Source organism: Magnolia sinica, chromosome 17 (genome assembly GCF_029962835.1).
Source record: "Magnolia sinica isolate HGM2019 chromosome 17, MsV1, whole genome shotgun sequence".
In the NCBI taxonomy this organism is placed as follows: Eukaryota; Viridiplantae; Streptophyta; class Magnoliopsida; order Magnoliales; family Magnoliaceae; genus Magnolia; species Magnolia sinica.
This window is the reverse complement of record NC_080589.1, coordinates 29,809,177-30,037,388: the sequence shown is the minus strand read 5'-3', so window position 1 is coordinate 30,037,388 and position 228,212 is coordinate 29,809,177. Positions and strand designations below refer to the sequence as shown.

The 228,212-nt window shown below is 40.8% G+C and overlaps 1 protein-coding gene across 7 annotated transcripts; it reads right to left on the bottom strand.

The window, feature by feature from the left end:
• Window positions 1–18,713: 18,713 nt before the first annotated feature.
• On the bottom strand, window positions 18,714–173,659 carry LOC131230689 (protein PTST homolog 3, chloroplastic). 7 transcript variants are annotated; one of them, XM_058226609.1, is made up of 12 exons: window positions 162,932–163,538; window positions 146,605–146,742; window positions 138,358–138,503; window positions 138,060–138,272; window positions 109,046–109,298; window positions 108,029–108,092; window positions 107,874–107,924; window positions 107,708–107,761; window positions 92,755–92,874; window positions 66,577–66,701; window positions 52,485–52,536; window positions 18,714–19,737 (listed from the first exon to the last, which is right to left on the bottom strand). In XM_058226609.1, exons 1-12 carry the CDS (start codon window positions 162,934–162,936, stop codon window positions 19,639–19,641), a joined length of 1,320 nt encoding a protein of 439 aa, XP_058082592.1. In that variant the 5' UTR covers window positions 162,937–163,538; the 3' UTR covers window positions 18,714–19,638. The 7 variants fall into 7 exon arrangements, with proteins under 7 accessions (XP_058082592.1, XP_058082590.1, XP_058082593.1 ...); XM_058226605.1 differs by lacking the exon at window positions 162,932–163,538 and adding an exon at window positions 173,385–173,659 and having other exon boundaries at window positions 19,057–19,737; XM_058226607.1 differs by lacking the exons at window positions 52,485–52,536; window positions 162,932–163,538 and adding an exon at window positions 173,385–173,659.
• Window positions 173,660–228,212: the final 54,553 nt, after the last annotated feature.

Sequence of the window (228,212 nt, the reverse complement as noted above, 5' to 3'; positions counted from 1 at the left end):
GGTAAGAATTTGAGAGACTATGGTCAAAATGATTTCAAAAATTCAAAATCTTTTCAAGTTTCTAAGATTAATTCTCACACCATCAGCTATAGAAATCAAAGATATAACAAACCTCCTTTAGCTGAAAAAATAGTAGACTTACTCAAAGAGCTTTTAAAATCCAACTCATATGGAATCAGAGTTAATAGAAAATGGAGAAATTCCAACTCCCTGAAACAAAGAAAAACTAATGAAACTCCTAAACCTAGAACTATAATGAAATGGGTTTCAAAGGTTACATGTCTTGTTGCCCACACAGCCTTCAAAGCCACCAGCCAATCAAAATGGTACCTAGATAGTGGATGTTCAAGACATATGATAGGTGACAAAGAAATATTTACCAACTTCAACGAAGTAAACGACAGATTAGTTACTTTTAGTGACGGAAGCAACTGTAGAATCATAGGCCAAGGTACTGTTCAACTCTCTAATCTTCCTCCATTTGAGAATGTTTTGTATGTTAAAGGTCTTAAACATAATCTCCTAAGTATTTCTCAAATATGTGATAACAAACACAGTATAAAATTTATAAATCACAAATGTGAGATTTCAAATGAGAAGGTAAGTGTAATATTAAATGGTTGTAGGACTTCTGAGAATTACTATATCATTAATGACTTATGCTCTTCTGATTTTTCATGTTATATGGTCCAAACAGATGAAATAGAATTATGGCATAGACGTCTTGGACATGTTAACTTTAGAAATATTAATACATTGAGTAAAAGAGATCATATTCGTGGCTCACCCAAATTGAAAAATATAGAAAAGATTTGTGGCGCATGTTAGATTGACAAACAAAATAGGAGTAATCATAAGAAAGTAAACTCCTTAGCAACATCTAAACCTTTTGAACTGCTCCACATGGATTTGGTTGGACCAACGAGAACGAAGAGTAGAGGTGGAAAGAAGTATTTTCTGGTTCTCGTTGATGATTTTACCAGATATACATGGGTAGCTTTCTTGAGAGAGAAATCAGAGACTTTCGATGAAGTCAGAAGAATTCTAAAACGAATTCAGACTGAAAAAGAAGTACATGTGATCAAAATCAGAAGTGATCATGGTACTGAGTTTGAAAATAGCAGTTTTGAGAAGTATTGTACAGACCATAGTATATCACATGAGTTTTCTGCTCCTAAAACACAACAAAATGAGATTGTTGAAAGAAAAAAAAAAGGTGTTACAGGATATGACCAATGTTATGCTAAATAACATGAATTTACAAAAACACTTATGGGCTGAAGCTGTTAATACTGCGTGCTACATTATAAATGGTGTGTATGTTAGAAAAGCAAAAGATAAAACAGCTTATGAGTTATGGTTCAATAAGAAGCCAACAATCAAATACATTCGAATTTTTGGAAGTAAATGTTTCATTTTACATGACCAGGAAAATTTGAGAAAGTTTAAAACCAAGAGTGATGAGGAAATATTCTTGGGTTATGCTCTGAATAGTCGAGCATATCGTGTTCTTAATAAAAGAACGGGAGTGATTTAGGAATCTATTAACGCTATAATTGATGATCATCTAATCACACCCATACCAAGTCAAGATGATGATGAAGTCAACATTATAGATAAACCTGACTCTTCATCTAAATTAGATGATACTGAATTAAGATTAGTCAAAGACCATTCTTCTGATTAGATATTGGGGAACCCTCGTACTGGTGTTCAGATAAGAAAATAATTAGACAATATCTGTAATTACATCTACTTTACTTTTCAAATTGAACCGGCTAATGTAAAAGAAGCACTTGCCGATGAAAATTGGATATTGGCTATGCAAGAAGAGTTAAATTAATTTGTCAGAAATGATGTTTGGTATTTGGTTCCCAGACTATCTGATAAACATATAATTAGAACCAAATGAATTTTTAAGAACAAATCTGATGAAATGGAAAATATCATTAGAAGCAAGGCATGATTGATTGTACAAGGCTACACTCAGATAGATGGAATTGACTATAATGAAACCTTCGCACCAGTTGTGCGCCTCGAATCAATTAGTTTGTTTATTTCAATTGCTTGCTATAAGAAATTCAAAATATATCAAATGGATGTTAAAAGTGCATTTTTAAATGGTGATTTATATGAAGAAGTATATGTTGAACAACTTATGGGTTTTGAAGATACTAAACTTTCAGATCATGTATATCGTCTTAAAAAGACACTTTATGGTCTAAAACAAGCTCCTAGGGCATGATATGAAAAGTTGACTAAATTCTTACTTAGTCACAACTTTATCATGGGAAGCGTTGATAAAACATTATTTGTCAAAAAATATAATGAACATTTATTGATTGTACAGATCTACATTGATGATATTATTTACGGATTTACAAGCACTAACTTGTCCATTGATTTTGCAGATCTGATGAAATCTAAGTTTGAAATGAGTATGGTTGGAGAATTAAATTACGTTCTTGGATTACAAGTAAAACAATAGGAAGATGGTATTTTCATTTCTCAAACCAAATATACTTTAAATTTAGTAAAGAATTTGGATTCAAAAATGACAAAAAGTTTGATACTCCTATGGGTACAACTCTCAAACTCTCTAAGGATGAAACAGGTAAAAGTATAGACTCTTGTTTATATCAAAACATGATTGGTAGTCTTCTATACTTAACTGCTAGTAGACCTGATATTGCTTTTAGCATTGGAATCTATCTAGATATCAATCTGATCATAAGGAATCTCATGTAATCGTTGTTAAACATATAATCAGATATGTCTCAAGTACTACTAATTTCGGTCTATGGTATCCGCATGATACAACTATATAACTTGCCGGATATACTGATGCAGATTGGGCAGGAAACATCAATGATAGAAAATCTACCAGTGGTGGATGTTTCTACGTAGGAATTTTTTTTAGTTTTCTGGCTCAATAAGAAATGAAATTCTATATTACTCTCAACAGCTGAAGCTGAATATATTGCAACTGGTAATGCTAGCACTCGGCTGATATGGATGAAAAGAATGTTAGCTGATTATGGGATTGCGCAAGATACAATGATACTATATTATGATAACTCAAGCGCAATCAATATTTCAAAGAACTCTATTCAACATTCTCGTACAAAACATATCGACATTCAATATCACTATATTCAAGAATTAGTTGAGGACAATAACATTTCGCTAGAATATATTCAAAGCGAAAAGCAGCTTGCAGACATTATAATCAAACTTCTTGACAGGAATTGATATTCCAAATTAAAACTTAATATTGGTATGTGTACTTTTAATTAATTAAATCATGTTGTTCATGCATTTTTTTTTGTTTATAATTTTTTTAAATGCAAAACATTTAAAATTTTAAATTTTAAATTCTAAAAATTGAGATTTTTGTCAGCTGCTCGACGGGTCAAAGACTATACTCGACCGGTCGAGATGTGAAGGTTTGTTCATTAAAAGAGGGAAAAATACTTTTTCAATTCATTTTTTCCTTTCTTCCTTGATTAGCCGTGGCTCCACTCGTTAAACCCATCTCCATTTCTTCATTGTAAGAGGTTTATTTCACATTTTCTTCTAGATTTGGGTTCCTAATTTTTAGTTAATCTTTTATTTGTGATTTATTTTAAGATTCATATCCTTTCTATAATGGGTTTTGTGCAAAAATCTGATTTAAGCCAAACCCATTTATCATCTATAATACTCTCTATTACAATCTCTAAATGAAGCTTCGCACCAAGAGGAAGGCTACTCGCAAGGGCCCTAGCGGCTCCTCCTCCAGGTCGACTCCAGTTAGGGTGAGAACCCTAAGGGCCTGTTTGATTTTTCAGTGCACTGGTAAATACCAGGTGAAAGAGTAATAATTATTTCCCCATGTATTTACAACGTACTTGATTTGACTGCTTACTTTTTTGACATGGAAACTGAAAACATTGCAAAATATATATGGGTCCCACTGTGATGCATTTCGCTTATCCACACCGTTCATCCATTATGCCATTTTAATTTATAGTATGAGCAAAAAAATGAGTTATATCCAAAACTCAAGTGGACCACACCATACAAAAAAGAGAATCGAATACTTACCATTAAAAACTTTGTAGGGCCACTATTTCTTTTGGTGTGGGCCACCTGAGTGTTATATCTACTTCAGTTTTTGTCTAATGCTTCAAAATATTGTAGTAAAATAGATGGACAGAATGGATATATCATATACATTACCATACCATTTAAAAAATAAAATTATCTCTTTTGAACTAGTTTTAATGGCACAAATACCTAGGAATTTTCAAACATGGTAAACCATAATAATTACTTATTTCCAGTGTATTTACTAGTGCACTGAAAAATCAAACAGCCCCTAAGATCGCCTCGAGAAGTTTCGAAGCTTGTTAGGGATTTTCGCTCTAAGAAAATTATCATTGAAAGGACTGTGAATGTAGATCACATTGCTCAATTCTAACTTTTACCTATTCTTACTACCATTGGTTGGGAAAACATTCTTAGTTGGGGCGGAATGACATACCGCTCAATAGCGCAAGGAATGAATGTTTCAATAAGTGAATTATCCTTTGATAATCTAACATTCTCTATTAATTTTAGAGAAGGGACATTCCTTGTTGATCGACACCTAATTTCAGGGTTGATGGATATTAATGTTAATGATGGCATACCCATTACTACCCTCGTTGAAAGAATGACTGAATCTGAGCGACGAAAAATTACCCGTAAATTATGTCGGTTTAATGCCGAATGAGTTTTGAAAATGCCCTCTGTGCAAACAAGATGTTACCCAAATTCAAAGTCCTTAATCGCATTTTCACATCTAATGTCTATCCACGGTTTGGGAATAAGTTTGAACTCATTCCCTCCATGTCTCGTGTTCTTCATGTTGTTGTGTCTGCCATTCCTATCTGTCTTCCTTAATTGATATGTTACTTAATTATCCAATTTCGAATCCATCCTGCCATGGGTCGGTTCCTTTCGCTTATCTCATAACAAGCCTTGCTATTCATTGCAATGTTGTCATTCCACCTACTGAGGCACCAGAGGCAGCTCTCCTATTTGATAATATGAATATCCATAAGATGAACCTGAATTTCCTACCTGGTCAGCGAGATGAGCATGAAGAAGTAGCAGAAAGAGACGCACCTTTACCTGAAGGCATGTCCATGGATGACATCTTTGCGGAACTTGAATCGGATGATGCAGCTGATCCTGACTATCAACCTTCCCAGGTTAATGATCGACTTAAGTCATTGGAAGAGAAAATTGTTGAGTTGAAGGTATCACAGGATACTTTGGCTAAAAGTCATAAAGCTTCCATGAAATATATGCGAAAATATTTTCATTGCATTACCAAAGGACTTCACCAGATTGATCCTTCCATACCTCCTCCATCTTTCTTTGGATCCGATTAGCTTGATTTTTTTTTTTTTATTTTGGGTGGTATAAACTCTAAATATATGTGTATTTGATTGTTAACTCTCAAACTATACTGTCTTTATGCTCATTGATAACTTTTGTGATAACTTCCTTCATTGACATATTTCTATGCATTTTCTAGTTATTATTCTACTGATTTAGTTATGGTTTAATCATGTTCACATGCATGCTCTTTTCTTTGTCAATTTGTGACAAAAAGGGGGAGAGAATAATTTTAAAGTAGAATCTGATTGTGAATGATGATATCTGATTAGAATGGAAAATATTACTATATGGTTGTTGGAGTATTGCATTGGAATAGTATGTTATAATACAAGGAAAGTATAAAGCATGGAGAAGCTCACATTGAGGGGGAGTAGCAGCAAATTCATTGGACATTTATTGAAGCTGCACCCTCTACTACAATATAGAATTCAAGATACTATTATAGTTGTTGTATTAAGTGTTTTGTCATGAATTTGACAAAGGGGGAGATTGGAAGTGTTATATTGTATAAAGCACACATTTGTTTGTTAAATTTCATTTAGACAAAACAGCTTATGAAGTGGTCCGTCTAATGTTGATCAAAATGTAAAGTTCAAGTCCTCACTTCAAGTCAAGCAAGTTCAACATCTACTATGATTCAAGACCTTATTGTAGTTTAAATCATGAAGTAGATCAAGATGGAAAGTTCAAGCTTTACTAAGTTCAAGTTCTACTACACTTCTAGTAGAAGATCAAGACTCATCTTCAACTACACGTTCTATTGAAGAATCAAGCAGAAGAATAACTTTCAAACTTCAATGTTCAGTCTTTTCAGCTATAATAGACTTTAGAAAGACCTTAGACTTAGGTGCTTTCAAATGACAAACTTATATGGGTTTTTATACTTTTGTTAGGCTTAAGTTCAACTAGTCTAGGCTTAGGTTCGACTAATTTAAGCTATGACTCGACCAGTCTAAAAAATCTTTGGTTACTTTAAGTTTAAATTCCAAAAAATGGATTTTACTGTTGCTTCCTCGACCAGTTGAAGAGGGACCTTCGACCAGTCGAGGGTTGCTCGACTCGAAGTCTAGCAACTAAAATCTGGTACCCTCGATTAGTCGAAGCCCATGCTCGACTAGTCAAACAGGGCCCTCGACCAGTCGAGTAGGGCCTTCGACTAGTCGAAGAACCGTTTTATTTGATCGCGCTCAAAATTTGAAAATTTGTTAAACCTTAGACGAGTCGAAGCAACAACTTTTCAGCCTATATATAGAAGCTTTTTTTCAATATGAAATAACCTATCCACGCTAGTAAAAGCCTTCATCAAGAGAGAAAGTAGTCCCCATTATCTTCAAGCTATTATATGATATTTTTAATATTTTTTTAATAACTTTTTGTTTTAATTCATTGATCTCCTTTTTATGAATCTTATTCTTTAAAGAGAGTAGATACTCTTCTTTGAGATCTTGAGGAATTCAAACAAGTAGCCTTTGATTTGAATCGATTTAAAATCAATATAGAACTTAGAACCTTTGTTTATGTGACTAAACATTAAACATTCTACTACAAGAGAAGCGGTTCTACAGGCTACATCAAGAGATACGTTTTCAAGGTGAAGATAAGTATATTTCTATATTTTATATTTTGGTTTCTTTGAAATAGCCAGAAAAATCTCAATTGTTAGTTTGTCTGAGATAGTCAGAAAATCTCAATGTGGGGGTTTTGTTTGTGATAGCCCTTTAATATCACAACTGTATCAGGTTTTAAGGTGACCCTATGAAAACCTTGTTTATATTGAAAGCCAATATCATGTGGATTGTGATTATTGGGAGTGGAGTAGGTGTGGCTGTTTGAGAATAGCTGTTGTACACACCGAACCAATATAACTCTTGGTGTTTGTGGTGAATGATTACTATTTGCATTTGTAGTGAATGTTTGTAATTTTATTTATGTAAATGTGGTGAATGTTTGTAATAGATAGCTCTATTATTTCTTGCTTGGTTTGAGATATTGATCATTGTGATTGTTCGTGAAATAAGGTTGTCCTGCCTAAACTTTGTTTTGGGTGTAAGTTGTCCTACGAACTAAATTTGAATCAAAATTTCAATACTAGTGAGAGTATATTACTTGATTTAATTATTATTTCAGCAAGTTATTTTTTATTTGGCATAGTCCTATTCATCCCACCTCTAGGACTGTTAAGCTCACCCTTTTCAATTTACTTGACTCATTACACAATCAAATCTGTTATTGTATGTGGCAAATATAAAAGATCGAGACCATTCATCTACTTAGCTTTATTTGGTGGGAAGAGTATTAAAATTTTACTGGAATGAGCATAGGTTGGGATTTTTTTATATATTAAAATAGTCCCAAGGTATGACCATTCCAAGAAAATAGCTCCCTCTTCATTTCCTTTTTCAACACTTCCGATGTATGATAAGGCATCACGTGATGATTGGGCCCACTTGAAGGCATATCAATCAATTCATTTTTTTTTCATGGTTCATCATTTCCGCGGGCAGACAAATTTCAGTCAGATACGAGCTCTTTGTGGCCCACAACAACTAATAATGGTGACTATTCACTCTTAACTATTTCCTTATGGTGTGGACCACCTAACCTACGAATGTGGCTCATTCTTTGGTCCATTGAATTTTATGAAATGCCGACTCTAATGGGCGGAGTGGATTCAACACATACTCGACGGTGGGCCCCACAGACGATGTGCTTGTGGTGTCATGTGTTAAGGGTCGATGTTGTCATATGTTAAGGGTTTGGGTTGTCATGTGTTAAGGGTTGAGGTTATCATGTATTAATGGTTGTGGGGCCCACTATAGGGTATCTATTGAATCCACTCCATTGATTGGATTAAAATTTAATTTAAGGCCATGGGTTAAAAAATGAGTTACATCCACATACCACGAGGAAATACTCGAGAGTGAATGGTCACCATTATCGATTGTTGTAAGTCACAAAGAGCTCGTATCTAGCTAAAATTTGTTTCCTTCCATTGAAATGGTGGCTATGAAGAAAATGAATGGATTGGATCTACTTTCAAGTGGCCAATCATCTTGTGATTTCACATCATGCATTGAAATTAGGGCTAAGAAGCTTATGGTGTTAGCGAAAATTATAGGATTTACAATTTTTGTAAAATAATTAAATTGAAAATATAAGAATAGACTAAAGCATGTGTGATCACACTATCCTTAAAGCGTTATTCACCCCTTCTAAAAAAAGATTGAGAATGTCGATAGGTTTCAGGCAAATAGCTTCTAAGATTCGACAAGCCTGGGTATGGATCTGCGTTTAGCAAATACGAAGAGCCACGAATAGAACTCTATGCACAAATTTCTAGTAGATAAAGAATAAAAAAAAATTTCCAGATTTAGAAAGATAATTAGAAAAATTTAGACCACTGCGTTGGTCTATTTCTTGAGATCTTCTGGCTAAGGTTCGTATGAACCTTGCTGACTGATCAGAGTATACTTGTTGCTCTTTTCTCTGGTTTGTAGGTGAGTATGGTTCGAGTGTTGGTGATGGTTTGTTGAATCATCTAGACATTATTTATATAGGCTAGGGTGGCTGACTGTTTTGGTCCAGGGCCATAAACCAATGTGACTGTTTTATAGCTGTTGGCAAGAAACTAGCCGTTATTGGTAGTTTATGACCAATGTGCATGCAGGATAATCACTGCTGCATGTTAGTTGTTTATACTCACTGGCTAGCTGTTTTATGGCTATTGGGCTAGCTACATGCAACAGTTTCTGCATGGTCCGAATTTATATTACATGAGGAGTTACACCTCACTCCAGCCACCTGACCCATATTCCCTGTCGCACTGTGACTCGCACCGGTTCGTGTAAGGTCGCAATGGATTGATCTGTGACATGATGTGCACGTGCAAAGTACAAAGTGTGCCATTAGCGCCTCTACAGCCACACTGCCTCACATGCCCACGCCCTCGCACCGAGCCCGAGTCCGCGACCGTGCCCGTGCGCCCGCACGGGTGTTCCAGTGCGAACACTAGAACATGTAAGTCCCGATATTCCATGGATCAACCAAAGAAATATAAAGGTATTCTATACCTCACATATAAACACTATTTTCACTATTTTTTCTTATCTCCTTTCCGATATGAGACTATTCCCAAAAACACCAAAACGCAATTTGTTTCAAAAAACACTTATACATATTTATATTTTTTATTTATTTAAAAATATTTTTTAATCAATACTTTTTCACAACATATGGTGTAGTAGCCAAACTCATAAAAGCATATTTTGGTCATAAAAAAACTAAAAAGGCGTCAAGAGGCTAAATGTAATGCCCTGAAAATCGGGGGTCGAGTAGAAGTCCAACTCCCGAGTTTCAACGCATCACTTATGCAACATATTTAATGATGATTAGATGTTGTCTGTATTAGTGCATAAAACATGAATAAGATTAAGCCAAATCAGCAAAACATAATCCAGGGACAGTTGTACTGCACAAGCGGAAGACTGAAACAAGTATGTATAACTTTATAAACCAGTTTAGGTCCCCAAGGTATGTATGCATTGCCAGGTCAATAATTACATGTATTGATTCAAATTACAAAATGTCAAAATGTAATAGTCCACTATAAGCATAACCTTGAAGCCCCGCCGATTAGAACGGTCTAGGTAAACCCGCCAGAATACTGCATATAGGAGAAGGCATCCTCATCGTCTACGAAGTCCGCCTATCTACATCTAAGACAGTCTGGTTGGTGTATACAACACCGTCCCGTAACGTGGGAGTGAGTGATCAACTCAGTGGAACAATAAAGCAAAGGTTAACATGTTCTCAATTCAGTCAAGCAGTAATGATAAAACAATACAATCAAACATTTCTAAGTACTCTGATTAATGCAAGAATGGTATGATTAAATGATGCATGCCCTCGCCTGCACTCCCTCTGCGATCTTCATCTAACGGTCGCGCATGTCAGTCACTTCCTCAGTGCTTTGCCCAACGCCAAACGGCACATGCAGTGCGGTGCATGAATGTGATTACCAAGTTCTTATTAGTCCTTTTCATATAGCAGGATTGGGAAGCTAAGGTACCTCCCTTATATCAATTCCCAAACGATGATCCAATCTAGGGTCGTCAATCCTAGTAAATCTCATACGATGATATGGTTCTAGGTTGCTGTAAAGAGCTCGTCATCTTATCAGTGCAGGCCTAGTGTACTCCTGTTGCTACGTAAGGGCTCGTCGCCTCTACGCAGTTTTAGCGTACGCTCAAGGTCACTATAAAGGGCTCGTCACCTTATCAGTGTAGGCCGACAGCTCGAATACAGTGTCTCATACCACTATATTTGGCTCACGAGTTTGGATTGCTCACTGGTCACTACGGAGAGGCTCGTCACCCCAGCGTAGGAAGACAGCTCGACCACGGTGTCCCATACTACCATGCCCTGCTCATGAGTCTTAGCGGATAGAGGTACCAAGGTTTAAAAGGGTTTTCACTGGTGAGTTTGATACCTTAGATTCAAGCAGTAGCGTCCATACATGGTGAACATACATCGGGTCAATCGGGTTACTTGACGATCTCGACTAGTATGAGCACACGTTGAGTTGATCGACATGAAGTGCATAAGCACTCCGTGTGGCCTAACCACTGCCAACATCCCAAGTATGGCTCGGATTCATCGATCACGTCCTATGTGGCGAAATTAACCTCAGCCACCTATTCAGTGCCTGTTACCGATTGCCTGGACTATTCCGTAGTTCCAAACACATTCAATTATAACAGATAATCATACAAGCTAATCAGAACAGTAATGGATCAACAGTTCCAATCATACTAGCATATGAGCATTTGATGGATTTCAACTTAAACATGAATTCACACATATGTAGTCCCTAAGTAAAACAGATAAAAAATGTAAGTTACATGGAGGAAATCATACATATCGTTAAGATAGTTGAGAATCTCTTCTTGACGCCCATATAACGTTCAATTTATTACACACTTGTTCATTCAGACATTTCTACAAACACTTAGACTACATATTCTAACATACATGATGTATATTGGTGATAGCACGTATTAGGGCAAATCCTTTCACTAAGGAATTGTCACATATACTTCAACCATATGTCTACGACAGTTAATCATGGCAAGTCCATATCCAGAATCCATACACATACAAATATTTCAAGAAACACAAGAATACACAATATTCAACCTAGTTCATATATATATATATATATATGTAAAGTACGGGAACAACGTGTCTAAGCATGTGATAGCAATTCAAGTCAGTCATAAATCATTAACTGACATTAAAAGCCTTGAAAATCATAACCTAAACATTTATAGTTCGCACCTTTCATCGGTAGACTCGTAGCGAATTCAGTTTTGAAAGTTAAGTCTTGTCTACGGCACCATAATAACCTATAACAGGGAACAGGTTAGCTAATTCATCTATTACGCTAGTCGAAAATCCTAAGACAAGTTAGGGTTAGATTTTCTTACCTAAGTACGGAGTCGGAATCGCCTGTATAGTGATACAGGAATGGCGGTTGAGTGCGTGGAGTAGTGGGATCGGATCCCAGGAAGAATCTCCAACTCTCACTATCACTTTCCCTCTTTTTCCTTATATTTTCTCTTCTCTCTGTCCTAGGGTTTCTCAAATTCGTATGGGGTGAGAGGGAGAGGGTTTAAGGTCCTTATATAGGCCTAGGTTTGATGGAAATGGCCCCAGGGCCAAGGTATACTTAGATCATATCCAAATACGGACTGTTCCGGTCCAACTGAGCACTTTTGGTTGCCCCTTTTCCACGTGCGGTCGAACTTAAGCTCCCTAACCATGGATCTAGGTCAGGCTGATTTTTCGTTCCGATCGGGTTTGTAGATCAGCCGTGGCGGACCAGTTTCAATTCAACGGTCACGGTCACTCGATTAGGGTCACAAGTACACCGACATGTGTGGAACATTTCTCCTGATCCGAGGGTATATTTGGGTCAGATTCTGACGATCTGAATCCTTATATTTGGCCCGCAAGTGACACGACTCAGATTACTTAAATTTGGATTTTATTTCTAAATATTTTCACGCTTCTCACACACTTTGCTCCGGGCTCAAGTTGTGTATTTCTAGACACAGTTAGGACTTAATTTCTGAGGGGGTTGTCAAGTCCAGTAATGTGGTCATATCCGTATAGTTTCGGGGTAATCGAACTTTCAACGTGCGGTCCAGGTCTGATACGAAGTTTCGGTGTGCTCCCGAGAGCAACCGGGTTTAGGGATGGATTCTAGATTTCAGGGTAACATAGCGTTAATGATACTGCACGGTTTGGGTCTTGCAGATTGTATTTAAAGTGATTAATGCTAATTTCATAAGTACTCTAGTTTAGCACTTGCTAATATTAACCTAATTTTTAAAGGTTTTGGTCCTGGGTGATTTCTGCCTGAGGTGGTACTCGAGTCCCTGTACGGATTTTTCCGAGACGTTACACTAAAAAGAAAAAGAAATAAGAAGAGAGAATATTCTCTTGAAACAACCATACCTTGGAGCCATTTTGGTAAAAATCCCGACATAGGTGTGCCAAAATTGGAGGCATGACAATATCGGGTTTTGTCTCATACCCTACAAAAGATATAAATTAGGACAATATGGATAAATATGACAAATTTTCAATTTTTAGACATTTATAATTTGTGTTTACCAAAAGAGTTTTTTGTGAAAAAAGTGCTGATGTTTAGATATATGGACTTTTTTTTTTTTTTTTTTTCAAATAAATTATTATTTTATCCGGATTATTAAACAGATTTTTCAGTAAGCTTAAATACTAATTCAGCTCTTCAAATTTTCTGCACTTAAAATTAATTTTCAAACTTTATTTTCAGTTTGCCAAATGTCACCTAAGCATCACATTGAAACATTCAGTAGGTCGAACAGATTGCTTATGTTTTTAAAGCACTTTGGTTAGATGATGCTTATCATCTGGTCTACAGGTTGAACGAGGGAGTAACTGTGGAAGACTTTTTTTTTTTTTTTTTGGTTTTTTGTTTTTTTAAAAAAGAGGATAAGTTCCCTGTTTTCTGTAGTATGCTAATGTTGTACATGTGGGATCAATGGCCTCGTCATGGATGGACCTACCCAAAAAATCCAGTCAATCGGCCAATTCAAACCATTCTACCAATGGCATGCCAATACATGATTAAAGAGGAAATGCACGATGGGGCCACACCAACGAAGGAAAGAACAAAATTTGAAGGTTAAACTTCCAAAGTTAGATATTTTGGGAGCATGTTCCATCCACTATCCAGGCCATGGGTTCCACGTAAAATCTCTAGATTTTTGGAACTCGACCTCTAATTTTAAATCACTAAAAAACATTTATTAGGGAACTCATTAAAATTCTCCTCATTTGATTTACTCATTTTTAGAATTAAAATATTTAATTAAAAACTACAATAGTAGTAACTACTAGAATAACAAATTATAATGGAATAATGGAATACTTTAAATTTTTTTACCAACCTGGAGAGGTTATTTCATTTTAAATATTTAAACAATGCACTATTTTAAAACTAAATACTTTGTACCTTTCCTTCGATTTCAACATCACCTGGAACGCAACCTATTGTAATTCTCAACTGAATAAAGATTTCTTCAGCAGAATGAACCTTTGCCACAACCAGTGACTCCATTAACAACCCAAACTCCGCAGATCTGATGATAAAAAGCCTCATCTGATGCTGGTTTCAAGACAATCCTATAATCCATAGGCAAAAAGCAAATAAGACTATTCAATAATGCGTCTCCTTCACATCATTCAGAAGGCCACATTACCAATAGCAGAAAAAAAAATCTGATACACTATTAGCGTTTAACACGTCACTACTCAAAGTCGCCCTAGATGGATGGCCTTGCAAGATCCAAGGGTATACACCATCTAGGGATCTTAGCACAAAGCTAAAAGTGGACGGTGAATGCCCAAAGGTCTGCCTAACTGCTATGGGAGAAGAGAAGATCTTGTCACCTGGCATATTAATCAGGTACCCATGCACCCAAAATATACCGTCTGTTCATAAGGACCATGGAGGATAGTCTTAGATAGAATTTTGACGTGACCTTCGTTCTAGATAAATACCCTAGAAGAAAGAAATAGAAAGTTGAGATAAAACATTTTAGAATCCCCAATATATCTCAAGAGAGTAAGAGCTCCATTCTTATAATAGAGATGCTCCCACAATTTGTCAAAACAATAGGAGTGCACCTTAGCAAGCTTCGAAATATGTCGAAGTGAAAGAGAATTAACTTTTCAAAGATACTTTCATATCAAAGGTGAATCATATTCTTGCATTATGATTGATGATTATAAACGTGATTCTTATTAGGATGCATTGTTATTTTCAAATTTGGCACATGCGCACTAATCATATACACTCGCAATTTATCATCAAAGGATAGGTACGATCACGCATTTTGGTCATCGAATCCCAGAATGTGACCACCTAATATTATCACATGGACATGATCACTATTTCAAATTCCATAAACACGGCGATTAAAACCAAAAATTTATTTTTTACGCATTTTATTTTAATATATGTTGATCATTATCTTCTTTAGAGATCTTGACTGTTAATAAAAAAAATGAACCGCACCATTGGTTAGATTTCATTGAAAAGCCTAAGCACTTCTTAACACTTCCCCTAAATTAACCCACACAGACGAATTAATGGCCCCTGATAAGATATGCTTAATCTTATTTAAAAAGAGAAATGGGCTTTCACCTGGGCTGTTCTTAATTTAAGCAAAAAAGTAGAGCCCATATGCGTTGTCCAAGTTCCTGTGGACAACATATTAGCTCCATAGGCTTTTGCTTTAATCTTAATTTATGCAAAAAGTGGAGCCCATATGCATTGTCCAAGTTCCTATGGATAGCATATTAGGTTCATATATTTTGGCACAAAGAATGAACTTGGATGGTATCATCTAGACCATTAAATCAATGTTTAAGGTTAATGGGCCCAAGCCCATATTTAGGCCCACATGTTGAACTAGCCCTTAGTCAACAGTTCGACATCAATTATGGTTGTCCAGGGATTTAAATATGTGGGCCCATCAGTATTACGAAATCCTTCACTAAATAGGACTAAACGTATGCAAGCTCACTTACCATTTAAACCAAGCCAAAGCCCATTTCTCTCTTCATTTCTTCTATATATCTCTCTCTTCATTTCTTATATTATTCTCCTCTCTTATGGGACCATAGTTTGAGTAATTTTGGGCTGAAGTCTTCTTTAAGATAAAAAAATAAACTAGGCCGATCGAGTCTAACACACAGGCCCATTATCTTCTCTCAATCTCTCTTTTAGGGATCGTTTGGATGGCTATAAGTTGGGTTAATGGGAAGTGACCTACAAGTAAGTCACTTACAAGTGGTGTTTTGGGGAGGAAATTCACATGTAGTCACATGCAAAACTACCAAGGGCTAGGGTGATAAGTCACTTACTGGTCAACAAAGCTCCAACCATTGAAGAAGATTCAGAAAGCTCTCTCTCTCTCTCTCTCTCTCTCTCTCTCTCTCTCTCTCTCTATGCAGCCAGTTAGGGCAGTAGGGTTATGTTTTTATTTTTTCGTCAATTTATGCATTAGAATTGGGCCCCGATTCAATGAGGCCATGACAGTGGGGGCCACATAATGTATGTTTTGTGTATCCAGGCTGTCCATTAAAATTTCTAGCTCATTTTAGGGCTTGGGCCAAAAAATGAAGTAGATCCAAAATTTGGGTGGGACATACCATAAGAAACAATGTTGATTGAATACCCACCATTAAAAACTTCCTAAGGCCCGCCACAATGTTTATTTGCCATCCAACCTGTTGATAAGGTCATAAAGACTTGGATGAAGGGAAAACACAAATATCAACTTGATCCAAAACTTTTGTGGCCCACATTTAATTTTTATTAGGGGCATTCAATCACCACTATTTCCTATGGTGTGGCACACCTAAGATTTGGATATTCTTCATTTTTGGGGCCATGCCCTAAATGAGCTAGCAAAACTAATGAACAAGTGGCTATACAAATCATACATCAAGGTGGGCCCCATGGTCATGACCATTGCTCTTTCTGTTTTTATTAATTTGTATTTTCTATCCATATATCAAACTGTTGAAAACATGGCCCTATTGTGGATGTGTTGTATGCCATGATCAATCAAATTTCTGTTCCTTTGATAGCTGGTTATAAATATAAATGAATGGTTAAGAGAAGTTGATCATTGGTCCAAATGGACCACTTGATGACACCGGTATGTTCATGGCCAGCACTTCCTGATGAATGGTCCACATTTCACGTGTAATGCACCGGCACGTATGTTGTAAATGGCCTCTTCAGTCATCCTTACCTTACAGTAGATGGCGTGAGCTCACCAATAATATGCATTTTTCCACAACTATGTTTCTGCATTCTTCTTTCTTTCTTTCTTTAGTTAATGTGTAATCGATTCCTTATCAATGTTGTTTTACTACTTGTTTCACTTAGTTTCTATTTGCACATTATCTTCAATATTTTGTACTCAACAATGGCTGGACCATGTCAGGATGTTTTAAAATTTGTGGGCCTACTTTATGGCCCACCCGATGATTGGTTTAGCCTAAGAATCGACTCAAATATTCCTACTATATTTTAATTTACAGCATACACGGACATAAAATCGACTCAAACATTGTAGTCATGTACACAGCCATATTACCTACAGATTGCTTTTATTCAATATAATCATTATAATGCACAAGTAGCCAAATCCCATATCCTAGAGGTTACTCTTTACATCCTTAGCTACACTTCTCTTGTGTATAATGATGAATTGAGTGCACTACTTTAGTGTATGATAACAAGGTTCTTAGATTGGCTAGACTCACTTATGCTAGGAAAGCGGTTTAATCGATTCAAAATTACACATTAACGTGGGAAGATTTCATGACAGCTACACCAAAGTTTTAAAACTACTAATATGCACTTGAAGGCTTATCTACCAGTAATATCAAAGTTTAAGTTTTTTATTTTTTACAAACTATATTGTTTCAAAAAAGTAAGTGTGTGTGTGTGTGTGTGTGTGTGTGTGTGTGTGTGTGTGTGTATAAAATTAGTTTAAAAAAGATTTAAACTGATCTTTGTAAAAACCGAGTTTTGTAAATAAACTTAATAAGTTAGATAAGTGTATATGTTGGTCAAGCACTTCGAATCGGGAGTCAACTCCATCCGGTATAGTCATCCAAAACAATGACAGACATTAATAAAGCTTGAGTTATCGAGTGCTAGACAGTCACCGAGTACTCAAACATCTATAAGAAGACAACGATGCTATTTCAATTGATTTCATGCTTCTTATTCTTATAATCATTTTTAAAAATTATCTTTTATATTATGAGACGAGCTAGATGGACAATCCTTATTGTGCTTCATTCCACAATGCGTTTGAGTATGAGAGGTTAAATATGAACTCATAAGGCTCACTTGTAGGCAACCACTAGCAAATAAATCCAGCACATTTTTCTTTGGCTTTCCTCATTTAAGACTGTTATTTCTCATCTACATTTAAAATTCAAATTTGAAAGAGGAAGGAATACAAGAAAGAGATTGGTATAAGCCCTACCTCATCCAAACACTTCCCATATTTCTTATTTTTTCCCTTTATAAAAAAGGGAGATGTTCCCTCCTAAAATGCATCCCAAAAACGACACTCCCTCGTAAAGAAAAATAGGAAAACTTTTTCTATTATTTTGTCCATCTAGTTTACCCTTAGATCATTTAAGTCGTTAATTGGATCCGATGACCATCTTGACAGTAGAATTGGAGGGGTGACAAGATTTTCTCTACTCTCATAGAGGTTAGATAGACCAATGGATAAAGATTGTCTATCTCCGGCTTTAGACTAAGGTTCCAAGATTGTATAGACCGTCAAATCCTGTAGGATCATCATTTGGGCTGTCTATTAGAAAAATTTACATTAACTGATACTCTGTAGGTCCAAACGAGAATATGAATGAGAGCAATGAGAGAGAAAGCAGTCTCCAGGTAGGCTACAGCCATTAAAGACTTATCAAACAATAAATCCACCTTGACAAGTAGAAGCTTTCGCAAAAACCATTTAGAGAGGAGCACTTTCTTATCCATACTAGCAAATTGCCTACCAAACTACCTCGCCACTGTTCATGGAACAGTTTCATCAAAAAAGAAAAAAAGAAAAAGAAAAAGAAAAAGAGCCACGGAATCACCTGAGGCAACTCACCACCAAAATCAGATGCCCATGGGATAGATGAGTCTGTACTTTTCTCAAACTCAATATTAAATAAATTAATAACATGTAAGGGAATAAATGTTTAAAATATGTACATGTAAGTAAAACATATAAATTTGCTAAGCAAACACATCCATGGCTTGTGGAGCACTCATTAAAGACCCTTCTCTCCTTAATGGGTTGCAGGTTCAAAACATGGCCCCTTAGTTCTGGATATGACGAGTCTACTGAGTCAATGAGTTGAATCAACAAGCCCCATTGTGTTGAAACTGACAAACATTCAAATCGAGTTCCACAGCAACTTGGCTTGAAATCCCATCAAGTTGACTCAGCCCAATTTCGAGTAGAGTTCTAGAAGTAAGATGACAATTGACAAAGCCATTTAACCAGCAGCCGATCTGACCACCAGCAAATCCTTTCAAGTGAATTACAGAAAATTTCCCATCTAGAGGATCAATAGGGAAATGGATGAGTACTTTGAAACAAAATTTTCTTTTTACAGCGCCAAAACATTTTAAATGGTACCAGGGGTATCCTACAATAAATGTTTGGTGTTTACATGATGACTAGGTGCTTCATGATGTGGCCTGAGAACTTCATTGGAGCCTGTCCACATTCTGCAGGAGCTATGCAGTATGATGTGCTAAATGACAAACTGCAGTATGATGAATATGTCACCACCAACAACCAGAAGATTTAGAAACCAACAAGACGAAGAAGCAGCAGCTTAGAAAATGAAACTGGTTACAAGCCAGGCAGACATCTCATGTGCCTTATCATGGGTAATTCGTTTAACAGCAAGAAACTCATGACAAGCTATATAGACACCCCATACGCAGGCCCAGATCGGACTTCTAGTCAACGACCCATTTTTTTGTTGTTGTGCAATAGGATTAGGATTGGTTGTCTCAGTGGGGGAATCTTCAAGTGCATCAAGATATCATCTGTCAACTCTGAGAACGTTGTTTTGTATGTGGCCCTTGGTAACAAACTCCCTCTGTGGATCGATCCTCCAATGGCCATCAACAATGAATTTTATCTGTTAATGACAAAACAAGGAGAGTCCAATCACTAGATGTGCTACTTCTGGTCTACATGAATCAAAGGATTGTGAGCTTCTTCCTTTAAAAATCACACTTGATTTACATGAAACAAGAAAAGAAAAACAGAAACTCACTAAACATTAAAACCAAGTATAAGTGGTGAACGACAGAATATATAGTGGCAGAATGTGATAAACAAGAATAAATAAGAACAAAGGCTAAAAAAGTTTTTGACGTATATAAATAAAGAGGAACACTTAAATACACAGGGTTGAACACCAGCTTTAAGTGATAGATTTATACATGGCGAATAGTACAATCATCAATATGGACCATCTATTAGGCCAAACCCACTCTTCACTGCCCATTATTTATAATCGGTTAAATTGATAATCGGATGCTAAGCATTCAACTGTTGGCCTATAATTACATGGAGCAACAGAAGCGGCAGGAAATTCAGATGTGGGACCAGGGAAGTGTCTGTTTTAAAATGTTAGCAAGGATAAACAGCTTGAAGCGAGATCAGGAGCGCGAATCCTAAGCATGGTATTAAAAACAGTTAAATAATGGCTATTCTGTAATGGTAACAGTGGGACCCACTACGTGGTAAAGTTGCAATGCCCTTTCTGAATAAAATGGCTAATACAACTGGCCGGTAACGGCTGGTTATGGGCCCATAACAGGCTGAGAAAATTTTCTTCTTTTGAAAAATATTTGACTGTATGGCCCATATTTAACAGCCATAAGGCTGGCTATTACAGCCACCATTACCTTTTTGATACCTTGGTCCAAAGCATGATCAAATAAATAGCGGTGCCAGGGTAGAAGGTGTTAGACAGACTGAAATATACCTTGTATAGCTAGCATACCTTATATAGTTGGTTTTCCATAGGTAGATGATTTTGATTTTATTTCTTTCCTTGTATAGATGCTGTAATCTCTATATATTCAACCCCTTTGGGTTGTCTCAAATACACAAAAGCTTTCAGCTCCTCTCGGTTTACATTCGCCCCTCTGCTCGTCCAATGTCGCCCGGTCACCTCTATTGCTCGTTCTCTTCGAGTTCCAGCAACCTCATCCAGATCTATTGCTCCCATCCAGATCTGTTGACAATCTGTTGTTGTTGCTCCCATTCAGATCTGTTGCTGTTGCTGCTGCGTCGCCGGATCTACATTTTCCAGATCCAGAGGTCCTGTTGCTGTTCCTATTCCGCCAAGATCCAGATACTGCTACCCGTTGGGTATCTCCTGTTGTACGGTACACCTAAAACATTCTTCTGCTGCAACTCTTTGCATGCTTTATATTAATTCCGATCAATGGACAAGAACTCATCACGTACAGAGGCCCCAAGGTGTAGTTTTGATGGTACCAACTATTCACTATGGGCCATCCATTTTCAGAACTTCCTGAAGGGTCGTGGTTTGTGGGGACTAATTGATGGATCTGTTACTATTCCCACTTCCACGAATGCCGATAAATTGGCTGATTGGGAAATGAACAATGGACGGATTATTACCTGGATTCTCGATTCGGTCGATCGGTCCATTGTTGTTGGCCTCACACCTCATCGCACGGCTAAGGCAATGTGGGAGCATCTTCAGACAATTTATCAACAAAGTAATGCGGCCCGGTCATATCATCTGGAACAGGATCTCGTTAACCTTACTCAGGGTGACGACAGTATTCAATCATTTTATTCTAAAATTGTCACAATTTGGACTGAGATGGCCTTGATGGATCCAATATTTCCTAATGACTTTAGGATTTTCCAAACTATGCGCGAGAGTGCGCAAGTTCGCCAATTTCTTATGAAACTGCGTCCGGAATTCGAGCATTGTCGAGCTGCTCTCTTGAACCGTAGCTCTACTCCTTCATTAAATTCGGTTATTAATGATCTATTGGCTGAGGAACAACGATTAAAAGTTCTATCACTTCCTTCCTCGACTTCGGGATCATCTGATATGGTGCTTGCTGTGTCTACCACTACACCAACACATGGCTCCTCTCTTTTAACCTGTCGCGGCTGCAACAAGGTGAGTCATGTTGTCGCTCAATGCAAAGAATGGTGCGCTTATTGTCGACGAACTGGTCATGGTATTCAAGACTGCCGTACACGTGCATATGCATCTTCTTCCGTCCGTGGACGTGGTGGTCGTGGTCGTGGCCGTGCTCTTTCTGCTACTGCTGCCACTATTTCTTCCGAGCCGACTGTTACTGATTTTACATCTACTGTTTCTGCTGAAGGTCTTTCATCTCCGTTGACTCCTGCGATGCTCCAGCAAATCGTTCAGGCCCTTTCTGCGGCCGGTATGTCAGGTATATCCCCATCTTCTACATGGTTCTTCGATTCGGGTGCTTCCAATCATATGACCAGTGCTGTATCTCATCTTCGTGACATTCGTCCCTACACCGGCAATCAGGCTATTTCTACTGCGGATGACACTAGACTACTTATTCAGTCTATTGGATCATTGACTTTCTCTCCATCTGCTCATCGCCAGTTCACCCTTCGTGATGTGTTTCATGTCCCTAACCTCTCCTCCAATTTAATTTCAGTTGGTCAACTCACATCAAATAACTGCTTAGTCATATTTCTTCCCAACTGTTGTTTTGTGCAGGATCTGGCGACGGGGAAGGTACTTGGGAGGGGTAAGCGGCATGGTCATCTGTACGTGTTGGATTTTGATCCATTCGTCACTCCGGCTTGTTGTTTCTTTTCTCCTTCTTCATCAGATATTTCTTCGGCAAATAAATTGTGGAAACTATGACACTTTCGCCTGGGTCATCCACATTCCGATCGGTTACTTCAGTTAATTTCGTCTGGCATGTTAGGGAATATTTCTCTTAATAAAAATGATTTGGATTATTCTTGTTTTTCCTGTTGTCTTTCAAAAAGTAAGTGTGTTCCATTTTCCCTAAGTACTACAAAATCATCTTCTATGTTTGAACTTGTGCATACGGATGTCTGGGGTCCTTCACCAATTATGTCTCTCTCTGGGTTACGATACTATGTTATATTCATTGATGATTTCACACGTTACACTTGGATTTACTTTCTGCAATCGAAGTCACAGGTTTTTGAAAATTCAAGTTATTTCACTCTATGGTGGAGACTCAATTTCGGGTTTTAGTTCAAACTTCCGCTCTGACTCGGGGGGAATATCTCTCAACTGATTTTCGTACATTTCTTCAAGGGCATGGAATTATTCATCAAACCACCTGTTCTGATACTCCACAACAGAACGGGGTGGCTGAAAGAAAAAATCGTCATATTGTTGAAACTGCCAACACCCTGATGACAGCTATGAGTGTTCCTCGTTCTTTCTGGGCTGAAGCAATGTTACATTCCGTCTACTTGATTAACCGGATGCCAACCAAAGTTCTGAACAGTAAATCTCCTTACTCTGTTCTCACTGGCTTACCTCCTGCATATTCCACATTTCGTGTTTTTGGTTGTATCTGTTATGTTCACCTGGCTTCACGTGAATGTAACAAACTATCTCCAAAATCAGTCAAATGTATGTACTTGGGATTTGGGGAAACTCAGAAGGGTTTTCGATGTTATGATCTGGTTTCTCATCGTGTTCGGGTTTCACGACATGTTGTTTTTCTTGAGCACATTGCTTTTCATTCATCTCTTTCTCCTCCGCACACTCCAAACTCTCCTGGTCTAACTTGACAGTTTAGAGTCCTTTTGAAAAAGTCTGCCTTTCTTCATTGACAATTGCCCATTATATAGGTAGATTACAAGCTATTTAGGGAAGAAATACAAGCTGATCTTCAGCCCCTACCATATATACATCTATCTAAATATACTGTACAGCTAATATATCCTAATTAAGGAAGGAATAAATCTGTATAACTGTCATATCAGTCAAAGCTGTAGATATTAGCTGTAAATCTGCTGTAGATATTAGCTGTAAATCTGCTGTAAATCTGTAAATCTGTAAATCTGTAAAGCTGTAAATCTGTAAATCTGTAAAGCTGTAAATCTGCTGTGTAGATTGATATTTCCTTTGACATCCCCCCTCAAATTGATGCTGGTAAATCGACAAGCATCAATTTGCTAACGAGAAAATGATGGCGCTGACGAGGCATGGATTTTGTGAAGATATCGGCGATCTGCAAAGTTGTGGAGATATGGGGAAGAGTGATGACTTGATGATCATAGGCTTCCCTGATTGAGTGACAGTCAACCTCGATGTGCTTGGTGCGTTCGTGATAGACTGGGTTTGCGGCAATTTGGATGGCACTAGTGTTGTCAGCATGGAGTGGAGTAGGATGTACGGGAATGAAACTGAGCTCTGTGAGGAGACCACGCAGCCAAATGATCTCGGAGCATGCTGCAGACATGGCTCGGTACTCGGCCTCAGTAGATGATTTGGAGACGTGGTCCTGCTTCTTGCATTTCCAAGAGATAAGGGCATCACCAAGAAACATACACCAGCCGGTAGTAGATTTCCTGGTGTCTGGGCAGCCAGCCCAGTCAGCGTCACTATAGGCTTGTAGCTGAAGTGAAGAACCGGAAGGGAAGAATAAGCCACGAGTAGATGTCCCAAGAATGTAGCGAATGATGCGGCGGACTGCAGATAGATGGAGATGCCTCGGTGCTTGCATGAATTTGCTGACGGTATGAACAGCATAAGAGATGTCTGGTCGGGTAATGGTTAGATAGATAAGACTACCAACCAACTTCCGATAGGTAGTAGGATCCTCAAGAAGCTCCCCTTCGTCACGTCGATATTTCACATTAAGTTCCATGGGGGTGTCAACCGAAGTAGCGTTGGTGAGACCGGCTAGCTGAACCAGATCTTGACTATACTTGTGTTGATGCAAGAGGAGACCGTGCGGCTGATGATGCACCTCTAAACCCAAGAAATAGGTGAGCTGGCCAAGATCTTTCATGTGAAATGTAGAATTCAACAAAGTCTGAACCGCAGAGATTGCCTCCAAGTCAGAGCCAGTGATGACGATATCGTCCACATAAACAAGGAGGACGACGATACCTGTGGATGTCCTTTGTAGAAAAAGAGAGGAGTCATACTGACTTTGAGTGAAAGAAAAACTAAGCAAAGTGGATCGAAACTTCTCAAACCATACTCTTGGTGCCTGCTTCAAACCATACAAAGAACGTTTCAGTTTGCAAACATCAGTAGGTGAGGAAGTGGGCATACCAGAGGGAAGTTTCAAGTAAACGTCTTCCTTGAGATCACCGTGGAGAAATGCGTTCTTAACATCCATTTGATGTAAGGGCCAGGATTGGGATGCAGCAAGAGCGAGTATAGTTCGGACAGTGGTCATTTTGGCGACCGGTGCAAAGGTCTCATCATAGTCGAGACCATATTCTTGTTTGTTGCCAAGTGCCACTAACCGAGCTTTGTAACGATCTATGGACCCATCGGAATTAAGCTTGATAGAAAACACGAACTTACTGCCAAGGGGTTTCACGGAGGAGGGACATGGAACAACATCCCATGTTTGGTTTTCTTCAAGTGCGAGAAGTTCGGTTTCAATTGCTTTTCGCCAACACTCATGCTCCATTGCCTGTTTATAAGATGAAGGAAGAGAAATAGACGACAAAGTGGCTGTGAAGGATGAAGGAGAAGAGAAACCAAACCTATCTGGGGGTCTACGAACCCGAGTACTGAGTCGGAGAGAGGGAGGTGCAGGTGCTGAAACAGGAGCAGCAGTTGGGGAAAAAGCTTGAGGGGGCTCAGGAGGTGCTGAAGGTTGGTGGGAAGTGGCGGTGGAGCGTCGTCGATACACTAGGAGAGGTTTAGAAGGGACTGGATCTGCAAGAGAGTTAGGAAACATAGGCAAAACAGAAAATGAAGGAGAAACATGATCCTGATGGGTAGAAAAGAAATATTGATTTTCGAAAAAAATCACATTTCTAGAAACTCGAATGCGACACAGATTTGGATCATAGCAAAGAAAACCTTTCTGCTGTACTGAATATCCTAGAAAAGCACATTTAATTGACTGAGCCGTAAGTTTTGTGCGTTCATGTGCAGGAAGATGAACATAACAGACACAACCAAAGGTACGAAGGTTAGAATAAGTTGGAGGGTGACCAAATAACCTGGTGAAAGGTGAGTCATGGTTCAATGTGGGAGAAGGCAATCTGTTAATGAGATGGACAGCAGTGGAGTTTGGATGTCCGAGACGTACACTAAGAGATAGTGTTTCATTATTCCCAAGAAAACCAGATTTCAATAAAGCATGAAGTACATTAGAGTTTGGATGTCCGAGACGTTTATGCCACGCTCGGTAATCAACATGAGCAGAATTACAAGCGACAAAAGGCAAAGAAAAAGAAGACAAAGAAAATTGAAGAGGAAAAAGACGTCCCACTTTAGGCCCCCTCGCGATCATCCGCCCTGACTGTTGATCCTGCACAACACAACCAGATTTAGAAAACTCTACTTTACAATCATTATCAACTAACTGACCGACAGACACAAGATTGGTGGTAAGACCGGGAGATACGAAGACATCAGTGAGAGAGGAGGAAACATCACCAGTGGCCGTGATAGGTAAATGATTGCCATCAGCAGTATGAATTTTGAGATTTCCAAAATATTTGTTTACATTGGTAAGAGAAGCAGCATTGTTTGTCATATGATGGGAAGCCCCGGAATCAAAGTACCAAGGAGATGATGTAGTGAAGGGTTTACCTGAGAGTCTTAAAGCTGAAAATGCCGAAATGATCATTTGTTGAATCATGTCAGGGGTCACGGGTTGGACTGAAACGGGAGCAGGAGCAGGAGCACTTTGTGTTGTATTCACCAAACAACCCGCACTAGAAGAGCCAACTGAGACAGTATATGCTGTCTCCGATTTCTTGGGGGGTCGAGTTGGGCATTCCTTGATGATATGGCCATCCTTTTTGCAATAGTTGCAGAATTTTCGGGGACAGTTTGCAGCATAATGACCAAATCCCTTGCAACAGAAGCACTGAACAGTGCTCATATCCCTGCTTCGTGGCTTGCCTTGTGCTGCATAGGCTACAGGAACAGATGTAGATCGTCGTTGTTCCATGGTGGTTTGAGTGAGAAGGCGCTGTTCCTCGCGAAGAAGATCATTTAGGCATGTATCCAAGGAGGGGACAGATTCTCGGTTCATAAGATTGGATCTGGTGCCTTCAAATTCAGACCTTAGTTTCATTAGAAATTGATCCCTCTGAGTAGTTTCATGGACAGATTGAACAGAACTAAGACCTTCGGATGGTAAGTCAGCATAAACTATATCAGTGTATTCAGCCCAAAGATTAGTGAATCTAGAGTAAAAATCAGAGATAGAAAGACTATCCTGTTGGAGAGTGGCCAATTCATGTTCAAGCTGGAAACGACGAGCAGTGTTTTGTTGACTGTAGACCTTCTTCAGGTATGTCCACATCTGAGCTGCAGTTTGAGAAGATCGAAGGTTCAAGATGATGTTGGGTTCAACGGATCCCAAAATCCATGCCATAACTTGTGCATCCTTGACTTCCCACTTGGCGTGTTGGTCTTTGTCTTTGTCTTTGTCAGAAGCTAGGTTACTGCCATCAACATGTCCCCACAGCTCCTTACCTTTGACGAAAATCCTGAAATGAAACGCCCAAGCAGAGTAGTTCTTGCCATTGAAACGAATCAAAGAAACATCAGACTTATCGGAAGACATGAGGTCAACAGAACTAGAACAAGAATAACCGAGACTAAGAAACTTGAGAGCACGAGACAAATGGAAATTTAGAGCTATAGCTCTGATACCATGACAGTTTAGAGTCCTTTTGAAAAAGTCTGCCTTTCTTCATTGACAATTGCCCATTATATAGGTAGATTACAAGCTATTTAGGGAAGAAATACAAGCTGATCTTCAGCCCCTACCATATATACATCTATCTAAATATACTGTACAGCTAATATATCCTAATTAAGGAAGGAATAAATCTGTATAACTGTCATATCAGTCAAAGCTGTAGATATTAGCTGTAAATCTGCTGTAGATATTAGCTGTAAATCTGCAAAGCTGTAAATCTGTAAATCTGTAAATCTGTAAAGCTGTAAATCTGTAAATCTGTAAAGCTGTAAATCTGCTGTGTAGATTGATATTTCCTTTGACATAACTGCCTTTCCAGAAATTCCGTTTGCCTCAAGTACTCTCCCTCGTCCGTTGTAGGTTTACTCACGTCGACCACGTACAGATCCACCACCTATTACTCAACCCGAACCTACTGTACCCGTTGCTGATCCCGAACTTACCTCGATCCGTCGTTCCGCTCGTGAACATTGAGCGTCTGATCGGTTGATATGCTCTATGTCTGCCATGAATGCTACTCTGGATACCGTTTCTATTCCTACTTCATACTCTCAGGCAGCCACTCATGATTGTTGGAAGAAGGCTATGGCAGAAGAACTTGCAGCATTGGAAGATAATCATACGTGGGACATTGTCACTCGACCTGCTGACCAACAGCTAATTGGTAGCAAATGGATTTATTCGGTCAAACTCAAGTCTGATGGATCATTGGATCGATACAAGGCTCGACTTGTCACTCAAGGATACAAACAGGAATACGGAATTGATTATGATGAGACTTTCGCTCCCGTGGCCAAGATGAAAACTGTTCGTACTCTTCTGGCTATATCTTCTGTTCGCTCATGGCCACTCGCTCAGATGGATGTGAAAAATGCCTTTCTTCATGGAGATCTTCAAGAAACCGTGTATTTGAAACCTCCTCCTGGCTCCTTAATCCCTGACAATAAGGTATGTCGCCTAAAGAAAGCCCTGTACGGCCTCAAACAGGCACCTCGGGCATGGTTCCAACGCTTTCACGATGTTGTTACGGGTGCTGGCTTTACTCAAAGTGGTTATGACCCATCCTTATTTTTGCGCATCACTGCTCACGGAATTGTCATTGTTCTGGTCTATGTTGACGACCTCCTACTGACTGGTAGCGATACTACTGGCATCTCGGCTTTAAAGGAAGTTCTGCAATCCTCCTTCAAGATGAAAGACCTTGGCCATCTCACATACTTTCTTGGGCTTGAAATTTCACGTTCTAAACGTGGGATCCTGGTCAGCCAGCGTAAATATGCCAAGGATCTTCTCGCTTTGGCATCATTGACAGATCAGAAAACAGTTCAGACTCCCTTAGAACTTAACATTCATTATGGCCGCGACGATGGTGATCTACTTGCACAGCCCGACTTATACCGTCGTTTGGTTGGGAGTCTGGTTTACTTAACTATGACTCGCCCTGATATTGCCTACGCTGTCCAAGTCGTCAGTCAGTTTGTTTCTGCTCCTCGGACTCTTCATATGACTGCGGTGTTACGCATCATACGGTACCTACGTGGAACTCTAGATCGATCACTGTTCTTCTCCTCCACGGCGACTCTGGACCTTCGTGCTTATTCGGATGCTGATTGGGCTGGTTGCGCTCTCACACGAAGATCTACCACTGGCTACTGTGTTTTTCTCGGCACTTCTCTCATCTCTTGGAAGTGTAAGAAGCAGGCCACTATTTCCAAATCAAGCACAGAAGCCGAGTATCGAGCGATGTCTGCTGCGTGTAGTGAGCTTGTTTGGTTACGTGGACTTCTTTCCGACTTGGGCATTCCTGTGCAGAATCCTACTCCACTCCATGTTGATAATCTCAGTGCCATTCAGATTGCCTCTAACTCGGTTTTTCATGAACGGACGAAGCATATTGAAGTTGACTGTCACTTTATCCGTGAGAAATTTCAGTCTGGGCTCATTTCTCTACCACATGTTGCATCCCATGATCAGATTGCAGACATTTTCACCAAGTCCATAACTTCTGCACGTCCCTCATTTCTCGTTGGCAAACTATTACTTGTCGATGACCCGCATTAGTTTGAGGGGGGATGTTAGACAGACTGAAATATACCTTGTATAGCTAGCATACCTTATATAGTTGGTTTTCCATAAGTAGATGATTCTGATTTTATTTCTTTCCTTGTATAGATGTTGTAATCTCTATATATTCAACCCCTTTGGGTTGTCTCAAATACACAAAAGCTTTCAGCTCCTCTCAGTTTACAGAAGGTGCACACAATTCAGCATTTGCCTTTTTTTTTTTTTTCTTCATAATAGTTTGTTTGTAAGAACATGGGTGAGGTGATTATGGTTGTCTAATTGAAATGGTGCTATTGAGAGGTTATCTAAGGTGGGCCTTACAGACTACTGGACCTCTTCGTAAATGATCAAACCATCCATTTTTCAGGGCAAGGTTTGGATAAAGAGCACCCTCAAATGGTTTCATTTTGTCATGGCATCTGCACATAATAGGCTAAACCTGACGGACAGTTCAGATAAGTCATTGGACTGTACACCCATCTAAGCACCGAGATGCTTGAAGCCTAAATGCAACCCACTGTGAGTGCAATCCAAATACATAAATATGTTGGATAATTGTAAGATAACGCTGGATGAAGTTTCAGACACATGACAGTGCCTTAATGAAGCATAACATGGTGAAAATCAACAGAGAAAAAATAGAGCTTTTCCATAACCCCAGATCATAGTTGGAAGAGTTAAGGAATAGCTGCAATGGATTCATGTGCAGGAGCGGGGAAGCAATTGGTTCAAAATATTATCAAGTTTAAACAGCTGAGAAGTGGGGAATGCAAGTGGTACAGGGTAGAATTTTCCTGCAACTAAGCCCAGGATCAACAGACTTCGGTTAAAAAGAAAATTTTCTAAACATTTTATGCTCGAGAAACTTTTAGAATCATCAGGAAAAAAAGTACTAGATTGAAATAGAGAATACGGAAAATCAACACACTAAGGAGAAAAATATGATTTTCATCTTGGATTAACAAGAATCAATATACATACGAGTTTCACAATACTTTAGGAACAAATTACATATAATGGAGAGGAAGGAATATTTCTTAAGCTCCAGAACAAAACTTACCTACTTTTGACTTATTTCATGCATTCTAATTATTTTAGTAAATTATCATGTGATCTACATACTATAGAGATTCAAATCCAGTACTGTACAAGAATATATTAGTAGCATGTCAAGAAGCTGAAATGAAGAATAGCTTGAGTTCAGATCAACAGGTTTGCAACTCAAAAACCACAACCAAATCCTGGAATACCCAGCATCGAACCAACAAAAATTTCCCACTCCTGAGGATGCTCATTGAGAAACCTTACTCCTAATTTTGTTTTAACCTCTCTAAGCAAATTTTCAACTCAAATAATTGGTAAAGTATGAAGGAAGTTCTACCATAGATTCTTGATTTTAAAAACAATCCCTTGACTAATACGAAATGACTGAAATGCCTGTCTTTTTTTTCTTTTCTTCTAAGAAGTGGTTTAGTCATTGAGCATTGTGGGGCACATGTGGTATTTGTACGAGATCTAACCCGTCCAACTGGTGCACCCCAACATTACAGTCAGACAAATAAAAAACCAGGTTGATCCAATCATCATGTGGGTCACAACCAGGTCTAAAAATGACGCTTGAGATATGCTTTGAGACAATTTATGCCCCTGTCATCACTGCCTATAATCACGATGTTGTCATCATACACAAACTCACATGCACCCTTACCTTTTTTCTTAACAAAAATTGAGTGATCGGCTTGGCTCTGTACAAGCCCAAACTCTAACACCACCTGGCTAAATTTTTCGAATCATGCTCAAGGAGACTGCTTCAACCTGTAAATGGACTTTTTAAGTCTGCAAACCTTATCCAACTCCCCCAAGCAACAAACCCGAAAGGTTGCTCCATATACACCTCTGACAAATCTCCATTCAAAAATACATTTTTAACATCCAACAAATGTAGAGACCAATTCGAATTTGTGGCAATAAAATGATATCTCGGAATTTAGTTTTTCCATATGCAAAAAAAAATAATAATTCAGAATAATCCACACCAAAGGTATGTGTAAACTGTCTGGCGACAAGACAGGCCTTTAATTGGTCAACAGAACCATCTGGAAGATAATGGTGTAAACTCATTTACACTCCACAACTCGCTTACCAGTGGGCAATGATGGCAACTACTCTATCCCATTAGCATGTATCGTCATCCATGGATTGCTTCCAACCCTTATTGGATAAGGCATCCTAAAAGGAACGAGGAATAGAAAGTAGAAACAAATGGCAGGGAACACACAAATTGCTGGAAGTAGATAAATGATCTCAGCAAACATAGTTGGAGCTAGGATGATGAATGCAAGACCAGGTACATTTACTATAGTGACCCGAATTAGTTTTTTAATAGAATATTATATATATATATATATATATATATATATATATATATATATATATATATATATATATATATATATGAGAGAGAGAGAGAGAGAGGAGCTCTAATGCTCACATGCCCCCATCCCTCTTGTTTTATTAGTTGGGCTTCACTTAAAATGGGAAATTACAAAAATACCCTTACACCAAAAAACATAAATACACACACTACCATAGACTCAAAAGCTCATGTATACTCAACCCATGCACCAAAACTGGACCCAAACATGATGGTCACACATGTGATCATGTCACATGTATGGACATTTGTCCACACGTGTGACCATTCTAACAGATGAGCCTGACTTAAAGCCTTTGTGAACATATAAGCAACTTGGTCTTCAGATTTGATGAATAGTGTAGATATTTCCTTATTTGCGACATTCTCTCTGATGAAGTGGCAGTTTACTTCAATATGCTTTGCCCTCTAATGATAAATTGGATTATTGGCGATATGTGACACAACTTGATTATCACAATATAGGTTCATGGGAGTATCAACCACAAAACCTAACTCATACATCAATGTCTTCAGTCACACAAGTTCACACGTGGCATGGGCCATGGCTCTATACTCTGCTTCTGCACTAGAATGGGCAACAACTTATTGCTTCTTGCTTTTCAAGGTAACAACATTACCTCCTACAAAGGTACAGTAAGACGTGGTGGATCACCTATCTAAAAGAGATCCAACTCAGTGTGCATAAGAGAATCCTTCCACTCTAAGATATCCATTTTGCTTGCAGAGAATTCCACGATCTGGGGCACCCTTCAAATGTTTTGTATGCGGACCACAACTTCCATATGAGAGACGCGAGGGGCTTGCATAAACTGACTAGCTATACTAACTGGATAAGTAATATCATGTCGTGTAATAGTTAAATAGATCAATTTCCCAACCAATTGGCGATACCTACCTGGATCATCAAAAAGGACTCCTTGATCTGTACTTACCTTGTCTCTTCTAACAAGTCCATAACATATTTCCTTTGCGATAAATTAATTCCCAACCTTGATCGAGCTACCTCAATACCCAGAAAGTATCGAAGATAACCTAAATCCTTTGTATAGAATTGTTGCTGCAAGAACTTCTTCAACTCAGATATGCCTTTATTATCATTTCCAGTAATGATGATGTTGTCCATGTAAACAACAAGAACCAGAGTGCCAGTCTCACTTTGCCTAACAAAGACTGAGTGATCAGCCTGATTGCGTTTCATCCCAAACTGCATTAACACTTTACTAAATTTGTCAAACCACATACGTGGAGACTGCTTTAACCCATAAATTGACTTTCTTATCTGGCAGACTTTATCAGACTCCCCCTGAGCAACAAAACTAGGCGGTTGCTCCATGTACACTTCTTCAAGTAAATCACCATGAAGAAACGTGTTCTTTACATCCAGTTAAGGCTAATCCAATTTTACAGCAATAGAGATCACCACAAGAATTGAATGAAGCTTGGCCACTGGGGAAAAGTTTTCAAAGTAGTCAATTCCAAATGTTTGAGTATACCTTTTGCCAACAGACGAGACTTTAAATGATCCACAGTGCCATCAGACTTGTACTTCACAGTATATACCCATTTGCACCCTACTACACGCTTTCCTATAAGTAACTTGGCAAAAGTCCAAGTTTGATTTTGATGAAGCGCAACCATTTCTTCTTCCATAGCTCCTTTTCACCCATCAGAATGTAGAGCCTCTTGAAACGATCAACGATCGAGGAAACAGACACATAGACAGATAAATCGAATTGCTGAAATGAAGGTGATAGACCATTCAATGAAACAAAATTGGAAATAGGATGTAGAGAACAAGAATTTATACCCTTTCGAACAACAATAGGTTAATCAACTTCATTCAGCAAGTCCGGTGAAGACTTAAGAGGAGGATCTTTAGACGGATTGGTAAAACTGGTAGATGTCACATCACTACGCGCCTTAGTACTTCTCTTGGAACGTCTGGAGTAAACTTGCAACAACGGAGGATTGGGATGTGACTTTGTGGCTTACTTTCCTGGTAAATCTGTGTCCGTCACTACAAGAAATGTGGTAGATTTTTTGGAATACTGCAACGCCTTTCCATCATTGGAGAAATATGCAGTTTCAAAAAAGGTGACATCCATGGACACATTGTCTTCGGGTAATAGGGATTATAGCATTTGTAGCCACATTAAGTATTTGAGTACCCTAGAAAAACACACTTTATAACTTTGGCTTCAAACTTATCAGAGACATGATCAAATTGATGTACAAAACATACACATCCAAAAATTTTAAGAGGAAGAGAAAAAGGACACCGGGGATACAAGATAGACAAAGGAGTTTGACCTCCTAATACTGATGAGGGCATCCGATTTATAAGATAATGTGCAGTTAAAACGGCATCACCCCAAAAACTCTTTGGAACCTTCATGTCTAGTAATAATGCCCTAGCTACTTAAAGAAAATGACGTTTTTTACGCTCAACAACTCCATTTTGCTGCGGTGTGTGTGCACGGGATGTTTAATGAATGATGTAATGAGATAAGAAAAAGGAATGATAAAAAATTGATTTATAGTCCTAGGCATTATTTGATCTTAGAACACACGCTTTAGCATCAAATTGAGTTGGGATTTTAGCATGAAATTCTTTGGAACACATGAACACCTCAGAACGATCTTTCATCAAATATAATCATGTCATTCTAGAGCAACCGTCTACAAAAATGACAAAATATTTAAAGTCGGATAAACTAGAAATATGAATGGGTCCCCAAACATCTAAATGTATAAAATAAAATGGTTTCTCACTAACTTTATCTTTAGTGGAAAGAAAAGACATTTTGTGATGCTTGCTTAACTCACAAGCTTCACATTCTAATTTAGACACATAAGACAAAGATGGGACAAGGCGCTTTAAATTAACTAAGGATGGGTGCCCAAGCCTGGAATGACATTGATGTGGCGAGATGTTAGCTTGCAATGCAGTTCTAGCTTTAGTCGTTTCATTCTTGAGATAGTAGAGTTCATTAGATCCATGCCCTCCACAATCATCCTCCCCGTCTTTAGATCCTAGAATTCACAATAAAAAGGGAAATTTTTGATAGAACAATTCAGGGATTTGGCTAGTTTACTAACAAATAATAGGATCAATGGGAACTATAGAATATACAAAACTGATGGCAATGAAATATCTGATGTAATACATACAGAACCCTCACCAGATAAACTAGTTGAAATGCCATTGATCAAGGTAATAGATGAAATGGATGAAGATTGGACCAACTTGTACAACAAATTACGCTTCCTGGTCATATGATCGGAAGCACCAGAATCAATAATCCATGGAGTACACTCAGAAAATATAAGACAAGATGTACCTGATTGAGCAAGGGTAGTAGTGGAAGAAGGTGCATGAGTGAAATGATTTTTTAGAAGCTTGGCGTAATCTTCCTTGGACATAGTGACTGTGTCACCTGAGGTACTCGGCTCAGCATGAGTGGTAGGATCGGATATATAACCTTCTGAACTATCATTCATCGAGTTCACTTGATTAGCCCAGACAGGTTTTCCATGGAGATCCCAGCATGAATCAGTATTATGATTGTTGTGGCCATAATGGGTGCAATGACAATCACCACAACCACGACCACCTTGAAATATCCCATCACCTCTGCCCGTTGCGGAAATAAAAGTTGAACGATCTGATAAAGTGGAACTTTGAGTAGACATAACAGTTGTCCTTTGTACTCCGGCGAATGCTTTTGTCACTAAGGGAATTTCACTACCTCCAAGAATATGGGACCTCACAGGCTTGAACTCGGGTTGAAGGTCAGAGAGAAATTTAGCAACACGAAATTCCTCCCTTTGCCTAAGCATAAGTTCAAAATTTGTTGACAACGGTTGACAAACATTCAACTCTTCCCACATGCTGCATAGGGCAAAATAATATTCTCCCACACTTTTATCTCCCTGCTAAAGTGCAAATATATTCCATAGGAGTTCATAAATATGGATTAAGTTTTTCTCACAAGAATACATCTCCTTCAAGGTGTCCCAGATGTCTTTGGCGGTCTCGAGAAAGATAACATTGGCATTGATATGTGATTCCATGCTATTCTAGAACAATGTCCTAATTTGGGCATCCTCTGCCACCCAACCATCATAATCTATCGCAGTGGTATTAGGTTTGGGGGATGTTAAATATTTAACTTTCCTCTTTCCAGTCAAAAAAACTTCTACAGATGCGGTCCACTGTAGATAGTTTGTGCCATTTAATTTCATCGATGTTATTTGGAGGGGCACCAAATCCGATGAGGATAAAATATTGCTCTTGGGATCATTTTTGGAATCCATCTGAATAATATTAACAATATTCATTCAACACAAATTCTCCAACAAACTGATGTACTAAATCAATACCTGATTCCGACCTTCAACTTGTCTTGATCAACACAATAAAGGAGGGTCTTCACGAACTTCTGAATTTTCAGCCCTCAAATCTGATTTCCTGCTTTAAGAAACTTAACGTAAATCGCACACTGGATGAACAATAACCCACTTTGTCACATTACGTGGGTATAATGCAAAAGCGGGCCTTACACGTACTCGTTAAACACGATTTCACCACCCATCACGTGGGGGTACAAGACCCGGAAGAGATTAGGTTAGATCAGCCCCAAACACTTTAGGTTTTCCCACTAGAGAGAATGAAAAAAAAAGGAATAAGAAGAGAGGAAATAAGAAAAAGAAGAGAGATCAAGAAGCAAAACCTGGATCAAAGTCACTTTGATACCATGTTCTCGATTTAGAAGAAAGATTGTAAGGAGAAGTGAGAAAACGCAAGAGAGAGTGGAGAGCTCTAATGCTCACACACTCCCACCCCTCTTGTTTTATTAGTAGGGCTTCACTTAAAAGGGAAAATTACAAAAATAGCCTTGCACCAAGAAACATAAATAAGCACACTACCATAGACTCAAAATGTCATGTATACTCAACCCATGCACAAAGACTGGACCCAAACATGATGGTCACACATGTGATCATGTTACACATGGACACATCACCATTCTAACAGATATCATAGGGGGTCTATGGATGTGGAAGACAATGGTTGAGAAGCATGAGGGACAAGTGGTGCACCGCTACCTTTCTTCCATCTAGTGGATACCTGGAGTAGCCAAGTAGGATTAATAGAGAGTGCTAGGTCTGGATCAGGTAAAACAACAAAAAATGATGTGTCCATGTCCATATCCATAGACTTCTAATACTCAGATGGACAGAACAGAGTTGATTCAAAGAAAGCAACATCAGTGCATAAAAACTATTTACAGAGAGGGGGGCAATAACACTTGAACCCATGTTGAGACCTAGAATATTGAAGAAGACACATTTTGAAGAGAGAGGATTTAACTTGTCAAACTTGGGTCCCAAACTATGATGAAAAAAAAGAAAAGAACACCAAAAAACCTCTGGAGGGAGAGGACGCTCAGGACTCAAAGTTGAAGAGGAACTTTTCCCTTTAAAATAGATAAGGGCATACAGTTGATGACAAAACATGAATCAGTATATCATCTCCCCAAAAATACTTTAGCACATTCATCTGAAAAATAAATAAATAATAATAATAATAAAAAGCCCGGGTTACTAATAATTGAAACATTTAAACATAGAAAAAACTTGCACTCTTTCTTTCAATAAATACAACCAAGTAATTCTAAAAAAATCATTCACAAAAATAACATAAACCCATAATGACTTGGGACCTTGACAGGGCCCTGTACATCAGAATGAACTAATGAAAAAGGACAATTGATGTAAATCTACATGGGGTTTAAAAATCACACGGCTATGTTTACTATACTGACAAACTTCACAATCAAAATTAGAAATAGACACTATTCTGGAACCATCTGCTTCAACTTATTTAGAAGATGACTAAGATGAAAAATGCCACTGGAATGGTGTCATGATAGATTAAAGTGTCGTACTTGGTCCATGATCCTGATAGGATAAACCTCCAAGTTCATGCCCTGAACCAATCATCCTCATTATTAGAACTTGAAACACATAATATGAAGGAAAGAAAGTAACCGAGTAATTTAGACTTTTGTTAAGACAACTAACTGACATCAGATTATGGAAAATGAGGCAGGTATCATTTGTGATGTAACAGAAGTTGATGTCTCAACAAGTTTGGAAAAATATGTGAATTATGTGACATGTGACCCAATGAACCTGAATCAATGACCCAAGATTTTGACTAAAAAGAATGAAGACACATATTACCTTACTTGATCAGTGAGGCAGTGGAAGAATATGGCTGACTCGTGCTAGCCTACTGAGAAGATAAAAATAGAGAATACTTATTGTGAAACATGGTGAGAGTGACACTCACCCACAGTAGGTTAAGAAGAAGCTGCAGGAGCACTAGATGAATAATCCTCAGTAACAATCAGTGTTCAAAATATCGGTATCGCATTACGTATCGCACCCTTGGGATACGGATACGTATCGGTTATCGCATGGGATATATCGGTTGTATCGCGTAATATATCGCTGTTGTTGGAAACATGGGGAAACATTAGAAATTGGTCGACTTTTTCAATGAAATTTCAGTGATTGTTAAAAAAGACATCAATACACACTTACAAATCAAAACATTAAAAAAAAAAAAAGAAAAAGAAAAAAAAAAAGAAAAAGAAAAAAAAGAGAAGTGCACATGATAGGTTTTCTTTGTATGGGGTCCTAATCTATGCGTTGTCTAACTGAATTGATATAAGTAAATTAAAAGTCTATTCATATAATTTATAAATGTAAGAAGACATGTGGGAAACACAAGCAATACATTCAAAAGCAAATAAAGAATCACTAAATTAGGTTACATACATGTTTGAATTTGATTGTTTTTCAATTTTCCACAGCTCGGTCCTTCTCCTCCGAATCTCGAAATTGAAGCTCCCAATCCATGATTTTTCATACAAAACATGAAAATTCATGGATTTGTAATAATTTGACATTGATTTAACATGATTTATAGAAAAAAGGATTGAAAATAAAAAAAATGCTCACCGGATCGAACATGGGGGATATATCCCACTACTTGTGTGTTTCGTATCACACAGGTGGGATACAAGATATATCGTGGGCTATATCGGTCGATATCGTCGATATTTAAAACACTGGTAACAATAACCTGAACAGCCCATGAAGGCCTCCTATGAATATTCAAACATGTATCGACAAAATGATTAGGATGCCCACAGTGAGTGCACTTCTAGGTCCACAACCTTTGCTACAAGCATTCCCTAAATCTCTACCACCAGATCAACCATCACAGGTACCATAGCCACCTTAATCATACATGAAAGTACTACGATCTCCATGGCTACCACGACCACCACTATCTTCTCGTGTTGATGCAATAACAAGAACTATCATGTCCTGAGAAGCGAAGCTAGTGGAGCCCTCAATTTACACATGTTGAATACGAGCAAATGCCTCAACCACAGTAGGAATCTCACTACCTCCAATAAGTTGAGCATGAACTAGCTCAAACTCAAATCGCAACAAAAAAGAAGAAGAAGAAATTTTGCAACTTGAAACTCTTCAAGCTGCTTCAACATATTATTATAGTCCAATGATATAGTTTAGTTCTTCCCACATACCTCTTAGGGCGGGGGCAACACTCTCCAACACTTTTATCACCCTGTTTGAGCAACTCATATGCATTGTTTTTTTCTCCCCTGAATACATTTCTTTGTAAGGACCCAACACTTCCTTTGGAGTTCTGAAGAATACAACATTGGCACTTATATTAGGTTTCATACTATTTCACAAAGAGTATGAATCTGGGCATCTTCCACGACCCAATCATTATAACCAATAGTACCTTCATCAGATTTACAGGATGCAATATATTTCAACTTGTTAGAAAAACTACAACAAATGTGACCCATTGTAGGTAACTCAGGCCATTTAATTTTGTGGGTGTTATTTGGAACCCATGATATTCAAAGGGAGTCAAAATGGAATTGTTTCTCACTTTTACTCTCCATTAAGAAAATAGAGTACTGAGAATGCACAAAATAGCAAAGTAGATGTGAGCTGGAGGTAGAATCAAACATAAATAATAACTAACCAACAAAATCCATGAATCTAATAGTCATCATACAAAGATCTGACCATCCATCACATGCCAACACCACATAAGCAAAAGGTAACAAGTTCGAGTCACGTGCCTGTCAAACAACCACTTTCTCTAAAAAGCTCGAGCTGTCAGAGGATGGTGTATCAATGTATATCAAGGGAGCTTAACACTCTAACACTCCCCCGCATGTGCAGGGTGGAACTCCACACAGGAACATACTGGGCAAGGGCGGAGAAACACTTAACTCACACCATAAACGGATATTTTGGTGGCATAATTGGTACTTTTGGGATTCGAACACTTAACCTTCCTCTTTGATACCATGTCAAACAACCACTTTCTCTAAAAAGCTCGAGCTATTAGAGGATGACATATCAATGTATATCAAGGGAGCTTAACACTCTAACAGTGCCAACACCACTTGAGCAAAAGGTTGCAAGTTTAAGTCAAGTTCCAACACCACATGAGAAAAAGGTCACAAGTTCAATCCTTGTGGGTAGCTTGAAACCGGATCAAGGCATTCTCATAAATCAGATCTACCAAAGGCATTGCACTAAATAGGAAGGAAGCACCACACTGCAACAAAACTCAAGTCACTACTAAATATGCATGTCCGATCACAATTCTAGAAGCATGTTGTATGCAAACAAAGAGGGTTGGTATTAGACAACATCAACCAGATTCCAGAAGGAGATCGGTACACAACGAAAAGAGAAAAGAAAGATATACAAAAAAGGAAATCAGTATTGAGAGATTTTGAGAGGGAGATATTAATGAGATCTAGTTACCAATGAAGCAAGAGAAACGAGAAGAGAGTCAATCAAAATGGCTCTATACCCTGTAGTTTGATATAGGAAGATAGTAGAAAGGAATGAGAGAGAAGTAGAGAATGAACGAAGAGCAAGAAGGGTAAAGTTTAGACGCACCCCGCTCTTTGCTTATATAATTTAAGTGAAAAACTATAAAAGGACCGATTTGCCCCTAACTTGTTAAAATATGCTTTTTACATCTTCTTTTACCAAATAACATGAAGCGAGAGGCTAAATGACCAAAAAATCAAAGACAAAGTAGGCAATACGATTGTACAATCCTTATTAACATCACCTAGATTGGTCGTACAATCGTATAGACCACACCCCATACAATCGTATGGACTACACCCATCATCGATAACATTAATAACATATTTTAATCCATTCGGTAAGTCTAGAATACACTTTCATCGTGAAATCAAAATAACATACCTAGATCTTGCCATTTCAACGTCGAAAATGTATATTAATGGGCCAAGATCCTTAATATCGAACCAAACACTTCACCCGCACATCTCTTTATATCTTTAATGGCCTTGATGAGATTCCTGACCACATCTCATCAACAAAGACTGTTAGTGCACATAGATTGAGGTGTACGCAGATTCCCATGCACCTGCGGTGTACCATGTATAAGATTAGGCTTAGGTCTCCTAATTATTTTTCGTTTCTCGTCTCTTTTAGTCTCATAATTATAATTAACGGTAAAATAATCTTGTATAAATAAAGGATTAAGGGAGAGGGCATATATGAATTACACCCTTCTCTTCTTCTCCTCTTTTCCCTCTTCTTTCCATCTTCGTTTCATGGTATCGTAGCGTCTCAGATCCAGCCTCCTTTTTTGTCTTCTAATCATTCTTCTCATTCTCTACAACAAACCTTTAGTTTGAAGGTCAATCAGACCTTTTCTTCTCTATAAGATGGTGAAAGTGAGATAAATCTTCCATCACTATTAGTGCACACGGATTTGTGTATACCTAAGGTGTACACTGCACCCGTGGTATACAAAGATTTATATGCACCTACAGTGTACCATATAAAGGATTAAGTTTTAAAGTCTCCTAATCTGTTTTAGTTTCTAATCCCTTTTATTTTCTTATCTTTCTTAGACTCCAACTGTAATTAGAATTAATTTAATTATCTATAAATAAAGGATTAAGTAAGAGAGGGGGAGTACTTGCAACACCCTTCCCTCTCTTCTCTCTTATTCCATCTAAAGCTTTCATGGTATCAGAGCCTCTTCGATCCAGAGTTTCCTTCTTCTTTTATTCCTTTCCAACCAGTCTTATTCTTCCGCTTTTCATTCTCTATAGCGAAACTTGAGTTTGAAAGTTGATCAGAGCCTTTGTCCTCTCTTTGTAAGATGGTGAAAGTAAAACTTCAATCACCATCTTATGGAAGCAATCATAGCATCCACCATCTCAGACGGAAGGGATTCTTCCACTTGGAGTGTTCTCTGGAAGCAAAACGCACCAAAGAAGCCTAGGATAGCCTCGTTTGGCACCAGATCAACATCTAAATCACCTTGGAGTCCTGTAAGCCCACCAAATATCAGTCCAGATCTGATTTTCGGTGCCAAATCTTAATTGTGTGCAGTCCAGTGTCATCGGAAGTCATCGAAGTATTCTCCAGACTCTTATTTTGGCACCAAAACTGCACCGGGACCTCTCCAAGGCTGCCAAATCTCACTAGAAATCTCTCCAATGGTGCCAAAACTATAATACGACCTCTCTAGGGGTGCCAGAGCTCACCGAAAATCTCTCCAAGGCTGTCAAAAGTTGCCAAAACTGTACCTTGACTTGTCTAGGGCTACCGAAAATGCACCCTGACCTGTCCAGGGTAACCGGATCTTACTGGATGTGCCCTGTGGGCCACCTATTGGAGTCCGATTTGAAGCTTGGACCACATTCGGATCCCTGGACCATTCATTCCTTGTAGATCTATCAACCATGTCCCTCCTCAATCAAAAACGCATTGGTTATGCTCATGTTCAAACTTCAATCATTGGGAATAAAAATCGAGTGACCCTTTGGCACATCTATCTAGGTCATTTACCTTTGTAATCGTTATGCTTCTTAGTTTTTGTAAAGTTCAATAAAAGCGATAACTTACACTGTGAAACTTGTCAATTGTCCAAGCATTGTCAAACTACTTTTCCCTTGACTAACACAAAAACATTGCATCCATTTTAATTATTTCATTTAGATGTGTGGGGACCTATCCCACTAGTCTATTTGGTTATAAATATTTCCTATCATTTATTGATGACCTCTCATATATATATATATATATGGATTTATCTCCTAAAGAGTCGTCATGAAGACCACATTGATTATAAAGATGTTTCATCAATGGTTTTTACTCGATATAATACCTCAATCCAAACATTTTGATCTAACAATGCCCGCGAATATTTACGCCATGATTTGAAGAAATATTTTGTGGATCATGGCATAGAATTGCAATCATTGTGCCCTTATACACCACAATAAAACAGAGTGGCCGAACATAAAAATCAACACTTACTGGAGGTCACCCAATCATTACTAATAGGCATGTCAGTTCCAAAAGCAGATTGGGATGAAGCTATTCTGCTTGCAACATTTATAATCAGTTGGACTTTGATCGATGTTCTCAAGGATAGCTACCCATTACAAGTCTTGCAACCTCATGCGCCTCTATTTACCCTGCCACCAAGAGTGTTTGGTTGCACCTACTTTGTCTATATTCTTGGACCGTCTCGCACTAAGTTAGAACTAAGATAAACAAAATGTGTTCTTAGGCTAGTCAAATTCTCAGAAAGGACACAAATGTTACATCCTTGTAAATTGAAAAAGATACATTTCTAAAGATGTTACTCTAGAGAGTGTTAGTGTATAATGTGTGTGGTTAGTGGCTCTTTTAATGTAAGAGCATGTGCACACTTTCCTCTTCTCTTGCAGTGTACTATATGCTCTATTCTAATAAAATATTGTGTTACGGCATGTTGGATAACACAACATTTCCCCCAAACTCTCTTCTTTCCTCTTCTTCTCTCTCACTCTTCTCATATTTTCCCCACACTATAATCATCAAATTATCTTTTACTTGGTATCAGAGCATAGATCAAGGCATTCTGCATTCAACAAGTTGAGAGGCAACACGTCACCTTGTTGACGTCAGCAGCCATACGGCTAACGTCAGCGTTGTACGGACGCGTGGATCCCATTTGAGCTAAAAGTTTAGGGCTTTGATAGATTTTGATTTTAGAAGATTTGTCATATTTTTTTAGAATTTTTTAGACGTCCTTTCATGGTGTTTTTGCCAAAATAGAGAAATTCAAAAATCGGGTCATTCATCCAATTTTCCTCGATCTACCTCAAATTGGTAAGTTTTTCTTTGGTTTCTTTGCTCAAGATGGACTGAAATCTTCCTTCTAAGCTACTCATGGAGGATATTTTAGCTATGATTCATGTTTGAGTGGGTTTTAACCTTAAATGGATGTGCGGCTAGGCCGTTTTTCACTCGATTGCATTAGATCTAACTGGGTTTCTTGTTATTTTGGAGGATTACTAATTGTTTGAGGTTTTTCTCTCATTCCCTTTAAGGATTGAGTGAGAAAGAGTTGTTTAAATCAATCCTTCTTACTTGGAGTCTCCTATGGACGAGAAAGGGTTGTCAGCTCTTGGCATGTGCTCCCTTGAATCCAACCCCTTGCAGATTACCTCCATTAAGTTGAATGGTGACAACTATCTTCAATGGGTGCAATCTGTAAAAGTGTTCTTGGAGCCCGTGAGAAGTTGTTGTATATTTTAGATGATCCTCTAAACTCTACAGATGCTACCTACAAGTCTTGGACAAAGGAGAATTATCAAGTTATTGCATGGTTGTTGAATAATATGGATTCTTCAATTAGCCACTTGGTGATGTTTTTATCCTCGGTAAAGGCATTTGGGATACGCTTCATGATATGTTCTTGGAGTTTCAGAACTTTTCATGGGTATTCTAGCTTATTCAAGAAATTAGTTGGTTCTGGAACTCAAGATCATTAAAAGATTACTATTCGATATTACGGGGCATGTGGGATGAGCTGGACCTGTATCAACCTCTTCCTTCTAGATGTAAAGAGGACCATGAACATGCCCACAAGCAGTGTGATGATACTCGTATCATGCAGTTCCTAGTCGGGTTGAACTCCGATTATTTTCATGTTCGAGATCAGGTTGTTGTGCAGGATCCTTTTCCCCCATTAATGACAGTCTATGCCATGTGCCAATGCGCTATTGTCCTTGCTCTTCCTCCTTCCCATTCATTTGTACCACCAGAGCATTCGACACATCTTGCTGGCAATCAATCTTCTTTTCTTCTTGGTCTTCGGGCACCATCCTTGAGTTCAGGGTGCATTTTTTGTTATGGTGGTCGTGGTAGAGACTGCAAGGGAGGTCTTAATCGTGGCGGTTGTAATCTTCATAGTTGTGGTGGACGTGAACGAGGACGTGATGGTTCCTGCATTTATTCGCATTGCGGTGGAACCAACAACACTGTTGATTATTGCTGGCAGCTCCATGGTCATTCTACACGTGTCGTTGCTTCCACAGTTGCTCCTGAGGGACAGTCTTCCACCCAGACAGTTGAGCAGTCTTCTTTAGGGGAGTCTCATAATTTCTCGGGCTGCATATGATGCCCTGATGCGGCTTCATGTTTGTGATATTCCTAAGCCTTCTCACGCAGCTTCGGCCCAGTCAGGTACTGCTCTTCTTGTGTCATCCTCTCCTACCTCCTTGGTCATAAACTCTGGACCTTCCTCCCATATGACTGGTAAGTCACAACTCTTTTCCTCTTATTCTCCTTATCTCCACACTCAATATGTCACAGTCGCAGATGGAACCCAAACTCCTATATTTGAGATTGGTTCCATCTCTCTCTCTCTCCTTCCTTGCTTCTGTCCTCAGTCTTACATGTGCCTTGTTTTCCATTAAACTTATTGTTTGCTAGCTCTCTTACTAAATCACTAAATTGTTCCATTACCTTCTTCCCTTCTTATTATTTGTTCTAGGACCTACAAACGAAGAGAGTGATGGTGGGGGGCATGAGCAAGGAGGCGTTTATCTTCTCGATAATCCACTCGTTGCCACTTCTAGTACCCTTTCTCAAGATTGAGAGTCCATGACACGGTGACACTGCCGCTTAGGCCACCCATCAATAGCTAGATTGAGAATTTTATTTCCCTCATGATCTGTCACTAAACCGTTATGCTGTAATATTTATGAATTGTCTAAACATCATCGTGCTACGTTCCCTCCTAGCTCTTCTAGGAGGAAACCACGACCTTTTGTTCTGGTTCACTCGAATGTCTAGGGAACAACCCTTTTGGATTTAGATATTTTGTCACATTTATTGATGATTATTCACGTATGACTTGGGTTTATCTTTTGAAATCTAAAAGTGAAGTGTTTGATGCGGTTAAAGTGTTTTATCATGAAGTGTGCACTCAGCTTCAATGTTCCATTTGAAAGTGCCCTTGTTTGTCAATTAGCGTCAAGTACGAGTCTTAGAGTAAAGTGAGCCCTAATGAAGATACAAGACTGAAGACTCGGCAAGTTGGAAGCTTCAAAGTGCAAATCTATGGTAAACTACGCCTCACAAACCTAGCCAAACCCTACCTAAAAAACCTCTAAAACATAGATCAAACATGACCAAAACCATCTATGAATAACCAATGTCAAGTATGTAAAGGTTTAAATTGATGGCTGTGGAGGTAAAAGAATCATATGAAAAAACAGTCACATTCGATGTCATCAAAGATAGCTCGATGACATCGAGAACGAGCCTCAACAGTCCAACAACCAAAGTCATATATTCGGGAAAATTTCGATGACATCGCAAATGGCTCATGTTACTCCAGCAAGCCTTTAAGTAAAAACACATACGCTCAATGACATCGAACAACTTGAGTCTCGATGACATCGTAAACGAGCACAAAGTATCCAGTGAGTTTTCAAGGAAAATCTATATACATGCTCGATGACATCGAACTTAGGTTTGATGACATTGCTATTAAACCTATTTGGTCCAGAGACCTTTCAAGTAAAATTTGGTTATCTTTGATGACATTGAAGGTCAATTCGATGCCATCATAAATGGACCAAATATATCCAGCAACCTTACGCCATATTTGCCGAAAATCCCGATGGCATCGAGTCATCCTTCGATGACATTGAAGGATAGTTGATGACATCAAGCAAAAACTTCCAACAACTATTTGAACATCTTGTTGCATGGTTCGATGTTATTGAAGAAGGTTCAATGACATTGAAGGAAACTTCGATGACATTGGACCTGACAGTTTTCTACCCATTTTCAGACCATTGGGAGTTTATTCTATAAATCAAATGGGGTTGCTCTTGGGTTTCTTAGTGAGAATAGAAAAGAGTTTTGAGAGAGTTAGTGCAGGAGTGAATACCCATCCTCTCAAACCCTCTTTCCTCATAAGAGTTCATCATTCAATCCATTCTTAAAGGCAATCATTGTTAAATTCATTGCTTGGATTGAACTATGAACTCCGACATTCATTGATGATCCAACAACTCTTCTTAAAGGCAAATCTATAGGCTGGATACATTGAATGCTTAACTTGGGAATCCCTTCTAGCTCATAAAGACCCATCATTAACTAGATAGGATTTACCCAAAACCCTTGTCCTATCAACCTCGGCATCAACATTGGAGCATCTACAATCGGTTACGGTTCAAGGGAGTTGACGACTCTTCAAACAACTTGGAAGATCTTCAACAAATGTGCTTAACGAGGCTCACTCGCTTGTAGGTAAGTACACGAGTCCACTTTGTGTCTGAAGACCTTGTGTAGGATTGAGATTCAGATTTTGGTTACCTCAAACTCGCCAAGTCCTTGTGTAGGCCTCCGACAGGAGAATACGTGTAGTGTCCTTGTGTAAGACAGTTCAAGTTCTTGTGTAGGCAATTTTACTAACTTTGTGTAGGTTGTGAAGGTTTATGGTTAACCTCATTTAAAACCATTGGATAGCGAAATCCGGTACACTCTAGGAGAGAGTGGGTCAGCCGGGAGTGGAGTACGCATGTAGCCAAACTACTATATATCGTTGTGTATTGTGGAGAATGATTTACTTCATTTTTTGCGCCAAGTGATTGCTCTCTAAGCTTTATTCATTTTCTGTACAATACATGTTTGATAAAATGCTACATTGATATATATCGCTATCTTAATTTTGTTTGCACACTTATTCCTACTTACATGTCTTTACTTAATTGATCAGAAGTAAGTGTATGCAAAAAAGAGTAATTCAAAATCCCAACAAAATCCAAACACACTATCCTCAAAACATCAAAAAACAAATGTGAATCTTAGGAGGATGGTAAAGAAAATGATGATGACGACGAAGTGCCTTGTTGGCCAAATAGTTCAAAAAATTCTTCAACAAGAACCGAGGAAAACCATTCAACAAAAAGGAGAAGTATCCTGACCAAAAGCGCCATATAGGCAAATCACCAAACAGGTCTAAGGAGCCCGAATGTTACAATTGCAGGAAATATGGTCATTTATCTATTGATTGCCCCTCAAAAAACAAAACCAAAGGGAAGGCTATGGTAGCCTCTTGGGATCACTGAAGACTCAAATTTTGAATCTGAAGAATCTGAAAGTGATGGAGACCGAGGTTCATTGAAAATTCTCATGGCCTCCACCACTGCTGTCATCCCAGACTTGGGGGACAATGAGGAGATAAAAGAACAAGAAGAAGAAAAGACCTCATCAGAAGAAGAAGAAGAACAAGACGAAAATGACAACAATACAACATACAAAATGCCTATGACCAACTTTACACCCATAGCTTGAACATTCTTAAAAAGCTTGGTCAAACAAATGAAGAGAATAAAAGGCGGAATAAAGAACTAGATGAAGCCTTAACTGTATATGAACGTTTGGCCGATGATCTACAAGACTACTACGTTGACAATGCCAAACTTGAAAGAGAAGCTATAGACGATGGATTTAAGATAGAAAAATTGACTAAAAGAATTGAACATCTAGAATAAGAAATTAACAAACTGAAAACAGAAAATCAAAATCTGAAACTAGATGTAGAAAAATCCAAACATAAAGCTGAACTTAGTCATAGGTTTTCCCAAAGTCATAAAAATTGGAAAGACTTTTGAGTTTAGGCAAAAACTCTAGGGAAAAGAGAGGGTTAGGGCATGAAAGTAGCAAGACTAGCCCTTCTCTTGCACCACCCGTGGCTAAGAAATAAGTGGCTTCAGGTAGCGAAGCAAAAAGTTCTCCCATTTGTCATTCATGTGGAGATGTGAGACATTTAAAATTTGAATGTCTAGCCTTGAGACACTCCCACTCCACATCCGATGCAAACTATGTAGGTAAATTCAAACCACTGGAAGAATGTTACAAAAAGAGAGGAGTCCTAGAAATCCTCAAAAACAAATTGAAAGGAGGAAGTTCCCTACTCCCCCCAAAATGACCATAAGAATGGGGGAATTATTAAAACAAGTTTCCCAACTGAATCAGAAGGCCAAAGAAAAGATGAATCAGGTGAATCTGGAGAATGTTCAGTTGGTCCCTAAATCCTAATCCCCTAGGAACAATCGGGCACCTAAAGGAGAATCCAAAAAGAATTTTGCATCTCTAAAGAAGGTTGCGTCCAAGTGGGTAGTTAAGATTTAAGAACAAAGCAAACTGCCTTGTAATCCATACAGCTCTTAAAGTAGGCAGTAGTGCTAAACGGTACCTAGATAGCGGTTGCTCAAGGAACATGATAGGTGATAGGACCCACTTTTGTAGTTACGTTGAATTTGATGGTGGGTCGGTCACCTTTGGGGATGGTTGCACCATTAGAATCATTGGATGAGGGATAGTGGTTGGGCCAGGCATGCCCAAGATTGAGGATGTTCTGTGTGTTGAGGGTTTGAAACAAAACCTCTTAGCATATCACAGATTTGTAATAAAGAACATTCTGTCAAATTCTCAAAAGAAGTGTGTTAGATCTCGGATCCTATAGGAAAATTAATTATAAGAGGTCTCCGCACCAGTGACAACTGCTATGTGATCGAAAGTAGAGGAGAAAACGCCCCATCCACTAGATGCCACATGGCTAGGGACAACAAATCGGAATTAATGCACCAAGTGGACTTGGTCATGTGAACTATCAAAATCTGTCCCACCTAAGCTCGAAAAACTTGGTGAGAGGGCTTCCTAAGATTGGGAAAAATGTAAGGGTTGTGTGTGGCGATTGCCGAAAAGGAAAATAAATCAAAGTCGCACACAAGAAAACAACCACCCTAGCCACCTCAAAACCACTCGAACTATTGCATATGGACCTTGTTGGTCCCACCAGGGTTCAAAGTCATGGTGGAAAAAGACATTTCTTGCTAGTGGTTGATGATTACTCCCGGTTCACCTGGGTCGCCTTTCTGAGGGAAAAATCTGATACATTTGACGAGTTTAAAAAACTTGAAAGGTTCCTTCAGAATGAAAAGGGATATAAAATTGATCGGATCCGGAATGATCATGGAGGAGAATTTGAAAATGATCGATTCTAGAAATTGTGTGATGAAATTGGAATTCGACATGATTTTCAGCACCAAAAACTCAGCAAAATGGAGTGGTTGAAAGGAAAAATAGGGTACTGCAAAAAATCGAGTACTTCAAAATGTGCGCGCACACACAAGAAAAAAAAAGCATATTGATATGGAAGTGAAAGACAAACAACAAATACTACGAGTTCACAACTCCGCAAAAATATTATATATATATATATATATATATATATGAGAGAGAGAGAGAGAGAGAGAGAGAGAGAGAGAGAGAGAGAGAGAGAGAGAGAGAGATGCTCACTTGCGCACTTATGCACCGGCGTACCTTTGCACATCTCATCTCATGTCATGTGTATATGCAATCTAGGCCATTCAGGCCCTTCATCTAACTTAAATGAAGACTTGGGCAAACTATCAACTTGTTTTGTAACTCAAGTGGGCCCCGATGGAAATCAATGGTGGAAATTCCCTCTCGCTTTGCTATGGCCCACCACATTTTAGGATCAAGCTAACTTTTGGGCCTTAAGGGTTCATTACGTGACTTATCTAGTGGACCATTCATATTTTGTGCTCATATCACGTGAGATGAGTTTTCAAAAAGTTCTCATGAGTTCTTGTGAGAACCGGGTCTTAGGTGAGCATTTCACTACATTATATATATATATATATATATATATATATATATATATGCTTCCTCACCTTCTCCAAGAGAGAAGGAAAACAAAAACGAACAAAAGAATAACAAAACCAAAAAAAAAGTCTCAAGGGATTGGAACAATGTGTATGGCCAAATCAGCTGATTCAATGTTAATTTTGGATTTGATTGATTAACATCAAATTATTCCCAATATGATATACATCATGTATAGACTGATATTTTGAACCGAGACCGAATTAGATCCATTAGCGAAGGATAAAATGAAGACTCGAACATGAGGATAGAACTAGGGAGGGCCTCAGGCTCTGGGGATTGGGAGGAATGTGTATTATCATAGAACAAGCACAAGTATGATGATGATTAACTTGCATTTTTCACATGTTAGATGTCAGGATCTATCCATGTATGTTTAGATATATACATGAATAGACTTTCTTTCATAAAATCAGTGTTCTTTCAGTCTTATGTTAGCTTACGGCCTCGCTCAACACATCATGTGGAGGATCTCAATGATGAGGTGGAACAAGTTGTTTGTATTTTCCAACCGGTTCTTATCCCTAAGGTCTGGCATTCTCGCAGTCCTGATTAACCCACTTTGTCCTACATTATAATCTTTCTTCAAACCCTGCCATCAGACCTCGTGAAGTTTCTAGTTTCCTTCTCCCCACATTGTTTTCTCTACCAAGGCTGGGTTAACCAACTTGTACCATAGTTAAGTATACATTATTAAAACCCATTCCAAAATTTAGAAATCCTAGTTTTCATCTAACAGTGGCGATAAGCCTAAGCAAAGACAGTAATAGACTTATCAGTGAACTGTACTGTCCAAATAACCTCGTTGAAATTGGACCATCATAAGGACGGGGAGGCATATGAGAAACAAGGAAGCAGTAACAACATATGGCAAGGATGGATGAATCAGATAGTCAGTCAGGAGCATGCCGATAATTAACTAATTATTCTTTGACTTTTTGTTAACTGAGAATGTCATATTAGTTAGACGTCTAAGTAAAGATTTTTAAGCTCATCAGAAATCTTATTCTGTGACAAGATGTAGATAACAAAACTATTTTTTTTTTTTGCAACCTGCAACAAACAAAACAAGAAAAATGACTGGAATAAATCAGCAAATACATGAAACTTGGTGTTGTAATTGTATAATTCCTACAGATTTTCAATTATGATGAAGTTACTGAAAATTCAAGTCAATGCAAAAGTGTAGTTAAAAGCAACTAAAAAAAGTTATTGGTCCAGATCATTGTCAAAGACTCAAAAAGCACAACAATTAGTAGATTTGTGCACCTCGTAAATCCCAGGATAGAGCCATAAAACTGCAGACCACAAAATGGAATTCCTGCAAAACATGTTTACAAGTGACTCTAAATTTGTATTAAGTAGTTCAAACGGAAAATCGACTTTTTCTTTTGAAGATTAAATAGAAAATCGACATGCTAATGAAATTCAGAAGAGAATGGAACAACTAGGAAAAAACATCATGGGAGTGAGGAAGGACATTATAGAGTCGCAACAATTAGATTTCCTTGGCTCTTTAAAATAAATCTAGTATGCCTGTATGTGACTAATAAAGTGGAGTCTTAATCTTTGATTTTTACACATAGAACTTCATTGAGTATAAATTGAAGAGCCACTTTGATGTAGTTAGGAGAAGAAGAATGCTGAGCTAGAAGAAGAAGAAAGAAGAAATTCAAAGAAAGGAAACCCATAACACACCATGCAATTTTTCTATAATTCACAAAAAAGTAGTCATTATCATATCAACAAGTTCACTCACAAACACGTCGATCACTCTTACTTCCCTTCCAAATCAAACTTCCCGTTCGAGTTTGACCTGTTTGTTTACCAATCTTTGGTTTCTTTAAATCATATTCACAAGTAAATTCTTAAACTAACACTATCATAATCAGAACCATGGATTCTTTAGACATAAGTTTCTTCAACCAACACAACCATAATTGAAAACTATCTCAAGAATGAACTCCTATCAAACTAGTAAAATAGGAAATTTACAACTAAAGAATTCTAATTAACTTTCAACAAAGCTAAGCAAAATCAAATTCCCACTAAAATTTCAATTAGAAACTTACTCGAACCAAAATAGAAGCCTAAATACTCTATTTGCTAATTCTCGCATTGTTTTAGGGGGTGTGTGGTTTTCTGTAAATATTGATAAATGGGTGTAAAAGCATAATAATGACTTTGCCAGGTGTTTGGAAGAGAAGGAAATAGGTGAGTAATTGCACTATGGGAATCACAGGCAATGAAATCCACATGTGTGAGTACTGAGATAAATCTGTGGGGCCCACCTGGATGTATGTCTTATCCACACTGTCCATCCGTTTTACCAGCTGATTTTAGGACATCAGCCAAAAAAATTTGGCAGATCCAAAGCTCAAGTGGACCACACGATAGGAAACAGTGGTCTGACCACATTCACCATTGAAAACTGAAACCTTCCTAGGCCCACAATGATGTTTATTTGTCATCCAACCCGTTCATAAGGTCATATAGACATGGATAAAGGTAAAAACACAAATACTAGCTTGATCTAAAACTTTTGTGGCCCCCAACAAGTTTTCAATGGTAGGCGTTCAATTCCCACTGTTTCCTGTGGTGTGATTCACTTGAGCTTTGGATTTGCCTCATTTTTGGGCTCATGCCCTAAAATTAGCTGGCGGAACAAATGCACGGTGTGGATAAGACGCATACATCACGGTGGGCCCACAATTTTTGCACACTCTATGATGGGGACATCAGAGGACGTACTTGGGTGTACCAGAGACAGAAGACCACCCATGTTAGTGCAACTTTCATTGTGGATGGAAGACGAGTTTCAGATGGCGCTTGCCAGGCTATTTTGAAGACCCCACATGCATTGGACGTGCTCAGGAAGACCCCACCTTGGGATGATGCATGTGGGCTGCTTAAGAGATTATTTTAGTTATATAATTTCTATTTCGTGTTGATCTGACCGTTGAATCTTGTCGATCAGGCCATCGGGCCACTAGATCTTTTAGATCTGGGCCCCTTGGACACTGATCTTACGTTCTTTATGTTATTTGTTATTTTTAGGAGTTATTTGATGGTTCAAATTGATAATATATGTTTTAGTTTTCTTATTTTGGATGATGGGCTACTTAAGTGAGTGGCATAGTTGTAATTATGCTGTATTTTAATTCCAAATTTTAATTATAAAAGCACAGGATGGGGGAGTTCCAACCCTACTAGTGTTATTGAGAAGAAGAAAAAAAAAGGAGTGAAGCTCTCTTGTGTGAAGGAATTTTCCTTCTTATTTTATAAGGTTTTTTTTTTTTTTTTTTTTTTTTTTTTTTTTTTTTTTTAATAAAAAAAACCCTCCCTTCCAATTAAATTGTGGAAGGGTAGAAGCTTGTTTGGTGGTGGATTCCAAGGTACATCCTTCCTCTTCATCTTCTTCAAAAGGTATTTTTCGTCTTACATCATTTCTCTCTCCTCTTCGAAAGGTATTCTCTTCTTCTTTTGTCTTCCTCTTTTCCTTCCCATTACAACCTTCTAAACCCTAGATCTTCAATTTCTTAATTTTCCCAATTTCTAAAAACCCTAATTCCAAAATCCCCAATTCCCATGAACCCTAATTTTTCAAATCTCAGATTTTCCAATTCTTAACCCTAATCATAAAACCTACTAGTCATCTCCTTTAGTGTGGAACGTGCCTATGCTAAATTGGAAGTTCTATCCTTCCATCGTTCCTAGTTTTAATTGATTTATGTGATTTCTTGGCATGCGGGCATGTGATTTAGGTTAAATCAGATTTTATTTCTTATTGTATACTCTTAATCAATTGGTAGGTTACCATCTTTTGTTAATTGAATTACTTTATGGACTCTTTCATAATCTTCACGTTGCATGCTAGCATTAAATCATGTGTCCCGAATCACTCTACATTTTCTCGCCTTCGAGTTAAGAGTCCCAAACTGCCCAAACATAGTAGTTTTCAACATCTACATTGGAGTTGCTGTCGAAATTACAATGGTAAGTAATGACGACATATCTACAACCAATGACAGTGGCAATACAAAACCCAAACAAGCCCTTAGCGGTTTTAATTTTCTGGATCTTGTATTTCATGCATCTTGGTTCTAGCTGGCGGCTAAAAACTTGCGTTTACTTCATCTTCTTGGCTTGGCTTCTTTTTTTCTTTTTTTTTTTTTTTTCTTTTTTTTTTTTTTTTTTTTTTTGGGTCATCGGACCCTGTGCATCTACATTGGCAACATATCACAGCCTTTGACACCTATCATCTCCAGCTCTGGTACCATCTAGATTTGTCATTGTCCAAATCTTATCCTACTCTGGTGAACCAACAATCGCTGACCTGTTATTCTCTCTGGACGGGATGTTTGGTCTGATCTCATGTTAACAGATCAGATTCCTATCTAGAGGTCTGATCTTCAGTTCAACATTTTGCAGAGTCAGTCTCATCTTCACCATCTACGTCGCTGCTTGTTCGCCAATCTGCTCGTCTGAAGTTGTCTGCATGACATGCCTCTGCTGGCTCTCAAGTCCAACAGCTGTCATTATTGATTGTCAATCGAAAGGCATTTATCAACCGCATTTGTCTCCCGTCATTGGTATCTTTTCACTAACGTTTACCATCACCAACATTTGATCATCAAAATTTGAAGCATGGCATCTAGTATTGTGTCATTTCAAGCTGCCTATCACTACTCACTGTTTCTTAGACTTCAACTCTGCAATCATCTCAATGTGTTGGAAATCTGATCATTGTTCTTGTTGTCATTAAAGCTAGCTTTTAAGCTTGTGTTACTGTTCTCACTTTTACTGCCTTCCAAATTCCAGCTGCTCTTTTCTCAGAGCACCTTGAGTTCGAGGGGGTGGCAGAGGATACATATGTGCACCAGTACATAGCAAATATAAGTAGATTTTGTTTGTCTTTATACGTACAATACATATATTCACTGCGTGTATATTTCACCGTAGTCTCAATGGAACAAATATCTAATTTGTCCACAATGTGGTCCCATACATTATCAAGGAACCTCCTACCAAAGGTTCAGCTTCCACATTGAACTCACGTTTTAGACTCCTGCTTCAGATCCCACTTACTAGGTCCTTTTCAATTGCTAATGTTCAGAAATAGCCGCATCGGCCCCGTCACCGTCTCTAACAAGGTTGATGCAGGCTGTTTAGAGAGAGAGAGAGAGAGAGAGAGAGAGAGAGAGAGAGAGAGAGAGAGAGAGAGAGAGAGAGAGACCATAATGGTTGTTGTGGGGAAAACCAAACTGGTCCCTCACATGGGAAGAGTGACAGTTATCTACAAGTGATATCCCTCCAAGCTGGGGTAACCAAGGTCTGAGTAGAAGGGCCATCAACACAGGATGAGCAGTTCCCTCAGCTTAGAGACGAGCTGCCGAGCTGAGCCGTTAGAGGACGGAGCTCGGTAAGAGAGAACTCGCCCTGCCAAGAATGTCTACAACACGGATAAGGAACCCGTGGGGAAGGAGTTCGGGCTCCGAGCTCCCCAACATCCCAAGCTGACTAGGTTGACCACTGCCAGAGGGGCGGTACGAGAAATTTGGAGCAAATCTTGCCCTGGATCCAGAAGAGATAAAGATCTAGCCTGATCTCAGCCGAAGATCACTCCGGCGTATTCAGGCTTGGCCGAAGATCACCCCGGCATATTCAGGCTCGATTGAATGTCACTCCAACTTATCCAGGATAAGAATCCCATCAGAACAGGGACTATCCGGCGTCGCAGACTCTCCCACACCCTGTATATACGACCACTCTTAACCAAAAAGGGAAATGGAAGGAGACATGAATCCAAACCTTTGAAACCATCATCTACAAGCCTGACTTAGGCATGGGAGGATCCACAACCGGCCATCGGCACCCCTCCCCCCAGTAGTGCACAAACAGATTTTCAAATTCTGGCCCATTTGAGGAGCTGAAAGTTCGGAAGAGTACTACGCACACGCCTTGCGACGGATTGACGAGAAACTTGGTATGGAGGCAGCCCATCCCTGGCTGATCTCAGCCTAGAAGTCGGTTTCCGACTTTGTGCACCCCACACGTGCGGACGACCTTTCACGCACGTGCGTCCAGGCCCATTTGCGGTCCAGCGAGCGTGGCTCATCCCAAGTTATCTTTTTTCCTCTATTTCCTTCTTTTTTGATTAAAAAAACCCCTTAATCCAAATCCCTAACCCTAAAGAGTCCCAAATCCCAATTATCCCCAATTTTCAAACCTTAGATTTTCCCCCGAATTGAAACTTACTGAATCTCTTGAGTTGGGAACAATCCTTTGCAAGAATGGCTGATTCTTAAACTCCTTTGGGCTTGTTTGGCTTATAATTTTATTTGATCCAGCCCTAAAGTTGTGTAGGCTTGGACCCCCATAGATTCCCCTTTTTAAATGTTTGATAGTATGTAGGATGTGAAATTTTGTGACTGTTTAAAATTGGTATAATCTCAAGCTTGATCTCTTGCATTCCATATTTAATTTCATGTCCTGCATTAGGGACCCAATGCCAACCCCAAAAGAAAGCAAGACGACGACAAGCATGACACTCCCCGAGTTCCAGAGAGCCGGTTTCACTGGTATACTCCATTGAACACCATGCCTGAGCAGGTGCTCGTGGAGGTCAGAGACAAGAATTTTGAAGTGGCCGAACAAGATAAGAGTCACTCCAGAGAAAAGAGACAGGTCAAAATATTGCCATTTCCATCGAGATCACGGCCATGACACGGCCGATTGCTTCAACCTCAAGGAGTAGATCGAGTCCCTCACCTAGAGGGGCTACCTGCATGAGTTCGTTGGCAGGCGCAGAGAAGATCGACCAACTCCTCTACAAGAACAACGAGAGGAGCATAATAATAAGAACAATGAGAGGAGCATAATAATGAGCCGGTGGGAAAATTCGTACCGTTTTTGATGGACCCGCCGATGGAGGAGATTTGAACCGAGCAAGCTGAGCTCATGCTTGGAGTGCAATGGGGAATATGTAAGAGGGGTCCAACCAAGTGAACCTCGCCAGCCGTCTTGAGGAGCCTAGGATAGAATCATGTATGATTTCCTTCATCGAGGAATATGTAAGAGGGGTCCAACACCCCCACGACGACGCGCTGGTGGTCACCATGACCACAAAGTATACCAGATACTAGTTGACATAAGGAGCTTAACAGACATCCTGTTTACAGCTGCCTTCAACACAATGGGGATAGGGAGGTCAAGATTATGATCCATGCGAACCCCTTTGCTCGATTTTACAAGAGAGTGCGACATCGTAAGGGAGCATCCTGCTGCTAATGACAGCAGGAGAGGGCTCCAACCAAGTCGCCACCATGGTAGACTTCCTTGTAGTGGACTACCCTTAAGTGTACAATGCAATCTTGGGCAAACCATCCTCGAACACCACGTGGCCTGTAGTCTCCATCTATCACCTGTCCATAAAGTTTTTGACAGAGTACAGGATCGGCAGATTTAGGGGTAGCCAACATGAAGCCCGACAATGCTACTCGACAACTCTCGAAGGAAGAGCACTATTGCAACAGGCAATGCGGATCACCTCCCTAAATCCCAGGGAGGAAAGTACAAAAAGAGGATCGCCCATGGAAGATTCGGTCCCTGTGTAGCTCTCCGAGCAAGACCCAACAAGGACAGTTCAGATCGGGTCACTGCTCAAGTCTCAACTTCGAGCTGAAATGACAGACCTCCTGAGAGAGCACGTCGACGTGTTCGCATGGTCTCATCAGGACATGTCTGGGACAGATCGAAGAATCATGGTCCAGTACTTAAATACCATCGATGACAGTCGGGACTGCTCTTGCTTTGGTAAAAGTGAAGGAGCTCATCCACTATGAGCTCGGAATTTCCGACTAGCTGGCAGAGGACGTAGCAGCAAAAAATAGCCCATCATACATTGGGGTTCAGCTGCCCCAGGGTGACTCTAAGACGACAAAGTACCTCTCTCACTAGAGGGGAGAGAGGTAGACGAAGACCGCAGGTAAAGAAAGCGGGATATAGTGTGACCTCCCCCTTAAGAGGTCAGCTTGAGACCTCCCCAGCTCGGGGAAGGCGAAGACCCACCGAGCCAGGTATACTGTAGATCGACCTGAGGGATACCAGATCGGCCACTGTAAACCTTGATGCAAAGGTATCATCGGTAAGGACTAGTTCACTAGAAGATGAGAAGGCTGGCTTGACTTGTGGTTGTTGAAGTGATAAAGTCCCTTGATATACATTGATACACCACGCTCTGACAGCTTAAGCTTTGGAGTAAATGGTTGTTTGACAGTGGTTCCACCTCGGATGGGGGGATAGGCCCCTGAGGACCAGACTCAACAGACGACAACAATCTGGAATCAGAGGCACCACCTACTGACTCATATAGAAGACAAATAGAGATGGTGGCCGCATCGGAATCCTCCTCAAAAGACATTAAGGACAAGAATTTTTTTTTAAAAAAAAAAAAAAGAAAAAGAAGGAAAAAGAGAGGAGCCACGGGAGGAGCCTACCAGGAGAATGCTCCAACACGAGGACTTCGAGGGTGAGGAGACGTCGGAAACTGGGAAGACAACAGAAGCCAGAGCAACAACAAATCGGCAGAGCTAGGACACTTCACAATACAAATGAGGAAAGTAGAAGAAAGCTTGGGGTATGTATAGAATCCCCCCATGCTACAACCACTCTCATACAACACCACGTGCCAACACAGGGCTTCGAAGCAACGCCTTGACTGGCGCGCCTCCATGTGTTGCCACAGGGCTCGCTCGAGTAGAGGCACGATGGCTCGGTCGACAGTTGTCACTTCCTAATTCGCTCAGAAGCCGAGGCAATCGAGCATTAAATGGTGTGCCTCTTCAGTTTCCGTACATTAATGATGCCTTTTTGACTTCCATGTTTGCTGCCGACTTTTCAGCTCCTGCCTCTTCTAGTTAGCAAAAATTCGAGCTGAGTTCAAAAATTGAAATTCTCGCGTATCCAGGCCAGTTTAAGATCTCACTTTTGGGCTTGTGCAAGCTAAGCTCAGAAGTAGGGGGGGCAACTGTTGTGAGGAAAATCGAACTGGTCCCTCACACGGGAAGAGCGACAGTTATCTACAAGTAATATCTCTCTGTGTTGGGGTAACTGAGGTCTAAGAAGAAGGGCCATCAACACGGGATGAGCAGGTCCTTCAGCTCAGAGATGAGCTACCGAGCTGAGCTATTAGAGGACGGAGCTCGGTAAGAGAGGACTTGCCTTGCTAGGAATGTCTACAACACGGGTAAGGAACCTGTGGGGAAGGAGCTCAAGCTTCGAGCTCCCTAACATCCCGAGCTGACTAGGTCGACCATTGCCAGAGAGGCGGTATGAGAAATCTGAAGCGAATCTTGCCCCAGATCCAGAAGAGATAAAGATCCAGCCTGATCTCAGCTAAAGATCACTTTGGTATATTCGGGCTCAGCCGAATGTCACTATGACTTATCTGGGATAAGAATCCTGTCAGAACAGGGACTCTTTAGCATAGAAAACTCTCCTGCACCCTATATATACGATCACTCTAAACTAGAAAGGGGGATGGAAGGTGACATCTAGGCCCAAATCCATCCCTTTGAAACCATCATCTACAAGCCTGACATAGGCATCAGAGGGTCCACAACACCCACCTTGCTACTCATATTTCCTTCAGCTTTTACAGGTCCATCGGAGCGCACAGTTCTACATCGATCTCTTTTGTTGGCCAGAATTTAGCAAGAACAACCACTATTACAACCTGTATCATAATGATAACATTCGTTATGTTGACGGAATACCTTGACCGCCTAAGCTACCTGTGTATTTGTTAAATAATAAAAAACTGTTAAGTTTAACTAATCTGAAACTAGATCTTAAAAGGAACAGTACATAACCAGTTGGGCTAACATAACTATTTGTTAAGTTTTATACCTTCACTTAACCCAATTATACATAGCACACACAGCCCCTTCTTTTCCTTTTAGGGTATACTTTCATATTAATTAAACTTAACAGGTTATGTTTATTTAACAAATACACATGTATCTTAAGTGGTCAAGGTGAATGTAAAGGTAATGGTAGCAGTAACAGCCACCACCATTACCATTACCATTACAATATAGACTGTAATGGCCATTACATTCTCGTTTTAGAAAACAACTCACATCGGCCCCATAATTGTAGATGGTAGAGTATATTTTTTAAGGGAATGGTTGAGAGTTCAACTCTCTCCAGCAACGCTGATCTCCCCTCCACTTTTTTTATTTTTTTATTTTTTTATTTTATTTTTTAATTTTAAATCCTAAATGTTGAGGAGCACGTATGAGTGTAGACCCATGAACTTCCAAAATAAAAAAGAAAACAAACCCTTATTAAAAATGAGAGTTCTCTTTCTAATTGTTTTGCTGTTCTTTTCTTTTTTAGGAAAGGGTTTTTAACCCCTTTGAGTTCAAAAAAGGTTTGATTTCGATTTTGATGGCCTTGATTGGGAAGGAGAGGGTTTCAAGGGTTTTGTATCCAATAGAATCGGAAAAGTATGGTTTTGGGGTTGTGTGTGTGTGCATGTGTATATATATAATCAATGTGATATATATATATATATATATCCAATCGAATTGGAAATGAAGGGATCTATGTTTTTTTTTTTTAAATGCAAGAGTTTGATGTTGAGTTGCCATTTGAAAGAGATTCCCCCACTTTTTTCTTTTTTGCAATGTCACGGATAAAACGCTTGAAAGTTTTGGTGGCCAAGGTCTCAAGGGCCAGAGTTTTTGATCGCGAATCGATCGGCAAGGACCCCGTTATATATATATATATATATATATATATTAACGATCGAATCAGAGATAAAGGATTACGGTTTTTTTATGCTCCTTTTTTGTCAAATCAAACACGAGGGTTAAGGGAGTTTATATATATTTTTTATTATTATTTATCTTAGATGAGTTGGGGATTTTTGTCCCCCTCTTTTTTTTTTCCTCTAATCTAATCGAAAACAATACTTTTGGATTTTGTTGTTTTTTCTTTTCCCAATCAAATCGTGAAAAGGGGGCCGATCAAATCGAAAAATGGTGAAAAGAAAAAAAAAGGGTTGGTTTTCGATCAAATTGGAGCAACCCTCGATCGAATTGTAATAGCTGATACTTGGCAGTGAGTCGGACTAAGTCATGTCAAGTATTTTTTTCTTTTTATATCAAGTCTACAAGTCAAAAATAAATAAAATTCGTCTGAGTTAGCGAGTTGACTCAACTAGTTACACCAAGTCGAGGTTTAGTTGAGTTTCTCGATGATTGTGATCAGACTAGTCCATTACGATTGCCCCCTTTTTAGTTTTTTGGATTGATTAGAACCTAATCGTAGTATAGAACAATGAATAAATCAAAGTTTACTAACCTATTTTGTTAAAAAAATTTGCAGGAACAAAGAGTATTTGACAGATTGCCTTACAGCACTGATACCAATAAAGATTGACATCGAATGAAGCTTGATTGTCGTTGGGTGCTGGATTGCTAGCAACATGGTTCTCACCTCAGGCTAGTAACTCTAATTGCACTTAAACCCTTCTTCTTTTGTGATTGTTTGTTTCACACTATTGCATTTTCACCATAGCTATCTACAATTATTGATATCCGCTTAGGTTATTTTTTTTTTTTTTAAAAATTGATTAGTACCTAATCGTAATATAGAACAATGAATAAATCGAAGTTTACTAACCTATTTTGTTAAAAAAATTTGAAGGAACAAAGCATATTTGACAGATTGACATCGAATGAAGCTTGATTGTCATTGGGTGCTGGATTGCTAGCAACACAGTTCTCACCTCAGGCTAGTAACTCTAATTGCACTTAAACCCTTCTTCTTTTGTGATTGTTTGTTTCACACTATTGCATTTTCACCATAGCTGTCTACAATTATTGATATCCACTTAGGTTTTTATTTATTTATTGATTAGAACCTAATCGTAATATAGAACAATGAATAAATCAAAGTTTACTAACATATTTTGTTAAAAAAATTTGCAGGAACAAAGCGTATTTGACAGATTTCCTTACAGCACTGATACTAATAAAGATTGACATCGAATGAAGCTTGATTGTCGTTGGGTGCTGGATTGCTGGCAACATGGTTCTCACCTCAGGCTAGTAACTCTAATTGCACTTAAACCCTTCTTCTTTTGTGATTGTTTGTTTCACACTATTGCATTTTCACCATAGCTATCTACAATTATTGATATCCACTTAGGTTTCTTGGCCGTTGAGGTTTATACCCATTGCCAGATGGGGAAGCTGGCCTCAATTCAACTGTTCTACTACAAGACTAGGTCATTCCCAGTTGTTGCAGGAGACTTGTTCAACTAGAAAAAATAGGGCCATGTGGCCATTGGTCACACATACATGCATACACTTACACATGTCAACAAGTTCTTAGTTGTTTATTTCAATTATATTCTGGTTTTTAGTCCTAATTCATAGGTTCATCTTGATCACTAATTGCAAAAATTCAACATATTATGGAAAGAGACTATTTGTTAACTTGAAAAACTGTCATTCCTTATCACTAATCAATGTTTGAATTATCTTCGATATTATCGAAATATCTCCGATATTATCTTTATCTCCAGCTCGGTGATACCAATAATACTGGTAGCAATACCGATAATGCTGGTAGTACCAGAAATTCCAGGTATTATCAATATCACTCACGTAATCGTCAATATTTTCAACTATGTAAATTGTAGATGTCACTTGTACTGCCAATGCATCAATATCGCCAATGTATCGCCAATATTTTTTACTATGTAAATTTTAGGCAATGCTTGTATCATAAGTATATCGACGATATTTCAATAATATCGCCAATGTATTGATATCATCAAAAGTTTGTTTATTAAAAAAAAAAAAGATTTCATATCTTTTTTCATGGGCACATGGTTGTATGTAGTGTTCAATTTCTCATTGATAATGTCTCGATATTATCGATATCGCAACATGCACGATATTGAGACAACAATCTTTCGTTTGCTTTCCAATTGTTGATGATTTTTTTGATGAAATATCATGTGTTGTTGATATTTTGCAATATTGATGGATGTTTGGATGGAAGGTTGGATGGTTAAATAGGTCGGAGGGGATGGTTGGACTGATTTCTTACAACAACACATGCTTTTAAGGCCTCATTAAATGGAAACTTGTTATGTATGCATTCTTTTTGTAATTTTTTTATTTCTAAATATGCAAATATGTACATTTTAACATCTCCTGAAGTTTCGCTGAAATTCCACCGTTTTTCCCATGTTTCCCTGCATTTCCGATTATCAATGATATTATCGGCGATATTGATATTGTTTCCGTATCCCTGGCTAGCGAAACTTGTAGTGATTCCGATACTTCAAACATTGTCACTAATGTTGTGTTTTTAGGGTATATTGTGTCTGCAAAAGGAATTGAGAAAAATCAAGGCCATTGCGAAGGGTATATTGTGTCTGTGAAAGGGATTTGATTTTTGTTGTGGTCATTTTTCAAAAATAGCCCAATTCATTACATGCGAAAGGACGATGAATGTTACGCATATTGCCAACAAATTCTTCACGGAGATTGTGCCACTGCACAGGGTATTAAAAACGATAACTTTGGATCGTGATTTCAAGTTTGTGGAGCACTTCTAGTGCACTTTATGGACGTAGTTGGAAGCTAAGCTTTAATTCTCTGGTGCAATCCTTAGACATATGGCCGAAACAAGGTAATCAATAAGACCCTTGTTAAGCTCTCGAAAAGTATCATGGGCAACAACATATCTCAGTGGGACTTGGCTTTATCCTAGCTGAATTTGCCAACAACAATTTAGTAAATACCACAGGTAATCCCCATGTGAGATCATAAGTGGGAGAAGCACATCATGTAATTGACTTAGTATCATTACTGATACAAGATCAAGTGAAGATGTTGATGCTTTCGCCAAGCACATCCAAAACTTGCCAGCTCTTATGAAGAAAAACATCAAAAAGAGCAACAGATATTGAGAAGCTGTGAATGAACATTGGCGAGAGAAGATATATAAAGAAGGTGACTTGGTTATGGCTTATCTCCACAAAGAAAGGTTTATGAGGGGAGAATATAAGAAGCTCAAGTCTAAGAAGATTGGTCTATGCCAAGTCAAGATAGATTTGGGTGACAGTGCTATAAAATCGAGTTGCTAGATGACTTAGATGCCTTGCTGTAGATTTGTTTGAGAACCATGGCAGGGAATCTGACATGCAAGATAAAGTCATTGTTGATATGGATAAACATCACCACAAGAAAAAGAAGGAAGAAGTTGAACAAGTGTTGCAAATGAATTCTATTGACACTCGACAAGGTCAATATAAGCAATACTCAATGACATGGAAGAACAAGCCGTATTATGAATGCACATGGGTCATGGGAGATGAATTGAAAAGATTTGATCAAGACCTCTACTACTTGTATGAAGTGTCCAACTTGCCGGAGTTGAGTTCTTTACAACCTGGGGGAAGTGTGTGCCCAGGGCCCACCGTAGGGCCCAACAAATGATGATTTTGGGTTGTTTGTTGTACGATTTGGGGCCTAAATGTCAAAGATCATATTTGCATTTGTGGAAGATTGGGAAGTTGATGTGGAAGATATGATTGAAGATTTTAGGGTGTTTAGTAGCTTTGTTTCTGCTTAGGCCAAATCTTTGTTGGTGGGAATTTTATATCTTAAACAAATTATAGACTGATATCAGTTTGGAGATTTTCATTAAAGATTCATGGAAATTGCGTTTAGGGTTTGTAAAAGGAGGGTGGTGTAGGTGGTAGGGCATTCCACATTCTTTGTTTACGAGTTTTCTTAAGTATTTGTAAGAGACGAAATTTGATATCAATAAAGTTGCTTCTCCATCTCTGCTCAAATATTCTCGTGAGTATACTCTTGTCCATTCTTTGCAATTCAGGTGTCAAGATCTCGTTGACTTGATAACTTGGTTGCACCACCCTACCTAAGTTGCCTCAGTTATAATAGCTAAAATAGTAAGCTGCCCCTCAAATGACTATTTAAGTATCTTTAACAATGGTGTCAGAAACTCAACTAGTATCATGTACATAGTGTTAAGGAAGAAAGATCAAGCCCTTATTTTAAATACATTTAACAAGAAAAAGACTGCCCTGAGACATGAGGCAACAAGTGCAAAATGGGAGATTGTCAAGAAATAATCACACAATGTCTTTGGCAATATGAAATTTACATCACTTTGTACCACAAAACTGGTATAAGATGCTTATGAGATATGCAGAACCTAAGAACTGACTCTTTGCACATATGCATACATGCAAACACATACATGGAAAACCTTTCTTTGAGCACAGGTTGAAGGAAACAGAAATTAAGACCTCAAACCAGTTGGATTTATGGTTTTAGATGAAGAATGGTGATCCATTCGGATAGGGTGATGCCAACCATTGAAGCTACCAGCTACTTCCACAGTTTCACCATTCCCCCAGTACTCAATCTCAACCTGTTACAATCAAAGGTAACCCAATTCAACTTGTAGTTATGTAATGTGTGTATGGGTCTATTATGCGTATGAGAGTGAAAAATGTTGGAAAGAATATATCATTCATATATATATATATATATAGTTGGATAGAATGTGTGTACATGTATATTATATCCATTTCACTGTATATCATATATGCTTATCTTAACAATATCAATAGTTTGCTCAGTTCTTAAATTTGCTAGGGTGGATACCATCGTCAAGTGATCCAAACCGTTGATATCAAGGGCCCCACCATGGCTGGACAATGCACCAAATATTTTTCAGATGGGAAATTCCTGAGTGCCCAAATTAAAGCCAGCAAATAAACTGTAAAGAAAGAAAGTATATCCGTGAGGAACACTCAACCAAAATTGAGTGATCCAAACTGTTGATATCAAGGGCCCCACCATGGCTGGACAATGCACCAAATATTTTTCAGATGGGAAATTCCTGAGTGCCCAAATTAAAGCCAGCAAATAAACTGTTAAGAAAGAAAGTATATCCGTGAGGAACACCCAACCAAATTTGAGTGGCCAAGGTTCATCTATTATGGGATATTTTTGGTGCATAAGCAATATTCCATTTATCCTGCGGAGTACCATTAGTAGGATCTTATGCACACATTGATAGGTATTCCTTCAGTGTACTATATGTTGTATAGATTCTCATTTATGTTAATGGTAATCCTGTAATTCTAAAAACAGGAAATAGACCTCTATTTATGTACTAATTCCTTTCTAGCGATAGATAATGAAACCAATCCACTCTACCTTCAAATCTTCTTCTCTTCTTGACACAACAAGGTATCAAAACAGGAGGCTCTCTAATTTTGTTTTGTTAATCAGCCGCAAGTCCCTACACCGATGTGATCACTATTGTAGAATGGGCCCCACTTCTACAAACTGGATAGATGATCCAAGGACAGATTCTAATAAAGGATGATAATGGTGATTTACACACATATTGCTCAGATTTTCTTGGCTTCTAGTGTTGGACATAGGCCAGTGGGGGCCACTGGTGGGCAATCACTAGTGGGTGGGTCCCATGAGGTTTGGCCTCTTCTTTTTATTAATCATTTTTCTTTCTTCCGTTTGAAGTTGAATTACAAATTCAACTTTAAATGAAGATTTAGATGAGGAGATAAGGATAAGACCGGATAATTTCCAGTCTCATCCAAACTCTCTATCCTTCCCTATAAATAGGAAGAGGCTCTCTCGTGAATAAAACATTAAACAACAACGAGAGTAAAACGAGGAAATGGATAGATTGATGTTTGTCCATCTAGCTTGTCCTTGGGACGATCTAAGCCATATATTGTAATTTGAGGCCATTTATATCGTAGAATCAGAAGGGTGATTAGACCCATCTGCTCCAGTAGTGGTTAGGTGGACTGCTAGATCTGGACTGTTCATCTTCGGCTTTGTGGATGTTCCATATCATGTAGACCGTCAGATCTTGAGGGCTCACTCTTCCGCACAAACTTTCAGTGGTATCAGAGTGACTCAATGGCGGATCTCCAATTTATTGTTTTAATCACGAAAGGTTAGTGGCCCTTTTTATTATATTTTATGTTTTATTTTAATTATACATCGATCATTTAAATATTCGTTTATTATTATTATTATTATTATTATTTATTTTATTCCTGAGGTATGGGGATTAAATAATGATAATAATAATAATCGTAATATTAAATAAACGATATTTGGATTTACATCCTATTGACCCTTTATTCATGTAGTAGCATTTTTATGAAACTATCTGAATATGCCTTTTGTATAAAAAATAAAGGAACCATAATGAGTAATCCATGAGTGGTGGGAAAGGTCATATGGACCCCATATTAATATACAAATTCAAATAGGCCGTAACAGAAGCCCATTTCACTTTCTTTAAAGATTAAGTATATCTTATTAAGGGTTTTTTAATCAGCCATTTGTGGGTTGATTTAAACCAAGTAGTAGGAAGTGACTTGGGTTTTTTTAAGTAAGATCTAACCTATAGTGCGGTCTGTTTTAATGATTAACAATTAAGATCTCTTGAAATGATAAAGATCGATGTATGTATCAAAATAAATAATAAATAAATAAATAATTTTTTATAATATTGATTATGATATATTAGTATCATGAATGTAATCATTTGAGGTGGGCTACACATTTTTGGAGTTTGACAATCAAAATGTATAGCTCATGTGTTTCTTGATTATTACATGTATGTATGCATGCACGAGAATGTAGTTTTCATAATATATCTTTTTATTCACTATTGATCAAGGGACCATTAGTGATCGGAACCATCATCAATCGTGATGATCAACCGTGATGAGAGGATCCATCATCAACGGTGATCATTATCGGTAATGATCGAGTCCATCATAAATGGACATGATCATTGGTGATGATAGGATTCTCTTTATATCTAAGCACTTATTATTATTATTTTTTTTAAATCTGATGATAATGTTTATATGTGAAATAATTAGGCTTGATGTGATTAGATATAAGCCTATTTTTCATTAGAAAATAGAAAACTTAGTGCTAGAATGCTCCCTATATATAAAGGTTGTGCATAACCTGAGTGGGAGTTAAGTCTTCTCCACCAAATTATGCATGTAACCTATAATGGAACGTTTCACATTATACAAATATATTTTTATAAAAGCATCATATTCATCTTAAATAAGAGAACTTGATTGATTTACACTGCCCATTCAGGTATGTGGACTTTCAGATCTCATTAAGATGGGTTGATTACTTTTATACTTTGAAAATTTAAATAACACGTAGAAATGATGATGATTAGTACCAATACCTTAGATCATAGCTAAGTAGTGATACTCGATGCAATGTAGAGATGACCACCAAAGCACTAATCGCGGCCAACAATTCAACAGTAACCAGTGTTCGAATTGTCGGTATCGCTACAAGTTTCACTGGTCGAAGATAAAGATATAATATCATTATCGCTGATAATATTGTTGATAACTAGAAATGCAGGGAAAAAGGGGGAAACACGGAGAAAATGGTGAAATTTTTCAGTGAAACTTCAGGACATGCCTAAATACACATATTTACATATTCGGGAATGAAAAAATTGCCAAAAGAATGCATTAAATAATAAGTTTCCATTTAATGGGGGCCAAAAGGCATGCGTTGTCGTAAGAAATCTTTCAAATAATAACCAAAATGAGTTTATATAATACAAATGCAAGCTTACAATAATTAAGACATGCAAAAGTAAATGAATTAAAAAAAATACACATTTTTGCCCATATTTCATCCCCATGGAGTGACGAGGTGGCTCATAATCATTGTTCAAATCCTGTGGCAGTTGAGAGAAGTACTGTTGCCCAACATATTAGTAGTACTGTTCCCAGGACATTCTCTGCTCGTACCAATTGAGGAACTCTCTCATTTACCTCTGATAGTAATCCTCCCCAAAATGTATGAGCATGCCTAGACGTGGGTAATGCGTGACATACATCGATGGCATTTGCAGAGCAAGGTGTTGAGGAAACAGATCAAGTCCAACCTCGACTCCTTGATAGTATTGCTGCCAGTCACAAGTGTACCCTGAATATCTTCCTGTCAAAGGGTCATGACTCGAAGAACTATCTTCCGGCTGCCTGTACCCATGGGTAGATGAGCGTGACTAAGTGTCAGAGCTGTCGTGACCATACCCGTGATATCCCCCATGAGCATAAGGTGGGACGGAGGTGGAGCTCCTCTGATCTGAACTTATGTCCATAGATGACAAGCTACGAGTGAGAGCATCAGTCGCTGCGTGTCCGGCTTTCTTCTTCGAACGACGCTCGAACATATATGTGGGCTCTAATGCTCTCACCCTGGATGGTGGACGAGATCTATGGTCCTCGTCTTGAGTGGCATGGTCAAAGCCTTGCTCCTCAGTAAATTAGCCAACGGATCGTTGGCTGTAAGCCATCATGTACCCCCCACCACTGCCACCCCCACCCCACCAGTACCACCTACACTAGGGTTGGTGCCTCCATCTCCTCCCTCATCACCGTCGTCGTCGTCGTCGTCCCCAGGACCAGTGTCGAGTGAGGGTTGAGTCTCATCATCATTCACTCGCTGCGACTTAATGATGGGGAGGGGGCCGTGAACATGCTTCCTCACCCTCATTGGAACATGCCGAACTCCTCACTAAAGGATCAAAGGAGTTTGTATCCACCTTCTGTTGGCTTATTACCCGATCGACATCGATACCAAGAGACGCTGCTCCCTCGGCTACCTGTGGAGCAGGGCCTCCCTCCGCATCATCTAAATCAGCTGATTTGACCTACTCATAAAGTGGGTCCTCATCATCATCACCTATTTGTGCTATGGTACCTATAGACAACAGATCCAGCGGGTCCAGATTTTTCTCCATGTCTCGGTCTACCCACAACTGCATCTCTCTTAACTTTATATTGTAATGGTAGTAAACGAGTTTCTGCAACTTCTCATATGCCAGCCTGTTCCTCTTGCTAGTGTGTATGAGTGACCATGTGCTCCACTTCCTCTGACACGATGAAAAGGATGCAGCCTATGCGAGAACACAGACTACCAATAACTGCAGTGCGGGCGTGTCGACTCCGTACATTGCCCACCACTCACCTATATATCCATGAGGAGCTTGTTTTAATTTGAAGTTTAAACGACAAATGCAATTACCTAATTATGTTACCATACTCACACGGCATCATCATTTCTGTCAATGCTTTTGCTAGTGTGGATGAGAATGTACCCCTAGCATCCCTAAATCGCAACAACTATAAACACGGATTCACAGGTTATTATTTTTAATCACCCATATTTCTAGATGCTATAAGGAAGAAAAATTATTTTATCAATTACCATTGGCGAAATCTGCTTAAATTGCATTACCTGGTTACTGAATTCTGCTTGCGCCATCAATTTTGGGAACAATCCTTCAAACACCTCGTGGACGGCCATCGTCAAATCATTATTCTCATGAAGCCGATGTTTATGATGAAATTTGGGATTCTAGTATGCTGAAACCCAAATATTAGTTACTCAGTTGCATTAACATACAAACAGAAGTGATGCTTAAAGTTCAAGTGCAAGTGATAAAAAAGATAAGTAAATGTAACAAACTTACCAGCTTGGTGGAGTGGATGCTCGAGAGTCCCGGTCCATCGATGATCGATGATATTGATCACCCACTGATACGAACTGGGGATTGCAGTCATTATCCCCTCTCATAATTCTCATAAGCTCATACATTGACCCCATCGAAGGCCACATCTCATTATCTACGGCTCGTAGGACCTTGTAGATAGGATGCAAGATAGAAACGACGTTGTGAACTCTATCCCAGAAGGAATCGGAAAGCACCATATTCGAAACGTTCTTTGCACCATCAGTCTTCCTCTGATTCCACTCTAAGCAACTCTTAGATCTGAACAAATTCCTTAGACCCATGCAGTGCATGTATAAGCTGTCAAGTGCAATGAAGTTCATGGCGAACCGTGTTGTGCCTGGTCTAACGATGTCCCCTCCACAACACTCATACATTGCAGCCAACAACCATGAGTGATTGTATATAAAGTTTGTCACTCTCCTTGCATCCTGGATGGTCCTCCTGAAAGAATCCCTCTGGCCTATCCCTTCGAGCATTAAATCAATGCAATGTGCTGCATATGGGGTCCAATAGAGATTGTACCTCCTTATCACTTTCTTCCCCGCCTAAACAAACACACTGCCATTGTCCGTCACAACTTGGACAACATTCTGGGACCCGACATCTTTAATTACTCATTTTAGGAAGTTATATGTATTTGTGATCTTTTATTTTGGCTGATGCATCAATGGACTTGAGGAAAACGGGCTGCCCTCTACCGTACACCATGAAATTGATAATGGACAATTTCATAGGTCTCGTCCACCCATCACACATGATTGTCACCCCGTACAGCTTCCAGTTCGGCTTGAGTCTACGTACCCAAGCCTGCATCTCCTCGTACTCTTGATCGAGGTAGACGCTAAGAATCTCCTGTGGCGTCGAAGGCTTCATGCCGGGCCCGACACACTGCACCTCCTTAATCATATTTTCGAAGTGAGGACTGGCTGCTGCATTTGCAGGTACATGGCTTGAAATGAACCACCTAGATATAGCGCCCCCATGAATGTATACAGAATAAATACATCAAAGTGGGCCACATCATAGGAAACTCTATTAGGCCCACCATGAATGTATGTGCTTTATCCACACCATCCGTCCGTTTTACCCCTTATTTTAGGGGTTGAAGCCAACATTAAATCATAAACAAAGTTCCAGTAGACCGCACCAAAGAAAACATTGGGAATAAACAAATGGAGAAAATATATCCAGTGCACTAAGTGCATGGAAAACATCTTCCTATGCACATAGCTGCATTTAGACTTATTGTTATCACATAACCTATCTGGACCCTCCATTAGGTCCATTCCAGGCTTCTCCTATTTATATGAAAACATCACATCAATCTAATGATCCTATCCATCCATTATTGGACCTATGATCTATATATGCATTTCACTAATGAGATGGTTTGGTTCATCCGGTCAGAATGAATTTTCCAAGGAAACTTACAAAGAGAGGGTGGAATCTAATGGATGATCCAGATGAAGATTTGTATGCTAACGAAATCCAAATGCAACCTGTGCTTGGGATAGCTATTAAGAAAGAAATGGGATCTTATAGAAGACATACTCCAGTGCTCTCCGAGACTACAAGTTACAGTGCACCTAGTTGCACTGGTTCACATGGACAGTTCAATCCATTTATCTATGGCATTCATAGGTCCAGTGTACTTTTAATGGGGTAACATATAAACATCCCTTCGATCTAAAAAATACCCATTTGAACAATGACCTTTTAAAATGGACAATCAGGATCATTTACCCAAAAGTAACTCCAATCAATAATCTGATCCATCTATCTGTTAGGCCCCATCATGGATTACTTGTGATTATAAAGAATAACTTTTGTTACGCAGTAAAAACCATCTCATCCATGGATGGCTAAAGAAAATAGGCCAAATGAATGTCAGAATGGACCATCCAACCAGTGCAATTTTTGCATGTTAGCCCATTTCATGTGTTCCCAACTTAATGGACAGCTAAGATCGATCGATTGGACTGTCCAAGAGAACAGATGCAACTAGGAGCACCATAACTTATACTGTGTATTTCTCTTTAAGAAGAAAGTGACCCCTCAAAGAGAATCTGAAACTTAGAACGAATTCTAATTACTTTGGGTTTGGGTATCCAAACGGGCTTTTACCTTTTTGGCCTCTAAAATGATGAATTTATTAGATCCACACCTTTCATCCACTTTGGGAGATCATTTTAGAGCATAATCCCAAAAATAAATCATATCCAAAGTATAAGTGAACCACACCACAAATAGTAGTGGGACAATGATTGGTATCATTAAAACATTCGCGGGGCCACCATAATGTTTATTTTCCATCCAATCTGTTCATTAGATCACACAGACCTGGATGAAGAGGAAAAACAAATATCATGTAGATCCAAAACTTTTGTGACCCCAAAAAAGGTTTCAATGGTAGATGTTCAATCCCCTACTGCTTTCTGCAGTGTGGTCCACTTGATATTTGGATTTGTCATATTTTTCGATTCAAGCCTTAGGACAAGCTTGCCAAATAGGACGGTTGGGATATTACACATACCTCATGAAGGGACCCACAAAACTTGGTGATGTAAACACACTAGCCAGGTGTGTGGTACACCAGCTAATCCGTTTCCAGAAACGGATTTCCTGTGCCAAAGGCTCTGGCAGGAATTTCCTGCACTGCGCCGGGATGCTAGGTGGGGCCCACCATGATATTTCCGAAAAATCCACCCCGTCCATCCGTTTTTCTAGATCATTTTTAGGACTTGAGACCAAGCATCAGATGAATCCAAAACTCAAGTGGGCCATACAAGAAGGAAAACTAGGGAAAGATTTTGCTACCCTTCAAACCTTCCCGGGCTCCACCTTGATGTTTATATGCCATCCAAACCGTTTATAAGTTTATTCCCATTGAGATGAAGTGAAAATGCAAAAAAGTTTAGCCTGATATGAAACTTTTGTGGTTACATGAATGTTTTATGGTCACTGAATCTTCACTGTTTCCTCTCCTGTGGCCCACTTGAGTTTTGGATCCACTTGGTTTTTGGGCTCATGTCCTAAAATGATCTGGAAAAATGGATGGACAGGGTGGATTTTTCAAAAACATCATGGACCCCACCTAAGCATCCCAGCAGCTTTCCTGGAGTGGCTTAGGTGAGACCCAGTGGCGTGGGACCATGACTGTGGGGCTGGATGGACAATATGGATGTGTATGGGTTATCCAAGCTGTCCATCCAAAATTTTCACTGGTTTTAGGGGTTCGTCCCAAAATTGAAGCATAGGCAAAGCTTAAGTGGACCACACCATAGGAAATAGTTGGGTTAATGATGTCCCCCATTGAAACGTTCTCAGGGCCCACAATGATGTATAATTGTCATCCAACCCGTTCTTAAGCTTACAAAGATATGGATGAAAGGAAAACATAAATATCAGCTTCATCCAAAACTTGTGGACCCCAGAAGTTTTCAACGATATACGTTCAATTCACACTTTCCTATAATGTAGTCCAAGAGCTCTGGATATTCTTGAATTTCGTTACCATGCCCTAAAATGATATGGAAACACGGATGGATGGCGTGGATATGACACAGAGTCTACTCAGTATGCTAAGGATGTGCGTATGCAACCCACTTCCTTAAAATGGATGCGGATTAGCTTGTAGCGAGTTAGTTACATCACCAAGTTATGTGGGTCCCACGATGATGTATGTTTTGTATCCACACTGTCCATCCGTATGGAGAGACCATCTCAGGGCATTAGCCAAAGAATGAGTCAGATCCAAATCTTGAGTGGACCCCACCACAGAAAATAGTGGACAGAGTGATGCCTACCATAAAAAACTTATAAGGGCTACAAAAGTTTTCGATCAAGCAGATATTTGTGATTTCCCTTCTTTAATGTTAGTGTTAACTTATGAATAGGTTGGATCTCAAATAAACATCATGGTGGACCTTAGGAAGGTTTCAACGGTGGGGTCACTCTCTCCACTATTTTCTGTGGTGGGGTCCACTAAAGCTTTGGATCTACCTCATTCCTTGGATCATGCCCCTAAAATGATCTCTCCAAATGGATGGACGGTGTGGATACAACACATAAATCATGGTGGGACCCACAGAACTTGGTAACGTCACAACCGTATTAGTCGCACCATAACCTGTGAGTAGCTAATCCGCGTCCCTTTAAAATAGGGTTAAAAATTAAAAAATCCTTACCCAAATTCCTCCTCTGAAACCGAAAATCCCTCTCCCTCGAAAATTCCTCCAAAACCGAAAATCTCCGGATTTTTGTAGCCCTACTAGTGGGTTTCGAGGCTGGCAAGATGGAGAAGTCGCCATTGGAGGATCGTTTGACGGAAAATGCAAATTTTTTGGGGATTTCGTTCTTACCTATTGAAGAATAGTTGCCGCTGCTGCCAAGCTTTGAAATGTCCCTCTTCAAATTGATCCGAGCGGAAAAAAAAACCCCAAGTATATTTTTTTCTTGGATTTCGAAAATGTTATCGTCGAAAACGTGGCCCTTTTATCGATAAAATGGAAGTAGTTGGCTACAGTTCCCACCCATGGTTGGTGGGAACAGTAAATTATCGACGATATTCAGAAAATATCAAAAAATTGACATTATCGGTGATATTTCAGTGATATCTGGTAGGGAAACGAAAAAATGGGTTTCTGGTTTTGACGAGCTAGCGATATCGATATTATCGGCGACAATTCGATATTGTCGCCAATAATTTAAACACTGACGGTAACAACTACGAAGATTGGTCCCGCACGGTGTGAAGCCTTCTGGACGAGGACGACACATCGCATACACTCGATGAGGTTCAAAAGGAACCTATATTGGTTGAGAACGGAAATTTAGGAGAACTTAGGGCTGCAATGAACTGCTACAATAAGTGGCACAAACAGAATCGTTCTGCCTGTAATGTCATAATTAGTATAATGCACGGAGAACTCGTACCGACATATGAAGTTGCATGACACCGCTAAAGGAATCTGGGAAGCACTGACAAATGCTTATGCGCGAAAGTCAGATGCAAAAGTTCGGGCAATGGAATTAGAATTCCAGGAATATAGGATGCCAGTCGGTTGCCCTATCAAAGATCATATCTGCAAGATGGAGCAGATGATAGGTACCCTTAGGAATGTTGGTGCAAATTGACTGAAAATCAAAAGCTAACAGCAATGCACCGTTCCTTGCTCGAATCTTGGGCCCCAATCAAAAGGATTTTGAACCATACTGATTTTATTACTATGTTCAGAGACTTTTGTGGCCATTTGGTACGAGAGGTTGAAATGAATGCAATTCAGCCAGGTTCGGCCAAGACCTTTACAGCAGAGACCCAAAAGCGGAAAGCCAACAAGAAACAATACAAAACTCGCAAGAAGGTGAAAAAGAATGACCAAGAACAGAATTCTGCAACACCTCCTCCAAATCTCAAGAAGGGGAATGGAAAGAAGCATAAAAAGGCATAATCTGCTTCATTTGCAGAAACTCCGGCCATTATGCCCAACAGTGTACCCATAAAAAGATAGTAATTCCTAAGTCACTAGATACTTTGTATGTAGGTATTTGTTCTGAAATCCTTGCCGTTGATGCTATATTTAACGAGTGGATTTTGAATTCAGGCGCAACAAAGCACGTGACACGAAGTTGTCGAGGACTCGAGAAATTCCGACTTATGGCCACGGGAAGTTACAAGTTGTATATGGGAAATAATGATGTTGAAGACGTACTAGGAATTGGCGTTTACCATCTCCGTACGCACATAAGGCAAACAATAATCCTCCGTGATATTCTTTATGCACCGGGCATGCGTTGGAATTTAATTTCTGTTTCTAGGTTGTTAAATGATGGTTTTGATATTCGTTTTTCCGGGACACAAGTTTCTTTAAGAGTCAATAACCTCATCTTTGCATGGAAAAATTTAATTTTAAATTTATTTATTCTTGACATAGATAGTAATAAATGATAATGCACATTTTGCTTTATCTGCTATGTCGAATGAAACAGTAGAATTTGAATCTCTAAAATGACACACGAGGTTAGGTTACATTATGACAAGACTAGCACGTTCTAGTCTGTTGGATTCATCATCCAAAGTTGATTTGCCATTTTGTGAACATTGTGTATTCAGGAAGACTTCGAAGAAACCATTCCCTAAAGCGGCTAGGTCCAAGGGCCAACTAGAAATAATTCATTTAGATATCTGTAGACCCTTGAATGTACAAGCTAAAAATGGATGTCCATACTCTGTCACTTTCATTAATGATTACTCGTGCTACGGATATGTGTATCTCATCTCACACAAATCCGAGGCTTTTGATTGTTTTCTTAAATATAAAGTTGAGGTGGAAAATCAGCTTGAGAAAAAGATTAAAATCCTTCGATCTGATAGAGGTGGTGAGTATACATCTGAAATGTTTAAATCATATTGTGAAAACGTTGGCATTGTTCGGCAGTACACAATGGCTTATACTCCACAACAAAATAGTGTTGCAGAAAGAAGGAGTATGACACTATCGGACAGATTTAGATCTATGATGGCATAAGCCAATCTCTCTACCACATTTTGGGGAGACGCACTGCTAATAGTCATCTACGTCCTTAATAGAGTCTCATCCAAATCCATTCCTAAGACCCTATATGAGATGTGGTCTGGGAGGATTCCTTCTCTAGCTAACCTACGCCCTTGGGGATCTTTGGGATATGTTTTGTTGCCTGCCTCGCATAGAAGTAAACTTGAGAGTAAAACCATTAAACGCGTGTTCATAAGGTACCCCATGCATTCAAAAGGATACGTTCTAGGTTATGAGGACCATGGACGATGGATTGAGTTAGAATCTTGGGATGTGACCTTCGTTGAAGATAGATACCTCAGCCCAATGAAAAAAGAGGTTACAATAGAACTTTTTGAAATTCCTAATGTATCTCAGGAGAGTGGGAGTTCTGCTTCTCAAAATGATGATGCTCCTATAGTTCATCAAGATAATGGGAGAACATCTAGCAGGCTCCCAAGTTATGTCAAAGTGAAAGAGGATTGATTCCCTGAAGATACTTCGATATTGAGGGGCAGTCATTCTCTTGCATTGCAGTTGATGATGATGAACCTTATTCTTATCAGGATGCATTATTATCTTCTAACTCGGCCGATTGGGTGACTGCTATGGATGAAGAGATCGCTTCCATGGAAAAGAATGAAGTCTGAAAACTTGTAAATCTGTCTTCCAATCGAAAAGCGATAGGTAATTAGTGGGTACTCAAAAGAAAGGTAGATGGTACTGTAGACAAGTACAAAGCACAATTAGTTGCTAAAGGTTTCACACAGAAAGAAGGCATTGATTACGAGGAGACTTTTTCACCTGTTGTAAAGTTCTCCTCAATCCGCATGATCTTGTCCATTATCGCAAGTTTAAACTTAAGAGTTATATCAGATGGAATGTAAAGACCGCATTCTTAAATGGTGACTTGGATGAAGAGATATAAATGCAATAGCCCATGGGTTATGTAGACATAAAGCATCCAAATAAAGTCTACAAGTTGTTGAAATCTATTTATCTTCAAGATAGTGGAACATAAGGTTCCACTTAGCCATCACTATTGGATTCACAATGAGTGAAGAAGATCATTGTGTATACATAAAACGATCTGGAAGATCTGTTCTGATACTATCTCTATATGTAGACGATATCCTGCTGGCTGGTAATGACATGCAATTGTTGATGTAGACTAAAGATTGGCTATTCTCGAACTTCGAGATGAAAGATCGGTGAAGCTAACTTTATTCCCAGGGTAAAAATCATCAGGGATCACCCTAGGAAATTCGTAGGCTTATCTCAAGCCACCTACATACAAAAGATCTTATAGCAGTTCAGGATGAAAAATTCAAAAGCTGTTGAAACCTCTATGGACAAAGCTATCAAGTTAGACATAAAATCGTGTACCCAAAGCCGAAAAATTGACTGTCCTCAGTACCTTATGCAAGCGCAGTAGGGAGCTTAATGTATGATATGCTTTGCACTAGATTGGATATTATTTATGCAGTTGACATAGTCAGCCGTTATCAGAGTAACCCGGGACAGTCTCATTGGTAAGCCGTCAAACGTATATTCTACTATCTCAGAGGAACAAAAGACCTAATGTTGTGTTATGAAGGTACAAGTCTCGAGCTCAAAGGATATTCTGATGCTGCTTGGGATAATGATGCCGATGAGGGAAAGTCTACTTCAGGATGTCTTCTTACTCGGAGGGGGAGCTATCTCATGGTCGAGTAAGAAACAGACACCCACAACTCTTTCATCTATGGAGGCTGAGTACATTGCATATTATGATGCAGTTCAAGAGAGTGTATGGGTTCGTAGATTTTTACTAGGTCTGGGTGTTGTACCGAGCGTTCGTCAGCCTATATCGCTGAAGATAGACAATACTTCTGCCATTGATTTGGCAAAGGACCCTAAACACCACCAGAAGTCTAAGTACGTTGAGATCAAGTATCATTACGTCCATGATCAAGTGAGGGATAAGAAGGTTGCCCTCAACTACATTTCTACTAAAGAAATGATAGCCGATCCCATGAAGAAAACTCTATAGCTAGAGATCTATTTCAAGTTCACATCAGGCGGATGGGATTGAGGAGAGCTTGAGTGATATGCTTGTATCTAGTACCTTTGATCTTTCATTAATGAATAACACATTACATTTATTCAGTATAGAGTACTAATATACACTAGGTATGTAGATCATCAGCATTTACCATGAGATCATGTAAGATTTCTATTTTTTTTGTCGGCAGGCCGATCACCCACTCGCACGGGTTGACCAACCTTGAATGTACAAGAGGTACATTTGGGGTGATGTTCAGACGCTAAGGTATGGATTTCTCTTTATTGTGAATAATAAAAGATGAGGATATGAGTGAGTCGAATCCACCTACAGTCTTAAAAAATTGAAGATAAGACTGATCAACTCGAATAACATAATCGCACTATTACTTTACATGCGATCAATGTCATGGCCTGAATTAATAGCCAGATTGGGAGGCTATGCAATGAGTTGTACCTCTTGTGGAATGACTTGCGTATTGTAGACCCAACATATACCTAGTATTGTCTACTTTATGACGTGGATTGTAACCACGTGCTGCGACCTTTTACCTACAGATTGCTTTGATTCGATCTAATCATTGCAACCTGCGAGTAGCCAGTCCCTTAGGTGACTCTTCGTGTCCTTAGCTACCCTCTTGTGCATAGGAGGATAAGACTGAGTGTTGCTACTTTAGTGTACTATGACAAAAGGCCCTTGATTGGCCAGACTCGGTTACGCTAGGAAAGTATCTTGATCGATTCCAAATTACACATCTGTGTGGGAAAGATCCCGTAACGGCTACACTAAGTTTCTAGAATTATAAATACACACTTGAAGACTTATCTACCAGTAATATCGATTTTTTGTAGACTTTTGCAAACGATATTCTTTCTTAGAAGAGTGTGTGTGTGTGTGTGTGTGTGTGTGTGAGAGAGAGAGAGAGAGAGAGAGAGAGAGAGAGAGAGAGAGAGAGTATTGCTTTAAATTGATTTAAGTTGAAGTTTGTGAAAACTGAGTTTTCAGAATAACTCGATTAGTTGGATAAGTGCGTATGTTAGCCGAGTACTCTAGATCGGGAGTTCACTCCATCCGGTGTGGTCATGTGGACTAGGACAGTCATTGTAAAGCTTGGGTTATAGAGTACAAGTTAGGTGGTCACTTAGTACTTAAAACACCTATGAGAAGATTACGATGATCCAGCTGGTCCCACACCTCTGATTCTTTTGATCGCGATGTTTGGTTTTGATTGTTATTATGCGAGTTTGATGGACTTTTTTTTTTGTACCTATCCCACAATGTGATTGAGTGGGAGATGTTGGACATATGCCAGTGGGTAATCACTAGTGGGTGGGTCCCATGAGGTTTGGCCTCTTCTTCTTATTAATCATTTTTCTTTCTTCCGTTTGAAGTTGAATTACAAATTCAACTTTAAATGAAGATTTAGATGAGGAGATAAGGATAAGACTGGATAATTTCTGGTCTCATCAAAACTCCTCATCCTTCCCTATAAATAGGAAGAGGCTCTCTTTTGAATAAAACATTAAGCAACAATGAGAGTAAAAAGAGGAAATGGATAGATTGATGTTTGTCCATCTAGCTTGTCCTTGGGACGATCTAAGCCATATATCGTAATCCGAGGCCATCTATACCGTAAAATCAGAGGGGTGATTAGACCCATCTGCTCCAGTAGTGGTTAGGTGGACCGCTAGATCTGGACCGTTCATCTTTGGCTTTGTGGAGGTTTCATATCGTGACCGTCAGATCTTGAGGGCTCACTATTCCGCACAAACTTTCATCTAGAAGGTCAGTTTTCAAAATTTTCTTTCTTTTTTTTTTTTTCCTGAAAATTGGACTTCGATCTTAGCCATTAATTTTGGAGATTCCATAGAATCTAGACCTCAAACTGAAACCCCTGGCTGATTTTCTGTGCTTGACCTATCTATAGAACCTGGTCGCTAGAGGGAATCAGTTCAAAGGGTTTTCTATATTCAACTATCCATTCCATGCTCGGTTCATTTTCATCCGTGGACTGCTATGTCAGGATTATTTTTTTCTGAACTTGTGGAGCTCAGTTTGTCACTTGCCGAGGGTTCTTTATATTGTTTTGGCTCAGCCATTGAAGTACGAGGTTATCCCTTGGACTGTTTCTTTGGACTGTGGATCTATTTTATGATGCAGGACATGAATTTAAATATGATATGCGAGATTTCAGGCTTAGATCATACCAATTTAGAAACAACCACACAAATTCCACATCCCACATGAAAATCCAAACATTCAATTAAAGGGGAATCTACGCAGGTCCAAGCCTACACAGACTAGGACTGGGCCAATAAAATTTATAAGTCAAACGATGCTTAAAGAGAAATAGAAATCAACCACACATGCATAAGAATAAGTCTCTAATCCAAGGGATTCCTCAATCTCAATTCAAGGAACCCTATGGTAAGAAAATAGGCAAATATCTTAGGGAAAACGTAATCTAAGGCTAGGATTCATGAAAAACGGCTATGAGAGGATAAAAACCTGAGCCAAAAGACGATCCCGCATATGGACAGCGGGCCTGGGGCGCTCGCACGTGCGCAGGTACCTGGCCGCATGTGCGAGGGGGCGTCGATGGCGGAAAAGCTCTCCTTGACCTTGGTCAGCCAGGGGTATGCTCCAAAACCCCGAAGTTTCGGGTCGATCCGACCCATGGCTTGTGTGTGGTGCTCCGCCAAAGTTTCAACCCTCCCGTGGGCCGAAATTTGGAAACCTGCTGTAATGAAGAAAACTGATGTAACAAAGGACGAATTCGAAGCACGGATGGTGGTACAAGATGGAAAAAAAAAGAGATGATGGACGATGGGGTGAATCGGGATCGATGTGGCTCGCACCACGGTAGTTAGCCCTTTGAAAAGGGAGGGCTTCACACCCACTTTTGAATTCTTCCACAACTCACGAAGAGAGCAGAAAAATAAAGCAGGAATTTTTTATTATTAAACTTGAATGAATCAAAAGAACTACAATGGGTACTTATTTATAGGGAAAACCCTATACCCCAAAACTCGCATCATATGCGCAACCTATTACTTGGCGATGAAGTAAACTAAAATAAAAACCAAACAGAGAAATCTAAAGCGTTCACGATGTTCTAAATAATAACAATAAGCAAAACATAAAATATGAAATCAATCCAACGAGTGGGCCACGATCATGAGATCCCATGATGGGCTTTTCTTGACTATCGAGCCCACTTTTTTTGAAACAAAACTTGTCTTCTAGCTAAGAGGCCCTCCCTGGATGTCGTCATCGAGCCAGATCGATGGTGGGGTCCTCCTGCGTACGTACATGCGTAGGGGTGGTGGTGTGCGGGTGTGCGTGTGCACGATGTCCTCATCAACTCTCCCCGGCTGCGAAGATTTTCCCCACTGGCGAAATAAAACTCCTGAACCGCTCTAGGATGTCGGGATCAAGTCTCTGAAGCTCCTCCTTAGTGAGCCACGTGCTGTCTAAAGCTAGGCATGACTTCCATTTAACTAGGTATTTCTGAAACCCGCCATCCGACGTGGAAATTATCTCATGGTCCAGGATATCCTCTATTTCCTCTCTGGGTGTGTGAAGGCTAGGTATGTGAGGCAGAGGCTGGGATGGAAGGTCGGGAAGAGTCCATGGATCAAAGGGTAAGTCTGGGGAATCAGGATGGGTAGGCGAAGGGCCGGACAAAGTATCAGTGGGTCCTTGAAAAGCAACTAGATTCTCCACATTGAATGTGGAACTAATTCCCATGAAAGGTGGAAGATCTACCTCATACGCATTGAGACCGTTTCGCTTTATAATTTTGAAGGGCCCAGCGCTACGCGCGTGTTAACTTATGAACGACCCATGGAGGGTACCGCTCGGGCCTGATGCGGACCATCACAGAGTCCCCAATATTGAACTCTTTGAAACGTCTATGTTGGTCTGCAGAAAATTTGTAATGTTCATTACTAGTAGTGATCTTTCGCCTAATTTCTCGATGCAATGAATGTATGTGATGCGCAAAAGACTCTGCAGGCTCTGATGGCCTATGGGACAATGACATGTGATGGGGACACCACGCGCACACGCGCACTCACGCCGCCACCCCTACGCACGTACGTACGTAGATGGAGGACCCCACCATCGATCTGCCTCGATGACGACGTCCAGGGAGGGCCTTCTAGTTAGAAGTCAAGTTTTGGTTCAGAAAAGTGGCCCGATAGTCAAGAAAAGCCCACCATGGGATCTCATGATCGTGGCCCACTCGTCAGATTGGTTTTATATTTTAGGTTTTGCTTATTGTTATTATTTAGAACATCGTGAACGCTTTAGATTTCCTCGTTTGGTTTTTATTTTAGTTTACTTCATCGCCAAGTAATAGGTGTCGCACATGGTGCGAGTTTTTGGGTATAGGGTTCTCCCTATAAATAGGCACCCTTTGTAGTTCTTTTCATTCATTGAAGTTAATAAAAAATTCCTGCTTTATTTTTCTGCTCTCTTCGTGAGTTGTGGAAGAATTCAAAAGTGGGTGCGAAGCCCTCCCTTTTCGAAGGGCTAACTACCGTGATGCGAAGCCACATCGATCCCCATTCACCCCCATCTTCCATCATCTTTTTTTTTTTCATCTTCCCCCACCATCCGTACTCCGAATTTGTCCTTTTGTTGCATCAGATTTCTTCATTGAAGCAGGTTTCCAGATTTCGGCCCGCAGGCGAGCTGAAACTTCGGCGGAGCACCACACACAAACCGTACATCGGATCGAGCTGAAATTTGGAGGTTTTGGAGTCCATCCCTGGCCGACCAGGGTCAAGGTGGCCTTTTTCTGAATAGTGGGCCCCACACACGTGCAGCCGGGATCACGCGCACGTCCGTTTGGGCCATTGTTGCTGTCCACACGCGGGATCATCTTTTGGCTTAGGTTTTTATCCTCTTTTATCCTCTCATAGCCATTTTTCATGAATCATAACCCTAGATTACATGATCCCTAATTGATTTGCCCCTTTCTATCACCTTAGGGTTCCTTGAATTGAAATTAGGGAATCCCTTGGATTAGGGACTGATTTTTTATGCATGAGTAGTTGATTTTATTTCCCTTTGATATCGTTTGGTTTCTAATTTTTATTGGTCCAGTCCTAGCCTGTGTCGGCTTGGACCCGCATAGATTCCCCTTTAATTGAATCTTTGGATTTTCATGTGGGATGTGGAATTTGCGTGATTATTTCTGAATTGGTGTGATCTAAGCCTGAAATCTTTCATATCATATTTAATTTTCCATGTCCTGCATCAACATGGGGTTAAGATCAATAGGCTTCCTAGGCTTGTAACCAGTAACGACTTTAAAAGGGCTTGGACCTGTGGACCTACTGACAGAACTATTGTATGCAAACTCAGCTATGGGTAGTACGGAATCCCGTGTCTTGGTATGCTCCCCGACTAAACATCGAAGTAAACTCCCTAGGCTCCTATTAACCACCTCAGTTTGGCCATCGATCTGAGGGTGGTAGGTAGAACAAAATTGGAGCTTAGTATTCATCATGTGCTATAGTGTGTTCCAAAAGTAACTCATGAATCTCACGTCACGATCAGACACTATGGTTTTTGGTAACCCATGCAGTTTGACGACCTCACTAAAGAACAGCTTGGCAACATGAGATGCGTCGGAGGTCTTAGAACAAGGAATAAAGTGGGCCATTTTAGAGAAACGGTCCACGACAACAAATATGGAGTCATGCTTTTGAATAGTCTTGGGAAGTCCAAGCACGAAGTCCATACTGATGTCCTGCCAAGGGATGAATGGGCTGGCAAAGGTGTATATAATCCTGTATTCTGTTTCCTCTGCTTTACCAGTTGACAAGTACGGCATTGCCCTATAATTTTGGCCTCGTCCCGCTTGAGGCTTGGTCAATGAAATCTATCCTCCACTAAGGCAATGGTCTTATCACGAGTAAAATGACCCGCGACCCCCCTGAATGTAACTTCCAGACAAGAAAATCGTGAAGGGAGGTGCGTGGTATGCACAAGCGGTCACTCCTAAACAAATATCTGTCCAAAATCAAATACTCACTATTAGCTCTTGACGGATTCTCTAATAAAGACGTATACACAACTCCAAAATCTGGACACTCAGAATACTCTTCTTTGATGCGCTCAAGGCCCATAACTTCAACGCTCATAAAGTTGAGTAATGCGACTCGACAACTCAACGCGTCGGCAGGCTTATTTTCTACACTGGTCTTGTGCTTAACCACAAAAGTGTACTCTTGAAGGAATTGAACCCACTTAGCGTGCCTGGGGCTTAATTTCTTCTGAGAGTTCAAGTATCTCAAGGCCTCGTGATCCGAGAACAAGACGAATTCTTGCGGTAACAGGTAATGTCGCCAATGGTGTAGTGATTGCACTACCGCGTAGAATTCCTTATCATAGGTAGAATATCTTTGCTTCGCCTCATTCAGTTTCCCATTAAAAAAGGCGACAGGGTACCCTTCTTAGCTAAGTACTCCTCCTATGCTGACTCCTGACGCGTCACATGCGACTTCAAAAGCTTGCTTTTGAAAAATCTAGAAGTCGCGTGACTGGAGCTTCGGTCATCTGACCTTTATCTCCTTAAAGGCCTTCGAGGCGGCCTTTGTTTGCAGTCTGTGATGGGAGCCACAATGGAACTGAAGCCTCGAATGAACCGCCTATAAAAGGTAGCTAAGCCATGAAAGCTGCGCACCTCATGAATATTGTGGGGTTCAAGCCAATTAACGATGGCCTTGACCTTCTCGGGATCCGCCGATACGCCCTCAGCTGACACAATAAAACCTAACAAGATCACACTACTAGACAAGAACGTGCACTTCTTTAGGTTGGCGTACAACTTCTCGACCCTATGAATCTCACAAACCTGCCTCAAATGGTTGAGGTGTTGCTCCTTAGTCATGCTATAAATCAAGATATCATCAAAGTATACGACCAGGAACTTCCCCATGAAGGGTCTTAATACTTGGGTCATTAACGCATGAAAGTGCTTGGGGCATTAGTTAACCCAAAAGACATAACTAGCAACTAATATAGCCCATCCTTCGTCTTGAAGGCCGTCTTCCACTCATCACCAGGGCGTATACGAATTTGGTGATACCCACTTTTGAGGTTAATTTTTGAGAAGATAGTAGCATTGGCCTTCATATCTAGCATGTCATCAAGACACGGTATGGGAAACCGATACTTGACTGTGATTTTGTTGATAGCCCTACTATCAACACACATCTTCCATGTGTCATCCTTTTTAGGTGTAAGAAGGGCGGACTCATGCTCTCTCGAATGAAACCCTTCTTTAGGAGTTCATCAATCTGCCTCTTCAACTCAGCGTGCTCCTTTGGGTTCATTCTGTAATGCGGGAGGTTTGACAGAGTTGCCCTAGGGATTAAATCAATGGCATGCTGTATATCCCTCATAGGGGGAAGCTCATTCGGTAGATCATCAGGAAAGGCATCACGAAACTCATGTACTACCTGAATGGCCTCAGTGGGTAACTCTACGCTAGTCTCTGGTACACTTTCCCTAGCCACAAGGGTGTATATCATCGAGTTTGCCTCCGTCTCTCGCTCAAAGTCTTTGGCATTCAAAATATGGAGCGGTTTGGACTTGGACTTTGACTCTTTCACTTCTTTTGGGCCGCTCACACCACTCAGTGTAGTGAACTTTTTTCCAGTTGTATTTTTGGGTGGTAGAGGATTTAGCTTGACCTTCTTGCCCTCAAACCAGAATGTACACACATTTGAACGACCAAATATGGTAACATCCCTATATAGAGCCACGGCCTACCCAAAATGATATGGCCCACATCCATAGGAACAACATCACACCAAATTGTCTTTATATGATCTGAACTGAATAGGGACAAGACAGCGGTGCGAGACTGGAATGGATGTTTCATCAACCCAGGAGACTATAGGGTTGAGGATGGGCTTCTAGCTTCAAGCCCAAGCGACTCACAATGCTAGTCGATGCCACATTGGCACAACTACCACTATCCATGATCATCTTATAGCTCTTTTCCCCACATTTTGCATAAGTGTAGAAGATCGTGTTGCGGCGCCAGTCATCAGTGTTCTTAGCTTGAGCCAGGGCGCAACACACAATTGCGAGGGTTACAGACTCTTGTGCTCCCTCTTCCTCATCACTAGGGGTTTCGACTGGCTCATATTCCTCCTCACTCTCTCTAGGGGCACTACTTTTACTTGCCCATCAATAAGGAGTACTTTGGTGCCCTCTCTTGTGCCGCACTGGTGAGCAAAATGACCAAACCCCTGACACCTAAAACACCTAGTGGCCCCACTTCCACGTGAACTAGACCCGACAATCTCTTTACCCTTATCATCCCTAGGTCTGGGCTGAACATTAGGGGAAGGTTTGTTTTGGAATCCTGTGTTAGGTCTAGCCCCAGAGGGGTTGGCCTTAGCACCGGATTTGCGAAAGTCAAATTGCCTTCCCACAGATGCTTTAAGGTATTGCTTGACATCTAACACTACTTGGTATAATTGTTCAATAGTGACTATCTCTTTGGTGAGCAATTCTCTCCTGATGTCAAGACAGAGACCCATTTTGAAACAAGCAAGGGTAAGTACTGGGTCCTCATCAACCTCACAGCGGGTCGAGTATTCTTCAAACTTCTCGATATAGTCCACAACACTCATGGAACCCTGTCAAAGAGACTGCCGCTCCTCAATCAATCGTAAGCGATAAGAGAAAGGGAGGTACTTTTCTTTAAGCGTTTCTTTCATCTCTAAGAGTTCCCTCGCTCTTTCTTTCTTTCGCTCAACCATCGCCCAAAACCTCTTTGCTTGACCCACAAGCTTCATCTTGGCGAATCGGACTCGTCGAGCATCCAACATATCATACCACTCAAAATAGTGGTCTGTATCCGCCAGCCAATCTAGAAAGGCTTTAGGGTCCAAGCGGCCATCAAATGTGGGGGCATCTACCCTAACTCCCTTGAGGAGTTGTGCATCTGGGTCATATTGATCATGATGTCCCTCACGGGGTGGGTGCACAGGTACGCACCCATGACCAACTCCTTGGCCGCCTCCATTCCTTGGCCTAACCTCCTGACCAACCGCCTGAGATTGGGCATCCTCCCCGGTGGTGGGGTTTGCCCTGAAGGAGGCCTCTCTTTCTTCAAGGCGTTTATCTATGCGTTGTTCCAAGTGCTTATTCAAGGAGTCAACCTGCTGGGCTAACTTGGCCACTGTTTCTTGCAGTTGCTCCATGTTTAGTGTGGGGTGCAAACCGAAACCACGACCCGTACGTGTGGGCATACACTGACTTGCTCAACCTAAGGACCTACTTCGACAACTATATGCATCTAAAAACTAAATGACCTTACGAGACTCTATATGAAGGAGACTACACACCGTTACTAAAATTCAGCTATATATGGACTAAATGCATGAAGGACTCAAACAAACTAAACCCTAAATATGTGGTGAATTCCCCTACAAGAACCCTAGGCTCTGATACCAAATTTGATGTAGGACATGAATTTAAATATGATATGCAAGATTTCAGCCTTATATCATACCAATTCAGAAACAACCACACAAATTCCACACCCCACATGAAAATCCAAACATTCAATTAAAGAGGAATCTATGTGGGTCCAGGCCTACACAGGCTAGGACTGGGCCAATAAAATTTATAAGTCAAACGATGCTTAAAGAGAAATAGAAATCAACCACACATGCATAAGAATCAGTCCCTAATCCAAGGGATTCCCCAATCTCAATTCAAGGAACCCTAGGGTGAGAAAATAGGCAAAGAACTTAGGGAAAACGTAATCTAGGGCTATGATTCATGAAAAACGGCTATGAGAGGATAAAAGAGGATAAAAACCTGAGCCAAAAGACGATCCTGCATATGGACAGTTAGCCTGGGGCGCTCGCACGTGTGCAGGTACCTGGCCGCACGTGCGAGGGGGCATCGATGGCAGAAAAGCTTTCCTTGACCTTGGTCGGCCAGGGGTATGCTCCAAAACCCCGAAGTTTCGGGTCGATCCGAGTTACGGCTTGTGCGTGGTGCTCTGCCGAAGTTTCAACCCTCCTGCGGGCCGAAATCTGGAAACCTGTTGTAATGAAGAAAACTGATGCAATAAAGGATGAATTCGAAGCACGGATGGTGGTACAAGATGGGAAAAAAAAAGAAGAAGAGATGATGGATGATGGGGTGAATCGAGATCGATGTGGCTTCGCACTACGGTAGTTAGCCCTTCAAAAAGGAAGGGCTTCGCACCCACTTTTAAATTCTTCCACAACTCACGAAGAGAGCAGAAAAATAAAACAGGAATTTTTTTATTAAACTTGAATGAATCAAAAGAACTACAAGGGATGCCTTTTTATAGGGAAAACCCTATACCCCCAAAACTCGCACCATATGCGTAACCTATTACTTGGCGATGAAGTAAACTAAAATAAAAACCAAACAAAGAAATCTAAAGCGTTCACGATGTTCTAAATAATAACAATAAGCAAAACCTAAAATATGAAATCAATCTGACGAGTGGGCCACGATCATGAGATCCCATGATGGGCTTTTCTTGACTATCGGGCCCACTTTTTTTGAACCAAAACTTGTCTTCTAGCTAGGAGGCCCTCCCTGGATGTCGTCATCGAGCCAGATTGATGGTGGGGTCCTCCTTCTGCGTGCATACGTGCGTAGGGGTGGTGGTGTGTGGGCGTGCGTGTGCACGATGTCCTCATCACTATATCATCTGGATGTTTTCTGCAATGAGTTCAACATCATAGAAGCTATTTGTATGTATCCCAAAATATTTCAAATATACATCGGTTTGAAAATTCCGATCTTCAGATCACAAATATCAAGTGATATGGGGAAACGGGTTAGAAACGCCGTTAAAATTAAGATTTGGGTCCACCCACGAGGGTTGTTAGTCTTGGAGGTAAATATGGAAGAACCACAGTCCGCCATCAATCCAGCAATCAGTCGATTAAGGTTCAACCAAGAACCCAATTTCATATATATATATGAAGACAGCATACATGACTCAATCTTCAAAGATCTTCAAACGAAAAAAGAAAGAAAGAAATTGTCTCTTCACCAGGGACACATCAAAAAATTGCACCAAAAGCATCTATAATTAAACAGAAAAGACTCGAATATTCCCATACAACACACAACATTTGCAACTCAGTTACATAGAAAAAAGAGAAGGGGTGATAGATCAAGTCCTTATTTTTCAATGCTTCAAATTTAACTAATGGTTCAAACTCTCACTTCCAAAGCCTCAACTATATCTGTCACCCTTGACCCATCAATCCCATGGAAAAAATATCATCACCATCATCATCTAAGCCTCATCCAAGTTACTTGGAATCAGCTACATAAATCCTATTTTACCATTTCACTCTATCAAGGGCCATACCTTCAGTGAGTTTGGAATGTCATATTGTTTGGATTCATGATGGAAGTTATGGCATAAGTTTGACGCCAGCTGCCAACCTGACGCAACCCTCCTTTATCCAGGCTTGGGCCCAGCAATGAGAACCCCAAATTTGCACAAACGCAATGTAATAGACTATTACAAAGCTTGATCACAATAAAGCGCAATCTAATAGTCCATTACATAGGCTAATATCAATCAACAAGTTATATGGAAAAAAGAATAAGATGATGATGAAATCTACTTTTTTACCTTCCCCAGGAGATGTCGCCCATAACCATATGTATGTAATATAATAAATGTAGACATTTCCAACATTACCCTTATTTGTCCTTAACTGAGAACCGTGGTAATACAACGCTACAACTGATGATGTAGCAGTGCAGCCAACTCCAAAGGTGGGTTGAATGCACTGATACAAAGTTTCAATGGAGGATGCGATCTAGAAGAGTGATGGAAGAAGAAGAAGAAGATGGAAGGAACAATGAAAGGAGAGGTTTACACCCAACTGATCATTTGACTGTTTGATAGACTAATCCTTTTCGTTAACTAAAATTACTAAATATTACAAAAATAGCCCTAAAACATAAGAAATTACATATGCAACCCCAAACCATAGATAAGGAAAAAAGTACATCTGCACAAGTAGCAATTGTTGAGTATTAAAACATAAATCACTAAATAGTGGACCCCACTTGTACCAACTAAAAAATTTTGTACAATACTTATTCTTAGGCCAAAGCTTTAATATTAAAATAGTAAGTAGCTAAAGGGAGGTATTGAATTAGACATGAAAGATTTATAACCAAAAAAAAAAAAAAAAAACAAGAAGAAGAAGAAGAAGGGAAAGAAAAAGAAAGAAAGAACCTCCTTCAGCCCAAAGAGGCTTTCCTCAGCTGCATGTAATTCTACATCTTTTGCCGAAATAAGTTTTTGTGCATCACCAAGCTCAGTGTTTGCCTTAGATTGCAAAATAGATAGAGCAAGCTGCAACAAAAAAATGTAACTTCAAATTGAATCTTTTGCACTATATAATTTAACTCATGCAATAATACATGGAATAAATTTAAAAACAAAGCAATCAGGTAGATCTAACTATGATCTCGGTCACCTGTCACATGACAAGAGCAATATTTTTTCCTAGGAGCAATCTTTTATGCCCCTTTTGATTGTGGACTTTCCTATTTTTGCTATGGCATACAAATCAATCTCTAGCAAACAAATACTTTAAAAGGAGAGATGAATATTTAATAACTTTCAAAAGTGGATCACATACAAGCCAAATAATTTTTTTTCCTACTTGGGAAAACAAAACAATCAATATATAAAGATTGCAAGTTTATGCCAGGAGAGAGTTTGATTGCACAACATAGGTTAATGGATATGGATGTTTACATTAAGAGATGGAAGAAATGGAGTCAAATTAATAGGTGTCGAAAAATTAGGTGGTGGGATTTAAAAGGAGAGAGAATGTTATTCATAAATAAATTGATGAAAGAATGAAAGTGGAATGTCAAGTAAATGTTATGAGAAATGTGATGGTTGAGTGCATTAGGAAAGTGGCAAAAGATGTTTTATGAGTGAGGGAAAAGCCAATCATGTAATGTAACTTGGTAGGGGAATGATTATGTAGAAAAAGCTATTCAAGGGAAACATTCACGTTTTAAAGCCTAGGAAGGGACTAGAAATGATAAAATTTTTGAACAATATAGAAATGGCAAAAAGATTGCTAAGAAAGTAGTGAGGCTAAACTAAAGGCTTATGATGGTCTTTACAATAGATTGGGAACCGGAGAAGGTGAGAAATATGTCTTCAAACTTGCAAAAATGAGAGAAAGGGCAGGGACATAGAGCATGTTAGGTGAATTATGAGCAATCACCAAAGGGTACTAATAAAGGACAATACGATTAATGAAAGATTGAGAAGCTATTATTAGAACTTGTTAAATGACAGCCATTCTGAGAGCATGGGGATAGAAGGAACCATAAACTCAAATGACATTAGAGGCCATATAAACTTTCGTAAGATTATGATATCTGAAGTGAAAGAAGGTTTGAGAAGGAATAAAATAGGAAAGGCCGTTGGACCATATGGTATAACAATGGAGGTTTGGAAGTGTCGGGAGATACTAGGTTATTTTGGTTGACAAAGTTGTTCAACAAGATTGTACGATTGAAGAAAATGCCAAACGAATGGAGAAGTATTTAGTTACCTATTTATAAGAATAAAGGAGATATACAGAGATGTACTATCATGGGATTAAACTTATGAGCTACACTATGAAATTTTGGGAGAGTGATTAACCAAAAACTAAGGCATGAGATGAATGTATCACAAAATCAGTTTAAGTTTCATGCCCAATAGGTTTGCCACTAAAGCTATTTTCCAACCTAAACAATTGATGGAGAAATACTAGGGGAGGAGAAAGGATCAACATGTGGTCTTTATTGACTCGGATAAAGCATATATAGGATATAGGATCCCTAGAGAGTTAATCTGGCGGGTGTTGGGAAAGAAAAGAGTGTTAAGAGGATATATTGACATGATTAAGGATACGTATGAGAAAGCAGTAACAAATGTGAAGACCACTAGTAGAGAGACAAGTGAGTTCCCAATTACTGCATGCTTAAATCAAGGGTCGGCATTGAGCCATACCTTTTCCAATTAGTTATGTACAAGTTAAAAAGGAATTTGCAGGAAGAGATGCCATGGTGTATGTTGTTTGTAAATGACATAATTTTGATTGGAAGACGAGGGAAGGCATAAACACAAAGGTAGAAAGGCAAGGTGCTTTAGATTCTAAAGGATTTAAAATTAGTTGAAATAAAATAGAGAATAAGGAGTGCAATTTTAGTAACAATCAAAGTGAAAATGAGGAATTAGTGAAGACTACTGACCAAGAAGTTTCCCAAAATGACCACTTTCGATACTGTGGGTTAATAATTCATGAGAATGGAGAGATTGAGAAGGATGTTGCCCATAGAATTCAACCCAAGTGGAAGAAATGGAGATGTGCCTCTAGAGTTTTATGTGCCCATCATCTACCACTCAAATAGAAAGGGAAGCTTTATAGGATAGCTACAGCCCAACTATGCCTTATGGGACAGAATGTTTGGCAATTAAGGAACAACAAGTTCATAAGATGTGTAGCTAAAATGAAGATTGAGATAGATGAGTGGCGAACGAGGAAGGATAGAATTAGAAATGAATGCATTCGAAGGAGCCTCGGAGTAGCAATAATAGGTAATAAGATGAGGGAAAGTAGACTTAGATGATTTGGTCATATGCAACGAAGACCAAGAATCGTGCTAGTTAGGAGTAAACTGGCATAAGTTGAAGGCCCTAGAAGGGTAGGGGGAAGGCCCAAAAGGACATAAATGGAGGTAGTAAGAAAAGACATGATGACATATGGTCTAGGCTGAAGATATGGCACTTGATAGAGTAGAATGGCAGAACAAGATTTGTGTAGCCATCTCCAATTAATTGGGATAAGGCTTAAGATGATGATGACGATGATGATGATTGTGGACTCTCTTCAACTCAATATTCACAAATGAATAAAGTAATAAGATGAAAGAATCATTTTTTTTTTTCCAAAAGCAAGAGGACAATGTCAAAACCATTGAGGGTGCTCGAGTTAAGTAAGCAAGTTTCGAATGCGAGCCTGGATGATCAAGGATCTGAATCACAAAGGGCCAAAATATTGCCCTCAAAGCCTTTACACCACTGTGTCTAGATTAGTAGCTTGTCTTTAATCGTCAAAGCATCTTTTATAAATGTTTTTTTCCTTCTACCAAGAGCTTTTAATTTTGGATCATGTTCTAAAATGATATGTAAAAAGGATGGACGGTGTGGATAATACATATACATGACAGTGGTCCCACAAAGTTTACTAAGTACGCTACAGTGGGATTCGAATTGGCTCGGCTCGAATATTTGGTCCAAATCAAACCAAGCTCAAGCTCGTATAATCTGGACCAAATCAAGCTCAAACAATAGGGATACGCTCGGAGCTCGGCTCGTATAAAGCTTGAACAGGGGTGTCACATAAACAAGCCAAGCCAAACTTGGGTCAAACTTAGTTTGGCTCGACTCAGCTCGTGTACAGCTTTAGTTGTATGGACAGTGTGGTGGGGCTAGGTCGGTTTGGTTGGTAATGAGTTGGGTTGATGATTATGGAGTATGGGTTTGAGAAAGAAGAGAGAATATTCAATGAAAAAAGAGAGTTTGACAGAGAGAAGAAAGAAATACCTCGATAGGAATAAGAAAGATAACTCGGAATCACTCCAATGGCTTCACACCAAATTCCATTCACAAGAAGTTTTCTTGCTCAAAAGAAGCAATGTAGAGAAATTTCATTCAATACGTCCATAATCTCGGATCTCAAGTCTCGAACAAGTAGAAAACCTAAGCAAACCCTCAAGTCTAGAACAATTCTTAATCGTCTGAATCTTTTAACGGTCAATATCAAAATATAAATCTCAAAATCAAAGCTTAAACTCCATAATTTTTCATGCAAAACATGAAGAACCAATGGATTTTTAACCATTTGACATTAATTTAACATAATTTCAACAAAAAAAAAAGGGATTGAAAAATTGAAAATGCTCACTAGATCAAACATGTGGGATATATCGGCATTACCTGTGCTTTTTGTATCGCACAAATGGGATACAATATGTATCGTGGGATATATCGGCCGATATCGTCTATATTTAAAACATTGGAAACCACAAGTCACAACTCACAAGTATGAAAAATAAATAAAGATCCCATGGGTTAAGAGTATTAAGTGCAATACAGATGTCATCTATACAAAGAGGGCTTTTTGAAAACCCTCTTTCGAAACCCTTTTTCTTTTAAGTTTAGTTTTAAAGGTTTTTTAGCATGTAAGTGTCACACCAACTTTAACAAAGGATCACCACCATTTTAAGTAAAAGTAAACAAGAAAAGGTTTGGTTTTGAGTTTATATATATATATATATATATATATATATATATATATATATAATATAAGTTCTACACTATTTTTAACAAACAAAACTAAAAAAAAATAAAAATGAATATTCTCATCACTGTTCAAAAATAAATAAAAATAAAAAATACACTATAGACTACGACTCCTGTAGTGTACTCGACATGGGATTTACACTATTTAGCTACACTACGTAGTGCTACGACTACACCCTGTCCGCACTCCCCTACTTGGGTTTGCAGGGGAGAGAATCACCTCCGAAGGAAGTATACTGTTGCCCATGACTGCAGGAGAGGGTCACAATCAGACCATTGTGATGATCGACTTCCTCATGGCCGATTGTCCCTCTGTCTACAACATAATATTGGGACGACCATCCCTCAATGTTATGAGAGCAACAATATCTACCTACCACCTCATGATGAAGTTCCCGACCAGGCAGGGTGTTGGTCAGGTCAGAGGCGATCAACACGAAGCTCGATAATGCTACTCAACGACGCTCAGGGAAAAAGCGCATCGACAGACGATGGCGATTACATCTCTCGACCTCCAAGAAGAATTAGTCGAAAGAGGATCTCCTGTACCCCTCTGCGAGACCGACCCCAGTGTCCGAATTATCTCCGATATTATCAAAATATCTCTGATATTATCTTCATCTCTAGCTCAACGATGTCAATAACACTGGTAGCGATACTAATAATGCTAGTAGTATCAGAAATACCAGGTATTAGCAATGTATTGCTAAATATCGCTGGCAAATCAATATTGTTGATGTAATCGTCAATATTTTCAACTATGTAAATTCTAGATGTTGCTTGTATTGCCAATGCATCAATATCGCCAATATTTTCGACTATGTAAATTCTAGGTAATGTTTGTATCATAAGTGTATTGACAATATTTCAATAATATCGCCAACGTATTGATATCATCAAAATTTTATTTATTAGAAAAAAATTATTTTAATTTTATTTCATGGGCACATGGTTGTATGTAGTGTTCAATTTGTCATTGATAATATTGATAATATCTCGATATTATCAATATCGCAACATGCTAGATATTGAGACCATAATCTTTCATTTTCTTTCCAATTGTTGATGATTTCTTGGTGAAATATCATGTGTTGTTGATATTTTGTAATATCAACGGATGTTTGGATGCAAGGTCGGATGGTTAAATAGGTTAAAGGGGATGGTTGAACTGATTTCTTACAATAACACATGCTTTTAAGGCCCCATTAAAAGGAAACTTGTTATGTATGCATTCTTTTTGCAAATTTTTTTTTTTTAATTTCTAAATATTCAATTATGTACATTTTAACATCACCTGAAGTTTCACTGAAAATTCCACCGTTTTTCCTATGTTTCCTGCATTTTCGGTTATCAGCAATATTATTGGTGATATTGATATTGTTTTTGCATCCCTGACAGCGAAACTTATAGCGATATCGATGCTTCGAACACTGGCCGACCCGACCCGCATGATTCAAGTCGGCTCGTTGCTAACCCCAGGTTAGTGAGAGGAGATCATTAGCCTACTGAAGCAGCACATCGACGTCTTCACATGGTCGCATCAGGAAATGCCCTGCATCAGCCCAGAGGTAATGGTCTACAAACTAAACGTCGATCTCGACCACCGACTTGTGAGACAAAAGCAACGAGCATTCGAACCAGAGCGGTACGCGATTATTGGTGAGGAGGTTAGTAAACTTCTCGAGGCCCGATTCATTGAAGAAATCTACTGTCTCTACTGGATAGTGAATGTCATGCTGATGAAAAAATCAAATGAAAAATGGCGGGTATGTGTCGACTACACGGACTTGAATAAAGTGTGCCCAAAAGACAGTTTCCCTCTACCGAGGATTGACCACCTAGTCAACAGCACAGCTGGGCACGAGCTCCTCAGCTTCATTGACGCCTACTCGGGTTACAACCAGATGGCCATGCACGAACACGACAAGTAGAAAATGACCTTAGTCACCGACAATGGGCTCTACTGCTACAAGGTCATGCCTTTCAGATTGAAAAACACCGGAGCGACATATCAATGCATTGTCAACAAGATATTTGCAAAGTAGATCAGGCGCTCTATAGCAGTCTACGTCAACAACATCCTAGTCAAGAGCACCAGAGCGACAAACCATGTGGTCGACCTCAAAGAAATGTTCACCATCCTGAGGAAATACCAGATGAAGCTAAACCCAACCAAGTGCGCCTTTGAGGTAAGCTCGGGAAAGTTCCTCAACTTCTTGGTGAATCAGATGGGAATTGAAGCAAACCCTGACAAAATTCAAGCAATGTTGAACAAGAGCTCACCCAAAACTACAAAAGAAATTCAATGTCTCACGAGCAGAGTAGCGGCCCTTAATGGGTTCGTCTCCAAGGCTACAAATAAGTGCCTGCCATTTTTCCGACAACTATAGGGCAAGACGAAGCCGACATGGGATGATGACTGTGAACATGCCTTCCAACAACTCAAGCAGTACCTGGGGTTACCCTCGCTACTCTCCAAGCTCGAGCAGGGAGAGCCAATGTTGCTCTATTTGGCTGTCTCAATTGCAGCGGTCAACTTGGCCTTGATACAAGAGGTCGGGGGGGGGGGGGTGCTTCATGTATATTACATGAGCAAGGCACTGGTCCAAGTTGAGACCAGATACCTTGATACTGAGAAGCTCGCATTGGCCTTGATCATGTCGTCGTGACGTCTTTGCCCCTACTTCCAAGCCCATACCATTGTGGTCCAGACCAATCAACCCCTTCGTCAAGTGCTCCAAAAACTTGAGGTGTCAGGAAGACTGACGAAATGGGCGATTGAGCTCGGTGAGTTCGACATCAAATACCTACCCCGAACTGCTATCAAGGGCTAGGCAGTGGTTGACTTCATTGTTGAGCTCACTAGTGTCGAGCCTCCTGAAGAAGCCAAAGACGAGGAGGAAACCAACCTACAAGAGTGGACCCTTCACATTGATGGGTCCTCCAATTCAAAAGGCAGTGGAGCAGGAATAATCCTTGTCGCACCTAACTAGACCTGCATACAGTATGCCTTGAGGTTTGAGTTCTCGACTTCAAACAACAAGACAGAGTATGAAGCACTCGTCGGGCTCAGGCTGGCGAAGACCATGGGAGCCTGAGCCTTGAAGATCCACAACGACTCCCAACTCATCGTCAACCAAGTTGCTGACGAGTACCAGGCAAAGGGAGAGAAAATGATCGCCTACCTCCAGAAGGCGAGAAAGCTTATTGGCAAATTCAGCGAGTGTAAAGTCACCTTGGTCCCCCAAGCAGAAAATTCCTGAGCAGATACTCTAGCAAAACTAGCCGTAGCGGCCGACGATGACATCACCAAAACAGTCCTGATTGAATTCTCGCTTGAGCCCAACATCGGCCGACCTGAGCCGGATGAAGCATTTCATGTCATCTCGACGTTGAGTTGGATGGACCCGATCATAGGCTACCTCTAGAGGAATGAACTACCTGATGACAAAATCGAGGCACGGAGAATTCAAAATAGAACAGCTCGGTATACTATGATAGGGGACATCCTCTACAAAAGAGGATATTCCCTACCATACCTGAGGTGCTTCCGACCCAACGAAGCCGAATATGTTCTGAGAGAGATCCACGAAGGAGTCTGTGGTAACCACTGGGGTGGAAGGGCACTAGCTCACAAAGTGATTCAACAAGAGTACTACTGATCGACCATCCATGAGGATGCCAAGCAGTATGCAAGGAAATGCGATAAGTGCCAACGATTGGCCCCGATACCTCAACAGCCTTCTGAATAGCTAACCCCGATGACTGGCCCTTGGTCATTCGCATAGTGGGGGATTGATATCATATGACCACTACTGATGGGCAGAAGTCAAATTAAGTTCACTGTCGTAGCTGTCGACTACTTCACCAAGTGGGGCTAAGGTCGAGCCGTTGGCCAAAATTACCGAGCAGAAGATCACTGATTTCATCTGGAAGAACATCATCTGCAAATACAACATTCTGCACACTATTGTCACAAACAACGGCAAGCAGTTTGACAACGCGCGCTTTCGAGGACTTTGTGAAAGACTTGGCATTCACAACGCCTACTCATCACCTCGACATCCCCAAGCCAATGGACAAGTAGAAGCGGTTAACAAGCTCATAAAAAATCATCTCAAAACCAAGCTCGAGAAGTCCAAAGGGACCTGAGCCGAGGAGTTACCACATGTCCTCTGGGCATACCGAACAACTGCTCGAACTTCAAATGGGGAAACTCCATTCTCCTTAGCCTTTGGCGCTAAAGCCGTGATACCAGTCAAAGTATGACTTTCGACCGCCTTCATTGAATCATTGGACGAAAGTCAAATTGCCGAGCAAATGGCCCTGAGTCTAGACCTCCTCGAGGAAGGAAGGGAACAACATAGTTGAAAATCACCGCCTATTAACAGTGGGCCGCCCAATACTATAGCTCCAGGGTCAAGGTGTACAAATTTCGAGTAAGGGACTTAAGTCCTTCACGAGAGCTTCCAGAACACCAAGGAGCCTGGCTTGGGGATATAGGGCCGAGTTGGGAAGGACCTTGCAGGGTTACGGACACGACACTCTCGGGCGCATATCGACTTGAGGACATGGAAGTTCGGCCCTTGCCTCATCCACGGAATGCCGAGCACCTAAAGATTTACTATGCCTGAGAAGGAATTCAAAAGTTCAACGGACATGCCGACCATGTTAGATGCCTCGACAACTGCTCGGTCAACCAAGAGCAACCTCCCTTTTTCAAAGGGAAAAGCTGCTCATGATATTGCTACTGTTTCTTCTCTACTATAAATTCTACAATAAAAGAACTTCCCCAAGTCAAGAGAAGAGAATTTCTTTTAACATTATTATCTTGACTACCCGAGTCATATGGTCTACCACGAAAGTCCTCGGCCTACTACTATGTGGTCGACCTATCGATTATATCGTACACAGCCTACCATTAAATAAGTGGTTTATTGGCCCTACGTTGTTCGACCTACTATCTCTACTCCGCCCGACCTACTAATTCTACTAACTTAAGAAGATCATGCACACAACATTCGTGACCAATCATGACAAAAACATTTTTTCATTGATAAAGGAAATGAATTACAAAGAAAAAATTTAAAAAAAGAAAAAAAAAAGAAAAAAGAAAAGAAAATGTTTTACGGCTGCTTGGCTTCGGCTTCGGCTGATTCCTCAGCAGGGCTGCTCGATTCCGGCTACAGCAGGGGCAGGGTCTTCGGGAGACTCATCGACCAAGCAGTCTAGGTCAAGCTCTGGATACTTCTGCTTGATGTGCTCCTGGCATTGCCCATAGCCAAGGCTGAAGTACTCCTCCAGCTCCTCAGCCCATTCCCTGGAGGCCTTGTACGCATCCACTGTTGCTGCCTGCATCACCGGGATGGAGGCCTTAGCATTTGCCAACTTGGCCAACACCTCGGCCAACTCGACCTCCACCCTCGCGGATTTAGCTTCCACCTCTAACCACTCGGCCTCGGAGATGGACAGGCGCGACTTTAGCCCCTTCGACTTGGCCCACAGCGCAGCCCTCTCCCACCCGTTTTAGCTAGCTGGGCCCCAAGAGCTGCACGCTCCTCCCCTGTAACCCGCAGAGCCTCCTGGAGGGACTCGGCCCAGGAAATGGCCGTGTCCCTAGCCCCGATAAAGGCCTCGTGCTCGGCATCCTTGGCCTGGAGGCCTGCCCTCGCCTCCTCGAGCTTGCAACCCAGCTCCTGGAATGCTCGGTGAGCGGCTAAAAGGCTAGGGGCGGTTGGAAAAAAGAAACAAGAACAAAGGGCAACAAATGAGGGGGCAGAAAACCAAAAGAACATGTTGAAAAGAAAAGCAAAGAAGACCTAATTTGAGGAAGGAGGCCGCCAACTCGCCCAGGAGGGTCATCGTGTGGACGAAGATATCCTCCTTGGGCACATGTCGGGTCCCCCACTGAGCTAGGAGGGCCATGTGGTGATCCATGGGGAAGGAGCCTGACCCGCTAACTATGGACGCCCCGAGGCACCACCAACCTCGGCCTGTTGGTCGCGTGCAATGGAGGGGCCCTCAGCAAGACGACCCTCTTCCCGAGCTGGGGATGGCTCCAAATCCACAATTTCCCTTGCCATCGGCTGAAGAAGGAAGACCTTGCATGGGGAAGCCTCCTGAGCTGCCCTGCTTGTAGCTGCTGAAGTTGGCTGCTGGGCAATGAGCCCCTCGGGGACGGGTTCAGGTCTGTCCTCCGCGACCTTAGAGGACTCCCCTCAACAAGCCAGAGGAGGGGCGGGAACCTTCTCGATCGTCCTCTTCAGCTGCGCTAGCTCGGCTTTGGAGGGAATTTTAATTTTCTTCAAAGGGTGGAGACGATCTACCATTTCTACAAAAATTTACAACGGTCAGACGTGAAGAAATAAAGTCCGAGCACAAAAGTCCAATGAAAACTCGACCAGCTACAATATACCTATTGGCTCGACCAAAGACATGCCGGATTGGTACAAGGACTGGGGAGTGATCAGCCTCATCCAATTCCTCTCAGCGGCGCTTTGCTCCTTCACACGATTAATTTGATGAAGTTGCAATTGAGTAAGCTTGGGCTGCTTCCGAGGAAGAGCTACAAAAAGACACGACCAGAGTCAATGAATGAGGACACAAAAATAATAAAAATGAAAATAAAAATAAAAATTAAATTAAATTAAATTAAAAAGATAGTAGTAAATAAGACAAGGTCTGCAGCTCGGCAACTTCCGACCTGGGAATACGAATATGGTAGCGACCTGGGAACACATCCTGCCCATCTCAACTAGTGGGGCCTCCCATTCTCCCGACACGATGAACCACTTGTCCTTCCAGCCCTTATTAGATGACGGGTTATCGGTAATGAAGGCTTGGCCCTTGTTCCCCCACACAGAAATAGTACCAGCCCAAGTATTAGGGTTGGCCTTCGCTCTGTACAAGTACAAGAGCTCATCTGCGGACAGGTCGGCATGTCCAAGCTTATGCCACAGAATGAAGGTGCGAAAATGGCCCGCCAAACGTTTGGGATCAACTAGCCTGGGGCGAGCCTAAGGCGATGGACGACCTCTTGCACGATAGGGTGAGAGGCAGTCGCAGACCACATTGTAAGGCCACGAGATATATGGCCACCTCACACTCGGGAGGATGACCCAGATCTTCCCTGACTTTGGGAGCTCGGAGCACTACGGAGTTGGGGATCTGGAACTCCGACCTAATTTGAATTAGGTCTGCATCCTGTAGCCTCGACCCGAAGGGGCCGACGTCCGAAGACGGCCCCTCGACAAACACAGGCTCTGACCTCCTCGGGGCCAGCATTACCTCCTCATGGCCATCCGTCATCGAAGACCATACGCCAGAGGGTGCGCCCAACTGGGAATCCATACTTTCCAGGGCAGACTTCCCGTGAAAGGCCATGGAGACAGACGCTCTACCAGAACCGCCTGACATTTCCCAAAAAGGCTCTACCAGAACCGTCTGACATTTCCCAAAAAAAAAAAAAAGAATGACTAAGAAAGAAGAGAGAAAGGAGTGTTCGAGCCGACCTCCTTTGCGTGAGTCCTCGTGCTCGGGCGTTAGTCCAAGTCCACTTACTTCCCAAGCTCCTGGAAAACGCTTAGAAGTAGGGAGCTACTGTTATGGGTAAAACTGGATTGACCAAACAACTGGGATCAAATGAAAACAACAAGGTAAATAGCTCAGCTGGGAGGTCGGGTATGAGCTCGACCTTAGATGCCGAGCATACCCCCCACAACTAATCCAGGCATTATGACCGGTGACCTTGGTCGCCTAGTTGACCTTTCAGTGTCGCGACCAAGGAACAACTATGGACGCCGATCAAGGAACTCAACCCTGACCCCAATCATCAACTAAGCTTGGTCTGCAGGACCTTGACCAAAGCAACTTAGAGGTTAGCTTCGGCTATCGACCACGGCCTCCTTGGATGCCAACCAGTAGGAGATGTCCCCTTTGTTACGGAAAGGATTACCTCCCTGAGATCTTCGCGGAGAATCATGCCGAGAGAAGCGCCATATACCCAGGGGAAGATCCCTTGTGTGATACGTATCTACGTGACAAACTCATTACCATACATGGAAGAGGTCTCGAAAAGGTTATAAATAAGAACCCTACCTACGGTAGAAGGTATGCACTATTACCCTAATTCTACCAGACCCAGAGTGTGCTAATTCTGACTTAGGCATCAGAGGGTCCCTGGTTACAACCAGGGCCCCCATTGTCACTTGGTTTTGCAGGTACACGACGGTCTAGCAGGGACAACCAGATCTCAGCATCAACACATAAGATTTATTAGAATATTAATAAGGAGAGCTAGAGCTCTCTGAGCCAATTACAACTTAAAGAAACAAAACAACATGATAATAAAATACGCTAGTGCGCATGCGTTTTTCAGTTGTTGAACGGGCTGATGATTGTTATAAAGAGTCGTATACAACTACGGATGAAACTGTATCAACCCAATGAAAATCAGATGTGTAAAAATTGACATGGTGCAGCCCACCTGATGATTGGATTAATCTGAATTTTAATGCTTCCCATTTTCATGGTGAAGCATCTTTTAGACCGATTGGATGTCAAATACAAGAAATCGGACCCACACTACAGTTATGTATATGATCATTTTTCTATATGCATATACCATGCACAGATATTTATGTATATATGTGTTTGATTTGAAATGATACGCAGATCATCATGATCATCACCATAGTATTGTCCCAACTATTTGAGATTGACATTGTTGGTATTGTGTGCCCTGGAAAGCCAAAAATGATTGATATGATCACGTACATGGATGACCACATGTTTCGTTTTACCATGGACATCATAATTAAATGTGTGGGAAACCTCAATTGTCTATGATTTTATAGGTTAAGGGGAGGGTTTCCTCCAGTTGTCCTACGAGAAGGTGAATTTCAACACAACGACCATTGGCAAAAGGGAGAGCTTTGTTTCATGGATCTCAATACCCTACATTTTGTGACCGTAGTAGCGGAATTAAACAATCCATGAAAGGTTAATTGACCATCTTCTATTTGTGAACTAACGACAAGTTGGCATAGAAGATCTCCATTATCGAGATAATTGTTCCATAGCCCTACCCCACATCTGAATGTGAGTGCTCACAGATACAAGTTCATATGTTCTAGGACAAGCTGAGCACTTGCATTGGAGGATCACATCATATCTATTCTAGTACACCGATCATGTTTGGAGTGGATCGACTTGATCATCCACCAGCTTTGATTAATCCTTAGACCAAAGGTCATAGGGGGAGTACGAGCTCCTGGTGTTGTGTGTTTAGCTTCACCCAATGAGGCTACATTAGTGGCTAACAATTAACATACAAGTGTGATTGGATGCATGCATCTTCATATGCTCTAGTATGGGATCCTCTTGTTACCTCAAAGAACTTATTTGTTGCTTAGATCTTAGTGATTAGACTATCCATCAAGTGATTTTCTGGCTACACCCAATGCTTGAAAGGTTTTAAAGGTTTTTAATTGTTGATGTTTCTTTCAACCATTAAAATGGTTTTAGTGTGCATGATGGATATGCGATGGTTGAGATCTTGTGGCTCACCTCTTAAACCGACATGGGTTTTTAGAAAAAAGTGGACATTGTTGTACAATGGAGGAATTTGGTCAATCTGAGTGCAAGGATAAGGCAGTCCACAATTTTTTGGTGGTATAGGCCATAATGTATCAAAGTCTATAGGGAGAGGAGCACTATAATTGGTGTTTCCTCTTAAACCCTTATTCCTACTTATAAATAAATCCTATCCCAAGGCGGATAGAGCAAAAGAGTGCCTTGGATGTGGATGGCTCTCAAGTGCATACACCCAACCCTAGCCCAACACGTGTGTGGCTCTTTGCTCTCGACTTTACTGGGATAGATTGGAGATACTTCCTACGTTGAAAGGTCAAAATCAAACTGCTGCAGCAATTACACGACACAATTTTGAGGTGAGATCATAACCTTTAGTTTGTATTTACACTTTTGTGTCTTTCAAAAAATTCACACTTTTGTGTCTTTCAAAAAATTCGCCAATAGACATCGGATGATATGCAAATGCCCTAAGATAATAGTGATTCAAAACCCCATAAATCAGTCTTTGAATTGTGGCGTGAGGAAAAAGAAAAAAACATCCTATCTCATTTTCCTACTGTTCATCTTCCTATAACCTACAGTATGTTTCTCTAACAAATCCAGTATAATTCTTGTGTCTACTCTTATATGCATGTTTCTGAAAATTATTGAAACCTGTAGAATCTGGAGAGAGATCAGGAATCATAAATGAAGAAAAGACCAATTATAAATTTACATGAAGAAGATCAAGGTCCAAAGTGTCAATCTTGAAGAGCTTGAGTAAAACAATCATGGATGTTTGTATACATCTCACTGTCATCATGGGGCATAAGGTTAAGGGAAAACTGCATTTTATTTTTTTTAATGACGACAAGGTGTGCCCGCCCCATTTTAAGGCTAGACTAATCCCTGTGGATGCACACAATCACCCGCAAACCACATGCATTGGGTAATCACAGGGGCAGGGGATCAAACTTGCGTAGGTGGGGAGCAACCCACGACGCTAGCCATTCACTGAAACCCCGTGGGGGTTTAACGGAAAACTGCATGTTTTCCTTGGTTTAAGAAATAGGCAATAAGTAAATTTTTGCTGCAGTTCTATAACTCATTACTACAAATCATACATACACAATATGAGTGCATATAATAAGTCAAACGGTAGGTGTCTTCTTTTCTTCAATATGATAACCATACACAGAAAATTCATGATATACAAGATTGAGAATGGCAGGAGTACCTTCTCCTTCTCAATTTGTTGCTTTAACTGAGACAACTCCAACTCCTTTTGTTGCTAAGATCATGCAACAATATAATCAAATGTTCGTAAAACGAACAACAAAGTTCTGGCACAAACACAATATAACTCAAAGGTAACAACATTATAGAACAACAAAAGATTATACCAACATCACTTTCAAACGATCGATTTCGGTTTCGTTGTCCCTTTTTCTAGCCTATAATACAGAAAGGAGAAGCAGAAAATATGTAAGTTTAAAAGGCAGATATTTATGTTCAAAACTATAACGGATAAACTGAACTGCTGTAGCAAGTGTAACACCTGAACAGACAAATCCTCATCAAAGTCCAGAAAGTTAAGGTCTTCTGAATGCAAATTATCATCCCTAGGAATCATTACAAGAACATAAGGATGGCATGGAGATAAAATGATATAGGAAAATAACAGCATATGGTGGAAAGTCAAAAGGTCACTTAAGTAAGCAACAATATTTTGTAAGTTCTTTATTGCTCATCTACATGCAGCAACTAAATTTTGCAAGTGCTTTATCGCTGAGCTACACACTGTAGCATAAGATGACAGATGCAAATATGTACAACAAGAAACAGATGAGTATAAGGAAGCAACCTCAAGATATAGTAAAGGGGTAAAACATGATGTTTGACAATATAGGCATACAATAGGAACATACTTTGATGGACTTTTCAAGGAAGCTACTGGTGGAAACCCAACAATGGCCATACGGATCAACTCTATTAAGAAAGGGTTGCCTTTCATTCTCCACTGCTTCATTTACAAGTGAAATCATTCCTTTTACCTAAACTTCTGTTAAGGTCACCCAATTTACCTCATAGTATCGCGTATTTTGATGGGCACTCTCCTTGAAGGCTTGAACATCACACATAATATAATAAACTTAGGTCCTGTGCTGATCAATTATATCAATGGCAGCATAAGATGAAATGAATCTAAAACATAAAATCACCCAAAAATACACATCTTTTAAATAATGAGAAGAAAGATCTTCAAGAAAATCGAAGTATTAACATTCTTTTCTTGGAATATGCTTGCATGTTGGTACTTCTAGGCATCTCGTAAGCTTCACACTCTTACACAAGTAAACTATGAGCAATATCATGCTCACCTGTAAAAGCAACTCCTATTTCTAAAAGCGAGTCTGGACTCTATGCCACATTAAGCCACAGCTATATAAAGCACAACTGTAATGATCCCAAACAATATAAACTAATGCAACTGATTTCAGCTAGGGAAGAGGGAAGGAGTTCTAATCTGAAAAAGAGTGCCTCAAGCCCACATCTCACCCACTAAATCACCAACCTGTGAGGTTTATGCTCTTTTGCAAGAAGAGCAACTTGTTTGGAAGCCAGGGCACCTGCACTCGAGATTGGAACATCATTGCCTCCAGTACTCTCTGAGATGGAAGTCTCTTGGCCATAGGCTGTAGGTTCAACTCCTATGTCATTCTCTGATTCAGCAGATCCCATGCCTGAATCAGTACCACTTGTATTCGAACTGCCATAACTAACATCTGAGTCATTGAGCATCTGCATATCTTCAGTACTCAGCATACCTACAGTACAAATAACCATGATTGATAAGAAATCCAATGAAATTCTAATTCCCAAAATTCAAAATATATAAGGGAGGAGCAATGCAAAGGCAATCCCTACCCACCCACCTCCCCACCCCCCCACACACACACAGGACAAAAAAAAAAAAAAAAGGATTGCAGAGGATATTCAAAATCATTGCCAGAGGGCTTGAAGTAAAATCCACAAGAAAATACGCAAAAAACAGAGTCACTAGGGAATAATATGCTATAGATAAAATTGCAGCAACTACTATCTCAGCAAGTCTCTCTTCTAAGATTATATAACATTGACAAAAAGAAAATCTAGTAATTTAAATCTCAGCCTTCCCCACAATCTAATCCTGGTCATTGTTTTCTACTAACCAAAATACAGCAAGTGCTCTCCACTACAGAAGAAATTGCATAAGCTCCCACTTTCCCATCACAAAACCTAGACCCTGTCCAAAGATTGGCAGTATTCACATCATGTTAGTACTATACAAACTTGCACTAGTTCAATAGATTATTCATCAAGTGCTCAAACAGTACCAACTTGTGGCGAAAATCATGATGTTTAACACTTCAAAATAGCCGCATACTAGGGTGACAAAAATCAGACTACATGCTCCCAGGGTTGGAAGGAATTTGACTCCAGTGAGTTTGCTTCAACATATCACTGCAACAGATCTTCATCTAACTTATTCAACTTGGTGTTGGAAATCCATAGACTTTCTTCAGCCATTGACTTTTCTTTAAACTGGATTAGATATTACCGTTAGGATCACAATAGCTCCAACATCAAGGATCCAATTTATTTTTTCCTTCGCCTTTTTGGCAATTGTTCAGTCCAACCTTCTTGTTACCTCCTTGCACCTCACCTTGGTACACATTTAAATGAGACAAATCAGAAGTTGGAGGGATGTTAAGATTTTCTGAAAGCTCTATGTGGTACTGAATTTGTTAAGAACCCAACATGGGCCATTCTTTTTGTACTTCAATCTTTGGTATGTCCCAGTACACCCTTCCACACTCATCTAAAGAACTTCCGAATTTTTCAACACATTCTTGAAGCTTTGTCCAATCCCAGAGTGGCCATTTCCATGTGCTTGCAACTTCCTCTGCCTGTTGGGATTTTTCAAAAGATAGAAGAATAAAATTTCTATAAAACCTAATTTTAGATGATTAGGATCTACTTACCACCTAGGTGATATTACATTTCTGAAAGTTACAAACCCATGGTTGAGATCGTACCTATGATTATGTCCTCTAATCGTCCAGTCATGAGATGTCGATCCTTCAAACTAGAAGGATAATCGGTGAAGAGATGCCTTGAAAGCCATCTCAAAATCCCCACTATAGGGCCATGGATGCGAGAGAAGATGAGAACCATCCACTAGAAGGACAACACGTGAGATGAAGCAGAGAGGAGGGGGGAAGAGTTTCTTCTTCTCTTTCTTCTCTTTCTTTTGGGGGTAGGATCTATTCATAGGAGTTCAGTGTTTTAAAGAGTACTACCATAAGGTGGTCCTAACCCCTACAAACTTCAGTATGCCATACATCATCAAACGTCTGTGATCCTGCCTATCCGTGTAACTAAATGAAAACCTTTATAGGTCATGTATTTAATATGGGATTGCATATAGAATCCAATTGGCTTTAGGGCATGTGGGAGATTGTTAGGTTTGTATGTGCCTTGGAAAGTCAATTGGACTTGGTTGATTAGGTATGGGCCATACGCGACCCTGTGAGGATTGAACTTGGTCATTTGCAACCTTTGTGGATGGATGGATTAGGATCATTAGAGACCCATCTTCTATGTGCTTACATAATTAATTATGATTAGAAACTTGGAAAATTTAATTGGTTGTAGAAATTCCTGATCGAATCTCTTTAAGTCCTTGGGAAAAGAACGAAGTAGACATAATAACCTAGATAGGCTATTGGAGAGTCGACGTTCCATAACTCTTAAGAGTACCCGAAGACTCCACAACCATCCTGGTAGGCTTGGGCAACTCGGGATTTGTCTATAGTTATCATGTGTGATAGAACCAATGACAAGTCGAGATGGATTAATCTCCACCATTTGGCATCTAGTTCCTAATACCATTCACACATGGGAGTACAGATGTTCATATGTTTATTAGAACCTAGTTGATGGGGACATCATGCGCACGCCCTCCCACCCTGCGCACATATTTAAGGAGGAGGCGGCCCCCACTTTAGATCTGGATGGACGACAACATCCTTGGAGGGCCTCACAGTTAGGGGTTGCACTATGGGGCTTTGGAGTGGACCCGATCATCACATAGATTCTACCATCGGATCTCATAATCGTGGCCCACTACTTTAGATGATCTAGGATTTTGAACTTTGATTACTTTTGTTATTAGAAACTTCATGAACGGTTTTGATTGCTTAGTATTTATTTGCTTTAAGTTTTGGTATTGGTGCGCGCACATGATGCAAAGGTAAAATTGTCTTTTGGGGTTTAGGGTTTTCTTATAAATAAAGCAACCCCATGTAGGTATTGGCATGAAGTTTTTGAATAAAATTCCTACGTTTTCTTCCTCTCTATCTCTTTGGGTTGAAGAATCAAATTCGGTGCGAAACCCTCCCTTCCTCGAAGGGTTAACTACCGTGGTGTGAAACCACACTCGTTCCAAATCACCCTCACCTCTTTACTCCTCACATCCATCATATTCTACATCCCTTCCATCTTCCAATTCACCCTCTCTTGTACCCAAGTTTTCTTCTACAACAGATTTTCAGATTTTGGCTCATCTGGGGGGCTGAAACTTCGGCGGAGTACCACGCATACGCCTTGCGACGGATCGATGCGAAATTTGGCATGGAGGCAGCCCTACCCTGGTCGATCCTAGCCTAGAAGTCAGCTTTTAACTTTGTAGGCCCCACACACGTGCAGACAGTTGGGCACGCACGTGCACCCAGGGCCATCTGTTGTCCAGCGCGTGTGGTTCATCTCAAGTTCTATTTTCCTCTATTTTCCTTCTCTTTAGACTTCAATCAAACCCCTTAATCTAGATCCCTAACCCTAAGATTCCTAAATCCTAATTATTCCCAATTTTCGAACCCTAGATTTTCCCCCAAATTGAAACATGGTGGATCTTTTGAATTGGGGAACAATCCTTTGCAAGAATGGATGACTCTTACAATCTTTTGGGCTTGTTTGGTTTATAATTTTAATCCAGCCCTAAAATTGTGTAGGCTTGGACCCCCATAGATTCCCCTTTTTGAATATTTGATCGTATGTAGGATGTTTAAAATTGGTATAATCTAAAGCTTGAGCTCTTGCATGTCATATTTAATTTCATGTCCTACATCACTAGTTCTAGACTCAATTGAATATTCGTATAGGATGGATCACATAGAATCTTTTAACCAACAATACCCTCAATACTTGGATTGGATCAACTTGATTATGTACTAGCTTAGACTTGTCCGTTGACTTGAGATTGCCGAGGAACTTCAAGGATCTTAGTATGATGGCTTTGATGCATCTTTTGAAGTTCCATTACTGGCTAACATAAAGGTGTTATTAGATTCACAAGTTGAGATTCAGTTGAGGCCCAATGTAAATCAACATGGAATCCACTTGTCACCTAGGACTAGATTAATGGCTAGATCTTACCTCTTAGATGCTCCCATTATTCAGAGTATCCCCGATATTATCCATATCTCCAGCTCAGTGATACCGATAACATTGGTAGCGATACTAACAACACTATTAGTCTCAGAAATTCTAGGTATAGGCGATGTATTTCTAAGTATCACCAATAGTGTTGTCATATGAGACCGCATATGCAATCATGGCACATGTGATCCCATATTGACCATGGCACATTAAATTTTTTTTTAAAATTTTTTGTAAAAATAAAAAAACAACTTTCTGCCTATAAAAAGGCTTCCAAACCTCATCCATTTGCAATATTCTCATCCCAAAACTCTCTTATTTTCTTACATTTCTTAATTCCAAGTGCTCTCTCTCTCTCTCTCTCTCTCTCTCTCTCTCTCTCTCTCACATTTCCTACTTCCAAGTGGTCTTAATCTCTCTCTCTCTACTACATTCTCTCTCTCTTGGAAGTTGGAAGCAATGTTCAAAGTATTGATGATATCGGCCGATATATCCCACGATATATCTTGTATCCCACCTGTGCAATACAAAACACACAAGTAATGGGATATATCCCACATGTTCAATCTGGTGTGCATTTTAGATTTTTGATCTTTTTTTTTTTCTTTTTTTTGTAAATCATGTTAAATCAGTGTCAAATTGTTATAAAACATGAAAAATCATGAATTGGAAGTTTCGATTCGAGATTTGAAGGAGATCGGTCGAGTTGTGAAAATTTGAAAAAAAAATCAAAATTTCTGAATTTCTCACAAATCAATTGCAATCTTAGTGTCTAAAAATAAAAAATCAAACAAGTATGTAACCTAATCTAGTGATTCTTCTTTTGTTTTTAAACGTATTGCTTGTGCTTCCACACTTCTTCTTACATTTATAAATTATATGAATAGACTTTGAATATACTTGCATCAATTCAATTAGACGGCACATAGATTAGGACCCCTTACAAAGAAAACATATTATGTGCGCTTGTTTTTTGTAATGTTTTGATTTATAAGTATGTATTGATAACTTTTTTAACAATCACTGAAGTTTCATTGAAAAATTCAACTAATTTCCCAATGTTTCCACATATTTCCAACAACAGCGATACGTTACGCGATACAACCAATATATCCCATAGGATAATCGATACGAATCTGTATCCCAGGGGTGCGATACGTAACATGATACCAATATTTCGAACACTGGTTGGAAGATCAAGATTCAAGCACTTTCAAGTTTCAAGGAAGATCACTTGTTGATTTTCTATAATAATAAATAAATAGCTTGTTGAGTTTGTTGTTACTTCTTACTTAACTATATTGTTGAATGTTGATGACTAGATTTTAATTCATTGTTTAATTGATTTTATTTTTAAATATGTAATTAACATAGGAAAGTTCCCCTTAGTTTCTTATATTGTTTTTACAATTTTTTTTTTGAATTTTTCCCTATTTTTTTATTTTTTTTAAAGTTTTTCGATATATATATATATATATATATATATATATATATATTATATATATATATATATATATATATATATATATATATATATATATATATATATATATATGCATATACAATATAATATTATATTATTAATATATACATTTTATATATTTGCCAATATTTTCTAATTTGTAAATTCCAGGTGTCGCTTGTATCGCCACTGCATCGGCCAATATTTTGATAATATTGCCAATGTATCGATATTATTCAAAATCTATTTATTAAAAAAACTTTCCGTTTTAATTTTTTTTAATGGGTGCATGGTTGTATGCATTTTTCAAATTGTAGACACTAATATCGATCATATCACAACATTATCGTTATCGCAACATGGGTGATACAAAGACCACAATCTTTTGTTTCCTTTCCAGTTATCATCGATTTCTTAACGAAATATCATGTGTTATTGATATTGTGAAATATCAATAGATATTTGGTTGGAAGGTTGGATGGATGGTAGGATGGATGGATGGGATAGAAGGGATAGTTTGACTAGTTTCTTACAATAGCACATGCTTTTAGGCTTCCATTAAATGAAAACTTATTTTCTATGCATTCCTTTTGCAATAATTTTGTTCCTAAATATGCAAATATGTGTATTTTAGCATCTCCTAAAGTTTCACCGAAAAAATCCACCGTTTTCCCCTTGTTTGCCCACATTTCTAGATATCGATGATATTATTGACAATATTGATATTGTTTCCTTATACCCGGCTAGCGAAACTTGTAGCGATATGGATACTTCAAACACTCATGCTCCATAAGATCAAATTTGTTGGTCAGCATCATTAGATGTTTTCAAAAGTACTTATGATTTTTTAACCATTGGTCTTTCGTTTTCACCGAATATCTGTTTTTACCCAACTTGATGAAAATATAACAATAAGATATTTTTTATGTCCATTCTAGAGCTTTGCCCTGGGTTTTCGAGGCTCGAAATAGATACCACAATTAGTGAAAGGCATCGGTCTATTTAAGTGTATGGACTAGGTAGATAGACAAACTTTTGATGTTCTATAGTATATGAAGTTCATGGTGCGGAAGGGTACAAAAAAGGTTTTCTTAAGAAACCCTAGAGTTTCTCCTACATGAGATCCTATCCCTAATGGGGATATAAACAAGCCAAAAACATCCCCTCCCACGGAGAGAGAGAGAGAGTGAGAGAGAGAGAGAGAGAGAGAGAGAGAGAGAGATTCAACGAGAAAAGAAAAGAAAGGGAGAAAGAGACAGAAATCCTCCCCTCTATTATCTTCTCATCAACAAAGTGGTCCACATGATCAACAACTCTCATTCTTCTAAACTTCCTCTACAACCTTACAGTGTAGAGATTAGGTTGCTTTACTCTTTCTTTAAAAAAATTAGAGATGATCATGAGGGACCTCATCTCGAGAGGGAGCAACAACGATTCTACATGATCAAGGACACGCGATTGAAAGGTATAATCTCAACCATCCAAATCTTGGTCGTGAAACTTGACTATATCTAGATGGAGAATCAATCTTATGTTGTTAAAAATCAGTTTCATAAAATTTTACACTTTTGTCTATTGAAATCCCCAACATGTAGAGCTAGAAGATGTCTGATTTACCACAACAGTAGATCTCTCATGGCTCAAAAAAAACATATGACTGAAGGTCGTGGTTTTCCTAATTGCCCCACCACGAATGTAATTTGATGCATGACAAGATGATCTAACCTAATATGATGCGTTGAAACTAGATAGCGGATTAACTGGAACAATCAAAAGACAAAATAACACTAAACTACCACAAGTTAAAGAAACTCATATTTGTAACATGTTAGGGTTCAAAACACCTAACAGTCCCGCAATGTGATTCTTATAAAGTATCAAGTAATTAGGATTGTGTAGAAGATAAGACTCCCACTTAGCATAGGTATTAAATCTGAAGATTCATGGAATCACATGAGTTCTAAGGGTTTTGCATGTTTAGGGTTGTTTTAAGGGTTAGGGAATGCATGGAATAGGTTTAGAGTATTCAGCAAACTAGGAATTTAGGGTTTCGATATAGGGATTTGAGGATTTAGGATTTTGGGGATAGGGATTTGAGGGTTTAGGGTAAATAGGCTAGGGAAATTGGGAAAATTAGGTTTAGGGTTTATAGGATTTTGGGAGAATTCAGATTAAGGTCAGATTTGGGGATTACGGTTTGGAAAGATAGGTGATTTTGGGATTTGGGAATCCTAGGGTTAGGGTTTAGGATTTATATTTAGGGGTTTTGTAAAGGGGTCAAAGGGAAGAGGGAAGTCGAAGATTCGAAGCAAGGGAGCCACAGATTGGGGGCTATTCGTACGGACACTGTTCACGCAGTACTGTTCCCGTAGTATGATCTCACGGTACTGTTCACAGCTAGAGATTGGGTTCAGTTGGGTGTAGGTTAGGTCTAGGTTGGTTTAGAATCATAAGAAGAGAGAGAGAGAGAGAGAGAGAGAGAGAGAAGAAGAAGAAGAAGAAGATGAAGAAAGATGAAAATGCAGGGGCATTTTCACACCGGGCTTGAGTGGGGTCGCTTGTTGGATGCAGGGGCACACTCGGGGTGGGTGCAGCCCACGGAGGAGGTCTCGTGTTCGAGACTCCTCACCGGGGGTGATTAATGCGTATTTCACACCAAGCTCAAGTGGGGTAGCCCGTGGGATGCGGGGACACACTCGGGGTGGGTAGCCTATGTGATTTGGGGCCCACGAAGGGGGTTCGGCCGAGGTCCTAACCCATGCGATGTGAGGCCTGGGCTATGAGATAAAGGGATTAATTCGCCATACTCTAACAGTTCAAGCTTTTAGAGCGAGTGGTTAATTGTCCTGCATCAAATTGGTATCAGAGAAGGAGGTCTCATGTTCGAGACTCCTCACTGGGGGTGATTAATGCAGGGGCATTTTCACACCGGGGGTGATTAATGCGCATTTCACACCAGGCTCAAGTGGGGTAGCCCGTGGGATGCGGGGACACACTCGGGGTGGGCGGCCCATGTGATTTGGGACCTACGAAGGAGGTTCGGCCAAGGTCCTAACCCATGCGATGTGAGGCCTGGGCTATGAGATAAAGGGATTAATTCGCCATACTCTAACAGTTCGAGCTTTTAGAGCGAGTGGTTAATTGTCTTGCATCAGAAGAAGATGAAGAAAGAGAGATGAGAAGAGTACCTTTAGAGAGAGGAAGAAAACAAGAGGATAACTATGGGAATCACTCCCCAAATGGCTTCACACCATCAATCTCATCGCAGGATGAATTGCTAAATCACATAGCAAATGAGAGGAAACTCTTTTCATTCATGGTTCATAATCATCAAAATCTAAAGGGGGCCCAAACCTTTTATACTCTCAGAAAGAGACTTTTACAAAAAACCTCGCTCATGAAAGAATCTCAAAAAAAAAAAAAAAAAAAAAAAAAAAAAAAAAAAAAAAAACAACCCTATCTCAAGTAAAACATAAAATAGTCCAAAAATAATAAAATAGATGACAAAAACTACTAAAAACAAATAAATCTAAATTATCCTAAACTATTTATGGCCAATGGGGTGGTCTATGATCAAGATGGGCCACGATCAAGAGTGGTCCAAAGGTCTATCGTGAACGATCAAACGGGCTGATCGATATGCCCATGCAATCCAACAGTCCAAACGCTCCAAACAAGCAACCCACGCAAATCCACCCAGTGCGGGATCTTCAACGATGGCTAGGAATGCGACTTGGGCCCCATGAGCCCCACGTAGTGATCTTCTAGCCATAAATGCTCAGATGTCCTCATCAATTCTGCTCGGCTGAGGAGATATCACCTTTAGCGAAATAAAGCGGCAGTGATGCTCGAGGAGATCCGAGTCTCGTCGCTGAAGCTCTATCTCCATGATCCATATGTTGTTTGAATCCGGCCTGCACTTCCACTTGACAAGGTAATCCTGATAACCTCCATGTCATGTGGAAACCACTCGCTCATCCCAGATATCCTTTATCACTCCTCTCTTGGTAGGTGTGTATGACAAAAGAGGTAAAGGTTGGGGAGAATAGACAAGTATAGGCCAAGGGTCATGGGACAGGTCGGGAGGGCTATCATCATGATCAAGGTGATGGTCTGAATAAAGGCTGATAGGTGTAGGTTCTGGACCCTCAAAAGATTAGGGCTGAAAGTCGGGCGGGTTCAACCCGACTGACCCGTGATCGACCTAACACTGGGTTGGGCTCGATCTGGATGTATCGGGTTCGGTCTCGGGCTTGGGCTATAAAAACACCAACTCGATAAAATTTCGATCAGGCTCAGGTTGAGGTCCCAGGATGCCCAACCCAACCCGAACTCGATCAACATCTAGGTTACTTATAAATTATAATTGAGCGTTTATTGTCTATGTTGAAGGCACGGGAAATTCCAGTGTCGTCGCATCTCATTGGTCCACGTCATTTCTAATGACTCAAGCTAACAAGATACACTGGATTTCTCTCTCACAAATAGATTGTGTGCTACACAACACGACTTTTAACGTGTGGAACTTCTCTGGGCCCCACAATGATGTGTTTTAGATCCACACTGTCCATCAATTTTTACAGATCATTCTAGAGCATGACCCCAAAAATGAGGCACATTCAAAGCTCAAGTGGACCACACCAAAAAAAACAATAGGGATTAAACAAACTACTATGGAAACTTTCCTAGGGCCAACTGTGAGGCTTATTTTCCATTTGACCTGTTCATAAGATCACACATACATCGAGGAAGTTAAAATACAAATATCAGCTTGATCAAAGCCTTTTGTGGCCACAAAGTTTTCAACGGTAGCATCAATTCCTATTGTTTTCAATGGTGTGGTCCACTTTAGCTTTGGATTTGCATTTTATTTTGGCTCATACCCTAGAATGATCCAAAAATTTAGAAGGACACTGTGGATTTAAGAAATACATTATCGAGGGGCCCACGTAAATTTCACACGTCAAGAAATTTCATTACTTGCTGTGTGGTGCAGGGGAGCAGATTAGGTGAGACCCCAGCCACACCCAGACTTTATATCCCTTACCATGGGGCCCTGTATCCACTCAGTCCATTGATTTTTTCAGATCATTTTAGAGCATGATCCCAAAAATTAAGAAAATCCCATTATCAGGTGGACTATAGTTTAGGAAACAGTGGTGATTGATCACCCTATTGTTAAAAACTTCTTAGGGTGCAAATTAATGTTTCCATAGATTTTTTTTTTTTTTCTTTTCAGAATAAATTTCATTAAAGGTAAAGGAGAACGCTTTACAACAGGACTATTTCGAGCAGGCCCAACAACAAAATGGGATGGGCCCGCCTATCGTAAAAGCAAAAGCACGAAGAGAGGCGATGAATTAGGCAATCCTTAGATTGCCAAGGCCTACTCTATCTAGGAACATGAGACCGCGAATATGAGAGGGCAGATCTCCCGAGGACTAGAAGCGCTTGCCCAACTGGCCTTCGCTCCCCAAACGGGCCAGAGTGTCCGCCACGGAGTTGGCCTCTCTAAGGGTGTGGGTGATACGGACATCAATATTTCTCATGATAGCACGTATCCTCGCCTTCCAATACCAAATGGGCCATGAGAAGGACGCAAGGTTTAGGATGGCAGCGACCACCGTCTTGGAGTCGCTTGCCACCTCTACCTTAGAGAAACCCTGCCGCACACACTCCTCAAGGCCATCCAACATGGCCCTAATCTCAGCTCTCGTGTTGGACCTGAACCCATAGGCAGACGAGAACGCAAAAAGGAAACCACCGAAAGAATTCCTACCAATTCCTCCACCACCTGAAGGACCCGGATTGCCTAACGCAGAACCATCCATGTTGATCTTGATCCAACCCTGTTGGGGCTTGATTGATGGGGACATCACGCGCATGCGCGCCGCCCCTTACACATGTACGCATGGAGGGCCCCACCGTCGATCTGGATCGATGACAATGTCCAAAGAGAGCCCCCTAGCGAGTTTTGGTTCCTTGGAGTGGGCCTGATAATCAAGTAAAGCCCATCATGGGATCTCATGATCGGGGCCCACTAGTTGGATTGATTTTATATTTTAGGTTTTGCTTATTGTTATTATTTAGAACATCATTTTCAGATTTCTTTGTTTGATTTTTATTTTAGTTTACTTCATCGCCAAGTAATAGGTTGTGCACATGGTGCGAGTTTTGGGGTATAGGGTTTTCTTATAAATAGGCACCCCTTGTAGTTCTTTTGATTCCATTGAAGATTAATAAAAATTCTGTGTTTTCCTACTCTCTGAGTTGTGAAGCCTAATTGGGTGCAAAGCCCTCCCTTCATCGAAGGGTTAACTACCGTGGTGCGAAGCCACATCTATCCCGATTCGCCCCCATCCATCGCCATCTCTACTACCCATCTTCTACCATCCCTTCTTCTCATCTCACCCCATCATCTACACTTCGAATTAATCATCTATTGCAGCAATTCTCCTCCCCATAGCAGAATTTCAAAATCTGGCCCTACAGGAGGGTTGAAACTTCGGCGGAGCACCACGTACAAACCGTACATCGGATCGAGCTGATATTTGGGGGTTTCGGAGTCCATCCCTGGCCGACCAGGGCCAAGGTGGCCTTTTTCTAAATAGTGGGCCCCACACACGTGCGGCCAGGATCACACGCATGTGCGTCTAGGCCATTATTGTTGTCTACGCGTGCGGTACTTCTCTAGTTCGTCTCTCTCCTCTCTTTCATTTCGCTTTCACCCAAAATCCCTAAACCTAATCCTAAATTACTCAAATCTCTAATTTTATGCCCCTTTTCTTACCCTAAGGTTCCCCGAATTCGAATTTCTAAATCCCTTGGATTAGGGACTGATTACTATGCATGTGCGGATGATTATTTCTTATCTTTGAGTATCGTTTGGTTCATAATTTTTATTGATCTAGCCCTATCATGTGTAGGCCTGGACCCGCATAGATTCCCCTTAATTGAATGTTTGGACTTTCATGTGGGATATGGAAATTGTGTAATTGTTTCTGAACTAACGTGATCTTAAGCTTGAAATTTCGCACATCATATTTGAATTTCATGTCCTGCATCATTGATCCATTTGACCACCTGGCACCTGGACATGGTGGGAGCAAGCTTAACGATCCCCAAAGTGTTGAGGGTAGTCATAGTGGATAGATTGGGAAAATGCGGCAGGGGGAGGGAAGGGGCGATTAAGGCAATCCAGTGAATGATGTTAGAAATGATTGTAAAGTTGGCGGTCTTGAAGCCATTGAACCGGCCTGTGTTCCTTGCCTTCCAAAGCTCCCAGAATATGAAAACGGGAAGAAGGCTCCTCATGAGGAACAAGGATCTCGACGAGGCAGGCATGGCCCACCAAGGATTGGCCCTCCCAACTGCTAACGTTGGTGAAGGGCCTTGGTCATTGAAAAGTCTACTAAAATGCTCCCAAACCTGAGAGGGGGTGGCTCCCGATGAGAAGATGTGGTCGATAGATTCCGATGCAGGCATGGCAAGCGGGGCGCAGCATGTGCACATCGAAGCAAGGCTCACCCTTTCCTTTGAACTCTGTCATCCACCGAGATGGCCTTGTGAATAATTTCCATGAGAGAAGCGAGAGTTTGGGAGGGATCTTTGGGTGCCACACCCGTTTCGACCAAGATTGCGACATAGCACACTGATGGATGCTCTTTCAGGCAAGACTGACAGTCAGCTCGCCCGTAGTGGACCCCGGCCAAATGCATCTATCAGCTGAGTTTGAAGTGCATTTGCCTTCATTAGTAATGTGGTCGAGGACTGCGTACAGGAGATTGAGGTTGAAGAGAGGCTGCACGGAGTAACCAGATGGCCCAATCATCTCGCTAACCTTGGCTAGCAAGTGGATAGAGGGGGACGTGGGCAGCTTCCAATCAATGAGGGGTCCTAGACCAGACCAGTCGTCAGTCCAGAATGTTTAGTCCCCCCTGCCTATAAGCCAATGCAATTGAGCAGCCACTGTCGGGCTCAGTTTGCAGATGTTTTTCCAAATTGGAGAGGCAGACGAGGACAGACAGGTGCCACGGAAGGACTGAAAATCTGTGGCATATTTCTCACGCATGAAGTGGCTCCAGCAACTGAATTTTCCCCTGAAGTGCATGGTCCATGCCATCTTCATACGGAAGGCCCTCATGACCAGCTTGAGGCTTCTCAGACCCAGTCCGCCCTCTGTTTTTGAGAGAGAGCACTTCTTCCAGCTGAGCCAATGACAACGTTTATTATTCCCTTCCCAACCCTAGAAAAAATCTGCAAAAGCCGCTTCAAGATCGATCAATATTCTAGTCGGGACTTCCGTGGACGCGAGAGTGTATCGGGATGCTGGCTAGCATGTGCTTGATCAGGATCAATCTGCCATCCTGCGAAAGGATTCTGCTATTCCAGCCACTGATTCTCGAACGGATTTTATCCAGCAGGATCTGAAAATAAACATGCTTTGGCGACCTTGGAAGATTGGGATGCCGAGGTAGTTGAATGGACAGGTACCGTTACCAAAGCCGAGGATCCTTTCAACCGATCTGGCACGCGCATCGGCGTGGTGGGCCTGGAGAATGAAGAAGCTTTTCTGGGTGTTGATTTTTTGCCCCGAAACTCTCTCATAAGATTTTAGGAATTTGTTGGATCTTCTTTAGAGAGGCAGAGCTGCCATTAGCAAAAAGAATAGTGTCGTCTCCAAATAGTAGATGAGAGATAACTGGGCATGTCCTGCGTGTCAATAAAGGTTGGCAAAAGCCTTTGTCAACTAGATCCCTGAAGCCCTTGCTCAGAACCTCAATTGCCAAGATGAAGAAGGCTGGCAATATTGGGTCACCCCGACGCAACCCTCTGGAAGATCTGAAGAAGCCACAAGCCTTGCCATTTACCAGAATAGAAGACTAATTGGACCAACACTTCACCATATCTATCCAGCTGCTACCAAACCCAAATCTAAAGGTCCAATCCAGCCTGCTATAGGCTTTCTCCATGTCTAGCTTGATCAGAATATTACCTCCTCTGACTTTGCGGTCCGTCTTTGAAGAGCTCTTGGACCAACGCGCAGCTATCGGCTATGGATCTCCCCTGAATGAATGCCCCTTGTTCTGCCGAGATGATTCTAAGGAGAATCCCACTCAACCTGTCAGCAATAATTTTGGAAAAAGTTTTATAGACAATTACATAAACTTATGGGCTTAAAATCAGAGAATTTGGACAGGGAATTAGTCTTGGGAATGAGACAAATGAGTGTCGCCGAGAAGGCCCTAGGAAGGGAACCTCCTTTGAAGAAAGAGCGGGTTGCCTTGAGCAAGTCTAGACCAACCATATCCCAACATGCTCTGAAGAAAGCCCCTGAAAAACCATCCGGGCCCGAGGCCCCATCCAAGGGAATAGCGGAAACAGCCACCCTCACCTCTTCTAGCGAAGGATCCGATAGAAGGGCCTGATTATCAGCATCTGAAATGGACCGGGGAATCACATCCAGGAAAGATTTCTTGGACCGGGCCGGCTCCACGCGAAGGAGATTTTCGTAGAAATCTATGGCTGCCCATTTAATCAATTCACCATCCATGACAATAGTCCCCCCCTCCAATTGGATCCCTTGGATTGAAGCTCTCCGCGCTCTCTCCGTGGCAGTGGAGTGGAAATTTTTAGTATTCCGATCCCTCTTGAAGCCATTGGATTCGGGATTTCTGTTTCCAAAAGACTTCCTCGCATAGCTCGAGGTGGGACAATTTGGCTCTCACCTGGTTTAAGGCTAGCTGTAAATGGGAATCAGATGAGCCTCGGGCCGCAATTTCTACTAACCGAAGATTGGATTTTGCTGTCTTTAGAGCTGCAAAAATGTTGTCGAATGTGTCTTTGTTCCAGGCTTTCAATGCCAGCTTGACACACTTCAGTTTGGAGAGAAGAATCAACATCGGGTCACCCACCAAATCTTAGTTCCAGGCCCTCTTGACCAGACTTTGGAAGCCCTCATGAAGTGTCCACATACGTTGGAATCTGAAGGGCCTAGGAGTTGATAGGAGAGGCGGAGGGAGGGATAGAAGCGAGGCATGATCCGAGTTCCGATGCGGAAGATGCTTCACTTGATGGGAAGGCCTGGAACCATGGAGCATTGCAGCACGCACTATCGAGCCTTGCGAGGTCCGCCTAGTTGCACCACGTATAGCTACATGCACATTAGAAAGACCCACATTGCTTAGGCCCTAAGAATATTCTGTTGCGGCCAGCATGTCGAAGGAGGAAGATGATCCTCTCCTTTCCGAAGGAGAGAGGACCGCATTGAAATCACCACACACAAGCCATGGAGACGACGCACAGGACGTGCTCAGCTGAGCTAGCTCCACCCAGAGTTGCCTTCTCAGTGATCTAGAGCATTTGGCATAAACAAACGATGCAATAATTCTGTCTTGAGAGGTGTGGGTACCCACTTTGATGGACAGCATTTGGTTAGATTGGGAGAGTATTTTTGCAGAAAGATTGGTCGAGGTGAATATCCAAACTTTACCTCCCGTTGCCACATTGGAGTGTGAGTGGAATCCAAGTTTAAGACCAGTGTTGACTCGCTTCTCATCTCGAAGCACGGGCTCTAGGATCGCAACAATCGAAGGTTGAAAGCTTTTGATGAGCCTCCTAAGAGTTAAGATTGTGGCTAAGGTACCCACTCCACGCGCATTCCATATCAGGATGTTATTCATGAGACAACTGAGCATCAGACTCGCCACGACGCTTCGTTCTTCTCAGCCTATTGTTGCGTTCCTGATCTAGTTCCCCTGTAGATGTGGAGCAGCTCTTTTGGCCCTGTCCCTGAGCTGAACGAGAGCTGTTTTAGAGACCTTTCTTCTGTTGTGTGTTGCGGGGGACCGAACTTGCTGAGGGTAGACTGGGCTGGTCTATCATGGGATAGTTGATCCAGGTATCCTGGTACCTAAGGCTGGGCTGAAGCTAGTAGCCCCTCCTTATGGACCAAGGGGGAGTTATTTGAACCAGCCGGGAAGGGGGCATGTGATTGAGCCCCAATAGGAGACCCAGGGACCTGGGAGCTAATGAATTGATGGGTGAGGTCGCAAGGATCATCAAGTTGGAAAATAGGAGAGTGTTGGTATTGCTCTCTGTTGGGTGGATTCCTTTGAGATTTGACCGAGGATCGAGAAGGACTTGTGAGCGAGCCCGAGGGAAATGGAGACGGGCTCCTCCACTTCCGAGCATGGGTTGAGGGGTGGAAGTATGTAGATAGTCTATCACCAATTGTCCACCACGTTGGAATCCCTTTCTGAGGTCCACGGAGAATGGATAGTTCCTGGGGGGGTGCTCAAGATCCATCTCATCATCAGATCTCTCGCTTGGCGTTGTCGGGCTATGTCCCTTAGATATGGCTCTATGACGCAGCAATTCTGGGAGCAGACCAACCCTGAGACCCTCCTGCTGATAGGCTGGGGGGAGGGCTGAATCACTAGGGTAGTGCGTTGGTTGGAGGGATGGCTTACAGCAATGGAAGGGGAAGTATTCCTGGATTGATAGGGTAGAACAGGGGAGGAATGCTCCCTGTCTATATGTTGGGGGAAGTCTGGGCTGTTGAATTCTGGTTCCCGAGCAATAGCTGGGGTGACGGGTTCTCTGGGTGTTAACTGAGGTCTGTCTTTGGATATTCTACAAACATCTTCTCTGCGCACAGAGCTGGGAAGCTCTGGTTGTTGAGTAGAATGGATCTGTCCGCAGGGACCTTGTGCTAAAGATGGGAGGTTGGGTAGAGACTTGTCTTGGGAAATCTCTAACTGCTTGGGAGGGCATTTCGGATGGTGGAACGCTCTCTCCACCTACTGTCTAGTGGATTCCCATCCCTCTGGCGACTAAAGGATGGAGATCTACCGAATTGGTAATGAGATTTGGTAATTCCAGGGATGGCCAGACCATATAGTTCCTGTCTGCCACTTGCAATCTTCTCACCGTATGAATATCCGCTCCTAGTTTGATAATAACCTTGACTCTCGCCACCACCTGGACCAGGCCAAGTATCAAGCACCTGTCGATCTCAATGACCTTGCCGAAAGTATTGCCCAGCTCCTTGAAGACCGACTCTAACCAAGTATGCGGCGGGATCCCATAAAATCTGATCCAGACACCATCCTTACCAAAGGCATTCCCCGAGCTTCAAGCCTCCACAAAAGAAATACCCATCCTGGCATGGAGAGATGAATCGGAGTAGAAGGAGATCAGCTCCATCCTTGTCTTAAAGACAGGGAGGAACCGATCCACAGCTAAACGAGCAATGTCAATGGCAGAGGACATGTACCTCGATTCCTTAATGTTGCTGATGAGGCGAATGAGGGGCATGTCATGACTTATGGCATGGACCACCAGTGCCAGTCTTAGGTCTCCTAGCTTCTTCTCCACCTCCCTATGATCCGCCCTGACGAGAATGAGGGGTGGTTCTGTGATCGACGATTGTCCCAGGTTCGGTCCTCGATTGGGCATGGCCCAGTTGAGTTGGGAGGCTATCTGGTTCGTTCCTGTTGCCGCTGCCAGGAAGGACCTCCCCTCCTCGCTAGTCAATTTCATGGCTAGGATTGGAGGTTTTGGGGGAATCGTTGTAGACGAAGGGGTAGCGAGGAAGGTTTCTCCTTTTCTAGGACTGGCCCATGAGATAGATAACACGCACCCGTCCACCATCTTCCCATTGAGGACACCCAGAGCTATTTGGGCGTCTGCTGCATAGAGGAAACGGATGAAAGCGTAGCTTCGAGGCCATTTGATTCTTGATTCCAAGGGATGAATACATCGATTATCTTTCCATATATGTCGAAGATTCGTTGCAAATCGTTTATTAAAGTTTTGGTGGAGATGTTACCTGCATGAAGGGAGAAGGATTTGGGGGTTTAACGATTTGGGGGAACATGTTCCCATCCCTCGGAATCTCTCTCTCTCTCTCTCTCTCTCCAAAAATTCAATAAAGGTTCCATAGATTTTATTTGCCATCCAATATATTGATAAGTTCACATAAGCCTGGATGAAGGGAAAAAACAAATATCAGCTTGATCAAAAACTTTTGTGGCCCATTAATGGTCAATCACCACTGTTTCCTATGGTATGGTCCACCTGATAATTTGATTTGCTTCATTTTTTGCATAATACCCTAAAATGATCAGGGAAAAAGGATGGACGGGGTGGATATGGAAAACACACACCAAGGTGGCCACCGTGGTCAGGGCTGCACCATCTTGGGTGAGGCTGGGGTCACACCTAATCTGCTCTGGTGGTGCATCACATTCCAGGTTGAGAGAAGAAAACCGGAAGTGTTGACATGTGGAACTTTTGTGGGCCCTATCGTGATGTATGTATCAGATCCACACCATCCATCCATTTTTCCATACCATTTCAAGGAATGGGACAGAAAACGAGGCAAATCCAAGGCTTAAGTAGGCCACCCTACAGAAACAGTATGTATTGGATGCCCACTGTTGAAAACTTCTTGAGGCCACATAAGGCTCTGATCAAGCTGATATTTTTGTTTTCCCTTTATCCAGGTCTGTGTGACCTTATGAAGAGGTTAGCATGTATCCACCCGACCAAGCTCGCTTGAGTTGGGCCTGGGTTGAGAATTCCCAACTGGAGGTTGGGTTGGGTTGGGGTTGAGGTGGTAGGAACCTTAGGTTGGGCTAAGGTTGAGCACCAACCCACCTGACTTTCAACCCTACAAAAGATAAAAGATCTTCCACTTTGAATATAGATCTAAAACCCATGTCAGGTGGAAGATCCACAATATATGCATTATGTCCCAATTAACTCAGTATCTTATAAGGTCCTGCACTACGGGCTTCTAGTTTCTTAACGGCCCCTTGCGGAAACTATTCGTGCCCCATACGAACCATCACAGTCACCTATCTGAAACTATTTGAACCTGTGATGAGAGTCAACGAATATCTTGTGTGTTTCATTGCTCATGCTAATCTATTTTCTAATTTCAACCGGCGAATCATGGAATTGACATGCAAATGCATTTGTGAACTTTGACGGCCTATGGGAAACTGACATAGGAACTGACTCTATTGTTCCATCCTTAGCCTCTCTATCAAATTCCTTCATATTGATAATATGGAAAGACTTAGGTTGCGACTCTTCACTATTCTCACTCCTCTTCGTGTTTTTCTCCTTTTCTATGGTGACTGTGGGAGGAAGAGGATCTAATACACACCTAACAAATGCAAGGGGTGCGGTCTCAACAGGCTCGGCCTCTTCATCACTAGTACAGTTACATTAAGTTGATAAACTTCTTCATACTCGCCCTAATCAACCACATCTTTATCCAACTCGCCAATGACGAGGGCCTGATTTCGCTCTTTGTAGGACATTGATGTGTGAAATGCTCATATCCTCGACAGTTATAACATTGCGTGGACTCATTGGCCCGTGCACAAGTACCAGCCAACCCTTTCCCCTTTTCATCTCTGTAGGTGGGTCTCGAACTAGTAGGGCCCTTGGGTAGAGTTCCAACGTTTGGTCTGGCTCCTAGCATAGTGGGTTCGATGTTATAATCTCTTAGATCAAACCACCTTATGAATGGCGGTTTCAGATACCACTCCAACTCTTGCACCACCTGATAGGTGTGATCTAAAGTGCTCACATCGTGATGAATGAGCTCATGCCAAATCTTTGGGCAGAGGCCCATTCTAAAACGGGACAATGTGACTAGTGGGTCCTCCTGAACATTACATCGCATCATGTATTTGTCAAAGCATGCAATGTAATCAGTTACAGACATGGATCCTTGCCTAAGGGATTGTCATTGATCAAGGAGCCTCTATTGATAGGAAAGGGGAAGATATTTCTCTTTTAATCTCTCTTTCATCTCAATCCAGAGAGAGACTGGATCCTCTCCAGATCTTTTCACATTTCACTCCACATTCGTCCAAAACAATTTAGCTTGGCCCACCAGCTTTATCTTGGTAAGCCTCATACGATGGGCATTAGACGCGTCATACCACTTAAGTAGTCCATGTCCATCATCCAGTCGAGGAATACCTTGTGATCCAGGCAACCATCAAACCTAGGGGCCTCAACTTAACGCTCTTCATGACATGGGCATCTAGATCATGGCAGTCATGACACTACTCACGATGTGGTTGCACGTGCTCACCACCACGACCAAGACCTCGGCCACGCCCGCATCCACGGCCTTCAACTTGACCCCCGGCTTGAGAGTGGACATCTTCTCCAGTGTCGGGGTTCGCCTGAAGGGAGGCTTTTAGCTGATTGACAAGAGCGTTTGATGGGGACAGCACGCAAACCCCCCCCCCCCCCCTTTTTCCTCGCACGTACTCGAGAAGGAGCCCCCCACCAAGGGGGACCCCCTAGGTAGAGGACTGTTTTGGTTCCTTGGAGTGGAACCGATCATCATGTGAATCCTACCATGGGATCTCATGATCGTGGCCCACTATTCTAAACGATCTAGTACTTTGAGTTTTCGTTATTATTGTTATTTGGAACATCATGGACGGTTTAGATTGCTTTGATTAGTTGTTATTTGTGGTTACTTCATCTCTACGTATAGGTTGCGCACAAGGCGCGAGTTTTGGGGTATAGGATTTTATTATAAATAAGCACCCCTTGTAGTCTTTTTTCTCATTGAAGATGATTAATAATATTATGCGTTTTTCTGCTTCTCTAATTCTCTGAGTTGTGGAAACCTAATTGGGTGCAAAACCCTCCCTTCTTCGAAGGGCTAACTACCGTGGTACGAAGCCACACCCATACCAAATCGCCCTCATCTCCTACCCTCCATATTCCTCACCTCCTATAGCCATCCCCTCATCAAATCCACCCACATTGCAGCTAATCTTTCCCCTACAACGGATTTTCTGAATCTGGCCCTGAAGGAGGGCTGAAACTTCGGCGGAGCATTATGTTCAAACCAATCATCCGTTTGGCCCGAAATTTGGAGGGAATGTGGCCCATCCCTGGCTAACTAGGCCCTAGCTGGCCGATTCTAGATTCATGGGCCCCATGCATGTGCGTCAAGCCGGTTTGCTATCCACACGTGTGGGCTGATCACAGGTTCCCTCTCGTCTCTATTTCACTCTTCTTTCGCCTTATTTCCATAACTTTAACCCTAGATCATCTCAAATCCCCAAGTTCTATTCCACTTTTGAAACCCTAAGTTTTTCCGAATTGAAACGTGAGAATCCCTTGGATTGGGAAATAATCCTTTGCATGTGTGGATGAATCTACTATCCTTTGAGCATTGTTTGGTCTATAATTTTTAATTGATTCAGCCCTAACATGTGTAGGCTTGGACTCTCGTAGATTCCTCTTGTTGAATGCTTGACTTTATGTGGGATGTGGAATTATTGCGATTGTTTATAAATTATCATGATCTAAAGCCTGAAATCTTACACATCATATCCAATTTTCATGTCCTGCATCAAATTTGGTATCAAAGCCTAGGGTTCTTATAGGGGAATGCATTGCATGTTTAGGGTTTGGTCTATTCACGTTTAGTTTACATTAACTCTCATCATAGAGTCTTGTAGGATCATTTAGTCTCACTTAGGCGCATATAGTTGTGTTAGAGGGTCTTTGAGTAGGGGAGTAGTTATATGCCCACAAGTACTGGTCGCGGTTTTGGTTTGCACCCTACGCTAAACATGGAGCAATTGCAAGAATCAACGGACAACCTAACCCGACAGTTTGAGTCTTTGGGTAAGCGCTTGGAACAACGAATTGACCATCGCCTTGAACAAATTAATGTGCGCGTTACCCAATTAGAGACCTCTACCTGGGCAAACCCCACCATTGGGGAAGATGCCCAATCTCAGGCAGGTGATCAGGAAGATAGACCAAGGAATGGAGGTGGCCAAAGAATCGGTTATGGGAGCACACCCATGCACCTGCCCCATGAGGGACATCAAAACCACTATGACCCCGATGCACAACTCCTCAAGGGAGTTAGAGTAGATGCCCCCACATTTGATAGCCACTTGGACCCTAAAGCTTTTCTAGATTGGTTGGCGAATATGGACCACTATTTTGAGTGCTATGACATGTCGGATGCTCGTCGAATCCGATTCGCCAAGATGAAGTTTGTGGGCTAAGCAAAGAGGTTTTGGGCTACTGTAGAGCGAAAGAAAGAAAGGGTGAGCGAGCTCCCAATAGTCCATTGGGGAGAAATAAAAGAAACTATTAAGGAAAAATAGATCCATTTTTCTTACCACTTGAGGTTGGTTGAGGAATGACAGTCTCTTCGATAAGGTTCCATGAGTGTTGCTGAATACATTGAGAAGTTCAAAGAGTACTTGACCTATTGTGAAGTTGATGAGGACCCCGTACTCACCCTTGCTCGATTTAAGACGGGACTCTATTCTGACATTAGGAGAGAGTTGCTCGTCAAGGACATTGACACTCTTGAACAAATGTATCTAGTGTTGGAGGTCGAGTAATACCTCAAAGCATCTGTGGGAAGGCAGTCTGAGTCTCGTGATTTTGGCGCTAAGGCCAACCCTTTTGGGGATAAACCTGGCACTGGATATCGGTATAAGCCTTCCAGTAGCTCTCAGTCTAGAGCCAAGGATAATGAGGGTAAAGAAGTTGTCGGATCTAGCTCGCGCAGAAGCGAGGCAACTAGGTGTTTTAGATGTCGGCGGTTTGGTCACTTTGCCCACCAGTGTGGCACGAAAGAGGGCACCAAAGTGTTCCTTATTGAGGGCCAAGTAGAAGTACTGTCCCCAGAAAGTAACGGTAAGGAGGAAGAATATGAGCCAGCAGAAGCCCCTAGTGATGAGGAAGAGGGAGCACAAGAGTCTGCGACCCTTGCGGTTATGTGCTGCGCCTTTGCACAAGCAAAGAATCCTGACGCTTGGCGCCGCAACATGATCTCCGATACTTACACAAAATGTGGTGATAAGAGTTGCGAGATGATCGTGGATAGCGATAGTTGTGCCAACGTGGAATTAACTAGCACTGTGAGCTATTTGGGCTTGAAATTTGAAGCCCATCCTCAACCCTATAGAGTGTCTTGGGATGATGAAACTTCCATTCCAGTCTCACACCATTGTCTTGTTCCTATTCAGTTTGGATCATATAAAGACATATTTTGGTGTGATATTGTTCCTATTCAGTTTGGGACGTATAAACCTAGGAAGCCCATTGATCTTGTCCCTATGTCACTGTCCCATGGGCCATCAGAGTCTGTAGAGTCTTTTGCGCATCACATTCATTCATTACATCAAGAAATCAGGCGAAAGATCACTACTAGTCATGAACATTACAAATTTTCTACAAACCAGTATAAACGTTTCAAGGAATTCAATGTAGGGGATTCTGTGATGGTCCGCATCAGGCCCGAGGGGTACTCTCAGGGAGTCATCCGTAAATTACACGCGCATAGTGCTGGACTATTCAAAATTATAAAACGAAACGGTCTCAATGCGTATATAGTAAATCTTCCACCTACCATGGGAATTAGTTCTACATTCAATGTAGAGGATCTAGTTGCTTTTCAGGGGACCACTGATTATTGTCCAGCCTTTCGCCCAACCATCCTGATTTCCCTTGATGCATGGCCTCTTCCCGACCCTTCTTCCCAGCCTCTACCTCTCATACGTACCCTTCCCACACCCAGAGAGGAGATAGAGGATATTTTGGACCATCAGATAGTATCAACGTTGAACGGCGAGTTTCAGAAGTACCTGGTTAAGTGAAAGTCACACCCAACTTCAGATAGTACGTGGCTCACCGAGGAGGAGCTTCAGAGACTTGATCCTGACATCTTGGAGTAGTTCAGGAGTTTTATTTCGCCAGTAGCGAAATCTTCATAGCCGGGGAGAGTTGACGGGGACACCACACGCACAAGAATGACCCCCTCGCATGTACGTAAGGAGGAGGGCCCCACCATCGATCTGGATCGATGACGACGTCTAAGGGGGGGCCCTTAGCTAGAGGACTGTTTTAGTTCATTGGAGTGGACACAATCGTCATGTGAATCCTACCATGGGATCTCATGATCGTGGCCCACTATTCTAAACGATCTAGTACTTTGAGTTTTCGTTATTATTGTTATTAGGAACATCATGGACGGTTTAGATTGCTTTGAGTAGTTGTTATTTGTGGTTACTTCGTCTCTAAGTAATAGGTTGTGCATATGGCGCGAGTTTTGGAGTATATGATTTTATTATAAATAGGCACATTTTTTAGTTTTTTTTCTCATTGAAGATGATTAATAAAATTATGCGTTTTCCTGCTTCTCTAATTCTCTGAGTTGTGGAAACCTAATTAGGTGCGAAACCCTCCCTCTTTCGAAGGGCTAACTACCATAGTGCGAAGCCACACTCCATCTCAAATCGCCCCCATCTCCTACCCTCCATATTCATGATCTCTTATAATTATCCTCTCATCAAATCCACCCACGTTTGCAGCTAATCTTTCCCATATAGTAGATTTTTAGAATCTGGCCCTGCAGGAGGGCTGAAACTTCGTTGGAGCACCGTGTTCAAACCGATCATCCGTTTGGCCTAATATTTGGAGAGAAGGTGGTCCATCCCTGGCCAACCAGGCCCTAGCTGGCCAATTCCAGATTCGTGGACCCCACACACGTACGGGCTGCCATCCACGCACGTGCGTCAGGCCGATTTGTTGTCCATACGTGCGGGTTGATCACAGGTTCCCTCTCATCTCTATTTCACTCCTCTTTCGCCTTGTTTTCATAACTCTAACCATAGATCATCTCAAATTCCCAAGTTCTATTCCACTTTTGAAACCTTAGGTTTTCCTAAATTGAAACGTGACAATCCCTTGGATTGGGAAATAATCCTTTGCATGTGTGGATGAACCTACTATCCTTTGAGCATTGTTTGGTCTATAATTTTTAATTGATTCAGCCCTAACATGTGTAGGCTTGGACCCTCGTAGATTCCTCTTGTTGAATGCTTGACTTTATGTGGGATGTGGAATTATTGTGATTGTTTCTAAATTATCATGATCTAAAGCCTAAAATCTTACACATCATATCCAATTTTCATGTCCTACATCAAATTTGGTATCAAAGCCTAGGGTTCTTATAGGGGAATGCATTGCATGTTTAGGGTTTGGTCTATTCACGTTTAGTTTACATTAACTCTCATCATAGAGTCTTGTAGGATCATTTAGTCTCACTTAGGCGCATATAGTTGTGTTAGAGGGTCTTTGAGTTGGGGAGTAGTTGTATGCCCACAAGTACTGGTCGCGGTTTTGGTTTGCACCCTACGCTAAACATGGAGCAATTGCAAGAATCAATGGACAACCTAACCCGGCAGTTTGAGTCTTTGGGTAAGCGCTTGGAATTATGTATTGACCATCGCCTTGAACAACTTAATGTGGGCGTTACCCAATTAGAGACCTCCGCCCGGGCAAACCCCACCATTGGGGAAGATGCCCAATCTCAGGCAGGTGGTCAGGAGGATAGACCAAGGAATAGAGGTGGCCAAGGAATCGGTTATGGGCGCGTACCCGTGCACCACCCCGTGAGGGACATCAAGACCACTACGCTCTAACCACTTGCTCAAAAAACTCAAACTGATAGAGCATGTCAAATTAATCCTTTTATCTCATAGCCTTGGCCCCACATCGCATGGGTTAGGACCTCGTCCGGACCCCCCTCGTGGGCCCCACTTCACATGGATTCTACTTCACACGAGCAACCCACTAAACACGGATGGGGGCCGCCACACATGGGCCGCCCACCCCGAGTGTGGGCTTGCATCCCGCACGCCACCCCACTCGAACCCGGTGTGAAAATGCCCTTGCATTAATGACCCTATATGACTCTATATGCACCGGATGCGCTAACAACCCTAGTTGTAATTAATATGATAACTATGCTAAACCAATGGTATTTGATACCAAATTTGATGTAGGACGGGATGATCTAACCTAATATGATGAGTTAAAACTAGATAGCGGATTAACTAGAGCAATCAAAAGACAAAATAACACTAAACTACCACAAGTTAAAGAAACTCATATTTGTAACATGTTAGGGTTCAAAACGCCTAACAGTCCTGCAGTGTGATTCTTATAAAGTATCAAGTAATTAGGATTGTGTAGAAGGTAGGACTCCCACTTAGCATAGGTATTAAATCTGAACATTCATGGAATCACTTGAGTTTTAAGGGTTTTGCATGTTTAGGGTTGTTTTATGGGTTAGGGAATGTATGGAATAAGTTTAGAGTATTTAACAAACTAGGAATTTAGGGTTTCAATATAGGGATTTGAGAATTTAGGATTTTGGGGATAGGGATTTGAGTGTTTAGGGTTATTAGGTTAGGGAAATTTGTGGAAATTAGGTTTAGGGTTAATAGGTTAGGAAAATTTGGGGAAATTAAGTTTAGGGTTATAGGATTTTGGAGGAATTTAGATTAAGGTTCAGATTTGGGGATTGGGGTTTGGAAAGATTGGTGATTTTGGGATTTGGGAATCCTAGGGTTAAGGTTTAGGATTTATGTTTAGGATTTTTGTAAAGGGGATCAAAGAGAAGAGGGAAGACGAAGATTTGAAGCACGGGGGCCACAGATTGGTGCTATTTGTATGGACACTGTTCACTCGATATTGTTCCAGCAATACTATTCACGGCTAGAGCTTGGGTTCAGTTGGGTGTAGGTTAGGTCTAGATTGGTTTAGAATCATAAGAAAGAAAGAAGAAAGAGAAGAAGACGAAGAAAGAGAGATCATAAGAGAAGTACCTTCAGAGAGAGGAATAAAACAAGAGGATAACTAGGGGAATCACTCGCCAAATATCTTCACACCATCAATCCCATCGCAGGATAAACTGCTAAATCATATAGCAAAGGAGAGGAAATTCTTTTCATTCATGGTTCATAATCATCAAACCCTAAAGGGGGTCCAAACCTTTTATACTCTCGAAAAGTGACTTCTACAAAAAAACCTCTTTCAAGAAAGAATTCTCATAAAAAATGTCTCAAGTAAAACATAAAATAGTCCAAAATTAATAAAATAAATGACAAAAACTACTCAAAAATAATATAAAATAAATAAATAAATAAATAAATAAATAAAATCTAAACTATCCTAAACTATTTGTGGCCAATGTGGTGGTCCATGATCAAGATGGGCCGCGATCAAGAGTTGTCCAAAGGTCCATTGTGCACAATCCAACAGGCCGATCAATGCGCCTATGCAATCCAACGGTCCCAACACTTCAAACAAGCAACCCACGCACATCTACCCAGTGTAGGGTCTTCAACGATGGCTAGGAATGCGACTTGGGCCCCGTGAGCCCCATGTGATGATCGTCTAGCCATAAATGGTCGGATGTCCTCATCATAATTGTAAAAAGATTCAATAGAAAAGGTTGTCCTTCCCAAGAATCTGAACACTATATAACCTAACATCGGGATGAAGACCGGCTAGGAATTCAAAATCATACATTGTTCGATTTCCCGTATCCTCGACCATAAGCACCAGAGTTTGAGAATGATCTAGCTCTTCCCAATTCTATGCTCACATCCCTTTGTTGACATTATTTCACGAAGTAGTTGATAGAAGCAAGAAACATTTTCCCATTGGGTATACAACAACATGACTGTGTCCAATTCATCCCTTTCGCAGTCTTCTTAAACATAAGACCTCAACTAACACTCGGCTGCATGGATTGTAGGAGCGAAACCCTCACCATCATGTTGTCACTTTCCCACCAGTCATTTAATGGATTGTTAAATGGCAGCTCCATATTTCATGTTATGTAAGCAAGCTTTTTCTTCTCTCTGATATACATTTTGGCGGATTGAGACCAATCCAGACAGTTTTTACCATCAAATTTGACCATAGTTATCAGCAACCTAGGAGGATCACTCTGATTATGCCCCATTGTTAATGAGCTTTTATGATCTCCCCTTGGCTACTTTCAGCTATGATGTAATCGTATACACTACTCAGCAATCAATGATAAAGGATTCCAAGTCCAACTAACATAAATCTGAAACAATTACCAGAAGATGTCTTTATATCAGTAGTGGGTAGGGGACTCGAAGTCTCAAGGTGGAGCCGAATCCCATCTACATTATTGTTGGGCAACTAAGGCTGCCTGCCATTCCTATACGAGGACTAAAGATAAAGAACGGTACTGTAGCATCAGTGTAGCACAGTACTGTAGCCGCACTGTAGCACATAGTGGGGAGTCTTTCCATAGGAGATCTGATTGTATGGTGGACAATGGAACAAAGAAAGGAAGAGGAGAAGAAAGAAGAAAGAGGAGAGAAGCTACGAATAGAGAAGGAAAAGGAAAGACACATAATCCCACTCTGTCACCATTTAAAGTTAGAGGTCAGATTCATAGTTCAGTAGGTGATAGACCTCTCTAACTAAAAATGTGTAGACATAAAACCTCTCTAACTAAAAATGCGTAGAACATTTATGTCATAGACCAAGCATACACAACATTACCAAAAAGATTTCCAACATCAGAAAGGCTCTCCCCTCCCCTCTTGATGGGGAAGAGGGTTGATTCCCCATTATCCCTTTTCATTTTTTTTTTCTTTGTTAGGTGCTAAAATTTGTGTTGGCATTCAAAAAAATGTTCCACATTAAAAGAAATTAACAGGCTTGTGACAAAGGAAAAGGGTACACAGTTCTTACAAGGGAGCCAAATAAGAAATGAAAACTATTTATAATTTACTACCTTCAATTGTTTCCAACTCCCCACTCTGAATAAACTTTGATGCTTTTTCATGTAATGATGACTTGACCGAATAGCCTATCGATTCACACATTTGGGTACCAAAGATCATAGGCGCAACACCATTTGTACTAGAAAGATGATCTTCCACAATAGAAGCTTTACTTGGTAATGACACATCTACATGCAATTCATCCATTCTTTTTTCCTGGCCATCTACAAATGTATGAGGCTATCAAGAGAACTCTAAAAATGGTAGTAAAATGAGAAGCCAATATGTATAACAACACATAATGGACACCTATTGAATTGCTTCCATTGGCATTGCCAGCATCATGATTCTCTGAAAAATTCCTCTCAATATTGGCATCTACTTTTGTTGTGTTCATGAGAAGTTCTGCAATTACTTTGTATCCTCTCCGTCGCACAATGTTTGCAAGGTCTTTCCTGTATCAATTGCCAAAAGAAGGCATGAATCAAACATCTCAATATCACTGTCAAAGAAAAGAAAAGTGCGGAATCTAAATCAATGTGTGCTTCTGTTTAATTTTTAAATACATTTCATCCTTAGCTATCAATAGAAGAGAATCAAGAAGAGCTAAATATTGAGAACCTTTTAAATTTTCAACATATTTAACGTGAGAACAATAAGAACTGGAAATTACTCAACGAGTATCCAAAGGGCCAAAGCCCAAACTAATCAAAATAAACATACAGCATTGATAAGAAGATCAAAAGACATGACATGGATATTGGTATGGGATCTGTATCACATATGGCTTAGGCATGTCTGTATATTAATATTAAAAATAAAACCTACTAAAAAAATTAACAGAAAAATTATGCTACATATGTTTCTGTAGTTTTAGGGGAAGAAGGATGGACTGAGAGGAAAGAAGGAAGAACTCAAGGAATATAAGGGGATCGAAAGATAACCATAGCATATGGTGCAATGTAGAGTGCTAAACTGTATAGTACTACTACAGGAGTACCAATGCACGTTTTCACATTCCCACATTTCTAAAACTCACCCTCATGCTGGAGCCAACGTTTATGTATAGGTACCTCATCCCATATCACACCCTTAGGATACGAAAGCATATCCGTATCGCATAGGATATATCATATCTATCTGGGAATGTATCGCAATCTGAGGGAAACATTGGGGAAACATTTTGGAAAATGATGGAATCTTCAATGATACTTCAGGATATCTTAAAAGAGACACTGTTACACATTTAGAACCATAAACATTACAAAAAACAAGTAGGCATAATAAGTTTCTACGTTACTGGGGCCTAAACTATGCATTCTCTAATAGAAGTGATGTAGTTATTTAAAAATGACTTCATATCATTCAAATATCAAACAATACACATAATAAAACACAAAAATACAACCAAAAACTAAAGATAATAAAAGACATACCTTTGCCTCTTACCCACAGATTTACAAGGCAGAAGGTTTTCATATTTTACCTATTTTTCCATTTCAACTGTTCAATTCAAAAATACAAGCCTCAAATCCATGTAAATGCATGCAAAACATGCATAGATGTGGATTTCTAATTTTCTTCTAACCAATCTAGGGGGGAAAAAAAAGGATATAAACAAGCAAAATAGGAAGCTTCTCGCTGAATGGTTCTAACCTGTTTCCACTCTTGGATCACAATTTCTCCACCTAAATCCTGATTTCTCCCAAAACAACTCAAATGGAGTTGCCTAAATCCTTCCATGAATCCGTCCATGATATGTATCAATAGTGCCATCGATACATTGGAAATTTTATAAAGCGCACCGGCTGATATTTTGCAATATCACAATATCTATCACTATTTTTATTTATTTTTTTCAATATTTTGATCAATATGATTTTGTAATTCCCTCTATATCTTGTATCGCTGGCCCATGATACTGATAGCATCAGCCAATATTATCGATACATGGAACACTCGCTAGAGAATAGATATCACACATATGTAGCTTGCCCACAACATCTCTGATTCGATGACAACTTAAAGCCTTTATGAAGATGTCAACCTAATGATTATCAGAACAAGCAAAAGGCCTTGTTAACAATTTTGACATCATCACTCTAACAAAGTGAAACTCTACTTCAATATGTTTCTTCCTCTCATGAAAGACTGGATTATCAGCAATTTGAATTGCAGCTTGATTGCCATAGTGAAGAGCAATGGGAGTATCAACTTCAAAACACATCTCAAGAGGAAGGGGCCTTAGCCACATAACCTCGCAAGCAGCATTCACCATTGCCCAGTATTTAGCTATTGCAGAGGAACAAGCAACGACATTTAGTTTTTACTTCTCTAAGACACTAGATTCCCCCGACAAAGTACAGAAACTAATATTAGTAGACCTTTAATCATCAAATGATCTTGCCCAATATGTATCATTATAACTAATGATGATCATGATGGATAATAGCAAGCCTTTTCCCGGTGCCATCTTTAGGTCTCAAAGAATGTGTTCCCTCCAAGTGAGCATCACACAGGGCATGCATGAACTGACTGACCACACTAGCTGCATAAGAGATATCTAGCCAAATGATGGAATAAATTAATCTGCTTAACAGCCATTAATAAGTATCAATATCACCTATACTTTTGACATCCTCATGTAGATGGCGATTACCTTTAGTGTTATCGAAGTCGTACGATTCATGTGAATCGTATGAATCGTATGATTCATATCATATCGTATGGGTGTACAATTCGTACGATTTGAATCGTACACCCAAATCTTAAATCCCAAATAATCATATGATAATTGTACGAATTGTATCGAATCGTACAATAATCGCATGAGTTGTACGATAATCATAGATTACATAAATGGGCCCAAAAATTACTTAAAAAATCAAATTTTCTTCTTCTTTCTAACCTTTTGCTCATAAAACATGAAAAAGGCCTCCCTTGTTAAATACATCCTCTTTTTTTCCTTTTGAGAGAGAGAGAGAGAGAGAGAGAGAGAGAGAGAGAGAGAGAGAGGCAAGAGGAGATTTGGGGATTTTGATATTTGTAACACCCCAAAATCCAGGCGTCGAGTACATCCACGATCCCCAAATTCCAAAGTGTCACTAATGCACGCAGAAATGCAATTTAATGATTAAATTGATTGGCATCAACTCACTTGTTGAAATTTAAATAAAACAGTGCAAAATAGCTAAATTTTAAATGATAAAATACAATCACACTAGTGTCCAAACCATCACTAATATACAACCAACAACTTCAATTAATAGGGATCTCAAAATTATTGTCTAAAATTAATTCCACAGCCTGATATTTCTGTATATGATTCCGATGATAACTCTGAAGTAGAGGCCTACCAAGTTATTCTTAGTCATCGATCACAGTGGCCTTGGTAACACCTACATACATGAGATCTGGTTAGTGTTTTAAAACACTGCCCCAGGTGGGAGTGAGTATTCAACTCAATGTTTCCCAAAGTTACACATAATATCAACACGATCAAGTTCAGGTAATGAAGCATAACATCGCAAACACTTTCCTAATCTACTTGTTTAATGCATGTGTGTAAATGCATGGATGCATGGTCCGCTCATCTTACATGCAGGGCTCTCTCGCCTTCCACTCTATGCTTGAGGTCGAGTTAACCAGTGGATTCTCATCGAACAACCAAGCACTCTAAACTCATGCACATGAATGCATGATTACCAAACCTTTATTAATCCATATTCAAACAGTAGTATTAGCAAAGCCAGATTACCACAATTGTAAAACGAGTCAAATACACAAGAACCACATGGCTCGTCACCAGGATCCTTAATCCATCCAGGATTGTCGCCCAATATTCAACATTATCTAACATGAAAACGGAATTGTCGAGGATTTACGAGAACACCTCAAGACGGCACAACTCATGGATTAGAAAATATAAGGATTTACTTGTCAACCAAGATGGTCACTACCGCGAACACCTAATTTCCAAATAAACACTGTATTTTGGCCATCACTCACTCAATGATGGTAGGCTCTTCACCTCCATCAGTGCTCAAGACTCAATGTTAGGCTCGCTCACCTCCAAAGGTCAAAGACAACACAAGCACAGTGTCCCATACCACCGTGCATGGCCCATGAGCTATAACGAGTAGCTCATTGAATCACGGTTACAAGCGGCTATGAATGGTGACTATATATCAATAGTAATTGTGGTATACTGGATTCAATCGGATGTGTCAACGTTCACAAAATAATTATTATCCTTGGATTAGACTAATTTGGTAGGCTAAGGGAACATAGACTAGACCGACTTGGGTGCAAAACAGCCCACGAGTAGCCCAAGCTAGAGTCAGTCAACCGTGTTCCACTTCCATCAATCGAACCAATCTGTGGCAACTAGGGGATCCACAATTCTAGTGATTTTCCAAAGACTAATCTCAAACAAAACAAGTCCATAATATCCTAATCACGTTCATAGGCATGAATTGATCATATTCCATCAAATTCCTCACTTAAGCATTTAACCAAACACTTAGCTTGCCAAAAGAATAATTTCTTATTTCATCAAGCCCGGATGAATACCAAATTCATACAACCCAAGAAACATGCTATCACTTATCAATACAACACGCGTAGCATAAGAATCACAACCATCATATCATAATTCTAACGAATACATAATTTCAATCACGATTAGAAGAATAGTCCTCACCTTAGAATACAATTCTACGTACTAACGTCTAGGATCTAAGATTCAAGAAAAAGCCTAAAACCCTACATAAATTTCAAACGAAATTCAATTAAAACCAAGAAAACACAATTTTGGTTTTCTAAATTGAGTGTATGGCATAGACTCATCTTCGATTACTACTTGGTGTCAATAGAATGGAAGAAACGGCAGAAAATCAATGAATTCCAGCTGAAACCCCCCAAAACCCCTAAGAAAAACTCCCAAATTTTTTATTTCTAACCCTATCCCAAATGGGTTTCATATATAGTCACGCAATTCACATTCCTGGGTTCTGATCTAAGTTATGTGATTCGGGGTACGGTTTCGGACATTTGATCCATGTAGAAGGTCAAGCTCACTAAGACTAACATATTCCTATAGTTTCGTGATCGTTGGCCCACCAACGAACGGTCTAGAACTCATTTGGACATTTCGTCACATTTAAGACGATTTAGGGAATAAGATTTCATAGATCTAGGTAATAGGTTTGCAATGTACATTGTTAGGCATAGGATTTGGATTACGAGGTGCATTTATTCACGGTCTAAGTGTGTTTAATTACGATCGTACGGTTCTTATACTACAAGGGTAACTTAGTCAATTTGGCTTCTAAACGTAGAGAGATCAAGATTTAAGCCATTGATTAAATAGGTTCTTTGGTGGATTTCGATTTCAATTTCGATTCAGTTACTTGGTTCGATTAGTGATAGTTTCCTTAGATTGTGGCCTACGATTTAGAAATCACAGGGTTTAGCATAAGATCAGGGTGACCGGCAAAATCAGTGGCTTTCCAAGGGTGTCAAATCGAATTTGTATGGTAAGATTTGTGTATCCAAGGATTCTATGCAGTTCTGTTGGCGTCAGGACCCTAGAATCAGAGTTTCATATACCAATTCCCGACGTCTTTGAGTCATAATTCAGACGTGTGCATATGTTCACCTACTGAATTGGATAGGTTTCTAATGTTACCCGAGTACATTTAATACTTGAGTATTGAGAAATCCAGGTCATTACACTATTCAAAAACCCAAAACAAAGAAATCAAGATACTATTCACAATGGAATCGAATGCCATTTTTTCTAACATGATTCTACACTTAAGAAAGGTACAAAAGAATAGAATTATTGAAGAACTCTTCTATGTTTTTTAAGGTAATTGTTTTCAAAAGACAACAAAGGAAAACAAAGGAAAACAAAGGAAAAAGACAAGAATCCTTCAATATCATGATATGCATGCCACATACATTTTCTGAATTGATAATATCATGATATATATTACTCCTTTTTGGTACAAGTTGATAGGAAATGGATGATTAATGAGTTTTTAATCTTTTCTGATTTACTTATATTTTTTTCATTTGTTTATATGTATATTTTTAAATTTAAACAAAAATAAAAATAAAAATCTTACCATTTGCAATTTGATACAATTCAACCCATTAAACGATTTGCGATACAATAACGATTTTGACAACATTGATTACCTTCTATAGTTGATTCTACAGGTTTGACAACAGCATACCTGAATCAATAAGCAAATTAATAATGAACTTTCTTTGAGACATGAATATTCCTTCCTTAAGTTGTAAGCAACTTCAATTCTAAGAAATACCTTTGTTAGCATTCATAATAACCAATAAGACAATGAGAAAGAAGAAGAACGAGTGAAGGAAGAAGTTTTCAAGAAGAAAAGGGTTTGTGCATAATAGAATCTCTCTCATACCCATAATATCCATATAGAAAACCTAAATACAAACGGTATGATGCACAAAAGGAGTGTCAAAGATAAAACACCCCCACTTAAAAATATTTGTATATGCATGACTAAACAAAGTAAATATACACTCCTCTCCCACTACACTCCCCCTCAATGTGGAGCAAAGATGTCAAACTTTCCCAACTTGCCCATAACTACCTAAAGAGTAGACAGATGAATGGTTGAGGGAATATTGGACAATTCACATGCGATGTGCATATGTGCCGGATGAAATCTTCTCATGATGAATTGACAATCAACTTCAATGTGCTTTGTCCATTCAAGAAACACTGGATTGGAAGCAATGTAGATCGTTGATTGATTATCATAGACACATGGTTCTGAATATCGATATTGTGGGGCATATCAGCCCAGCCAAAAAACGATACGATACGATACGGGCATCGTACATCAATATCAGTCCGTATCAGACAATATAGGCCGGTATTGGTCAAATTTTTTTTTTTAAGCCAAAAAATTAAGAAAAACATTAGAAAAAAAATAAGATATATGAAAACCAACACGCCACATTTACCATAGAGCGACACTTTGCTTCTGCAGACAATCGAGCAACCAAAGTTTGTTTCTTGCTCTTGCTCTTCCATGAAACCAAATTACCACCAACAATGTAGAGAGAGGAGTGTGTGAGTATGTACCTCCATATACAAGACATTTTTAGTGTGTGTTTTTATCTTTGTTGCTCCTCTTGGGCACCATACATTTTGTATTAGGGTTTTCATATACAAGGATACTATGGGTGGGAGAGATTTAACTCTCCACAACCCTTTTCTTGTCCAAAACTTCTCCCTTCACTTTTTCTCCTTTTTTATTCTCTTATTATGAAAACCAACACCGTATCAAAGCAGAGGTTTGATCCACCCCCATTCCTCTCTCTCTCTCTCTCTCTCTCTCTCTCTCTCTCTCTCTCTCTCTCCACAACCTTGAAAGTCTGAGATCTTTGATGTCAAACCTTTTCAGTGAGTATGTATTGACATAATGACTTTCCTCACAATTGTCCATCATACGAAAGATACCATCACAATATCACATATACAATCACCACGGTGGAAATACCACGCATCCTTAACAAACAAAAAATGATCTAATGGACTCTGAAATCCAAACCGAGATATGTCCATATTGAAGGAATGCATTTTGCACTTCAAGTTGATAAAGACGGCAGGTTCAATTAGCTGCAATGGATAAAAAACTCATAGAATTTAGTTTTGCAACAAGAGAAAATGTTTAATGAAAAAGGCCACACCATATGTTGAGTGAAGCCATTTGCTACAAGATGTATGACTTGTACCATTTTATAGAACCATCAAGTTATGCTGTAGGGTAAATACCCATTTGCAGCCAGTTGTGTTCCTTTAGGCAACTCAACTAGATCCCAAGTTCCCTTCTTCTCCAATCCAGACATGTCTTCCATCATAGTAGTCCTCCATTTAAAATTAGCTACAAGATCTGACCAACTGTTGTTACTCTCCTACTTGTCTCCCCTTAAACATAATTATATACACAGATTCAGGAGAAGACAGATTTTCTGCCAAAAATTTGCACCCCCAATAGCTCAAAGTCCAAGTGAAGTTTGACAGGAGTTCAAATACACTACGTTGCTCAAGCTGTTTCTTCATCTCTTTAGGAGTGCTAGCAAGGGGCTAACAATGATCTAACTCTTCCCATTTCTGCCTCATCGACACAATATTCTTCTACTAACATTTCTCCATGTTGCAAATTGGTTATTTCCCAGCAGTCCCCCACACACTATAAGAGGGTTAAGAAAGTCTGACACCCAGGCTCGTAAGTAATGTAGGCAATTATTTTTAGGAATATGTTGATGGAACTATCCATCAACTCCTATGACAAATCAAGTCTTTTGAACAATTATGAAGGTGTAGGCACTAACCAGATGCAAGAATCCCAGACCAGGACCATTTTTACCCCCTTTGATAAAATTGAAAAAATAATACACTCAGGGACTCTCAGAAGTGAAGATGAGATCCAACTAATCTCATCTTTTGATGAATAACAACAGTTTATTAATAGAAAGAGAAACATGATATGAGATCCAACCAACCTTCCATATTCAGAAAGCACCTTCATTGACGGCACACTAGTTTCTGGAAGGCCAGCCACAGATATGAATTCCCGGAGGTCATTACAAAGATCTGCATTGCTTTTAGTAGACCTTGTCACTTTTGATTTCTTGCTAGCCCTGTGCATTAAATAAATAAATAAAAATTAAATAAAATTAAATTTTTTTAAAAAAAACATACCAATACATCAGACAACAATAAAAGAAAATAACAAAAAGGATGAATGTAAAGTGTAAGAAGAAACAGGTGCATGCATTAAGATCCATTGGGTGCAATTAAGAATTTATGATGATGACCAAAAACGAGGAAGTACCAAAGCTGCACATAACAGTATGATTTCCTACTAACCCGACACATCTATGATACTCTGCTACCTATATAGGCTTGGAGTTTAGTTGCACAAAGCATGAAATGCAGCAGAAACAAATTTTGCCAGAGCTGCACATAACAGTATGATTTCAATCCTACTCACCTGACACGTCTATGATACTCAGGTACCTGTATAGGTTTGGAGTGTAGTTGCACGAAGTGTGAAGTGAAGCAGCAATGAATTTGGGTGCGAGAGTGGGGAAGCATCTGGTTCAGAATGTAAACAAGTATAATCAGTAGGAAAGCTGGAGTAAGATCCGAAGCGCGATTGGAAGTGGGAGTGGTACCTAGTTAGAGGGACCCTGCAACTAAGGCTTGGAGTATCAGTCTCCTGTTGTTTTTGTAACATTTAGTCATATACTCTGCAGGTTGCAGTATATCATCTGCAACTTATACAGTACATTTGAGTTGTAAAGGTATATGAATAATATGAGCTAATAATTCCTTAAAAAATACAAGAAGAAATAAAAAGAAAATGAATATTAAGTTTCATTGTATATTTGGACCTTCTTTAGCTCTTAAAGATTCTTTTGATGACCTCATCTTTAAAATAGTATGAATAAGAATGGTGTTTCCCTGTATCGGAAGCACACACAAAACTGGAAACTGTCAAGTAGCAGTAGCATTTCCAATGTCTGTGTCTGTGTCGGCATCAGGGTAATCATAGATGACAAGGTGGCAGGCACACTACAAAGTGGGATCACCTGAGGAACAGCATGGATATGCATGATTTGTAAACTTTGTTCTTAAATTCCTATGGAGATCTCCAATTTCTTGATTGTGTATGGGATAGAGCATCTCCCTCCCTCTCCTTCCTTTTGCTATTTGGTAAGGAATGAAAATGGTAAAGCTCTCTCTGGTTCACCCCTGCCTCTGGAATCGTCTGGGAGTCATCTCTGAGGTTGATAGTCAGGGGCTTGGGAATAAGAGCCTTCCTATTTTATTATATGGTTTTCTCAAGCTATCTTTTGCTATGGTTTCAGGTCTCCTAATTGAAGTGCACATTGAGGACTGTCGTGCAGCTATCAAAGATCCCTTGGACTCTGCTTGTAGTATGTGGCTCTATGCCCACACATTGCAATTGTGGCTCCCCTCCTTCAGAGGAATGGTGGAAGTTATTAGTAGGCACGAGAGCTCTCATTTCTAGTCTCGCCCCCCACCAATAGTCTCCCTCGGATTATTGCCTCTTCTAAGTTGGCATCATTGATCCCTCCTGCCATGCATTCCTAGCCCCCTATATATCTAGTGGGCTAGCTTTGCTTCCTTCATTCTCTTTTCTTCTCCCTAGCTCGGGCTGTGGATGCCTTCTCTCTTCCCTGGCCCAAGTTATGGGCTTCTTTCTTCTTTTTCTTCTTTTCTTTCCTCCTTAGCCCAGGGTGTGGGCCCCTTTGTATTCTTAGGGCTGCATACCCTTTTGGAAGAAATAAGTCTTTTTTTCCTTCCAAAAAAAACGTAAAGAATGAAAATGGTAGATAATAACTTCCCATTTCTCTTCTTTCTCTTGCCAGAGAGAAGTTTCTCCCTTTTATAACTCAAGGGAGGTAGCTACGGAAATTATCTACCCACGTGTTGCTACCCAACATGAGAATCAATTTTTATCAGTAAAAGAATTTTATTGGAACGGCCCATGGGCAAAGAACCAACATGAGAACCATTAATGGTCATGCGTCTTAGTACTGATTTCTGAGTAGTATGTTTTGAAGTATGACTCACTTGATAATTCAGTCATTCTCCATTGACACAATGCTATTTAAAACCATGCAAATGGTAGAAAATAACAACCCAAATAGCACAATACTACCCACGGACCACAACCATGAGGGGTTGCCCCAGATATGGGACAAGAAGGGAATTACTTCATAACCTTGGTTTTGAAAACTGATTATGATACGGTCATATCCGCCACCTCCATTACACGATATAGGGGTAAACCGGTCCATTACCTATCAGCTGATACAAACCGTATCACTGAATTGACTCGATATCAAATGCCATTTAAAACCATGCAAATGGTAGAAAATAACAACCCAAATAGCACAATACTACCCACAGCCATGAGGAGTTGCCCTAGATATGGGATAAGACAAGGTAATAACTTCAAAACCATGGTTTTGAAAATTGGTTACGATATGGCCGTATCTGCCACCTCCATTACACGAAACAGAGGTGAACCAGTCCATTACCTATTCAGATGATACAAGCCATATCAATGCCGATATAGGGTGGATACAGCCAATACATGCCGAATTCAATGTTCAAAATATCGGTATCACGTTATGTATCGCACCCTTGGGATACAAATACGTATCAGTTATCGCATGGGATATATCGGTTGCATCACAGAATGTATCGCTGTTGTTGGAAACATTGGGCAATCGGTCGAATTTCTCAATGAAACTTCCGTGATTGTTAAAAAAGACATCAATACACACTTGTAAATCAAAGCATTACAAAAAACAAGTCACATAATAGGTTTTCTTTGTATGGGGTCCTAATCTATGAGTTGTATAATTGAATTGATGCATGTATATTCAAAGTCTATTCATATAATTTATAAATATAAGAAGACGTGTGGAAACACAAGCAATACATTCAAAAACAAAAGAAGAATCACTAGATCAGGTTACATACATGTTTAATTTTATGTTTGGACACAAAGATTGAAATCGATTTGTGAGAAATTGGAAATTTTTTATTTTTTTTTCAATTTTCCGCAAGTCGGCCCATCTCCTCCAAATCTTGAAATCGAAACTCCCAATCCAATTTGACACTAATTTAATATGATTTACAGGGGGAAAAAAAAAAGGATCAAAAATCGAAAATGCTCAATAGATTGAACATGTGAGATATATCCCTCTAGTTGTGTGTTTCGTATCGCACAGGTGGGATACAAGATGTATTGTGGGATATATTGGCTGATATTGTCGATACTTAAAACATTGGCCGAATTAACCCTAAAGGCCGCATTTCAATTTTGTTTTCCAATTTTTCTCTAGTGTTTTCACAAGTTTCTTGACTTCAACCATGGAGGAAGCTTAAAAACCCAAGCTTGAGGCCTATTTTGTAGATTTAAACACAAGATTTGAGTAAGATTCAATGAATTGAAGTGGAGTAAACAAATTTGGTAGAACTCTCACTTTTTGTTTGTTTTTTCATCCTCTTTTTGTTGCATTTTCAATATAATGGACCCTAATCTATCAAATCAAGCTTGATTTGTGTTTGATTGATGTTTATTTTGGTTGACTTTCAACAAGTCAACCTGGCAAAGAGCATTCTTATCAAATAATGATCTAATACACCATTGAATAGATGTTAAAATTATTATTTTTTAAAGGATAATGACCAAATACCCCTCACTTATACTTCCTAAACCAACAGCCCAATCCTGTTACTTTCGTTCCAACTTGGTCCCTGCTTTTAACAAGCAACTTTGTTTACCCCCTACTTTAAAGGAAACGGTAAGATAACGTGAAATTTTCATCTTCCAATGTGCACATATGATCAGGTCGCGCAATCTTATGCAGAATCATATTCCAAGTGCATTAGCATGACTACGCGCATAGTCATACGGAGCGTGTGCCTAAAACCAACAGAGCACCACACGGGTTGGAATATGCATCAGATCCACCTTGTCCATCAGGTGAGCCACCACATTTTCACCATGGATCCTAAAAATCAATCCAATTCAAGATTTAGGTAGCCACACCATGGGTAATAGGGTAAAGTCATGCCTAAAACTCTAAATTCACGTGGAATGGCCCACAAGAGTTTTTTGATATCCTAATCTTTGTGGTGTCCATTCATCCAAGTATGGCACATTTGACGTGTGGATTCTATTGCATTCACATAATGGCAAACCCCACACACAAGTTCAACTATTTTAATGGTCGAACTTCCCATCTCAACCATTCCCATCTTGTAGCCCACCTTAAATTGAATTGGCAAGATTTTGGGCCATGGTACAAGGTGGCGCAACCAATGAATGTTGTAGATCTCATCTATACAAAGTTCTCCATCCATGTCAGCGAATGGTCATGTGCGCACATGACTACATCTGGTCACATACGAGTTTCGATTCCAATTTCCTTCTCAAACCCAAAAACGCCCGAGTGGCTTTCATATGTGTTAAACAGCTACATGGTGCTAATCTTGAGGGCCTATGAGAATCTACAGTGAGAAGAAGAAGAAGAAAGATGGAAGAGAGAAACAATGAGAAAAGGGAGAGATAGCAAGAACATGAGATACTTAGGGTGTATAGAAGCCCTAGCCCTCTACTCATATTTATAATAGTAAAAACATAAATGAGCCCTATGGGCCTTATTACATGGACTAGGGCCCAATGGACCTTAGTCAATTATCAATCTTTTAACATCCTAATGAGGCCCAGCTTGAAACAAGGACTAACATAATCAAACCTAAAAAAGAAAGAAATTCTTCTCTAATATCCCCCCTCAAACTCAAGGTACTCTGAAAAGAGGGACTCAAGCTTCGAGAGGTGCACAAAAGATTTCTTAAACTAGAAAATGATGAAAAATAAAAAAGTAGTGTGACTCTAGAGATGAGTAGCGGTGGTTGTAATGAGAGGCGAGCGAGCAGATGAGAAGTGAAGGAAATGAGAGGAACAATAATTCCAGGCGAACATGCACTTCTACAACTTCAGTGATGTGAGCCACTAGAATAACCATCCTGTTGGAGAACAAAAATTGCAGAATTTCACAGGAGATTGCTCTATTGCGCAGTCGTGCAATAGAGGTGAGTTGTGTGGCTACGCAAATGAAGAAAGGGTCTACAGGATGAGCGTCAGGAGGCCAAAAATAGTTTTTGGCACAGAAGACCTGTTGCGTGGTAACGCAATAAGAGTACATGGCACGATCACGTAACAACACTCTGTTGTGCGGTTTCGGCAGCTCACACATGTGGAGGCCTATAAATACCCCTCTTTCCCCTCTCATTCACATCATCAGAGAAGTTCGAGAAGCGCTCGGGAGCTCTCAGAGTCAGGGGTTAGAGCGCTAACCGCGAGAAGCAGTTCGGGAGAAAGGAAAAAGGAATATTCGAGTATGTAGGAACCTAGCTTGTTGTGCTCCACGCAACAGGGCCTGTATTGCGCGACTGCGCAACAAGGGCCCCTGACAACCCATATGTCATGCGATTTTTGCAAATTCAGCTGCGACTTGCCCTCCTATGCAGATATTCTTTGAATATCGGGGTGAAGCAAGGGTTTCAACCCGTACAACTCCTCTGTCATCGCGACAAACTTTATGCACGCTGTGATGCTGCGGAAATCACTATTAGACTGTTTCTCCATTGCATTGATTAAATGTACTTTGTTTTGGAATCAAGGGCAATGCGAATGATGTAATAAGAATTCAGAATCAATAAAATGAGTGATGGTCTTTGCTCTTCGATTTTCCTTTGTTGATTATTGAATGTGGATATTCCTTTCTCCAATACTTGTTTCTGGTCGAAACAAGGCGACTCTGTTGGGGATCGAACCCAGAATCTCTGGTTGGAATATCTACGTTTAATATTGACAATAGGATAATTAAGAGAACACTTATTATCAATTGACATCATAATTACGTCAAAATAACGACTCTCAACGGGAACATCCCCCCCTTCATCTCTAAAACGAAGTACAATTCGACTTAATCGGAATAACTAATAGTCTGTTTTGGATTTCAAGTACTTCGTTCTTACACAATCGCGATGGCCTTCCTTCTGATCAACGTAGTTGTCTATTTCACACCCAATGGATTCGTTACGGATTATATCGGCAATGTGCGATCGCCGTCAAAGAAGGTACCAGGGAAAGCTGAGTCAGCTGCAACTAGAAATAGGCGACCCCAGGTGATGTCTGGGATGATCTCCGCTTCACCAACAGTGCAACATGATAATGAAGAATGGATAGTGGTAACGTCCAGAAGACGGAAGGCTCGATCTCTTTTCGCAAGAAGCACAGTCTCGCCAAGTGTGATAAGAGGACTAATCGGGTGAAATACCAAAAGGCGCAACCTCTCCTGAGCTCAAAGTTCATTTTACTTGGGAAGGACTGAAATGCCCGTCACCCCACAAGGTTTTCCTGCATTGCCAACTATGACGATAAAGACATCCATCGTAGATTTATTGAGTGTACAGAAGGATAAAGGGAAAGCTATTGCAACAAGTGAACTTTCACCCATGATACTCCCTGCAATGGATTCAATGCAAGCTTCTGCATCAAGAATGCTGCAATTTGAGTCGGCTAGTTCCTCAAAACGACGATGCGCTAGTTTTGAGTCGAGCAGCGGTTCGTTTTCCTCAATATCGTCAATGATGCGACATTCATCTCCCCCTTCAATATCAGACCAATCGAAGAGTAAAGAAGCAGAGGTCTTTACGGTAGGCACTAATCAAACTAACCCGCTTTCGCCAGATAAGCAGATATCTGAGAAGGTATATACTCCGATAACAGCTGTCGTGAACAATAATGAACAAGCAGAAGAGTCACAACCACGAATGGTTAGATTTCATAGGCCTACACCTGCTATTGCTCAAACTATAATACTGGAAGAAATTCGACAAATGGTCGCTGAAACCATTCACCTAGAAAAAGGAACGAGATTAGAAGAAAAGGTTCCATTATCAAACACCGTATCCACGCGAAATAGAGGAGATGTCATTTCGCACTAATTTCAAATGTCCAGATTTTCAGAAGTTTAATGGAAACGGATCACCAAAGGAACATCTGATGCACTTCATAACAATGATGGGGAATTTTTCCACAGTTCCTCAGTGTTGCTTACAATTATTCGGGTCGTCCTTGACAAGAAAAGCCTTTAGGTGGTATTCAGCTTTGGCTCCGGAATCTATTCATACTTGGAAACAAATGCAAGATGCTTTTATGGCAAACTTTTTCTCTTTTGACAAAGAAGTTAACTAAATTGGTTTCCATTTGCCAAAAAGAGAATGAAACAGTTGAAAGATTCATCGATCGGTGGAAAACCCTAGGGCATCATGTCGACAACTTCCAAGAAAATCAGAGCAGGTTAAACTATGTTTGGGCTGTATGAAACCAGAGGTGGCTTTTGACCTGATTAGCACAGATACACAAACTTTTCGTGACCTTGCAAGGAAGGCCCATACTCTCGAAAAGATTGATAAGAAAGTGTTCGCTTCTCATACGAAGCCGCTATGCCAGAACTTTGATGGAACATCAACCAACGCCGCTAGCAAAGAAGAGAAAAAGGAAGACTCAAAGTAGACAAAGAAACAACGATGGAGAAAATAGGAACGGTTTTATGATCAAGATGACAAATAAAAGGCCCAGACAATATAACGACCATAAGAGATGCATTTGCAAAGGAAGACTTACTTCCCATGATGAATCAATTATTGGTTATGGGGAGGATCGAGTTACCTCGGCCAAAATGCCCTGGAGAAATGGGGAAGACAATAAAAATGGATTACTATCACTATCATCGTATGCTCAGGCATCAGACTGAAAGTTGTCATGCCATTAAAAATATGCTCCAAAAGATGATTGATAAAGGCGAAATCATTATGGAAAAATATGACGAAAGGAAGAAAGCAACAACCAATGCAATTTCCATTAAAAGTATCTATTATCCTTCAAGAAAAGAGGCATGATTTTAGTGTTTACACGGCCCATCATACCTATGCACGAGTTGGGGACAGATTTGACCCAAAATCAGATGGTCCTTTTCGTCCCTTGAAGAAAACAATCACTGAAATTTTATTGCCAAGATTATCCAGGAAAATTCTACCTAATCAAAAGGGGGCATTACGGCCATGTAAAAGCGCAATAAGACGAACAATTTTGTAACAGCATGATCTCCAGACATGTATCTTCATAGACCTTCTTTCTCTGATGAAGTGAGGATTAAGAATGATTAATAAAAAGAAAAGTCAAAGAGAGACACGATCTCCAAATATTCCTTTAAACATATTCCTCCAAGCAGTAGGATGGAACTGTTGATCCCTTGGTCCCAAAAGAGGTAATTGTTGATTTTTTGAGACAATAATTTTTCAGGACGACACCTGGGCCAGAATTGTTATCGCAGTTGAATTATTGCTGCGACCTCCAAAAAGGCCTTCAAAAATTATATATATGCCCTGAAATGGCTATCACCAATTATTTCCAGACCATCACCGATTATCTGCGAAATTATCGAGCATCAATTATTCCCAAACCATTGCCGATTATCTGCAAGATTATCAACCACCAATTATTTCCAAACTATCGCCAATTATCTGCGAGATTATTGAGCGCCAATTATTTCCAAACCATTGTCGATTATTTGCGAGATTATTGAGCGCCAATTATTTCCGAAACATTGCCGATTATCTATGAGATTATCGAGCGCCAATTATTTCCGGACTATCGCCAAATATCTGCATGATTATCGAGTGCCATTAAATTCCAAACTATCGTTGATTATATGCGAGACTATCGCCGATTATTCCCGAATTTCTAAATATTTGAGGCTCCAATAACTTTCGAGTATAAACTGTGATACTCCAATAACTTACGAGTATAAACTGTGAAGAGTCCAATAACTTGCGGGTATAAACTATGAAGACTCCAAATACTTACTAGTATAAACTATGAGGGTTCCAACAACTTACGAGTATAAATTGTGAGGACTCCAACAACTTGCAAATATAAACTGTAAGGACTCCAACAACTTACGAGTATAAACTGTGAGGACTCTAACAACTTTCGAGTATAAACTATGAAGACTCCAAATACTTAAAGAGCTTAAACTGTGTTTGCTCCAATCACTTAAGAGCTTAAACAGTGTTGTGTTCGCTCAAAATACTCAAGAGCTTAAACTGTGTTGTGTTCACTCCAATCACTCAAGAGCTTAAATTGTGTTGTGTTCGCTCCAATCACTCAAGAGCTTAAAATGTGTTGTGTTCGCTCCAAATACTCAAGAGCTTAAATTGTGTTGTGTTCGCTCCAATCACTCAAGAGCTTAAACTGTGTTGTGTTCGCTCCAATCACTCAAGAGCTTAAACCGTGTCGTGTTCACTCCAATCACTCAAGAGCTTAAACTGTGTTCGCTCCAATCACTTAAGAGCTTAAACTATTTTCACTCCAATTACTTAAGAGCATAAATTGTGTTCGCTCCAATCACTTGTGAGCTTAAACTGTTTTTCCTCTTACTACTTATGAGCTTTCACTGTATATGATGCCCTAATTCTACTAACTGAACTCTAAGACAGAGAATGCAACGTGAGACACGCTGACAAGCAAAAATTAGAATGACTAAATTATTGTCATATAATATATTTCAAGTTAAAGGGAAGTGTGCAATTGAAATATGAGTTGATACAGGTTGAAAATCACTTATAATTACATGCCGAAATATAAGGAAATTGTTCATAGTTTATGTGCCTAAAATTGTTAGAAAGTGCAAAACTTACGATTAATTTAGAATTGTCAATACATTACAATTATTTTGGAATTGTCAATACATTGCAATTATTTCGAAATTGTCAAAACATCACAGGATTGGATTTAAGAGTTATGAAACTCTAAAATGCTAATCTTGGCTGACCTGGCAGGAGAGACCATTGCTCAAAGTCCTGAAATATACAAGTCATGGCTGAGAGGACATTCCTGATTAAGGGACATCTGGCAGCTCAAGGACCGCAACGACGAGAGCAGCATTAAAAGATGATTCCCTGACCATGGTGCTCAAAGCTGGAGTCGCCGGAGGTATCACAGCAGCAGGTCCCGAGGGAAAATGAATTGCACATGTGGTTGCAATCGAGACTGTGGAAGATGCAATTCTCGCCTCATTCGTCAAAACACGTTCTACGATTGATATCTGCCCCGGTGGTCGCCGAAGAGACTGTCATATCTTAACCAACCTCCATGTTGCATGTCGTAGACAAAGTCCTATCCAAAGAAGGCAGCGTCGCCGCTACTGCCTACATCATCGGCATGAAAAGCTTCGTTTCCCTCAATATCTAGCAAGGAAGAGGGGAATGGTTGGCACTAAAAGTCATAAAGATGTTAGCTACTGGCAGGCAGCTAAATTCTCCATAATCGAGTGCCTCTTCCTCTGCAGGATTGTTCGCTTGGCCAATTGGTGTAAATACATCTTGTAAGGCCTTCTGACCAACCGTAGTGACTTCGTCTACGATGTCATCCTTCTTGTTAATATTTACTACCCTGCACATATACGGTCTCACTTCTGTAGAGGCCGCTACCTTTTTTCTGTGGGTTCGGAGTTGTAGCTGCGACAGGTTGCTCTCTTGGTCTCCCCGGTTCCTCTAAAAGAGAGCCATACACAAACCTGCGAAGAAATTTTCATATGCATTTGACTATGGGCATGGGCATGGGCATGATCCTTCTCCGCTATGCAGTCGTTCCTCCATTTGGGCATGATCCTTCTCCACTATGCAATCGTTCCTCCATTCAGGCATGATCCTTCCCCACTATGCAATCATTCCTCCGTATGGGCATGATCCTACTCCACTATGCAGTCGTTCCTCCGTATGGGCATGATCCTTCTCCACTATGTAGTCGTTCCTCCGTTCGGGCATGATCCCCTTCTCCACTATGCAGTCTTTCCTCCGTTCAGGCATGATCCTTCTCCACTATGCAACTAGTCCTCCGTTCAGGCATGATCCTTCTCTGATATGCAACTGATTCTCCAATCGAGCATGATCCTTCTCCACTATGTAATCAATTCCCTGCTTCGGCCCGTAATTCCTCATCCTTGGTGAAGCAATTCAGACTCGACAGTTCACCAAGTGACGATAATGTACTATAAAAAGACTGACATACCCACCATCACACCCAGCAGTAAAAAGCTTGAACTGAATGATGATGACCCGAAAGAGGAAAGGGAGGCCAACACATATAGACAGTAGGGCCTGACCCTATTGTGTGGACCCGGTCATGCAAAAGAATACTAAGAAAGGATTTTTATGTGGAAAAGGCTCGATCCCCCCATTTGATTCACAATAAAATCAAAGGAGGATCGAGGGGGGCATTTATTGAAGCACAAAAGTTGCAGAATTTCACGGAAGATTGCTCTATTGCGCAGTCGCACAACAGAGGTGAGTTGTGCAGCCGTGCAAATGAAGAAAGGGTCTACAGGATGAGTGTCAGGAGGCTAGAAATAGTTTCTGGCACAGATGACCTATTGCGCGGTCGCACAACAGGGGTACATGCAATGTTCAAGTTGTTGTTATCATTATAAGTTTAGCTGGCCGGAGATAAAGAATTAATATCGTTGTCGCAGATAATATCGCTGATAACCGGAAGTTGGGAGAACATGGAAAAATGATGAAATTTTTCAATGAAACTTTAGGACATGCCTAAATACACATTTACATATTTAGGGATAAAAAATTGTAAAAAGAATACATGGCATCAAGGTAGGCCCCACGATTAGGGACCCACATCGTTTGATCAATGGTTAAATACTGGCAAAGTGTTTATGAGTGTGTGACACGGACAATACACATGCACTGAGAAGTTGCACACGTGGCATACAATTAATCAAATTAAACCGTCCAATTTATGGTACTCAGTGTAGTTATCTGAGTAGACCCAAACTTTATCATATCTTCTTATCTCAGTATGAGATTGGTGGACATTTATTAGACGGTTAAAATGAATAAATCTAATGGTTGTATTATTAAAAACAAGAGTTCATGAAATGGGATGGTTTTAACAACTCATTCCATTCAATTTACTTTTTAATAAATATATGTCACGTGTACAATGTCGAGTGCCTGTGCGTGAAGGGTTAATTGCAAGTGAGAGTATAATAAAACTCATTTTAAATTTTTTTGGTGTGTAAATAGGTCTTCTTTCCCTCACATCCTGTCAGTGGGGCTAACCATGAAGTTTGTGAGAAATCCACTCCGTCCATCCGTTTATCCAGACCATGTTTGGGCCTGAGCCTGAAAACAGGCATATCCAAAAATCAATTGGACCACATGACAGGGAAAAGTGTGCAACAAAATGCCTACGATTGAAACCTCCCTAGTCCACCATGATGTTTATATCACATCCATACCGTTCATAGTCCCATTCTTGCTGGGATGATTTGAAAAATAATAATAATAATAATAATAGCCCCAATAAAAGGACCAAACTTTTGTGGCCCCAAGAATATTTCAATGGGGACGTTTAATCCTCATTGTTTCATGTCATGTGGCCCACTTAAGCTTGGGATCTGCGTGATTTTGGGGCTCATGTCCTCAAATTCTTTGGAAAAATGGATGGGCCGGGTGGATTTCTCACAAACATCACAGTAGGCCCCATCGAACGGATGGACATAAAGTCCATCCTCCACAAGAGCGCAACTTGACTACCACCCGGAACCAGCAATTTGGGTGGGACCCTGACCGTAGGGCCCACCTCGATGTATGAATTTTATATATGTGCCGTCCATCTGTTTTGCCACCTTATCCTAGGGGATGGCCTAAAAAATGAAGCACAGGTGGCCGTGGACCACTCCATACGAAACAGTGGTTGTTGGCAATTAAAAACTTTTTGGGGGCCACAAAATTTTTGGATCAAGCTGATATTTGTTTTTTTCCCTTTCATCCAGATCTGTATGAACTTATCAATAGGTTCGATAGTCAATAAACATTACGGTGGACCCTAAAAAGTTTTTAATGGTGGTCGTCAATGACCACGGTTTCTTTTGGTGCAGTCCACTTGAGATTTGTATTTGATTCATTTTTAGTAGCATGTCTTAAAATAAGTTGTAAAAACATATGGATGGTGTGGATGTGTAGTACATACATCAAGGTGGACCCTACTGACTCCCACCCACTTAGTGGTTCTAGTGGTGTAAGGGGAGCAGAGTGGATTAGTTGCAGCCCTAGCCTGACCCAAGACAGTTCGACACTTATGGTGGGGCCCACCTTGAGATATTTATTGTATATCCACGCCGTCCATCTATTTTTAAAAATCAATTTAGGGTATGATCTCAAAAATGAAGCAGATTCAAATCTTAGGTGGACCATCACATATGAAACAGCGGTGATTGACCATTAAAACCTTCTCATGGGTTTCAAAAGTTTTGGACCAACCCGATATTTGTTCTTTTCCCTTCATCCAGGTTTACGTGACCTTATCAATAGGTTGGATGACAAATAAACATTACGGTGGGCCCGAAGAAGTTTTTAATGATGGAGGTTCAACCATCACTCTTTCTTAGAATATGGTCCACCTTAGAATTCGATCCGCTTCATTTTTGGGCTAGTGTCCTATAATGATATGGAAAAAGCTATGGATGGCATGGACAAAAAATAAATACATGAAGGTGGGCCCTGCCATGAGGGCCGCACCATCTTTTCTAAAGCCAAAGTCGCAACGAGTTCACTCTCTTTGAGAGAGAGAGAGAGCTTTCGTCTCATCTTCTCTGGAAATCCTCAAACGACGATTTCAATCATTTTTTCTGTATTAAAAAAATCCCGAATATCTCTACCGAAACTTCTCTTTTTTTTTCAAATCCCAACCCAAATCCCCTTCAACTTCGCCGAAATCGGGTTTCTTTCAAATCTATTCTTTTCAAAAGAAAAAAAAAAAAAAAAAGGATTTCTTACCTCTGAAAGTCTAGTACTATCAGCCGTGATTGGCCCACCAAATCCATTTGAAAGCCACTCACGCAGGCAAACTTTAAGAAAAAAAAAAAAAAAAAGGTAAGAGATTTTTTTTTCTATATATATTTTGATTTTTTGAAATAGTAGGGAAAGTTGTCGTTGGTAACTATTTTTTTCCGATATTTCGTTGACATTAGAAGAGTAACGAATCTTTGTTGTTTCGGTATCGCCGGTCGAGTGACACCGATCATATCGGCAATATTATTGATTTTTCATCGACAATGGAAACACTGGGTACATGGCATGACAGCACAACAACACTCTGTTATGCGATTTTGACAGCTCATACGTGTGGAGGCCTATAAATACCCCTCTTCCCTCTCTCATTCGCATCATCAGAGAAGTTCTAGAAGCACTCGGGAGCTCTCAAAGTCAGGGGTTGGAGCGCTAACCACGAGTAGCAGTTCGGGAGAAAGGAAGAAGGAAGATTCGAGTATGTAGGAGCCTGGCTTGTTGCGTGCCGCGCAACAAGGGCTCCCGACAACCCATATGTCGTACGATTTTTGCATATCCAGCTGCGACTCGCCCTCCTATGCAGATATTCTTTGAATATCAGGGTGAAGGATTTCGACCCGCACAACTCCTCTATCATTGCGATGGATTATATGCACGCCGCGATGCTACCGAAATCAACTATTAGATTGTTTCTCCATTGTATTGATTAAATGTACTTTGTTTTGGAATCAAGGGCAACGCGAGGGATGTAATAAGAACTCAGAATCAATAAAATGAGTGATGGTATTTGCTCTTCGATTTTCCTTTGTTGATTATTGAATGTGGATATTCCTTTCTTCGATACTTGCTTTTAGTCAAAACACATCCAACACGAACGAGTCTAGATCAACTATCCAGCTCAACGAAGGTTAGGCTAATTGCCCAACACAATCATAAATCCGGACAACTCTAGAACAAATAAGAATGAAGCAACTATCCAATATAAACAAACAAGTCTAGATCAACTATCTAGCTCAACCAAGGCTGGGCCAACTGCCTGACACAATCATATCAGAAATCCGAAAAACTACCTGAAACAAATAAGAATGAACCAACTGTCCAATATAAACAACGAGTCTAAGCCAACTACATAGAGTAAACAAGCCCAATACAATCATAAGTTTGAGTTAAGGATAGGACAACCAGCCAGTCCAAATAAGCCCAAACCAACTAATTGTCTAGTATATAAACAGGTTCGGGTCAACTACCCAGATGAATACTCATCACATCACATATCTTGGCTAGACCAACCCGAAAACGAAGAAACTACCAAGTCATTAAAGGAATTGGTGAGAAGAGGCGAGCACACATCACACAACAAGAGATAATCTAATCAAATACCTTCAACCTAAACTTCCAGCAATACCTCCAACCATTCAGCAAAAACAGAAAATCCCTAAGAAAATTTATTTAAAAAATGAATAGAATAAGAATTTCCAACAACATCTTCAACCGAACAAAATCAGCAAGGGCTTCAACCACATATCAAAGAGGCTTCAAATCCATCAACACATGCTGGAAAAGCCTAATTTAAATTTTTTATTTTTTATTTTTTTAAAAAAAAGCCCCCCCAGGCAACCCCTTCTCGTGAATCACAACAAATCATGAGGAAAAAGCTCCACGACTCTAAAAAAAAATGAATGAAAAAGAAGAATGAATCTTGGAGGAAAAAGGGTTAATAAGTTGTGTTGGGAAGGAAACCACCACTTGTTGAAGAATGAAGGGTGAAGGGAAAAGGGTTAATAAGAAGTTGTTTTTGTCCAAGGAAAGAGGGAAAGAGGAAAGAAGGAAAAGAAGATTAGGAAGAGAAGGAACCACCGAAGATTAGGAATGCAAGGAAGGGAAACACCATTTGCTAAGAACGATTAGAAAAATAAAACTCATAAATTTAAGAAGGAAAGAAAGAAGAAGAAAAAGAAAGGAAGATTTATTGCCTTTAACCAAAATATGAAAAAAAAAAAAAAAAAACATGCAAAAATGGTTCACATTCAACTGAAAAAATATATCTAGGGTCTTCAATCACCGGGAGTTTTACTACATTGGCATCCCCAGTCATGTCAATAGTTTGAACTTTGGATCATAGAACCACAACCTCACTTTAAAATATGAAAACCCAAGCAATTACCATTGAACGATCCACCAGAGCATTGTATAAATATAATATCTCAAATAAAAGAGAGATAAATAGAGAGAGAGAGAGAGAGAGAGAGAGAGAGAGAGAGAGAAGAAGAAGAAGAAGAATCAAAGATAATGAAAAAATGTTCATTATGTAGCTTAAAGAGAAGAAGAAGACGAAAAACATACCCCATTGGACGCCAGTGCAAATACTTGAGCGGGTGTCAAAAAGCCATCAGAGGATAAGAGAAGGAAACCCAAGTTACTGAATACCAACCCTAATTGCTTCCCCTTCTATAGTTTTTTTTCCTCAATAACTAATGCAACTAAGTGCTGTGAACAGCTCAAAAAAACCTGTCCAGGCCATTGGTCCGGAAACTCACTTGGCCCAAATGGTTTCCTTATGAAAATAAACAACCCATTCCCTTTTGCTCACTGGTTCCAGTCAAACCATCCAGTATAATCTCAGTTTTAACATATTGGATTCTATCAAAGAATTCCACTTATTGTTTGCCAGGGCTTGGGACTAAGGTTACCTAGTGCTCTGGTACATAGTAAGGGAATGGGTACACTGTATGCAGCATATGCAACTTCCCCCAAACCATGGTACACTTAGTAGGATCGTGTCGATTACTCCAAAGCATGACACCATACGGCAATAGAGATGCATAGAAATTGATATTGTAATTTATAATGAAATGATGTAAATCCATGGTACACTATTATGTTGTATGCATGCTATTGTGTAAATCAAAGTATAAATCTATACTTCTCATTACAGATATACATCGAGACTTTATCAATGATTGGAGTAGAGAATCACAATTTTGGGTCAGTAAGAGTAGTGATCCTAATAAAAAATTAAATTTGAATTGTGTGATTTGAAGCAAAAATTTTAGGGGGTTGTTGACCTAGGCAACATTACTTGGGACTAAATGGATTACAATTGAAGTAAAAGATAATGGATTAGCTATAACAAAAACCCCTAGAACTAGAAATTTCTTCATTAATCACACAACAACAAAAAAAAAAAATCTTTTATCCATAAATATAAATTGGGTTAAGATGAAATTTTAAAATAAGTTCATGCCATTAGATGCCCCTGGAGGATCAAAATTCACTTGGTCCAGGGGGCAACAGCCTGCTGTGTTGTCGTGCTTGGACAGATTTTTAGTTTCAGCAAACTGGATTGACAGATTTCCTCTGATCAAACAGCAGGCCCTCCCCAGATTCATCTCTGACCATAATCCCATTATTTTGGAGGTTCCGACAAAAAATTGGGGTCCAAGACCCCTTCAGATTTGAGAAATCCTAGTTAGAGATTGACAGTTTTGAGGATTTAGTGGTTGAATGGTGGGAATCCTTCTTTGTTGAAGGGTATGCAGGTTTCAGATTAAGCAGAAAGCTTAGAATGCTGAAGGAAAAGCGGAAAATATGGAAGAAAGAGGTTCTATGGCCGCGAGAGGAAGAGTTTGACAAGATTGCAGCAGATATTCATGAGCTGGACCTGATTGAGGAGGGTAGCGAGCTTTCAGAGGAAGAGAGAACTAAAAGGGAGGAACTCTCTTTCAATTATGCCAAGCAGGCCAAAGAAGAGATAAAATGCGTCGGAGATCTAGAGTGTTGTGGCTCAAAGAAGGAGACAAGAATACTCGTTTTTTTTTTTTCCATAGCATAGCTAGCTCTCGAGCTCGTAGTAATAGAATCTCTTCTTTGGTGGTTAATGGGGTTCTCATTTCAAAAAAGGAGCAAATTTGCGAATCGATCATTTCTTTCTACAAAGACTTACTATCTGGAGATCAGTGGGAGAGGCCCCGCCTCAATCAATTGGAGTTTACAAAGATTTCAGCGGAAGAAGCCATTGATCTGCAAAAGCCCTTCTTGGAAGAGGAGGTAACAGATGCCCTGAGATTGATGCGTGGGGACAAAGCGCTGGGTCCAGACGGCTTCCCCATTTTCTTCTTTCAAAGATTCTGGAGAATTCTTAAAAAGGACGTCATGGACTTTCTAGGGGAATTTTCAAATCGGAATTGTCTCTCATGCGAGCTTGAAGCTACCTTCATTGCCCTCATTCTGAAATTGGAAGGGGCAGATCGCTTGAAGGATTTTAGACTGATCAGTTTGATTAGAGGCCCATACAAGATTTTGGCTAAGATCTAAGAAAGTCCTATCGAAAGTCATTTCTGAATATCAAGGTGCATTTGTGGCCGGAAGACAGATATCCGATAGTGCTCCAGTAGCTCATGAATGTATTGACTCAAGACATAGGGAGAAGAGAATTGGCCTGGTTTGCAAGTTAGACATAGAGAAGGGTTATGATCATGTAGACTAGGAATTCCTTGACTATGTGCTAGATAGATTGGGCTGCAGTCAAAGATGGAGAAAGTGGATGAGAGCGTGCACTCAATCAGCTTTGTTTTCGGTTATGGTTAATGGTTCTCCTCAGGGTTATTTCTCAGCTTCCAGAGGACTTAGGCAAGGCGATCCTTTGTCCCCATATTTGCTTGTAGTGATTGGGGAAGTTCTCAATATGATGCTTCGAAAAGGAGTGGAAAATGGCATGTTTACCGGATTCAACGTGGCAACCCACGCAGAGCAAATCTCTCACCTTCAGTATGCAATGACACACTTCTATTTTGTGACACGAAAGAAGAGGAAGTTGACGATCTCCGCAAATTAACTGTATGTTTTGAGGCAGTCTCTGGGTTGAAGATCAATGTGGCTAAATCAGAAATGTTGGGTATTCACATAGGAAAAAAAGAGACTTTCCCATCTTGCGAACATTTTTGGATGCAAAGCTGGGTCTTTTCCCTCTTTGTATTTGGGGCTGCTGCTTTGCATTGAAAAGCCGTCCAAGTACTTATGGGATAGAGTCATTGAAAGAGTATATAGGAAGCTTATTTCTTGGAGATGCTGATACATTCTTTGGGCGGGCGTTTAACCCTCGTTAAAACGGCATTCTCTAATATGCTTGTCTACTTCATGTCCCTCTTCGAGTGTCCCAAATCAGTTCTAGATTGGATGGAAAAGATGAGGAGAGACTTTCTTTGGAGAGGTGTTAATGAAGGTAGGAGATTCCATCTCCTCAAATTGGAAGAAGTTTAAAAACCAGTTAGGGCGGGAGGAGTTGGCCTTAGATCACTTGGGGACATGAACGTCACTTTATTGGGCAAGTGGATTTGGAGATTCAGCTCGGAGGCCGGAGTTTTTTGGAGGGAACAAATAGCTAGCGAGTATGGTACTCAAGCTAGTGGTTGGTTTGTGAGGAGAGCGGCCGTCTACAGGGCATCTTCAATCTGTAAAGGGGTGGCGGCCACTGAGAGTATGGTTTGCAGGGGTATTTCTTTTCAGTTGGGGGATGGATCTCGTATCCGGTTCTGGACTGACATATGGTGCAGGGATCAGACTCTTCAGGCTCTATTCCCCAGAATTGCTCGTCTTGCTCCTGACCATTCTATCTTCATGTCAAAGTGCTTCTCGATGGTTGGCAGGAAGGCAATGTGGGCTCCCCCATGTCGCAAGAACTTAACGGATAACGAGGTTGCCAGTTTTGCTGAGATGTTGCACATCCTCATGAAAGTTACTCCCAACTTATCCATTAAAGACCCAATGAGCTAGTCCAGGAATCAGTCCGAAATTTTTTCAGTCCGATCTCTCATTGCTTTATGCTCTCATCCTTCTACTCGCATGGGTCCTCATCTGTTTCATTTTTTGTTTTATGGGGCTCCCCCCAAGTGACAATTTTCGTTTGGTTAGTGGGCTACAAGAGGATCCTAACAATCGATAATCTCCAGAGAAGATCCTTGATCCTCCCCAACGTTTGTCTCATGTGCCTCTAAAGTGAGGAATCCATCGACCATCTCTTCATACATTGCTCATTTGCGACCTTTGTTTGGAGCCATGTTGCTTCTTCATTTAAAGTTGATTGGGTGATGTCGGGATCGATTGGGGGGCCGCTTTGAGCTTGGCATGGAGGTTGCCCGGACCAGTCCAGGAAAATCCTTTGGAGACAAATTCTCATCACAGGCCTTTGGACGATCTAGGAAGCCAGAAATGCTAGATGCTATAGGAACATGGATATGGGAGTCAATGAGGTCATTTGTAAAGTCAATGGTCTTGTTAAGGAATGGGAAACGCTGGCTCGATTAGGCTAGCGGTGTTGTTCCCTTCTTGTTAGTTGTGGGGTTTTGCTTTTGCTCTTTTTCCTGGGCTTTGTTTTCTTTTCTCGTTGTGGAGAGTTTCTCAATAAAATTTGTTACCTTTCAAAAAATTTAATATGTTTAGAAAGCATTGCTGAAACAGACATTTTGAACATGGGTGTGAATTTTTTTTCAAAGGAGTATAAATCACTTAAGCAGAAGAGAGGATGAGGGAGGGTGAGATATCATCCCATCGCAAACTTACAAGGATCAAGAAAAGCCTCCCAGAAGGCTCAAACTATCTTCCCTTCTGCAAACCTTGAAAAGGGTGAGCCCCAATGCTCATGATGCCAACTCAACCTTTCTCCATGTGGAACTCCACTTCCAAATTGACCAACTTGTCATTGAGGATTCCGTTATTATGTTCCTTCCAGACAGACCATATAATTGCAAGTAAAGATAAATGCCACAACTGTCTCTTTCTTCTACCCTAAACTCTCCCAATTCCAAGTTTTCTCCAAAGCTTCAAAAGAGCTCAATATGGACCATTGTAGATCAACATAGCCAAAATAATCCTCTAGATTCTAGCCATGAAGTCACAATAGATGAACAGGTGGTAAACTGACTCAGTGTCCTTAAGACACAAAGCATAGATTCATAATCATCATCCTCCTAGTACGCAACAAATCGATGGTTAACACTTTATCAAGAGGTGGCCTTTAAAAGGGTAAATTTCACTATCATTGTGTTTCAAACCTCCCTCCTCCCATCTCCTGTTTGATCCTTAACAACCTTAGCTTGCTCCTACACTGCTTCCGTCACTTTATTTGTTGTGGTATCTCTCTCACGACATGTGTGGGAAATTGTATATTATCTAGAAATTCTTCTAGCCTACTGTTAACACGTGATATTGTAGAAATGGAAAGTATGGAATGGAGGAATGATCTGAAACTCCTAAATCCATAACCCAAGGAATAAGTTTGGAAGAAGCCAGATTGTCATTCATGATTGAGCGAGTGTGGCAGTAGAGGACGTCAGATCTGAATGATCCTTTAACATCTTGCAATGCTCATCCTCAGTCAAACAAAGTAATTGCATCAATTGTAGTACTCGGTTTGAAATGGGAAGAGACGGATCACGTTGCATGACACTCAAACCTGGTAGTATGACCCTCTAAACTGTCATCTTAGGTATGAGCATGGGTTGCCCAAGCTTGTTTACCACTAAGATCCCCGCATGTATCAATTGTGACTAGGAAACCCACAATGAGTATATTTCCGACCTCCACGGCCTCTACCACAACCTCCACCAAAATCTCTACCACGACCTCTGCCTAAATTTACGTGACCAAATCATCCACCATGACTTCCTCCATTCCCTCTACCAGAGAAAGTTAGAAAAATAGGTCTATCATGAGTGATTGAATGCATGGTGTCCACACTAAACTCACGTGAATGCATGTAAATGCCTTAGTAACCGATGGAACCTCGCTACCATCAAGAATCTAAACTCACAATGGCTCGAACTAGGAACGTGAACGATAGAAAAATTTAGTGACACAAAATTCCTCTCTTTGTTGTCTCATAAGTCATAACCTCATAATCATATGACAAAAGTTTATATATATTCAGTTCTTCCCACATACCTAGCAATTTCTAATAGCACCCTCCTACACTCATATCACCTTGTTGAAGCTCAAAGATCTTCTGAGACAACTTATCTATAAGAGTTAAGTTATTTTCACTTGAGTACATCTACTTGATAAACCCAAATTTCTTTCATTGTTTTGGAGAACATGACATTATTGCTACATACTCTTCCACACAAAGCTCTAATTTGATCATCGTATGCCATCCAATCTTCATAATTGGTAGATTTTTCATTAGGTATGGGCAACTTCAAGTACTTCAACTTCTGTCTTCAACTTCAACTTCTGGCCCATTGCAAATAGTTTGCACCATTCAAGTTGATCATTGTGATTTGGAGGTACATATACTCAAATGGAGTCAGGAGATTACCTTTAGTATCACTCTTTGCATCCATTTAAAACATGGGAAGAACTTAGAAAAGCAAAACAATAAGAAGAATACAATGCTGGACGATTGCTTCAAAATGATGCAAAAATTGTCTCCACCACACAAGTGCACACGAAACAATAAGAAGAATACCACAATACTAGACGATTGCTTTATTCCTTTATAAGGGGGGTTTCTTACATGTAGTAATCAGTCAATGGTCAATAGTTTGTTCCTGAGATGAACAGTCGAAACGTTGTAGATTTTCTCTGGGTCTGCCATTATTGATAGTAGATTTTTAGGTGCTCGACATTTCATGGATGGGGTAAGAGTTGACCCTCTATGTCTTCTAGTCGATACATCCCTGGGCGGACTATACTAGTTACCTTGTAGGGTCCTTCTCAATTTGGTCCCACGGCTCCTAAGCCGGGTTCCTTAGTGTTTTGGAAGATTTCTCAGAGGACTAAGTCTCCCACTTGGAATATGCATGTTTTAACCCTTGTGTTATAATGCTGAGCAGCCTTATATTGATAAGCGGCGACCTTCAGTTGCACCTTTTCTTTTAATTCTTCAATCAGATCTAGACCCAAAGCTAGCTGCGCATCTTTTCTCCCATGTCAAACAGCTTGGTTCATGCCAAGGGTATCTCGATCTCAACTGGGACCACTACTTCTACGCCAAAGGCCAGGGAGAATGGGGTTTCCCCAATCATTGAACAGGCCGTGGTTTGGTACGCCCATAAGATATGTGGCAGCTCATCCGCCCAAGTTCCTTTGAATTTTTCGAGCTTGATTTTTAAGTGGTTTTTTATAATTTTATTGATAGCTTCCACTTGTCCATTAGCCTGGGGTGCCAAGGTGAAGCGAAGGCATTGTGAATGCTGAGCTTTTCACATAGTCCTCAAAAATGAGCGTTGTTGAACTACCTCTTGTTGTCAGTAACAATGGTGTGGGGAATACCGCACCTACAAATGATGTTCTTTCAGATGAAGTCGGTAGTCTTTTACTCGGTAAACTTAGCTAAGGGCTTGGTCTCGGCCCATTTGGTGTAGTCAACAGCGATAATGGCAAATTTAGTCCATCCCTTGCCCATCGGCAGAGGTCCTATGATGCCGATCCCCCACTGTGCGAAAGGCCAGGGACTGCTCATGGGGGTCATTTGCTCGAGTGGTCGTTGAGGTACTACAGTGCTAGCACTTGTCACCTTTACTTGTGTATTACTTTGCATCTTCATGGATGGTCGGCCAATAGTATCATTGTCGAATCACCTTCTGGGCTAGGGCTCTTCCGCTTGAATGGTTTCCGCAAACACCTTCATAAACTTCATTTAGGACATATTCGGCTTCATTGGGTTGTAAGCATCTTAGGTACGGCAATGAGAAGCCACGTTTGTATAGGACATCTCCCATAATCGCATACTGAGATGACCTATTTTTTATTTTGCGGGCTTCCAATTTATCCTCGAGCAGCTCGCCCTGTTGCAGGAAGCGCACGATTAGGTCCATCCAGCTTGGCGATTGGTTTATCGGGAGGGTCTCCTTTTGGACGGGCTAGCTAATACTGGGCTTGGGCAAGAATTCGATCGGTACAATCCTGGCGAGGTCATCGTCAACTGTTGTAGCCAACTTGGCTAGGGCGTCTGCTTTGGAATTTTCTGACCTGGGGACCAAAATGACCTCATACTTGTCGAATTCTTTGAGCAAGTCCAGTGCTTTTTATAGATATGCGATCGTTCTCTCTCCTCTAGCTTGGTATTCTGTAGCGACCTGTTTGACTTTAGATGAGACCATTTCCGTGTAGCCCCTAATAATGTTAGGGAGAATGTCCTACACATTACAGGTTCAGAAGCGTCATGGAGTTCCATCCATGCTCGGAAAGACTCTAGATGTCAGCCGGATCCCCTGATCCTGAGTAGGGAGTTATCTGGGGTATTCGGAACCGAGATGGTAGGTGGGATTTCATAATGTCATCTATAAATGGGGGCTCGGTTTCTTCGAGCAGGGCATCCACAGTGACAGGGGCCTTAGCCCTGCAGGTCTGTTGGATGTCCCCGAGCTGATGTCGGATTTCCTTCAGTTCTGCCTCCCATGGAACATCATTCCCTACCATGACTTTTGGGGCTTTCCTTCGAGCTCGCCTTCTCTTCTCCAAAGTACGTCGCAGATCTGACTCAGCAAGCTCGGTTGTTCCCAAAGTTTGTGTGAGAACACACCTACTCCTTGTTGGTCGATCTTTCACTACATGCGATTCGAGAGGTAAAAGCAGACGGCGAGATTGCTCGGTCGTTGCTCCCAATTCAATGTTTTGGTCATCGGGGAGAGGGTGTTGTCTTTTTAATATTCTCATGATGTAGTCAATATTGTCAGTTAGAGTTTCGACTTGATTCTCCAAGGAGATGAGCTGACTTCCCCTATTCCGAGATTTCTATGCGATCATCGGAAGAGGGTCGGGCTAGGGGCTTGACCACGAGGCCTAAGGGTCTTTAGGTTGTTCTTCCGATATTGGCTCAGCAACAGTGGCCAATGCTCTCCTTTTTCCCTTAACCATCTAGATGGGAGAAGTAAAAGAGTGATCTAGCTTGTTGGTGTTGAAGGGAACCTTTAATGGCTTTGTTGTCGATTTCCACAGACAAAGTCAAACTGTTATTACTTAGATTTGGTTAAACCCGCAGCTCCACCCATGGACCATGATCACCTATACTTATTGGAAAGACAACAAACAATGGGGGCGCTAATTGTGGCCGGGAACATTTCGATGCATAAGTTAGGTAGATGAACCTAAAGTGGGTGTGGCTAGAGTCGGGATTTTTATGCGTACCTTTTCCCTAGAGCGGGATGGTGTATTTATAGGACTTCCGCGTATCTGAGTAGATTTGTCGAATACGCTGGAGGGGCCCGTATTGAAGTCGAAATCTGCTCTTGAAAATATCTCTAATTTTGCCTCGATCGGCATGATTTTCGACGATGACCTTGTCGAATTGATCCTATCTTTATACATTGCAAGATTCTCTCCGAATCTTTCTGATCCGAGGTCGAGGTCAAGGCTGAGATCAGTATTCGAAGTTAGGGTCAATTGATGAATCTTAGTAGTTAGTACAGAGCTCGATTAGATGCTTTGGCTCGGCTATCAGGTTTTCTTATTCTGCTCAGCTTCCCTGGTAGTAGACACATTGGTGGTTCAGGGGGTCCGCTTTGATGGCCCTCTGCCATGTGTCTCATACATCAAGTCAGTTTGGTTTTTCCCACAACAACAACATATGTGATCGCCATCAATCAATTTATGTACCTTATCTTTAGCAACAAGAACTTCCTCATCCAAGGCATTGGGAACATTAGGAATAGTAAAACAGACCTTAGTGAGAACAAAAGCAATTTTGAGTTATTTGAGCATTAACTGTCTTTTATTCCCACCGATGAAAACAGTCCTTGCACTCACAGAATATCAAGAGTGGGTTAATGGTGCATATTGTTTTACTCTTCTTGAAGACAGTCGAAGCCTCCCAAATGTTCAAGGGATTCTGCCACACAACCCTCGAGATTCAATTAAGCATTGCTCGATCCAATCTTCCAGCGAGCTTGCACTACTCAGCGAAGACACGATACCCGACCTTTGCTCTATATGCCCAAAATGAATTGAAAGGAAGGAAAATAAAGTTGAAGTGGTTCCAACACCTATCTCCATCTTCTCTTATATAAGGATATTAACTATGCAGTTAATAAAATACAGTCCCAGTCCAGTGCAGTAATTACAGGATGCTTCTAGGTCGATAGACCTCTCAGATCCCCAGCTGAGCCTGGAGACTATGACCTGCCATGCACCTCATTGGGCTTGAGGCCCAACAGATAAGTTCAACAGGAAAAGAAAAGAAAAGAAAAAAAGTGGGGTCGTGATGGAGGCCCTGTAGCACAGCCTGGCTCCGCCTTGCCGTGCACATGCCAAGTGCACCACAAGCAGCGCTACAGCCCACTGCCCACGTGCCTGCTCAGTGCTTCGCACCTCACTAGACCACCATTTATATAGTGGAATCTTAAGCAATAGATATATAGGAAGAGTCTTATATAAACCACATTTCAACTCACTTCACTTTCAATGTAGGAAAGTTACCCATAACTTTCTTACATTTTACACAAGTTACAGGCATCCAAACGACCACTAAAACTAGTTTTCAAAACAAAGGTTATACATAGAAATTGTAAAAACTAATTTACACGTATGAGCCGATAGGGGCCCACTTAGGACATCCTGCACATGTGGCCCATCATATGAATGGCCTGGATAAGCGTTCATCTTCCAAAGTGGGAGGAGTCTGGCAAACCTTCCGTCAACTGTGAAGCCCATAAGATGAACGGTCCGGATCACCAAAATTTGGGCGTCCGCAGAACCCCATAATCCTCTATCCCTTCTCTAATATGGGGGAAGGAAATGCATGCTTTTTAAGACATGGTGAGGAGAGGAGAAGCAAAGGCATGAGGAAGAGAAGTGAAATGACCTGGATTTCTTGCCAGAAGAAGCCATTATTGTACGAGGGCAGCTGAAAGATGGAACAGGAAGATGTAGGTGTTCTTCCATCTTGACAAGGGGGACAGTGACAGCAACGAAAGAGGAAGAGGAGAGCTCATTCCGTGAAGTGAGGCAGTTACTTGGGAAACGATAGAGGGTCGCCATCATTACCATTCTTCTTTGGGATTTCTCAGACGCATTGAAATTACTACTAATTTCGCAGGGTGGATTCAACAGAGAGACGGAGAGAGAGAGAGATTCCGAGACTCAAGAACTGTGGAGTGGTAGCTCTTATCTTTTTCCTATTACAGTTTTGATTTGATACTTGGGCTGTATGATGCTTGATACGCAGGTACTCAGAAATTATATACGTATCATAAATTAACTCAAACAAAACGATTATACTGTGTAATCCACTATCCTCAACTCACAGTCCGACGATCAAAATATTTGGAAAATACTAGCCTCTGGACTCTTGTTTGAGATTAAGACCGTTGGATATTTTAACCTATAGCCGGTTTAATAAATGTCCACAAATCCAATAATCAGACCATCGAGTAAGTTTAAGTTTTGAGTCATAATACATCTAAATTGGGACCATAATTTGAACGGTTTTGTTTGACTATTTGTATGCCACGTGTTCAATCTTGGAAGAAATTTCCAACTGCCTGTGTGTCATCCATCTAACTGCCAGAGTATCAAAAATTTTATCCTGTTTGATCGGATGGCACGTGTGCTTGGCAGAGAAAAAAGCTCGGTGACATCGAACACGAAATTTAAATGAAACTGTGGGTCCCACTTTAGCCATCTCGTGAAGCATCAATTATGAGCCGCGCCCAGGTAACGCGTTGGGTACCCGTGGTGTTACTTGTGTTGTGCAAACCGAGAGTTGGTTAGCTGGAACATTCACGAGACCAGGGATTGATACCGAGACCTTGAAACGAGGTATCTTTCACTCAGTCTGCCCACTTGAGCTATGGATCAGGGTGTTCCAACTCCTCATCAGTTACTTTGCTTTGAACCCAAAATTAAGGTAAGCCTCAAGACGTGAAAAAAATTATGACAAGTTCGAAGACCCAGTTATGGAATGGACCAACTCTACTGATACTGTCCGGGATTCCGAGGCAACAAGCCCGACCGAGGCAAATAAACTAAATGCCTAAGGGAGAGACTTAGCTCGGGTTCCGATGAATGAATCTCGACCAAAGCTTATTAAGTCATAAGCCACAAGGCAAAGCATGTAAGATATATAGAGTTGACTCGGTAAATGAGACAGCAACATCTAAAGAAGCCGATCAAGGCCCAAAACTTAGAAGCCACTCGATCGACCATAAAACCGACTCAAATTAGGTCGGTTACAAAGTCGGCTATCGGATTAAGAAAGAACATCGATCATGGATCGGTTCCATTTCATCCGACAGATGGCGAATAAGTTTATCCTTATAGCCAATCGAGGCCCACTCGTCACTAGAGTCGGTTAGGGCTGAGCCAAGCAAGGAAAAGACGGTGTAAATGGAAATACTGTCTCGAAAATCTAGTAAAAAGATCCCCGATCCCGAAGATCTCGGAATCGGCTGGAGTCCTAAAACGAAACGATACCAAATCTCTAAGAGATCAAGAAACGAATCTAGGCACAACGGGATCCTCTCTCCTATAAATACAGGGCATATCCAAGGTGAAAGGTACACAAAAAAAAAACTCTCCCGAGAAACCCTCTTACGTGATCCTGTCCCTGACTTTAGCATCGAAGGGTCCCCAACTTGAGCCAAGGTCTCCATTGTTTCCTTCTTGTGCAGGTGAAAGGTCGTAGAAGGGATGTTCCAGATTTTTATATCAACAGATTGGCGCCGTCTGTGGGAACAATACGAAAAGCCATTTTTCAGGCTTTATTGAAAAGCTTCAAACAAGTTTCAATGGCGAGAACCGGAAGAACTGCTCAAAACGAGCCTACTGAGGTCGTTGTTACTGGACCACCGACACTTGAAGTTCGCCAAGTACGAACGGAGCCCAAGGGGCCCAAAACCAACCCGATAACCGACAAGGTTCTGCCCCCCGTCCAACATCCTCCGTTTTAACTCGACACAATCAACCGAACCGAGGAAATGGTCGATTAGATAAAGAAGTCCAAGAGCTTGGGACCGATCTGAACTATATAAAGCAGATGCTGAAGCAGATCTATCACCAGCAAGTTCCGCCTCAATATGATAGTGGTCGGGCGAATGCCCCGTAACAATTCGCCGACTCTCAACCCACTGCTCCGTGATCTATCCCTCAGTCGAGTCAGTACCAAGGTCCGGCTGAGCCTACACCCGCTCATTCTGTGATCGTCCCACTGCCAGCCTCCAATATATGACACGAAATAGATCGGAGGAGACGCAGCAGGCCTCCGGTTGAGGGTACAGCCGATAGTGACAAACCCTAGAAAGTTGACCTCTAGGACTTCAGGAGGGAAGTGCGGGAAGAGATCGCTGACATGAAGCAAGGCCGCGATGCACATCCAACGAGACCCGAGGCAAAAGCATCTCCATTCATAGAGAAGATAATGCAAGCTCGATTACCGGAACGATTCCGTCTTCCGCAGATCACGCTCTTCACTGGCAAGACCGATCCTACCGAGCACATCAAATCCTTTCAAACATATATGGAGTTGCACGATGCCTCGGACGCTGTAATGTGCCGAGCTTTCTCCCTCACTTAACCCGACGTAGCTCGACTTTGGTTCAAACAATTGAAACTAAAATCCATCAGCTTGTTCACAGAGCTCCACGATGCCTTACCAATTTTATTGGTGGGAAGAAAAAGTTGAAGCCACCTGCACACTTGAACAACATAGTTCAAAAAGAAGGAGAGTTGCTGAAAGATTATATTAAACGTTTCAACTTCGAGTCACTCCAAGTCCGGAAATATTCAGATGAAACAGCACTCAACTCGATCATGCAAGGTATTAGAGACAAGCCGATTTCTGGTCTCCTTGGACAAAAACTTACCAACTACTTTGGCGAAGTTCATGGCTCGGTCGGATAAATATGCGGATGCCGAGGAAACCCGGATCATGCGCGAAGCCGCCCGGAATGCAAAAGTCCCAGCCAAAGAGTCAACAAAAAAAGAAGTTGACTCGGCCAGTGGGAAGAAGTGTAAAGATGATCGGACACGTGATGAACGTAAGTCGGGTAAACGGCCAGACCACAAGTTTTCAACGTATACCCCGCTCAATAAGCCACAAGAGCAGGTTTTGATGGAAATCAAGGGCGAATGATTCGTCAACTGGCCAGATAGGCTCTAAAGCACCCTGAACCGATAGAGCAAAAAAAATATTGTCATTACCATCGCGATCATGGGTATAAATGAGTAACTGCTACCACTTGAAAGAAGAAATCGAGCGACTCATCCGAGAAGGCCGTCTTAGAGAGCACGTCGAAAGAACCGAGACAACGGAAGAACGTTCGGGTGAAAACCGACCCACAGAGAAAATCTGATCCATCGTCGGTGGTCCCCAAAGCGGAGGCGACTCAAACAATGCTCGAAAAAATCATGTTAGGAGCATCAGTTGACCCAAGTCTGAAATCCTGATACTGGCTCGACCTTCGAAAGAAAAGAAAAGGGAGAAATAACGTATTACGTTCACTGATGAAGACGCTCGGGGCATCCATCATCCGCTTGATGACGCATTAGTCGTCACCCTCACGATAACAAACCGAAAGGTATTCCGCATTCTCATGGACACAGGGTCATCTGCGAACGTACTATTCACTCAAGCGTTCGACAAAATGGGTGTCGAACAATCAGCGTTACGGCTAGTTCACACCCCATTAATCGGTTTCTCTAGTGGATGAACACTCCCCAAAGGAGTCATCTCATTGCCACTCACTGCTGGTAACTCTCTGCACCAGGCGACAGTAATGGTCGACTTCCTAATAGTCAACCAACCATCGGTCTACAACGCCATACTCGGCCGACCCTCTCTGTGCCTTCTCCAAGTTGTGGTATCGACGTACCATCTTTTCATGAAATTCCCGACCAAGTCGAAAGCAGGAGTTGTAAAAGATGATCAACAGGACTTGCGGTGCTGCTATGCGACGGCCGTGAAGGCGCCGGCCAAGGTAACCACCATTGAATCATTGGACCCTCGGGCCGAGACACATGAGTGAGGACAACCAGTAGAAGACCTTATCTCAGTGCCTTTAGTCGAGGTAGACATGTCCAAAACAATACGGATTGGCTCGTCTCTATAGTCACCTCTGAAAGACAGACTGATATCTCTATTCCGATGATATTCGCATGGAGCCATGAAGATATGCCTGGGATCGACCCCTCAGTGATGACTCATCACCTCAACATCGATCTGACCAATCAGACAGAAGCGACGACCACTCGGCCCCGAAAGGTATGCCATCATTGAAGAAGAGGTCGGCAAGCTCCTCAAGGCTAAATTCTTCGAGGAGATATACTATTCGGAATGGGTAGCTAATGTCGTACTTGTTAAGAAAACCAATGGAAAGTGGCGAGTCTGTATTGATTATACTGACTTAAACAAAGCCTGCCCAAAGGACAGCTTCCCGCTTCAAAGAATCGATCAACTGGTAAATAGCACGGCTGGACATGAACTTTTTAGTTTTATGGATGCTTATTCTGGATACAATCAAATTGTAATTCATCAATTAGATAAATCTAAGATTACTTTTGTCACCGATAAAGGACTTTATTGTTACCATGTGATGCCATTTAGTCTAAAGAATGCAGGAGCGACGTACCAACAGTTGGTAAATAAAATGTTCGCTTGGCAGATCGGCCAAACCATAGAAGTATACATTGATGACATGCTCGTCAAAAGTGTACAGGGGGCCGATCATATTACCGACCTAGAGGAGATGTTTCTCATCCTTCACAAATACCAGATGAAGTTGAACCTGAGCAAGTGTGCCTTTGGGGCAAGCTCAGGTAAGTTTCTCGGATTCCTTGTCAGTCAGCGGGGGATTGAAGTAAATTTAGAAAAAATCAAAGCGTTGCTTGACATGGAATCCCCGAAAATAATCAAGGACATACAAATGCTGACTGGACGAGTAGCCGCACTCAACTGCTTCCTTTCTCGAGCTACCGATAAGTGCCTCCCGTTCTTCAAATAACTAAAGGGTCGGCAAACGGTAGAGTGGACGGAAGAGTGTGAAGCAGCATTCTAACAGTTAAAGTTATACCTCAAATCTCCACCTGTCTTATCGAAACCTAAACCTGGGGAAGCTTTTCTATTGTACCTAGTGGTTTCTGACACAGCCGTAAGCTCGGCTTTGATACGTGAACATGAAGGAAAAGAATTGTCGGTTTATTACATCAGTAAAGCGTTGTTACCGGAAGAAAGAAGATATCCGCATCTAAAAAAAGTAGCCCTAGTCCTAGTTGTCTCTTCACGACGACTTCGGCCATACTTTCAGGCTCACACTATCGTCGTCATAACCGACCTTCCACTGCGTCAGATTCTTCAAAAATTAGAAGGTTCGGCCGACTGACGAAGTAGGTGATAAAGCTCAGTGAATTCGACATTTAATACAAAACCAGGGTGTCAATTAAGGGACAGGTTGTGGCCGACTTCATATCCGAAGTTACACCACACGCCGACTATGTAATCGAGCTTATAGATGAGCCAACCATACAGCTGACTGCTTCTCCCGAGTCATCGCTCGGCCCAACCCCCTGGAAGTTTTATGTTGATGGCTCATCCAACTTTAAGGCAAGCGGGGCAGGAGTCGTCTTGGAAACTCCAGATTAAACCTACATGCAATATGCCTTAAGACTTGGATTTCAAGCCTCGAACAATATAACAGAATACGAAGCCTTGTTACTTGGCCTCCGACTAGCAGCTAGTCTGGGTATTACTCATCTTAACGTATTCAACGACTCGCAGTTGGTCGTTAACCAAGTCACTAGCGTGTATCAAACACGAAAAGAGCAACTGAAAATATATACGAAGAAAGCCAAAGAATTGATCGATAGTTTTCAACTATGTATTGTGACTCAGATCCCTTGAGCAGAAAATGCTAAGGCCGATCTACTGGCAAAACTTGCCTCTGCCAACGAAGACGACATACCCAGGTCCATTCCAATCAAGTACGTTGCTAAGCCGAGTATCGATGGCCCACTTCACAAAGTGGGCCGAAGCAGAGCCATTAGCTAAGATAACCGAGCAAAAGATCACGAATATCGTTTGGAAAAGCATCATCTGCCGATTTAGGATACCTCGGACCACAGTTACTGATAACGGGAAGCAGTTCGACAACAAGCGGTATCGAGAGATGTGCAATAATCTTGGGATCAGAAATGTCTACTCGTCTCCCCATCACCCTCAGACAAACGGACAAGTTGAGACAGTCAACAAGATCTTTAAACAACATCTCCGAACTAAACTCGATCAAGCTAAAGGAGCATGGGCAGAAGAGCTTCCTAAAATACTATAGGCATACCGAACCACCGCTCGCACTGCCACAGGAGAAACTCCCTTCTCCCTAGCATATGGATCGGAAGCCGTTACTCTAGTTGAAATCGGATTGCCTTCAACTCGGGTCAGTTCGTTCAATGAGCGAGACAACAAAGAACTATTGTCCCTCGAACTCGACCTTTTGGAAGAACAAAGGGAAAGAGCTCGACTACGTATAATGGCTCGGCAACGACAAGTAGCGCTATTCTACAATGCCCGAGTCAAGGTTAGACGCTTCCAAGTAGGAGACATGGTCCTTAGAAAAATATTCCCAAACACTAAGGAAGATGGTGCAGGCACATTGGGACCCAATTAGGAGGGACCCTATGTAGTCTCAAGCACCATCCGACCCGGAACATATCAGTTGGAAGATCTAACCGGGCAATTACTCCCCTATCCTTGGAATGCCGAGCATCTAAAGATCTATTATCCCTAAGTCAGCCGTTGAGTAATTGAAAAGATCCAATCAAGCAAAGGATGAAAAACATGTAAACTGAGTCAAATGAATAAGAAATATCCATTCATCAGTATAAGTTTTACATCGGATTACATTAGTTTCTACTTGGAAATCACATTGATGGAATAACAAAGATAAAGGCATAAAGAGTTGGCCACGATACGCTGTCCCCTCTCGGTTGCAGATACTCTCGAGCTCGCTTGGTGTACTTGAAGTGCTTGAAGCTTGATGTGCTTAAAGTGCTTGACATCTTCAAACCAACTCTAAGGTTCATCAGGAGTTAACAAAGGAGGTGGCTCGGACTCAGCTACTGCCACCACTTGGAGCAACCTCGGGCGCCGCCTCAGGAGCAGCCTCAGAAGTGACCTCGGGATTAGCCGCAGTAGCGGTAGACCCAGCTGCCTTGGCCTCCGGACCTTCAGAGCCAGAGGCACCTTCATCAAATCTCGAAAGATCAAGATTGGGGAAGGATTCCTTCATCAGTTTGACACACTTGGTGTAACCGTCCTGATACAAGCGATCCCGCTCCTCTAGATACTCTCGGGTCTCAAGAAAATCTTTTAAGGCTTAGGCCTTGGCCTGCTCAATGGTAGTCTTAGTGTCGGTCCTTAGTAGAGACAACTTCTCTTCCAAGGAAGCTAGAGCCTAATGACTCAACCGGCTCTCCTCCCTGGCCTCTTGCAATTGCGAGGCCAGACAAGTACTCTCGACCCCGGAGTCATCAACAACCTTCCTAGCAAGCCCTAAGTCACCGACCATTATGTTAAGCTAAGTCATGGCAGCTTCACATTGTGGTTCATCCTCTGCTGCTCGACTCTAAGCTTCGGCCAGATCCACGCTAGCCCTGAGCAAACGAGGAGAGAATTGCAAAAGAAAAATGCAAAGTCCGATTAAACTCGAAGGAATCGGCAAGATAAGTGAGAAGTTTAAGTCTTACCTCAAGGAGAATCTTTACAGCATGAGAGAGAGTCCGCCTTTGGGGAGCTACGAAGAGGGCAGCGAATTCTTTCTCGCTCCTGTGAGAAATTGCCCAGGGGACCATGTCCGACACAGCCCGCTGGAAGAACGATGTCTCCTGTTGAGTCATCTCCCCTCTTGAAGGCTCCCCTCTCCTCTCCTCCCCCGTCTGTTCTGGAAACTGCTCTGTGACAGGTCCTGACTCAGGAGCCACCTGAGGCTCGAGAGCTACCTGAGCCTCAGAAGCGATCGCGTTCGCCACTTCCGCCCCTTCCGAGTCAGGGATTATTATGGTTGGGATGGCCGGGGCAGTTTGTCCCTTAGCCTTCGAAACCGTTTCGGCTTCTTCGGAGGTGGAGGTCGAGCTTCTAACCTTGGAGGGGCCTTCATTTTAGAAGGCAGACGAAGAATGGGCCTTGCCTCAGCCATCTCTACATCAGAAGCAAGATGAGTTAAACAAAACTCAAATGGAATATGACAAGGAAACCAAAAGGTACCTGTCACAGCCGAGTCCAAACCCAATTCAAAAAGATGCTCCGGCTGGAGAAGTCTCTTCTAAGACTACTACTCTGGACTCAACGCCTTAAGATCCTTGATCCGAGCTAAAGTGCCTGCTCCAAGCTTCAGCCTTCGCTCGGGAATATCTATAAAACATATCCTATCAGACTCAAAGACACTAGTACAAGAAGATTGACAAGAAGCATGTGCCGAGTCACCTACTTGAGAGAACGCCCGAGGAACATGAGATTCAATAAGTCCTGGATCGACAGTCTCCCAGCGCCCACACGCCCAGAACCATCTATCTCTCCAGTGCTTGTTAGAAGTAGGTGGGTCGGTTATCAAAGGTTCGCCCTTGTTCCGCCAAGCACACAAAAAGTACTAGCCGGGCTGTTACGGATTCGACCGCACTTGGAACAGATAAAGAAACTCGTCGATAGTCAGTGGGGGCTGCTTTATCTCAGCCCACAACACCAAACATCTAAACAAGTTCCTCCACCCGTTCGGGACTATCTGCCCAGGCACTATCTGAATCACGAAAGTAGATCCTGAGTTATCCCTTGGAGGGGCAGACATAAGCCGCATTGTAAAGCGACTTGGAAGATAGCAACCATCCCAGCAGGGGGACGATCGAGTAATTCACTCAGTAGAGGGAGACGGATAATAACTGAGTCCAGGACATGATACCCGACCCTAATTCTGTCCAGATCTGCCTCAGTTAAAATTGAGGGGACCGAACCCCTCTGCTCATCTCTAGCCTCTCCTCCCTCGGCCGCCGATTCAGCAACTTTCGTCAATCTTCGGGTAGGGACCGACTCACTGGCTCCTTCGGCTTCCTCATCCTCTCTCTCCGGTTCAACCTCAGGAGGATTGGGTTTGCCTGGGGCAGTCGCCAGAGATGCCCTTCCACGAGAGGGACCCGTGGAAATAGGGCGCTCCACTGACGATCCTGTCACCCTTATAGAGTGCTGGAAAGCCTCATTGGCACCAATGGCCATCTCAGCCATCAATGAAGGTGATTCCGAGACATCCCAGAGACGCCTCGCTTCACCCTCTTCACCAGAAACTCCCTCCCGGGGGCTTGAGGAGTCGTGCATTGCCATCAAAACCGAAAATAAAAGGGAGGGAGAGAGTACGAAACTCATCGGAGATAGCAAGGAGGCTGAAAAGGAGGCGAACGTGGGAGTGAAAGTCGAACACCCAAGGCGAAAAACAATGAAAAATGGCAGAAATGGGAAGGCAGTATTAATGGAAAGGCAGTGAAAATAAGAGGGAAAGGAAGATGCACAAAAATGGGAGAAGCGCGTCCCTCTCCCCCTTATATAGTCGCGCCACATGGCTAGGACATTTAAGGAGGAGTCAAATCGACGGCCGCTTTGACTCCCCTGCCTGACACGTGGCGCATTCCGAACGATGCAACAACCGCCATCGCCACGTGTCCAGCGCCTAAAGCGGGAAGAAATGTTCCAACAGTTGCCTGCTCATGCGACCTCGATTGATGAACCGTCGTGTGCTTCGGATGACGTAAGACTCCTGCGTGCATTAAATGATCCATCATAAAGTTGGTCCCAGCTCAAGCCGACTCAATGATTACTTTACTCCATAACGTCAACAACATTGACACAAGGAGTAGGGGAGCTTACTGTTGGGTAAAAATATGACAAGTTTAGAGACCCGATTATGGAATGGATCAACTTTACTGACACTGCCCGGGATTCCGAGGCAACAAGCCCGACTGAGGCAAATAAACTAAATTCCTAAGGGAGAGACTTAGGTCGAATTCCGAGGAATGAATCCTGACTGAAGCTTATAAAGTCATAAGCTACAAGGCAAAGCATGTAAGATGTATAAAGTTGACTCGGTAAATGAGACAACAACATCTAAAGAAGCCGATCAAGGCCCAAAACTTAGAAGCCACTCGACCGACCATAAAACCGACTCAAATTAGGTCGGTTACATAGTCGGCTATTGGATTAAGAAAGGACATCGATCAAGGATATGTTCCATTTCATCCAATAGATGGTGAATAAGTTTATCCTTGTAGCTAGCCGAGGCCCACTCGTCACCAGAGTCGGTTAGGGTGAAGCCAAGCAAGGAAAAGACGATGTAAATGGAAATACTATCCAAAAAATCTAGTAAAAGGATCTCAAATCCCGAAGATCTTAGAATCGGCTGGAGTCCTAAAACAAAATGATACCAAATCTCCAAGAGATTAGGAAGCGAATCTAGGTACGACGAGATCCTCCCTCTCCTATAAATATAGGGCATCTCCAAGGTGAAAGGTACGTAAAAAAAACTCTCCCTATAAACCCTCTTACGTGATTCTGTCCCTGACTTTAGCATCGAAGGGTCCCCGGCTTAAGCCAGGGTCTCCATTGTTTCCTTCTTGTGCAAGTGAAAGGTCGTAGGAGGGACGTTCTAGATTTTTGCATTAACAACTACCATGTAATGCTCAATTGCTCATCATTAGTTTATGTACCATCCAATCCATTCATATGATGTCTCTCATCAGATAAAAAGAAAAATTACCCAAATATCATAGTATTTTAAAACTCATGGATGTCATGCCACGTGAATTTAGAAGTTAGGTAGAATTTTTTTGGAGTGGCCCACCTGAGCATTGAACAATCATCCAATTTTTCCAAAGGTGTAACAAAAGTGATGTACATGACCGACGGTCTGAATTTAATGCTAGTTAAGTCATTTTTCTTGTATTGATGAAAGCAACCCTCGTGGGTGGCTAGTGCGAGTTGTAAGACTTCATCAGGTGGGCCACACATGATCATCGGCTTAGATCTGACCATTGGATTATTCAGATTGAGCGATTCAGTGGGCTTACTACAATGATCATGGAAAATAAGTTTGGTGCGGGATGCTTAAATTGTAATCCTTATACACGATTATTAAGTTGGATATGAAAATCTATGGTGTAGAGACCCTACAAAAGAAAAGTGTGATGGGTAAGCTTCTCTGGCCCTCTTTCCTATATATACAGATATTGGTCCCCTCACCCACATAAGAGAGAAACCCTAGTCTCATTGAAGGTTCTCCTAAGGGTGTTAGGTGCAGAAGACCAAGATCCAATCTCAGCAAATCATGACAACAAGAATGTCTTTCTAATCACGTAAGCTTTTAAGATTGTTATGTTGAATCTCGACGATCCATTTATTCCGTAATATTAAGATTAAAGGAGTTCCCCGGTGTTTCAGAAAATTCTCTGTTTTGATTATTTGACCATCAAATTGGTGGGCATTTGTTAGACGGTTTCAAAATGTCCAAAATATGTAATGGTCCTGTTTCACTAAACAAGTGCCTCCAAAATATGATTGTTGGGGCTATGAATTAAAATTGTTTAGTTAGTTTATTTTGAGATGGCAAATGATTTGAGAATTCATTTGTGCTAAAATTTGTTTATGCTCAATCCTAAGCAGCAAATGACTCCTGATAAATTTATTGGCAAAATTTTCAAAATCAATGATTATCGTAGAATGGCACTGCTCTAATAGCACCTTTTGATTAATTCAATGGAAACAGTAGAAATAGAAACTTTTCAAAACTCTTTTTACATTAATCCAATGTCCAAAAAAATTGTGGCAATAGTTTCAGAATTTCACTAAAAAAAAAGAGTTTAGATATTAATTTGATGTGATCGAGATTCCATAACTAATTTTTATGACAAGAAGTCGATGCCAATCCTCTAATGCAAGAGGTATTTCTCTGATTTATTTAAAATAAAGGTGTAACATCCCAGAAAAATTCATACAAAGACCCAAGTACCACCTCAAGTAGATATCACTCAGGACTAAATTCTTTAGGAATTAGACAAAAATTAATTAAGTGCTAAACTAAATCATCGGTGGAATTAGCTTAAACCACTTTAAATATGAACTGCAAGACCCAAAACGAGTAGGACCGCTAATGCTACGTTACCTAGAAACCTAGGACCAATCTCTAAATCCAATTACTCTCGGAAGCATCTTGAAACTTCGTATCAGACCTGGACCGTGCGTCGAAAGTCCGATTACCACAAAACTATACGGTTATGACTGCTTTGCTGGACTTGACAACCACCTTAGAAACCAAGTCCTAATAGTAACCAGAAACACATAACTTGAGCCCGAAGCGAAGTATGTGAGAAACGTGAATATCTTTAGGAAATGAACTGAAACTTAAGTGAATTAAGTCGTTCGCTTGCAGGTCAAATTCAAGGTTCTAGACTGTTAGAATTTGACCCAATTACATGCTCAGATCAGGGAAATTTCTCAACACAGGTCAGTGTGCTTGTGGCCCTGATCGAGTGGCGGTGACCATGGAACTGAAACAGGTCCTCCGTGGTCGATCCATAAATCTGATCAGATCGAAACCTTAGCCTGACCTAGATCCAATGTCAGGGAACTTCTCCCGGACCGTATGTAGAAAAGGGGCCTCCAGATGTGCTCCGTTGGACCGAAACGGCCACCGTTTGGCTATAACCTAAGTATACCATGGCCCTGGGGCCATTTTCATCAGTTTTGGGCCTATATAAGGGCCTTAGCCCACCCCTCTCTTATTCCATACGAATTTTAAACCCTAGGAGAGAGAGGAGAGAAGAAAGAGAAGGAAAGAGAGAGAAAGTGAGAGAGAGTGAGGGATCGTTCCTAGGATTCGATCCCACCACTCCACGTGTTTTACCACCGCTTCCGTATCGCTATACCAACGATTTCGATTCCATTTTTGGGTAAGAAATCCTAACCCTAATCTGTTTTAGTGATTCAAATAGAGTAACTGGTGAAATAGCTAACCTAGTTCATGCTATAGATTGCCGTTGTGCCGTAGGCGAGGACTTAGTGTTCAAACTGAACTCGATACGGGATTACCAGTGAAAGGTGCGGACTATAAATGTTTAGGTTATGGTTTTCAAGACTTTCAATGTCAGTTAATGATTTATGACTAACTTGATTGTTGTCACATACGCTTAGATACGATGATTTTCGTGCATTACACATATATATGAACTATGTCAAAAATAATGTATTCTATGTGTTTGTTGAAATATCTGAATGAACATGGAATTATGATTTGTGCCCGCCATGAGTATTGGTTGAGAATACATGATTTTTGTATGTGTGGCAACTCCTTTGTGAAAGGATTTGCTATAATATAGGTTATTACTAATTTATTTCATATATGATGGAATGTGTAGACTAAGTGTTCAATAAAATATTTGAATGAGAAATTATCTGATGAATTGTATTTATTTAGGGCGTTGAGATAGGATTCTCAACTACCTTATCTAGATATATAATTTCCTCCATATAGTCTTAATTTCAACTACGTGGTTTATGTATAAAATGCATATGTATAATGACATGTTCTATGTGGTTGATAAAATGTCTGAATGACATATCATTTGATGAACTGTATTTAATAAAGGTGTTGAGACAAAATTCTCAACCACCTTATCTATATGCATAGTTTCCTTCCTGTAACCTAAATTTCAATTATGCAATCAATGGATGAAATGCAATATATGACAATATGTGCAATGTGTTTGATGAAATGCTCGAATGAGATTCGTGTTGGAAATGTTTGTTAAATGCCTATATGATTATCACATGTCTCCATATGTTACATTTAAATATGATTGGGACTACTATGTAGTCCAGGCAATCGGTAACAATTCCTGTTTGAGTGGCTGAATTAGTCTCGCCACAATTGATGTGTTTGGTGAATCCGAGTCATACAAGGATCGTCGACAGCGGTACCTTATCGATTAATTCAGTGCATGCTTGTACCAGTCGAACTCATCTAATAAACCGATTGGCTTATTATGTGTTTACCATGTATGAACAGTACTGCTTGAACCTAAGGTACCCCTTACCATTGTAAAGACCCGTTTCAACCATGGTACCACGATCCGCTAAGACTCATGAGCCAGGCATGGTGATATGGGACACCGTGGTCGAGCTGTCGGCCTACGCTGGGGTGACGAGCCTCCCCGTAGTGACTAGTGAGCAACCCAGACTCGTGAGCTGAATATGGTGGTATGGGACACTGTATTTGAGCTATCGGCCTACACTAGCACAGCCGGCTGTGGTCCCCAGTCGGGTTGGTGACAAGCCTTCGAAAATAGACCATCAGTTGGTAGGGCATTAGTGTTGTGACCTGGAGTACAAAATAGGCCTACCCCGGTGCAGCTTGGATGTGGTCCCCAGTCGGGTTGGTGTCGAGCCTTCGAAAATAGACTGTCAATTGGTAGGGCGTTGGTGGGGTGACCTCGAGTGTGAATTAAGCCTATGCTGAAGGTGACGAGCCTCTCGTAGCGACATATGGTGTAAACTCGTGAACTTGCCTATCGTATGTGATTAATTAGGAGTGACGACCCAGATGGATCATTGTTTGGGTAGGTGACGAAAAGGAAGGTACCTTAGCTTCCCAATCCTACTGTATAAATATGCCTAATTAAGAACTTGGCTAAATGTGCCTTTGGCGTTGGAGTTGAGCATAGAGGGAGTGTTGCATGCCGCGATCGTGAGATGTTGTCGCAAGAGGGAGTGCAAGCGAGGGCATGTATCATTAACACATATCATCCTTGCATTAACTAGAGTACTTAGGAATGCTTGCTGTATTACTTTATCATTACTACTTGACTGAATTGATAACATGTTAACCTTTGCTTTATAGCTCCATTGAGTTGATCACTCACTCCCATGTTCTGGGATAGTACTTTAAACACCAACCAAACCCTGTTGTAGTTGAGATGATGGCGATGCTTGCGAAGCGGACCTGGACTTTTATGATGATGAGGAGTCCTCCTATATGCGGTTATCAGGCGGGTCTATGTAGACCATGTTCTGATCGACGGGGTTATAGGGATGCTGATTAGATGTCATTGCACTTGTCATTTTGCACTTTGGAACACTCATGTATATTCATTTTGTTTAGTTTTGGAGTATACATGTATATATCTAACCTGGTATCATGTTCACACTCTGGAGACTTACGACAGTTTATATATTTTATATATCTATCACAGTCTTCTGCTTACATAATTTAACTATCTCTGGAGTATGATATGTTATTTTGGTATAATCTCATTCATGTTTAAGGTACTAATACTGACAACATTTAATCATCATTATCTATGTTGCATAAGTGATGTGTTGGAACTCGGGAGTTCGGCTCCTGCTCGACCCTCGATTTTCAGGGCGTTACAAAAGGAGATGATAAAATTACTTTCTTTCATCTAATAGGGCCCAGGGAGACTCACTATCTACTAAGGTGGACCACACACTCACACATGTAAAGGAGTAAAAGAGAAACAAGAAGAAGATATTGGTAAAGGGGAATCTCTCTCTCTCTCTCTCTCTCTGTGGGTGACGCTTAGGAGGCATTTAGGTTTTTCTTTACTCTGCAAACTCCACTCTCTTCTGAAATATTATATATGTATAAGGAGGATTAGGGTTCCAGGGTGTACATTAGGAATGGTTCTCCACCATTCTATAAACTTTGGTGTACCCTACTCTGAAGGAATCTTATATAATGCCTCATAAATGTATGTACCTATGATCTAATCCTTCCCTTATCCGGGATATTCACCATAAATCCAAATCACATACTAATCAAGTAGATTTAAATCTCATGTTAATCAAGTAGTGTACCATTAGATTTTGTCCATAAGGTTATCGTCGCGTGTGATCAAATCAGTTTTAATGATTAGAACAAAACTTTACAAGTCAAGAACCTTTATAAAGCTGATTAAAACATTTTAAACATTGGGCCCATTAGAAAAATAATTTGATAAATTCCTGATCTAATCAGAGTTAAGCCATAAACAAGTCCATAAGTAAACCCAGTAGATTATATTTTAACCCATGTAAGAATTAATGAATGTCGATGGACATATCTGCATTGCCCACTTTCAATGGCCTCTAAGAAGACTCGTAAAGTGAATTGAAGTCATTAATCACTAAGAATTGATAAGCTTTTTTGTATCATCAAGTCCTCAATCATATGATCATAATACAAGCTAATGGGCCCCCAGAGTGTTGACTTGAACTTAATCCACCAATACAAGCATCCAAAGGTCCAATATTAAGATATTTTATCCAAGGTATACTTTTACTACCATGTGGGATAAGGGTAAGGGCAAATGCACAACCGTCATCAAGTTGGTTCTCGATGGTGGAGAACTTTCATCTTGACTCAAGTTAGTGCCTCACATAGGATGATTGTACATCTTAAAGTATGATGTACTTCCTCGATCAATGACCACTATGTCTAATCTCAGGTTCCTAAGGACTAGAGGAAGAACTCCTCACATAACTCATATGATAAGTTTAAGGCAACATCGGATATTAGTAAAGGCATATTACGTTATCCAAAAGAACTATTTTTTATTAAGATTAGGGTGTATATTGGTGTTTCAGGGTGTGACTCCAACATTGGATGACTTGGCTCCTTCATCCTCTGAAAAATCATACTCATCATAGTAGTTAGCATCAACGAAATAAGACTACAATGGTTTAAGGCTTGATGTCAGCAGTTATCCTCTTATGGACACTATTTTCACAATACTTATAATAGTGGTGGAGTGAAAAAGGAAGGGGCAATATGCCATAGTGATGCATCCATAGATGGCGAGCAATATGTTATATAGGTGGTGGTGGTATGACCGAGAAAAGCACAAGGCATTATAAATGCTCAATTTGGTAGGATTTATATTGGGTTGTGTTAAAACATCATGAGTATCTGGAGGAACTTCAGGAAATTCTAGTTGTCCTTAACAAGTAAAATATGCATATGTGAAGTATCCACAATTTGATCCAAGTTCTAAATCATGTGCAACTGTCAATGGATTGAATGTCCAGCCAGGCAGAAGATCGAATTTAACTAAGATTACGAAACAATACTATGAGCTTTCTACCTCGACTGGGAAGAAGATCAGTATATCTGGCACAAACCCATTGTAACCATCCTTTTGTGTGGCTCGAACCCCTAAATTAATAAACTGAATAACATTGGGTCATTGTTCACAACCCCAAGTGCAAGGTCGCGACGTAGTAATAACTCGGTGAGACCGAGGTTGAATCCACAAGGACTATACTTATACGTATTTTGAAAGTAAGTAGAACTAGAACTAAAATCAGAACTAAAACTAAAATCTGGAATAATTGAGAATAATTGTAAAAGACTTATGAATTAAAAGAGGAACTAGAGCACCACGGATCCACTTGTAGCTATTAAGATGCTACCCTACTGGATTCAACAAAACACAACTGGATTTGGATCCCATCCTATCCTATTGAAGATAAAACATTTGAAGCATAATCTGAACTTCTCATTGAAATAGTTCACACATGGAGTACTATTGTGATGATTGGAAGGGAATTCAACCATCCACCATGCCTAGGAGACGATGATGAATCACGAATTTTACCAATCTCAACAATATTTTCAAAGTTATCAGAGCATCTATTGTAATTTGAGTCACAATAAATCATAGAAAACTGAAAATATTCCTTAATTCAAACTAGAAATCAACGAGGTTCAACATAAACATGAATAAAAGCAAGATAAACATCCCAATAGACTATAAGCTTCTCTTAGCCCTAGCTAATAAGTTTAGTTAACCATAGACATGATTACAACTAAATCTCTTAAACAAAATATGAAAAATAAATTAAGGAAGAATAAAAACTCTTGGGAGGCTACTCCACCCTTTTGTTCTGCTCCTTAAACCCTAATTCATGTTTAGAACTCCTTGGAGAACCCAAACATATTGGTTTTGTTCAACCAACTTTAAAACCTACTTCAAATTTCCACACTCTATGTAACACTTTTAATGTCATCGAACATACTTCGATGCCTTCGAAGGAAGAATCCCAGTTTGAATCGGATTTGAAAGTCGTACCCTTTCACATTGCGTAAGTTATTGATGCCATTGAGCGTCCCTTTGATGCCATCGAACAAATCTTCGATGCCATCGAACATGTCTTCAAGCCATCAGAAAAGTGTTCAAAATGTTCTAGTGAGTTGCTCTAATATTTTTCAAAAATCTCGATCCCATCGGATAGTCTTCGATGCCATCGAACTGAGTTTCGATAAATTAAAGATGTGGTCGATGCCATCAAGAAATGTACCCAATTAGTCCAGCAACCAAACTTGATTTTTATGTAAGTTCTGATGCAATCGATCAAGTCTCGATGCCATCGAAGGTGTTTAATATTATCAATAGTGAAGCTTTATATTTCTGGATTTTTACACTTTGATCTTTCGACTTTCTTTCTTCTTCACTTGGTTTCCTTGAATCTTGAGGACTTGAGATCTTCAATGTGTTTTCCTAAGATCCATCCCTTGCATTAGTAATCTTCAAGTGTCAATTCCATGCTTTTAACACTCTTTTCATTCTAAGCTCTTAGATTCATCTCGCAAAATAAACATGCATAAAATATACCTATTAAGCATTATCATGTTCATAAAACCAAGATATAAATAGGAAAAAATATTTAGTATTTGACACTTAACACACCCCTCAACTAGCATTTTGCTAGTCCCGAGCAAAACATGCGTGAAGATGTCCTTAATCCTTAATGTTCAAGCCTCTTTTAGAAAATAATCTTTTGTGCAATCAAGTATGATAAGTAGAATCAAGATGAGAAAGTGGAACTTTAAAAACCTAGAGATGAATCACATAAGAAATCATTCAAATAGGTTCTTTATTAATCATTTAGGAGTGTAAGTTCATATATCAAGTGAAAAAGGCGAGTTAAACAGTCCTAAAGGAGGGGTGAATAGGACTATGCCAAACAAAAATTAAAGGGCTAAAATAATAAATAAATCAGAAAACTCAATCGCACTAGTATTGAAAAATTGATTCAAACTTAGTTCGTATGACAACCTTTACCCAAAATAAAGTTTAGGTAGGACAACCTTATTTCACAAATGATCGTAAGGATGAGTATCTCAAACCAAGCAAGAGACAATAAATCTATCTATTATAATCATTCACCACTTTTGTATAAATAAAATTGCAATCATTCTCCACAAATGCAAAAAGTAAACATTTATCATAACATCAAAAGTTATAGTGGTTCGGTGTGTACGACAATTATTCTCAAACAGCCACACCTACTTCATTCCCAATAATCACTATCCATGTGATATTGGCTTTCACTAAAACCAAGGTTTTCACAAGGTTACCTTAAAACCTGATACAGTTGTGATTTTCAAGGGCTATCACAAACTAAAAATCCCTCACTGAGATTTTCTGACTATCTCAATAAAACTAAAATACAAAAGATAGAATATACTTATCTTCACCTTGAAGACGTATCCCTTAATGTAGCCTGTAGAACCGCTTCTCTTGAAGTAGATTGTTCAATGTCCAGTCATATAAACAAGGGTTCTAGGTTCTAGATTGATTTTAAATCGATTCAAACCAAAGGCTAGTTGTTTGAATTCCTTAAGATCTCAAAGAAGAGTATATACTCTCTTTATAGAATAAGATTCATAAAACAAGAGATCTAGGAATTGAAAAAAAAGCTATTAAGGAAATATTAAAAATACTATGCAATAACTTGACAATAATGGAGACTCCTCTTTCTCTCTTGATGAAAGCTTTTATCAGCTTGAATTGGTAATTTCAGATTAAGAGAAGGCCTCTATTTATAAGCTGAAAAGTTGTTGCTTTGACTCGTTTAAGGTATTCTTCGATTCGTCTAGGGACTAATAATTTTCAAATTTTAAGCGCAATTGGATAAATCAGAACTTCGACTGGTCGAAGGCCCTGCTTGACTGGTTGAGGGCCTTATTCAACTGGTCGAGCATGGGCTTCGACTAGTCGAGGGTACTAGTTTTTAGTTGCTTGACTTTGAGTCGAGCAACCCTCGACTGGTCAAAGGCCTATCTTCGTCTAGTCGAGCAGCCTGCTCCACTAGTCGAGGAAGTAATGGAAAAATTCATTTTTCTGAATTTAAACTTAGACTGGTCGAAGATTTCTTAGACTGGTCGAGCCACAACTTAGACTAGTCGAACCTAAGCCTATACTAGTCGAATTATAGCCTAACATAAGTATAAAATCTTGTATATGTTTATGTATTGAAAGAACTTAAGCCTTAGGTCTTTTTAGGGTCTGTTATACCTGAACTGACTGAACATTGAAGTAGCTTGAATTTCTCGGAACTTGTTTTTTTACTTGAATCTTCAATAAAGCTAGAAGTTGAAGATGGAGCTTGATCTTCTACTAGAAGTGTAGTAGAACTTGAATTTAGTAAAGCTTGAACTTTCCATCTTGATCTACTTCATGACATGAACTTCAGTAGAGTCTTAAACTTAATAGATTTTGAACTATCTTGACTTAAAGTAAGGTCTTGAACTTTCTATCTTGATCCATATTAGATGGACCACTTCATAAAATGTTTTGTCTAAACAAAATTTGACAAACAAAGGTGTGCTTTATACAATATAGCACTTACAATCTCCCCCTTTGTCAAATTCATGATAAAACACTTAATATAACAACAATTAAAATAGTATCTTGAATTCCATGTTGTAGAAGGTGTAAAGAATTTGTTACTCCCCCTCAATGTGAGCTTCTCCCTGTATTATGACATACCATTCCAATGCAAAACTCCAACAATCAAATATCAACATTTTTCATTCCAACCATATATCATCATTCATATAATACGCATCTTCATTCATCCATTCTACTTTCTACTTATAAAATTAGCAATTCTCTCTCCTTTTTTGTCACAAAATGACAAAGGGAAGATCATTCATGTGATTATAATGAATAAACTATAGTAGAATCAATAGAATAATAAGAATAAAATGCATAGAAACATGTTAATTAAAAGGAGTTATCACAATGTCATTAAGAAGCAATAAGAGAGTAGAGTTTGAGAGTTATCACCAAGCACACACAACGTTAAAGTTTATACAATTCAAAGATAAATGAAAAACAAACTAATCGGATCCAAAGGAAGATGGAGGAGGTATGGAAGGATCAATCTGGTGAAGTTTTTTTGTAATGGGATAAAGATATTTTTACATATATTTCATATATGCTTTGTGACTTTCAACTAGAGTATCCTGGGATACCTTTAACTCAACAACTTTCTCTTCTAATGACTTGAGTTGATTATCAACCTAGGAAGGTTTATAGTCAGGATCAACTTCATTATCTGATTCATCCAGCTCTGCAAAGATGTCATCCATGGATGTGTCCTCAGGTAAAGGTGCGCCTTCTTCCTCTTCTTCATCCTCATCTCACTAGCCAGGAATGAATGCCAGGTTCATCTTATGGATATTTGTATTATCAAATGGGAGGGCTGACTCTAGTACCTCAGTCGATGGAATGACAACATTGCAATAAATAACAAGGCTTGTGATGAGATAAGAAAAATGGACCACCCATGGCCAGGATGGATATGAAATTGGATAATTAAATAATACATTAATGATGGAAGACAGATAGGGATATCAGACACAACAGCGTGAAGGACACGAGTCATGAAGGGAGTAAGTTCAGACTATTCCCAACCCGTGGATAGACATTAGATGTGAAAATATGATGAAGGACGTTGTGTTTAGGAAGCATCTTGTTGGCACAAAGAGCATTTCCCGAACTCCATTCAACATTAAATCGACATAATTTACGAGTAAGGACCTGTCGCTTAGATTTAGTCATTTTTTTAGTAAGGGTGGCAATATATATCCCTTCATCATTGACATTAACATCAAGTAAACCTGAGATTAGGTGTCGATCAATAGGAACTGCCCCTTCTCTAAAATTAATAGAGAATGTTACATTATCAAGGGACAATTCACCTATTGAAGCATACATGTCTTGCGCAATTGAGCGGTATGCTGTTCTGCCCTAACCAAGAATGTTTTCCCAACCAATGGCAGTAAGTATAGGCAAGAGATGAAATGGAGCAATGTGGTCTACATTCACAATCATTTCAATGATAATTTTCCTAGAGCAAAAATCCCTAGTATGCTCTGAATGTTCTTCGGGAGATCTTAGGGTTCTCACCCTAACAGGAGTCGACCTGGAGGAGGAGCCGCTAGGGCCCTTGCGAGTAGCCTTCCTCTTAGTGCGATCCTCCATTTAGAGATTACAAAAGAGAGTATTAAAGAGAATAGATGGGTTTTCCTTAGATAAGATTTTTTCACAAAACCCACTATAGAAAGGATGTAAATCACAAAATAAACCAGAAATGTAAGATTAACTAGCAAATAGGAACCCAAAACTAGAAGGAATTTGAAATAAACCACTTACAATGAAGAAATGGAGATGGGTTTGACGAGTGAAGCCACGGCTAGTTGAGAAAGAAAGCAAACATGAAGAAAAAAGTGCATTTTTCCCTCTTTTAAAGAGCATACCCGCGCACCTCGACCGGTTGAGTATGGTCCTCAACCCGTCGAAGGTCGACTGGTCGAGGATGTGCTCGACTTGTCAAGCAGTAAAAAAATCTCATTTTTTTTTTTAAATTTGAAATTTAAATGTTTTGCATGTTAAAAATTATAAACATACAATAATAATAAAATGCATAAACAACATGATTTAATTAATTAAAAGTACATAAACCAATATCATATTTTAATTTGGAATATTTATTCTTGTCAAGCGGTTTAGTCATAATGTCAGCAAGTTACTTTCCAATCTGAATATATTTTAATGAAATGCTCTTGTCCTCAACTAATTCTCGAATATAATGATATTGAATGTCGATATGTTTCGTACGAGAACATTGAATTAGATTCTTTGAAATATTAATTGTGCTTGAGTTATCACAATATAATATCATTGTATCTTGCACAATCCCATAATCAGCTAACGTCCTTTTCATCTAGATTAACTAGGTGCTAGTATTGCCAGCTGCAATATATTCGGCTTCAATTATTAAGAAAGATACAGAATTTTGCTTCTTGCTGACCTAGGAAACTAAACAATTTCCTATGCAGAAACATCCACCATTGATAGATTTTTTATCGTCGATGTTTCTTGCCCAATCTACATTGGTATATCCGGCAAGTTGTATAGTTGTATCATACGGATACCATAGACCGAAATTAGTTGTACTTGCAAAATATCTGATTATCCGTTTAACAACAATTAGATGTGATTCCTTAGGATTAAATTGATATCTAGCACATATTCCAATGCTAAAAGCAATATCAGGTCTACTAGCAGTTAAGTATAGAAGACAATCAATCATACTTTGATATAAACGAGAGTCTATACTTTTACCTGATTCATTCTTAAAAAGTTTGAGAGTTATACTCATAGGAGTATCAAACTTTTTCCCATTCTTAAACTTAAATTTCTTTACCAAATTTAAAGCATATTTGGTTTGAGAGATGAAAATACCATCTTCCTGTTGTTTTACTTGTAATACAAGAAAGTAATTCAATTCTCCAACCGTACTCATTTCAAACTTGGATTTCATCAGATTTGTAAACTTAATGGACAAGTTAATGCATGTAGATCCGTAAATAATATCATCAACATAGATCTATACAATCAATATATGTTCATTATATTTTTTGACATAACATTTTATCAACGCTACCCATGATAAAATTATGACCAAGTAAGAATTTAGTTAACTTTTCAGAGCTTGTTTTAGACCATAAAATGTTTTTTTAGACGGTATACATGATCTGAAAGTTTAGGGTCCTCAAAACCCTCAGGTTGTTCAACATACACTTCTTCATGTAAATCACCATTTAGAAATGCACTTTTAAGATCCATTTGATATATTTTAAATTTCTTATAGTAAGTAATTAAAATAAATAATCTAATGGATTCAAGGCTTGCAACTAGTGCAAAGGTTTCATCATAATCAATTCTTTTTATCTAAGTATAGCCTTGTACAACCTGTCGTGCCTTGTTTCTAATGATATTTACCATTTCATCAGATTTGTTCTTAATAATTCATTTAGATCTGATTATACGTGTAACATCTTGGATTTTTGATATCTTGAATTTACAAAAATCCATGAAAACTTTCAATATAATTATCCCACATTGTCACTTATTGGCCCTTGATGCTTGAAGTGAGCCTATACACAGGTGGTACCAGTAAAGAACTGCACAAATTCAATAAATCAACTGTAGAAAGCCAATGAATCTACCTGATCACTTAAGTATCGAGTTTAGCCTCGTGATTTGTTCACATAGGGCACAAATCTAGCAGACCTATCCTTGACTAATCAAGATGACCACAACTATATTAAAGATCTACCCAAAGATGAGACAACTAAAGGTTAGATCATAAGTAACAAACCAAAGTGACTCAATTATCCATTTAGCCTATGAACCAATAGTTTAAATTGATTATGACTGAATCACTATTTTCACTAATTACGAATAGGCCACACTATGAATATAGTTAATCTAAATACTAATCATTGCCCATGAGAAATCTTGCTACCTAATTCATTCTGAAAATGCCTTGATTATCCAAACGATCTCTAGACCACTCATTAGTGGGTCACTAGTTCCAAAACTATAGAATAATATCCTTCTCATTAGGCTTGACGCCCATCACGGGTGGCGACTTAAGAAAGAGCTTAGAACGGCTCAACTTGGGTCGAAAATCAAGTGCTTGCAACGTGTGAATCCCCTAGGCCGAAATCTGAAACGTAAGTGAAATAGACCTTCCGTTTTTTTGTGAAGTTGTGGCTTTCTAACCATTAGATCACAACCAAACTTGGGGCATGAGTTAATGATACTTCTCTTGTAACGTCCTAGTTTTCGGGACCCGCGTATGTGACCCATATCCCAAAAACTCAGTAGTTAACTGAATAATAATGGCAATCGACATGTAAATCAACTGGGGATGCTCATCAAGTTAACTACTGGGTTTTTGGGATACAAGTCACATACGGGTCCTTCTCATTAACCACCATATTTTTTATTCTGCTATTATACACATTTTGAGCCTTATTTATGCATGGATGTATGAGTACACATCAACTGGGGATGCTCATCAAGTTAGCTTTTGGGCAAAACACATACAATGTGGCCAGTTACCAGCGAAAGTACATAGTATATACGTGGTGCCAAACTCACCAAAGGTGGTCGATAGTCGATCATCTGAGAGCTAGTGAAACGATACCCCAACTAAACCCTATTAGGCATGTGCTACATCATCTAGAATTAGCCATCCATCATCGCCCGAATGCGATGTATGCATAATTAGCCAGCTTATTATTAGTCCAATTACACTTAGCCAATTTAAATAAACTCACAGTCACTACGAGGAGCTCATTTCCTAGCGAAAGCCGAAGGCTCAGGCATAGTGTCCCATGATAACCATCCCAGCCCATGAGGTTACCGCCTTACGGTGTGTGTAGAACCCACCAACACGTAGTCCATCAATTCCAATGCAAAAGGGGCCGCCACCATATGCTGACTTGGAATGAGATATCGAAATTGTTAAGTACAACGATTAAAACATGACGACATGTATGATTCAAAGACGAGTAAACAACGGTAATTGTAAATATTGCAAGGTTCATTCCATAGTTAGATAGTTGGAACCACACATGGATGGTAAACCCCATAATCAAATGCTACTAACCATAACCTTCATGTTAGGGGTCTACTTACATCACAACTAGTCAAGTTACACCCCAGGCACGAACTCTCCTTAGCTAGAGTTTCCCATGGAGAGATTTTAACAATGTGTGTATTGCATACAATAGCATGGAACTAAATCAAGAATAAGGAATTAAGTAGTAGTACAAGTATTCCTATGAGTCGCATGATCATAGGTTTACAATTCAAACATACATGCTTAATGGATTAATACGTAGCGCATATAATGGATAACTAATTGACTTACTTTGACAGGTGTAATATGCATGTTCAAGAGAGCTAACCAAGTATAGATGTGAACCTATGACATAATTTCAATCCTGACAATCAAACATATTAAACAATCCTATCACTTTCATTATTATTTCTTAAACATATAGATCATTTACTAAGCAGATTTATCAAACAAATACAATCCATTACTAAGATATTTAATCATCCCTCGAAGCAGTGTCTGAATAACTTAATCACTTGAACATCATAGACTCCAAGTAACCATTAAGTGCCTCTACATTTCTAGGCTATTAGGCATATTTGTAAAAAGAACTACTCTTAATCTAGTTAGGGATGGAAAGCCCAAGGGGAAGAGAATCATCACCAGAAACGTTGTAGTCCCTCCCTTGGTTCGAATGATCGTGAGTACCTCGCTGCCCAATATCACGTAAGTAGCTTCCTGAAGTCATTTCCAATTACAATAACTCGTGTTAGAAGGCACTCCCATCCTTGGAATGAATAGGATTTATAAGAACTTGTTGATTGAGGGAACATGGGTTTGATTCAAGGTGACCAGGCCCACCTACCATGACCCAATTAATGGGCCTGGGCGTGGCTCCAATTTACTGTCCCTTAAGGCCCACTGCCTTGTGGTGCGGCCCACCAGCTTATATGGTAAGGCCCACAGCAACTTAAGTGAGGCCCACAGTATAAATGGTGCAACTCCCTTGCAGGTACAGTTTAAGGGCTAGCTGGGCTGGCCATCTGGCCCACTTGTTGTGTGGCTGGACTAATGGTGTGGCCCACCCTTATGAATAATGAGTCCCACCAAATGTGGTGCAGCCCACAGGGTGTATAAGGTGACCCATTGTTAAATATGATGTGGCCCACCTGTTTCAAACAGGGTGCAACCCATAGTTATTTATGGTGTGGCCCACCTATTTCAAACAGGGTGTGGCCCACTGTTATTTATGGTGTGGCCCACTTGTTTCAAATAGGGTGTGGCCCACCTGTTTTAAATGCAAGGTGCGGGCCACCTACTTCAACCAGGGTGCGGCCCACAACTTCTGTGGTGAGGCCCATCATTATGTGAGGTGTAGCCCATAGCAGGTGAGGCCTACTGATGTATGTGGTACAGCCCACCTACTTCCTTGCTGTAATCAGCCCAGTTCTAGGCTAGTTTCTAGCTTGGTCTAGGGCTCATGTTAAGAGTTCTATACCGGTATTCAGTCCGACCCACAACCATCGATTGGCTTGGTCCTGGACTTGGCTCATTGGCCCATTAAAGCTTGCCACGACCTATCTTCATGGCCTGAAGGAGGTCGGCTTCAGCCCCTTAGGTAGCAACGGTGGAGAATATAACGTGGGAAGGGGATGGCTCGTACATGGCAAGCTGCCAACCCTTTATTTCTCCCCTCACTCTCTCCTTCCTTTCTTTCTCTCTCTCTCTCTCTCTCTCTTTTGCTGTCTCTCTCTCTCTCTTTTGCTGTCTGTCTGTCTCTCTCTCTCTCTTTTCCTTTCTCTCTCACTTGAGTGCAAATCCCGATGTCCATAGGACCCTTTTTATAGTCATGGAGGAGAGAGCTCCAATGGTTGGAAGTGGCCCATCTTGCAATGGCTGTGATTTAAGGTTTGCCTTGCATGGGGCCCATCCTCATGCTAGGATGGGTGGCTGACACCCAGGCCCACTAGAAAAGAAACTTTTCTAATATGGTGGGGCCCATCTCGTGGTTGGATTTGGATGGTTTAATAAAGGAGAGGAGAGAGCCTTTAATGGCGACTCTCCATATATAGTGTATTCTGGAGATCTGGTCCATTTGGACGAACCAGATGAGGTTTTTGATTAATGTGGTGTCCAGCTTTTGGATCCCAAACGCTAGTTTGGGAAGATCTCATGAGATCTTTGAGTTCTCGCCACTCCTTCTCATGAGATGGAGTATTTCTCCCCAAAATCCCTTCTTGATTTATAGAGGGCGGTAGGGATCTCACCACGTGGCTTAGGGATGGCTGAGATCATGCTTGCACCAGAGGAAAGTCTCTTCCCTAGCTTTTCCACCTACAGGCGTTGCCTGACCATTTTTTAGCAAAAGGAGAGCATTACTCACCCTGGTAAATGGATGGATGAGATGGCACGATCGGGCTGATCATGGGCCACCCATGAGGTCCCAGACGGGTCCCACTTCACTGATATTTACCACATGTAACGCATTGGATGGTCGCAACTCATCTCCCACGTCCCTTTACAAGGGCATAAAAGCTTATACCGTTTTGTTAAGTCAGGGCCCACGAGAATAATGAATGGTTTGGATTGTTCTGAAAGTGTCTAGGGTGGGCCACTTTAGGAGGTAAAATTAGTCAGTTTGAAATGCACGTTGGCGGGTGAATCTCGCCATTTCTCTCTTTTTTGCAAGGAGCTTGATCAAAGCTCATTTGACCGAGTCCATAGTCTCAGTGCACGTCGTGCACGAGCGCATAGGGTGTACATGCACTCCGTGTGGGGTCCATTATGATGTTTGCGACAAATCTACTCTGTCCGTTCATCTTGGGATCCTCATGTAGGGGTCCAGGCTTAGTTTTGGGCCAATGGTGAGACCCAGCGGCCATATAATACCCTTCGGGGCTCCACTTGGTCCATACGTCGCAACCCAATGGTTAGATGGGTCTGAGACTTTGTTTTGATGACTAAATGGGGATTTGAGGGGCCTTGAGTGCCTCTTTGGTCACTATCTGATCCCCAAGTGTTGATAACAAGTGTGTTGTATCAGTATCCTTTGATATAGTGGTTTTAATTTGAAGCATTTGGATAACCTCACCTTCTTGATTGATGTAGGGTGTGTTTTGGCTCCTAGAGACCCTGATGGATGGCCTCAATGTCGACCGGAAGTCCCATCCTGCCTCGATTTGATTTATTAGTCGAGCGTTGGTACCCTTAGTTCAATTTCAATTAGTAACACCCGCGTACTAAGAGTGCAGGGTGTTACAGTCTACCCTCCTAATTTTTTTTTCATCCTCAAAATTACTTGCGGTGTGCTACTGAACAGGTGAGGGTATTTCTCCTTAACCTCAGATTCTCGTTCCCACATCACCTCCTCTTCTCCATGATGTGACCAAAGAACCTTAACTAATGGTATCATCTTCGTCTGTAGGACCTGCTCCTTGTGGTCTAAGATGCGGATAGGTTCCTCGGTGTAGGAGGCATCATCTGTCAACTCGATCTGTTCCCAGCTAATGATGTGCGATTCGTCTGGCGTATATTTCTTTAGCATGGACATGTGAAAGATATTGTGAATACCAACCAATGTAGTAGGCAACACAAGGCGGTATGCTACGGCTCCCACGCGATCCAAATTCTCGAAAGGCCCAATGTAATGTGGTGCTAGCTTCCCTTTCTGTCCAAACCTCATCAGACCCTTCATAGGTGACACCTTCAGAAGTACGTGGTTGCCAGTCGTAAACTCCAGGTCACGCTGTCGGTTCTCCGCAAAGCTCTTCTGTCTGCTCTGGGCGGTGCGCAAGCGCTTTTTAACCACATCAATGACTTAGGTGGTAGCCTGAACAAGCTCAGGCCCTAACAGGCTCATTTCCTCAATTTTTGTCCAGCACTGGGGAGCTTGGTAAGAGCGACCATAGAGAGCTTCGTACGGTGCCATACCTATGCTGGAATGGAAACTATCATTGTATGCAAACTCTGTCAGTGCCAGGTGATCGTCCCAGTTGCCCTGAAAGTCCAGGACGCATGCTCTCAGCATATCTTCCAGAATCTAGTTCACCCTCTCAGTCTGCCCATCTGTTTGAGGATGTAATGTCGTACTGAACTTGAGTTTTGTGCCCATCTCTTCCTGTAACCTCTTCCAAAAGGCATTAGTAAACTTGGAGTCTCTATTTGATATAATTTTTAGTGGAACTCTATATGATCGTACAACTTCTTGGATGTATAACCTTACCAAACTATTGGTGGAATCTGTCATGCAAATCGGGAGGAATCAGGCAGCTTTTGTCAACCTATCGACGATGACCCAGATCGAGTCGTGCTTTCTCTACATCCTAAGAAGGTCGGATATGAAGTCCATGGAGATGCTGTCCCACTTCCATTTAGCTAGCTGCAGCAGCTGAAGGAGGCCAGTGGGTTTACGATGCTCGGCCTTGATCTTCTGACACACCATACACTTTGCTAAAAAATCTACTATATTCCTCTTCATATTTCCCCACCAATACTGTCTCTTAACATCATTATACATTTTGGTACTACTAGGGTGGATAGCTGGTGAGCTTCCATCATTACTTCCTTCCTCAAATCGGCTTTGTCTAAAATGCATGCCTGTCCCTGATATCGAAGGTTGCTGTCGCTACCAAACCTCTAACCGGGCATTTCCTCAACCTTACACCTCTCCTTCCTCTTGATAAGCCATGCATCCTGGTCCTAGGCAGTGATTACTTGTCGCACCAGGGTAGGTTCTACAGTCAAAAGAGTTACGTATGCATCTTGCTCGTCGAGGGTAAGCTGAATGTCGAAATCCTGAACGAATTCCATCATCTTCCATTTTTCAATCATCAAGGTGGCTACCAGCTCGTGTTTCTTCTTCCGACTTAGAGCATCAGCCACAGAGTTCACCTTGCCAGGGTGGTATAAGATATCAAAGTGGAAGTCTTTAAGTGTCTTCATCCATCGAAGCTGGCGCATGTTCAAGTCCTTCTGTGTGAATATATATTTCAGATTCTTGTGGTCGCAGAATAACTGAAAGTCCTCTCCGTATAGGTAATGCCTCCATATCTTTAAGGCAAAGACTACCGTTGCTAACTTTAGGTCATGAGTTGGGTAGTTCTCTTCGTGTTTCTTCAGCTGGCGAGAGGCATAAGTGATCACCTTGTTGTTCTGCATTAGAACGCAGCCCAGTACCAACTTAGACGCATCGCTGTACACCACGAACGTCTCTCCTTCTTGTGGAAGGGTGAGTACTGGCGCAGAAGTCAGTCTCATTTTCAGCTCTTCGAAAGCCGCTTCCGTGTTCTCATCTCACGTAAACTGGTTATTCTTCTTCGTCAGTTGGGTGAGCAGTCGCGTAATCCTAGAGAACTCCTTAATAAATCACCGGTAATACCCTGCCATGCCTAGAAAACTCCGAACCTCGGTAACTGTAGTGGGCTGCTCTCACTTAGATACCGCTTCCACCTTGGCTGGATCCACTACTATTCCTTCCGCTGTCACCATGTGCCCTAGGAATTTCACTACCTCTTCCTAGAACTCACACTTGCTTAGCTTAGCGTACAACTGATTCTCCTTTAGAGTATTCAGGACTGTGCACAAGTGCTACTCGTGTTCTTCTCAGCTTTTCTAGTAAACCAAGATATCATCGATAAATACGATCACGAACCGGTCTAGGTAAGGTATGAAAACCCAGTTCATCAGGTCCATGAAAACTGCCAGGGCATTTGTGAGACCGGAAGACATCACTAGGAACTCGTAGTGCCCGTAACGAGTCCTGAAAGCCGTCTTTGGGATATCCTCATCCCTAATCCTCAACTGGTGGTACCCCGATCGCAGATCTATCTTAGAGAAATATTTGGCATCCTTCAATTGATCAGGGGGTATCTATTTTTTGGGGGTGATAGTGAAAAAGTTGACAGATAAGTCACAACCTCCTGTAGTCTATAAAGAGGCGCATCGAGCCATCCTTCTTCTTTACAAAGAGAATCGGTGCTCCCCAGGGAGAAATGCTGGAGCGGATGAAACCCTGAGCCAATAGCTCATCAATCTGACTCCTCAAATCCTCCATCTCGCAAGGAGGCATGCGAAATGGAGGGAGTGATATAGGAGCGGTTCTCGGCTTGAGGTCGATATAAAAATCTACCGCACGCCTAGGAGGCAGTCCTAGTATCTCTTGAAATACTTCGGGCAAGTCTCGGACTACCGCTATTCATCCAATAGTGGCTTTCACTTTCTTAGCTTCCTCTAGAGCCTACAAGCTCTCGAACTCTTAGCATCTGCCCCTCCCGTTCAAATTGAAGGAGGCCTGCCTCGGGATGGATATAGTCACCATTTTGCTGCGACAATTCATGACTGTACGCACCAACGTGAGCCAGTCCATCTCAAGGATGACGTCAAACTGTTTAACAGGCATGATAATTAGGTCCACAACAACCTCACGATTTGTGAGCGTGATGGGACATGCCCTGTATACCTTATCTATTTACACAAATTTGCTTATAGGGGACGCTACAACTAAGGGGACATGTATCTTAGTGGTGTTCAGTTCTAGTCTAGATGTAATAACAGAATCAATAAAGGATAAAGTTGTACCAAAATTGAATAAAGTGAGTACAGGGGTACTGTTAATGTGGGCAGTACCATGGATAGTTTGCAAGGGGCCCTACTCGGCCTCTATAGCGACGATGGCATATACTCTGGCCTAGGGAGCCCTCTTCTATGCTGGAGGTCTTTGCTTGGGTTGCTGGGGCCTAGGGGCTGCTCGGATCGCCGCTTGATTCTGCCGAGGATGGTTTGCTTGTGGCACATTGCCTTCATCGGCTATCCGTTTGTAACAGAACAGAGCAGTGTGGCCATTTCCCCCGCAGTACTCACAATATCTCCTCAGGGGTGCAGGTGGGGCACCTACAGGCTGAACTCTGATCCTCCCTGCTGGGGCAGGTGGGGCAGGAGTTGCCTGCCTTAGCCTGATGAGGTGTCTTGCGCTGCAAGACGGGAGCAAATGGTGCGCTCGAAGTCTTTCTTTACTCACATAACTTCTCCACTAGCTCCGGGAAGTCCACAAAATCCCAGGTGCACAGCCGGGATTGTATCACAGGGTTTAGCCCCTCATTGAACTTCTTCAACTTATACCCCTGGTCTTCGAGGGCTTTGGATACATACCGAGATAGCTTGTCAAATTTCACCTCATATTGGGCGACCGTCAGATTTCCCTGTTCTAACTTCAGGAACTACATGATCTTTTCACTTCGGCAGGACTACGAAAAATATTTCTCCAGGAATTTCATCCTAAAGCCAACCCACGTCTAGGCGTACCCAGCTGGCACGCCTCTTTGCATGCTGTTCCACCAATTTTCCACCTCACCTTCGAGCAGGTATGTGGCACCCCATCTGAGAATTTATACACTCCATAGGCCGCATCATTTTGGCGATCCTAGCTAGCCAATGCTCGGCTTGAATTGGGTCGGGCACCCCTCCAAAAGTCGACGGATGAAGCCACATAAATCGGTCGAACACGTCAGAACTCCTGATATCCTTATCTTGGGATGCCACCCGGTAGTCCCAAAGAGCCTCCACTACTAGTGCGTGTAGGTCCTGCTACTGTCAGACGATCATGTCTTGTTATTGCTGCATAGTGGCGGTCATCTGCATAAATGCCGCAGAGGCTGCTGCCTCCGTTACCGAATCTGTGTGTGTATCCGCTGAAGGCCCAGCCGAAGGGGTTCGCCTCTCGAAGTACTATGAGGGCATCCCAGACGTGACTATCCGAGGAGAGGGAGAGTCCCCTACGGCCTCATACCTCGTGTCCACGTTTGTTACCCCAGGCAGGAGGCCTAGTGTGTAGACAGGACTATGTTCCCACTGGCGCTCTGGAGACGGGAGGGGGTGGATATCGATTGTGCGGGTCTGGTGTGACCGTGGTATGGGTGGCATGGCTACCTGCATGATCAGAATTTTAGGGTTCAGGTGTGGGGGAAAAAGTTCTAGCCATTTACAAGACAACACAAGAGTTAAAGATCTATTTAGTTTGAATTCTCAAGGGAACTAAGGTTTCTGTACCTAAGTTCAGACGACCAACTTGTTGTTTCCTAAGGACTCCTAGGTGATTCATACTCTAAGTTCTTCCTAGCTATTGAGGTTTCTTTCATGAGTTCAAATGTTTATCCTGCTAACATTTAAGGGGCCTAAGTGTTTTGTCTTTAAGTTTACTCATCCTTCCTACTTCCTAAAGGGGAATGTCTAAGTTTTATCTAAGTTAATCCCTTAAGGTTTTGTATATTGATCCCACAGCCAGGCTATCTCATACTCTGCTTTGATACCATCTTGTAACGCCCCGGTTTCCGGGACCCAAGTATGTGACCCGTATCCCCAAAACCCAGGAGTTAACAGAATAATAATAGCAATTGACATGTAAATCAAAGTGCAAATAGTGGAATGAAACATAACGTAGATAAGGCTCAAAACGTGTACAATATCTTGGCCCACTTAGCTGGAGGCCACATATAAAACTTTTAGTTCAAAATATGTTGAAATAATCTAAAGGGGCTAATCTACTGATTTAGCCCAAAATAAATGACCGCCTCCTGCTGCGGCTCCTCGTCATAGAAATCCTTAGCTGCCACTACTTCCTGGTCTGCTGTGTACTCATCACCTCCTGTACCTACATCATCTGTACGGCTGAACATTGATGAATGAGTAGCCAGCTCAGTATGATTTCCCCTCAAGATTACACACCGTTGCCCTAGACAAGATATAGCATAAAACAATATAGCGTACAAAATAATACATGATGCAGTCTTATTAAATGCATGGATGTATGAGTGCACATCAACTGGGGATGCACATCCAGTTGGTTTTTAGGCAAAACCCATGCAATGTGGCTGGTCACCAGCGAAAGTACATAGTACATACATAGTGCCAAACTCACCAAAGGTAGGTCGATAATCGATGGTCTGAGAGCTAGCGAAATGATACCCCAACTAAACCATATTAGGCACGTGTTACAACATCCAGAATTAGCCATCCGTCATCGCTCGAATGCGATGTATGCATGATTAGCCAACCCATTATTAGTCCAATTACACTCAACCAATTTAAATAAACTCACGGTCACTGCAGGGAGCTCATGGCCTAACGTAAGCCAATGGCTCGAGCATAGTGTCCCATGACCACCATCCCCGGTCCATGACGCTACCGCCTTATGGTGTGTGTAAAATCCACCAACATATGGTCAATCAATTCCAATGCAAAGGGGGCCACCACCATATGTTGACTTGGAATGAGATATTGAAATTATTAAGTACGACGATTAAAACATGATGGCATGTATGATTCAAAGATGAGTAAACATCAGTAATTGTAAATATTGCAAGGTTCATTCCATAGTCAGATAGGTGGAACCACACATGGATGGTAAACCCCATAATCAAATGCCACTAACCACAACCTCCATGTTAGGGGTTTACTTATATCACAACTAGTCAAGTTACACCCCAAGCACGAACTCTCCTTAGCTGAGTTTCCCATGGAGAGATTTCAACAACGTGTGTATTACGTACAATAGCATGGAACTAAATCAAGAATAAAGAATTAAATAGCAGTACAAGTATTCCTACGAGTTGCATGATCATAGGTTTACAATTCAAACATACGTGCTCAATGGTTTAATATGTTGTGCATATAATGGATAACGTATTGAGTTACTTTGACGGGTGTAGTATGCATGTTTAAGAGAGCTAACCAAGTATAGATGTGAACCTATGGCATAATTTCAATCCTGACAATCAAACATATTAAACAATCCTATCATTCATTATTACTTCTAAAACATATAAATCATTTATTAAGCAGATTTATCAAACAATTACAATCCATTACTAAGATATTTAATCGTCTCTCGAAGCGGTGTCTGAATAACTCAATCACTTGAACATGATAGACTCCAAGTAACCATTAAGTGCCTCTACATTTCTAGGCTATTAGGCATAGTTGTAAAAAGAACTACTCTTAATCTAGTTAGGGATGGAAAGCCCAAGGGGAAGAGAATCATCACCAGAAATGTTGTAGTCCCTCCCTTGGTTCGAATGATCGTGAGTACCTCGCTGTCCAATATCACATAAGTAGCTTCTTGAAGTCATTCCCAATTACAATAACTCGTGTTAGAAGGCACTCCCATCCTTGGAATGAATAGGATTTATAAGAACTCGTTGATCGAGGGAACATGGGCCTGATTCAAGGTGACCAGGCCCACCTACCATGACCCAATCAATGGGCTTGTGCGTGGCTCCAATTTGCTGTCCCTTAAGGCCCACTGCCTTGTGGTGCGGCCCACCAGCTTATATGGTAAGGCCCACAACAACTTAAGTGAGGCCCACAGTATAAATGGTGCAACTCCCTTGCAGGTACAGTCCAAGGGCTAGTTGGGCTAGCCGTCTAGGCCACCTGATGTGCGGTTGGACTGATGGTGCGGCCCACCCTTATGAATAATGAGGCCCACCAGATGTGGTGCAGCCCGCAGGATGTACAAGGCAACCCACAGTTAGATATGATGTGGCCCACCTGTTTCAAACAAGGTGCAGCCCATAGTTATTTATGGTGTGGCCCACCTGTTTCAAATAGGGTGCGGCCCATGGTTATTTATGGTGTGGCCCACCTGTCTCAAATAGGGTGCGGCCTACCCATTTTAAATGCATGGTGCGGCCCACCTACTTTAACCAGGGTGCTGCCCACAACTTCGATGGTGAGGCCTATCATTACGTGAGGTGTAGCCCACAACAAGTGAGGCCTACTGATGTATGTGGTACATCACACCTACTTCCTTCTTGTAATCGGCCCAGTTCTGGGCTGATTTCCAGCTTAGTCCAGGGCTCACCTCAAGAGTTCTGCACCGGCATTCAGCATAGCCCACAAATGGCTATTTTCAGCAGATTCACGGCTTTTCAGAGAATTGGTGTTCATCTCTAGCTCACAGTCTCCCAAAGAACTACCTTCATCTTGAATTTGAAGGCACAAACAGGGGCCCATTGCGGCGCCATTTTTTGTCCAGATCGGACCTATATGCAAATGAACGTTCCAGATTACTGCTAACAGATTCCACACTTGCAGAATCATGCTTGTCAGTGAACCGATGAACATGCCCTGCACTCCCACCTGTGGGGATAATATCCCACGCTGATGAGGCTCATCACGACTGGAACGTGGCCCACTGAGAGTTGCTTCTGTGCAGCCCACAACATAAAGCCTGGCTTTTATCCAGAAAATGTCCCACTGCTGGACTGATTTCGGACCCAATCATGGCCATTCCAAGGGATGATTCTTGTGTTGATTCAAGGCCTAGATAGAGCCTGCTTCCTGCCACAATCCTGGCCCCAAACTCAGCCATTGATTGGCTTGATTCTGGCATGAAACAGAGCTACAACTCGGTTTGGTTCCAGCCCAAAACAGAGCCATTGTTTAGCCTGGTTATGGTCTGAATCTGAACTGCTTCTTGGTCTCATTTTGGGTCTGATCATAGCCATCATTTAGCTTGTTTTCAACCTGAACTACGGCCATTGTTTTTGTGCAAAACAGAGCCGCCACTTGGCCATTGTTTCAGTCCAAAATAGAGCCCTGTCTTGACTGGTTTTTTAGTCCGACCCACAACCATCAATTGGCTTGGTCCTGGACTTTGCTCATTAGCCCATTAGAGCTTGCCATAGCCTATCTTCATCGCTTGAAGGTGGTCGACTTTAGCCCCTCAGGTAGCAATGGTTGGAGAATATAAGGTGGGAAGGGGATGGCTTGTACCTGGCTAGCTCCCAACCCTCTATTTCTCCCCTCACTCTCTCCTTCCTTTCTCTCTCTCTCTCTCTCTCTCTCTCTCTCTCTCTCTCTCTCTCTCTCTCTCTCTCTCTCTCTCTCTCTTTTGTTGTCTCTCTCTCTCGTTTCCTTTCTCTCTCACTTGGGTGCAAATCTGGAGGTTTATAGGACCCTTTTTATAGTCATGGAGGAGAGAGCTCCAATGGTTGGAAGTGGCCCATCTTGTAATGGCTGTGATTTAAGGTTTGTCATGCATGGGGCCCATCCTCATGCTAGGATGGGTGGCTAACACCCAGGCCCACTAGAAAAGTAACTTTTCTGGTCTGGTGGGGCCCATCTTGTGGTCGGGTTTGGATGGTTTAACGGAGAAGATGAGAGAACCTTTAATGGCGACTCCCTATATATAGTGTATTCTGGAGATCTGGTCCATCTAGATGAGGTTTCTGATCAATGTGGTGTCCACCTTTTGGATCGTAAAGGCTAATTTGGGAAGATCTCACGAGATCTTTGAGTTCTCGCGGCTCCTTCTCATGAGATGAAGTATTTCTCCCCGAAATCCCTTCTTGCTTTACAGAGGGTGGTCAGGATCTCACCACGTGGCTAGGGGATGGCTGAGATCGTGCCTGCACCAGCTTTCCTATAGAGGAAAGTCTCTTCCCTAGCTTTTCCACCTACAGGCTTTGCCCGACCATTTTTTGGCAAAGGGAGAGCATTACTCACCCTGGAAAATGGATGGATGGGAGGCATGATTGGGCCGATCGTGGGCCACCCATGGGGTCTCAGACGGGTCTCACTTCGCTGATATCCACCACGTGTAACGCATTGGACGATCGCAACTCATCTCCCACGTCCCTTTACATGGGCTTAAAAGCCTATACCGTTTTGTTAAGTCGGGGCCCACGAGAATAATGAACGGTTTGGATTGTTCTGAAAGTGTCTAGGGTGGGCCACTTTGGGAGGCGAAATTCGTCAGTTTAAAATGCACATTGGTGGGTGAATCCCGCCATTTCTCTCTTTTTTGCAAGGAGCTCGGTCAAAGCTCGTTTGACTGAATAGTCCTAGTGCACATTGTGCATGAGCGCATGGGGTGCACATGCACTTCGTGCGGGGTCCACTATGTTGTTTACGACAAATCTACTCCATTGGTTCATCTTAGGATCCTCAAGTAGGGGTCCAGGCTCAGTTTTGGGCCAATGGTGAGACCCAGGCAGCCATATAATACCCTTCGGGGATCCACTTGGCCCATACGTTGCAACCCAATGGTTAGATGGGTCTGAGACTTTATTTTGACAGCTAAACAGGGATTTGAAGGGCCTTGAGTGCCTCTTTGGTCACTATCTGATCCCCAAGTGTTGATAACAAGTGTGTTGTATCAGTATCCTTTGGTATAGTGGTTTTAATTTGAAGCGTAACCTCACCTTCTTGATCGATGTAGGGTGTGTTTTGGCTCTTAGAGACCCTGATGGATGGCTCCAATGTCAAACAAAAGTCTCATCCTGCATCAATTTGATTTATTAGTTGAGTGTTGGTACCGTTAGTTTAATTTCAAATAGTAACACCCGCGTACCAAGAGTGCCGGGTGTTACATCCTTGCTCATATCCGTATAGCCGAGGCCCCGATTGACCATTGGTGATCGTTAAATGGATTTCTAATCATATTCGTTGATTGATGCATCTAAATGGTGGGCCAAATATATCCATACATAGATCATCATTAGGGCCAACTATGCCACGATGTATCTTGGCCCTTACACCCCATAATGGACGAAATAAACCCCCATAGGGCTAGTATTGTTTCGACCATAAACGAAAAGCATTCGATTTGGGGGAGTATCTCACTTGATATTAACAAAAGATAAAGTGAAGTGAATAATCATCAATTTCATTTATTCCGAGTTCATTACATCCTTTTAGCCTTTTGATTCCAAGATAGAATCTCTTAGAAACACCAAAATACAAAAGTAAAATTTGAAATATGAATTTCGGCAACATTCCGGCTCATATTGATCATATCTCTAGGGGAGATAAGTTGTGTGGGCTTCCTATGCACTTCGTCCCTTATGATAAAAGAGTGCTTGGATCCCTTTGAGACATCTGGAATAGCCTCAGGATCTGAAAAATTGTAACATGGTAGCTGCCTTAAAGAGTACCCGCGCAACTCACTAGGAGTAGCACGGCCCGGGCCTTCAACACTCCGCACTCCCTCTCCTTCTCTCTATCTCCAATACTTGTCAGAGGCACTGGTCTTTTGAACATCCGATGCCCCAAATGAGGGGGGTAGGGGGTATTTATTGGCTTTCACACTTGTAAGTACTCGAATCCTGTGCCATGGACTCCACTTCGTATTACCAATCCATTCTTCTCTGGTGAGAGTTGCACGGCTTATCATAACTATGGGTGAGTTACGTGGACCCGTGCAACTCATATCTTGTGCAACATGGTTCCCGCACAACTCGAGTCCTGCGCAACTCACCTACTTTTCACTTATATCGTTCATTTCTTTCACCAATCTTCCTCCTTGAAGCTTCTCCCCTTAACCAAATTTTATACCCCAACAGATGCCCCCTTGATCCGAAACTTGACTTCTCTCTAAGTCAACTTGAAGGATCAACTTCTTCTGTAAAACTTGAGTTGCGCGAGTCCGTGCAACTCCCACCCATGCAACTCATTGCCAGTGTTACTGGTCTATAAATACCTAACCACTCAATGATTCCTCACTTCAAAATTTTCTATCTCTTGGCGAATTTTCCTTGCTCACAACTGTTCCGTGCTACTTGCCCGCATAACTAGGTCGCGTAACTCTTCAGCACTTAGTGCTAAAAACCTCCGTTCTAAAACTCTACCAAAATTTCTAGCTTTTTAAACTTCAACCAATTTCTCCAAACACTCCAACCATGGCCCGTCCAAAAAGAACATATCGCCTTGTAGAAGCGCCAACGGACTAGCCCTCTCATGCAAGTCTCCCGGACTCTCCTCAAGCCCCTGGTCCTCGCTGGCTCCTACAGCCCCTGTTCCTTCATGTATAACCCAAGTAGCCACTTCTCCCCCTCCATCACGTGAAGAGCCTCAATGAAAATGAGTCAAAGTAACCCAAAAATAGCCCGCGTACATAAAGGAACCAATCTTGCCTATTCTTGACTTCTCTAGTAGAATCAAAACATTGCCGTGGCCAATTTGTCAGGCGATCATTTCTGGCGAAATAGCAGGACCTCCAAAGCAAGGTCGGGAGGTTGACTAGGAAGCTTGGCTGAAGTTGACAACTAATTTGAGTACTGATATTGTCTGATCTCCGGTAAGAGAAGATACACCGCCGCCAACACTTTTGAAGAAGAAACAGAAGAAGTTAAAGCATCAAGAACTCCAAGAGAAGATCCAAGAGCATAAGAAGAGAAAGCTCCCGAATACTTGGGACTCCGTGAAAGTTCAAGACGGCTACATCAAATTCAATAGCCCTTTCAGAAATGAATTAATAACGATCCCACTGAACATTCGGCGACATCTGTCTATTCTCCGAAGTGAACTGACAGATCAAACAACACAGAGTCGTATGATGTATACTTCCAATTGGTCAATTCAAGAACCTAAAATGCTGGAGGGTATTTTTTCAGAGAGAGGGTCGAAGCAACAAATTAGTGAAGTGCATCCAATGCGATTTCTGATTCCATGCTACAATCCTCATGCACTGTTTTCTACACCATGAGACAACACGCCAATGCTTCAGAGAGAGAAAATCATTGCGAGGGATTGAAGAATTTCACACGTGTGGCTTCCTAACACCTCGTAAATATTATACTGACTCGGCCAAAGCCGTTCTCACTAAACATTCTACAACGTTGATGGAGGTTGGCCTTTATGGTGCAATTGAGGCTACTTCTGAATACTTTCATAAAGATCATATGGTCTATAAGGGGTTCCTCAGTTACTGGTGCCCAACCACAAACTCTTTTCGTCTACCCCTTGGCGAAGTCAGTATCACCTTATGGGACCTTCATAGGATGGCAGATCTCCTCGTAACAAGTCATTTCTATGACGAGTACATTAGTACAAATGAGGAATTCTCTCATTTTTCTTCTTCGAAAAGACAAGCATTGGTGTTGGACGCTTCCGTTGAACTCTTTAGGGAAATGTCTAAATTTCCTGATACCGGAAAGATTTCACATCTCCTTTGGCTAGCTCATTTCTCTCAAGAGTTGCGGTACATTCCCTTTCCTTTTATCATAATTTTATGCATTTACTAGCATTATTCTCATTCTTACCCTTCTTTCTCTGACAGGTTTAAGAATAGTAATTTGGATGAACTGGAAAATGCACGTCGTAAAATAAGGAACCCATCAGAATTCTCATCCAAAGGCGAGCTAGCGGTCTTCTTGACATACTGGTTGAGTGTAGTAGTGCTACCAGGTTCTAAGTGGGCAGATGCTATCAGACCATCCGTATTTATCGCCGCAAGAGGATTGGCAAAAGGGCAAAAATATTCATTAGTGCTTCCTGTACTTTGCTCATTATATTGTACCTTCGGAGACGTTGCTACGCACTATCAAAACCCATCCATCAGAGCGAATTCAGCATTCACCCCATGACACTACTTTTCTGGATGGCTGGGTATATACTTCCCGTGGACATATGGCGATCCAGAAAAAGCCTATGTACATCTCTCACGACTCCCCTTATGTCACTACCAGCAAAGGATAATGCCGAAGCGAATGTACGAATGGGTGATCGATATTATTAAGTTAACAACTACTATGGACTTCTACCAGTTCTCATTTGCCCAATACATTGTCCGGCCAAGCGAGCCTTCTTTTTATCAATACGGTCCAATAGCCTGCATCTGCGATAGGACTGAATTTTGGAGGGAACCATACTACCCCAATCAGTTTGCTTGGTAGTTCAGGTATGATCAGACTATTCCTGAGCATTTTGAAGAAGTGACTCGCAACATACGAAGTTATGGTGTGGGGCCCTACAACTAGGGCTTGGTGTAAAGGCATCTACTTGCGGCCCAAATCAATTTAAAATTCATTATTCCAGGCTTTGGCTATTTTATTCGTATGGCCTACCCATGGATGTGATGGTAGGCGCACCAAGCATTCTCATCTGCCGATGTCTGCCAGTAGACTCACCAATATGGATTCGTGCTCCTCGAGTTAGAAAACGTAATATGATAGAAGGGATAGGCTACACTGTTGAACACAACTGTGCTCTTACCCCCGGTGAAGTTTATATAAGAATTTCTATGGAAGAACACATTTGTGAAGTCAAACCCACCAACACTCTTGAAGGTTGGATCGCCCATGAGTTTCCATTAACACACTTCAAATCCTAGAGAAAGCCTATAAGTAGAGAAAATGCTCCCATGGATGCCACCGAAATACTGCATATTCCTGCTTCCACAAACCCTGCCCCCACTTTAGAGGTTGTCAGGCCTTTAGAACCTCAAGAAGCGCCTTTATCTATTCCACCACCTCCTCCTCGTAGAGATTCTTCACCACCCGTGACCAGATCACAGACGCGGGCGAGATCTTCCATATCCCTGATGACCACTACCGCAAAAGACCTCGCTTCTACTGGAAAGAAGCAATCAATACAGAAAGGAAAGCAAGTGATTATCGAAGAATCTTCTCTAGAATCATCATCATTGTCTTCATCATCCACAGAAGGGGAAGATAGAATCCTCTTTTGAAAACTCTACTTCCACTAATCAGGAGTCATCCTCTAGTGACTCAGAAGAAGAGGGTGAACTGAATGCAGATGCAGGGGAAGCCAAAGAAATGGAAGCAACAGAAGGAGAAGTGGACATAGGCGAAGATGATGGAATTGGTGTAACTATTGAAATTAATGAAGAAATTCCACAAGAAAACATTCTCCCGGCCACTACTACGGGTGTTGATAAGGAAGAAGAACTCTTAGACTATGGGGAGTATGATGATATAGCTGGGGCTGACTTAACTATATCATTTAGCAACAACTATTCTCCTCTTTCATGCGTGGCACCTTCAAATTCTCCGATCAATGTCGTAGCATCTCCAGAGACTCTTCCGGCTCCCACACATGTAGCTCAGGCTGTCCCCTCAGCCTTTGCTTCTGGCAAGCATTCTGCTAAGAAAATGAGAGAGCTCTTCAGACTTCCTATCAAGATTAATAGAGCAGCTTGTGGAATAATTTTCCAAACAGAGTTTGCTGATGTCACAACTCTAACTACCGTGTCATTAAGCACTGAGACTAGAGCACCATCTTTCACTAATACGATTCTAAATTTACCCAGACCATCTGCTTCCCCAGAAGGGAGACAATCTGCAGAAGCGACAATTCTTGCTCAGGCACCCTCGGTAGGTGCAGGTACACTTTACTTTATTTCCTTACTTTATACTAATTTACCTGCAGTCCATACCTTAACTCGTGTATTTTATTTGCATTTCGCAGTCTATATTGTCTCCAGTGGCTCTGCGAGTTCAAATTATGTGCCACTGTGTCAAATATCATATCCCTGGAAAAGATATCTCCTCCTGCACTATCCCTATTGTAGAGCTCATTATTAGCAACCGTCTACATCTTTAAAGACCCATCCTAATGGTCAGATTTGGGGATAGTGCTGTCTTCTCTGGAGAAGGCGACATGAATTGCCAAGATTAATATTCCCCTCTGCGGGAATCCTTATCCCATTTCTGTGAGACTTTCTGCAGACTGGGAGATATCCAAAATATGCTTGTTGCATCTGAAATTCTTGCTCGATAACAAGAATTATTGTAGCTTAAAGAGAAAGTTTTAGAGGTAATGACGACAGTTTCTAGTTATGATAAAGAATTGCATTCCTTAGAGGAGCAAGTAGAGGCTACTAAGCATTCCTCGGTGACTATAACAGAGAAGATTGCAAACCTCAAGCAGCAAATCTTGGACTTAAAGGCTCACTAGCATGAAATTGATTTAAGAACTAGCCAACTCGAGGTTGATATTGAAGTCAATAGGCGGATAACCAATCTGGAACAGCTGGAGGTCTTAAAGGGGGAGGAAGCAATAATTTCCTTAGAGCAAGAGCTAATTAACACTCCGAACTAGGCCAAGATTATTATTGATGCTGAAGTTGAGAATGTGATCACTAAGATTCAACTAAGAGACGACCTACGCCAATATATGCTTGCTCTAGGAATTTCAGAGGACATGAATTTTCTTTTGATCTCTATCATGACTTGTTCTCGCATTTGTTACCTTTTCTTTTAACATCGTAAATGAACTTTGATGAATCATGAATGCTATGAATGAATGAATATCATGAACAATCAGTCAATTCTTCCAACTATATTTTTATGTTATCATTACTTTTCGTATTGGCATTTTTTGTTATTAACATATAGTGTTGCCTATGTGGTGTTATCTCATATGGGTGGTGCTAAGTTCCAGTTTCGGTTAGTAGCACACACAGTTTAAGCTCATAAGTGGTTGAAGCAATCACAGTTTAGAATCATAAGTAGTTGGAGTTAGTCTTACATGAATGGCCACTATAACTCTCTAGAGTTCACGAGGTTTATCATTGCCAGGGAGTTTACAAACCGCGATCCATCAGAGGGGCCTAGTGAAGTTACCGAGGCCGTGAACTCAATAAGATTTACGCACGGGGTTAGCCAAAGCAACTCTCTAGAGTTCACGAGTCATGCAAGGCTACCGTCAAGTACCAAATCCAAGGCCACTAGTCCATCAATGAGGGGTCATCTTGCTTCGGAGACCTGTCCTCACGCATTACTACTAAAATCAATCCAGGGATATGGGGAATCATTTTGCTTCAGTGACTCACTTTTCCTTCATCTGCAAGGTCAGACCATTCATGAGGGGGTGCTCTCTGACTATGCTGCCTGAAGCTATACAGATGGCATAGGTCCCTGCCTGCATGAGTGCGCCTGATGCTCTTTCTAGGCTTTTTAAAGCCACAGGCGACATTGCTACCCATATAGTTCTACCATATTGCCATCGCCAATAATAATAAGTACATGTTTGGCTTTATAGCAGCATCTTTCTCACTATCATACATGATAGATCATCATTGCTATTGTGACTCTTATACATAATTGTTGTCGCAATTCCCATATTGCCACCTATAAATGATGAATTGGCCTTGTTGGGATAATAAATTGAAATTAATATACTGCACTTGCTAATGATATGAAATACAATTTTATACTTAAGATAATATATCAGCTTGGCGGTGCTATTGATTTTGATAAATTTAAATGGCCTCGCATCAGTATCGTGATAATAATGACCATAGCTTTAGCAACAATTCTGATGATAGTCACTGACGCTTCAATAATGGTCATTTGGCAATTGGCGATTGGCAATGACTATAATCATTGGTAAGTACCTGAAAACCTGCATTTCATTTATATAGAAAGGGAAATACATTCTATGATGATTTTTCTTTTTACCTGTCTTGCCCCCTTTTAGTTTTGAAGGTATGGTGCCGATACCTTTTGAAACCAAAATTACTGTTGCTCCTCAGATTGGCTTATCGTCGATAAACCAAATATAGATGTGTTGGTGGAAAAAATGCTTTATATTGCAATTCCATATCTTTCACCTTGTTCGTTGCTCTCATCGAGTATTTAAGCTGCGATACCCCAGTTTTGTATATTATCGAGCATCTTCAAATGCAGATGCCCCCAGAATTTTCTTTTGACCGATGAACTGTCCCACTGGTTCATTGTTCTGGTGGTCAACAGAAGATGGATCTCCTGAATCAATTTCTCTAGCCAATGTTATTGATGATCCTTTTACAAACGTAAGATTCATTGTTGCCTTCCGTCGTTGTTCATCATCCTTTTTCAGAACTATTTCTCGTTGTCTGACCATTCTTTGTAGTATATTTTTCAGTGTGAAGCAATCTTCTGTTTGATGCCTCAAACAGGGATGATAATGACAGTAATTCCTTTCTTTTGTCATTACAGCTTCTGCTGGATATTTTGGTGAGGATAACCTAATGGTTCTGGCGGCCAATAACTACTTCATCATTGGCAACACGTCCTCCCTCTCGAATGCATACTCCCTGTGTGAGTCATATGGCCATGGTCGCTTGTCGTTCTTATAGTCCCTTCGTCAGTCTAAGTCTTCTCTTCCTCTCATTTCCCTCTTGTCGCGGAAGGTATTTTTCTTTTTCTCCTGATCAACAGCATTTACCACTGCCCTGTTTGGCCCTCTTCTTTTGGTTCTAGCTTGGAAGGCTGGCATCTTTTTAGTCATCATCTCCAACGCATGCACTTTGGTTGCCAGATCTCGAAAAGTCCTTATATTGGTGCTGGTGAGTCCAAATGTCATCCATATGTCCATGGAGCTTAGACACATTTTCACTTGCTCCCTCTCTTTATGTAATTGTTGGCATGATGCTCTTAAGGTCTTCCATCTGTTGATGAATTTCTCCACATACTCATTTTTCCCTTGTCTTACAGATGTTAATTCCACAATGTTAACATCACGGTCCGACAAAAAGAAATTTGACATAAATGCATCCTGCATCTATTCCCAGGTCTGTATTGATTATAGGGCCAGGCTAGAATACCATTGGAACGCTTTGGCTGTTAAAGAAGACCCAAATAACCGTAGGCACTATTAGGGAACAACGAAGAAATTCCCCATAGACATGATGAAATGCATTAGATGTTCATCAGGGGATCCATCTCCACTAAAATTTTGAAACTCAGGGTGTTTGAAATTAGCAGGGAAAGGTACATCTTCTACTTCCCTTGGATACGACGTTCGATACCGGAGCCTTCCTATACTGTCATGTTCCCTTTCCATTCTAACAGCTTCTGCCACCGCCTGTCATACTTCCTCTTGAGTTATGACTCTTATCATAAGGATGGATCCATGTGATCCCACTTTAGGCGGTTGAGAACCTTCTGGCTATTGTTCCTGCTTAGTCATAGTAGCCACCATTGGGGGTGATACTATCTAGGCTACATTATATGCGAGGGTGGCTAGGGCCTCCCGAAGATTACCACACTCATCCATTAGCGTTTTCTGTGCCTGAGCCATTTCAACCAATCTATCTTTAGTGGTGGGTGGGGGGTCTTTACTTGTTCTGACCATGCATATCGCAGCTTCTTCATTTCCTGACGAGGCAGTCATCGAGGTAGAACAAGAATAGCTTAATGTGATGGGACTTGTTGGAAAAGGATCTTTGTTTGATCCTTCCGTGCTTTTGTAAGATTCAACTTATTGTGACACAATACGAGGCGATGGACTTTGAGGTGATACATAAACTGGCGAACCCTCCATTTGCGACTTACCTTTCTGCTTTTTAGTCCATCAAATACTTGTAGCAAGAGGGCCGGGAATTCTTGACATGAGGGCGAAGATGAAGATTTTCCTGGATATATTATTGGGGGAGCGAGTTCGAGATTTTTCTTTGCCAAGTTTTGTGTAAGCATTGATGGGCTCTTCTTGGCTGCGACTCTCGATCTCCGATGCATCACCACTATCCAATCGTTCTCATTTTCTTGCGCTATTAGGGAGACTGTTAAACCCCAACAGTAACTGGAAATTTGCTTTTCTTGCTCAATACAGGTTGCTCTTACTGGGCCCGAGGCTGGTTAGAGGCATACTCAACTACAAATCCTGTCGGTGTGAAGTAGAAAATTGTTGCTTTTGCTAATATCGCCATATTTCTTGAAATCCAGAACTTGAATGCATACGTTTCTTGTAATTTCTCTGTCAGAGAACATAAGTGATATTGGTTAGTATTTATTCACAAACATATTCTATCTCAGAGATGAAAGGAAGGATGTTCCCACTGAAAGTCACAATTTTGACGCCTTATAGGACGCCAAACAGTGATGAAATTCTCTAAGTCATTCTTAAGTCAATACTAAGCAAGATAAGTTAATCCCCAATAAAGTCGCCATTTTGTTTCAACTAGAAATGAAAAACATTCGGGGGAGTATCTCACTTGATATTAACAAAAGATAAAGTGAAGAGATCAATTTCATTTATTCTAAGTTCATTACATCCTTTTAGCCCTTTGATTTCGGGATAGAATCTCTTGGAAACACCAAAATACCAAAGTAAAATTGAAAATATGAATTTTGACAGCATTCCAGCTCATATTGATCATATCTCCAGGGGAGATGAGTTGTGCGGGCTTCCTATGCACTGCGTCCCTTATGATAAAAGAGTGCTTAGATCCCTTTGAAACATCTGAAATAGCCTGAGGATCTGAAAAATTGTAACATGGTAGATGCCTCAAAGAGTCGCGTGTTGAGGGAGTGTTGAATGGTGAGGGCATGCATCATTTCATGAACCCCATTATTTACATTAATAAGAATAATTAGAAAATGATTATTTTACATTGCTGCATCATTCCTGTGCTGATAGACTTGATAACATGTGTAACCCATCCTTTTTGGAACCACTGAGTTGATCACTCACTCCTACTCTGGGATAGTGTTTTAAAACACCAACCAGACGTTGATATAGATGCAGGGATCACCAAGGCCGATGCATTGGACCAGGCGAGCATGGATGAGGAGGAGTTATCTTACTTCCAGCTTTCTGATGGGCTGATGTAGGCTGCGCACTTCTCGACAGGGAGAGTCGAGCTATTAGGCTTAGCTAGATGCCACCTTTCCACATTTTTCTTAATTTTAGAATTATATTGTTGGAGCATAAAAATAATGAAGAAAGATTGAAAGGGGAAGAACAAAAATTAAACATGAATTGAAGAAATGAGAAAGAAAGATGAAGATCAAGTGTCTTATTCAGTGGTTGCGCGGGTCGCACAACTAATTTCCTCCATTGCGCAGGTCATGCAACCAAGATCAGAAAGAGTTTATTTTAGACAGTCAGATCTGATGTAAGGTGGGTCCCATGGCACAAAAATTAAGGGTTCATACATGTGGAGGCCTATAAATACCCCATTTCCCCTCTCATTTAGGAGGGAGAAGAATTTTGGAAGAAGAGCAGAGCTCAGGAGGAAGACTGAAGGTGAGAGAGTGTCAAGAGTGGTTGCATGGCAATAAGTTTGTTACGTAGGTTGCGCAACTAATAACTAGTTATGTGGGTTACATAACCAGGCTATTATATAACCAGTAATGAAAGGGGCCGGGATGCTGCCGAAATCGCTAAGTTCGATCTTTGTCGCTTCAAGCTCTCCTTTTGCATAAGGGACAAGGGAAAGATCAGATGATCAAACCCGCACAACCATTCCTCTTAGAGATATGATTAAAACAGATGTTGAAATGCTGTCAAATTTGAGATTTGACATTTGAACATTGTCAATTTATGTATTTCAAATGATCTATCTTAGAATCAAGGGATATTAGAGGATGTAAATGAACTCAAAACTATTAATACAATGATTGTTCTATATATCCTTTCTTTGTTATGTTCTAATAAGATAATTACCCAAATCCAATGCATTTGTTTCTTGTTTGAAACAAAATGGCAACTCTGCTGGGGACCCTACTTATCTTATTTGATATTAACATTGAGAGTATTATAAAACTTTCATTGTAGTTTGGCGTCTTTCGACGCCAAAATGGCGACTCTCAGTGAGAACATCCTCCCCTTCATCTCTAGGATAGATTATGTAATTCTTCAAGTACTAACTACAACTTAATTCTATGTTTTATATATGAAGGAATCAAACTGCAAATTACGATCAATGGATATTTCTACAAGGAAAATGAACTTCTATTTCACTGTGACTAGATTCATGGTAGAATATGTGCCAAACTAGCCTCTGAAGCACAGGGCTCAGGTTCCCGTGAGCAAAAACAACTTGACCCTAACAGTAGCTAGAGTTGTGTCAGCTTAACCTCAAGCAGCGGAAGGTGATAAAGACTGGACTATTGTGCTGTCTCATAGGACAAGAGCACGGGATACGATAAACTCCAGAATAAATCTGCCTTTGCTAAGAGTTAGAGGACCGATAACACGTAATGCTTCTAAGAAGAACCCCGAACTCTCCTCTCTTGTGATATATCCCGGGCGAACGATTACGTAGTTAATGTCGCGCGATTTCCCGACTTTGGTTGCCCCAAGAGTCAAATGGACAAAAGAGTAAAAAGGTAAGGCATTACAAGCAAGCTCACTGATGTCTATATCGCCCCAATCAATCAATGGAAATTGGAGTACAGAGATGTCAAATCAAAGTCCATCCTCCCCTCTCTTCGTAAGTCCTATTACGTCGACATATTCTCGCCCCACTCCAACTACAGCTTCATCGAAAAGTGGAGAAGCCACAGTACATATGGCCAGAATAAACCAGGAAAATATGCCAACTATGGAGGACCGTATGAATGAAATGGCGAAAGCACAGAGAGCACTAATGGAAGAGTGCAAAAATCTTAGAGAAGCCTTAACGACTCTCGCACATAATGTAGCCCAGATAGCGGCTCCCCCGATGATGGGCACAATGAATGGGTAGGAGAACCAACCTAAAGGCTTTCAACCACCGAGGGCAAGATCACTTGGGTCTGTCCCAGTAGCAAGAACTGTGACACAAGAGGAGGTGAGATAAGTCGTCGAGGAAACTGTCATAGTAGAGAGGGAGCGTGAGAATACTGGCCATTTCAACTATCAAACGCCGTACTCAAGAGAGGTAGAAGACATCTTGTTCCCAGCCAACTCAAGCATCCAGATTTTCAGAAGTTTAATGGAGAAGGGTCACTGGAGGAGCACTTAATGCACTTTATTACTAGCATGAGAAATTTTTTTTATGATACCGCAGTAATATTGCTTGCGATTATTTGGATCATCTCTGACAAACAAAGCATTCCGATGGTATTCCAACCTAGCCCCAGGGTCAATACACACTTGGGAACAAATGCAAGACACCTTCATGTCAAACTTCTTCTCTTCAGAGCGTAATGTCAGTATTACAGAATTGGCTTCTGTACAGTAGAGAGAGGGGGAACCGGTAGAGAAGTTTATATGTAGATGGAAGACATTAGGAGACTCGTGTAGACAACTGCCAGAAGAAAAGGAACAGGTCAAGATGTGCCTAAACTCCATGGAAATGGGGATCGCGTTCGAACTCACCAGTGTTGATATCAAAACTTCTGTGACCTAGCCACTAAGGCTCACGCTTTAGAATTGATGACTTGGAAGATGCCAGTATTTCACTATGAGACAGTCGGGAGAGGATTGAGTAGGATGACTGCAAATATTGTCGATCATGAAAGGAGAAGTAAAGATGCAAGAGACTCGAGAGATAAAAGGCAAGAACGGAAAGAAGAATCGAACCAGACAAGAAACAGATATAGTAGAAAAAGGCCTAGAGCGCTCAATTCTCACAAAGGGTTCGCGTTTGATAGGGAAGATGTCGTCCCTATGATGAACCAATTGCTAAAAGATGGTACGATAGAATCACTAACACCCAAGCGCCCTGAAGACGTGGCAAGAACAAGAGAGAGAGATTTTTGCCGATATCATTGCCTAGTCGGACATCTGACGGAAAATTGTTATACATTAAAATGTATAATACAACAGATGATAGATAGGGGTGAAATAGTGATTGGAAAAGAAAAGGAAAGAAATGCAACGGCAATAGTGAATATGCTGACAATCTAGGAGAAGGCCCAAGAAAAGAAAAGAAAGAAGATTGTAGGACGACAAAAAAAGGTAGCAGTGATTACGCTACGATCAGGAAAGAAGATAATAAGACTTATGAAGCAGAAAATAGGAACTATAAGAAGAGACATTACCGAAGAACGGAATGATAATGATAAGAAAGAAGAGAAGAACGAGACAACAAAGGTGACCCACGATGTGGTAAGTCCTAAACTCTCCATATGAAACAATAAAAGATCTATGAAGAAAAACAATGTAATCTATTCTACATGCTCACCCACATGATGGATCTTTAAGATTCTTCAACCACCATACTCCTCAAGCTTCAAGGAAGAGGATTCTATGGTGATGATGTGATTTAGAGGGTTGAATTAAGGGGGAAGAGAGAGGAAAGAGGACTGAAATTTCAGCAATGGTGGACATCCAAAGCTTAACAAGGAGAAGAAGAGAGAAATGAAGAAATAAGGAGAGAGATGGGAGAGTTGTAGCCATGGGAGGAAATGATTGTTTAAAAGAAATGATGGGTTTTGAGAAGAGCAAAATACTCATTGCTCATGGGGTAGGGTGAGTCATAATTGCCTTGAAAAAAAACATAACTCATGATTATTTTTTTAGAGAAAGAAATCCCATGCTTGCTTGGTGGCTATAAGTCCTTAGGCTAGGTCATATGTCATCATGGAAATGGTGATGTCATCATAATTGGAAAATGTGCACATGGGGAAATGTGTAATTCAGGTGGGTCCCACCAAAATGCAATCAACGGCTCAAATAATGTGTGACCTACAACTTTTGATGGACATGTCGGATTTATGCACGAGACACGACATTGGAACCACGGCGACGATGCGGTCGCAATGGCATAGGTCTCGGGTCAATCCGAGTCGGGTCTACGTGACCGAACTCAAGGATGATAGCAAACACTATCCAAGGGTCACAGGTCACTAGAATTTGATCGGTAGGACCGCGGGACCAAAATGGACGGAATGTATACTCACATACACTCATGCACACATGTGAAATCAGGTCGGGTCTCACAAATAACCAGAAAATACTTCTTTCCACCTTTACTCTCCATTCTCGTTGGTCCTACCAAGTCCGTATAGAGTAGTTCAAGAGGTTTAGTTGTGGCTAAGGAGTTCATTTTCTTGTGACTACTCCTAATTTGCTTGCCAATCTGACATGTGCCACAAATTTTTTCTATCTTTTTTAATTTGGGTAAGTCATGAATAAGATCTAGCCTGCTCAATCTATAAAGATCTCTAAAGTTAACATGTCCAAGATGTTTGTGACATAGTTCTATTTCATCTGTTTGGACCATGTAACATGAAAAGTTAGAAGAGCATGAGTCATTAATAATGTAGCAATTCTTAGAAGTCATACGACCATTCACACTTCCCTTCTCATTTGAAATCTCACATTTGTGATTGGTAAATTTCACACTGTGTTTGTTATCGCAGATTTAAGAGATATTTAAGAGGTTATATTTTAGACCTTCAACATACAGTACATTCTCAAAAGGAGGAAGATTAGAGAGTTGAACAGTTCCTTGGCCTATGATTCTGCAGTTGCTTGCATCACCAAAAGTAGCTGAACCATAATTCACTTCTTTGAAGTTGATGAATATTGCTTTGTCACCTATCATATGTCTTGAACATCCACTACCTAGGTACCATTTTGAATGGCTAGTAGCTTTGAAGGCTGTGTGAACAACAAGACATGTAACCTTTAGAACCCATTTTATTATGGTTCTGGGTTTAGGAGTTCTATTAGATTTTCTTTGTTTCAGGAAGTTGGGATTTCTCCCCTTTCTATTAACTTCAATTCCATCTAAGTTAGATTTTAGAAGCTCTTTGAATAAGTTCACTATTTTTTCAGCTAAAGGAGGTTTGTTATATCTTTGCTTTCTATAGCTGATGACATTAGAATTAATCTTAGAAACTTGAAAATGTTTTGGATTTTTAAAATCATTTCAACTATAATTTCTCAAATTCTTACCTTTTGAGTTTGAGGATTCTCCTTTTACAAATATAGGAGATGAATTCTTCTTTTTCTACGAATTATCTTTGTTATAGCCTAGACCTGATTTGTCACCACATTTTTTGGATGAGATTAACAGTTTTTCCAGTTTTGGGTCTTCGTGGGCATATCTCTAGTATCCATAGAACTCAAAAGAGAATAAACTTAGAGTTTTAGATTCTCATTTTCAATTCTGAGTTTTTTTGACTCTGAAGTTTTGAAATTTAAGTCTAGTTTGTTTTTTCAAAACAATCAGAAAGAAGAGATTTTTCTAAAACATTATTTTCAAGTTCTTCTTTTAACTTAAGATATTTTTCTCTTTGAATTTTTAGTTTGATAGCAATTTTACAACTATCCCTGTATAAGGCATTATAAGCATCTTGAAGATCATCTTCATTCTCATTTTTAGGATCACTCTTGAGATTTTCATAAACAGATAAGTTACAACTATCTGAGGAGGTGACTTTGGCTATAGTTATCAGGGCTTTTACATTATTTGTATTTTCTTGTTCTGATTCATCAGACTCAGAAGAACTTTCAAAGCCGGATGATTCATCC

Bases quoted from the DNA above. Each gene is read 5' to 3' on its own strand.
- LOC131230689 (XM_058226605.1), bottom strand. From the start codon at position 173,569: ATGGTAATGATGGCGACCCTCTATCGTTTCCCAAGTAACTGCCTCACT. The intron at 138,504-146,604 runs GTTGGTTGGATC...CAATTGATACAG, and splicing joins GTGCTTTCTGAATATGGAAG to GAAAGACCTTGCAAACATTG. The intron at 108,093-109,045 runs GTTGGTGATTTA...AATGATTCCTAG, and splicing joins AAAGAGCATAAACCTCACAG to GGATGATAATTTGCATTCAG.